We start from the raw sequence: 274,481 nt of genomic DNA on the forward strand, positions 1-274,481 counted from the left end.
AAATCCAAGCCCTTTGGTTGTGGAAGGAGCCAGCATTCATAGTGCACTGGTCCCCCTGACATGCCAGGACACCAACCGGGCACTGCAGTGGACTTCAGAAAAAGCTCCCAGGTGCATAGCTCCCTTACCTTGTATGCTGAGCCCCCCAAAACCCATTCCCCACAACTATACACCACTACCATAGCCCTTAGGGATGAAGGGGGGCACCTACATGTGGGTACAGTGGGTTTGTGGTGGGTTTTGGAGGGCTCACATTTACCACCACAAGTTTAACAGGTAGGGGGGGTGGATGGGCCTGGGTCCCCCTGCCTGAAGTGCACTGCAGTACCCATTAAAACTGCTCCAGGGACCTGCATACTGCTGTCACGGAGCTGGGTATGATATTTGAGGCTAGCATAGAGGCTGGAAAATGAAGGAAGAAGACTTCGGCTGGCCGTGGTTGGGGTCCCCCGCCAGCAAAGATAGGCGACGATGGGCGGGGGGTCGAAAGGGTCGTCGGCGGGGGGGGGGGGGTCAAAGTTGTTGGAGGTGTCGGTAATGGCAGGCGGGCGGGGGGGGGTCGACAATGGGGGGTCAGCGGTGCCTGGGGGAGCTAAAATGTGCCCCCTCACCTCAGTTCTGGACTCCCCTACCGTTGAGGTCTGGCTACGCCCCTGGTTTAATCGCTTTGAATATTGACCCTTAGGTTCCTAAGGGGCCCTTTTACTAAGATGCGTAGGTGCCTACGTGCATACAATGTGTGTCAAATTAGAACTACCGTCCGGCTACCACATGCCCCGGGCGGTAATTCTAATTTTGAAGTGTGTCCAAAGTGCACAGCAGAAAATAATTTATATTTTCTAACGTGTGGCACTAACCTGGCAGTAATTGGCACTCAGGCCTAAAATGGACACTCACTGATTTTTATTTTGACACACATCCATTTTTGGGAAAAAAAGGCCTTTTTTGCAGGCGCATTGAAAAATGGACCTGCATGCGTCCAATTCACGCGCCTGTACCAGCGCAGTCCATTTTTCGGTGTGTCTTAGTAAAAGAGCCCCTACGTTTATACCAAGGCCACAGCATCACCAAGATTTTGACCTTGGCTTAACCAGCTGTTAGCCTAATACTCTACAGACAACCCAACAGCAGCAGCAATCCAAGGAAGGACAAACACAGCAAGAGTTTATCCAAATGTCAACTTTAATGGAAACAGGACACAACCTGGCCAAGTTTCGGAAAAACCATCATCTGGGGTCACATATATTTCCACAATACATTCACAGATTTGATGCATGTACTGCAATACCTGCATAGAAAAAGCTCTGGTCCAATTCCAAAGTCAGTAGCCACCACTTGGACCAGAGCTTTTCCTATGCAGGTATTGCAGTACATGCATCGAATTTGTGAATGTATTGTGGAAATCTATGGCCAATCCAGGTCACAAGTACCTGGCAGAAATCCAAATAGCAGTACCATTCCATGCTACCAATGCCGGGGGCAAGCAGTGACTTCCCCCATATCTATCTCAATCGCCGACTATGGACTTTTCCTCCAAGAACTTGTCCAAACCTTTTTCTAAACCTAGATAGGCTAACGGCTGTTACCATATCCTCCAGCAACAAGTTCCAGAGCTTAACTGTGAAGTATAGTTTTGCAGAGTAATTTCATGAGAAAATCAGAATAAAACACATGAAGTTTGGCATTTTTGTGTGACGTGTTACAATATTTTTCCCACAAAGTATACTTTTGTGAAGTTACTGCATATTAGCTCATGAAAACATTTTAAATCTAAGAATTGATTGTGGACAAAGAAACCACACCTAGTTTATCTTCCTTATTTGCTTTTTCCGGAATATATAACAGCCCTCTAGTGAACTCTCTTAGCTCACAGTGTACATATTTATATTCCTTGATCACCCATGATACTTTATTTCCCTATCTTCCACAAAAAGAGAACAGAAATGTGTAGTATTGTGTCCTCAGAAATTGAAATGATCATTAGTCCACTACAAATATCTCAAATCTCCTTCTTTGTTATGGTCTGAGTTCTCTTTGAAATTGCATTATCTGGTGCTTTGTTTTCCCATCTGCAGCTTCTCTCCTCGGCTTTTTGCATTTATTTACAGAGGAGGGGGGTACTGTTTTCTGTTTTCATCTAGGTGCTTTTGATAGCCTGTCTTTTGCCAACATTCTGCGGAATGGATGCCTGCTAATATTAATTTTCAAAGCCCACAGAGGACACAACATGCATCTGGGAATATTTAACAGTTTCAGCAGCCAAGCTCAATTTACCACATAAAAAAAAAAGCCTGGCAGTTTTTCATATAATATGGATTTTACCATGTCATAATTTTTCCCTTATTCTACTACTCTGCACTATATTGCTATCAGTCCAGTATCTTACCAGGTTTTTGTTTTACTGTAAAATATTTAAAAATTGCTACATATTACCAAAGACGAAGGATATTCTGCAGTAGACACAAACCAGACTTCAGAAGATTACTGAGTTCTTACACAGGGCTTTGGACTTTGTCATTTGGAAAATATTTTATTTAAATACAATCTCTTAAATGAGATTAAGGGCTAGCTTTTAGCCCTTGACATCTTGGAGTGCTGCCAGATAGCAATCTAGTGATTGAGTCATTTAGTATTGATCTGTTCAGAAAATGAATCACTGTGTCTAATGCCTCTAAAAAGAGCCAGAAGACCCACAAAGTTAATTACATTAAGTCTTCTAAGTAATGAATACTGAATGGGAGTTGGGCAGTGACTCAGACAGTGTCTTTAAGGCTGAACGGTCACTTGCCTTTCCTCATAAATGATGTCTTCTCCTAGTAATAATTAGCTGCCTGTTTTGGAGAAAATCTATGTATGAAGATGATACATCCAAAAGCATGCCATTAATTATTGGAACAGAATGCTATAAATAGGCATCTGTTATCCTAGGCCTTTTACTGAAATTACGTCCAGAAAAAAGTATGGTAAATGTAGTCTGAACTGTTGAGAAGCACCAGAAAGTTATGGGCCAGTCAACATGCTGGGTTAGCTAAATATTTCATGCCCTTTAGCCTGTTGGACAGTAACATAGTAATGTGGAGGGGCATTTTCGATATAACGTCTAAGTCTAACTTTGGACTTCTTGCTCAAAACGTCCAAACTTCAAGTAGGGAATATAGCCATTTTCAAAACAGATAAATGTCTTTTTTCTGAAAATGGGTATTTTCTAGATGTTTTGTGCACATCTCACCACTGCTCCCTTATCTTGTTGGCTGAGCCCTCCAAAACCCACCAAAAATCCACCACCCTCGACTGTACACCACCACAATAGCCCTTATGGGTGAAGGGAGCATCTATATGTGGGTACAATAGGCTTCTGGTGAGTTTGGGAGGGCTCACAGTTTCCACCACAAGTGTAACAGGTAGGGAGAGATATAGGCCTGGGTCCACCTGTCTACAGTGCTCTGCACTGACCACTAGATTACTCCAGGGATTTGCATGCTGCTCTAATAGACCTGGCCATTACATCTTAAGCTGTCATAGAGTCTGGTAATAATTTTATTCACATTTTTGGGGGGGCGACAGGAGGTCAGTGACCATTGTAAGAGTAAGAGGGGTCATTCCTGATTCCCTCCAGTAGTCATCTGGTCATTTAGGGCACCTTTGTGTGCTTTATTTGTTCTAAAAACAGGTCTAAACCAAAATTTTGAAGTTTCAGCACGTTTCTGTTTTGTTCCATTATGGCTGTAAAACATCCAAGTGTTAGTAATGCCCTAATCCCGCCCCCAAAACACCCCTGATACACCCCCTTGTGATATGGATGAACTGCAGATGAATCGCATAGATAGACGTCTGCAAAATAGGTTTCAAAAATATTGGACATTTTTGTGAGAAAAACGTCCAAATATTGCCTTATGCCACTTTTTAGATGTTTTTCTCTTTCGAAAATGAGCCGTATATTAAATGAAAGCAGATGAAGACTTGTATGGGCCATCCAGTCTTCCCAACAAGGAGGCCAGAGTTGTACGTGCCGCTCTATGCAGGTTACACCCCTCTATGCTTTGCCTAAAGTGTGAAGCTCATTTAAACTTTGCTTTGGTCATATCCTCTTTCTATACAGGTAACCTCTGTTTTTATCCCACACACTGCCAAGCATTATGGCTCCCCAAAGAAGCATTTACCTTCCATTTCATCTTCAGATGCTCTTGCTCAATTCTTTGTAGCTAAGGTGATTGAACTTTGAGTAGGTCTCTCCTCTGATCTTGAACCTCTCAGCTAGTCCAACCTGTGCCTCCCCAACACCCACTTTTCAAGTACCTGCCAGAGTGTCTCCAACTCATGAATGTGACTCCCCTTCAAATAACTCTTGTCTCCACTCATCAGTGGTTGGCTTTCAACTTGGCCTTCCTTACTTCACTCACAATATTAATAGCTTCTTCTCATATCACAACTTGTGTTCTCAACCCTTTCCCATCCTCCTGGTTCAAGTTGATGTGGTAGCATGGATTAGTAGCTGTCCGCAGGACCTCACAAAATGTGGTACACACAGGTTGCAGGTACAAGTAAAAGCACTTTATGAGGGGCATAATCGAACGGGGATGACCATCTCTAAGGGCGTCCGTCTCTAAGGACATCCGGCGAAGGGGCGGGGAAACCCATATTATCAAAACAAGATGGACATCCATCTTTCATTTCGATAATACGCTCGGGGACGCCCAAATCTCAACATTTAGGTTGACCTTAGAGATGGTCGACCTAAATGTTGAGATCATCGATAATGGAAACCGAGGACGCCCATCTCAAAAACGACCAAATCCAAAGCATTTGGTAGTGGGAGGAGCCAGCATTTGTAGTGCACTGGTCCCCCTCACATGCCAGGACACCAACCGGGCACCCTAGGAGGCACTGGAGTGGACTTCACAAATTGCACCCAGCTGCATAGCTCCCTTACCTTGGATGCTGAGCCCCCAAAACCCACTCCCAACAACTGTACACCACTACTATAGCCCTAAGGGGTAAAGGGGGGCACCTACATGTGGGTACAGTGGGTTTCGGGTGGGTTTTGGAGGACTCACATTTACCACCATAAGTGTAACAGGTGGGGGGGATGGGCCTGGGTCCGCCTGCCTGAAGTGCACTGCACCCACTTAAAACTGCTCCAGGGACCTGCATACTGCTGTGATGGAGCTGGGTATGACATTTGAGGATAGCATAGAGGCTGGAAAAAATGTTTTTAAATTTTTTTGGGGGGGGTGAGAGGGGGTTGGTGACCACTGGGGGAGTAAGGGGAGGTCATCCCTGATTCCCTCCGGTGGTCATCTGGTCAGTTTGGGCACTTTTTCGAGGCTTAGTCATGAAAAAAAAGGGACCAAATAAAGTCAATTTTGGGCGTCCTCAACTGCTTTCTGTCACGGGGATGACCAGAGTTCACGGGGGCATGTCGGCAGTGTACCGAAGGTGGGACGGAGGCATGGTCAAGCAAATTTTCGTCAGGGAGGCCCTCCTTTTTTCCATTATCAGCCAAGCATGCCCATCTCTTAACTATGCCTCTGTGGGCTCACAATCTAAGTTTGAACCTGAGGCAATAGAGGGTTAAGTGACTTGCACAAGATCACAAGGAGCAGCAGTGGGATTTGAACGGCCACCCCTGGATTGCAAGACTGGTGCTCTAACCACTAGGCCACTCCTCCACTCCACTAGTTTTGCAGATAATTGTCTGGCTTTAACCAAGATTCTACTGATTTTTACAGTAATATCCAGAAGCTAGAAGAAGGCTAACATGTTTGGTCATTTTTCAGAATTTAAAACCTCATCTCCAATTCTCCCAGTGTGAGTGAGCCTACCCGTCCTGCTTCCACTGTAACTAGCAGCAGAAACTATGCATAAGATCCAGCCAATGGGTAAGCACTGGAGATGGGAATAGTGTAAGGCAGCTCTAGTCACAGAGAAGTGGGTAGGATCCAGCCAATGCAAAGGCTGTGGAATGGAGCATTCAAAGCTGCTTTTTTCACAGGAATGGAGGATCTGAGCTGGTGGAAGTTTTTTGTGTATGTGGTGAGAAGACAAATGAAACCCCCTCTCACAAAATGCCCCAATATTTTTCTTGGAAAAGCAGTTGCAATAGCTTCAGCACACAAACACATAACGATTAAGGAACTGGACCTTTCAAACAGCCCTCGCCTCTCATCTTTTCTTCTGATTACAGTCACATAGAGAACCAACACAGATATAAATACGCACACACACTCACAAATGCAGGCACATATATACCACTATGCACAAATTTGCCAGCCCACAAAGATACACATACAAATAAAAAAGATACACACACAAACAACACAGATAAACATACAAAAGAGATATATACACACAGAGACAAAACACACACGTAAATACGCACACATATACAGATGGGTATGAATGAATTTCATGAGCCATGCTCTGCCTGCTTTTCCCACTTGTTTTCATTAATGGAATCAAGAAAAGTAAGTATTAATGATAGATTTTTAGAATCTGTTTTTGATATGAAAAATACTTTGAATGGAGTATTTGATTTAGCATTCCCAAATTCATGTTTTGAAACTAATATAGAATACAGTTATTAACTAGTAAACTTGTAATTCAGCATAGATGGCTTTCAATCACTTTAACAGATATAAAAAGAAAGGCAAGGGCTGATTTGATGGATAATATCCAACAGATCGGAATTCATTAGGGCTGAAACAATTAACCTTCAGTTTGGGGAACAATGTACTCTCTTTAATTCTTGAATAAGATAAAATAAAAAATGTAGTGATAACTGATAACTGCCTGATAGCTTTGATGGGCTTCTAATATATCAATTGCAATGTTTTGGGGGATTTTTTAAAATTTTCCATAAAGCAATTCAATTTTGCTTTCTCTTGGCAGTTCCAGCATCTTAGCTTTTCACGCTAAAACATTTCTGCCTTTATTAAGATAAATCTTCCATACAGTGTCCCAATGTGCTTGAATTCCCAGCTTACGATTTACAAGAAAATGGTATAATAAAACACTTACACCAATCCTGTTCCATAATAGGCCTCTATTAGTCAGTCAGCCTAATGTCATTCTCTGGCTATTTCCATCTTTACACACTCTACTTGCCTAATGTTTCAGTAGACTGGCTGATATCCTCAGCAGGACATGTTCAGAGTACTAGAAACAACAGGGTTGTTATTACCATATTATCCATTTCCTTCCTTAAGACCATTAAATTGGCACATTAATTGACTTTAAAAAAACTAGTTGACCAACATTCAAATGGAGTTATCTGTTTATCGGGAGCCATTTTACTCCACTATTCAGAGGTTTTCAGCCCTTATCTTATATGAATAGTATCAGGGTGAAAATCTGTCTTAACTGCCCAATACTAGCCATATAATTAAGGGGTGGAGGGAGGGCAGAACAAGGGTGGCCAGCAAAATTATTCAGATAGTAGTGATATTTAGCTGCAAACTGGGTAAGTTAGACATAGCTAAACATTAACAACCATGGGCTGAATTAGATCCAGATATCTATTTATTTATTTATTTATTTGTTTGTTTGTTTGTTGCATTTGTATCCCACATTTTCCCACCTATTTGCAGGCTCAATGTGGCTTACAATTTTCTGTCATGACTTATGTCATTTCAGAATACATATACAATTGGTAATATATATAGAACATGCATTCTAAATGAACAGTCAGGTAAAAAAGGAAAAATATACAATTGGTATCACATAATGAACATGGATTGCATATGAAAATTAAACAATATGATATAGGGAGAACATAATCCGATTGTTAAGTAAATGATGGTGAATTAACAGTTCCAATTATAAGTCATTATGGTATGTCTTATTAAAGAGATGTGTTTTCAGTGCCTTATGGAAGTTAATTAGGTTATTAATTATTTTCAGGTCCAATGGTAGAGCATTCCACATTTGTGAATTCAAGTATGAAAAGCTGGATGCATGTATTAATCTATATTTTAGACCTTTACAGCTGGGGAAGTGAAGATTTAGGAATGTGCGTGCCGATCTTTTAGCATTCCTGGGTGGTAGGTCAATAAGATCTAGCACGTAGGTCGGAGCATCACCGTGAATTATTTTATGCACCAGAGTACATATTTTGAAAGTTATACACCTAATCTAGCTACCAGCACTGAATATCAGGGTCTTTGTACGCTACCATAAATTTCCAATCTTTGGATAACAAACCAGGAGTTAGAATATCACGATATATGGTCCTACTTGTCCCGTGACTTATCCGGGTACTGGCAATGTATATCAATGGTACAAGGCAATGTTCCCTCTAAGACAGTGGTTCCCAAACCTGGTCCTGGAGGCACCCCAGCCAATCAGGTTTTCAGGATACCCACAATGAATATTCACTAGAGAGATTTGCATGCATTACCTCTACTGCATGCAAATTTATCTCATGAACATTCATTGTAAGTATCCTGAAAACTTGACTGGCTGGGGTGCCTCCAGGATCAGGTTTGAGAATCACTGATCTAAGTGTGCAAGAGTCCTCCATCTACACTACTGCCAGTAGAGAGTGGGGACTTCAGTACTGTGTTTTCAATTACTAGGGACAGGAAGGTCCTCTGGACTCCTGCAGACAAGAAAAGTACAGGCCTTTAACTGTAATTTGAACTTTGAAGTTACAGTAAGGCTCCTGAGCTATTGGGACATACCATGCAGCAAAATAAGGAAGGGCTAGGGTACAAAAACCTCATAAACAGGATGATGCGGCTTACCAACAGGGCAAAATCAATTACACCCAAGAAGATATGGTCAGCTGAGTGGTCTCGCAAGAAGATGATCAAGCTTTCCGATCAATGCTGGAAAAACAAGCATGTGCGGTAAATGTTACCATAAAAGGTTACTGAGGTAATAAACATATATCCAATAAGGTGTAAATACGTCAATTTACCTGTATCCTGAATCTACATATAAAAATGACTGTACTTCCTATTTCAATGGAGTACTTGGACTGCCAGTACTTTTGTATAAGTAGCTAGTCTCCCAAAAGCAATTGTCAATTGTAATTGGTGAGTAGAAAATAAAAATATCTAATTGATTTCTAACCAAAATGCAGCCTTGGGTGATTTATTTATTCCTAGATATTTGTGGGTGGACCACTATATTAGGAGGGATAAATACACCCAGAAAAAACACGTATTTCGGTCCTGTTTTTGGCACCATCAATTTCTATGGGGACAAACTTCGGTTTAGTGCACCACTGATAAGTGCAAGATTTGCTTATATGCATGGTTGAAGACCGCTCCTCTGCAGAAAAGACTCCACATAAGCGCACGCACGGAATACGGAAGCCGATTGGCATGTGACAAAGGGGCGGTAAATTTGAAATCTCGTTGTTTAACTGTCACAGACAGAATAAGCAAAAGAATGTTGTTAGAGTGTACACTGGAGTTGTCGTTGTCGCATTGCGCAACTCTAAGACTTTAACACTGGCTGAACGAATAGAAGTTCTTAAAAAATTAGAAAACAAAGTCAAGCATCTATTGCTAAAGAATATGGTGTCAATCCCAGTCAAATTTCACGTATCTTGAAGCAGAAAGACCAGATTTTAGAAGACTGGCAAAACAATACAAATCCACAACGGAAACGAAAATGGAAGAGAAAAGCTGAGGAGGTAGAAGATGCTCTTCTTCGGTAGTTTTCTCAAGTCAGGAGCAGACAGTCTCCTGTCAGTGGTCGACTGCTTATGGAGAAAGCTAATCAGCTAGCTGAAAGTCTTGGACTAACTGAATTCAAAGCCACTGTTGGATGGTTGGAAAGATGGAAGGAGAGGAACAAAATAAAATTCAAGGAACAGCATGGTGAAAAACAAGATATTGATGACTTTGGTGCTGAAAATTGGGTTGTTTCAGTTCTTCCTATCATCTTGAACGAGTTTGCATCTTGTGACATTTTCAATGCTGACAAAAACGGACTCTACTGGCAAGCAATGCCTGATGGAACACTTGCATTCAAACAAGCCGAAACTACAGGAAGTAAAACGTTGAAGGACCGACTGACAATCCTCCTTTGCTGCAATATGGATGGGAGTGAGAAGTTGGAACCACTCGTCATTGGAAAGAGCAAACAGCCCTGTTGCTTCAAGAATGTTGAGCAACTTCCTGTGTCATATGAGGCTAACGCAAATTCATGGTTGACTGGGGAAATTTGGAAGCAGTGGCTAAAGAAGTTAGATTTACTCGAACCAACAAGGAGCAAGGACTACTCCAAACATCTCAATAGACTTAAAAAGGATTATTACACAAGCAATAGGTGGCAGCCAATCTGTATACGTAGGGGATTAGTGAAATCCCAGTATCATGTGATTACCTTGGTGTTTAAGCATATTCATGCGATTTGTAAAGTGTGAGGCAATAAGAGATGTGTGAAAATGTGTGAAAGTGAGTGAATGAAGATACAATAATACCATGAGAAAATATTAATATTTAAATTTGTTATATTTGTAAGAAAAATAAAATGCAGTAAAATTGAAACGTGGTCACCAGATTGAAGTTTATGCAATAATTAGTAGTGACTAAATTGAAACAAGGGGAGCTCGGGTTAGGTGATAAATCAGAGATATTCTTTAAGAACTATTCTATAACATAGGCATAGCCAGATTCTGTATTTTGGATGGGCCCAGAGGTAAATTGGATGGGCCCTTCCACGTGCACGTACCCCCTCCCCCCCAACCACACACCACAAATATCTTCCCAGAGATATTTGTTAAGAACTATTCTATAACAAAGGCATAGCCAGATTCCGTATTTTGGATGGGCCCAGAGGTAAATTGGATGGGCCCTTCCACGTGCACATGCCCCCTCCCCCCACAACCACACACTACAAATATCTTCCCAGAGATATTTTTTAAGAACATAAAAAGGGGGGGGGTTCATCTACCCCACATCTTCTCCCTCTCCTCTGTAGCTTCCCAGCATTTGCACTCCTGTCTCTGAACGCCGTCCCTCCCCGATGTCGGTACAGGCATCCTCGGCTGCTTGTGGGACATGGCAGGCTTCCATCTGCCATGTCCCGCCCTCACTACTATCATTGCCTTTTTCCTGTCTGGTGGAACGCGGCAGATGAAAGCCTGTGGGGCCGGTGCAAGCAGCAAGAATGAATCGCTGCAGGCGCCGAGGACACCTGTACTGACACCAGGGAGAGAAGAGGTTCAGAGACCAGAGTGCTGCGGAGGAGACAGGGGAAGAGAGCAGTGTGGCACTGCAGCTGGGTCAGCCTGAGCCAAGATTGGGTGGGCCTGTGCCCACCCAGGCCCACCTGTAGCTATGCCACTGTTTCATGTGCCTAACTGCCTGACCTGCCCAATACCCGCCCATGCCCCTCCCAGGTCCATGCCCCACTTGGAGTTGCACACTTTAGAATTTGAGTGCGCAACTTATAGAATACCAACATCAAAGCCAACTATACCCAATAATTGGTTGTTAAAGTCATTTACTCCCAGATTCTATATAACGCATGGCGAGTAGTGCACGTTAAATTTTTTAACGAGCCAGTGATGATAATTGGTCGATAACGACCAATTATCATCACTAATTGGCAATAATTGGAATTTACATACACTCCTTTTTAGGTGTATTCTAAAAAGGGGCGCACATAAATTCCAAAGTCTGTAGCTGAAAAAGGGGCGCAGCCATGGGAGGAGTGTGGTTGTGTTGGGGCAGTGCTCAGATTTACTCGCATTGTTATAGAATTCGGGGGAACGTACCTATATGTAGGTGCGGGCATTTATACCAGGTTTTCACTGGTGTAAATAGCCATGCCTAAATGTAGACGCGTTCCCCCAGCTTATATTGTAGACACATGTTATTCCAACACGCTCACATTTTGGACACAATTTACAGAATCTAGCCCTTAGTGGCTAATTCATTAAGTTACATGTGCAACTGACTTTATTCTATGAGTTACACATCCAGTGGCGTGGAAGAGCAGCCTAATGGTTATAGCACAAGTCTTGACATTCAAAGGTGCCAGGTTCAATCTCATTGTTCCTCCTTGTGATCTTGGGCAAGTCACTTAACCCTCCATTACCTCAGGTACAAAATTAGATGGACTGCCCTCCCAGGGATAGGGAAATACCCAGTGTACCTGAATGTAACTCATCAGGAGCTTTTACTGAAAAAGGTGTGAATAAAATCCAAATGAAGATTTGTGCACTAGCCAGAAATTTGGACATGCAACTTTTTTCCAGAATTAGGGGGTAAATGTATATTCAGTACCACTGACTATACATATAACAGTTCTGAATACATTTATTAAATGCTACTGCCAGTATTTAAATTAATATAGATGCAGCTGCCACTGAAAATTGGCCCTTATATAGTCAATACTTTTAGTACACAGAACAAGATGCAGTAAAGCTTTTTTCCCATTTAGCACACCATAGCTCTTTTCCATAGTATACAAAGGTGCAGCTATCACTGCATTTCCACAGCTTGTAAATTATTCCCCTTAATACTTATAAAACATGGAACCAATGAATGTATCATGTTTTAAGGCCAAAACCCAGCCTGGATTTAGGTGCATGCAGCACAACAATTCATGCCAAATTTTGATATTTATTTATTTATTTATTGCATTTGTATCCCACATTTTCCCACCTTTTTGCGGGCTCAGTGTGGCTTACAGTTATGTAAGCATTTATAGAATGAATAACTCTTCTGGGCAAAGCTACCCAATGAGTAATTCCCAGGTTCCATTTATAGGAGTCTGGCTAAACCAACTTCCTAGCTCTGTCCAGGGGTTATCAATATATACAAAAGGCGAGTGTCGTACTCACTCGCAAATGCGCAGTAGAGACCTTCTCTGCCCCGCCCCTGCGTCAGTACGTGATGACGGGGAGCGGAACAGAGAGGGTCTGTACTGCTTATTTCTGAGGGAGGGACACTGCCGTCTAACGCTCCCCCTACCCGAGTCGCCGCCGCCACCCACCTTCTACCCGGTCGGGCCCTCACTCCACTATTGAAACAGCGAGGGTCCAGGAACGCAGCACTGAGCTCTGCTGAGCTGCTGACGTCGACTCGGCCTTCCTTCTTCTTCTCTGCCTCTGTCCCGCCCTCGACGACATTACGTCACACAAGGGCGGGACAGGCAGAGAAGAAGAAGGAAGGCCGACGTCGGCAGCTCAGCAGAGCTCAGTGCTGTGTTCCCGGACCCTCGCTGTTTCAATAGCGGAGCGAGGGCCCGGCCGGGTGGAAGGTGGGTGGTGACGGCTCGGGGGGGGGGGCGTGAATTCGGAGGGGGAGGGGCAGCGGCAAACTTGGCGGCGGGGGTGGGCCTTTCAACCCCCCCTTCCCTTAATAGCCCGTTTTTACGGGCTCAAAGGCTAGTATATTATAAAGGAACCTGGCTGTTCTGGGCCTACACCAGAACTTTTCTTCTGTTAGAGAGAACTGGAATAAAAGTAAAGTCACTGCTGTGAAATATATTAATTTATCATATAGGTAAGAAAATAGAATAATACACCCTACACTACGGCTCAGCTGTACAATTGTAGCTCCCTTATGCTGATAAGCAACTATAGAATGTATTGTCTAACTAAAACACTGATATCACTGGTTACTAGTATCCCACATTTTCCCACCTTTTTGCGGGCTCAGTGTGGCTTACAATATGATATGAATAGTGGCAATACAATTTGTTACAACTTGGTTATGGATTACATTGTGCAGAGTTGTGCGAGACAATCGAAGTATCGTTGAGGAATATCACAATGGAACACAAACACTGAAACATTGGAGGAGACAATGGGAAGCTTAAAGGGCAATATTAAGACACGAAGACATATGGTATACATATTTCTGTGAGTAAAGGTATGAGTGATGTGAGATTAAGGGGGATGAGAGTTCAGACGTGGATGTATGATGCATTAATGAACAGAGAGTGTGGACTTTATGTGTTTTGGCTCTTTCCATAAATTTTTTCAAAAAGATGGGTCTTCAATAATTTGCGGAAGGAAGCTTGCTCGTAGATCGTTCTTAAGTTGCGCGGCAGTGTATTCCAAAACTGCGTGCTCATGTGAGAAAAGGTTGATGCGTATAGCGTCTTGTATTTCAAGCCCTTGCAATTAGGGAAGTGGAGGTTGAGGAAGGTTCGGGATGATCTTTTAGCGTTTCTGGGTGATCCTTGTGGTACTCCACATTCAGGTGTCCATGTCATAGACGTGGTTGAATTTGATGTGACTTGATACGAACACTGGGTTAGGAACCCCTTGAACCAGTTCAGGACATTTCCTCCAATGCCAAAGTATTCAAGTATGTGTAATAGGATTCCATGGTCTACCATATCGAAGGCACTTGACATGTCAAATTGTAGGAGGAGTATGTTGTTGCCAGTCGCAATTATTTGTTTAAATTTAGTCATAAGGGTGACTAATACTGTTTCTGTGTTATGATTCGACCGGAATCCTGATTGGGCATCATGCAGTATTGAGTGTTTGTTTAGATAGTTTGTGAGTTGTTTAGTTACCATTCCTTCGGTTATTTTGGTTATTAGTAGTATGGATGCTACTGGTCTGTAATTGGTTAATTCGCTCGTGCTTTTCTTTGTATCTTTAGGAATTGGGGTGAGTAAGATTTTTCCTTTTTCTTTTGGGAAAAGTCCGTTTTGTAGCATGAAGTTTACATGGTTCTTTAGGTCTATTATGAATTGTTGAGGAGCAGATTTTATGAGGTTATTTGGGCATATGTCTAGTTTGCAGTGGGATTTGGCATATCTTTTGAGAGTTTTAGAGATGAGGTCTTCTGATAGTGGTTCGAATTCGGTCCAGGTTCTGTCTGCTGATAGGCTTTGATAGGCACTGGAACTTACTGCTCTTGCCATGCTTTGATTCAAGTTTGGCATAATTGTGCCAAGGACTGCCCCACAGCTACAGTAATGTTTTTTCTGTGAATAACTTCAGTGTAGGCCTTCCATCATTAGTATGCTCATAGGCCCTGTGATTTCCCTCCCCTAGTGTGGGTTTGCCTGAAGTAGACAGTTGCACAAGGACAGAAATTTCACCCATCCCCAATGTAATCTTACCGATTCTCCCCCCCTCCCTTACCTGCTAAGATCCATTCCATCCCCATCTATCCAAACAATTAATCTCCTCCATCCTCACTCATACCCGCAGGAGTCAATGCTATTATTTACTTGCAGCCCTCTCTTTCCTCCCAACCCCAACAGCCTCCTGTGGTTTTTTGGTGTTATGATTGGGGTCAGAACCCCTCTCAAACTTACCTCTTTCCTGGGGGTCAGCTTCTTAGCTGGCTTCTGTTTCTTTTGTCTGTCCTTTCTGAGCTGGCTCTGTCTCTCTGTGCTGGCAGCTTCCAGCGGCATGGGGTTAATTGCTTCACTTTACTACAGCTGTGTGGGTGGACTGAGTTAGCTCTACCTCTCTTTGGGTGTACTGGCTTCAAGTGCTTCACAGTGTTGCATTGGTGTGGGTTGGGCCTCTCTGGGTCAGTGTGCTTTTGCCTAGGTCTAGGGAGTGTGACATCATCAGGGAGGGCCTTGATAAGGAAGTGGTGTTCTTTCCTTCAGAGCCTTGGCAACGGTGGTGTTTGCTTTAGGTAGGGTGGTGCCAGTGGTGTGCTGGAGCCGGCTCGCACTGGCTCGCAAGAGCCGGTTGTTAAATTTTCTTCCGGCTTGCGAGCCGGTTGTTGAAAATAGCGAGCCGGCTCTGGCTCTCCTCCCTCCCTCCGGATCCGCCTCACCGCCCGCTCGTTTTTTGAATTCTTCGGAGCAGGCAGTCTTGCCTGCCCGCTTCCAGCGCTGACTGTCCTCCCTTGCCGATTTGTGCTTTAAAAATGGCCGCCGAGACTTCCAGAGGCGGCCTCGCGAGACTTCGGCTGAAGTCTCAGCGGCCATTTTGAAGCACGAATCGGCAAGGGAGGACAGTCAGCGCTGGAAGCAAGCAGGCAAGACTGCCTGCCCCGAAGAATTCAAAAAACAAGCGGGCGGTGAGGGACCGGATCAGGAGGGAGGGAGGGAGGAGAAGAATTTGCGATACAACTTGGGAGGGGGTGGCAGGGGGAAAAGGGAGTCGCTGCTGGGCATGGGTGGAGGGGGTCGCTGGGTATGGGTGCATGCAGGGCAGGGGAGAGGAGGGTCACTGCTGGACATCTGGGTGCATGCAGGGCAGGGCAGAGGAGGGTCGCTGGGTATGGCTGCATGCAGGGCAGGGGAAAGGAGGGTCACTGCTGGACATCTGGGTGCATGCAGGGCAGGGCAGAGGAGGGTCGCTGGGTATGGGTGCATGCAGGGCAGGGGAGAGGAGGGGAGAGAGAAGAAATGCAGGACATGGATGGAGGGGAGAGAAGAGTGAGGAAGGAGATGAGATGAGGGAAAAGGAAGAGAGGAGAAAAACTGCACATGGATGAAGAAAATAGGCAGAAGCTGAGGACCAGAAATGAAGAAGAAAGGAGGAAAGAAATAAATGGAAAGGAAGCCCTGGAAACGGAGTTAAGAGGACAGATAGCAGCAGAATCGGATACTGGGCCAGGATGATCAGAAAAACAGTCACCAGACACCAAAGGTAGAAAAAAAAATCATTTTATTTTCATTATAGCGTTTGGAATATGTTCACTTTGAGAATCAGGTGCTCAACATTAAAAGTTTATATTTATTTACTTATTTATGTATTTACTTATTTATGGCATTTTATCCCACATTAAACATGAATTAGATTGGAACCTGGGATCATTTAATTTTTTTTCCTGGAGAGAGTAATGCACTGCCCCCCCCCCCCCCCCCCCCACGGCTATAGCCAGCTCTGCAATTTTGGGGGGGCGCAGAGGTGGATGGGGGGGCACAGAGGTGGACGGGGGCGGGGCGCAGTGGTGGATGGGGGGGGCACCGAGGTGGAACGGAGAGAGAGCCTGTTGTTAAAAAATTACCAGCACACCACTAGGTGGTGCAGTATGCACTTCTGACTTTGTGTCTAGTTTCCCTGCTTGCTTTTGCTAAGGTCCAGGTTAGTGTTAGTGCAGTGTGCACTGGTGTTTGTGTGTTTAGCTTTCCTGCTTTTCCCATATGGTTCCCCTGCTTTTCCCTCTTGGTTTTGGAAGCATTGCTGTGTGTAGGGCTTTGGAAGCTCTGTTACTGTTAGAAGTACTTCAGGGTTTGGTGTTGTTAGGATAGGGTTACCATATTTGCCCTAAGAAAAAAGAGGACACGTACCCCGCCCCCTGACACACCCCTTCCCCGCCCCCACCCCGCCCCCTATGCAAGACTTCAAGAAAACCGTAATATCTATTCCTTGTATGTCCAGGATTCCCAATGTCTCCCTGTTCACTCTTCCACTTTCATCCTGTCTTCTTATCCAGCATATCTCCTCCATGCTCAACCTCATTCCCAGTTCCAAAATGTCTCCCAGTTTCTTCCCCCCCCCCCTTGTCTGTTAAGCTATTAGGAATGGAAAACAAAAATGAGAATATTAGGATGCCTTTGTATCACTCCATTGTGCGACTGCACCTTGAATACTGAGTGCAATTCTGGTCACCATACCTCAAAAAATATATAACGGAAGTAGAAAAGGTATAGAGAAGACAAGAGTGACAAAAATGGCAAACAGGATGACAGACTTCCCTATGAAGAAAAAGGATAAAGAGACTAGGGCTCTTCTCCTTGGAAAAGAGACAGCTGAAGGGAGGTATGATAGAAGTCTATGAAATAATGAGTGGAGAGGAATGAGTAGACATGATGAATTGCTTATTTACTATTTCCAAAAATACAAGGCCGCCGCCTAGGGGATCATAACAAAACTACTGAGTAGTAAATTTAAAACAAACTGGAGAAAATATTTCTTCACTCACAACGTGTAATTACGTTCTTCACTCACAACGTGGAATTTGTTGCCAGAGAATGTGTGGTAAAACAGTTAGCGCAGGGTTTTAAAAAGGTTTCAATAATTTCCTAAAAGAAAAAGCTAATAGACAGAACTAGGGTGAGGAAGGGGATGAGTGCTGAATCAGTACTGCAGGTGAAAGCCACATGGACTGTCTTGGAAAATCCACTTCTTATTTCTAGCACAATGCAGCATTGGGGGGGTGCTGAAATTTTTTTTTTTTACAGGTGATGCAGCATTCCCCTCCCCCTCCCCTCCCAGACAGTTCCAGTCCCCGTCCTTCCCAGTTCCCCCCCCTCAGAATTCCAGTGCCCCCCTCTCTCTCTCTCTCCAAGTTCCAAGCCCCCCCTGCCCTGCCCCCTCTGTCCCTCCCTTCCTTCTTCAAGTTCTAGGGTCCAGTCCCTCCCCCCCTCCGAATTTTAAAGATCGCAAATCTTCCTACAACAGTATTATTTACCTCAGATCCAGCAGCTCAGCCAGGTTATGCGTCTAGAAGGGCAGCAAGGCGAGGCCCAGTGCCAGGCGGGGCACAGAGTCAGAGACAGACACCAAAGACCGCAGCTCCTGCAGCTCCCAAGTCCCACCACATACATGCACCGCGCCACACTGACTCGCCCCCACAGCAACAGCCGCCGGACCGGGATCGCGGCTCCAGACCGCCGCCCCCCGCGCTCGCTCCTCGGCTTCTCCACAGGCGCAGCAACAGGCTGGACTCAGAGCGTTTGGACCAGAACATGAGCGAGCGGCAAGCCAGGCTCTCAGTGCCAGCGGGCCAGGGCTGGCTCGGCCCCGCATCACCGACTCCACTCGCTCCAGACAGTGGACTCCAGCCATGAGCCGTCAAGACTCCAGCAGAGATGCTCACGCTGCAGCCTCCCTCGTCGTCGTCGACTTTATGGCGGGCTCAGAAGCGGCAAGCTGCAGTACAGCAGGAACTGCGCCTGCGTGCCGTGCAGCGTCATCATCAGCTGATCTTCAGGCAGGCAGGCAGGCAGGCGCTGGCTGTCACACACACAAGCAGATGCTACCTGTGTAGCCTGCCTGCGTCGGCCGGCACATCAGAGGAGTCAGTGACTGATGATGATGATCCCGCGAGTCCCGACGTCACGAAACCCGGACAAATCTTGGAAATGTGGAAATCCGCCCGGACTCCCCACGGCGCCCTCAAAAAGAAGACATGTCCGGGGAAATCCGGACGAATGGTAACCCTATGTTAGGAACACTACAGATTTTGCTGTTAGAAGCACTCCTGGTGTTTGTGCTATTGGGAGCATTGCAGTCTTTGCTTTTTGGGTTTTGGTGCTGTAGGAAGCACCTTGTTAGTTTGGTGTCTAGCTTGCCAGATTAGTGCTTAGGAAGCACCTTGTTAGTTTTGTGTCTCGCTTGCTAGGGTAGGGCTTAGGAATCTCCTTGTTAGTAGCGCTACGTAACCCTAGTAGCGCTCTAGAAATGTTAAGTAGTAGTAGTAGTAGTAGTAGCTTGCTAGAGCAGTGCTTAGGTAGCTTGTTAGTTTTGTGTTTAGCTTGTTAGTGTAGAGCTCTGCTTGTAGCTTGGTGCTTAGTAGCACCTGTGTTAGCTTTGTGTTTAGTTCCCTGCTCTGTTAGTTTAGGGCTTAGGAAGTCCCTTTGTTGAGCAGGGCTTAGGAGCTCCTGTTTAGTATAGGGCTTAGGAAGTCCTTTTGTCAGTCTACTGTTAGGAACACTTCTGCTGGTTTAGGGCTTGGGAGCACGTAGATCAGTTTAGGTTTAGGAGTACTTCTGTTTCCAGTCCTGGTCCCTGTGTCATCCGGTATCCGGTAAGTCCTGCCGGCCACTCGAACCCAAGGGCTCAACCCTTGGGGGGGTAGTGGCCTAGCGCAGGTGAAGCTGTACGGACCAGTCCAGTGTGCTCCAGTCCAGTGTGTTCCGGTCCGGTGTGTGTTCCAGTCCTGTGTCCTCCAGGCCGGGGAATTGCAGTCCAGTGTTCCAGTCCTGTGTCCTCCAGTCCGGGGGATTCCAATCCATGTGTTCCGGTTCGCTGGGCAGTGCCTGCAGTCCCTGCCGGTGTGCTTGCCCAGTGTTGGTTGGTGGGTTTTGCCTGCTGCTGTCGCTCCTCGGCAGCAGCCCAAGGGCTCTGAACCTGAGAACCTGACATTTGGATGGTATTCACTGTTCAACCAATGAGTGTTCCTCAGTCTGGTGTTCCAGCTGCCTCTCTGGGCATTCCAAGTCTCATTCTGGCGCTCCAACTACCTCTTTTCATATGTTCCAAGCCTCATTCTGATGCTCCAATTGCCTCTGTCAGTGCATTCCAAACCTCATTCTGAGGTCATCAGAGATTTTGACTACGCCCCGCAGGAATTCCATGGCAACTCCTTCCATACCTGTGGGATTGCCTTTACTACTTCCTCTGCAAGGTTGTTCCATGCAATAATAGTAGCAGAATTTAAGAAAAGATGAGATTTATTAAACTGCGGCAAAAAGTGGCCTTAGCGCACCCTTAGGCAGGTCTTTCCTACGTACTAAGGCCATTTTTACTGCAGTCATAAAATGGCCAATTTTCTATTTTTGTATTAATGGCCATACACTAATGCAACCATCTTTTAAATTACCATCTGAGCACTTACCACCACCCATTTTGTGGGTACTTGTATGGCAACAAAAGAACTTGGTGCTGTTGGGCTTCTGAACCCCTACTAGAGCAAGAGGCCTACTTGGTGATGATCTGGTTGGGGTCCCAACTCCCACCAGCACAAGAGAAGGCCAGTATGGCAGCAAAAGTATCCTGTGGATTTCCCAAAATAGAAACTAACTTTTTTAAATGATTGGGGGTGCTACTGTACACACAGCACAAGTGAATGCCCCCTCGTCAGAGAAGAAAACATGCTTTGAAATCCTCTGAGGCAGCTTTTGGCAAAACAGGGAATCTCTGTCAGGAATAAAAGAGGAATTTATCTTCAGCTATGGAACTTTTATTTTGGGACACTTTATTGAAGATGAGTGATTTTTGAAAAAGCTATTTTGGGGTTTCATTTGAATGCACTTGTTTTGGAAGCTCTATTCATGTTTTGGACGTCTGAAACCAGGATTTAAACATCCATATTGCATGGGCTTCAAAATCCTGATTTTATAAAGCTAGCATATGGATGTCTAAAACTGCAGCTTAATAAATTTATTTTTTGTTACATTTGTACCCCGTGCTTTCCCACTCATAGCAGGTTCAATGCGGCTTACATATTATATACAGGTACTTATTTGTACCTGGGGCAATGGAGGGTTAAGTGACTTGCCCAGCATCACAAGGAGCTGCCTGTGCCTGCAGTGGGAATCAAACCCAGTTACCCAGGACCAAAGTCCACCACGCTAACCACTAGGCCACTCATGATGTCCCTATGAGGAAAGGCTGAAATGGCTTGAGCTCTTCAGCTTGGAGAAAAGAAGGCTGACGGGAGATATGATAGAGGTATATAAACTACTGAGTAGAGTGGAATGGGTAGACGTGAATCAATTGTTTACTCTTTCCAAAAATACTAGGACTAGGGGGCATGCAATGAAGCTACAAAGTAGTAAATTTAAAATAAATTGAAGAAAATATTTCTTCACTCAACGTGTAATTAAACTCAGGAATTCATTGCCAGAGAATGTGGTAAAACCAGTTAGCATAGCGGTGTTCCCATCTTTTCTTAAATTCTGCTACTATTATTGCATGGAACAACCTTGCAGAGGAAGTGGTAAAGGCATCTTTGGAAAGTAATATTTTCTGATAGAACTTCTACTGCAGCAGATGAACTGTTAGTTTCCAAAGCGCATACGTGTATAAGTGCAAGCAAGCAGACCAACAGACAAGAAGATCCTCAACAACAGGTGGTATTGCTGAAGGAAAATGTGCTTAAGAATACTGTAAATCAAGCAAATTTACCGTATTTTCATGCATATATTCCATACATTTACAAACCGCGTGCACCCTCTGCGCACTATGGTCCGGATTCAGTAAATGGCACCCAAAGTTAGTCATTTGCAAAGGGTGCTTGTTCTTTGCAGAATACTAGCTTAGCATGGGTCTTGCGACTAATGTTAAGTGCTGGATTTACCTAATGTAAACCCAGTGCCTAACTTAGGCATGGATATGACATTACTCTATAACACCACACCTAACTTCTGGGAATGTCCCCTGATTTGCTCATACTCCTCCCATAGCTATACCTTTTTTGAGTTGTGCGCTATGAAATTAGGCATGGATGTTACAGAATAGGGCATAGGACAGATGTGTGCATAATTCCTATTGCTACTAATTTAGTGCCAATCAACTCCAATAAACCCCAATAATTAACACCTAATTGACTTTGCGCGTATCTGGGATCAGTGCCCAAATTTGGGTGCTCGACTTTGGGCAGCTTGTATAGAATCTGGGGATATATGCATAGGCACGCTATACTGGAGTGTTTTTACTAATTAGCGCATTTGTTTTCAAGGCTTTTTCTTTTTAGGTGGTTTGCAGGTTTTGTGCCTAATAATGCCGCAAGAACCTAAAAAGAAAAGCTCTTAAAAACAAATGTATTATCAGTTTTGCAATTAGTGTGTCTTAGAAAAATAAAATGGTATAGCTCGCATTAGCCCCCAGATTCTATATAGAGCGCCTAGAGATCCTTGACGATGGTGTATTCTATAACAATGTGCGTAACCTAATTGGCTAATTAGCACTCATCACAGCACTTAACAAGCAATGATGAGCACTAATTGGCAATAATTAGAATTTATGCACACAACTCACTAAGCCTGACTTCTAACATGCGTAGGCAAAAAGGAGTGTGGTTATGGGCGGGGAAATGGGTGTTTTGTGGGCATTCTGAAATTTACATGCGTTATAGAATATGGCCCTCTGCGCCTAAATCTATGTGCCAGGATTTATGCCACGTTTTCATTGGTGTAAATGGAGGCGCATAGTTTTAGGTTCAGGGATATCGACTAAGCACATTCTATATACCGCGTCTAAATCTAGGCACCGCTTATAGAATACGCTTAGTCGGAAATGTTTTCTGTGCGGATCTTTTAGGCACCATATATAGAATCTGGCCCTATATGTGTGGCTGTATTATACCAGATTATTTTTACATAGACATGTAACTTATATGCATTATCAAATCAATCTAGCCACTTTTCTCCGTGGTTAAAAAAACACTAGTGATACTTTCTTACTATGGTTCCCTGTGGGTCATAAATTGAAGTCTGTAAAGCAGTTTACCACCTCTTTGTCATACAAAATGGTGGCACTTTGGAAATTCTTTTTTTTTTTAATTTATTCTTTATTAATTTTACATTTTATCAAAGATAACACTCTTTGAAGGATACATCAATGTTTAAGTAACATCTTTAAAGGAAAATTATTCTGAATTCCTAATTCCAAAATATAAGCAAACATTGATTACAACAGTCCACAAAATGAAGAGAATCCAATTTTCACCAAGGGAAGTTGGTTAAACTGGAAATAATTAACCATTTAAATTTAGAGCAGGTGGTATCATTTTACATTTGAACCATAATTCCAATATTTATTTGGCCGGTGTTTTTTTCCCTTGCGCAACCAGAAATCTAGACAATTGTTCAAGTTCATAAAATATATATTTGGTATTCTTGAACATTATTAAACATTTGCATGGGAATCTCAACTGAAAAGTAGCTTCTATTTCCAAAGATTTTTGCCTCAGTTCCAGAAATTTATTTCTTCTTTGCTGAGTCCATTTTGAAATATCTGGGAAAATCAGAATCTTATCTCCCATAAACTGAGGTTGTAAGTTCTTAAAATACTGTCTCAGTAGTGCTTCTTTGTCTTGTATAAAGACAAAAGAAATTATCAAAGTTGCACGAGTCTTAATTTCTTCTTGAGATCGTTCCAAGAATTCGGATATATCCAAAGATTCAGGAGGTGGTTGTAACTGAGTAGAATCCAATTGAGAACTTTTCCCAGGTTTAAGATAATATAACTTCTGCAAAGGAGGGAGCGAATCTTCTGGATACTTAAAAGTCTCCTTCAAAAGTTTATTGAACAGTTCTCTAGCAGTCATAAATTGTGTTTGAGGAAAATTTAGCAAGCGTAAATTTAAATTTCTTGAAGAATTTTCCAAATTTTCAAGTTTTCAATGAATAATCATACGATCTCCTGCTAATTGAGATTGCTGTTCTTGAATCTTCACTAAATCTGATTCGATTGCAATTTGTTTAACTGAAATCGCTTCAACTTTCACTTTAAGATCTTGTACTTGTCTAGAATTATTTAAAGTCACAGAAATAAACGAAGTACAAACCTTGTGAAGGGCTACTAACGCCGACCAAATAGATTCCAGGGATATTACCTGGGGCATCACCAGGGGCTGGATCACATTAGCGCACAACGCGGCTTCCTCCCCAAGAATTACATTCTGGGTCGCCCCCGTCGACGCCTCCTCTAACGCCATCTCCGGCGGAGCCTGGAGATCCCCCGACGAAAAAAGATCTTTTGCCATCCTCTCAGGTGAGGTCTGCCGCCCCTTCGAGTTTTTACCTTCACTCGGTACTCTGGCCTCACCCAGTTGTGGCGGTGAGGGAGTTATTGGTCCGATAGGGCTAAGCGAAGTTCCGCTCTCCAAACCGGTGCTCTTCCCTGCCTCGGTCGCGGATACGCCCGACGGTGTTGATACCAAATAAGCGGAGATGGAAGTTTGCCCCCGAGAAGGGGCTTCCAGTCTAGGGAGGGGAGGTCCCTTCGATTTGCCCTTTCTCTTTGGCATGCTCATTTAGTCCAGGAGAAAGTAAATAGGAAAATTTAAGCAGAGCGTTCCACTCCTGCTTCCTGCTCGATCGCCATCTTGGATTCTCCACTTTGGAAATTATTATCAACTGCTGCAAGACTTTGTAGAAACTATTTGGGGTTCTGGAAAAACTAAAAACCTATCCATACTGTAAATTTGGATTATCAAGTGATGTTTAATACATTTTGATTATTCATTTCATAGAGCTGGCATTCTTAAACAAATTGGTTCCAGCCTCTTAAATTGTAATCTGCCTTGAACTGATAAGGTATTGGTGGAATACTGTTCTCTACCTGTCTCACAAAATCTGAAAATTCTTGGAGTTACCATTGATCGAAACCTCACACTCGATGCCCACATGAAGAATACGACGAAAAAGATGTTCCACTCCATGTGGAAACTGAAAAGAGTAAAACCTTTCTTCCCGAGATACATCTTCCGTACCCTAGTACAGTGAATGGTAATAAATCATCTGGACTACTGCAACGCACTATACGCTGGCTGCAAAGAACAGACTATCAAAAAACCCCAAACAGCTCAGAATACCGCAGCCAGACTCATATTTGGAAAAACGAAATATGAAAGTGCAAAACCCCTAAGAGAGAAACTTCACTGGCTCCGACTCAAGGAACACATTGCGTTCAAGATCTGCACAATTGTACACAAAATCATTCACGCAGACACCCCAATCTACATGCTAAACCTTGTGGACCTGCCTCCCAGAAACGCCACAAGATCAGCCCGCAAATTTCGCAATCTGCACTACCCCAGCTGTAAAGGACTGAAATACAAGCTGATACACGCCACCACCTTCTCTTACATGAGCACGTAGTTGTGGAATGCACTACCTACAGCCCTAAAAACTATGGATGAAATAACTAACTTTCGCAAATCTCTGAAGACATATCTCTTCAACAAGGCCTACAAAGATAACCCATAACCTTACAAAACTACCTCACCAACCCAGCCAGTATTATAGTCCACCTTCTATACTATCCTGCATAACATCCTCCTTCTTTCTGCCCTTACTTAAACCTTGTACATTACCAATTGTATCTGATAACCTGGAATGACTATGTCATAACAAAACTCTGTAAGCCACATTGAGCGTGCAAATAGGTGGGAAAATGTGGGATACAAATGCAATAAATAAATAATAAGACTGGAATATAATGTAATGTAATGTAATTATATGCATGTGTGTTTTATATGCGTGGATGAATTATATGGGTTAAAATATGGTATGTTATATAACCAAATTAATACACAGCTAGAAATTCATACACCACAGATGACAGGAAAAGTTAGCAAAGGCATAGAAACGTTTAATTAAAAGATTTACCAACCACACAGAGCTTTTTTTGACAAGTGTATTTTGTTCTCCTTCAATGTATTTGTGCAAAAAAAAATGATAAAAGCAATTAAAAATCATGTATGAAATATTTTAGCTGTGTGTCAGCAGAGCTATTAGTAGTGATGGAATATGAGACAGTAAAGATTACATCCCCTGGAGAATGTGGGAAGAGAGACACCTTTCCACCCCACACTCTATCAACCATAATGAATGATAGACAGGGACCATATCATGGGCTGAAATTGAAGTCTGTCTCGTGGAAGGGCTATGGACTAATGCAGATTCATTTTGGCAAAAACAAGCCGTAATATTTTTCATGTCATTGGGCTATTAGTGGGACAATGAAAAGCATTGTTTATTTTCTACGATGACTGCATGTAATTTATGTGGGGGCGGGGAGGGGTCTACTGTTAAGTCAGTGTTGCAAACAGAATGGAACTTTTTAAAAATATGTGTGTCTAAAAAGCAGATGCAGTGAGATGCAATAAGTACTTTCCCACAGATATGAAATAGAAGAAATCCTTTAAAATATCTGGCCCAAAATGTTATCTTTGCTTAAGGCATATCAGTATTTAGGAATTAAGAATTCATTCAGCGTGTTCACTTTTTCCTCTGTTCATCGCTATCTCTATAAATAGGACCAACCCTGGACTAGACATCCTTCCATCTAGAGGGCCAAGCTAAAGGGGTGCCGTAAGATGGAGAAAAACAGGGTAAGCTGTGCAATACTGACCTCCTTCCATATACTGTACGCCACTCCCGGACATGCATACACGCTCTCCAGATTGTTGGTGCCAGGCAGTATGGCAATACTTATGTAGATTGACCAATAGTGACCTAATTTGCCCCAATGTCAAGATTGGAATTGCCCAGCCAGCCAGATGTGGGTTAAAGTCCAGAGGGGGTGGAGAGGGTTCCAGCTACAATTTTTGCCTGGGATACCATGCTTCTCAGCGAGAGTTTTAGCCATAAACATAGACATATTAAAAAAGGAAGGCAGCTAAAGGTTAGAAACCTTATTTAGACTGGCCTGTCTTCAGAGTCATAGTTATACTTCTAGTTCTACTTCTAGCTGTACTTGTGTAGCTTAATTTTAAACAAGTAAGGAAAGAATTTACAGCAATTCTTTTAAGGCAATTTAGACTCCCAGCGCTGTGGTTTCTGGCTAGCATGTGTTATCCATTTGCCTCTGCAGGCTGTAGAACTCATAGTGGTCACTAAGGGGCATAGCCACCGAGAGGAGGGGCAGGGGGGACAAAATTCCCCGGGCCTCCAAGGGGGGCCCAGCGCCGCAGTCCCACCCGCCCTCCTTCGTCAACCGTCTTCCCCCTGCATTGAAATCGCAGTCTCACCTCCGTGAAAACAGCGCTGCAGGCAGCAGAACACCTCCCTTCGGGCCTCCTTCCCTCCCAGTGTTCCGCCCTCGTCTGACGTAACTTCCGCGAGGGTAGGACACAAGGAGGGAAGGAGGGCCAAAGGGAGGCGCTCTGCTGCCTGCAGCGCTGCTTTCACGGAGGTGAGACTGCGATTTCAATGCAGGGGGCCCGGCCCGGTGGCAGATGGAGGGGGGGAGCGGCAGCGGCGATCTCGGGGGGGTAGAGGGGGGGAGAGGTGGCTGCGACCTCAGGAGGGACGGGGCCCCGGGAGCAGACTTGCCCCGGGCCCGGCCCAGTCTCTCGGTGGCCCTGCTAAGGGGTCCTTTTACTAAGAAGCGACAGTGCTAATGAATGGGGAGCATGCACCAAATCAGCACTGCTGCAAGGGTAGCACCGGAGCCCTGCAGTAGTTTCGAAGTTGGTGCGTGCTGTTTCCCATGGTAGAAAATATTTTTTCTATTTCTACCATGGGGGCATTCCTGGCAGTAATTGGCAGTACGGCAAGCTGCATGATTACCGTGCGAGTAGCATGTAAGCCCTTACTGCTAAGTCAATGGGTGGCAGTAAGGACTCAGGTAGTAAATAGCCACGTGATACTCTTAGTTTTAGCGCATAGCATTTACTGCCCCATTGAAAATGCCTTTTTTTCCCAGCCACCATAAAAAATTGCCCAGAGCGCACCAAAAACACGTGCCCACACTACCGCAGGTCACTTTTTACTGTGGCTTAGTAAAAGGACCCCTAAATGTCAATATCATCTATTAGACCAGTGGTCTCCAAACATTTTCGTGTAGAGGGCCGCAAAGTGGACACGAGAAAGTTTCAGGGGCCACCAAAAGATTTTAGGCTTACACATGTAATTTTAAATACTAATTTAGATTTACAAGGATATTTTTTAACTCATTTGGGGGCCCTTTTACAAAGGTACACCAAGAAGTGGCTTGCAGTAGTGTGGGCACATGTATTGGACACAAGCTGGACCATTTCTCCACTGCGTCTGGAAAAAAGGGGGGGTTGGGCCAGGAATGGACATGCGGCAAAACTAAAACCAGCGCACATCTATTTACAGCCTGAGCCTTTAATGCCACCCACTGAGTTAGTGGTAAGGGTTCACGCGTTACCCACGCAGTAACCATCCAGTGCACACCACCTGCCGATTACTGCTGGGATCTCCCTCAGATAGCAAATAGAAAATTATTGTCTGCTGCAGATTTTTGGCGCATGCCAAATTCAAAATTACAACCAGGCACACACGTTAGCTGGGCAGTAATGCCGATATGGCACACACTGCACACGTATAGACCCCTACGCACCTTTGTAAAAGGACCTCTTTATTTTGGCTTATTAACAGTTGCAAAACCTATAAATGTGACCCCTGAATAACACACTTAAGAGATATCATTAATGGGATACCTGTTTATATTTTAAGATGCAGACCAATGGGAATAGAAAATAGAAACTTTTCTTCTTTACGACAGGGTACAAACAGGGGAAGCATAAATATTCTTCAACCGGCTGCCTGTAATTCTTGGAGGGAACAATTGTGTTGAGAACCTGATGCAGCTTTTAAAATAAACCTGAGTGGCATAATGTACAATCTATAATGTATCCTGCATTCCAAATAGCTGTGGGGGTCCACATCTGGAATCATACTATTAAGAAATGAAATTATCACCCAACACATGCCAAATTGGAGTTACGATCCAGTTACTGCGTGGCCCTTGCAGTAATTTCAATTTTGACGATCGTCCGAAAACTATTTTTTATTTTCTGACACGCAGTAGCTACGTGCGTCGTGGAATTTGACACCCATAGACCATTACCGCCAGGTTACCATATGAGACCTTACCGCTAGGTCAATGGCTTGCGGTAAGGTGTCAGACCCAAAATGGACGTGCGGCAATTTTCATTTGCCGCACGTCCATTTTTGGCAAAAATTTATTAAAAGGCAATTTTTGTAGGTGCGTTAAAATAATTCTGTGCGCGCCCAAAACGTGTCTACACTACCGCAGGCCATTTTTTAGCGCACCTTAGTAAAAGGACCCCTTATAGAGGGGATTCTAAAAACCCTAGTACACAAGACAGCTTAAGACAAGATACCACAGACTTTCTGAACAAATTTAAAAACATCAAGCAGCTACTATCTGGCACACTCCTGGTTACAATGGATGTAGAATCACTATACAGCAACATTCCCCATGTGATACATTTGTAAAGGCATCTATCCTTGACTACCAATACACAACAGAAATGATTATAAAATTAATCAAATTCATCCTAACCAACTACTTCTACTTCAGTAATAGCATCTATGTATAAATTATAGCTACTGTTGTGGGCACCAGGATGGCACCACAATATGCCAACATTTTTATGGCAAAACTGGAAGAGAAATTTTTGAATATATGGGACCCTTTTACTAAGCCACTTAAGCATCTACGCATGCCCAACGTGCACCAAAATGGAGTTACTGCCTGGATACCACATGGCTCTTGCGGTAATTTCATTTTTAGCGTGCATCCGATATGCGCGTCCAAAAAATAATTTTTATTTTCGGACGTACATACTGGACGCGCACCAAGTGGCATTTGACGTGTGTAGGTCATTACCACCCGGTTACTGCATGAGACTTTACCACTAGGTCAATGGCTGACGGTAAAGCCTCAGACCCAAAATGGACACATGGCAATTTTCATTTTGCCACACATCCATTTTCGGCAAAAATATAAAAAAGGCATTTTTTACAGTTGCTCTGAAGAATGATTCAGCACGCACCCAAAACATGCGTCTACACTACCGCAGGCCATTTTTGAGTGTACCTTCGTAAGAGGACCCCTATATCATTTTTTTTTTTTAAAGATGGACGTCCATCTTTCGTTTTGAAAATATCAAGGACGTCCTTGGATTTGGATGTCCCTAGATTTGGATGTCTTTGACTTTCGGCAATTTTCAAAACCAAAGACGTCCATGTCTAAAATGTCCAAATGCAAGCCATTTGGACATGGGAGGAGCCAGCATTTGTAGTGCACTGATCCCCCTGACATGCCAGAACAGCAATCGGGCACCCTAGGGGGCACTGCAGTGGACTTCATAAAATGCTCCAAGGTACACAGCTCCCTTACCTTGTGTGCTGAGCCCCCCAAAACCCATTACCCCCAACTGTACACCACTACCATAGCCCTTATGGGTCAAGGGGGCACCTATATGTGGGTACAGAGGGGTTGTGATGGGTTTTGGAGGGCAATGCTGTTTCCTCCACAAATGTAACAGGTAGGAAGGATATGGGCCTGGGTCCGACTGTCTGAAGTGCACTGCACCCACTAAAACTGCTCCAGGGACCTGCATGCGCTGTCATGGACCTGAGTATGACATCTGAGGCTGGCATAGAGGCTGGCACGTAATATTTTTAATGATGTTTTTTGAGGGTGAGAGGGGGTTAGTGACCACTGGGGGAGTAACGGGAGGTCATCCTTGATTACCTCCAGTGGTCATCTGGTCATTTCAGGCACCTTTTTGTGCCTTATTCATAATAAAAACACGTCCGGGTGAAAACGTCCAAGTTTTAGTTTAGGACGTCTCTGCCTTTTTCCATTATGGCTCAAAGACATCCAAGCCTTAAGCACGCTGAAGTCCCGCCTTCACCACGCCTCCAAAACAACTCCTTCAGATTTGGACGTCCATGTGACGGACTTTTGCTAGAGATGTCCAAAATCGGGTTTCGATTATACCAATTTGGAAGTCTCTGAGAGATGGACATCCAAGTACCAATTTATGTGGCTCAATCTGTCCTCCTTTTTCTGGAGCCATATGGTAACCCTATGTTTGGCAACTACCGCTGGCCCAATGCAGCCTCCAATGGTAATTCAGACTTCAGTGTGTGTCATTTTCGGCACACCAGAAAATATTTTTGGAATTTTTCCATTGTGCTAACCCAGTGGTAATTGCTGCCCAGTTACTGCCAGGTTACCACGGGATCCCTTACTGCCACCTCAATGGGTGGTGGTAAATGCTCCCCACCGCATGGCCATGCAGTTAATGCATGGCCATTTTGGGGGGATGGGGCTTTTTACCCGCTGCGGCAAAAAGGGCCATGGTGTGCAGGAAAAATGTCCCCTACCGCTTCTGCAGGGCTATTTTTACCACAGATTGGTAAAAGGACCCCTTAGTACATGCTATGCTTTAATAAAATGACCCCTATATTAACTAATCCTTGTGTTAGTGGCAACATATTCTCTATTTCTGCCCCCAAAATTCCAAAAGTTTCTTCTACTATAGGGTCAGATGTACTTAAAGATTTTCCCCTTTTTGTATCTATGCAGAGCTGCCAAGTTATCCAATTCCAGGACAGAGATTTTTTGGCAATCCTGTTTTTGAATCCCAAAGCAGTATGGAATTTGTAGTCCCTGATTCTATCTACTGACATCAGTGCTACAGGTCCCATAATGCAACAGGCTGGGACTGTCAAAAACCCAGGACTGTAATTGGGTAACATGGTGGCTGTCTAGGAGGGAATCAAATGTGCACCTGACCCTTTTTTGTCCTCTTCAGATCTCATTGGAAAAAATCTTTTTTTCCTTCTTTGATTCTTAACATCTTTCTCCCACAACCTCTATTTTTTTTTATCCTGATATAAAATGAAACTGATTATGCCATTATTCTGCATCTTCTTTCACTAACACAATCCTCCCTCATTCATGCTGTTTAGTTTCAAGCTATGATCCCTTTCGCAGCATTTGATCTCGACAAACAATATATTCTGAATTGTTCATACAATGTAATAAGGAGCTCCAATATATTTTATCTCCACATCCTTGTTCCTTGAAGAACATCTGACAAAGAAATAAACACTTCAAGCCTTTAATTGGTGTTCGTCTGAAATCATTTTCTAAGTACCTAGGCGGATCAGCCCCATGGAGACAGTCACAAGTCCGCTTGATTTATATACATGGCCTCCCTGCTTTTGCTTTCCATGACTAGAGCAGATTTCTGTTGAAATGTTAGTGCAACACACCTTTTGCTATTCACCTTATTCCTTTGACTACAATCTAGAAAATTCAAGCTGAGATACAGCTATGACTACTAAGTCTAAGCGGCTGAAAGGTATAAAAACAAAAGGGTAGATAGATAACCTTAATAATTCCACCTCCTTTCTTCCAGAACTGCATCATGTTGAGCCATGTTTTATTTAGCAGCTTGAATTTTTTTTTTTTTAACTTCTCTACTGGCTAAAACAGCAAAACATTCCCAAGCATCAATCATCCATCTCATATGATCTCTAAGCTGCAGGAAGTCTACATGCCAGGGTCTGCCTCTGGCAGTTACACCACTGGTAACACTGTGCCTAGCTATAAATGTTCTACTAACACATTTTATATATTTACAGTTAAATCCATCATAATTTAAGATAATGAAGGCATTTAAACTCTCCCACCTGTAGGTTTTTATTTTAATGGCAAGAACAATTCTTTATATCAGAGAATTTTGAATCTCATAATTTGAGAATGCAAAATATTAGCACAGTACTTTTTATCTAAATCATTTACATAGAAAGGATTTATATGGTCTGAAGCTCATCTATGTTATAATATCTGTAGTTCATTTTATGGTGGTTCAGTTTAAGGTAGGACAAGCAGATTTGATCATGTTTTGACCTGGTGGGCGATTTTTCATTAAAGAAGAATACTGGTGCAATTTTTATTTACATGTCAGTTGCAGCATTTAATATGTATATTCAGTACCACGCTATTGTATATGCTGCTGACTGCAGAGACAAAGGAGTAGCGTGATTAACAGGACACTTCCAAGCAAAACCAGGGAGACGAGAGATGGAAAAATTGTTCTTTAATAGTAGACAAGACGACACAGCATTGTGTTTTGGCGAACAATGCCTGCCTCAGGAGTCTACAGATTAAAATGAAACACATAATCATAAATACATAAAATAAAACATCTTATATAATAAAACTCACCCTCAACGTTCTAAAGACAGACACTGACGTCACTTCCAACAAGACAGGTTCGAAGGGTTCGTGGTGGTGAAGCCACCGAAATCGCCGTCTCGGGGCCCCGCCCTCGCGTCAAACGTGATGACGTTGAGGGTGGAGTAATGGCGTCACACACCGAGGGCGGAGCAATGGCATACGGTGCGTTCAGGAGGTGCGGAGCAATGGCGTCAGAATGACGAAGGGGTCGGTAGGTAGGTACGGAGGGAGGGAGACGGGGGGATGTTGGGGAGGAAAACCTTGCTAGCACCCGTTTCATTTGCTCCAGAAACGGGCCTCTTTTACTAGTATAATCATAAAATCATATAGTACATTTAGATTCATGGTTGCACAACATAAAAAATCTATATAAGGATGGACAGCCATTTATAACAAATCCAACTAAACAACTAAAAGCAGGTAGGTGTTGTTTGCCGAAAAAAGGTGCCGTTTCACGTCTTATCTACTATTAAAGAACAATTTTTCCATCTCTGGTGTCCCTGGTTTTGCTTGGAAGTGTCCTGTTGATCACGCTGCTCCTTTGTCTCTGCATTTCCCCTCGTAGCAGATCTAGTTTGCTGATATGCTGCTGACTACCACCATGTCATAGCCGATTCCACTCTCGAACATCAGTGACCATCAACGTGCTACTTCACTTATAATAGCTCCCTTTCCCTTTGGGTTGAGTCCTCCGGTATTAAGAACATGCCACAACTTCAGACACAGGCCTGTGGTGCTCCCAGTAGACACCTGACGTTCGGTAGAAAAAGAAGACAGGAGAAGTACCAGGTGTGGAACCAAAGTTTAAATCATCAAAGAGAAGCGAAGTCCAGGAACCAGACAAGAGTCAGGGCAAGCAGAAGAGGTTCGTTACCAAGAGATTAGCAGAAGTTAAATATCGAGGCATTCAGAGACTCATGGTTGTTTCAGGGTTATATGGGCACAGGAGACCAATTAGAGCAAAAACATTCGCAGTGGACCAATCAGGGTGCACCAGATTATCAACCCAACATTAGTGACAGTATCAAGGGCAGGAAGAGGTCTTGTGGGAGGTAAATGCATGACACACCACCACTACTGGTATCCATTTAGACCTGCTATTTAGTAGACCCAATACATAGCTATCTGGCTAATACTGCCACATCCCTCTGACATATGGATAGCGGCAAAGCAGTTAGAGGGATTTTCAGCCCAACACTATCCACATATCAGTTGAAAATCTATAGATAAGGAAGTTAAGTATTTACCGGTCACTAGTTAACATATAACAGCCTTTGAAAGCATCTCTAAAATGGAGTTTCCACAAGGTGCACTTGATCTATGCCCTCCTGGTTTGTTTAAAGGAGCAGAAGAAGGATAATAAACAGAATACTAGCACTTATGCGCATAAATGTACACTTATCTGCGAAAGCGCCAGCAGCGTGCATAAGTACTACTCTGTAATGGTGTGTCTAGCTTACATAGTGCAAAAATGCAAGGGAGTGTATTCATGGGAAAAGCATGGGCAGGACTCCCAGTTACACATGTAACCAGGGCTTTTTCTGAGGGGGTACTTGGGGGTACTGAGTACCGGCACCTTTTCCATTGTCTGCTAAAATTGACCCATGGACCCCATGTTTTAATGAAAGAGCTCAGGCTCTACATACCAATTCTGCCTCGTCATAGATTCTGTGACTGGTTGCAGGTGGCCTGGCCATTGTGGGGTGGGTCCCTTAGTAATCACCCTACCCCTGAAGGGCGGCCTAGCATTTGAGTACCGGCACCTTTTTTGCTAGAAAAAACACACTGCATGTAACTTACAAAATGCTATAAGTTGGGCATGTCTCTGCTGCATTCAGATGCCCACAGGTATGCCAGTTCCATGGCTGATGTAATTGTGGGCACCTAAATGCTAGACATTCGAATACCAGGTTCGGCTAGTATTAATACCTAGGTGCCATTAGAGAATAGACTCCTACTGCATGTCCTTGGAGCACCCCATAGTAGAATTTCCCCCATATCAGAGAGAGTTTTACCAGAAATAGTAAAAGGTCAGTGGTGAAACCATTACTAAAAAAAAAAAAAATAATAAAGCTGCTTTAGACCTACTCACGCAGCGTAACATTCCCTCTATATCAAATCTCTCATTTTTAGGAAAAATCAGTGAGAAAATGGTGAAAATCTGTTAGACATTTACCAATCTGTATTTCACAAAAAAAAAAAAACCCACAGCCCCCCTGACTGCACTCCTAGTTGTTCTCTGAAGCAGGGGCATAGCTAGGTGGGGCCACGGGGGCATGGGCCCCCACAGATTTAGCCCTGGCCCCCCTGCTTTCACCCCCCTCCCCCCGCTGCCAACCCTCCCCCACCACATTCAACCCCCCATCCCCCCACCACCAACCCTCCCCCGCCGTCAGGTACCTTTGCTGGCGGGGGTCGCCAACCCCCGCCAGCCCAAGTCCTTTTCAGCGCCGGTCTCCAGCATGTTGCTGATCTGGATTCTGTTTCTGACATGAGTCCTGATGTCCTGCACATAGAACTGTACAACACTACCATAGCCCTTAAAGGGTGAAGGGGGGCACCTAGATTATTATTATTTATTGCATTTGTATCCCACATTTTCCCACCTCTTTGCAGGCTCAATGTGGCTTACAATACATCATGAATAGTGGAAATATTAGAAAATAGACATTTAGTGTTACAGAAGGATCTTAAGCAACATGATAGTGATGAAACATGATAGTAGTATAACATGCTGATATTGTAAGACAGTTCTTAATATATGTGGAGGAATTGTGTGTTCACGTGGTTGATCTTTTTGGTATGCTTTGTTAAAGAGATGGGTCATCAACAGTTTGCGGAATCTTGTTAGTTCGTAAATCGTTTTTAAGATGTGGGTACAGTGGGTTTCGGGTGGGTTTTGGAGGGCTCCCATTTAACACCACAAGTGTAACAGGTAGGGGGGATGGGCCTGGGTCCGCCTGCCTGAAGTGCACTGCAGTACCCACTATAAACTGCTCCAGGGACCTGCATACTGCTGTGATGGAGCTGGGTATGACATTTGAGGCTGGCAAAGAGGCTGGGAAAAAAATATTTTTTAATTAGTTTTTTTGGGTGGGAGGGGGTTAGTGACCACTGGGGGAGTAAGGGGAGGTCATCCCCGATTCCCTCCGGTGGTCATCTGGTCAGTTCGGGCACATTTTCGAGGCTTGGTTGTGAACAAAATGGGACCAAGTAAAGTCAGCCAAATGCTTGTCAGGGACGCCCTTCGTTTTTCCATTATCGGCCGAGGATGGCCATCTGTTAACCACGCCCCCGTCCCACCTTCGGTACACTGCCGACACACCCCCTTGAACTTTGGCCGTCCCTGTGACGGAAAGCAGTTGAGGCCGGCCAAAATTGGCTTTCGATTATGCCGATTTGGCTGGCTCTGAGAGAAGGCCGCCCATCTCCCGATTTGTGTCAGAAGATGGGCGCCCTTCTCTTTTGAAAATGAGCTGGATAGTAACATAGTAGGTGATGGCAGAAACAAATCTGTACGGTCCATCCAGTCTGCCCAACAAGATAAACTCATATGTGCTACTTTATATGTATACCTGACCTTGATTTGTATCTGCCATTTTCAGGGCACAGACCATAGAAGTCTGCCCAGCACTAGCCCCGCCTCCCAACCACTAGCCCTGCCTCCTAACCACCGGTGCTGCAACCCAATCTCTGCTAGGCTTCTGATGATCTCTTTCTTCTGAACAGGATTCCTTTATGTTTATCCCACGTATTTATGAATTCCGGTAAAAAAAATTCCTATATGCTTATTTTTGGTCGTCCCGTTTATCAAAATTTTCTGTGACAAGTGGATTCTTGTAATTATTTCAACATGTCAATAAATATAACATTTACAACATTCTAATGAAGCCGGAAGTTGTAGTTGTGTAGATTGCTTTTGCCCATGAGTGTCTGCCCCGCCCTTGCGTCACAACGTGATGACGTCGAGGGCGGAGCACTCACACTCACCAACTCACCCTGGGAGGGAGGGTGGGGGATTACCTTGCTAGCGCCCGATCGTCATGACGTCGCCAATCGCATCTCTCAGATGCATAACGGACCTATCCACCACCCGAACAACAGCAATCGCCGGCACAGAGAAGAACAGAAATGTGGCTGTCGTCAGCACAGGTACGCGATGGCGAAGGGGGTGGGTTTTCTGCGGAAAGGGGGGTCGACAGGGTTGCAGCACAGGGGTCAAGGGGTCAGTAACACGGAGGGGGGGGTTGAAATCAGAGGGAGGGGGAATCTGGAACTCGGTGGGAGGGGCGTGAGGGGGCCTTCAACTGGGAGGGAGGGAGGGGGTCTGGAACTCGGAAGGAAGGAAGGAAGGGAGGGAGGGGGGGCTGGAACTCAGGAGGGAGGGAGGCAGAGAGGGGGGTCTGGAACTCAGGAGGCAGGGAGGGAGGGAGGGAGGGAGGGAGGGGGTCTGGAACTCGGGAGGAGGGAGGGAGGGTGTTCTGGAAGAAGAGAGGGAGGGAGGAAGAGAGGGAGGGAGGGTGGGAGGGAGAGAGAGAGGGAGGAGGGGGGATTACCTTGCTAGCGCCCGTTTCATTGCCTACCGAAACGGGCCTTTTATACTAGTCCTTAATAAAATTACCCCCACAGAGTATCAGCACTTAGGATGTACCTCAAATGATGTGTGTAGAAGTAATTCATTAAAGTATTTGCAGAATTAATCAAAGCTCAGAAAAACCTTGGAGCAAATTCTAACACGAAATAAAGTAAGGTCATGTTTGATAGTGAAATACTAGAACATAATAAATTATGAACTAATGAACTACTGTAGAAACAACTAATGCTGTACAGTCTCCAGTGGAAATATAATTAAACCATCTATTTGATTAGTAAGTTGGGTAAGTAAAACAGTAGAAAATGCATGAAAGCAGAGTACATAAATTAATTTCTTTGTGTATGAGACAATGACAAAGTATAACAGATTTCCAATGTGTCCACCCATGTCAAAAGATGCCTTAATATTTGGGGGTAAGTCTCCACATGTTCCCTTTTGATGGATTGAATTTATTAACGGATAAGGGTATCACTTGTCCCAGCAGACAGTTAATATAAGTTGAGAGAAATGTTCTTTCTGGCTCCTAATTTGTAAAACCAGGGGAGAAGTTAGATGACGTAGCTAAGAGGCCATTTTACTAAACTTTGGTATAATTTGCAGTTACCGCAGTTTAATGTGACCCTTTATCATGTGGTAGCTGCAAATTTGACATAGCAATTATTGAGGTGTTCCCAGCATTTGCCTTTACAAGTTCTGCATTAAAATGGCACATTGCACATGGTACTTTACCTGGAGTTAGTGTGAAAGCACTTAGGGCTAGATTCTATATATGGTGTCTGAAAATTCTGCACGGAAAAAAAATACGACTAGTCGCCGCTAGTCCACCAGGGTATAGACTGGAGGTCCGGTGACCTCCAGCACTTTTTTCAGTTGGAGGGAGGGGTGTTAGGGGGGCTGAAGCAGGGGCGCAGCTAGGTGGAGTCACAGGGGCATGGACCCCCACACATTTAGCCCTGACCCCCTCTACTTTCGACCCCTCCCTGCCGACAACCCTCCCCCGCTGCCGCCACCAGGTACCTTTGCTGGCGGGGGTCCACAATCCCCACCAGCCGAAGTTCTCTTCAGCGCCGGTCTCCGGCGTGTTCGCTGATCTGTTTCTGTGAGTATTTACTCCTGACGGCACGACTCATAGAAACAGATCAGCGAACACACCGGAGACCGGTGCTGAGGAGGACCCATGGCCATGCCCCTTTTCAATGATGTGACTTAGATGTGTGTAAATTCTAATTAAAGCCATTAGTGTCGATAATTGCTTGTTAACATACAATTATCGGCACTGATTGGTGCGTGCAAATCCAGAATACGACCGGATTTGCATGTGCAACTTAAGTCACGCCATATACTGTAGAATCTGGGGGGAATGTCTCTTAATTTTGATTAATGCAAATTAGATGAACCTTAGTAAAGAAGCCCTATCATTTTGCATACCTTCTTCAGAGGCATTCCCAATAACAGGGTTAGATGGAGGGGGGTAAAAATGCATGTCAATTTTGCTAACTAAAACTATGCACGTTTTAGCCAGACTAAGGGGGCCTTTTACTAAGCCGTGGTAGCATTTTTAGCTCACAGTAGAAATCAGTTGGTGGTAAACACCAAAGCACCCATTATATTCCTACTAGTAAAAAAGGCCTGTTTCTGACACAAATGAAACCGGTGCTAGCAAGGTTTTCTTCGGCTCCGCTGCAGCCACCCATGTCCAGCGACCCTCCTCTCCCCCTGCGTCCACTGCAGCCACCCATGTCCAGCAACCCTCCTCTCTCCCCTGCCCCACTCCAGCCACCCATGTCCAGCGACTCTCCTCTCTAGCCTGCCCCCCTCCAGCCACCCATATCCAGCGACCCTCCTCTCTCCCCTGCCCCCCTCCAGCGACACTCCTCTGGACATGGATCAGCTGTGAGGCATGTTTTTTTTTCCCTGGGTTCTGAAGTTGACATCATAATGGCTACGGTGATGTCAGCCTGATCTACGGAGCCTAGCAGACCAACTCGGAAGGAGCCACGGTCCCAGGCAGCAAGACAGAACGTTGGAGGTGAGACTTATTATATAGGATGAGTATCTCGGCGTTGACCGCAAGCTGATTTCTACCACAAGCTAAAAATGCTACCATGGCTTAGTAAAAGACCTCCTAAGTAACCACAGAAAAAGAAGGCACAAATTTCTATCGGTACGTTTTCCTAGCACAACAATCAAAACAGAGCCACCCATCTAGTTCTGGATTTGGATTTGATTATTGGTGAAACCCTGCACGTAAAAAAAAATACCCATGGAGTTTGCACCAATGTGGACAGTTTAGTTATTGTTCCCTAAATATTTAACCATTTAACAACTGTTTGTCTGATACATTGTCACCACAGCACAATTCTATTAGCACCAATTAGGTTTTTCTACATCGTTTTCTTTGTTTCCACCCCCATTTTACTTTCTCTTTATCTACAAAGATCTGTCTGGGAATACCTGGTAAATATCCTATATTCAGCCTTAGAGAAACATTTAACGTTGATTGATGACCTTATGTCACTCAGCTTTATAGGTTATGACCATTAGAGACTACAAAATGAACTATGGAAAAACCAAACAGCAGCCCTGGCCAATGATGCAGGAATTCAGGACTATGAAACCTGTCAAGAGATAAACACTCTGCTGAAAATAATCTGTCAGAATTTCAGATCTTCTGACAAGCTCCACATTCATTGTCTACAAAACTGCTTTTGAATTCTGATAAAGCTAGCTAGGGTATTTCTCTGTCATCTGGAACCATAGGAACCAACTTTTTTAAAGGATTGAGTGTGCTAAGCCAACAGAAATTACCCCTCTATGTGCACAGGCAAGGAGTTTGGGCAGGGGCGGACTGACCATTTGGGCAACCGGAGAGTGCCCCAGGGCCAAGAGACTCTAGGGGGCCCAGAGGCTGTGCCCGGATGCCCAGCACACTGCTGGTGATCTAGTGGCCTCAGCAGGGGGTGGAACATGTTCTTTTCTGCCCGGCCTGCTGGGCTGCCGCTATTCCCTCCTCCTGGCACCACCATATTTTAAAAATGGCGGCCAAGACTCCCTGCGGAAGTCTCGCAAGACTGTTGAGACCCATGAGACTACCACGGGAAGTCTCAGCCGCCATTTTGAAAACACAGCGGCACCAGCAGGCAGGGGAATAGTGGCAGCGTAGCGATCAGGAAAAGACATGCCCCCCTCGCACAGGCCACCAGACTACCAGGACCCCTCAGATAGGACCGAGGCAGCAGGATCATTGGCTGAAGTGGCAAGGGGGAAGTTGGGCAGTGGCTGGGCGGGGGGCCCAGATCACCCTCAGTTCGTCCCTGATATTAGGGATGTTCAGGTACCCATAGAGCTGGCTCCTATGTCTGGAACCTATTGCGCCTTGATTTATACCAATGAAATAAGAGGAAATTTGAGGCTTTATTAGAATGTTTTATCACCTCTGACCATTAAGCAAAATGCAGACTTTCCACATCATTATCTACTCCTCAAAAATGTCTGTTAAAGTCACTGGCAAGCCTATCTCAATGCTTATGAGTTGGTTTCATGATCCTGCATGATACAAGGGCCATCCTCACACAATGGGCAGATATTATGTCCTTGCTGACCCCATCTCCCAGGGCTTGGCCCTTCTGGACCCAAGGGCCTCACTCTGTTATGCATTTGCACTACTTCTGAACCACAACACACCTCAGGAAGAGCACAGAAGAAAGGATAAAAGAACACACCCACTTGAGTTTTGTTATACACACCCTTCCCCTGACACTTCCCCTTGGAACATTTCATAAACTTCTTCTCTTTCCAACCTCAGGATATTAGACAGTATAGCATAAACTTAGATGGGTGGTAATTCTAATTTTTGTACAATGGTAGAACTAGTGATTAACTTTGTTAAGTTTTTATTAGCCTTCATTTCCAGGAAACAATACATAAATGGTAAATTTTCAAAGGTGTATACACCTTTTACACAGACAATGGTAGAGTAAAGTCACTTAAGTCAGCCAGCCAAATTTAACAGTGTTAATTTTGTGACGTTTGAACCAAATCAAAGATCTGGAACCCTTTTGGCATGAAAGCACATGGTGGTGAGTCACTTCTGGGGACAAGTGCAGGCAGCAGCAGTTGCACCTACCTATTCTTACCTGTACCTAAACAGAAAGTTGGTAGATCAAGGTCTTGGCAGGCAATTCAGAGGAGGACGAGAGTAGGATGACTCTGGACCCTGCACTGCTACTGGCCTGCTGATAAGAAGCTTGAGAAGAATGAGGATGATTGTACTATGCTGTCACAAACTTTCATGGCTGTAATTTTTCTGTTTCACCAAAGAAATTAAAAAGAGGGGCTGTGAAAGAGTTTATAGGAAGATACTGGCCTCTCTTAAGCACATTCCCTCACAGGGCCACTTTAAGAGACCTAGGCCTGAGAAACTCAGCCAAAAGGGTGTGATTCAGCTAAGGGAAATAAAAGCTCAAGGTAGGGGGAAAGAGAAAGACCCACATCAAAAAGAAGCAGAACTCCAGAGTACACCCACACAACATATGTTTGAAAAACCAGAAGGGTGGCCATGAGGTAGGAAAAACTTTTACATTACAACTTGCACACTGTAAGGGGGGCATTGTATAACTGACGCTGAGATTTCGGCACCAGAAAAAAATTGGTGCAGAACACTATTCTATAAACGGCGCTCCAGGTTGAGCACTATTTATAGAATAGCGCTTAGATCACATTTCTGTACCAGAAGTTGGGTACTGGAATTTACGCAGGCTGCAACCTGGTGTAAATGTTGGTGCCCAACTCCAGGCATTTTGGCGCAGAAATGGTGCTATTCTATAACCCCAAGTGCAACTTTTAGGAACGCCCCTGCCACTCTTCTTTTTGAGTTGCACGCTAAGGGATTTAGGCACATAGGGTTACAGAATAGGGGGTGGGGAGAAGTATGCACAAATTTCATTTATTACCAGTTAACTGCAATAGTTGATTGTTAGCTCATAAGCTCATTAATTTGCATGCCAATCACAAATTTCATCTTGACATCATATATAGAATCCTGGGCCAGGGACACCGAGAGTCACAGCCGGGCCTGAGGCAGGATTGGACTGGCATGCACGTGCACCAGCCCCCCCCCCCCCCCAGCACCTTTCTGTCTCTAGTCACTGCTGTGTTGCTCCCTTGCTCTGTCCTCTCCTGCTCCTGTGATATTGCGTTAATATAATTATCTGGGTCCTGGGCGGCACACAGGAGCAGGAGAGGACAGACCCAGAAGCAGGTAGGAGCAAGCTTGCCGACACCAGGCCCGAGCCTGAGTTCCCCCCCCCCCCCCCCCCCCCCGGAGACCGGGCCTGGGAATTTTGCTCCCCTCTCAGTGGCCCTGTCCAGGCATAAGTCTTTTGTGTGTAGTAGGAACCAGGCCCCTTTTTTGTTTGCCTTTGAACTCTCAGCTAATTTATCTATACTCCTGAGCTAATAGCCTGTAAGAGGAATAGGTTACTGTATGTTTTCCTTTTTAAACTTCACAATTAAAGAGTTTTGTTCACTTTTAAACTGTGGTTTAGCTGTGTGAAGACCCAAAACCCCAACACTCACCCATGCTATCACAGGGCCAACTGTGGCCCCCTTTCTCCCTTCGTCCCCTTTTCACATAGTTGGGTCTAAGCTGACACAGTAGGAGAAAATTACCTGATGTACACCGGTTCAACTTTCTCCTTTTCTTGCCCTGTGAGCTCTGCAGAAGAGCAGAAGAGAGAGTAAGAGGAGCTGCAGATTGCCTGTGTCTGCACTGAATTCTGCATGGCAAGTGAATTCCCACAGGATTATATAATACACCTAAGTTTGTACCTAAAGCAATAAAGACTTAAGTGAACAGCCTAGGGGCACAAAGGACATTGCTGGGAGAAGTGGGATGTGAACTCTGACTTCGGTGATTCTCAACCCAATCCTTGGGCACGTATAGACAGTCAGGTTTTCAGGATATCCATAATGAATATGCATGAGATAGAGTTGCATACACTACCTCCACTGTATGCAAATCTACCTTATGTATATTCATTGTAGGTATCCTGAAAACATGACTGGCTATGTCTTGAGAACTGGGTTGAGAATCTATGATCTATGTTGACTGTTGAAAATGAAACTTGAACCAGATTATCCTATATCGAGCAAAATACTAAGGGACCTTTTACTAAATGGTGGTAAAAGGTGGCCCACTGTGACGTTGGCATGTGGGATTGATGTGCACCTAGGTCACTGGTAAAATGACCTCTTTTTAAAAAACCCAGTAAATGGCCTTGCGGTAGGAGTCAGCACTTAAGAAAAAGATCTAAGTATCATTGTAGACAATATGCTGAAATCTTCTGCCCAGTGTATGACACTGGGCAAAAAAGCAAACAAGATGCTAGGAATTATTAGGAAAGTGATGGTAAATAACACCAAAAATACTAGCATGCCTCTATGTCACTCTATTGTGTGACCTCACCTTGAGTATTGCGTTCAATTCTGGTCGCTGTATCTCAAAAAAGATATAGTAGAATTAGAAAAGGTTCAAAGAAGAACAACCAAAATGATAAAGGGAATGAAACTCCTCCCATATGAGGAAAGGTTAAAGAGGTTAGGGCTCTTCAAATTGGAAAAGAGACGACTGAGGTGGGATATGATTGAGGTCTATAAAATCCTAAGTGGTGTAGAACAGGTAGAAGCAGTGCTTTTTTTTGTGCCGGTATGCGCCGGTACAGCGTACTGGCACCTTTTTTTGAGATCTGGCTCACCTGCCTCCTCCCTTCCATTCGTGCACCCATGCTCCCTGCTTTGAAATCGTTTGTTTACCCAAAGTCGCGGCGAACCGGCAGTAAAGGCAGCAGGCAGGCACTGGCAGGCAGGCTTGCCTCTTCGTCGCTTCCCTTCCCTGTCAGCATGTCCCACCCTCGCAGAAAGGAAATTACATCAGAGGAAGGTGGGATGCGCTGAGAGGGAAGGGAAGCGACGAGGAGGCAAGCCTGCCTGCTGCTTTTACTGCCGGTTCGCCGTGACTTTGGGTAAACAAATGATTTCAAAGCAGGGAGCGCGGGTGCATGAACGGAAAGTCGGGGGGGCTGGGGTTTGAATGAATCGCTGGACATTGATTTGAGGGGAAGGCAGGGAAGAGAGACATGCTGGACATGGATGGGAGGGGAGGGCAGAGGAGAGGAGAATCACTCGACACAGATGGCAGGGGAGGACAGGGGGCAGAGGAGAATCACTGGACATGGATGAGAGGGGAGGGCAGGGGAGCGAGGAGACATGCTGGACATGGATGGGAGAGGAGGGCAGGGAAGAGAAAATTGCTGGATGTGGATGGGAGGGGAGGGCAGGGGAGAGAGGAGAATCGCTGGACATGGATGGGAGGGGAGGACAGGGAGCAGAGGAGAATCGCTGGACATGGATGGGAGGGCAGAGGAGAGAGGAGACATGGATGGGAGGGGAGGTCAGCAAAAGATTTGCTGGACATGGATGGAAGGGGAGGGCAGGGGAGAGAGGAGACATACTGGACATGGATGGGAGGGGAGGTCAGTGAAGAGAGATTTGCTGGACATGGATGGAAGGAGAGGGCAGGTGAGAGAGGAGAATCGCTGGACATGGATGGCAGGGGAGGACAGGGGATAGAGTAGAATCGCTGGACATGGGAGGGGAGGGCAGGGAAGAGAGGAGACATGCTGGACATGGATGGAGGGGATGGAAGATAGGAAGGAGATGCACATGGATGGGGGGGAGGGCAGGGGAGAGAGGAAAAATGCCGGAAATGGATGGAGAAGAGAGCAGGAGATAGAGGAGAATTGCTGGATATGGATGGATGGAGGAGTTGGCAGGAGTGAGCAGAAATGCTGGACTTGGATGGAGGAGAGGGGAGACAGAATTATTGCTTTATATGAATACAGGGGAGGGAAGAGAGAGGAGAAATGCTGGACATGGATGGAGGGGAAGAGAGAGGAGAAGTGCTGGACATGGATGGAGGGAAATCAAAGAACGCATTGCTTTCAAAATCTGCACTGTGGTTCACAAAATTATCTACGGTGAAGCCCCGGGATATATGACAGACTTGATTGACCTACCAACTAGAAACACATCCGAATCAACATGAACGTACCTAAATCTGCTTTACCCAAGCTGCAAAGGACTCAAATACAAATCAACCTACACATCCAGTTTTTCCTACATTAGCACACAATTGTGGAACGCATTACCAAAACTCTTGAAAACTACGTACGATCACCTAAACTTCCAGAAAACACTAAAAACTAACCTGTTTAAAAAAGCATACCCGGCTGACCCAACATAAATGCCTGATATCTGCAACACAACAAAACTAAAGTACGTAATGGATATACCACAACTCTTCCATTATACGATGCCCTAATGTGGCTGTGCCACGAACTTTATCTTATCACAACATCACTTTGTATTTGTTCACACTGGAGTCTGCAAACGCCCTCTCCGGTACTATGTAAGCCACATTGAGCCTACAAATAGGTGGGAAAATGTGGGATACAAATGTAACAAAGAAAGAAATAAAAAAGAAGAAGATGCACGTGGATGGAGATGAGGGAAAGGGAAGAAAGGAGAAAAACTGCACATGGATGGAGAAAATAGGCAAAAGCTGGATCCACGTTATACCTCCTCCAGTCAATTCCACAGAGGAGGACCCAGCTGTTACTTATGGATGTCGGGCAAGAAATGAAGAAGAAAGGAGGAAAGTAAAGAAATAAATGGAAAGGAAGCCCTGGAAATGGTGTTAAGAGAACAGATAGAGAGCAGCAGAAGCAGAGACTGGGACCAATATGGATAGAAAAACAAAGTCACCAGACAACAAAGGTAGAAAAAAAATCATTTTATTTTCATTTTAGTGTTTGGAATATGTCCAATTTGAGAATTTACATCTGTTGTCTTATTTTGCACTGGGTATACTGGAGCTGTAACAGCTTACAGAAATTATTTATAATGAAAAAAATCACATTATTTTTTTCTTCTATACTAGTACAATATTTTCAATGAAGTCTGTTTATATGCACCGTGGCTGGTATAAGGTGTGTGACTATAATAGGGGTGGTGACCCCACCCCTATAATAGTATGTGGTGACCCCACCCATAATTAGTACCTGCACCTTTTTTCTACAAAAAAAGCACTGGGTGGAAGTGAATTGATTTTTCACTCTTTCAAAAAGTACAAAGATCAGAGGACACCTAAGGAAATTACATGGAAATACCTTTAAAACAAATAGGAGGAAATATTTTTTCACTCAAAGAATAGTTAGGCTCTGGAACTCACTGCTGGCGGATGTAGTAACAGTGGTTAGCGTATCTGAGTTTTTAAAAAAGGTTTGAACAAATTCCTGGAGGAAACGTCCATAGTCTGTTATTGAGACAGACATGGGGAAGCCACTGCTTGCCCTGGGATTGGTAGCATAGAATGTTGCTACTAATTGGGTTTCTGCCAAGTACTTGTGGCTTGGATTGGCCACAGTTGGAAGCAGAATACTGGGCTAGATAGATCATTGGTCTGACCCACTATGACTATTATATTCTTAAAAAATTGTTGCATGGCCATTTACTGCTGAAGCCCTTACTGACTCCTATGTAGGCATGCGGTGCTGCCTGATTACTGCCTGGCACACTCTCCGGAAATGATGCATTGGAAAATCAGAACTACTGCTGGGCTCCTGGGCAAACCTGGTGGTAGGGCCTATTTGCTGCATGCCAAGCCAGCAGTACTTCTACCACCCTTGGGTAAAAGGGGCCCCTAAGGTTGCTATGTAAGTCTACTTGAATATGCAAAAATAGGGGCCAACAAAAGTTTTAGATGATAAATTTTTGTTATGCTGACTCAATACAGATAGTACAGACCTTAATTCAATTATAATGTTGAAATGTATCCATTTAGATTGTTCTACTGTAGAATGCTTTGCTTCCATGCTCTGTAATAAGGTGAGGAAGGATCTTTCAAGTTTACCTTGTGGAAAATTATTTTTTCAAAGCATCTGTCTTTATTACTTTCCTAGTGACTCTCCACAGGGATCTCACAGGGACAAGGAACTGCATCATTCTAGGTGATTGGAGGACTCCAGAGGCCATTCTGTCTGCCAAGATATGCATTTTTCTTTGACACTTCTGCATTAGATTTTCTCATCTCACTGTACGCCATATCTTTTGGATGAAGATAGCAGAAGGTCGTGAATGAGTTACAGCAGAGACCTTTGTCCTCCAAAAGGACAGCAAAAAACTTCTTAAAATACCTTCTAAAAAGTCACCAATGGCCCTGTACAGTTTCTGTCAGATCACCCTGCCCATGCTGAAACAAATTGCATGGTCAAAAATGTAATTACCCAATCCTAAATCCCAGCAAGAAAAACATGATACCACTTTAATCCTACATCCATTCAGCTGCATGAGAAAAATGAGATTGATTTCCTGTCATCAGGGAAGGGAGTATAATACTTTTTCAAGTCTACCAATTCATTTTATTCAGAGACATAGGCAGAGTAATTTTGAATAGCGTGCATAAGTCAGGCTAATCATGCAAAAGGGGTGTCATGGAACTATGTAGAAGTATTTTGTAAGGAGTGTGTAAGAGCCATTTAAAATACACCTATCTCTGCCACACACACACACACACACACACACACACACACACACACACACTCCAAATGAAAAAAAAAGAATGCACAAAAGTGCAAAAGTATGTGCAAAGTATATACATATGCTTGGAGACACATTAGCAGGCCCACAGTTGAATTTTTCTTGTGTAGACAAGTAGCTGATCATGAAGGATGTGGGGAGAAATGGACCACGCCTGACAGGGTGTCATCTGGTGGTTCAACCAGCATAGTACACAGACTTGGAAGGTAAGAGCTTGAAAGGGGGTAGGCCTTAAGAAGGTGTGTGAGGGGGGGTACAATGAGGGAAATGGGAATGCTTCAATGCCTAAGATTCTGTAGTACTAAGGAGAAAGACAAAATGCCTGTCTTAGATAGTCAAGTTGACATACTTTAGGCTTAAACCCTGGCTTGAGGTATCTTTACCACCATCCCTTCTACCACCAGCAGCAGAGCCACCACAGGCTGCTCCTCCCCATTAGCCTGACCCCCCCCCCTTCCCCAGCTCCTCTCCCTCTAGAAACATCCTTTGTTTTCCCCCCAGGAGTGGAGAATAAAGGTCCTCAGGTGCTCCTTTCTTTGAAGTTGTCCTTCTGTCTGATGGCAGTTAGCAAGTCATTAAGCCACTCGCAGCCTCAAACACTGGGAAATATGGCTCTTCCTGCTTGGATGCAGCTCTGGAGTGACTGAGCCAGAAAATGGCCAGGTTGCAGTGGTCACAGTAGGAACAGGTGCTTAGCTGGAGAGGTTGGTCAACTGTCAAAAGCAGTTTATCAACATCCTTATGATGCTCACTGCCTCTCTTGAATTCCTGACTTGTCTCACCATCCATGATCCTTACCACTATGGCCTATAACACCTGCCACAGCTCCTCCTCAGCTCTCTGGGGTCTTATTTGCACTACCAGTTTTTGTATTCCTAACATGTTCTTCCCTTCTCCCCCCCCCCCCCCCCCCCCACCCCCATGCTTGCTTATTTGATGTATTATTTAAATTAGATTCAGGTCATACATTTTCATTGGTAATTCAAAGAGCTTCTTTCAGACACAGTAGGCATTTCGCTTTTCTCAGAAGGCTTACAGTCTAAGCCCCTATTTACAAAGTTGCATTAAGCCACTAACATACATTATTTTCCAATTAATGCACATTAATTGGCAATAATGTGCATTTACTGCCAATAACACAGCTTAACACAAGTTATTTTTAATGTAATAAGTTAAATAATAATGAGCTGAAAGGCGTGAAAATACTTTCAAACCAGCTCATTGGTATGCTTAAAAATAATAGAGCTTGCATAAATGAATAACACCTACATTTTTTAAAAAAGGAAAGTTAACAAAAAGTATTAGCACATTAATACACAAGCCAGTGCTCCTGGAGCTGCTGTCAAAAGCAATGCAAGAAAAACTTCTCAGTCCCATCCCAATCCCTTTAAAAAGCCTTTCCAATACCAAGGTTGGCAGACAACAGCAGGAGCTGGATCATGTGCCATTGATAATTTAGGTCAATGGTTTCCAAATGGTGGGTCATGACCCCAAATGTGGTTTCAAACTCCACAATGGGGTCACATGCGTTCAAACACTTCTGCATGACAAATTAACATATTGGGCTGGACTCAGTAAATGGCGCCCAAATATGAGCGACGAAAGGGCACTCCAGGATGAGCGCTCTTTATAGAATATCGTTGGTCACCAAATCTTACACCAACTGAAACCAGGTGTAAATTCCTGAGGAATAAGATAAAGGAGAATGGGAGTGCCAGAGTGAGAGAAAGAAATGAAAAGCTGCAGGTAGATGCAGTAATAAGAGAAAGATTAAAGACTGAAAAATATAAATGAAATCTGGATCGGTAGAAAAATGGAAGAAATAGATCAGATTTGGAGTTTGACGCAAAGAAGGAGGAGGAAGAGAAGAAGACAGAAGGAGATAAAAAATGACAAATGGACAGAATTAGAAATGGAAAATGAATTAAAAGAAGACAGGAAAGCAGTTACCAGAGACAGGAGCCAACACAATTAGAAAAATTAAATGGCCAGACAGCAAAGGTAGAAAACTTTTTATTTTTTATTTAGGATGAAGTAATGTGGTAGCTATGTTAGTCCACTTCAAAAGTTAATAAATATAAAGAAAAGAAAAAGAAAATAAGGTGACAACTTTTTATTGGATTAGATATATTTTCTGAGTAGTTTCCGGGGCGCAAACCAGGAGGTGGGTTTGACCTCCAAAAACTAATTTAAAATGCAATAATTAGTCCAATAAAAATATATTACCTTATTTTCTGTTTTCATTTTATTTCTCAGTTTATAACATAGCAATTGGAATATGTTAGCTTTCCAATTGCTCTCTTTAAATTTGCACAGTACAGAAGGACATGTGTCACTTTTTCTATTCTCTAGTACGTCTCTGAAGTTTCTCTTGGATGTTCAGTTTCTTTTTGTCTACATATTTCTATTTTTATTTTGTGATTACTTTTCTATACTTGAGGGTCTACCTGTGTTCATGTGTGAAAAAAATGGGTATTCTGTTAGCACTGTCTGTGTGTAGAATCAATCTGTACTAGTCTGGCATTGTAACACTCAAAGGTGAAGGGGAGGAATATGTAGAAGCAGATAAAGATAAGGCAGAATTGCTTAACAAATATTTTTGTTCTGTGTTCACAGCTGAAGGGCCAGAAACAGGACCACAGAAGACAAACACAAGTAGGAATGGAGGAATGGTAGTCCCTGAATGATTTTCAGAAGACTGTGTTGGTGGAAGATGTTGGGAACTGCATGCTGGTAAGTCTGACTTCTGTGGTAAGTAAATTAATAGAAAAGCTTTTAAAACAGAGAATAGTAAAGTTTTTAGAATCCAATGGTTACAAGACCCAAGGCAACATGGTTTTATTAGAAGCAGGTCTTGCAGACAAATCTGATTAATTTTTGACTCAACGTTTAATTAAACTCTGGAATTCGTTGCCAGAGAATGTAGTAAAAGCAGTTAGCTTAGTGGGGTTTAAAAAAGGTTTGGATAGCTTCCTAAAAGAAAAGTCCATAAGCCATTATTAAAATGACTTGGGGAAAATCCACTGCTTATTTCTAGGATACACAACTCGCAAATGGTGGAAACTAACACACTAAGTGCTGACGATTAATAAAGGGGTCGTCTCATACAATCAGGCAGTTTTTACCACCCAAACTGGTGAGCCTGCATTACATGACTATTTATAATCATCGACTGAAAAAAAGAGATTAACCGTAGCACAAAAGATAAAACTATTTTTTTGATTGTAGATATAGCACTGAACACTGTTTTTTTTTTTTTTTTGTTAATTATGCACTACGGAAGTTTGGGGGCAGTCGATGATTATAAATAGTCATGTAATGCAGGCTCACCAGTTTGGGTGGTAAAAACTGCCTGATTGACTGTATGAGACGACCCCTTTAGTAATCGTCAGCACTTAGTGTGTTAGTTTCCACCATTTACGAGTTGTGTATTATTTACGATAGAGGTGGAACACTGCCATTGATTTTTGACAGTATTTCTAGGATAAGCAGCATAAAATGTATTGTACTTTTTGGGGATATTGCCAGGTACTTGTGACCTGGATTGACCACTGTTGGAAACAGGATTCTGGGCTTGATGGACCTTCGGTCTGTCCCAGTATGGCAATACTTATGTACTTATGATCAGAGAGTTGGATCAAGGGTGAGCACTAGTTGTGGTGTATTTAGATTTTAGCAAAGCCTTTGACACGTTTCCACATAAACGACTAATAAATAAACTGAGTGCCCTAGGTATGGGCCCTAAAGTAACTGACTGGGTTAGGAACTGGTTGAGTCGAAGGCAATAGAGGATAGTGGTAAATGGAGCTTCTTTTTTTTTTTTTTTTTTTTTTTAATTATCTTTATTAGCATCAGTGCAGTGCAACCATGTGTTCTGTTCATTTATATACAAAAAGTAACACCAGTGCGTTGAACAACATTTATACTCTGAATAAAGATGTGCAAGTCCCCTCCCTCACTCAGGACTGCACTGACTTTTTATTTATTCCCCCCCCTCCCAACTGTGTCATCCCCCCATCAATTCCCTATATGTTATACCATTCAAAGGAAAAAAAGAAAAGTAGCATCCAAATATGTCCCTTCTCCCCTGCCCTCCCCTCCAAACCCCCCCCTTCCCTTCCTCCCTCCCTACCCGTCTGCAAGTGAAATTAGTCCCCCCCCTGAAGCATTGTGTAATATCAATTCTTCAAGTTTCTGCCACAATTGTGCGTATTGCCTATTATCTGTGAGTGGTGAGTGTTTATATAATAAATTCTCATGCTGTGCCAATTCTAATATTTTGTTCAACCAGCAGCGATACGGCACCGGTTCCACACTAGTCCAAAACTGCAGTGTTACTTTTTTAGCTGCCAATGCAGTCATATACAAGAATCTCCTTTGTGGTTGAGAAAGCCCCTGCTCAATCAGGTCTGTCTGATCTCCCAGCATTAAGGATTGGGGCGACCAAACTACTGTGGTTTGGAGCACCTTATTTTGTATCTTAAAGATCTCATTCCACAGGGTCGGCTTAGGACATTCCAGAAAAGTGTGCAAATAGGTACCCACACTGGCCTGACATTTGGTACATTGATCCGAATCCCATAATTTCATTATTATCCCTCTCTCTCTGGTAATATAGGTCCTATGTAGTAATTTAAATTGGGTTTCCTGCCATTCCGCAGATTTAACCATTTCAGCTAAAATCACAAAAAAATCATTAAATTGGGTCTGGGTATACTGTGTGCCCAAGTCCCTATTCCATCTAGAAACCACATTATCCTCTCTCACTGCTGGTATAGTCAGCTTCACCATCTTATACCAGTTAGATAATTTGTTTCCTTCAAGGGGCAAACCTAGTATCATCCTATCCAGAGTACCGTATGACCATTGATCCCCATACTTCCCCCACACCGTCTGCCAGTAGTGCCAGGCTTGCATGTATTGTAGCATATGACAATTAGGGACTCCCCATCTCTCTTTCACCTGTGCAAAAGATAGAAAAGTGTTACTGTCTGGAGATACTAAATCCCCCCATGTCATACAACCACTCTCTGCCCATCTCCTAAATATTGAGGGTCCCATGCCTGCCGGGAAATCCACTAATCCCACCATCTTTAGGAAGGGCGATGCCCTTGGGCTTTTTGCTTGCCTGCTTCTCCACCATTTCCAGGCTGAGCATATCGGAGACAGAAAGCTATACTGTCTGTTTGCAATTGTGCCCAACCCTGGAGGCGTGTGTAATAAGTTTATAAATGTATGTGGTGAACACCAACCCTCCCACCATTGGGTCGGTGTAAATTTTGCCTGTCCACCAATACCCTCAAAGATAAAGCGCATTAATGCTGCCACATTGTACAGACGAATATCAGGTAAGTTGAGCCCTCCCTTTTCCTTGTTACGTATCAGCACATAGTGTCCTATTCTAGCTCTCTTTTGTCTCCATATGAAGGATCGAATGGTTGATCTGAAGGACCTTTCATCCCGCCTTTTAATCCAAATGGGCATTGCTTGAATTGGGTATAATAATTTCGGCAGCAAGACCATCTTAACCAATGCTACTCTTCCATACAGGGATAGTGGGAGATCTTTCCATCTCTCGCATAGTTGTTTAATCTTATCTATATGGTCCAGTATATTTTTCTTATACACCACTTGTACATTAGTGCTCAAATGTATACCTAAATATCGCATGGACTGTTTCACTGGCGGGATAGGAAAGTTCCCATGCCCTATGCTGTGCGATCCGTCTGATAATAGAAGTAATTCCGATTTATCACAGTTTACTTTCAGGCCTGATATCCCTCCGAAGTCCCTTACTAAAAGGAGTGCCTGGTCCAGGTGGATAGAAGCATCCTGCAAGTAAAGCAAGATATCATCTGCGAATAAATTTATTCAGATCTCCTTCCCCCCCACCTGAAGCCCCCTAATCTTATCGCTCTGTCTGATTTTTATCACCAAGGGTTCAATAGCTAGAAGAAACAGAAGCGGCGACAAGGGGCACCCCTGTCTCGTTCCACTCTGTAAATCAAAGCTTTCTGTTAATGAATCATTGATCATGAGCTTAGCTTTAGGTTTGGCATATAAATTCCTAACCCATTCAATAAATCTACCTCTTATCCCAAATTTTTTCATCACCCAAAATAAATACTGCCACGATATACTGTCAAAGGCCTTTTCCATGTCTAAACCAGCTATGGCTTCTCTCCCTCCGGTTCCTTTGTAGGTATGTATTGCCGCCAATGCTCTAATGAGGTTCATTGAGGCATATCGGCCAGGTACAAAGCCTACCTGGTCTTCCTGAATGATCCCAACTAAAGATAGATTCATTCTTTTCGCCAATATTGCTGCTAGGAGCTTTACATCTTGATTTAATAATGAAATTGGCCGATAGGATCCCACTTGCCCAGGGTCTTTTCCTTGTTTAGGTAATAATATAATATGTGCAAGGTTTGGGTTATTTTGCCCTCTGTCACCCCCCTCGGTCAAACTATTAAACATACCCGCCAGGGGTCCAGACACCTTCTCCATTAACATTTTATAGTATTCTGGGCCGTAGCCATCCGGGCCTGGAGCTTTAGTTAATTTCAGCGCCTTTATTCCCTGGCATACCTCATGCGGTGTTATAGGGGCGCTCAACCTTTGCACTTGATCATCTGTGAATGTGGGCATCTGAAGATGCTCAAAAAAAGAATCCCTCTGTCCTGTGTCTAGCTCCCGCTCAGCATATAGAGATTTGTAGTATTGTACAAATTGGCTCTGTATTTGGGCCTCCTGATGATACAAACGGCCTTCCCCATCCCGAATTGAGGTCACAACCTGTCTCTTTCTGTAGGGTTTCACTAAGTTAGCCAAGAGCCTCCCAGCCTTATTTCCCCACTGGAATAGTTTAAATCTTTGATAATAAATATCTCGCTCAGCCCGCGTGTTAAGCAGCTGATCAATGTGTTTCCGTAACTCCATCAGCTTTTCCTTATGCTCTATGGTTACGCTTCCCATATGCTGTCTGCGAGCTGTCTGGTATTCAGTGGAAAGCCTTAGCAATTCCTCTTCCGTTTTTTTCTTTTTTCCAGCGGTGTAAGCCAAAACATGACCCCTCATCACTGCCTTAGCAGCCTCCCAGAATATAGTTGGGTTCACCTCCGGAGTATCGTTAAACTTTTGATACTCATCCCATTTCTCTTTCAAATAGGTTCTAAATTTTACATCCCTATACAAAGAAGGGGGAAACCTCCACACCCTCTCCTTACCTCCTGCTGTATATGCCAGGGATATTGATATAGCCGAATGGTCAGACAATGTGGTATCAAGTATATGCGCCGTCTTCACTATCGGGAACAAGGACTGTAATATAAGAAAATAATCTAATCTGGAATATGTGTTGTGTGGGTTAGAGAAAAATGTAAAATCTATCTCCTGAGGGTGTAGTGTTCTCCAAATGTCCACTAGCTCTAAATGATATGTCAAGAAATTTATCCCCTTTTGTTGCCAGCCCTTACTTTTTGGCTTTACTGGATTACAATCGATAGTGGGGTCTGCCAGGAAATTAAAATCCCCTCCCAGGATCAATTGGTACTCTGGATAAGCAGCCACCCTTGCTACGATATCTGAAAAAAATTTATGATTATACACATTAGGACCATAGATATTACCAAAACTCAATTTCTGTCCCCAAAGTTCTCCCATGATGATGACATATCTGCCCTCCTTATCCTGTAACACTTTATGAATGTTTAGAGGTAGTTGTTTGTGGATAAGTACGGCCACTCCCCGTTTCCTGCTGGTAAAGGAAGAATATACCACTTCTCCCACCCACCCCCTCTTCAGTTTCTCATGTTCTAAGCTAGACAAATGCGTTTCCTGAAGAAAAGCGATGTCCACACCCTCCCTTCTTATCCAAGATAATATTTTGGTGCGTTTGACTGGAGAATGAATGCCATCCACATTCAAAGATATAATCCTTAGATTAACCATCCCATATGCATTTGCCTATGTACCCCATGGAACCTAGACTTACCTCCCAGAGGACCTCCCAGCCGGGCCCTCCAGAAGCCATCATCACCTGAGCTATCTCACTGAAGAATTGACATCCCTTGCACTTACCCTGCAGACCAGCCCCCCCTGCCCCTTCCCCCTGTACTTCCCCTCCCCTCCCCCCTTTACCAACCCCTCCCCCTCGATACTCGTAGTTCCCATTTGCCCCCTTGCCCATCCCCTCTCCCTCTCCCCTATAAACCAACAGAAACATCCTCCTCATCAAACCTTCCCCTTCCCTTCGTCAAACAGCAGGAAACAATCATTAAAGATCCCCCCTCATTCTTTACCCTTGCTTCCACCCCTTAGCTAATTAAATTAAGCCCCCACAACAATCTAAACAAACCAAACAGCCGGATACATAGAGGCTCATTTTCAAAGCACTTAGCCTCCCAAAGTTCCATAGAAACCTATGGAACTTAGCCTCCCAAAGTGCTTTGAAAATATGCCTCATTGTGTTCTTGTGAACTTCCAATGCCTCTGCAGATTCAAGTCTCACGATTCTGATGTCTCCATCTGTAGTGTAGGAGTCAACCCACTGCATCAACGGATTGTTAATATATAAATGGGGTAATTTTCTCCTCAGTGTATCACCAACATAACATCTGTTGTGTGCCCGCACCAGATCGGCAGCGTGCTTCCCCATCCCCTTCATGGTTAACTCCATGAAAAGTTGACCTGTGACTAGTCTGTGGTCCCCGCTGAGCTGCTCTGCATCAGAGAGTCACCAGGCATCCTTGCCAGGCCCTTCCAACTAGGCCTTGTTGAAACTGGCTGTAACCCAAACCGGAGCAACGTCCATTCATTCTCTTCCACTGTATAAACGTCTCTTTCACTGATTTTGCTCTCGTGGAATCTCCAGATTTAAGCCGTCCATAAACATCTTGGCTTCCGACGGTCCTGAGAACACCAAAGTCTTCCCTCCATGCCACACTCTCAATTTTGCTGGAAAAAGAAGCGAGAATCTGATGCCCTTGTGATACAGTTGGGTGCATGTGGGGGCCATTGCTCTTCTCAGTTGCGCCACCGAGGAGGAGTAGTCGTTAAACAACAAGATTTTTTGCCCCTCATACTGCAGCTGTGAATGTCCCGAACGGCTTTGTTTCAGCAGGGCTTCCTTTTCTCGCCAGTTGATATAATGCGCGATTGCTGTTCTGGGTTTCCCTTCTCCTTCTCTTCGGGCTCCGATTCTGTGTGCCCGGTCACATTGCCAGGCTCCCTCTCTCCCGACAAGGCCCAGTTGTGTTGGCAGCCACTCACTAAAGAATGTATACAGGTCTGCATCTTTTACCGTTTCGGGCAAACCCACCACCCGTAAGTTGTTGCGGCGAGTTCGATTTTCTTGTTCTTCCACTTGTTCTTTAAGCACCGCCGCTTCTTTTTGCAGGGTTACAATCTGGGCTGCCATACTTTGCGTTGTTTCCTCCTGCACCATTACGCGACTCTCCACTTCCGTTAGTCTGTTTGCCTGTGCGTCGAATTTTTCATTAATTTCTTCGACTGCGGAGTGAATTTTATTTAGGCGGTCTTCCAGCGCCGCTGTTACCGTCGATGATATTTCTCTGGCCCAGTCACCCGCACTTTTCTCCGCGCCGGTTGCATGCTCAGGAGTCAGCGCCATCTTACTTGCTTTCCACGCCGGTGCGGCTTTATTTTTTGGGCCACCCTGATTTCTTGTGGGCATACCGACCAGTCCCTCGCCCAGCTTTTCCTCCGATGTTTTCTTTTTGTTCTCTACCCCTTCCGTCACTGTTGCTGATCTTCGGGGTGTAATATCTTCTGATTTTTTAGCCGATTTTTCAAAGAAATCTGGGGAGCTCTCCCTTCCCGCTGCTACTCAGGAAGCAGTCATCACGTGACCCCCGGAGCTTATTCTGAGGAAAAGGATGTTACCAGTGGTGTGCCGCAAGGTTCTATTCTTTTTAATATTTTTGTAAGCAATATTGCTCAAGAGCTGTCTAGTAAGGTCTGCATCTTTGTGAATGATACTAAAATCTGCAATAGGGTAGACACCCCTGATGGAAGGACGTGGTGAACCTAGAGGAATGGTCTGGAATTTAGCAGCTAAGATTTAATGCAGAAATATGCAGGGTCATGCATTTGGGCTGCAAAAACCCAAGGGAACAGTACAGATTAAGGGGTGAAGATCTTTTGTGCATGAAAGAGGAGCAGGACTTGAGTGTGATCTTATGTGATGATCTTAAGGTGGCCAAACAGGTACAAAAGGTGACGGCAAAAACTAGAAGAATGCTTAGATGCATAAGGAGAGGAATGACCAGCAGGAAAAAGAAGGTGATGATGCCCCTGTGTAAGATTCTGGTGAGATCTCATTTAGAATATTATGTACAATTCTGGAGAGCGCACCTTCAAAAAGATATGAACAGAATGCTGACAGTCCAGAGGGCAGCTACTAAAATGGTCAATGATCTTCATCATAAATCATATGGGGACAGACTTTGGAAGAAAGGCGGGAAAGGGGAGATATGATAGGTACATTTAAATACCTATGCAGCATAAATGCACAGGAGGTGAGTCCAGTGGCGTACTAAGGGGGGGCGGTGGGGGCGGTCTGCCCCGGGTACACGCCGCTGGGGGTGTGCCGCGTGTCTGTAGGCAACGCTCGTTCTCTGCTCCCTCTGACCCCGGAACGGGTTACATAGTAACATAGTAGATGACGGCAGAAAAAGACCTGTACGGTCCATCCAGTCTACCCAACAAGATAAACTAATATGTGCTACTTTTTGTGTATACCTTACCTTGATTTGTATCTGTCATTTTCAGGGCACAGACCGTAGAAGTCTGCCCAGCACTAGCCCCGCCTCCCAACCACCAGCCCTGCCTCCCACCACCGGCTCCATCACCCAATCTCTGCTAAGCTTCTGAGGATCCCTTCCTTCCGAACAGGATTCCTTTATGTTTATCCCACGCATGTTTGAATTCCGTTACCGTTTTCATCTCCACCACCTCCCGCGGGAGGGCATTCCAAGCATCCACCACTCTCTCCATGAAAAAATACTTCCTGACATTTTTCTTGAGTCTGCCCGCCTTCAATCTCATTTCATGTCCTCTAGTTCAACCGCCTTCCCATCTCCAGAAAAGGTTCATTTGCGGACTAATACCTTTCAAATATTTGAACGTCTGTATCATATCACCCCTGTTTCTCCTTTCCTCCAGGGTATACATGTTCAGGTCAGCAAGTCTCTCCTCATACGTCTTGTAACACAAATCCCATACCACTCTCGTAGCTTTTCTTTGCACCGCTTCAATTCTTTTTACATCCTTAGCAAGATACGGCCTCCAAAACTGAACACAATACTCCAGGTGGGGCCTCACCAACGACTTATACAGGGGCATCAACACCTTTCTTCTGCTGGTCACACCTCTCTCTATACAGCCTAGCAGCCTTCTAGCTATGGCCACCGCCTTGTCACACTGTTTCATCGCCTTCAGATCCTCAGATACTATCACCCCAAGATCCCTCTCCCCGTCCGTACATAGACTCTCACCGCCTAACACATACGTCTCTCGTGGATTTCTACTCCCTAAGTGCATCACTTTGCATTTCTTCGCATTGAATTTTAATTGCCAAACCTTAGACCATTTTTCTAGCTTCCGCAGATCCTTTTTCATGTTTTCCACTCCCTCCCGGGTGTCCACTGTTACAAATCTTAGTATCATCTGCAAATAGGCAAACTTTACCTTCTAACCCTTCGGCAACGTCACTCACAAATATATTGAACAGAATTGGCCCCAGCACCGATCCCTGAGGCACTCTACTACTCATCTTTCCCTCATCCGAGCGAATTACATTAACCACCACCCTCTGGCGTCTGTCCTTCAACCAGTTCACCACTTCCGTGAACACATGCACTCTCAGCCTGTGTAGCGATGCAGCGACTACCACTAGACAATTTGTAAAAACTGGTCTTTAGTGATTTCCGGAAGCTAAGGTGGTTGTAGGTTGTTTTTATGGCTTTCGGTAGTGCATGAGTTTGTATTATGAGTTTATTTAAAATAAACAAATATAAATCAATATATGCATCTAGCTTCTCCTACATTTGCACGCAACTCTGGAATGCATTGCCGAAAGCCATAAAAACAACACACGATTTGACAGCCTTCCAGAAACTATTAAACACTAACCTGTTTCAAGAGACTTATTAAAAGGATCCTTCTTAAAACATGACATCCATACTGTACCAGAATTAGTTAACATTGAAGTATTCTTTTTTTGGTTACTTATCACATTGTTCCTATTGTACGCTTTTCACTACCCTTGTTCTCAAATACCTGAAAGGAATTGTTTAGCTATTTTCTTCTACTTTTATTGTGTATTTTCTATACTCTTACTGGAATATTACTCTGTATTTTCTATTCCAGAAATGGTGATCGCCACTACGGTATTTGTAAGCCACATTGAGCCTGCAAAGAGGTAGGAAAATGTGGCATATAAATGCAGACAATAAATAAATACATTTATAGGGCTGTATCAAATATTTGTATACAATTTAATTTGATCCCAAATAAATTATTCTTATTCAGCCAAATAGTGATTTGAATTAGAATATGAATAATCCAGGGCTCTACTGTGCTAAATCCTACTGAAAATTATACATGTTCTCTGATTTATTTTTTATTGTTACATTTGTACCCTGCACTTTCCCACTCATGGCAGGCTCAATGTGGCAGGCAATGGAGGGTTAAGTGATTTGCCCAGAGTCACAAGGAGCTACCTGTGCTGGGAATCGAACTCAGTTCCTCAGGACCAAAGTCCACCACCCTAACCACTTGGCCACTCCAATTTGACATTGCTTCTGATTCATGAGGCTGCTTCAACTCTCAGCGGCCATTTTGAAACGCCAAGAGACGGACTCACCACCGGACAGGATGCAGGGCAGCTAGCAGCAGCGCTCCGGGCAGGAAAGAGGGGGCTCTTTCCTGCCCCGAAGATGAAGAGGTACCTCTAGTCCACCAGGGATAGCAGAGTAAGGGGAGGGGGGATAGTCCCACCCCCGCCCCCACGTTTGTGTCTGTTGTTTCACCAGGGGGGGGTCTTGCTGCCCCTGGGGGGGGGGGGCGCATCGGCGATCCGCCCCCGGTGTCAGCCCCCCTAGGAACGCCACTGCACCTCTTTCATTTGAAAGGAAGCTCTGGAATGAAGGGGCATAGGATGAAGGTGAAAAGGGTTAGACTCAGAAGTAGCCTGAGGAAGTACTTCTTCACGGAAAGGGTGGTGAATTCATGGAACACCTCCCGGTGGAAGTGGTGGAGAAAAAAACAGTATCTGAATTCAAGAGAGCTTGGGAGAAGTATATAGGATCTCTAAGGGAGTGATAGGGAGAGTAAATGGCAAGAATGAGCAGACTGGATAGGCCATATGGTCTTTATCTGCCTACATTTTTCTATGTTTGGTTTTCCAATAGGTGTATTGATGTTCTAGTTCCCACTGCAATGTTTATTGTGCTGCCTTTTCTGTTGTGTGACCCCTGGAAGTTAGTACTGTTATGGTATGGTAGAATTGTTTTATAGGTCCTGAGTAATTTTGTAGGGTTTTGTATTACTTAACAGTATTCCAGATAACAGAGTTTGGATTTGGATTTAGCTCATGTAGTTGTAGCTCAAAGTGAGTTGCATTCAGGTACAGTAAGTCTTCTTGTGTCTCTTGCGGGCTTACAATCTGTTTATACCTGAGGCCATAGAAGGATAAGTGACTTGTACAAGATCTCAAGGAGTTGGCAGTGAAATTTGAACCCTGGCTTCCCTAGTTCTCAGACTCTGCTCTAAGCATTATAAACAGTTAATACAGATAAAACATATTCCAAACATGTTTGGTAACTCAACAATAAAAGGACAGATCTGAAGCCTAGCTGCCATTAAACCACAAGATTTCTCCTGCAGTGTTGCTGAACATCACTGTACAGGACTAGGGAGTTAGGTCTCTCTGGGAACCAAGTATTAAAACATGTGAATGTATTTCCAGAATACTGCAAATATTGGTCTGTTTAATACGTTACATTATTTTGATTTTTTGGCACATAATTCCTCGAGTGTATTCAGTGTACATGTTATTATCAGTATCAGGCATACTGGGGAGACAGCTGATAACTGCTGCACCAAAGCCAGTAAAGGACTTTTCATTTCCTTGCACTATTCAAAAGTGCCCCACTGTCCTTTTACTGCTGACATAGATGTTGCCCCCCACCCCATCAAGGATTTTAACTTGCTCCATTCAGTTCCACTCTACCCTATACCCCACCCTAACCCCTCCTATGTCCTGACCCAAGCCCCACTCTATAACCTCACCTAGCCCCCCCCCCCAAACAGCTGAGTCATCAACCACCTATGTAGCTCTCCTAAAGTTATACTTATCAGAACTACCCATCCTAGCCTGTCCCAATCTACTTCACCACCAGCATTTAAGGTTGTCAGGCTGCTTCAGCATTAGAATAACAATTCCTTTCTATCCATAAGCATGTGTATGCCCACATGTCCCCATCATTGCAGCATGAAATTTTGAAAATGCCCAAAAACTGAGGCTTGAGATCCCTCACTTTCCAATCTCTAGGAGGGGGCTCCTTTCCATATCAGTCCTTGGCCTATAATACCTGTAATCTTAAATTCAGCCCTGATTGTGATGGCATGAGCTATTTTGTGACAATTCTGTCCTGAAAGGTAGAGAAGAAATCTATTAAATTAATTCAATAAAAAGGTATCACCTTATAGACCTCCTTATTGTTGTTATTTGTTAACTTTTAATTATGTTCATAAAGGGCACCAATCCCCCCTAACAAACTAAACCTTATAAAATTTTCATTCTAGAAATTTCCATTTGCCTCTTTTAAGCCCAGGCTATAATTCATCTACTTAAAGACATTTGTTTTTGTGCATGCTTCTGACCTTTTGTTTGACTTACGTAATTTACAGAACCAAAGTAATTATAAGCATAAATTACAGCCATGACACTGCCACTGTAGAATTTGATGCCTGTGAGTTTCTAGGTGCGAAACATTTTGAAAAACAGGTTCTAATTAAGCTTTGTAACCTGAACAGTTGTGCTTCTAAATGTGGTATGTGACTTTTTTTTTTTTTTACATACTTAAAGCATGCCCTCAAGAAATAAGGAAATCTTTCACAATTGTATCACACACTCCAACCGGGGGCCCAATATTTATAAAATTGCTGAGCTCCTAAATTGGACTGCCAGTGGTGTGCCTTTCATCTCTTAAACCCCTCCTTCTTCTTTCTCTTTTTTTCTTATTTTTCTCTTTTCTGTCTATATAGTTTTTAATTTTAAATAGTTTTTGTAAACCACATTGAAGTCTAGGTTAGGCCCCATGCGGTATATCAAGCATGTGAAATATCTACTATAATAAAACTCACCCTCAACGTACTGAGGACACTGACGTCAGTGAAGCCAAGCCCTGACTTCCTTCAAAAAGGTTTGAAGGTTCGTGGTGGTGAAGCCACCAAAATCGCTCCGGGCCCCGCCCTCGAGGGCGGAGCAATGGCAGAACAACGAAGGGGTTGGCAGGGAGGGAGGCGGGGGGGTGGGAAATCGCTCCGGGCCCCGCCCTCGCGTCAAACATCATGACGTTGGGGGCGGAGCAATGGCAGAACAACGAAGGGGTTGGCCAGGGAGGGGGGGGGGTGTTGGCGACGAAAACCTTGCTAGCGCCCGTTTCATTTTCTCTGAAACGGGCCTCTTTTACTAGTAAATTAATAAATTGTACCTATGTTGCCAAATTAATACCTATAGCAGTTAGGGTTAAAAAAAAAAGATAGAGAGGTACTGGACAAGGAATAAAGGGGGCTAGGAAGGGGTGAAAGGTTTACTGGCTGGGAGAGAGAAATGTTGGAAGAAAAAGAAAGGAACTGTAAAGGGAAGAGATGTTGGATGATGGGGACAGGAATTGATAGCGGAGCTATGGGAGAACGTTAGACACAGACTGTAAGGGTGAGAGGAACTCAAGGACAGCATGGGCTGTATCACGGGAGAAGGTTGCTAGCAGAAGGAGACATGATCTAGGAGAAAGGAAGAAGAGCAGGAAGGGGGGGGGGGGGACACAAGATTCAGACAGAAGAGTTGCTGAAATAAATGGAGAACAGCTGTGTGGGACCAGGAAAACAGTGGCTGAGGGAAAAGGGATCATGGTGGAGAGAACAGATATGAAGGTGCAAAAAGGATGAGAAGCAAAGGAAGGAGTAAGACTAGCAGAAAGATGAGAGAAGCCATAGAGAGAAAACATGGAGACAAACAAATATACATGGGTGAAATAGAAATGATGACGACGAGAGAAAGACTGGAAGAGAATCCTTAAAAGAAGGAAAATGAGAACAGAGGGAAAATCAAGAACAAGTAGAGACAGAGGACTGAAAAACTACAGACACAAAGGTTGGAAATTGTTTAAGCTTTTGGTAAAGATTTCTGTGCCAGCCGGGCTGGATCAAGGGTAGGTAATTGCTGTATTTTGCCCTTCTTCAGTCCTGTAATTACCAGAATTAATATGTTATTTTACTGGAAGGACATGGAGGAGCAGAAGGGGATTGGGCCAGTATTTGATGTCATGATCTGAAAAATATCTTTAAATTGTTTCTCTTTGTTAAGTCTGAAACGCAAAGACCTATGATTGAGTCTCAAATTGAAAGGGGAATAGAGAGCAACACCATCTCCCTTTTTTCACAACAATAAAACAGCCATTCCCTCATTACATTTTATGGGAGACAGTAGTGTTCAGCAGCATACCGAGGGCGGAGCGGTGGGGGCATCTGCCCTAGGTACACGCTGCGGGGCGGAGGGAGGGTGCAGGGAGCAGCCATGTGGTTGTCTGCTCCACCGGTTCCCTGCTCTGGGGCACAAGGAGCAAGGAAATGGCAGAGCCGACATCCGCGCGGCTGCTTCCATCACCCCAGGAGGTAAGAGCAATGCAGAAGGGGGGATTTGAAGGTGATGCGCCGGGGGTAGGGTGGGGATGATGCTACGCTAGGGGGGTACAGCGCTGCAGCCAGGGGGAGATGTTGCACCCGTGGGGGGGGGGGTGCGCAACCGCGATCCGCCCTGGGTACCAGCCGACCAAGGAACACCACTAGTAGTGTTGGAATAAGTGGGCTCATTATGCTGTATCATCCCAAAGAAATAGCATGGCAGGAGCAGAAAGAGGTTGCAGGAGAGATGGGTGGAATTGGAAGGGGGTAAGGAGTTCACTGCCCTCAAACTATATGTGTTTCTTGGTTTGATTTCCCTCATGGCTCAGCTACTAAGCCCTGGCTTTCCATTCACACTCCCAACACAGCTCTGCTATAGGCTAGCTTTTGGGGTGTGCAGACCATCATGAATGATGGAGTACTGCTATAGTGGCGTGCCACCCCCATATCCTTCCACATCATGTGGGCCAGGGAAAGAGGAAAGTGTGGAGATAATGGTGCTGTAAAGAGAATGGAGGTCGAAGAAGAGGATGTTTGGTAAAAGGAGAGAGAAAGAGGGAGATGTGCTTGAGACACCACTAATAAAGCTGTTACCACCAAATAAGGTGCCAATTTATATTTTGCAGAAGGCACTAGAGTCAATGGTAACTCAACTACCCAAGCCAACCCTTTACTCTGTGACCACTGCAGCTTTAACAGGTGGGCTGGAATGCATGCCTTCGGGTTCACTGATTTCCTGCTCAGCATGTGATATTTGGGGTTTTCAGTTTGAAGGCAGGAAACATCACATGCAAATGTGGACCTGGGTGCTGTGGAGCAACTGCTTGCTCCACAGCACCCAGGGCAAGATGCACTAAAAAAATCATTAAAGCCCTTCCCTTAGCGAATCGGTAAGGAATGGGCATGCATCAAGGAATAGGAATGCAAATGAGCTGCTCGTTGTAGCTCACTTGCATTCTCTATTCCATCGTTAAACAGTCGGCTGGTCGAGCATGCGCAGAGCAGCCAAGCGTTATGCTGGCTGCTCTGCGCATGCCAAGAACGTCCTTTATGGACATCCTTAAGTATATATATATTAAAAAAAAAGACGAGCTGTGCCTATGGACGTCCTTCACTATAGATATAAAAAAAGATGAGCTGTGCCTATGGACGTCTTTCGCTCCCCCCCCCCCCCCGAGATTGCCGCCGCCGCTCCCCCCTGCATTGCAATGACAGCTTCCTGCAGCCCCGGCCTCCCCGCCATCCTCCGCACTCCCAAGGCACCGCCACTGCCACTCCCCCCTCCACCCGCCCCCCTCCATCTGCCACCGAGCCGGGCCCTCACAGCGCCTCTCACCTCCGTGTGAAGACGCTGCAGCAAGCAACAGCTGATTGCTTCCCTGCAATGGGAGAAATTAGGGAGGCCGTTTCCCAGAGACTGGATTTCATGGATTCAGCATTACCCTACCTGTGCTTTTTCAGCATATCTATACTTTTTTGGTGTTGTTGCTGTTGTTTATGCTATTCGACCCCTGAAGGCTTCCTTGCCGAAACACAGACCTTGTTGGGTGCTAATAAACTTGTTTTGAAGCTCTTACTGCAGTGTTTGGGCTGGTCGTTTGGACTCAGTCTTGCCTCCACCTTTGGTTTGCTGTGCTTGTGTCTTTGTGGAAGGCGTGGACAGTGGCGTACCAGAGGCGGGAATGTGGGGGCGATCCGCCCAAGGTGCATGCTGCTGGAGGGGTGCAGAGAGCAGCCGCGTGCCTGTCGGCTCCACTGGTTCCTTGCTCCCTCTGCCCCGGAACAGGTTACTTCCTATTCCTGGGCAGAGGGAGCCAGCGGAGCCGAGAGCCACGCAGCTGCTCCCAGCAGCCAAGAATGCACCCGGGGGGGGGGGAGGTCATTGCACCGGGGGGGAGGGGGGGTGTCGTGCTGCACCAACGGGGGTGCACGTCAGCGATCCACCCTGGGTGGCAGCTGACCTAGGATCGTCACTGGGTGTGGACTCCCTTTTCCTGTTTCCATTTGGAGGAGGAAGACAACATTAAGGTGGGGAGGGACTGAGAAAGAAGTGGGAATGGTCTGAGAGAAAAGAAAGTGTATGGCAGCATTTCCCAAACTGCCGCAGCACCCTAGTTCGCCGCAACAAACTCTCTGGGATGCCATGGCAACTCCCGACCTCCCTCCCACCTGATCCGCTACTGCAGACAGCAGCATCAGAAAAACAAAAACAATAAAAAACAAATGAAGGGCTGCAGCAGCCTTCAAGCATGTGCTGTCAGTTCTACCGGTTCTCTGGCCCTGGAACTTGACGTCAGCAGGGGCAGAGGACCAGCAGAGCTGACAGCGCATGCCTGAAGGCTGCTGCAGCGCCGCTCTTGTTTTTTTGTCGTTGTTGTTATGGCCACTGGGGACAGGGAGCAGATGGTGTTCGGGACTGACAGAGGCGACTGCCAAGGAGGTTGGATGAAAACAGGAAACAGAATGACATAAAAAAGTTGAAGCCAATAGGTCAGTCTCTGTTTCCCTTCCCATTCAAAACAAAGCAAGCAAACTTATGAGCTGTTGCATCCAAGCTGTCATTCTTTATTGTTGGTAGCATTTTTTATTTAATCTCACTTATATCTTTAAACATGCTGGCTTGTGCAGCATACAGATGTACAAAGGTGTAGTATAATAATGGAATAACTTTTCATAGGTAGAGCAGTAATTTGTTATAAATTGTAATCAGTGTGTCATTTGGAGGGGCTGGTTATAGGGACACCCTAGCACTGTTATTTGTGCAGAGAAAAAGATGGAGTCCTGTGTGGTCCGGGGGGGGGGGGGGGGGGGCACAGACCTGTGTGACTGGGGGGTGTGAAGATCAGTGTGGCCGGGGGGGGGGGGGGGGGGGCACAAAAAATTGCTCGGACACAAAGGGTGCCATGAACTGAAAAAGTTTGGGAACCACTGGTGTATGGTGTACACAAGTTAGGTAGAGAAGGACCATTGAGGACTGACTGGGAGGGGGAGAATATGGGTTGTCTAGATGGGCCAGGGTGGACTGAAGGTATAGTGTGAGTGTGGCGTACATGAGCTGGGAGTAGGATGGTAAACTGTGGTGATGAGTTGGGTTTGGGAGGAAGAGAGATTGGTGGGACTTGCAATGCTACCCCTAGCCATTTCTTTTATCCACGTCCTCCCTGTATATTGTGGTATTTAGCCTGGATGCAGCCAAAAAACTTGGTCCCTTTAAAAGGGGATTTTGACTGTATTTTCCAGCATGCAGTAGGGCTTGAATTGGAAGGAGCATGTGCTTGAGGGTGGAAAAAGCCAGACTATATTTCCCAGCAGGCAACAAGGCTGGAGTTGGGAAAAAGCATGTGCTTGAGGAACCTGAGAGAAGTGGTAAGAGAGGGGAAGCTTACGCATACACCTGCAGATGCAAAAGGCTGCCCTGAAATATGAAACAGAGGTGTATAATAAGGAAGGTCTGTTAAAGCTTGACAGTACTGGGAAAGAGAAACTGCAGTTCAGCGATAGACTTTGTATTAAGGCACTGCTGTGTGTGCACTTGGTGTGTCAGAAAACCTAGACTGCAATGCCATGCAAAACAGGAACTGTAAAAGTGAGAAATAAGGATTACCTGTTATATGGTTGTAATCCCAAGTCAGTGATATAAAGATTTTGAAAAGCTTTAGTGTGGCTCTGTTATGTATGAGGCCCTTGAAAGTCGTGACTGCTTAATAAGCCCTTGGCAGGGTATTCAGTGGCCTGTAGAGGGCGCTAGGCCCAGAACATTGAGGTTCCTGGACCAGAACAGCTTGGGATCATCATGGTACGCACCACCAACTGTGCTCTTCATTTAAAGACAGCCTGCCAGTAGCATTCACAACCCACCATGCTTTAATTTACTTTATATGGACTTAGTAATTTGTGTCAAGTTGAGCACACCCGATCATTTTGAAAAGTTGGCTCCTATGGCTCAACTCTAGTAAATTTTCAGAGACCAATTTATCAGCATAAGTCTCAAAATTAGGTACATAAATCCCTTGACTATTGGGAACCAATGACATGGACTGAATGAGGGTAATTCTACAACAGTGCACCTATTTTTAGGTTCCAAGGATGCACATGAATGACCAGAATATTGGCATATATGGACATATGTACACACATGCGTGCGTAAATGCCAATATTATAGCTATGCGCTATTCTATAAACTAGCGCCTAACCCCAGATTCTATAAAGGTCATCCAAATTTGGGCACCCAAAATTAGGCGCGGATCCCAGATCAGCACCCAAAATGAACTGCAATGATTTAATTACTGCAGCTAACAAGCACTTAATTGGCACTAATTATGATTTTGCCACTAATCTGGCTACAGACTATTTTGTAACAATGGGCACCTAAATTGGATACTGTGCAACTCAAAAGGGGGGGGGGGGGACATGGCCATGGGAGGGGCACTTATAAACTATACTTGCAGTGTTACAGAATAGTGGGGATCCATGTCCAATTTGTACACCAGGATTTACACCAGCTTTTAGCTGATATAAGTCCTCGCACTCAAAAGTTCAGTGCTAAATTCGGCACTCAACATTATTCTATAAAGAATAGCCCAAAGTGCTCTTTATAAAGCAGCACTGAGTGTTGAATTTTAATCAGCAAACAAAAAAGTGAGGAGGAAAGTCCTCACGCAAAACAACAGCAAGAAAACAAAAGTGAGGACGAAAGGAGAAGGAAATCCAAACTGTTTTTTAATAGTAATCAAATAACGACTTGACACGGTCGACATAGGGACTTCCTTAAAGCGTAAAGAATTTTAAAGTCAACTATGGAATGCCTGACCGGCAATACACAGAAATGACGTCAATATTGCAAGGAAGTTCCTATGTCTTATTCTTTTTGGTATTCATCAAGTGACAACCCAAGAAGATTTGTTTGACCCATGATGCAGGCTCTGATGCCGAAACACGGCCATGTCAGGTCGTTATTTGATTACCAATAAAGAAAACAGTTTGGATTTCCTTCTCCATTTGTCCTCACTTCTGTTTTCTTCCTGAATTTTAATCGGCACCATTTATAGATTCTGGCCCTTATGTGCATAGTTTGAAGGTGGGTGTTCACATAGGTAGTCTGGACAAGGTGCACAGTTACGCATTTAAATTATAATTTGCAATAATCTATGCTTTTTTTTTTTTTAGCAATGGCTGATATAAGTGATCACATGTAAAGCAGAGGCATATATTTGACCTGGTATGCTAGTATCCTATAAAGAAAAGTATGTGCATATCATTATGAATCTCAATTATCTTCAACTTTTCACTAATGGAGTGGACCCTATGTAGATGGAGAATTTTTGGACTTTTCACATACATGTTAAAATTACTCGCTGAATGCTGTTATTTCATTGGGTTTAAACAGGTAAGTGACGTGGTTCCATTAATGATATCACAGTTAAGCAAAATGGTTCTCAGCATGTTAAACAGATTGTAAGTTAGATTAACTTTTGAAAAATGGAAAATAAAATCATTTTAATTTAATTGGCATGACTAATATATACACTGGGGCCTATTTACTAGCACTATGCCAAATGACTAAGTGCTGTTTGAAAACTGACCTCAATGTCCTGCCACGTATCAAAGAAGGAAGGAAAATGAATCCTACAATGGAGAACAAGCATACATGTCATCACCCCTAACTTTACAAACATCCACTCATTTCCTCCTAAACAGGACACAGCAATCATACATTAAATTATCAAAAGGTGTAACCTTCACTTGGCTGTGTTGGTCTTCTGTAAATACATTTTACAGAAAGTTTATGCATTCTGCACTACATGTTAGGGACAGAGATATATGAACAGAACAAATCAATCTGTAACAAAATGAAATTCCTGAAGACGTCATCACACACAAAATTATGTCCTTCATCAGGCCTCACTGAATCCACTTTTCATGAAGATTAATAAAATTATGAAATCCGTGGGAACTGTCAATTATTCCTGTTTGCCTCATGTACTGTGTCTTAATGTAATTCCATGTGATGCATGCCATCTAATTAGCTCCTTCTGGAGGCATATGGAGACACACTAATCCACTTAGTTATACTGTAGAAAAATGTAATGGACAAGTAGCACAATTAATATTGGTCAAGCTAGTGACGGAATAATACCTCAAGTTTTCATCATTATGAACCTCAATTATTTTCAGCTTTTCAGCAATGGAGTGGACCATCACTGAGCAAAAAAAAAAAAAAACCCAGTAAACCAAATGCTCAGTACCTGAGAACTAAGGGGACGATGCTCAAAGGTCCAGCGCTAAAGCCAACAGCGCAGACATCATAGCTCAAGATCAGCGCAGAAACTTAGCTGCTGCAATGCTCACAGCAAATGGTATTCAAATTATAAACACGCCATAAAACTGAAAGCAAGGGGAAGGAACGTGCCTGGTACATGAGTTTCACAGTAAGCAAAGCTCGTGTGCATGCCCAGGGAAGATGAGAACTGCAAGCATATATCAGTGCCGTTCTGCACCTTTATAAGCATTTCAAAAAAATGTTTTCACTTGAAAGGCTCATATTTAAGGGGGTGTTTTACTAAGGTGCAATGGCGTTTTTAGCACATGCTAAACACTAAAGACGCCAATGTATTCCTATTTTTAACGCACGCTAAAAACACCAGCGCGCCTAAGTAAAAGACCCTCTAAGTGCAGAAGAATGGCTTGGACTCACACACATTTGTTTCTCACTATCAGCATTTATAGGTTGCACGGGTTTCCTCCGCTCCTAAAAAGACAAAATCAGCAATTTAAAGTAAAAAATTATAAAGAAATCCTCTCTTGAAAATCTTCACCACCACCACCGAGCTGGCAGTAAGTTTCCAGCATTAAGGGCGGCATTTGTTTCTGCACCGTTCTCTGAGCATTGGGAAGGAATACCAAATTAACATCCATTTGAATACATTTAAAATACCATTTATGGCCATCTTTGGTGTACACGTTGTTTCCCACGCTACAGCCTTCTGAACATTCTGCACACATTAATGTGTATGCTATTCCGGCGTTAGGTTTTAAGCATCAGCCCCTTAGGAAGATCCCTGATCTTATTTATGGTTTATTGTACTTGTTATTCCACATTTCCTGAAAACTGCAACAAAGCAGTGAACAGACTAAAGGGCTTAGAAAGAAAGGAACTCCAATTATGATAGTAAAGAGGAAAAATATACACATACATTCAATACAAAGAATTTCAAATACAGACATTGCCAAAAGTGGCTACCAATCAAATTAGTCAGACCAGAGATCAAATCAGTTCCCTGCAACCACATCCCAATCTGCATCCCTGCCAAAGGCTAGTTTAAATAAATGTGGGGGTTTAATTTGAATATGGGGAAGGATGCCTCAAGTCAGAGGGCAAGGAGTAGTGCATTCCAAACTGACAGTGCTCTGCAGTAAAAAGCACACTATCTCATAGAATCAAGTCATGTTGCATAAACCGATGGAATGTGCAAGCAACGGTCCATTAATGAACGAAAAAGTTTAGATGGGGCATAGGTTGCAGCAGATGACAAATAAGAGGAGATACCTGAGTGAATAACCTCATGTGCTATAGTGCTATATTGGCAATTAACGCAATAGTTCTTATGGTGTGTAGTAATGTGAATGACAGTAGGCAAGGGGCCAGGGCAAACCAGAGTTACACAGCAGGTTAAGGTGAACAAAATAACATTTAGGTAAGGGTCCTGTTGAATTCACAGGTAGGGGAGAAAAGAAAATATAAGCTAGTCCTTTCATGCAAGTGTCTTTTTGTGGCCTGCTCCTGCAGAGTCACACCATGCACCATATCTTGCTGGGCTCTAGTCTGGCTCCCCAGAGTTACCAGTGCAATTGTTAGTAGTTCACCTAGACAATCCTGCATCCAGCTGGGTCAAAGATATCAAGTTGCAATGTTCCAAATCAAACTTGGCCTATCAGACTGTTGTGATTGCAGTTCATACATAGATGGTGGAGGCATATGCAGTTGGGTATCCCCAAGGAGGTTTGATTGACAGCAGACAGTATCACATGACAAGGCTGAAGCTGTCTACACTCAAGGAGGTTTAATTTCTTCCCTGTGTAGCCACCGCCATCTTGATACACTCAAAATACATTACTTTGTATGGCGGCAAGTTCTGCCAACTGGCTTAAGGCCAGATAATGGGCCAAGCATGCTCCTACCATCTCCTGTCAATTAAACCTCCTTGGTTGTCCCTCTGGGCCTTCTTAACCTGGCTGTTCCCCTAGCTTTTATACTTTCTAGTTCTTGCTGTTCTGGCTTCACCCCTCCCATGCCACTTCCCCCTTGTGCAGGACTACAGACCTTAAGGTGGTTCAACTTCTGACACTGAGAGAGTATCCTATAGAGTATCCTATAGAGCAATGTTTCCCAAGTCCAGTCCTGGAGAACCCCTTGCCAGTCAGGTTTTCAGGATATCCACAATGAATATGCATGAACTTGATTTGCATACAATGTCTCCATTATATGCAAATCTCTTTCATGCATATTCATTGTGGATAACCTGAAAACCTGACTGGCAAGGGGTACTCCCAGACCAGACTTGGGAAACACTGCTATAGAGTCCCTCACATGGTGATTCTCAAAGAACAGAACTTTCTGAGCTTTATAGCCAGTGCATTGATTATAAATGAGTTGGAAATATGTGAAGGGTAATTTTGTAACAGGGCACCAAGGCAGATGTAGCACCTAGGCTCATATGTTGCAGTGATTTTATAAAGGCAATATATGCCCTTATATGTCTTTATAAAATAGTCTATCCAGAAGTTCCTGTACAAAATTCCATCTGTGCTGAAGCAGGAGAACTTTGTGCAGGTATGTGCCAGAAAGAATTGGTGCATAAATGCATATTTTAGAAAATGCCCTGTCAGAACCAGAGAAATACTCTATGTAGATGGAGGTCCAAACAGAAAAAAGTAGGGCAGGACAATGGCAAATCCACAAGGAGCCAAAAGGGAGGTTCAAAAATGAGTACATACGAGTATATAAGTGATGCCAAACTACGACAGACCGAAAGTCCATCAAGCCCAGTGGCCAATCCAGGATACAAGTACCTTGCAAGATCCCAAAACAGTACACATTTTATACTGCTTATCCTAGAAATAAGCAGTTGATTTTCCCCAAGTCCATCTTAATAATGGTTTATAGGCTTTTATTTTAGGAAACTATCCAAACCTTTTTTAAACCCCGCTATGCCGTTTTTACCACATTCTCTGGCAACGAATCCTTGAGTTTAATTACATGTTGAGTGAAGAAATATTTTCTCCAATTTGTTTTAAATTTACTGCTTTGTAGCTTCATTGCGTCCCCCTAGTATTTTTTGAAAGAGTAAACAAGCGATTCACATCTACCCATTCCACTCCACTTATTGTTTTATAGATCTCTATCATATCTCGCCTCAGTCATCTTTTCTCCAAGCTGAAGAGCCCTAGATGCTTTAGCCGTTCCTTATAGAAAAAGTCGTTCCTTACCCTTTATCATTTTCAACACCTTTCTCTGCATCTTTTCTAATTCCACTATATCTTTTTTGAGATGCGGTGACCAGAATTGCACATACTATTCGAGGTGCGGTCACACCATGGAGTAATACAAAGACATTACAACATTCTCATTTTTGTTTTCCATTTCTTTCCTAATAATTCCTAACATTTTATTTGCATTGTTAGCCGCTGCTGCACACTGAGCAGAGGGTTTCAAAGTACCATCAATGATGACACCTGGATCCTTCTTTACCTAGTCAGTGACTCCTAATGTGGAACCTTGCATCACATAGCTATGCTTTGGTTCCTCTTTCCCACATGCATCACTTAGCATTTGCTCACAATAAATGTCATCTGCCATTTGGATGCCCAATTTTCCAGTCTCGTAAGTGTCGTCCGATGACCTGTGAGCCCTTGGGTCCCTCAGGAGAACGTGTGGGACTCCCAGTTGTTCCCCCAAAAGACAGCCGAGCACCCCGAGTCTTCACCCGCGGCGACCACCATTCACCAGGGGTTGAGCCCCTAGCTGCAGGTGGCCAGCGGGGCTTCCGGAACCGCGGGGGTGGACGGACTGACCGGACAGCGGGGACCGGACCCACGAACAACAGCCAGGGATGGGTCAAGCAGGCAGCAAAGAGTAGTCCAGGGACAGGCAGAAGGTCAAGGCAGGCGGCAAGCAGAGTAATCCAGGGACAAGCAAAAGGTCAAAGGAAGCTGTCGGGAAAAGCAGCAAGTCCACAGATCACACACGTAGGCTGGAACCTCTGGAGTCAGAAGCCGAAGCAAAGGTCTGCAGAGAACCTGCTCCTTAAATACTGTCAGCCAGCCTCAGCTCACAGGGGTGGAGACCTCCGATGACTTCCCTCGCGGAAACCTCTTGGAGTGGCTCTGTATCGGTCTTCAGGCGGGACCTCTGCTCCTTCCACCCAATCAGGTTTCTCCAGGGCGGGCCTTGGTTCCCGCGCCCAAGACACGGAAAAGACGCCGGCCCGGGATCCCAGCGCCATCTTCCCCGTCGGGCCGCACGGGAAATCCAGAGCCGGCGATGGGGAGCAAGGGGTTGCGAAAGCCGGCCCTCGGCCACGATCCCGGAATGGCCGGCCAGCGCCCCGACGGATCCCGGCCAAGCCCGCTCCGGGACCATGATGGCCGGCTATCGGGACCGGAACCAGGTGAGCCACCCAGCGGCAGAATTACGGCCGGCCAAGCCTGCGAAGGTTCCTCTTCGGGCTCGCGTCCATAGGGAAGCAGGCTAAGTTAGCGAGGGACGCGACAGTAAGGTCATCTTGCAATTTTTCACAATCCTCTTGCAATTTAACAACTTTGAATAACTTCATGTCATCAACAAATTTAATTACCTCACTAGTTATTCCCATATATAGATCATTTATAAATATATTAAAAAGCAGCGGTCCCCACAGACCCCTGGGGAACCCTACTATCTACCCTTCTCCATTGAGAATACTGACCATTTAACCCTTACTCTACGGCTCGGAAAGGGTGATTACATACACTTTATGAAAGGAAATGAAAACAGATGCAAAGGGGTTCCAAGGGAAAAATGATTTCACAATTTAACAGCCTGGCATAGGTTCTGCAGCAGTAAGGGCACCCTTACTAGCTGTGCAGTATATTGTGCATTGGAGGGAATAGGAAATTCCCTTGTCTGCATATATTTGAATGTCATTTGCTCTGTTCTTCAGCGTGTGTGTTGTTTCTAGCACTGTTTGCCTCTGAGCATGGTGCGCTTGCAAATGCAGGCGCTAGTCTGGCACTAATGCCCTCTAGTAGCTGAGCCTGCCATGAGTGGGAAAGCGCGGGGTACGAATGTAACAAAACAAATTTGCTTCTGAGCATCAGGGCTTCACTGAAAAGCTCTGGAACTTGTTGCTGGAGGATGGGGTAACAGTGGTAAGCGTATCTGGGTTTAAAAAAGGGTTGGACAAGTTCCTGGCAGCACAGTCCATAATCTGCTATTGAAATAATGTCAGGAAAGCCACTCACTGCTTGTTCCTAGGATTGGTAGCATGGGATGTTGCTACTCTTTGGGATTCTGACAGGTACTTGTAACCTGGATTGGCCACTGTTGGAAACAGAATTCTGGGCTAAATGGCCATCAGTTTTACCCAGTATGGCTATTCTTATGGTCTTATTTTATGAAGACAAGTTACACATTTAACTGCCTTTGTTCAAGAGGCTCCTACAATAATTACCAGCAGTGCACAAATGCTCTCACAGAAAGCTACACCTGACTCAAAGGAAGTGCAAGCATGTGATTAACTCTAATGCAGGTGCATATCTATTTTATAAAATAAAATACACAGGTATACAACAGCTGCGCCCAAATTCAGACCTCATGAATAACTAGAGCGGATCCAATTCCTCAAGACAGGGTTGATCCAGTCCTGGGTTTACCACATTGCATGCAGGGACTTGTAGTTCTGATTTCCCCATTGCTTCCCTAAAAAAAAGCAAGGCTACAAGTCCTTGCATGCAATGTGGTAAACCCAGGACTGAATCAACCCTGTCCAGCTCCTTATTTGGATCCAGCTGGCAGCCGTAACCTGGAGGCAAACCTCTTAAAAGTATATGTGCTCCTGTTAGTATGTGTACTTACACATGCAACCACACAATTTTATAAGTTAGACCTGCCAAGTCTCCCACATTCCCACCAAAGCAGGAAAGTCTCCCGCTGAGACACACTGCAGCCAGGGGATCCACTGTTGATCTTGCGATGAGCAGCCACAGCTGCTGAAAAACAAGTGTGGGGCTGCAGCAGCCTTCAGGCATGCGCTGTCTGCTCTGCCGGTCCTCTGCCCCCAGAACAGTAAATTGACATCAGTGGGGGCAGAGGACAGCAGAGCAAACAGCGCATCCCTGAAGGCTGCTGCAGCCCCATACTTGTTTTTCTTGTTTTGCCAGGGTCGCTGCTATGACATCAGGAGAATCAGCAGTGGCCAGGAAACACAGGGTACTGGGTGGAAAGGGTAAGGGAAGGGGGAAAGTGCATCGAGAGGGAGGCAGGTGATAAATGGAGAAAGCAGAGGGGAGAAAAAGAAAGAAGAGGGATGGATGGAAGAGGGATACAGAGAGAGAGAAGAGTGGAAAGATGAGGATAGAAAGAGGGGACATGGAAAAGGGCAGAGAAGAGACAAGCTGCTGGGGAGAAACTGGGGGGAGATCCTAGCTGTTCAGATGGAGAAATGCTGGATGGGAGAGGGAAAATGCTGGATAGAAAGAAGAAAGACACTGGAAGGATGGGGAGAGAGAGAGAGAGAACTGGCTAGAAGGAAGGGGAGATAGAGGGAGACAATAGGTGGAAGGATGGGGATAGAAAGAGGGATGACACTGGATGGAAGGGTAGGAAAGAAAGAGGGAAGGGACTGGATGGAAGGATAGGGAGAGAAAGAGGAGACGCTGGATGGAAGATGCAGAAAGAGGGGAGATGCTGGATGGAAAGGGGGATAGGATAGAGTTAGTGAAAGACTGGAGAATAAGGGGGGGAGAACGAACGTGATGAAAAGCCATAGGTAGATGAAGTAAAAAGAGGGAAATTAAAGAATTTTAAAGAAAGAATGAATTAAATCTGGACAGAGAGGCAGAAAAATAAATTGAAGAAAAAGAAGAGAAAAATGACAAATGGAAAGGAAACCCTTGCAAGAGAGTTAAGATAAGACGAAGGAAAGCAGAATCAAGAGGCTGGGACCAACAAAATTAGAAAAAGTAAATGGCTCAACAAGGTACAGAAAATAATTTGATTTTAATTTAGGATAAAATAATGTGGGAGCTGTGTTAATAAAGGTTAATAAATGCAAATAAAACACAAAATAGAAAATAAGGTCCTCTTAAAGATTTGTTTAATAAATCCTTGGCGACGGGAGAGGTTCTGTGGGATTGGAGAACGGCGGAGGTGGTCCCTCTTCACAAAAGTGGTGATAGGGAACAAGCTGGAAACTACAGGCCGGTAAGCCTCACTTCAATTATTGGAAAAGTAATGGAAGCCATGCTGAAGGAAAGGATAGTGAATTTCCTGGAAGCAAATAAGTTGCAAGATCTGAGACAACATGGTTTACCAAAGGGAAATCGTGCCAAACGAATCTCATTGAATTCTTTGACTGGGTGACCGGAGAACTAAATCAAGGACGTGCTATGGACGTAATCTACTTAGATTTCAGCAAAGCTTTTGACACGGTTCCCCACAGGAGGCTCTTGAACAAATTAGACGGGCTGAAGATAGGACCCGAAGTGGTGAACTGGATTAGGAACTGGTTGACGGGCAGACGCCAGAGGGTGGTGGTGAATGGAGTTCGCTCGGAGGGAAAGGTGAGTAGTGGAGTGCCTCAGGGATCGGTGCTGGGGCCGATTCTATTCAATATATTTGTGAGTGACATTGCCAAAGGCTTACAAAGTAAAGTTTGCCTTTTTGCGGATGACACCAAGATTTGCAACAGAGTAGACACCCCGGAGGGAGTGGAAAGCATGAAAAAAGATCTGCGGAAGCTAGAAGAATGGTCTAAGGTTTGGCAATTAAAATTCAATGCGAAGAAATGCAAAGTGATGCACTTAGGGAGTAGAAATCCACGGGAGACGTATGTGTTAGGCGGTGAGAGTCAGATAGGTACCGACGGGGAGAGGGATCTTGGGGTGATAGTATCTGAGGACCTGAAGGCGACGAAACAGTGTGACAAGGCAGTGGCCGTAGCTAGAAGGTTGCTAGGCTGTATAGAGAGACGTGTGACCAGCAGAAGAGGTTTTAATACCCCTGTATAAGACGTTGGTGAGGCCCCACCTAGAGTATTGTGTTCAATTTTGGAGGCCATATCTTGCTAAGGATGTTAAAAAAAATGGAAGCAGTGCAAAGAAAAGTTACGAGAATGATATGGGATTTGCGTTGCAAGACGTATGAGGAGAGACTTGTTGACCTGAACATGTATACCCTGGAGGAAAGGAGAAACAGGGGTGATATGATACAGACATTCAAATATTTGAAAGGTATTAATCCGCAAACAAATCTTTTCGGAGATGGGAAGGCGGTAGAACTAGAGGACATGAAATGAGATTGAAGGGGGGTACACTCAAGAAAAATGTCAGGAAGTATTTTTTCACAGAGAGTGGTGGATGCTTGGAATGCCCTCCCGCGGGATGTGGTGGAGAGGAAAACTGTAACGGAATTCAAACATGCGTGGGATAAACATAAAGGAATCCTGCTCAGAAGGAAGGGATCCCCAGAAGCTTAGCCGGTGGTGGGAGGCAGGGCTGGTGGTTGGGAGGTGGGGATAGTGCTGGGCAGACTGTGCCAGAGCCAGTGGTGGGAGGCGGGGCTGGTGGTTAGGAGGCGGAGATAGTGCTGGGCAGACTTATACGGTCTGTGCCAGAGCCGGTGGTGGCAGGCAGGGCAGGTGGTTGGGGGCGGGGATAGTGCTGGGCAGACTTATACGGTCTGTGCCCTGAAAAAGACAGGTACAAATCAAGGTAAGGTATACACAAAAAATGGCACATGTGAGTTTATCTTGTTGGGCAGACTGGATGGACCATGCAGGTCTTTTTCTGCCGTCATCTACTATGTTACAATGTTATTTTTGATTAACCTTCAGAGACCAGCACTTCCTTCATCAGGTCAGGAGAGGCCACCATAACAGCATTATACAGTCCTGACTTGAGACAGGAGGTTTTGGCCTATGAAAGCTAATTGAAAAGGGTATTTGCCTAGTAAATAAAATATTTACTTAAATGGATGTGGGAGTGAGGTGTGCCAGGGGGCGGAGCCACATAGAGTGGGTGGAACTAAGACAGGCAGACCTGGGGGCGTGTACTAAAATCTCCCTCCCAAAAATTGGGACCAGTGTTGCCAGGTGGGCGGTTTTACCGCCCAATTGGGCGGTTTTCCGCGACCCGCCGCGGGAAATTTTTGCCCGTGGCGGGTTGCGGTTTTTTGGGCTTCTTTTTTTTCTTTTCCGCGGTTCTTTGGGCGTTTTTTTCGGCCGCGGGGGCGGGGTTAGTGACGTTTTGGGCGGGGTTAGTGACATTCTGGGCGGGGCCGATGACGGCGGGGGTGGGTTGATGACAGTGGGGGCGGGGTGATGACGCAGGGGTGGGGGTGTCAGGGGCGGGGTTTGAGTTTGGGCGGGTTTTGGGCTGTTTTTAGGCTGGATTGGGTGGGAAAAAAATTTTCCACCTGGCAACCCTACTACTACTACTACTCAACATTTCTAGAGCGCTACTAGGGTTACGCAGCGCTGTACAATTTAACAAAGAGAGACAGTCCCTGCTCAAAGAGCTTACAATCTAATAGACAAGTGAACGGTCGGTCCGATCGGGGCAGTCAAATTGGGGCAGTCTGGATTCACTGAACGGTAAGGGTTAGGTGCCGAACGCAGCATTGAAGAGGTGGGCTTTAAGCAAAGACTTGAAGATGGGCAGGGAGGGGGCTTGGCGTAAGGGTTCAGGAAGGTTGTTCCAAGCATAGGGTGAGGCGAGGCAGAATGAGCGGAGCCTGGAGTTGGCGGTGGTGGAGAAGGGTACTGAGAGGAGGGATTTATCCTGTGAACGGAGGTTACGGGCGGGAACGTAAGGGGAGATGAGGGTAGAGAGGTAGTGAGGGGCAGCAGACTGAGTGCATTTGTAGGTAAGAAGGAGAAGCTTGAATTGAATGCGGTATCTGATCGGAAGCCAGTGAAGTGACCTGAGGAGAGGGGTGATATGAGTATATCGGTTCTGGCGGAATATGAGACGTGCAGCAGAGTTCTGAACAGACTGAAGGGGGGATAGATGGCTAAGTGGGAGGCCGGTGAGGAGTAAGTTGCAGTAGTCCAGGCGAGAGGTAATGAGAGCGTGGACGAGAGTTCGGGTGGTGTGTTCAGAGAGGAAAGGGCGAATTTTGCTGATGTTAAAGAGGAAGAAGCGACAGGTCTTGGCTATCTGCTGGATATGCGCAGAGAAGGAAAGAGAGGAGTCAAAGATGACTCCGAGGTTGCGGGCAGATGAGACGGGGAGGATGAGGGTGTTATCAACTGAGATAGAAAGTGGAGGAAGAGGAGAAGTGGGTTTTGGTGGAAAGACGATAAGCTCGGTCTTGGACATGTTCAGTTTCAGGTGGCGGTTGGACATCCAGGCAGCAATGTCGGATAAGCAGGCCGATACCTTTGCCTGGGTCTCCGCGGTGATGTCTGGTGTGGAGAGATACAGTTGGGTGTCATCAGCATAGAGATGATACTGGAAACCATGAGATGAGATCAGGGAGCCCAGGGAAGAGGTGTAGATTGAGAAGAGAAGGGGTCCAAGGACCGATCCCTGGGGAACACCAACAGATAAGGGGATGGGGGTGGAGGAAGATCCATGAGAGTGAACTTTGAAGGTGCGGTGGGAGAGATAGGAGGAGAACCAGGAGAGGACAGAGCCCTGGAACCCAAATGAGGACAGTGTGGCAAGAAGTAAGTCATGATTGACAGTGTCAAAAGCAGCGGATAGATCCAGGAGGATGAGGATGGAGTAGTGGCCTCTGGATTTGGCAAGGAACAGGTCATTACAGACTTTAGAAAGTGCTGTTTCTGTCGAGTGAAGAGGGCGAAAACCGGATTGAAGCGGATCAAGGATGGCATGAGAGGAGAGAAAATCAAGGCAGCGGCTGTGGACTGCGCGCTCAAGTGTCTTGGAGAGGAAGGGTAGGAGGGAGATGGGGCGGTAGTTGGAGGGACAGGTAGGGTCTAGTGATGGTTTTTTGAGGAGTGGCGTGACTACAGCATGCTTGAAGGTGTCGGGGACAGTTGCAGTGGAGAGAGAGAGGTTGAGGATATGACAGATGGAGGGGGCGATAGTAGGAGAGATGGTGTTAAGTAAGTTGGTGGGGATGGGATCAGAGGAACAAGTGGTGCATTTTGAGGAGGAAAGAAGGCGGGCGGTTTCCTCCTCGGAGATATCAGGAAAGGAGGAGAAAGAGGTCTGGGTTGGTTGGTTGAGGGAGAGGGTTGAAGGGTGAAGAGGAGGAGGTGGCTTGGTAGTGAACTCAAGGTTGATCTTTTGCACCTTGTCGCGGAAGTAGTCAGCCAGTGATTGAGGAGAGAGTGACGGGGGGGTGGGAGCGGAGGGCACTTTGAGGAGGGAGTTAAGGGTGGCGAAGAGACGACGAGGGTTAGAGCTGAGAGAATTAGTCAATTGGGTGTAATAGTCCTGTTTGGCAAGGAATAGTGAGGACTGGAAGGAGGATAGCATGAATTTGTAGTGAAGGAAATCTGAATGGGTGCGAGATTTCCTCCAGAGGCGTTCCTGATTGGGACCCCCTTCAGCTCTGGTGGTTGTTTTGTTTCACATGTAGAACATGACTCACACAGAAAGTGCTTTAAGAAATTATATTCAAAGCGAAACTCATTTTTAAAAATTGCAATAACAGTAAAATAAAGCTAGAGGGCAAAGATGGCAGTAAGTGCGGGAACGTAAAGTGCATGTACAAGTCCATGCATAAATAGGTAAATCTGAATGCAAAGAAGGAGAGACACTTGGCTCATGACGCCCTTTACTGGAAAGTCAGGCTGTGGCACACTGCAGCTCGAGACGAGGCAGCCTCAGAACTTTTTCCTTAGAGATGTCAAAGGACGGATCCTGCGCCCTTTCTCCAGGCAACTCCCGGACAACCGAACGCAGGGGGCTCATGAGCTCGAAGCCAACCCACCATATCACTGTGAGATGCAAACCGGAAGAAGCAGCAGACACGCAAACAACTCAACCCCTCAGTCCCCGTTTGGTATCTCTCCCTTTCTCTGAAGCCCAAATTCCCAGTCCCAGCCCAGCATCTCCCCGTCTGTCTCAAACTCAACACTTTCCAACTTGTCTTTGAGGTTGCTCGCGTCGCCAGTACCGCACAGATTTGCTTCTCCGCCTCCGCCGCTCCCGCCCTCCTCTGACGTCGTTCACGTTCTTTTTTTTCTTCTGCGTTCCGTGACGGACCGTCCCATCTCTCTCTGACTCTTAACTTCCTGTTTCCGGCTGGGGGGACGGTCGGACGGTTCCGGAGTAGGAATTTAGTAGGGCTGTTGGCTGGCGATCAGACATGAGTTTAAAGGTAGGATTGGGTGATGGGGTGGGTGGTGGTAGGGCACTTCGAGACTGAGTGAGGGAAAGGTGCTGGATCGCGGAGGTGGAGGAGACATGCTGCACTGGGGAGTTCCGGAGAGAGAGAGAGATGACAGTTCAGTGGGGAGGTGAGGGGACGGTCCCCGAATGCGAGTGATTGGTATTTCTGATGTGCCTCACTCCTAAAGCCAGTGTTTGTGGAGAGTATGTGTTTTTGGTACACGTAGTGCTGATTTTAAAGCGAATAAAGAAGTGCTACAGATAACACACTGGGAAGGTCGAAAGTCAGAAAGTGAGCCACTTTGACAGTTCTGGGAATGGTTTTCCTTCTTATTACAGTTCCACAGACTTTTTTCTTTTTTTTTTTTTATCGGATTATCATTATAGCACTGAGTGATCGTACTTGTACAGAGCCATACCTATTTGCCACGGGGCCCATTTTATTCCAAGGATGCTGGAGCAGGTACATAGTGGTAACTTAGTAAATGACTGCCAGAGTAATCTGATGCAATAATTTTGGTGGATAATTATTCTTTTTTTTTTCCTGCCAAAGTCAATAGCTGGCAAGTTAACAGGTTTGCCTAATAGATGTTAAAATTCGCTGCAGGTTAACAGTTATTCTGGTTCTTTTCTCTCTATGCTCTATAATCTATTATTATTATTAACATTTGTATAGCGCTACCAGATGCACGCAGTGCTGAACACCTGATACACAGAGATAGTCCCTGCTCAAAAGAGCTTACAATCTAAATAATACAGACAGACAAGACAGTTACAGGTGAGGGAAGTAATGGGTGAGAAGGGAGGAAGGGACAAGGGGAGGGCAATTGTGGCTAGGAGCTAAAAGCAGCAGTGAAAAGGTGGGTTTTCAGCATAGATTTGAAAACAGGTAGAGATGGAGCTAGACGTATAGGTCCAGGAAGTCTATTCCAGGCATAAGGTGCCGCGAGAGAAAAGGAGCGAAGCCTGGAGTTAGCAGTTTTAAATGAGCAAACTGACAAATCCCTTTTTTTCTTCTGTATGTAAAACATTCAAATATAATATCATGTAATACACAATTTATGTACCACATCTATTCCAACGGAAGGTTCCAGGCAGTTAACAAATTCAAAAGCACATTAGAAAAGAAAAGCATCAAAAACACATGAAAATAAAAGCATAAAATCATCCATAAAATGTATCAAATAAAAAAAAGTTTTCAACTTTTTGCAAAGACACTTCTAATCTAACTCTGTCCAAATTGGACCAGGTAAAACTATTTCACATGGTGATGGTCTGAAAAGAAAATATAAAACCAAGCTGACTCTTGAACCATATATCCTGTAGCTAACTCCTTTGCCTGCGATGTCATTGCAGAAAGAATTACAGAATCCAATTTAGATTTCTCTACCCTGGTTTGTATTTGAAATAAAAAATATTTCACTGCCTCCTTTCAGTTTCAGACATCACTGCGGAGACCCAGGCAAAGGTATCGGCCTGCTTATCCGACATTGCTGCCTGGATGTCCAACCGCCACCTGAAACTGAACATGTCCAAGACCGAGCTTATCGTCTTTCCACCAAAACCCACTTCTCCTCTTCCTCCACTTTCTATCTCAGTTGATAACACCCTCATCCTCCCCGTCTCATCTGCCCGCAACCTCGGAGTCATCTTTGACTCCTCTCTCTCCTTCTTTGTGCATATCCAGCAGATAGCCAAGACCTGACGCTTCTTCCTCTTTAACATCAGCAAAATTCGCCCTTTCCTCTCTGAACACACCACCCGAACTCTCGTCCACGCTCTCATTACCTCTCGCCTGGACTACTGCAACTTACTCCTCACCGGCCTCCCACTTAGCCATCTATCCCCCCTTCAATCTGTTCAGAACTCTGCTGCACGTCTCATGTTCCGCCAGAACCGATATACTCATATCACCCCTCTCCTCAGGTCACTTCACTGGCTTCCGATCAGATACCGCATTCAATTCAAGCTTCTCCTTCTTACCTACAAATGCACTCAGTCTGCTGCCCCTCACTATCTTTCTACCCTCATCTCCCCTTACGTTCCCGCCCGTAACCTCCGTTTACAGGATAAATCCCTCCTCTCAGTACCCTTCACCACCGCCAACTCCAGGCTCCACTCATTCTGCCTCGCCTCACCCTATGCTTGGAACAACCTTCCTGAGCCCTTACGCCAAGCCCCCTCCCTGCCCGTCTTCAAGTCTTTGCTTAAAGCCCACCTCTTTAATGCTGCATTCGGCACCTAACCCTTACCGTTCAGTGACTCCAGACTTCCCCAATTTGACTGCCCCTATCGGACCGACCGTTCACTTGTCTATTAGATTGTAAGCTCTTTGAGCAGGGACTGTCTCTCTTTGTTAAATTGTACAGCGCTGCGTAACCCCAGTAGCGCTCTAGAAATGTTAAGTAGTAGTAGTAGTAGTAAAAATGTAGAGATTATTTAGTGTATGCCAGAAGAACAAAACGATTGTTACACATTTACAGGCTTATTTTCGAAAGATAAGGGCGCCCATCTTTCGACACAAATCGCAAGATGGGCATCCTCACAGGGTCGCCCAAATCAGCATAATCAAAAGCCGATTTTGGGCGTCCTCAACTGCTTTCCGTCGCGGGGACAACCAAAGTTCACGGGAGCGTGTCGGAGGTATAGCGAAGGCGGGACTGGGGCATGCCTAACACATGGGCGTCCTCGACCGATAATGGAAAAAAGGAGGGCATCCCTGACGAACACTTGGACGACTTTACCTGGTCCTTTTTTTCTTACAACCAAGCCACAAAAATGTGCCTGAACTGACCAGATGACCACTGGAGGGAATCTGGGATGACCTCCCCTTACTCCCCCAGTAGTCACTAACCCCTTCCCACCCTCAAAAAATGTTTTAAAAATATTTTTTCCAACCTCTATGCCAGCCTCAAATGTCATACCCAGCTCCATGACAGCAGTATGCAGGTCCCTAGAGCAGTTTTAGTGGGTGCAGTGCACTTCAGGCAGGTGGACCCAGGCCTATCCCCCCCCCCCCCCCACCTGTTACACTTGTGGTGGTAAATGTGAGCCCTCCAAAACCCACCCGAAACCCACTGTACCCACATGTAGGTGCCCCCCTTCACCCCTAAGGGCTATGGTAGTGGTGTACAGTTGTGGGGAGTGGAGTTTTTTGGGGGTGGGGGGGGGTTGGGAGGATCAGCACCCAAGGTAAGGGAGCTATGCACCTGGGAGCAATTTGTGAAGTCCACTGCGGTGCCCCCTAGGGTGCCCGGTTGGTGTCCTGGCATGTGAGGGGGACCAGTGCACTACGAATGCTGGCTCCTCCCACGACCAAAGGGCTTGGATTTGGTCATTTTTGAGATGGGCGTCCTCGGTTTCCATTATCGGCGAAAAGCTGGGTCGGCCATCTCTAAGGTCGACCTAAATTTCGCGATTTGGGCATCCCCGACCATATTATCCAAACGAAAGATGGACGCCCATCTTGTTTCAATAATACGGGTTTCCCTACCCCTTCACCGGGACGTGCTGCAAGGACGTCCTCAGGAAAACTTGGGCGCCCCTTTCGATTATGCCCCTCTTAGGAAACCAAATAAGGGGGGGTGTAGTGCAGAAGCTTAAGGTTACATGACGCTATAGGAACAGAAAGTGAACAAGACATGGATATAGACAATAAACCCATAGTGCGTCTGTGTGCAAAAATGTTCAAAACGGTATTTTCGAAAAAAAAAAAAAGACAGTTTTTTTTTTCTTTTTTCGAAAATGGGTATATAAATCCTATTCGGATTTGGTACATTTATTGCAAAACGTCCAAAGTCCAACTTAGACGCACCATCAAAAATGCCCCTCTACAGCTCCTTTTATCCTTTTAGGCTTCATTCATCATTGTTTTCCTTCTATACAGTTCATTAAAGATTGGCTTGAAACTATATACTGGCAGGTTAGTATATCGTGTTCTATTAGGTAAAGAGGTTGGGATTCGATATACTGACTTTCTGTGGTTACAGTCAAAGTAGTTTACATATTTTATACAGGTACTTATCAGAAAGACATCTTCAGCAGCACCACTAAAATGCATCCTCAGCAGCACTGACAGGCAGATGATCAGAAGCCCTGCGCTGTTCCTAACAGCGCTGAAACAGCGTAGGGCTATACTGCCCCTATGATCAGAGATATTTAAGCATGGGGTAAAATTGCGGGAGGATTGTGCCTGAGCATGCAGTTGGGTACAATCCTCCCACACTTGATTGACAGATCCAAGTTGTCAAAAGCCTGGTCATGTCAAACACAGGGGCTCCCTCCAACTGGAAGGCCCTGGTGGCCTAGAGCCTAGAGAAACTCCCTTATATGGTAGGGAAGCACTGGCCATCATATCCCAGGATGCACTGGGTAGGGCTGGGCACCACCATTTTGAAGGTGACGCTGAAGAGGAAGGAGTGTGCTAATCCCTCCACCATCGCAAAGGTACGGGGGGGGGGGGGGGTGCGGCTCGGGTTCCTGTCCCTGTCCTGTTGGGGGAGCCTACTAGCATGCAAATGCATGCTGGGCAGGGCTCCCCAATGCTCCAGAAACCCTTACACCAGCTCTGAGCTGGCGTAGGGTTTGCTGTGGGGAAAAGCGCCAGTGTTTGGCGCACTGCCTGCTGAACATTGAGGAGGCATAGGTAAATCCCTGTTTAGCATGCATTTACAAGCTTATGCGTTCCAAGCCAGCGAGCACGTTGTTGCACACGCTCACCAGTTCTGATCATCGAGTGGAAGCAAACACGGACACAAGTACGGCGCTGTTGGTCTCTAGCACCAGTGTTTGCTTCTGATCATCAGCCCTTGAGTTGTAAGAGGTCAGCTCAGAAAAATGAATTTTAATCTACTTTGTGTTCTGTTCTGCTGCAGGACACTGGTCAGGATACAGTTGCTTCTCCCTCCACACCAGGAATGGGCAAGTCAAAGGTAAGAAACCTACAGAAACGTACACTGCTAGTGGTGAAGGGAGTGCATGCGATTTGCCCCTACCCTCACCCCCTCATTCTTGCTCAGTAAAATTCAGTGGTTCGTGCTTAATGCAGAACCAAGGCTGCTTCAGTGGCAATGCTATGCACTGCCATGTAGAAGGTCTTGATTCATTTCCTGGATGAGGTTTTCTGCTCCAAGCCTGAGATATTGCAGGTAAGCATTTACAGGACTTGGGGTACAGGAACTCCTAGATGCAGAGTCCACTTTTGGGTTCTAGAAAGAGCCACAGTTTGTTACTTCTTACTATGGACTGTTGCAATGGCTGGCCTGAGTCTATGGGATGTAGGGAGAATCCTTTGGTACTTATGAATGAAAGTTATAGTGCAGTAACCTCAAAGAGGCCAGTTCTGATTGAACTGAAAGTCAGAAAAAGCTGTAGGGACAAAAAAATTATATATTAAAAAGTTTTATTTTAAGTAATTTTAGCTTGTGCTTCTGTTTGTCCATTTGATTTAACTTTTAGATAAGGAAAATGAGAAGACAGGGTGTGTAATAGTTAATGAATGAGACACTTTTTATTTTTAATGTTTTGTGTAAAGAGCTGAGGTAATAGGGGCTGAAAGTTGAGATTCAGGGAGAAATTCTATCTCCCCTGCCGTGCGCTAATGCGTACACAGCTCATTCTTTATTTTTGTAACACCGGTGCTTACCCGGTGGTAATCAGGCATTGCCGCACGCTGCCTAGTTACCACCAGGTTAATGCGGGAGCCCTCACTACCACCCCAATGGGTGACGGTAAGTGCTCCCCCCTCCCCGAAATGGCTGCACAGTAAGTGGCTCATTTACCGCGCGGCCATTTTCGGGAAACAAAGACAGCCTTTTATCCGCTGCAGTAATAGGGGGCCTCAGTGCATCAAAAACATGCACTGACGCTAGCGCAGGCCCCCTTTTACTAAGGACCCCTAAGTGCATAATCAGGATGAAAGATTGTTCAGAAAATCTACCTAACACACACAGTAGGCACAGTAGGACTCGGAGCTGTGTATTGATGCTGAAATTGCTGGTCTGTGGGGAGGGGGGCGGTTGTAAGACATTTATTACTTGATGCATTATGACAGATTGTTTTCAAGAGAATTTGGTAGAAACATGACTTGGATGAATTTCTTCAAGGGAAGCATCACACATCTGTGGTGGTGGTGTTTTTAATATATGTTGTGGCATCTTCCAGCTCTTACTCCGTGTGAAATTATGTAAAATGTTATTATTTGCAAAATATTTTACTACTAGTAAAAAAGGCCCGTTTCTGGAACGAATGAAACGGGTGCTAGCAAGGTTTTCCTGGGAGTGTGTATGTTTGAGAGAGAGAGAACCAGAGTGAATGTGCGGGTGTGTGACAGAGTGAGACTGTCTGTGTGACAGTGTGTGTGTGAGAATGAGAGTGTGTGACAGGGCCCCCTCCCCTGTTCCTAATGCCCCTCACCCCGTTCCCTCCCCTCCTTTTCCTCCTCCTTCCCACACTTTGGGTTCCTTAAGGCTTTCAAAAGTCTATGTACCCCAGTGGCCCTAACGCCCAGTATCCGGATACCCCACCGCTTTCCTCCTCACCCCTCCCCCAAGATGTAATACTTTCACGTCCTTCATTTTTTTAAAAAAGTGTCCTATCTACCCTGTGTACAAATGCCCGGCATTCAGATTGTGTTCCTCTCGTAAATTTTCATTTCTTTCATTCATTCAGAACTTGCCCCCCCCCCCCCCCCCCCCCCGAACACTTTTGGTTCCTTCAGTCTTTTAAAACTGTCCTATGTACCCTGTGTGCTAATGGCCAGCATTGAGATTGTTTTCCTGTCCCAAATTTGCATGTCTTTCAGTCATTCACAACTCCCCCCCCCCCCCCCTTCTCCAGTTTAACACTTTCGTTTCCTTCAGTCTTTTAAAACTCTCCTATCTACCCTGTGTCCTAATGGCCAGCATTCAGATTGTTTTCCTTTCCCAAATGTTCATGTCTTTCAGTGGTTCAGAACTCCCCGCCTCCCCCCATGTAACACTTTCGGTTCCTTCAGTCTTTTAAAACTCGAGTATCAACCCTGTGTCCTAATGGCCAGCACTCAGATTGTTTTGCTTTGCCAAATTGTCTGTCACTGATGTCACTGAGGTCAGTGCGTGCCTGCCTAGCAGACCACTTCCGGCAGGCACGGTCCCAAGCACATCCTGTTGGAGGTGAGAATTATTATATAGGATTCTGCGTTATATATTTGTCAAAATAATACAATGTGGAAGGAGATTTTCAGAAACTAACTAGCTAAATACTGATTTAGCCAAGGGCACTAAGGGGTCCTTTTACTAAGGTGTGCTGAAAAATGGTCTGCGCTAGTGTAGGCGCGTGTTTTGGACTCATGCAGATCCATTTTTCAGCGCACCTGTAAAAAATGGCTTTTTTTAAAAACTGAAATTGGCAAAATAAAAATTGGCGCGAGTCCGTTTTGGGTCTGAGGCCTTACCACCATTCACTTGGCGGTAAGGTCTCGCATGTTAACCGAGCAATAATCGTCAACGTGTGTACAATGCCAATTACCGCCCTATTTTCGCTGCACACTGGAAAATAAGATATATTTTCTGACACGCGTAGTGGACACGTGTAAAAAATGATCGCCAGGGCCACGCTGTAGCCGGGTGGTAACTCCGAATTGACGCGCATAGGCGCCAACGCAACTTAGTAAAAGGGCACCTAAATGTATGAAAAAGGATTCCCCTTCAGCCACATAAAATTATGCACAGGGATGGATAATGCGTGTACTTTTACCTGGATGAGATGTGGACGTAGCTAAGGGCATACTTGGGTCAGAAGGAAAATGATATGCATAGATGCTGAATCCAGTATTCAAATGAATTGTCCAGCTACCTTTGGGAATTATCTGGACAAATCTTTGCATTTAAAAATCCTGCCCTACTAACACATTAAGGGCCCTGTTTACTAAGGTACGTTAGTGTTTTTAACATGCCTACACTTAGCACGCGCTAACCATGTAGGCGCCTATAAGGATATTGTAGGCACGTACATGGTTAACGCATGTTAAAAATGTTAACGTGCCTATAATGCTGCTTAATAAATAGGGCCCTAAATTTTGTAAGCCAAACAAAATTATCCACCACCAAAGAAGAGGAGTTTGAGGTTGTTCAGGGTGTGGTTCATGTTTAGTCATACAATACTGGGCACCAGTGGAATGTGTCCTAGAATTAACTGCATATCTTTATCACCGCATATCTTTGTCTGGTTAACTTTACTTGGTTATATTCAATGGTACTTCAGTGCTTCGTAATTTCCAGACAAATAAATTACTAAGCTGTGTTAGGCGGTAAAGCAGCTTAAAGTGGCGTGCCGTGGGACACGGACACGCTCACGCATCCTGCAGTTGCTGCCAAATTAGCACACGCTAAAAAATATTTGTAGTTTTTTTTTCTTGTTTTGAGGTTTTTTTTGGTTTTTTTTTCTGAAGGGGGCATGCAAGGGGGCAGAGAGTGGGCGTTCCTGTAAACAGCTCATCCACTTTAGCACGTGCTAACTGATTAGTACAGAAATACCGAGTGAGCCCCCTTCCACCTACAAAATAGCTGTAAGTGCTCACATGGTTATTTTTGTTTTTTTTAATGACCACATGCTAATGACAATATTAGCATATAGCTATTAATATAAGCCACAAGTGAGCTTGCAAATAGGTGGGAAAATGTGGGGTACAAATGTAACAAATAAATAAATATATTCAATTTGGCCCAGAATACATTATTCGTGTTCAGCTGAATAGTGATTTAAATTCAAATATGAATAATCTATGGCTCTACTGTGCTAAATCCTACTGAAATATTTAGCACTTGAACTCTTGATTTCACGTTGCTTCTTTTAGTATTTGTTGTGTTAAAGCTCAATGCCCATTATTCGTATTCAGCCAAATAATATTTTCCATTGTTCTTTTCGGATGAGTAGTAAAATATGTTATTTGGTATAACTCTATTTAATACAAAAAAAATAGAAAATTGACCTTTTTAGAGCTGCAGTAAAAATGGCCTTAGTATGCAGGAAAAATCCACACAAGGGCATGCTGAGGCCACTTTTTAGCACAGCTTAGTCAAAGGACCCTTAACTGGACAGAGATCAAGTTAATGATGCTGCTTACTGCAGCCGTGGACATCAGTGTCTACATTTTCAAATCTGAGGCCCTGATGATCAAAAGTAAATGCGAGTGCTAGAGGCCACTAGCGTCAGACAAGCACCTACATTTACCCAGTGCCGAATGATCAGAGGGTGTCTGCGCAGGGAATACCACAGAGCTCATTTAAAATATATTTAAATGTAGCTCTCCGGTATTCCGCGCATATGATCGGAGCACTGCACTCTGATCTTACAGGCTGAGTAGTGCCTTAACCCTAACGCCAGCTTCGAGCTGGCATTAGGGTTAAGGCTCTTCCTCCCCCCCCCCCCCCAAACACAAAAAGTAATTCCCTGGTTGGCCTAGTGGGCTACATACCCCCACTCCCCATCTGCCCTGTTGGTCTAGCGGCCCCTCACTGTCCTATACCTTGTAGTAGTGATGGAGGAGGGAGTAACACTTACTCCCTCAGTGATCACAGACACCCCCCCCAACCCCAAGATGTGACAGTACATACCACACTCTATGACAGCTTCAGATATGATAGCCATTCTTGTTAGAGCAGCAGGCAGGTCCCAGGAGTAGCCTAGTGGGCAGTGCAGTGGACTGTAGAGAAAGCGACCCAAGCCTGTATCCCACTCCAACTGGTACACCGAAGATTACTGAAAACAGACCTTTTCAAGAAGGCATACCATAAGCATTCATCTTAAAGACTAAAAAACAACAATATACACGATTATACAAAACCGAACTGTTATTACATGACTGATTAAACTCTTTGAAATTAATGATCAAGCAATACCACTTTAAACCTTATGCTGAATAGGGACTCTTTATAGTCGATGACCTAATGTATGTTACAATCCAACTTAGGACTCAGGATCCTCATGCATTACCACAATGTTTTCTTCTTAACCATGTATATATGCACCTGATGTATATATACACCACGATCTGTTCCATTTATGTTATGTTACATGTTTGTTACCATATATGTATGTACCTTAACGCAATACTACTTGTAATTCTGTTACCCGGAAATGGAAACCGCCATTACGGCAAATGTAAGCCACATTGAGCCTGCAAATTGGGGGGAAAATGTGGGATACAAATGCTACAAGTAAATAAAATATATGTGACACCAAGTTTGAGGGCTATTGTACTGGTGTACAGTAGGTTCTTCTCTGTTCCTGGAGGGCACACCATACACTGTAAGGAGGTTATGGTGAGATGTGTACCTGGTACCTTTTATGTGAAGTCCACGGTACTGCCACTTAGACTGCCCCACTGCTCTGCTAGGATGTCTGTGTGGTCAGGCTGCTAAGAATTATGGCCCCCAGACATCCCTGTGGCTGGTTTTTGGGTGGTTTTCTCTTGGACTTTTTTTTTTCCCCTAAAAAAGAATAACGCAATGAGCACACAACATCTAGAAATAGATGATTTTCTTTCCCAAAATTGATAGACATTTTTGAACCTGAAAAATGTCTATGTTCACCACTCTATCTTCGCACATTTTTAGCAAAACGTCCAAAATCAGGCTTAGACGTTTTATTGAAAATGCCCCTCCAAGTTCCACATCAGGAACACCTTCATCTTCGGGCAAATAGTTCACTTTTGAAATCAGGAGGTATCAACTCGAGAGGTATTTTCAGATAATTACAAAGAGGTTTTTTTTAAAACATCTGTAGGGCGAAAAAAGGCAACTACAATAAATGTATCAATCTACAATTGTTACTGTAGATGTATTTTCCAAATATTCAAATTTCTCATTTCTGTATATCCTTAACCAAAGTGAATTCAATTTTCTGAAAACTATGTCTTTAGCTTTTGTCCTTCTAAAGAAATTTGAATATTAACTACAATCTTCTCCAAAGTAACAATTTTTATCTCTTGAACCAAAATCCTCTCATGAACCTCTTTCATCTTGTGAATCAGTGTGTCTTTTCACTATTTTTCCCCCATGTCAAATTTGGTCCTGTTCAGTTACATTTTCAGAGAATTGTTTTGACCTTAGGTGGAAGTTCTCAATCTCTTATGTATAATTTCTTTCCAACAACTGTTGGCTTGGAAAGAATAAAAGGAGAGTACATGGCCTCAGGTAAAGTGAAGAGACATCCAGAGATCCACTTGAGTCCATGGCATTGTAACAGAACTTGAGTGGGGAAGAGTAGATGCTGTCACATTCTGCTCTGAGTTCAGAATATATATTAGAATATATATAGTAAGAATATTATTGATGATGCATAAGGTAGATCAAAAGGGGAAATAAAGGCACTCATAACACAGGTAACAAATATTTGTCAAGATTTGAAATTCTCATATTGTACCAGGTATGCTAGTAAAATTACCAGCTGACTGGCATCTTTTAGACTAATACATTTATCAAAATTTAAACCTTGAGGTCAAGAATCCCTTTCACCTGATGCTTCAATAAATATGATAATAATAGTTTGTGTCAACAAAAATGACAGAGGCTAACACAACTGCCCCCTTTAAAAGTTTTTTTTTTTCCTGTATACAGAATTTGTTTACCTGTGGATGATACAAGGAGGCATATTTTCAAAAAACTTAGCCTTCTAAAGTTCCATAGGTTTCTATGGAACTTTGGAAGGCTAAGTGCTTTGAAAATATGCCTCTATGGTTTCCAACTGGACCCTGCCCTGGAGTGGAGTGTTAATAGAACAGTTTGAGGTTACTGTAGTGACTAGAATGAGGAAGTAGGAAGTGGAAATATTTGTTTTGTTTAGTAGATCTGCTACAGATATCTTTTCAACTGGTGTGCAAGGTGAAATATTAAGCGCACACAGTAATAAAGCTCACCAGGTACTGTGAATGATCAGCTTTTATTGCATGAACAAAGTGGGGAAGGTGTGTACCTAGATAGATTTGAACCATTTCCAAACAGGATACCTTTGCAAATACTTTCAGGGCTAATTAAGTATGAGTTTGTCAACAGCAAGTAATTGCACCAGTAAGCTGCAGAGAAGACAGTTCTTAGCCCTGGACTCAGAACTTTAGTTTTCCTTCTTTTAAACAATAAAATATAACCGTGTTTAAAGCAGCAGTATCGGGAATATTTTTTTAATTCATTTATTTGTATAGTTCAGTTGATAGTTAAACAGAAACAGTAAGATTATCATTTTTTAAACATTTTTGGCAGCAGTTCCCTTTTCCTGTCCTTTGGAATATGTCTCTGTTGGGCTGCAGTGCCATGTACTACTACTACTTATCATTTCTATAGCGCTACTAGAGGTACGCAGCGCTGTACATTTGAACATGAAGATGTGCTGTCATGTACAATTGCCTGGGATTATCTCACTCCTTTTATAACTCAGCCTATATAGTGAAAGTTTGTTTATTTACTTATTTAAAGGTAATCAATAGAAATAAAACAAAATAAAACATGGAAAAGAAAATAAGATGATACCTTTTTTGTTAGACATAACTTAATACATTTCTTGATTAGCTTTCAAAGGTTGCCCTTCTTCGTCAGATCGGAAATAAGCAAAAGTCGGTAGATGACAGTATATATGAGTGAAACATCAAAGCATTTCAGTGACAGTCTATATGCATGGACTAACACGGCTACCACACCTCTTTACTTATTTAAAAAATTAATATTCTGCACTATTGCTAAAGTTCTGGATGGATTACAAAATTACATACACATTTTACAATATTACTAACAAACTGAAGACACACATAATTTACTTTTCAATGCACATTATTCTGAATGCTGCAATTCCAAGACATTTCAAGTTCTCAGCCAGGGGCCACAAGCTCTGCCTGCTTCTGGATTCTCATTAACTTGGATCTTAAATCTTGTTGCCATTAAGCAGTTACCAATGCTGCCGTCACAGTTTTGAGAGCAGAGGACCGGCTCGGCTCAGATGTACCACATAAGTTTACAGCCCTGCTCTGAGCCATTAGGCAAGTACCCCACATTTGCCCACCTATTTGCAGTCTCAATGTGGCTTACATAGAGGCTCATTTTCAAAGCACTTAGCCTCCCAAAGTTCCATAGAAACCTATGGAACTTAGCCTCCCAAAGTGCTTTGAAAATATGCCTCATAGTACCGTAATGGCATTTGCCAGTTCGGTTCGTAACAAATACAGGTTGTAATGTGGTCTGATGAGGTAGGTGTGTATCAGGCAACAGGAGGATCGAAGGGAATGTAGGTTATATATTGTTCAGTAAGATCATTGGTTATGCTGTGTTGCTGGGTTTGGGGATTTATGGTGGGTCGGTGGGGTAAGCCTTTTTGAAGAGGTTGGTTTTTAGAGATTTCCTGAAGTTTAAATGGTGATCGATTGTTTTCACAGCGTGACCCCCTTCCTGGTTACTGTGAAATTTAACAATCAGCTCAACCAACAAAACCCCATCTAAACTCCAAATCCACTCTACTTTCCAACACCCTGCAGATAACAGTCAGAAAATAAAACTGCCTTCACTGTTTTCTGAAACTTTAAATAACAAGTCTCCATCCGCATCTCATACGGCATGTTATTTCAAAGCTTCATGGTGACAACTGAGAAAGCTCTCTAACAGTGCCCTCTGAGTAAAATGTAATGATTTAATGGGGCATTCCATTACAGCCTACTCAGCAAATAGACTGGACCCAAGCCCCTCAAAACATAAAAAGCCTGTATAATAATTTTCAAATTCCACTCTATCTGTATGGAACAGCACTCTTGCACCTCCCTTTCCCCAAGACCATTCTACCTGAAATAGTTTGAATCCTTTGTAATCTATGCAAAACCCTCCCTGGCAAACCAGCGTAAAGAGCATTACAGTTAGTCCAGTGTTACTGTTAGTCCACCAGATTAAGTACTAATTCCTACATCACTTGACAAAAAACTTCCTGGCAGTACTGGTGTTTATATCGGGTTTTTAAACTCTTCTTATTTGATGTCATCAGGATGTCCCTGATTTTCTTCAGAGACCCACTGCAGGAAACACACTGAAAAAAAAAAATTAAAAAAAAATCTAGCACACACACAGCATGGAGACAGGAAAGATGAGTCTGAAAAACAGGGTGTGATGTGTTTAAAGGTTTATATATTGCATTCTAGCAAAGTATAAATAAAGATAATCACACCCAAAGCATGACCTTGAAATAAAATCTGAAGAGGAACCAGCAAGATGATATATTGAAGAATCTGGCTAGACCTGCTGCTGTAATAAGATTTGTTTTTAGTCTTCCATCTGAGGTGTAAACCGTTCATTATCCTAAAATGTGGCACTACTAGAAATGAATCATAATATGCAGGTTGACCTTCTGACCTGAGCAACATTGTAATATGCAAAACTTTCATTTCAACATAAACATATAGGGGGGGGATTCTGTATACAGCGCCTAAAAAATTCGTGCAGAAAATATTTCTGCCTACACGTATACTATAAGGAGCGCCTAGATTTAGGCACGGTGTATAGAATACACATAGTTGGTATCTCAGTACCTAAAACTACATGTATCCATTTACACTAACGAAAACATTGCATAAGTCCCAGGGCGTAGATTTAGACACACTGAGCCATATTCAATAATTACGTGCGTAAATTTTGGAATGCCCACAAAACACCCATTTCCCCGCCTTTAACAATGCCCCTTTTTGCCTGCACACATTAAAATTTAGGTGTAGTGCATTACAGAATATGCTTAGCGATTTGTGCGTGTAATTCTAGTTATTGCCAATTAACGCCAATTATTGCCAATTATTAAGTGATGTTAATGCTGATTGGCTTGTTAAGCCAATTAAGTTACATGCACAGTTATAGAATACACTTGGATCCCTCCTACTGGTACTGGAGGAATAAATTACATCAACTCATGCTATGGGAATCTCGTGGAGCACGGCTCGCGCCTAAAAGGCAGCAGAGAGTTTGGGCTGTATGGAGGAAATATTTAAATAAGGTATCCCCAAGAACACGCAGTCAAGTCTTGAATGGTCTCCCATGGGGAACCCAAGAGAGTAGAGGTCACTAGTGAGTGGAGTAAGCATGCAGGGCTTGGGAGGGAGGGTAGGAAGTGCGGTAGGGAGGAGGGAGGGAGGGGAAAGGGAGGAAGGTTAATGGCTCTAAAGTACTGGTTGCGTCTCTAAATACTAAAGATGTTGTTTAGATAGGATGGATGGAAGGTGAAGAATAAACACTTTTCAGCCCCTCGGCAGCAGGGATATGCTGGTTGAGAAAGCATATTGATCTTGGGGATATTGATTTGCTAGTTATGGTGGAGGGAAGGGGTTGGAAAGTTGTGTGTTTAACAGTTTTGCAGATATAGGAAGAGAGGAGGGTGAGGGGAAAAACTGTAAAAGTTTGAGATCAATGTCCAGCACCTAGGTCTACTGAATATAAGTAGAGATGATATATATTTGACATTGCTGTGACACCGGGTATTTCTCTGTCCCTGGAGGGCTCACAATCTAATTTTGTACCTGAGGCAATGGAGGATTAAGTGACTTGCCCAAGATCACAAGGAGTAGCAGTGAGATTTGAACTGGCTACCTCTGGATGTCCACTCTGGAAAATGCTAGCAAGAAAGGTGGCGGTTTTGAACAGAAACCAGCATGAGACCAGCAGGGGAGAAAAGTGGAGCCAGACATGTTGGAGAACAGTTTTGGAGGTGGCTAAAAGGAGCATAGATTTGGGATGGAATACAGAATGACCTGGATGTTAGCTCAGATTAGATGGAATTATGGTTTACAAAAACTGACTCTTCTTGGATCTCATTTTCCTGACCATTTTGGTCTTATTTTCTCTATATTTGTTCTTTGTTTTTGAACAAAGCTGCTGTTATTGTCATGGTTTCTTAGGCACATACCAGATGGATGTAGCGCTGTACAAAGTCCTAATGGATAAACCTGCTCATTGGAGCGTGCTGTCATCAACGAAAGATACATGGTCGTGAGGAAAAATGAAAGGGTGTAGTTATATGAGGGATTAACTTAAGGTTGTTAATTTAGTGTTGTGAGATATTAGTTTGGGGTCTTCAAATATTTAGAGACTTGTGCTAATGTATAATTTAATAACTATTTTTAGTGTAAATAAGTGCAGAATATTGTTTAGCTCACATGTTTTTCACTCACAAATCCAAGATATGTTCTAATGCCCCTGAACATTACATAGCATGTGATACTTTATACCCGAGTTTGATTTGTCCTTGCCTTTCTCAGGGCACAGACCGTAGAAGTCTGCCCAGTACTGTTCTTGTACTAAGTTCTGAAGCAAATATCGATGCCCCTTAAAATTTACACTCCAGCTCATCCCTATCTATTCAGTCACGATCAGGGCGTAGACCGTAGAAGTCTGCCCAGCTCCCATTTTGTTTCCAGTTACCGGCGTCGCCACCCAATCTCTGCTAAGATTCCACGGAACCATTCCTTCTAAACAGGATTCCTTTGTGTTTATCCCACGCATGTTTGAATTCCATTACCGTTTTCATCTCCACCACCTCCCGCGGGAGGGCATTCCACATATCCACCACCCTCTCTGTTAAAAAATACTTCCTGACATTAGTCCTGAGTCTGTCCCCCTTCAACCTCAATTCATGTCCTCTAGTTCTACTGCCTTCCCGTCTCCGGAAAAGGTTTGTTTGCGGATTAATACCTTTCAAATATTTGAACGTCTGTATCATATCACCCCTGTTTCCTCTTTACTCCAAGGTATACATGTTCAGGTCAGCAAATCTCTTCTCGTACGGTTTGCAACGCAAATCCCATACCATTTTCGTAGCTTTTCTTTGCACCGCTTCCAGTCTTTTTCCATCTTTAGCAAGATACGGCCTCCAAAACTGAACACAATACTCCAAGTGGGACCTCACCAACGACTTGTAGAGGGGCATCAACACCTCCTTTCTTCTGCTGGTTATGCCCCTAATTTTAATTTTAAGGTAGGGGATCCCCGAACTGAATTCTAGATGTGGTCACTGCAGCATGTTTTCTGCCCCTCCATGCTTTTGCTCTCCGCAGATCAAATGTGGCCTCCAAACACATGTTTTTTATTTTTATTTTTTGTGGGAAGAGGGTGGTCCTCCTTATTCAGCAGATTATCCCAGAATGTTTAGCTCGAGGTCAGGAGCTGCCATTTTCCAAGATGATGCGCAGAGGAAGGAGTGCTATTTGTTTACAAGATTAGGAAGCGAAATGTTTGTGTGAGGAAACCGTGCATTGGCCTTTACTGCACTCCTCTATTGCAAGGTACCTGCATCAGCCCCGCAGTTTCTTCCTCTAGCTTAAAGCGATCAATCTTCCCAGGCTTCATAGATTGCATATCAGAGCTCACATTTACATACATTAAACCATGTAGGAATGAGTGGGGAAAGCATGCAGATTATTGCATATGCATGTAAACATGTAGTCTTTGGACTTAGAGGACAGAGAGGAGGGGATGACTTTGTTCATGAGGTGGAGGAGTAGTTGTGTGCTAGAGGGGTAGGTGGGAGCACTATATTTCAGTGTATGTTTCTGTGCTGCAGAAGCTGGAACTGCTCTCATAGAAATGTTTTGGGTCATATTTTGGAGGAGCTTATTTCTCTGGAATCCCTAGTCTGTTCTGGCCTATATTTGAACTTGATGTGTCTTCTTTTTTTTCTGATTTTTACTTTATATTTGATTCCATTCTGTTAAGTTTTCTGAGAATTATTTTGCCACAGGCAGACAGACATTCTCAGCCCCTTTACGTATAATTATTTCCAACATCTGTTTTGTTTAGAAACAATAAAGAACACACATCTTTTTGAAAGGAAGGTAAAAATTAGTAGAATTTAAGCTTAGCTGGAAGAGCCACTTGTGTGTCTCTGGAAAACTATCATGTCTCTGAACATAAGATATACATTTTATTCCTATAATCCTATTTTAAAGAATTTCCTTCCATGCATCCACTCATCATTCATTTTAATGCTATACTCCCAAGACTGGAAAAATCCTTGTCACTATGACACCCAAGTAACCTATAACGCGTGATACCTGATACATCCTTATAAGTAAGGTTGATGTATACAAGGAGCAAAGATAACGGTGTGATTGACTGAAGCTTCTGACATTCTCGGACTGCCATTTGTTTTCCTCTGAATTGTTTTTGTTTTTTTTCTTTTCTTTTTCCTTACAATGCCGAAAAGGAAGGGCAAGCCTTGAGATTTCCCGTCCAAAAGTGTTGGAGCAGTTTCTGGTGAGCAGAGGATTGTGGAGTTTGTGTGTCAACAAGGCAGAAAAATCAGAGAGGCCATTTCTGTTGCTTGAGAATGAATCATTCCTGTTGGATGTGAGGTTTTATTCAGTCTTCTACCTGTGAGGAGGGGGTCCAGTGCAAGACAGGTCATTGGGGTGAGTCAGCAGGTGACAAAGGAAACGCAGCCTGTGTTACTGTCAATAGTAGCATAGTAAATGATGGCAGATAAAGACCTGTACGGTCCATCCAGTCTGCCCAACAAAATTAATTCATTTTACATAGTATGCAATTAGTGAGGTTGGTGTAGAGAACCATGTGTTTTGGTAGTGAATGAAGCTGATGGAAATGCTCTAGGAGATCGTGAAGAGGGATTTACTGTAAGTGCACCTAGGATACCAGGCACTTCCCATTCTCCTTTACCCTCTTATTTATTTAATAGGATTTATTTACTGCCTTTTTGAAGGAATTGGCTCAAGGCACTGTACAGCAAGAATAACTCAAACATAAGCAGTAGATAATTACAACAGTAAAAATATTCCACTAATATAAAGTATGGCACATTAGGAGTGGATAAACATTTATTTCTTTTATTTATTTATTTATTTATTTATTTGTTGCATTTGTATCCCACATTTTGCCACCTTTTTGCAGGCTCAATGTGGCTTACATATTGCCGTTACGGCGTTAGCCGATTCCGGTCTGAACAAATACATGGTACGAATGAATACAAGGTGATATGGCAGATAAGGTACATGTAAGGTAGGTGTAGTTGGGGGAACTTAGAGAGGGGGGGTGGAGGAAGAGTCAGGTAATGTCCTTTACGTTCTTTGGTTGCATTGTGTCGCAGGTGTCAATGTATTTTTATGTTGGGTCGGTGGGGTATGCTCTTTTGAACAGGACCGTTTTTAGTGATTTCCGGAAATTAAGGTGGTCTGGCATAGTTTTTACAATTTTTGGCAGTGCGTTCCATAGTTGTGCGCTTAAGTAGGAAAAGCTGGATGCATAGGTGCTATAGTATGTATGTATGTATGTATTTATTTATGCATTAATTCTTGTATCCCACAATTATCCAAAACAGCTTTGGTTCAAGTATGTGTAGCCGGCGTCACTCCTTGTGTGTGTGACTAGCAATTTCTTTATTTCTTCCATTAAACGCCTGGTTGAACAGCCATGCTTTCACCTGCCTGCTGAAGTAGAGATAGTCTTGGGTTAAGCGAAGCCTTTCAAGGAGTGCATTCCAGAGTGTGGGGGCTACTCTGGAAAAGGCTCGCTGGCAGGTGTCACATCATGTGATGTCCTTTGGAGAGGATGTGATTAAGGATACTCCTTGGAAGGATCTTAGTGGCATTGGAGGTGTGTAGAGGGAGATCCTGTTCAAGTACTCTGGGCCATTTCCCTTAAGGGCCTTGGAGATCAGACAAAGAACTTGTGTTCTTGCAGGGATTTCAAAATTTTCTCATGTATCCTCAGTTTTAAAACGACTACACTGGTTACCCATGTTACAAAGAATTCAATTTAAGGTGTTAAGTTGTTTGTCAGACTTTGTATCTTGCTGCCCCATGCTATTTGAAGGAATCTTTGCCTGTTTATCAGCTACGATGGGTACTGAGAAAAACTGTCATGCGACTTTCAATGGACATTATGAAGCAGTTAAATTATGCTGATACACTGGCTTCAGCCTTTGTGCCGGCTGCAATTTCTTTATGAAATGCACTCCCTGACCAACTTCGCCATTGTAGTAGTCTTGCACACTTTAAGAGAACTTTAAAGACTTGCCTATTTGTGATAACATTTTTTTTTAAGTTTCCGTAGTAGTCATATGAAATTATGAAGAGATTTGTCATTTTTATTGTTTTGTATATTGAATTTGTATTTTGATGTATTTCTTTTTATTGTGTATGTTCTTAATTGGAAACCGCCTAGTTTATAGGTGGTCTAAACATCTTTTAAATCAATAAATAAAATTTAGCCCTGTATTGTTCTGGTAGCCATTGAAGTTTTTGCATAATGTGTGATTTGCTCACTTCACTTACAACCTTCTATTAGTCTTTCTGCAGCATTCTAAATCAATTGGAATTGGTGCAGACCTTATGTAGAGTGCATTACGGGAATCCAGTCTATAATTGATATTTTCAGGGGATGCACAGTTGAAACAAGACTTGCCTCATGAAAGGCTACAGAGGAAATTGGAGGGTCATGGGATAGGAGGAAACGTCCTATTGTGGATTAAAAACTGGTTGAAGGATAAGAAACAGAGATTGGGGTTAAATGGTCAGTATTCACAATGGAGAAGGGTAGTTAGTGGGGTTCCTCAGGGGTCTGTGCTAGGACCGCTGCTTTTTAATATATTTATAAATGATTTAGAGATGGGAGTAACTAGCGAGGTAATTAAATTTGCTGATGACACAAAGTTATTCAAAGTTGTTAAATCGCGACAGGATTGTGAAAAATTACAAGAGGACCTTACGAGACTGGGAGACTGGGCGGCTAAATGGCAGATGACGTTTAATGTGAGCAAGTGCAAGGTGATGCATGTGGGAAAAAAGAACCCGAATTATAGCTACGTCATGCAAGGTTCCACGTTAGGAGTTACGGACCAAGTAAGGGATCTGGGTGTCGTCGTCGATAATACACTGAAACCTTCTGCTCAGTGTGCTGCTGCAACTAGGAAAGCGAATAGAATGTTGGGTATTATTAGGAAAGGTATGGAAAACAGGTGTGAGGATGTTATAATGCCAATGTATCGCTCCATGGTGCGACCGCACCTTGAGTATTGTGTTCAATTCTGGTCGCCGCATCTCAAGAAAGATATAGTAGAATTGGAAAAGGTGCAGCGAAGGGTGACTAAAATGATAACGGGGATGGGCCGACTTCCCTATGAAGAAAGATTAAGGAGGCTAGGGCTATTCAGCTTGGAGAAGAGACGGCTGAGGGGAGACTTGATAGAGGTATATAAAATAATGAGTGGAGTGGAACAGGTGGATGTGAAGCATCTGTTCACGCTTTCCAAAAATACTAGGACTAGGGGGCATGCGATGAAACTACAGTGTAGTAAATTTAAAACAAATCGGAGAAAATTCTTCTTCACCCAACGTATAATTAAACTCTGGAATTCATTGCTGGAGGAAGTGGTGAAGGCGGTTAGCTTAGCAGAGTTTAAAAAGGGGTTAGACGGTTTCCTAAAGGACAAGTCCATAAACCGCTACTAAATGGACTTGGGAAAAATCCACAATTCCAGGAATAACATATATAGAATGTGTGTACGTTTGGGAAGCTTGCCAGGTGCTCTTGGCCTGGATTGGCAGCTGTCATGGACAGGATGCTGGGCTCGATGGACCCTTGGTCTTTTCCCAGTATGGCATTACTTATGTACTTATGTACTTCTCAGTGTAAGGAAAGGGGAAGCATAGTTGTCGTAAATGGTAGAAGCAGCTCTTGAAGGTTGATTTGATTTGTGGGAACAGAGTAAGTGTTGAATCTAGTTGCATTCCAAGGTTCCTGACTTGTGATTTGAGGGGGAGTTTATATTTCCCTGCAGAGATTTTGATGTCGGGTATGTGCCCACTCTGTCAATAAACATTATCCAGTACACTGAAAGCTGATTAGTCAACAGTTTGCCTTGCTAGCGGTGGCGTCTGAGAATTTGCGCTAGTGAGGTGAACTGTTGACTAATTAGTTTTCAGTGTATTGAATAGTGTTTATTGATAGAGTGGATTTCAATAATTGACCCCCTGATGCTGGCGTTTATGCCAAAAGTGTGAAAAGAAAAGGTGGGAGGTTGACCATGGGTACCAGAGACTAGAGAGATGTTTATTGATATAAAAGACGTGTGTTTAATAGATAATGTGAAATAAATATTGGCATAAGCATTACAAGTGGTACTTAAATAGAGCCATTGTGGATAGACTAGCAGCTGTACATGAGCATACTGGGGAAACCACTGACCTATGTCGGGTCTCTCATTGAAGAACTGCTTTGCTATCCCAACCTTGGAGGCCTTTGGTGCTTTTTTTTACTGCTATTTCGCCTTGTGCCTTGTACTTTGGAATCCCTTTCTTCCGCTGTTATGGTTTCAGTTGTATAACAAGTGGGGAAGGCATGTATAGCATGGCATATGGAATTCTTTCCAACCCCTGTGTGTATATCTGTGTATGTGCATGTGTTTGTACCTAAAGGCGGAATGGTAGTTGTGGGGTAGAAGGACAGGTTGGGGGGGGGGGGTATTGCCTATATGCGTGTCTACACTTTGGAGGACAGAGCGATAAGGCAGTTTGAATAAAGCAATACCCAAACATTTGTTGGCTTGGACAGACTAACAAAATGAAACAAGTTTCCTAATATATTAAATCATTTAATGTCATTATCATAAGATTTCAAAGAATGGATTTTACAAATTTTTTTGATTAGACTTTTTCATCATTCTGACAAAGCAAAAGCAGTTTAGCAATAGCTTATAAAACAATCAAAACAAAAGCACAAGATCAAACAATTGAGATCATAGTAATATTAGAAGTGGATTTTACTGTTTGAACCACAGGGTGTCACTGTCTCATGGCAGTAGCTATTCAGGAGTACACACAGCAACCACTAGCAAACTACTGATTCAGTTTCTAGGTATTGCCATACATAGAAACCAATTAAGAAAGTTTTTATATGGCTTGTTCACTAGGTTTCATAGTAGAATTTACAACAAAGAAAACACAATATATACCTGAATTGCTAAAACACAATTCAACAGAGATAGAAGTGTGGCAGCAGCAGTGGAGACAAAATGCAGAGCATACCTTATCAAATTATTTGCAGTCCATCTTCATGAATGTTTGTGTTGGCTTTGTGACCAGGAGGGTAGAGGCATATGGAGAGGTAGTCTTGAAATTAGTAGCTTCCTAAGTGCTTTGTTTCAGGGTTTCAATGTTTCTCTATCCTGCAGAAGCTGGGACTGCATCTACCAAACTTAGTATGAGAGAAAAAGCAATGAAAAGACACACAAAGTGAAGTGAAAAGCAATCTAATGTAAAAATAACTTGGCATGCTTCTGTATTTCTAGATTGATAATCTTCCCAAGGAAGACCTCATCAAATTTGCAAAGAAGCAGATGATAGTGCTACAGAAAATGAAATCAGAATGCACAGGTACTTTCCCTTTGTACTTTGCAATGTGGCGGTGATATAAGCACTATCTTTTTTTGTTTAAGTCTCTGGGGTCGATGCAGAGAAACGTGTAGTATGGCCGATTTAGTGCATAGCTTTACCACAAAATTATCACACCAAAACAACTGCGGCATTCTATGAGCAGTGAACATGCAAATTACTGCCATGTTAAAATCGTGGCAGAAATCTGCAGCACATTGTGAAATATCACCCTTCTTAACGTCTGCTCCAGACTGTTCCCTACGAGTTGGGTATGTGCCCTCCTACCAGCAGATAGGGAGACTGAGAACTGACTGTGAAGTGTCTGTACTTGGTGCAATGAAGCCCTGGACACCTCAGTATTTCTCAGACTGCTCAGCAGATGGTAGGTAGATACTGTAGGCTCTGAATTTATTTAATACAATAACAAAAAAAATTACTTGCTATTTCTCTGGCTTATTTCAATTCCTTTCTGGGTTTTACTCTTTGGGAACAGCAGATTGTGAGGCTTGTTCAAAAAAACAAAAAATGAAAACTGCTTGGCTAAGACACTTTTATTTGTGCAGTGTTTGGTTAAAAAAAAACCCTCAGTATAACGAGAACAGCAAGAAAGGGGTAAACCTTTGCTGCTTGTACTAAACACTTGTTGCTGCCTTGTATCGGTCCTAACTACTACTACTATAAATCACTTCTATAGCGCTACAGTCTTGTGTCTTTCCTGTCCAGCTTGCAGTGGGGGTCCACATTACTTAGCTCGGTTCCTGGGGGTGTACACTCCGTAGTGCAGGTCCCTTTGGTCCCAGCAAAGTGGCTCAGGCACAGACAGAAAGGATAACATTTTAAAAAAATAAATTGCCAATGGTCAAACCTCATTCTCCCTTCCCTTCTGCCTGACCCCTGTTCCCTGCAATGTTAAAACAAAAAAAACCTTGTCCCCCCACTCTCAGTAATCTAGTGACCCTCCTCCTCTCTTCCTAAACGTTCCCTGGTAGTCTACTGGCCACCCCTCTCTCTCTTCCAAAGAAGTCCCTGGTGTCTAATGGCACCCACCCTCCCAATTCCCTTATATGGTAGACTGGCCCTGCCCCGGTGCATGGCACCACCATTTTGAAAATAACACACCTGAGGCAGGAGCGAGTGGGCATTGCTCCTGCCACATTTAAATGTATGGGAATCTGAGAGTGTTGGCAAGGGGTCATGGGGTGTGTGCCACTAAACACCAGAGATCTAAGGAAGGTCACTAGACTACCAGGGAAATGTTCAGAAGTATGGATAAGGGAGGTCCACTAAAATAATATATATATATATATATATATATATATATATATATATATATATATATATATATATATATATATATATATATATATATATATATATATATATATATATATATATATATATATATATATATATATAAGGTACCAAAGCTTCTGCTTTTGAAACAGAGATCAATTTATTAGACATCAGTTCAGGAGTTTTCAAAAGTCTGCTTCTCACAGTGAACAACTCTTAGGAACCATTAAGTTCCAGAAGAAATGAAATTGCAATAATGCTTCTTTGCTTCATTAATAACTATTTTTTTAATTTAACCACTATGGAATGATCAGACAATATGAGGGGCTGAACATTACAGACCTCTATCATACCTATTGCCTGTTGATTCACTGTAGTCAAAATTATATTTATTTATGCTGCCTGCATCATCTACAATTCTGAGTGGGTCACAAAGTTGATGCCCTCAGCTATGAGCTAGTGAGTTAATTTATTACACTAACTGGCAGCCTGAGCTCAGCTATAAACTTTCTTATTTTCTACACAACTGTCTTTGTTTCAAGAGTTGGCTTGTATACCATAGTGAGTGACACTTTCAGCCTGGGCACACCCATCAGTTTCAGAAACGCTACCCTATTGAGCAAATCTTTCAACAAACCCTTCCATCTTTCCACCAGTTCATCAATTGTCTCTGTCCAGTTTCCCCACTCCTGCCCCCAGTTCTTGAAACAGCTTGCCATCCTCTTCTCATTCATCTTAATCCCTTTTCCTCCGTTTGATTCCTTGTACCACTATGAAATGATCAGACAATATGACAATACAGACCTCTGTCATCCTATTGCCTGTTGACTCACTGTAATCTTTATTTTCATTAACATGGAGGTTTATATCTCTCAGTATCATCACATGAGGAATACAGTCATTGAGCTCCCAGGGGACCATTCAACAACCTATAAAATAATATTCCTGTACTTCATCAGTATTTAAAGACAAAACAAAGATTTGTTATTTTGGATACTTCCCATGCTTAAAACTTTCTCTTCCAAAAAGCCAATATAAATAACTGTAAGCCCTCATCTCTTCTTCCCATACCTAGGGTTATCAATAATCTTATAACCTAGTGGAATCATCCATATTCAATATCAGGCTTCCTTTCTTTTAATGAAGGCCATTCCCATAGCTGAGTCCACTTCCATCTCTCTGATATCAGTTTTATTACAAATGGATCTGATAATTAAAAAATATCAGGAGATGGGAGCACAGCTGGGCAGACTTTCTATAAATCTTATGCTTCAGAGCAGCCAAATACATTCTCTCTCTTCAAGGTTTGGTGTGAGAGATTATTCCCATATCTGCCTTTCCACATAACTTCTTTTGTGTTATAGGCTGGCATACATTCAGGGAGATAATACAAATGAGAGGCCTGCTGAGTATTCCAAAATGTTTGACCTCTCAAATTTGCTACCTTGGCCCAACAGAAGAATTAGCTGGGGAGTCTTCCTGCATGCCCATTACTGCCAAACGTAGCTCAGATCTCTGATAAGCAGCCATTACTTGTCCCAGAGCACTCCAGACCATAGTAACAATCTCTCCAACTTTGTCCCTGACAGCACACTGTACCTTTCTCCATACTTTATTTTTTTTTTTTTTTGGGGGGGGGGGGGAGGGGATGGTGTAAGTGTAATGTAAAGTGATTCAACAAAAACCTGTGCAGTTAATGCCAAGACCCATCTTGTTAGCAGAGGAGTGGCCTAGTGGTTAGGGTGGTGGACTTTGGTCCTGAGGAACTGAGTTCGATTCCTGGCACAGGCAGCTTCTTGTGACTCTGGGCAAGTCACTTAACCCTCCATTGCCCTATGTAAGCCGCATTGAGCCTGCCATGAGTGGGAAAGCGCGGGGTACAAATGTAACTAAAATAAATATGGGGCCTTATTCTATAAAGGTTATGCTCCTAAATTTATGAGCATAATGTATGCTCATAAATTACGAGCATACTCTGTGCTTCAAAATAGATTATGCTCGTAATTTAGGAGCATAACCTTTATAGAATAAGGCCCATAATGCAGAGATTCTTTTCAGCAGCCTTGGCAGTAAGGGAATAATAGGGAAGATTTATTCCATTCTGAAGGAAAAGAAAGGTAGTGATAGGGCCAGTTCAGTGGCAATGTATTGCACTTCCACATGTTCTCTGTTACAATTCTCAGATCAGGTGTTCTGCATCTAGGGTTGCCTGGGGCTGGAGATGCTGTGAAAGCAGTATTCTCAGCCTCTGGGAGAAAGAGAGAACCCTATCACCATGAGCGCTTATAGGGTTCTGGAAGGAGCCCTAGTCAGTGTTTCCTCTAAGGTGAGCACGTGAGCAATAGCTCATACAAGGGTTCGCTCACTTCAGAGGGATGCAGGAACAAAACTTTTTACCACCTCGCCGAAACGGTAAAAAGTTTTGTTCCTGCAGTAAAAAATCCTTTCCTCCCCACAAGTCTCACTTACAGGATCCTGCAACCAGCAGTGATTCACAGTAAGAAACTGTCTCCATTGCCTTCCTCCTGCCGCATCCCGCCCTCTGTACTGCAGCTTCCTGTTTAGTGTCAAAACAGGAAGTCCCCCTCCGAAGGGACCACCATGTAAGTGGTGGAGGGGCTTCCGTGTTTCAATGACTCTGAGGAGAAACCAGACAAAGAGTATCCCAACTTGGAGGATCTAAGATGGCGTTGAGGGAGGACGTACGCTAGTTGAGTTCCCGTTTTACACCAGAATGCCTGAAGAAGAGGGCACGCTCCCCAGAGAATGGGGAAGAGAAAAGGCAAAGCCGTGGTGCTGTCCTCCTCGAACACGGCTGGGGTTCCCACCACTTCTCAGTCTATTTTTGAGAGATTCGGGGTCATAACGTTGGGGATATCGGTTCTTGCTTCGGGGAACAGCAAGGCTTTATTGCCGAATCTCAGTGGAGGGAGTGACTTTGAGTCCCCCTGTTGGCATGACCCCTCCAATTTCCGGAAATAGTAATGCTTCGCTATGGAGGTCAATAATGGAAACGCCTGAAGTGGGTTAGGATTTTCATGTGACCCGAGGAGGTCCTGGCACAGCATCGACTCGGATAATAAACCAACTGGGGGATTGGAGAGTGAGCTCTTCCCCCCGAAGATATCTGGAGCAGTTTCTGTGGAGAAATTGGACTTGGTGAAGCCAATAATGTCCTAATGGACGTACTATAGGAACTGAAGCAGAATGTGAATAACTCTCTTCTTCAGATGTTTAAAAATTTTCACTATGTGAGTTAAAGAATTTATATTAATACTTATCTAACAAAGTGGAAGTCCAAGATATAAAAATAGAGACTTTGATTACGGAAATAGCTTCTTTATGAAAATCAGATAATTTAGTAATGAAGAATAGTTATCTTTCTTGTAAAAATTGGAATTTCTGGAGAACCAATTAAGGGAAAATAACTTGAGAATGATAAATTTACCTATAATATCCTATATATCAGCTACTGAATTCTTGAAGAAATATTTCTAATACCTTCTGATAGTCACCTTTTGGTGACTAAAATTATATTTCCTTTAAAATTTTCTTTATCAGAGAAAAGAGATGTAAGTTTAACTGACATTTTGGAAAATTCAGAAGTTATAGATAGAGTTATTATTAGTGACTTTCATCTTTGATTTAGATAGGAACAATGTTTTGAAATTGTATTTCCGATACATGGTTGATAGTTTTTTGGGTTCAAAGATGCATATATTTCCTGACACATCAAGGGAATCGCAGACTGGGAGGTGTGAGGTCTTGGTTTTTAAGCCAGGAATCATTGCCCTAGGTGGGACCTTCCTAATGCGATTCCCTTGTAAGTGTTTTATTTCGTTATTACTTATTTGTTTGAGCCTAAGAAATTATAAGAGTTTGTGGAAACAGATGATGAATCCTCTGCAGCAACTTCCTTCAGTTACCACTGTACCGGCTGCAATAACCGATTAACCTTCCTTCCTCAGAAAATGTGAAGTGTACGATTAACCATTTTGAGTTTTTCTTATTTTCTTTAAGATTGTTTTCCTGATCTTGGATCTTCCAATTGTGGACAATTATGTAAATATATATTGTTAAGAGAAAATGTTTTCCTTTATATTAATTTCTGTATTTCCTTACATTTGTGTGATAAATGTGAATATAATTAAGTAAAATGATAAATAAAATAAAAACCAGGAAGTTGGTGCAGAAGGAAAGATGGCTGCAGGAACCCAAAGAAGTTTAAATAACAGGAGACGGCATGCCGCCAAGAAGCTGAAGCCAGTTAGGTTAATCTCTGTTTCCCCTACCCATACAGCCATCATCCCCGTACACGCAAAACAAAGCAAACAAACTTATGAGCTGCTGCATCCATGTTGTTGTTCTTTATTGTTGGTAGCATTTTTATTTAATCTCACTTATATTTTCAAACATACCAGCTTGTTCAGCATATGGATGTACCCATAGGAAGTATAATAATGGAATAACGTTTCATAGTTAGTGTAGTAATTTGTTATACATAGTAATCAATGTGTCATTTAGAGGGGCTGGTTATAGAGACACCCTAGCACGTGTTATATTCGTGCAGCCATTTTTTTCTCCTGGTAAAGGTCCACTAAAACAGATATCGTTTTATGAGAATCAGGTGCTCAATATTCAGAGAGAGGCAATTGCAGGTGACACGGCAGAGGGAGGGACACAGGGAGGAAAGGAGGTGCAGGTCTCCCTCCCTGCCTGTTTCTGCCTCATTCCTTTTCCCTCATTCACTATTTCTTCCTATCTCTGAATTTTTCCTTCTGTATATCTCCCTTACCCTCGCTGTCTCTAGATCCCTCTTTTCCCTTACTAGCTTTTCAATTATTATTTGAAATAATTTCTTTTAATAATGAAAACTAAATCTGCCCTGCAGATAGCTCAGGAGGGGACCGCCCCTTGCTCTTTTTTTGGCTGTCAGGCTATTTTCAGTGCTCACTCGAAAAATATTTTGCACGCAGTAGGTTGCTCCTTAGAGGGAACACTGGCCCTAGTGTATGGTTCCATCATGAACTACTAGGAACACTAGATTGGGGAGGGGATCTCTTTTATAATAAGAGAAAGGTCCTTGGGTTATTGGGAATGAAAGTTCATGGCACCAGGATCTCAGCAGTGGTTCCAACTGAACTTGCAAAGCCAGAGTAAGGAGACAATACTATGCCCAAAAGAAGTGACCTACCAATCTATTCAAAGAAATAGGATAATGTTATAGCACATGCTATATGCCCATTAATCAATATTTTTGTATTGTTGAAATGCATTTTTGTTTTGACACGGTAATGGGTCATGATGAAATTGTAGCCACATTCTTACTACACATTGTTCAAAGTTTTGCAATACTACAATTTTGACTTGAAATAATTTCTGTTTCAGAATTGGAGAAAGAAATTAAAGAACTCAAATCAAAACCAGCTACTGAGGCAAATGAAATTATTCAGGTAAGAAAATATCTACAGAAGAAATAGTTCACTGCAGGGTTGTTTTTAAAGGATTTTGGCACTCGCTTTGAGTGCGTGGAGTCACAAATCCAGAAACTTAAGAAGCTTTACTTATGATGCATTGTAAAAGCTTTTGACTAGGGATGGGAAAGTTCAAAGCACCAAGTTGCCCAGATATCTAAAAGTTGGTACTTGCCACTGGACCAGACCCATAATTTGTTGGATAAAACATACCATTTTCTTGATCCTTTTCAACTGTTTGTTTTTAGACACTAGAGGATCCCAGTGACTAGACTTGGATTGAGATCTTTGGGCTAATTATGTGTTTGTAGTAACATCCTTCTTATTCTTTAACACTGTTTGATCCTGCTTCCTCCAGGTTTGTTTCTTGGTACCCTTCGATTTGACTACTGAGAATATCATTGTGTACAGGGAGCTTGTAATGAGTATATACTTATACTATGCCTTTTTATCTCCTAAGATTTTCTTTGTTAAATTGTAAGTTGTTTGATAAAAATTAGGTCTGCATTTCGATTAAAATTTTAATTGCAATTAATTGCACAATTAAAGGTGTGTTATTTGTTTTCCCACTGCAGCTACTTGTGACTCTGGGCAAGTCACTTAGGGCTTCTTTTACAAAGCCACGCTACTGATTTCTCCTGCGGCAAATGAGAAGAAGCCCATAAAAACTGAATGGGCTTTCTCTCATTTGCCGTCTGAGAATTGCTAGCGCAGTTTTGTAAAAGAAGCCCTTAACCCTCCATTGCCCAGAGTCACAAAAAGCTGCAGTGGGGAAAATATTAAATCGCAATTACAAATGTTAATTGAAATGCAGCCCTTACCGATTCGTTAAGGGAATCGGTAAGGGAAGGGCTCTAACGATTGATTAGTGCATCTTGCTCTTGATGATGACAGAGTGGAGGAGAGAGACACAGCAAGACTGTGATGAGAGGGTTGAGGGAGAGGTGGGGAGAGAGAGAAAGAAAGAGAGGCTGGGTGATGGTAGGGTGGGAAAGGGGAGAAAGTGAGAGAGTGAAAGTAAGGCTAAGTGGACTGGCTGGGGCTTCTGGCTGTGTATTTCTGCCATTAGACTGCTGGTTGCATTATGGCCCGATCTACTTAGCTTTCTTTTTCCTTACACATGGAATGGGAAAAGAGTAAATCAGACTGCAGAGTAGCTGCAGTAGACCTCAGAAGAGATCCTCTCCCCTTACCTCAGGGAGGAAGAAAAAGAGGGAGAGGAAAGGTCTTAGCTATTGACTCCTAAGTTTTGGACTGGTTCCTAAAGCATAAGAAAATAACTCTGTCTTATTTCAGGAACTCACTGAAAGACTGGATAATGTTCTTTTGGAAAAAGCAGAGGCCCAGCAACAGTTCCTGGCTTTTAAAAAAGAAAACGCTAAAGAAAAACAACAAGCAGAGGTGTTTATTACACTGTTTGGTTTTTTATTTCTTTTTTTTATTATTATTGTGTAGCACCGTTCCTATGTTAGATGGTGTCAACCAAACTTTGGATAATTCTACGAGGTACTAATTATACACATGCTCCAATTAGACCTACATATGTTTACCAAGCCCTATTATCTGGTCCCTAGTGCATGCTTGTGTGTCATTAGGCAACTTGGCAAGATATCGATCTTTTAAATATTCCTTCTCCACATATCCTAACAGAATTTATCACATAAAGTATTGACTTCAGCATACAAAAAGCAGAACTACTAAGCCTCAATGCTAAAGAGCAAGGAAGAATATTAAAAAAAAACAAAAAACTTTGCACTCCAAAGTTCAAATGACATTGTCCATCGTAAGATTATAGTGAGACCATGAAGAAATTACACCTTTATTACACATATCATTAAAACTATATTGCATGCAACCATTTGGACTCTCTTGATAAAGTATGGGCACCCTTTGGTTTGACTGGGGTCTGAGGAGTATTTATAGTTGTTGGGACATCTACCTCTGGGATGGGGTTATTATGTGGGCTTGATGTTACTCCTGTTTTGTCAGAGTGTTCATAATGGTTTCTTTGAAGTGATCTACTAGTCCAGTGATGGGCAACCTTTTGAGCTTGGTGTGTCAAAATTCACCAAAAAACTGAGCATAACTCAGGTGGTGTGTCACTGCTACTAGGACCGCCCCCGGGCCCCCCCTACCCGAGATCGCTGCCCACCCGAGGTCGCCGGGCCCCCCCTCCACCCGCTACCAGGCCCGGAACTAACCTTAAAGCCTCCTTTCACGTTGCAGCAAGCAGCAGCAGGGCAGACCTCTCCTCCTTCCTTCTGTGCTCCGCCCTCGCGGATGTTACATCAGGCGAGGTCAGGACACGGAAGGAAGGAGTGGCCTGCCCTGCTGCTGCTTGCTGCGACGTGAAAGGAGGCTTTAAGGTTAGTTTCCGGGAGCGAGGAGGAAGGGCGGACCACACTGCGGCGGCGCCGCGTGTCATCGAAAATGGCTACGCGTGTCAGTGCTGACACACGTGTCATAGGTTCGCCATCAGGGTACTAGTCAGTTCTTTTGGCTTATATTGGGTGGGGGGGGGAGCAGGGAGTTATTCTGTGGGTTTTTCTTTATTTTTATTGCAAAACTTCTACATAACAAATAAGAAAAAACAAAGTGCATGCTGTGAATTCCAAGGCAGCCCACAGGAAAGCAGTGTATTCTTCAGTTTCATGCTCTGAGAATATGGTTTAAGATAAATACAGCATTTTAAGATCATTTACTTGTCTAGAAACCTATATACTTAACAGTGGTATTATTATCATCATTTTAGGAATTAATTGCAAGGAATGAGGAGCTTCAGAAACAATGGGAAAGATCTAATGCTGACAGACTCAAAGAAATTGAACATCTTAAAAATGAATTAGTCACAGCTCAAACCAACCACCAGGAAGATGAAACCCGACTTCAGAAAGAACTGCAAGACTGCATCATGAAACAATCACACTTGACCGATGTACTGAGAATAAAAGATGATCAGGAAGATAAAATCCAAAGGCTTGAAGAAGAGCTTCAGCAAATCAAGCCTGCTTATGAGAAGGAGGTTTCACGTTTGACCAAAAAATTGGAAGATGTTATGGAGGAAAAGCAGCAAGAAATCACAAGTTTGCAAGAATCTCAGAAATATAACTCGGAACATTATCATGATGAAATTAGTAACCTTCATCAGGAGCTTTTGAAACTGAAGTCTGCACATCAGGAAGAAGTGTCAAACGTAATTAATCAGCTTGAAACCTCAGCAAAAGAATATGAACAGCAAAGAAACCAGAAAGACCAGCAAATGCAGGATTTAACTGAGCAATTCTTGGCAAAAGAAAAATGCCTTCAGGAAGAGTTACATACAAGCATAGAGAAGTATGAATGTGAACTGAAACAGCTCAGAGAGTATGTAGAGGCCAATAAAGAAATTCATAAAGATTTTACAGAGAGACAGGGAGACCCCTTTGAGCAGTCAGAAGTAGATGAAAAGGTTAAGTGTTTAGAATTTGACTTGAAAGAATTGGAATCTAAGCATAGTATTTTAAAAGATGAACTAACATATACAAATAATGTTAAGATAAAACTAGAGACTGAAATACATCAATTGAAAGATGAGTATTTTCATGAACGGGAAGATTTGGAGTTTAAGATTAATGAGTTACAGCTTGCTAAGGAAGACTATGCTTGTGTAGTTGAAAAATTAAAAGTGGACCTTCAGAATGCAAAAGACCAAGGTGAGGCAATGTTGGAGCAACATAGTTTGCAAGTTCAGGTTTTGGAAGTCCAACATAAAAAGGAGATTTCAGATCTGAATGAGGTATTGAGATCAGCCTCTGAAAAAGAGAAGTCTACATCCATTTCAGAAATACAACTTCTTCAAGTGCAATGTGAAAAGCTCTTGCAAGAAAAAGAAGAAGCTGTATCTAATTATGAGAGCTTGAAGGAAACCATGGTGATGCTACAGACTGAACTAGGGGAGTCGGCTGGGAAGATCAGCCAGGAATTTAAAGCCATGAAGCAACAGCAAGCAGCCGATGTTCAAGAACTGCAGCAGAAGCTCAGGGTTGCTTATAGCAAAAAAGATGATGCTCTTGAAACTGTGAACAGGCTCCAGAAAGAGGTAGAAGGATTATTGGAAAAACAAGAGGAGTATGAGGAGCTGAAACAAACATTAAGTAACCTCCAGAACAAAAATGAGGAGGTGGTGGCTTTGCTGTACCAGAAAGACACTACCATTAAAGAACTTGAGGAAAAGATCAATAAGGTTGTTTTAGAGAGAGATGATTTGCTAACTGAAATGAAGTCCTGTGGGGAGGAAAGCAGTAACCTCCATGAGGTATGTGAAAAGGAGCAAGCCAGGATTTTGGAACTTCAACATGAAACAGAAGAACTTGACAAACATAATAGTGAGCTGAAGCAGAATATAGAGGAACTAATAATAAAACTGAAAGACAGTACAACCGAAAAAGACCACAAGTGCAAAAAATTAGAAGATCTTGAGAAGCAAATTGAAGTTTTGATGCAGGAAAAAGAAAAAATAATGAATGAAGCAAAATCTCTTCAAGATGAAATGACAGTCATGAGTAGTGACTTGGAAAGGTTTACATGTGAACGAGAAAGCTGGCTGGTGTTCAAAGAACAAGCAGAGGACCTGGAAAAGAAATTACAGATAGTAACTGAAGAAAAATGCCAATTAAGTAAACTATGTGAATTTGACCAGCAGCAGAGCTTAATTATAAGAACTCAGCTCAGTAGCATGCTAGAAGAGATGGGGAACAAACATGAAGAAGGAGTTCAAGAACACGATGTGTTGAGTATCCTGAAAGCTACATATAACTCCATAAAGCAGATGAAAGAGGAAACCCAAAGGATGATTTCACAGAGTGATGAAGGAGTTCTTAATATACAGAAGGAGTTGGTGAGACTTCAAGAGGAGCATGAAGCTCAGTGTGCTGAGCTCAAGACTTTGGTGGAAGATCATGGCAGAGAAAAAGACCTGTTGAGAGATGAGTTGGTAGCAGTTGTGTCGGAAAAAGAGGCAATGCAGGGAGACCTGCTGGAGATGAAGAGTGCCAATGACAAAACGCAACTAGAAAACCAAGATCTTTTGGCACACATTAAAGAGCTTTCTGAAAAACTTGAGCAACATGAAACTTGTACAGAAGAGCTGCCAGAGAAATTCCCTGCAGAAATGTATGAAAATCTAAAGCATCTGCTAGAAGACAAAGAATCTGAACTGTGTAATCTGAAAGCAGAGTTCATGGTGCTCAAGGTCAGATTTTTGTTTATTGTTGTGGTACATATCTCACAATGTACAGGCTTTTACCTTCATGTAGAGTAACTAGTTGTTCTCTGAGGAAAAGCAGGACATTGTTTCTCACGTATGGGTGATGTCATCCAACAGAGCCTGGGCAGATTCTGCCCAGCATAATATCTCTTAAGAGGCCTTTGGCATTGTCCCACCGTGCATTCGCAGGTGCTTTCCTACACGAGCCTGGGACAAGCAGTCTTTTGTTTTGTACAGATCAGAGAGGTCATGTCTGTGATCTCTCCTCAATGCATCAAAATTTTTCTTTTCTTGTGGTGCCTTCCCTTGCAGGTTTTTGCACTCCTTCACATCTTTTTTTAATTTTCTCTACTTCAGTGAGTGCCCTAACGAGTTTTGTGTGTTTGACATTCTATTATTTTTTTGGTCCTAAGTGTAAATTTACTGGCCACACCCTTTGAGTCCGTTGATTTGGGCCGTTTTCCACTATATTTCCCAAAACGTACCGAGCAGATTTAAGCGTTGTGCTTGGTGCATCAGGGTTATTTTGAACATTGACATATTGACATTCTCCCCCCCCCCCCCCCCCCCACCTGTATCCGGTGTGTCCACTGCTTGGGACTGAACCATGAGGTTCTTAATTGTGTTCTCTGTCACAAGAGCCTAGGAAGCTCAGTTTGAAAACCATTCTGGTGCTCAGTCCAGTCCTTTGGTGTTGGCATCAGTTATAGTTGTTGAGACACTGGGACTGCAAGCATCTGCATTGACATCAGCCACTGAACCGATGCCCCAAGACCAGCTGGCATCAGGCTTGACACCATGGAGGCGTGTGCATTCCATATCCTCATCAATACTGCAGATTCCCAAGGACCAGCACCGTGCATTGGCAAGGAATCATCAATATCGCTTACCCTCGGTGCTGGACTGACTCTGGAGAGTCATGTCATGGCTTACATTGTCAAAGTCATGACTGTGTCGGTACCCCTATTGAGGTCAAATAGATCAGATTTAAAGGGGTACAACATAGGTTTCTGTCTACACAGTCGCATCTCATTTCTGCCTTGAGCAGAGTTTCCAATGTGATAGATGGTTTGGACAGACAGTTCTGCAAAGTTTGTTTGTTGGCTAGAATCCAACTGTACCTCCTAGGCCCGTTTTCTTCTGTCCCAGGCTGCACCTTCAGTGCCAGTGTATATATAGTTTGGGGTTATATGCTTTTCCAGGGACTCGTCATTGTGAGTTTCTGTTGGCCTAGAAATGTTGCTTTCAGTGATCCTGGTAGCTAGGGATTCCCATATGTGAGAAACAATGTCCTGCTTGTCCTCAGAGAAAGTGAAGTTACTTACCTATAGCAGGTGTTCTCCAAGGACAGCAGGACGTGTATTCTCACATCCCCTCTCACCTTCCCTTTGAGTAGTGTTCCTTCTAGTCCTGCTCTTGTACATTGGGTGGGAAGGCATCCGCACATGCACTGTGGGACACTTCCAAAGGCCTCGTAAAGAGATATTATGCTGGGCAGCATCCGCACTGGGCTGTGTCATATGACGTCACCCATATATGAGAATACATGTCCTGCTGTCCTCGGAGAACACCTGCTAAGAGTAAGTAACTTCACTATATACCTGTAAGTTGTACTTTATTTTACCTATTTTTATGTTTTTGTCCCCAGACTGGTTGTATAAAGAGGATATACTTGGGTTGCTACACTTTTCAGAAAAGATCCCTGCAGCTCAACCCAAAGGATCTGACACTTTTTGATAAAAATGTGTCTATTTACATACAGTGATTCTGAATTGAGACACACTGAGCTAATTTTAATTGTGATTTCTAACTTGACCAAAATTAGTGCACAAAAACTTTTAGTCAGCTAGGAACAGTGCAGGACTCTAACTACAGAAAACTTACTGGATCTAAGGCAGAATAAAGGGTGTCTAGGCCATAAGGGTCTTATTGAATAAGTGGATGCCTATGTGAAAAGTTCAAAAAAGCACAGATGCCTAAAATTGGATCCCAGAATTGGCCACTTTAATGCCTAAATGCCAGCACACATTTACACCTGCTCAGAAGGAGGTGTAAATGTGTGTGGAGTCTACATAAAATACACGGAAACTCTGTCCCTGCTCTACCTCGTTTATACCCCCAGGAATGCCTACACATGACATACATACAAGTGCATGCTGTCAGGATACACTTATATGTGCATATAACACAGAATAATCTTATAAAAGACTTTTCTTAGTGTGTAAAACAGCTTTTACATAAAACCTTTATCTAAATTTACATTGTTATTTTTATACCGTGATAAATTTTAGTCTTCATAAGCCTCTCTTCTTTTCTTGCATTCAGTTTTGGACTAACTTCCTCCTTTTGAGTAGCCCTACTACTAATTTTCATCTTTTTTGTCTCTTTCTTCTCCAGGACTAAATTATAATTGTAAATAGGTAGTGTTTTTACAGATACAACTGATGTCCAAACACACCACGTGTATATAAAAGTTGAACAAGGGGTATTCATTAGTTTACATATACAGTATGATGATCTCCACTGATCCACTGAAACTTCTGGCAGTCTCTCATCACACTTTTCTGTGCCACTGTCTTTCTTCCCACTTTGGAATTGTCAGGCTTTACCTGCTGAAGCCCCCGGTGGGCTACAGTGAGCCCAAAATTAAGTCAGATATTGGAACCAGTGACCTTGTCCCCAGTTCAGTTTCTTCAGGACAGAGTTATTGATCCCAATATTGTGTTCCATATGTGTTGCCTTCTTTCACCAGAGCCCTCAGGTGGTGTCAAGAGGCAGCACCCATCCTTTCTTCCTTCCTTGTTGAGATGGCTGCTACATGGCTCCAGGTAAATCCCATAGTGCTAGCAATAACTTTGCAAGAATGGAGATTACTGTACCTCTTACAAAGGCACAGTGTGAATGAAAAGGCAATGGCAAGAGGGGGAAGAAAGGCAGGAGTTGCTTGCAAGAAGGAGAGAGATGGTAGAGGATAAGACTGGAAAAGGAAGGAAGGGGTAAGAAACTGTTGGGAGCAAATAGCTTAAAGTGGATTTTTAAAAATCAACATTAATATAACCCATAAAACCCTCACCTCCCACCTGCCTTCTAAACTAAATAGAGAAATAACAGAACAGGTTACCCAAATATTCTTTCAAAAACTGATTTGTGGAAATGCAAATTTCTAGATTCACTCCACAACACTAATGACAACTTGTTCCAAGCTTCTAGGAGCAAAACATTGAAAAGACCTTTAAGGGTATCTGAGCACTGCCGGTAAATCTTGTTGAGCAAACCATAAAGTCCACCTTTTGTTTAAACATGCATAACAATCATGCCAAATATCAGGAGTTATTGAGAATCACACACTTTATATTCCATTGTTAAAAGTTCTTTTCTCGATAGTTAACCAGTTTAACTCATATAGCAACGGAGTAACATGGTCAAATTCTTTTTTCCATACTTCAGCCTAGATGAAATGTTCAGAACCAACTGCAGCCTTTTTAAGTTGGATCTTAAGCAGTCCTTAGTAAAGTGCATTAAAACAATGTGCCCTCAACATCGCCAGGACTTTGATCAGAATATGTAAATGATTCTCCTGAAGAATGGTCACAGTCACCTTCCTTGGCTCATAGCCCAAACAGTCTTCCTGGCAGCTTTACTCCTAGCGATATTGCCACAAGACTACCATTAGGGGTCAACAGATGCTGTTTTGAACTCTGTACCTTATGGGCAGAAATTTCACTTTGAAAATTGTCATGAGCGCACCTGGATTTTGTGTAGTAGTTTGCTTGAAAAATGCATGCATAGATTTGAAAATTCAGTTTGCACTTATATTCCAACCTGCCTTAAACACATCAACAACGTCTCTGTGCAACTAAAAGTCCCCATATTGTGGAACATTGCACATTAATTCACATTAAGGATGGGGAGTTTTCAGACATGTTACACAGGTAAAATGCTTTGAAAATTACCTTCTTGCTGGACAGAAACCAGGCTATGTAAAAAAAATTTCTATTGTGAACCAAAATAAAAATGTTTTTGACATGAAATGTTTTCATTGAAAATGCAGGACTCCATAGAGAACTCTTCAGCAGAAGAATGTGATCAAAGCTCTCTAATCACAGAACTGGAAAGTAAAATAGGTATTTTATGTTACTATTTAATCTTACCATTCCACATTTTGGTGCTTTAGCAGCATGACAAATGTGTAATGGTAGTTTCTTTTTCCATGTTGTTGGATGTTTTATTTTTTCTTGTTTTACATTCTGTGCTAAGTACTGTGTTGTTATTGGTGGGTTATATATATTGTTTTAAAGACAAGTATATCTCAAAAAAGATATAGTGGAATTAGAAAAGGTGCAGAGAAGGGTGACGAAAATGATAAAGGGGATGGGACGACTTCCCTATGAGGAAAGACTAAAGCGGCTAGGGCTCTTCAGCTTGGAGAAAAGGCGGCTGAGGGGAGATATGATAGAGGTCTATAAAATAATGAGTGGAGTGGAACAGGTGGATGTGAAGCGTCTGTTCACGCTTTCCAAAAATACTAGGACTAGGGGGCATGCGATGAAACTACAGTGTAGTAAATTTAAAACAAATCGGAGAAACTTTTTCTTCACCCAACGCATAATTAAACTCTGGAATTCGTTGCCGAAGAAAGTGGTGAAGGCGGTTAGCTTAGTGGAGTTTAAAAAAGGTTTGGACGGCTTCCTAAAGGAAAAGTCCATAGACCGTTATTAAATGGACTTGGGGAAATCCACTATTTCTGGAATAAGCAGTATAAAATGTTTTGTACTTTTTTGGGATCTTGCCAGGTATTTGTGATCTGGATTGGCCACTGTTGGAAACAGGATGCTGGACTTGATGGACCTTTGGTCTTTCCCAGTATGGCAATACTTATGTACTTATATAATGTTCATATTTTGGTTCAATCTTATTTAAATGATAATATTTCATGTGAAGCAGGAATCAATGTATTTCAAAGCAAGCAGTACAAGTTTGTACATCTAGTGTACCACAAAGTATGCATCCTTTCATCACAATTATAAGACGGTCTACCAAATAATTATTATCAAAGGAGCAATCTCATATTAGTACAGAGATGCCTCTTTCCTGAGCCACAGCATCCAAGAAGGTGAAGAGGCGTCTCTGTGCCAATATGAGATTGCGCAGATTGTTCCTTTGATAATAACTTATTTGGTGACGGTCTTATAATTGTGCTTATGTATAAGACATCCCAGCTTGGACTCTGGATGAAGGCTTTAATGCCAAACACGGCCTATGTTGAGTCCTGTTGTGTCTCTACAATTTTTCATCCTGAGCATACGTGAATTGTGCACCACTGTTGAATAAAGGGCATTCTTTGATGAATTCCTGGTTCACCTGTTTGGTCATTCCTACTGTGCTTTTCTTGCATTTGTGTTGTGTGGGATTCCCTTGGCTTTATCCTTTCTGTGTGTTGCTTGTAAAATGCCATCATATTCATTCTATTGTACATGGTCCGCGATGTAGAACTGTGGACTTGTTCTTTATTTCTTAAATTAGAGTAAAGACTTACAGTTTTGCTTCTGTCATAAACCCTTGTTGCTAGTTCCTTCCTGGCGTCACTGTCAAGTGGAATTATGCTTTGCTTTGTGTCCAGGGTAATTTAATTCAGTGTACAAATTGCTGGACTTCTCAAATTATGACTGAAAGCCTAACAGCCTATTTAATCTCACTTAGGAGTGATTTTTAATATACTGGCATATGTATAAGGTGAAAGAAAATATTTTCAGATGCTTTATTTTACCCTGATTCCATGCATTCTTTATTTCACTTTTGTTCAGAGAAATTGGGAAAAGAGAGCAAGGAAAAAGAAGATAAATTAAACAAGATCAAAGCTGTAGCTGTGAAAGCAAAGAAGGAGCTAGATTCTAGTAGAAAGGAGGTAAATAATAATATATTGGCAGGGTTGAAACAGCTTTTTCTTTCAGGTCAACATTCTTTCCTAATTTTCATTCTCCAAAACAACTCTTCAGTATTACAATATTGAAATAATATTGCAGCATCGAAAAAAAACATTAAAAATGTTTACACTCTTTTGTTGTTTTATAGGAGAACTTAAACAAGAAGTACTGAAATTGAGAACATTTTTACCCTAGGTGATGATGTAGAGACTTCTGAGGTGTAAGGGATCGATTTTGGCATAACTGACATGTGCAAGTTAACATATACTGTTTTCAAATGCAAAGCCCTGCACTCCAGGATTAATTATGCCCAATATTAAGTTTTGGATGAATTTAGCTTCATTCCATTCTCTGTGTATGTAGCAGTGATACTCCGGGGCTAAATGTAGATTAGATTCTGTTTGTGCTATAATTTGTTGAAACTAAAACTTCAGTCATACGTACATAATTCAATATTAGCAATTTTTGGAGGTAAACCACACTGGTACAAACCCTTTATTTGACACATTTATTTTAGGACTAGTATGAAATCCCTTGCTGATCTCCTTTTTTTTTCCTGGCGATCCTACACTGCTGCTTTAGGTCTCCATCTAAAATCAGAACCAGGGCTGGCACAATGATCCATGATTTACAAATAAACGAAAGCTTTTCTCCTGGTTGTATATCCCTTCCAACCTGGTTTAGTCCAGTCATTGCAGGGATAGTCTTCAATTTTGGTTTCTAGTCCTGGCCCACTAGATGATTAGCTGCCTTATTTTCGAAAGTGATGGGCGCCCAGATTTTGACCCAAATCGGGAGTTGGGCGCCCAAATCGGTATAATCGAAAGCCAATTTTAGGCGTCTTCAACTGCAATCTGTCGCGGAAACGGACAAAGTTGACGGGGGGGGGGGGGGTGTCGGAGGTGTGGTGAAGGCGGGACTGGGGCGTGGTTATCGGCCGAGGAGAGATGGGCGCCCTCGGCCGATAATCAAAAGAAGAAAGGCATTTTTACTGCGAATTTGGGTCATTTTTTTGGACCCTTTTTTTTCCACAAACAAGTACCCTAAATGACCACATGACCACCGGAGAGAATCGGGGATGATCACCCCTGACGCTCCCAGTGGTCACTAACCCCCTCCCACCATAAAATAACAAACTTTAAGAACTTTTTTTTCCAGCCTGTATGCCACCCTCAAATGCCATACCCAGCTCCATCACAGCAGTATGCAGGTCCCTGGAGCAGTTGTTAGTGGGTGCAGTGCACTTCAGGCAGGTGGACCCAGGCCCATCCTCCCCTACCTGTTACACTTGTGCTGGTAAATGGGAGCCCTCCAAACCACCCCCAAAACCCACTGTACCCACATGTAGGTGCCCCCCTTTAGCCATAAGGGCTATGGTAATGGTGTAGAGTTGTAGGCAGTGGGTTTGGGGGGGGGGATTTGAGGGGCTCAGCACCCAAGGGGTGGGAGCTATGGAGTTGGGAGGTATTTAATTTTTTTTTTTTTTTACTTTTTACAAGTGCCCCCTAGGGTGCCCGGTTAGTGTCCTGGCATGTGAGGGGGACCAGTGCGCTACGAATCCTGGCCCCTCCCACGACCCAATGCCTTGGATTGGTTCGTTTTTGAGCTAGGCGCCTTCGGTTTCCATTGTCGCTGGAAAACGAAACCGCCCAGCTCAAATCCGCACAAATCTGATGCATTTGCCCGGCACAAACCATATTATCGAAAAAAAGATGGACGCCCATTTTTTTTTTTTCGAAAATACGATCTGTCCCGCCCCTTCACGTACCCGTTCTCGGACATAGACGCCCATGGAGATGGGCGTTTGCATTCGATTATGCCCCTCTAGGTCTCTCTTCTTCAAACACTGTAAACTTAGAGGGGCATTTTCAAAAGAACATCCAAGTCTGAATTGGGACGTCCTGCTCATAACGTCCAAAAAAAATGGTCCATCGCACAGCCATTTTTGAACAGGAAAAACAGGATTTCCTGTTTGAAAATATGTGAGAATGTCCAAAATGAACAGCCATTTTACTAAATGATGTCATTGAAACAGGTATAACTTAGGACGCCCTTCTGTTTTGACTTGGACCTTGCTTCTTGTTCGATTATCACTGTTGGATGTCCTATTTTTGGGCCTTCCGTAGGCCTGCCCTAAATACACCCACAACATACTTCTTTGCTATTTGGACAAAGTGCAGTGTAGGACATCCAAATTCTGCCTTTTGAAAATTGCGATATAGATGTTTGTTGGGGCATTTTGAGATGTCCATCTGCTTCGAAAATGAACACCATAGTAACTTGGTAACACCGTAGTAAATTGGTAACATAATAAATGACAGCAAATAAAGGCTTGTATGGTCCATCCAGTCTGCCCAACAAGGCAGCCAGAGTTCTACCTACCACTCTGTTGTGTAGGTTTACCAAGTATGCCCCGTTTAAAGTGTGAAGGTCATTTGTTTTGCTTTGATTCAATCCTCTTTCTATATAAGGATCATCTGTGTTTATCCCAAATGTGGGGTTGAGATTTTTGGGAGAGTATTTCAGGCATCCAGCACTTTCTCTGTGAAAAAGTATTTCCTGATGTTACTCCTGTGTCTACCACCCTGTAACCTCAATTCATGTCTGTGAAATAGTTCTATAGCCTAGTGAGTGTAGCATCTTACATCCTGTATGCTTGAGAGGTTGCGTAGAATGCAGCAGCCAGACACATCAAATTGCTCAAAATTTGAACATATTATACTTGTGTTGTCTTCTATTCACTGAGTTCCGATAATCTTGAAGATTTAGTTCAGGGTCTTACTGCCAATCTATAAAGAATAATGCAGCCCCAAGTGCTATAGTGACATCACTGAAAATTTATCATACCGCATGAGCACTGCAATCACTGGACAAAAATTTATTAGATGTACCATTTTACGTGCAATTAGCCTTCATGAACTTCACTCCAGCACCCTTCACAGGCATACATAAGGCAGAACAATTCTTGATTTTCAGAAGCCATTAAAACCTTATTTAAAAAGGTTTTCTCATGGAGCTGGACTGGCAATAATGTCTATGCCAAGAAATTGCAGTTAGCTATTTAATAATAAATTATGTATATGTTGGTCAGCCTTGGAGCTCTCATTCTGTAAGTCTGTTATTTTGTTTTATAGTTAAAACATAGATAAACATTTATTGTTTAAGTCTTATAGGGCTCCTTTTACAAAGCGGTACTACCGATTAGTGTGCGCTGAATGCAAAGAAGCCCATGAGAATTAATGGGCTTCTTTGCATTAGGTGTGCCACTAATTGGCAACGCCGCTTTGTAAAAGAAGTCCATAGTTTAACAGTTATAATTTATTGTGGGATTATGTGTGTTTTGCTTGTAATCCACCTAGAATTTTTAGATGCATGGAATAGAAAGATTTTGAAATAAATAAATTTCAACATAGCTGACTTTGGATTCAACTGTCCTAAAGTTCTTCTTTAACAGAACAATATAAAGAATATTAAGAATATTATCTTAATGGTGGATAGATATAATGTGAAATGGTCATTTGTATGACAAATTATGTTTATTGGATATAATAAGGTGCAGACAATGAGAGACGAACTTGAACTGATAAGAGCAGAGAAAGACCAGTTTTCCTCTTCCATGAAGGATCTCATTCATGGTGCCGAAAGTTATAAGGTAAAAAAAAAAAAAAAAGAGAACCATATTATGCATGACTTATTTAATTCTCTTGGTTAGAGCAACAAGCATATTATTTAACCTTTTCTTTTGTACCAAAAAGTCATCCAAGGGATTTAGTGGTACCATTGGAGCCTTGGTTCCTAGGTAAAGTTAATGAATGGAAACGCTGGACCTTCTTTTCATGATTTCTGCCTGCCTGTACATTTTCTGTTATATGTATACCCTGCTTTCTATGGGCAGGCTTAAAGCTCTTTTCAGCATAAAAATCATGTTATTTAAACACATTAAAAATAACACAAGTGCAATACAATATAGCATTACTATAATATAATTGCTAGGCCAATGTCAGCCCAGTCCACTGCACAGCTGGGCCAGAGAAAACACAAAATCATCCTTCAACCCCACAAAATTGTAACAGTTTTACAAAATATGTATCAGTGTACCTACTAAAATGTAAACAGACCCAAACTACAGCACAATTATATCTTCATCGACCCCCCCCCCCCCACCCCCATTTCAAGAACACTATGAAAAGTAGAACCCAGTACAAATTATTTTTCAGTTAGTCAATGCTCCTGTTTCTTGAGGGAGTTTGTCCTCTACCTCATTAGAAGTTCAAAAGGAAGAGGCTGTGACAAAGGAGCGTAAAGGAAATATCATTCTCCGAAGACAAGCAGGCCGCAGTATTCTCACAGCTGGGTGATGTCATCTGATGGAGCCTGGTGCAGACACTGACTAGCGATACTAACTTAGAACTTTTCAAGCAGCATCCCACCACACATGTGCTGGTGCCTTCCCTCCCAACATGCGAGAGTGGATTCCTTAGTCTTCATTTTTCTGCAGAGCAGGGAGGACACATCATCATGTTCTCCTCTCAGTGCGTGTTTTCCCTCTCATTTACAGTGTGGGTATTTTTGTCCTGTTTTTCAGTATTTTTCATTTTTCCTTATATTATGCTATTTCCCTTTAATTTCAGTAGTTTTTTTTTTTTTGGCATTTAAAGTTTCCTTTCATTTTTGTGAATGGATAGGCCATTTAGGCCGGAGCACCTACCTCAATTTGAACGCTGCCTCTTTCTACTGTTCACAGTTGAGGAGCTTAAATGGCCGCAATTTCTTTTCTAGATGTCCCAGAAGACCCCCAGTGGCTTCAAAAGGTGCATCCAATGTAATCGGGTGATTTCCATGATAAACCTGCACTCTTGGTGCATCGGGTACCATGGGCATATCCTTGAGCCTAACTCTTCTTCTCTCTGTTTGAACATGCAGCTGAGGACATAGGGGGCATGGCAGGTTCAACAGGAGAGACTTTTTGGTGCCTTGAAAACTAGTGCATCGATAGCAGCACCAAAACCATCAACCTTGATGGCTTCCAAGATTCAACATTCACTGGGAGTACACCAGCATCAAGAAGATCTTCTCCTCTCTCCACCTAAAGAATGCCAAAAGAGAATACAAAGTGAAACTTGCCTTGGAGGCAAAAACTCTTAGTAATAACTTTTCAGGTATATCGGAAGTAGAAAGCCTGTGAGGGAATCTGTGGGACAGTTAGGTCATCAAGGAGTAAAAGGGGCACTCAGGGAGGAAAGGGCTGTAGCAGAAAGGTTGAATGAATTCTTTGCCTCGGTCTTTACTGAAGAAGATGTAAGAGATCTACCTGTACCAGAGATGGTTTTCAAGGGTGTCGATGCAGAGGAACTGAAAGAAATCTTGGTGAACCTGAAAGACGTACAGAGCCAAATCGACAAATTAAAGAGTAGTAATTCACTTGGACTGTTGTTAAAATTGTCTGTTAGTGTTTAAAAAGGAGACTATGATAAAATGAGAAGAACGATGGAAAAAAAACTTAGAGGGGCAACTGAGAGGGTAAAAACTGTACAACAGGCATGGACGCTGTTCAAAAATACCATCTTGGAGGCCCAGGCCAAACATATTCCACTAATTAGAAAAGAAAGACGGAACTCCAAAATACAGCCAGTCTGGTTGAAAAGTGAGGTGAAGGAAGCTATTAGGGCTAAAAGAAATGCCTTCAGAAAATGGAAGAAGGAACCGTCTGAAAATAACAAGCAGCATAAGGAGTGTCAAAGCAAATGCAAGGCGCAGTTAAAGAAGGCCAAGAGGGATTACGAAAAAAAGATAGCATTAGAGGCAAAAAAAACATAGTAAAAAAAATTTTCGGTATATTAAAAGCAGGAAGCCGGCAAAAGAATCGGTTGGGCCACTGGATGACTGAGGGGTAAAAGGGGCGATCAAAGAAGACAAAGACGTAGCGGAGAGATTGAATGAATTCTTTGCTTCGGTCTTCACCGAGGAAGATTTGGGTGGGATACCGGCAGGGGTGTGCTGGTAAATTGTTAACAGGGGGCTCTCTTTCGCCAGCAAAGTAAAAGAGAATTCAGGAGGGGCCCAAGCCCACATTTTGGGATCCATTTGTTAAAGTAGCCATGGAGAACCGGCTCCCAAAATTCTTAAAAACTTAACAAACGGCTCTCGAGAGCCTGTGAGAGCCTGCTCCAGCACACCACTGGATACCGGTGTCGGAAATGATATTTCAAGCGGACGAGTCTGAGAAACTTACTGGCTTCACGGTAAACCTGGAGGACGTAATGGGGCAGTTCAGCAAACTGAAGAGTAGCAAATTTCCTGGACCGGATGGTGTTCATCCTAGAGTACTGATAGAACTGAAAAATGAGCTTGCGGAGCTACTGCTAGTGATATGCAATTTATCCTTAAAATCGAGCGTGGTACCGGAAGATTGGAGGGTGGCCAATGTAACGCCCATTTTTAAAAAAGGTTCCAGGGGAGATCCGGGAAATTATAGACCGGTGAGTCTGACGTCGGTGCCGGGGAAAATGGTAAAGGCTATTATTAAAAACAAAATTACAGAGCACATCCAAGGACATGGATTACTGAGACCTAGTCAGCACGGCTTTTGTGTGGGGAAATCTTGCCTGACCAATTTACTTCAATTCTTTGAAGGAGTAAACAAACATGTGGACAGAGGGGAGCTGGTTGATATTGAGGCTCATTTTCAAAGCACTTAGCCTCCCAAAGTTCCATAGAAACCTATGGAACTTAGCCTCCCAAAGTGCTTTGAAAATATGCCTCTTCGTGTATCTGGATTTTCAAAAGGCATTTGACAAGGTACCTCATGAAAGGCTACAGAGGAAATTGGAGGGTCATGGGATAGGAGGAAATGTCCTATTGTGGATTAAAAACTGGTTGAAGGATAGGAAACAGAGAGTGGGGTTAAATGGGCAGTATTCACAATGGAGAAGGGTAGTTAGTGGGGTTCCTCGGGTCTGTGCTAGGACCGCTGCTTTTTAATATATTTATAAATGATTTAGAGATGGGAGTAACTAGCGAGGTAATTAAATTTGCTGATGACACAAAGTTATTCAAAGTCGTTAACTTGCGATTGTGAAAAATTACAGAAGGACCTTACGAGACTGGGAGACTGGGCGGTAGATGGCAGATGACGTTTAATGTGAGCAAGTGCAAGGTGATGCATGTGGGGAAAAAAGAACCCGAATTATAGCTACGTCATGCAAGGTTCCATGTTGGGAGTTACGGACCAAGAAAGGGATCTGGGTGTCGTCGTCAATAATACACTGAAACCTTCTGCTCAGTGTGCTGCTGTGGCTCGGAAAGCGAATAGAATGTTGGGTATTATTAGGAAAGGTATGGAAAACAGGCATGAGGATGTTATAATGCTGTTATATCGATCCATGGTGCGACCGCACCTTGAGTATTGTGTTCAATTCTGGTCGCCGCATCTCAAGAAAGATATAGTGGAATTGGAAAAGGTGCAGCGAAGGGTGACTAAAATGATAGCGGGGATGGAACGACTTCCCTATGAAGAAAGACTAAGGAGGCTAGGGCTTTTCAGGTTGGAGAAGAGACGGCTGAGGGGAGACATGATAGAGGTATATAAAATAATGAGTGGAGTGGAACAGGTGGATGTGAAGCGTCTGTTCACGCTTTCCAAAAATACTAGGACTAGGGGGCATGCAATGAAACTACAGTGTAGTAAATTTAAAACAAATCAGAGAAAATGTTTCTTCACCCAACGTGTAATGAAACTCTGGAATTCGTTGCCGGAGAACATGGTGAAGGCGGTTAGCTTGGCAGAGTTTAAAAAGGGGGTTAGACGGTTTCCTACAGGACAAGTCCATAAACCGCTACTAAAGGGACTTGGGGAAAATTCACAATTCCAGGAATAACATGTATAGAATGTTTGTACGTTTGGGAAGCTCGCCAGGTGCCCTTGGCCTGGATTGGCCGCTGTCGTGGATAGGATGCTGGGCACGATGGACCCTTGGTCTTTTCCCAGTGTGGCATTACTTATGTACTTGAAGATTGGAGAGTGGCCAGTGTAATGCCTATTTTTAAAAAGGGATCCAGGGGTGATTGGGACATTGCAGACCAGCAAGCCTGAAGTCAGTGCCGGGCAAATAGTGGAAACTATTATTAGAATACAATCATTGAGTACATAGATAAACATGGTTTAATGGGACAGAGTCACTAGTGAAGGAGGTTGTTTAAAAAAAAAAAAAGAAACTTTGTTTTTCCTTCTTGCCTGTTACCTGATTTATTTTCCCGCCTTTGGCAATGTATTCTAGGGGGCTGCTTGTGAAGTTTCTTTGAGTTTCGCTGGCTGGCGTCTGATTCTGATCTTGGACCCTTCCGAGCTGGTACCAATTGTTTTGATTCTTGTTTTGGCAGCAGTTTTTTTCTTCCTTAGGGAGGATCTGGTTCTCTCGTCCCCGTGGATCCCTCCTGTCTGCTCTGGTTTGTCTGCAGTGGCAGGGGTCCGAGTGCTAGCTCATATCCCTCTTCTGAGTACCCTCGGGAGTGCCATTCTTGCTAGTCTTTTGCTTGGACTCAGTTCAGTGTCTCTTTACAGGAATGTGCCTTTTTAGGACTAGTTTGCCACAGCTGTTCCTTGCTTTCCCTTGCTTTCGGGTGGGAATTTTAGCCTGGCACAGGCGGATTTTGCTTTTTTATTTTCAGGCACCTCTCTCCTGGCACATTTGACACTCCTTCCTTTTTGTGTAAGGGGCACAGTTCTTTCCTGCTGAGCAGATCTATTGCTGTGCATCTGGATTATCGCCTCTTAGCTCTGCGCTTTTCTCTACTTTTCTACAGGGAAGTGGCTGTGTTCAGAGTCTGGAATTTGACTCTCCCTTAGCTGGTTTTTCCTCAGTTTGGTGTTAGTGGCCAGCTTCCTCTTTGTTCCTGGCAAGAGTTGTTTCTTGCTCACTGCCTTACGGCTGCATTTTGCTCCCTATGGTCTGAGGATTCCAGACCTGTGATGCTTACCTCCCTCTATGTTGACTGCTGCTCCGTCTCAGTTACCAGGAGAGTGGTCATTGTGGCTCAGAGACCACTTGGGGGCTGAGAGTGTCTCTTGGGGCATGGGGCCTTCTCTTCTTGTAGTTTTAGTCCCATCTGGGCCAGGAGAATGCAGCACCAGGTCTACATTTCCACAAGTTGTGCTCCTTTCTTGTTGGCCTCCTGGCAGCACCTTCTTCTCTGGCTGTTTCCTTGGGCTCCATCTGTGCATTTTACTTGTTGAACACAGCTCCATGTTGAGCACAGCTCCATCGCTCCAAGTTGAGCACAGCTCCATCACTCCATGTTGAGCACAGCGCCATCGCTCCATGTTGAGCGCTGCTCCAGTTCTAGGTTGGCTTTAGCTCCATCGCTGTATGTTGAGGACAGCTGTATCATGGCATGTTGAGTGAAGTTCCTTCGCTGCATATTCTGCAACCTTTTATCTCTGCATGTTGAACGCAGCTCCACTGTCGCATGTTGAGTGTAGTTCTTTCTCTGCAAGTCTCATTGTGGGGCACAGTCCTGTGTCTGCCTGTGGAACACAGCTCCTTGTCTGTATGTGGCATGCAGCTCTCTCTCTCTCTGCGTATGGAACGCAGCTCCCTGTGTGCGTACAGTGCGCAGCTCCACTCCCTGTTGAGTGTAGCTCCATCTCTGTGTGTTTAACACAACTCTTTTCTGCAGATTGGGCGCAGTTCCAGGGCGGTATGTTGAGCACAGCTATGTGACTGCAGGTGCTGCACAGCTTCATGTCTGCGTAGGAAGCATAGCTCCTTGCCGGTGTCTGGAGCGCAGCTCCTTCTTTGCGTGTAGAAAGCAGCTCCTTGTCTGCGTTTTATACATGGTTCAAATCACTACTGCAGCTTCAGTTCTGCAGGTACCTCTAACATCCAGCTCTTTCAGTGGGGCACTGCTCATCCTCTGTCTGTTACTCTCAGCTTCTTCTTTGCTTGTTCAGTGCATTTCTATCTTTGCCAGAGGTGTGCAACTCTTTCTCTGCCCGCGGTGCGTGGTTCAGTTTGTGTGCTTTGAGTGCAAATCTGTTTGTTCTCGTTGAGCATGGATCCTACTTTGCCTGATGAGCTCCGCTTCATTTCTGTCCCTTGAGTACAGTTTGCCGTAGCCTCTTGGTGGCTGGCGAGAAGCTTCTCCATTGCTGGAGTTTGAATTCATCTCTGTTCCTTTTGTGTCTTCTTGGCAACTTGGGGGTCTTTTTTCCGCAGTGTGACTCTCGACTCTCTTTCTTTTTGTCTCCTTTTGTTCTCTTGGCTCTGTTCTTTCATCCCTAAGTCCAGAGCGAGCTGGTTTAGGAGTACTCTCTTACTACGGTTGTACCTTGGTATGCTGCTGCCCTTTTCTTCATGGTTCTCCTGGAGAGACTAGCACTCCACTTAGTTGGTTCTCTGGAGTCTCTTCTTCTTCTGTGGAGTTTGATTCTCTCACTAGGCGCGGGTCTGGGTGGTTCCTGGGCCTTGCTTCCTTTCTTCTATGAAGTGTGGCACACTGTTTGGGGTTGCGTACTCTTAGTACTTGTTAGGGTCGCTTTCTCCGACCATCTTGTACTCTAGGCAGACCAGCAGGTTTGGGAGTTAGCCTTTGTCCTGCCAGGGTTCAGAGAAGTGGATCCTGGTCTAGGAGAGACAGTTCTTCTCCTTGTTGCTTGGATAAGGGGGGTCCTTTGGCATGAGTATCTTTGCTGCTTCTTTGGCTACTCTTGGGGTACGTAGTTTTTCTTTTGCTCAGGACGTTTGTTTTACATCCTACAGCTTCAGTTCCTTTTCTAGTGTCTAACTCTGTTCCATTTTGGTAGCCTGGTGGTTCAGATATTCGAATCCTTTTCTGCTGATCAGTTTTTGCTGTGTGTATAGCTTTGTTGATTTTTTAACTTTCTGTATTCTTCTTTTCACCCCCCCCCCCCCCTTTGGGAAACTGCTTTGCTACATCCCATTAGTCTGGACTGGTCTGGTATAGATGACAAGGAAGGAAAAATTATGTTCTTACCTGATAATTTTCTTTCCTTTAATCATACCAGACCGGTCCAGATGCCCTCCCTGGCTAATGTCTGTCAGAGTGTTGTTTCGTTTAGGTATCCCTGGCTGTTCTACGATGCTTCAATACGGTGTGATATCCTACAGCACTGCCTACTTCATCTTCTCTATTCAATCTCCTGCCACTTGTTGTGCCAGCTCTGTATGACTCCTGTTACTTGGGATCACGGAGTTCTTTCCCCGAATTCAGGGGTAGATCTCTATGTGCTTGGGCAAGCTCGGTATGGACCATTTCCTCCCGCTTACTTTACTGTGAGGGGAGGTTGCAGTTGCCTTCGGCCAAGCAGGAACAGTGAGGTTCTGAATATTGGCTCCAAGAGTTTGCCTGTTTGTATTAACTGTGTTTTCTTCTCGACTTCAGAGCACCATTGCTTGGCTATTCGAAATACTGAACATTCCAGGCTGCATGATACCCTTAAGGGGCAGTTCACTTGGAACTATTTTCTCTGTCTCCTTCCACTGGTAGATGGACACAACCCATTAGTCTGGACTGGTCTGGTATGATTAAAGGAAAGAAAATTATCAGGTAAGAACATAATTCTTCCATAGATTAGACACTTAGGAATGATAAACTAACATAATAAAGTAACATAATAACTAACATAATAAAATAACATAATAAAAATAATAATAATTAAGGAAGCATAAAAGACAAAATGGATGGTAAGATAAATAAACTTTCCCTATTACACCACCATAACATTAACCTAAGACAAAAAAAGGCAACTTTATACGCCAAGAAAATGCCATTCCATTTCTACCATCCTCCCAGTGAGAATGCAAGCTGTACTTAAATCCATTCTCAAAGTACAGCAGGCACAAGAAAAATAAGGGGGAGAGAATATGATCAGGTAAGTGCAGATTTCAATTTAATAAATTTGAAAAATGGGATTCCAAACACTCCAAAAGAAAGTCAATTTATCTATCAGTCAAAAGTCAGTTCTGTGCCTGCATTGGCATGTCCAGGCTTCTTCTTGAATCTGTATCACACACATTATGTAAAAACTTTTTAATCAAACATTTTCTAGATATGAAAATCCTCATGAATAAGCCCTTTGATCTGTGGTAGATGCCTTTGTCTTCTCCTTGAGATGTCTATTTTGGGTTATAGGCTAACCGGGTTCCACATAGTAGCATGCGTACATTTAATGAGGAGTGCATACTTTACCATCACTTGTTGTCTAAGGAGGACAGCGCTGTTCACTGGATTATATATCACACCACTGCCTTCTGCTTGGGCTAAATAATACATAGAACATAATACAGCATGTGATTTTTATATTTCTAGAATCTTCTATTAGAATATGAAAAGCAAGCAGAGCAACTGGATCTGGAAAGGGAGCTTGCCAGTAATAACGAACGCCAGATGGAAGATCTTCTGAAACAACTCCACGCTGCAGCAGCAGAGGTATGTTACTTAAAAACTTGACACCCAATTCTCTTGTTATAATAAAATGCTAAAGTGTATTTTCATTATAAGTGATTCCTGATTCCTGAGTGAGTACGGCAAGTTCCTAAATATTGAAATAACCTATGTTGTTTCACTGTTTTATTGTCCCTGTTATATATTACTGGTTCGTTATTGAAATAGTGAGAGCAAAAAGGAATTGGAAATGGGTTCTTTTTGAGGCTTAATGTTTGAAAGCTACCTTCTCCACTGGAAGTGGCTTCACTTCTCTCTGTTCAGCCTGACCTTCATAACATTATGGTAGGTGTATTGTAACCATTTTGTTTTGTTTCTTGTGACACTATAGAGCCAATACACTAAAGTGCACTAATGTTTGCCATTAAGGTAGAGCCCGACCGAAACCAAATGTGTGACTGAAATTGGCTGCTCAGTTTTTACTGAACCCAAAGCTGAAAAAGAAACTACTCCCTCAGACTCAGAACCGGTGGCAGCTCCTCCCTTCCAAGCCCATTTCAGACACCTTCTGGGCCTACCTTTTCGTTGGTGGGTAGTGGACCCAGGAGCATCTCCACTCGCTCCTGTGCACACCTGGATCAGAAAATGGCTTCCAGGTCCTCATGATCTCTGGTCCTCTTTGTAAAAGAAACGAAGGATGGTGTTGCTGCGAATTTCTGTACAAAAGAACCTGGGCTTGACTCCCAGGTTAGGTCTTCAGCGTCACCATCCTTGGCCAGCCTGCATGCAGAAGAGGCAGTGTGTACAGACCTGTGGGGGAAGGCACAGTCGTTGTACAATGGTGACACCTAGTGGTTGGATTTAGGACTCAAAGGATTCTGGAAGAAATGAGATACATTACTCTCTGCTAAGAGCTGTCACTGCTGATGCTTCTTCTGGCCTTGGACAAGTCACACCATTCTTCATTTCTAAGGTAGAAACTCAGGGCTACATTTACTAAAATGTGCTATTGCACTATTATGCATTATTTACCACAGATCCTATTTTATTAGGGCTCCAGGAAGGCTAAAAATTATAATTGTGATTATGAGATCTTCTCAGACTCTGGTATGGGGAGACGGGGGTGGAAAATCTTTTATTTATTTGGATAGTGTGGTGTTGTAAGATCCAAAGCCCCATTGCCATCAAATCATTTTTAAAAAATTTGCAAACTTATTGGGTGGGCTGGGTTGGTAAGGGGGACAAGGGAATAACTCTAGCAAGAGAAAATTATAATATTGTCTTTGTGTTCTTGTATAAATTGATCTTGTAATAAAAGAATTTCATAATTATAAAAATGTAATTGTGATTAATCACAATTAACCTGTGAGCTATTTTTGGATGGTTAGTGTGATACCGTGAGTGAAGATTGAGGGTAGGCCTCTAAATAATGCAGCTGGACAAAGCTGCAAAATTAAGCTACACACTTTATTAAACCTAAGACCTGTTACTTCACAGGGTCAGGAACAAAAGGTAAAGTCTCTTTAATTCAGAGGGGAAAGTCTTGATAAGGGCTTGCAGCTGACAAGGCCCAAACAGTCCATGGCCTGTGACTGCCACACCCCAAACACAGTCTTTTCTGGCTCTTCCCCTCCCTTGTCACTCCCCTCTTGGTGGGGACTATGGATCTTAAAGCGGCCCTGGCACTGTAAGGGAGTATCCAACAGGGGGAGTGGTAGTGCCCTATAGATTCCCTCAAAGTTAGCTATTTAAAAAAAACACACACACATTTTTAAAGAAAATATGATGCAAGCAAACATGTTTAAACCACTTGATGAATTGCTGATCTGCTGTTAGTGATCTGTAACTTGTCGTTAAAATCATCTGTAGTACCTGAAGATTGAAGGGTGCCAGTGTAATGCCGATTTTTGTTTTATTTTAAAGGGTTCCAAGGGTGATCCGGGAAATTACAGACCTGTAAGCCTGACGTCACTGCCAGGCAAAATAGTGGAAACTATTATAAAGAATAAAATTATGGAACACATAGACAAACATGGTTTATTGGGACAGTCAGCATGGGTTCAACCAAGGGAAGTCTTGCCTCACCAATTTGCTTCATTTCTTTGAAGGCATAAATAAACATGTGGATAAAGGTGAGCCGGTTGATGTAGTATATCTAGATTTTCAGAAAGCTTTTGACAGAGTTTTTCATGAGAGACTCCTGAGAAAATTAGAGAGTTATGGGATAGGAGGCAATATTCTGTCTGGATTTGGAATTGGTTATTGGATAGAAAATAGAGGGTAGGGTTAAGTGGTCATTTCCATATCATCAAGCTGATCAATCCATAGACTGGTGGGTTGTGTCCATCTACCAGCAGGTGGAGATAGAGAGGTATCCTTTTGCCTCCCTATATGTGGTCATGTGCTGCCGGAAACTCCTCAGTATGTTCTCTATCTCAGCAGGTGGTGGTCACACACAGCAGCAGCTCTGGCTAGGCCTCCAAGCCTAATTTTTAGGTTTTGTTGAGTGCCTGGGGTTGAGGGCTCTTCTTGAGCAAGTGCAAACCTGGTGGCGCCAGGTCCCTCCTTTTCTCCCCCCTCCCGCTGGCTCCGTTAAAAAAAAAAAAAAGCGGGGGAGTCGGAGAAACTAAACAAATTCTCTGTAACCTTGGAGGATGTAATGGGTCAGTTCAGCAAGCTGAAGAGTAGTAAATCACCGGGACCTGATGGTATTCATCCCAGAGTATTAATAGAACTAAAAAATGAACTTGCGGAGCTACTGTTAGAAATATGCAATCTGTCCCTAAAATCGAGTGTAATACCGGAAGACTGGAGGGTAGCCAATGTTACTCCGATTTTTAAGAAAGGTTCCAGAGGAGATCCGGGAAATTATAGACCGGTGAGTCTGACGTCGGTGCCGGGCAAGATGGTGGAGGCTATTATTAAGAATAAAATTGCAGAGCATATACAAAAACATGGACTGATGAGACAAAGTCAGCACGGATTTAGTGAAGGGAAGTCTTGCCTCACCAATCTAATGCATTTTTTTGAGGGGGTAAGCAAACATGTGGACAATGGGGAGCCGGTTGATATTGTATATCTGGATTTTCAGAAGGCGTTTGACAAAGTGCCGCACGAAAGACTCCTGAAGAAATTGCAGAGTCATGGAATCGGAGGTAGGGTATTATTATGGATTAAGAACTGGTTGAAAGATAGGAAGCAGAGAGTAGGATTGCGTGGCCAGTATTCTCAGTGGAGGAGGGTAGTTAGTGGGGTCCCGCAGGGGTCTGTGCTGGGTCCGTTGCTTTTTAATGTATTTATAAATGACCTAGAGATGGGAATAACTAGTGAGGTAATTAAATTCGCCGATGACACAAAATTATTCAGGGTCGTCAAGTCGCAGGAGGAATGTGAACGATTACAGGAGGACCTTGCGAGACTGGGAGAATGGGCGTGCAAGTGGCAGATGAAGTTCAATGTTGACAAGTGCAAAGTGATGCATGTGGGTAAGAGGAACCCGAATTATAGCTACGTCTTGCAAGGTTCCGCGTTAGGAGTTACGGATCAAGAAAGGGATCTGGGTGTCGTCGTCGATGATACGCTGAAACCTTCTGCTCAGTGTGCTGCTGCGGCTAGGAAAGCGAATAGAATGTTGGGTGTTATTAGGAAGGGTATGGAGTCCAGGTGTGCGGATGTTATAATGCCGTTGTATCGCTCCATGGTGCGACCGCACCTGGAGTATTGTGTTCAGTACTGGTCTCCGTATCTCAAAAAAAATATAGTAGAATTGGAAAAGGTACAGCGAAGGGCGACGAAAATGATAGTGGGGATGGGACGACTTTCCTATGAAGAGAGGCTGAGAAGGCTAGGGCTTTTCAGCTTGGAGAAGAGACGGCTGAGGGGAGATATGATAGAAGTGTATAAAATAATGAGTGGAATGGATCGGGTGGATGTGAAGCGACTGTTCACGCTATCCAAAAATACTAGGACTAGAGGGCATGAGTTGAAGCTACAGTGTGGTAAATTTAAAACGAATCGGAGAAAATTTTTCTTCACCCAACGTGTAATTAGACTCTGGAATTCATTACCGGAGAACGTGGTACGGGCGGTTAGCTTGACGGAGTTTAAAAAGGGGTTAGATAGATTCCTAAAGGACAAGTCCATAGACCGCTATTAAATGGACTTGGAAAAATTCCGCATTTTTAGGTATAACTTGTCTGGAATGTTTTTACGTTTGGGGAGCGTGCCAGGTGCCCTTGACCTGGATTGGCCACTGTCGGTGACAGGATGCTGGGCTAGATGGACCTTTGGTCTTTCCCAGTATGGCACTACTTATGTACTTATATAATAATAATTTTGAACGTCCTTAAAGGCGTTTATTTCGACGTTTATTTAAACGTTTATTGCAGCATACTCACTGGGACACCAGGTCGTTACAGCTCGGAGCGGAAAGCAGGTAATTTTTACCTTTTCATAGCGGGCAGGGGGTTCCCCGATTGATCTCCACGTGGCATATGGCGTCGGAGGGCGAGGGCGCAAAGGGTCGCTCCCTGGATCGCTTCGGCGCTTCTAGAGGGGATGCGGGGGTCTTAAAATCTGATTCGCCCTTGTTGGGTGACAGTTTCGTGACCGATGAGTGTCCCGGTCCTTCCTCCGGCGTGGCGGTTTTTCTCGCCATAAACGCCCATCCCCCGCTGCTCGCCTCCGCCATCTTGGCCGGCCACGCGGCTCGGACGGCTTCTTCGTGGGCCGCCCTTGAGGGAGACATTAATGCCATGGACGCCCTTAATTTGGGTGACTGCACCAAAGCAGCTAAAGTTAAGCGCCGTTTTTTCCGCGCGGCTCCTTCGCGGAGTGTCGCGCCGGACGCCATTTTGGATGCGCAGCATGTCTCTCCCCCGCTCTTGCGAGCGCCGGTTGAGGGTGCGTCTAGGGCTGTAGCCCAGGCTGCGGAAGTGCACAGTCTGGGGGGTTTCTCCCCCGAGTTTGTCGTGCTGCTGCATCAGGCCTTCCTTATGCAAAACGCTGCCCCTGCTCCCTCGTTTGGTAAAGAGGTTGAGGTCCCCGGAGGTAAACGCCCTCGGGTTGATTCCCAGGCCTTGGAGGACCTTGTCTCCTCCGATGTAGATGAGGGCAGCGTATCTGAGTTCTCCCAACGGTCCTTTGCGGATTCCTTGGAGGAGACGGATCCCCGCTCGGTTGGAGCGGATGACCCCTCTGCAGCGCGGCTTTTTAGCTCAGAGGATTTGCCCAACCTGTTAGTGCAGGCCATGGGCATTTTGAAGATTTCCTCTCCGGAGGACGTCTCTCCCTCAGCCCCTGTTGGCTCTGCCATTATGCTGGGGACGAAACGCCCGCCTAGAACCTTCCACGTGCATGATGCCATGCACACCTTAATTTCGGCTCAATGGGATGTCCCGGAAGCGAGCCTCAAAGTGGCTAGGGCTATGTCCCGCCTCTATCCTTTGCCTGAAAGTGAACGTGAGGCCTATCTGTGGCCTACCGTGGATTCTTTAATCACTGCGGTGACTAAGAAAACGGCTTTGCCGGTGGAAGGTGGCACGGCCCTAAAGGACGCCCAAGACAGAAGATTGGAGGCGGCCTTAAGGTCGTCCTTTGAGGCGACTGCTTTAAGTTTGCAGGCCTCGGTTTGCGGTTCCTATGTGGCCAGGGCGTGCCTGACTATGGTGCAGCGGGCTTCCCCCTCGGATCATTCCTTGAGGGCTGATTGGCCGGCCCTGGAATCGGGCCTAGCCTATTTGGCAGACTTGCTGTATGATGTCTTGAGAGCCTCAGCTAAAGGCATGGCTCAGACAGTCTCTGCGCGGCGGTGGCTTTGGCTGAAACATTGGTCTGCTGACCACGCCTCTAAATCCCACCTGGCTAGATTGCCTTTTAAAGGCAAGCTGCTCTTTGGGGTCGAGCTGGACAAAATCGTGACCGATCTCGGCACGTCTAAGGGCAAGAAGTTACCAGAGGTCAGGGCTCGGGCTAGTACTCGCCCTGGTACCTCCAGAGGACGGTTTCAGGAAGCCCGTCGGTACTGCCCGGGCAGGTCGGGCTCCTCTGCCCCCTCTTCCTTCAAGAGGAATTTCTCCCCCAAGCAGCATTCCTTTCGCAGAGACCGCCGTCCCGGAGGTGCTCCCTCCGGTCCTCCCCCAGGGTATCGTACCCAATGACGGGGTCCTGGTCCACGCCCCAGTGCAGATTGGAGGACGGCTGTCCTCGTTTCTGGGCGAGTGGACCACAATAACTTCAGACGCTTGGGTGCTGGAAGTCATCAGAGACGGCTACAAGCTAGAGTTCTGCCGACCCTTAAGAGACGGGTTTGTACTCTCTCCCTGCAAGTCTCCGGTCAAAGCTGTGGCAGTGCAGCAGACCTTGGACAACTTGATCCGCCTGGGGGCGGTCGTTCCGGTGCCAAAAAATCAGATTGGCAAGGGACGTTACTCCATTTACTTTGTGGTACCAAAGAAAGGAGGTTCTGTCCGGCCTATCCTCGACCTCAAAGGGGTCAATCGGGCCTTGAAAGTGCGGCACTTTCGCATGGAGACTCTCCGCTCTGTTATAGCGGCAGTGAAGGCAGGAGAGTTCTTGGCTTCCTTGGACATCAAGGAAGCGTACCTGCATATTCCCATCTGGCCTCCTCACCAACGCTTTCTGCGTTTTGCAGTCCTGGGACGACACTTCCAGTTCAGAGCCCTCCCTTTCGGGTTGGCTACTGCTCCGCGGACCTTTTCCAAAGTAATGGTGGTCATAGCGGCCTTCCTGCGAAAGGAAGGAGTACAAGTCCATCCTTATCTGGACGACTGGTTGATCCGAGCCCCCTCTTATGCAGAGTGCGGCAAAGCTGTGGACCGGGTAGTTGCTCTTTTGAGCTCCCTGGGATGGATCATCAACTGGAAGAAGAGCCAGCTGCGCCCGACTCAGTCCCTGGAGTATCTGGGAGTTCGATTCGACACCCAAGTGGGCAGAGTGTTCCTGCCGGACAATCGGATTGTCAAACTTCAGGCTCAGGTGGACCAGTTCCTAGTAGCCTCTCCTCTTCGGGCTTGGGACTATGTGCAGCTGTTGGGCTCTATGACGGCCACGATGGAAGTAGTGCCCTGGGCCAGGGCTCATATGAGACCACTACAACACTCTCTGCTGCAGCGCTGGACTCCGATGTCGGAGGATTATGCTGTGCGCCTTCCCTTGGACCCAGCAGTGCGCAAGGCGCTGAGCTGGTGGATGCAGACAGACAAGTTGTCTGCGGGAATGCCTCTGGTGACCCCAGAGTGGATTGTCGTCACGACGGACGCCTCTTTGTCGGGCTGGGGAGCCCACTGCTTGGGAAGGACAGCGCAGGGGCTCTGGTCTCCTGCAGAGGCAAAGTGGTCTATCAACCTCCTGGAACTCAGAGCCATTCGGTTGGCGCTTTTGGAGTTCATCCCGGTACTGGCCTTGAAGCCAGTACGGGTCCTGTCGGACAATGCCACGGCTGTGGCCTATGTCAACCGCCAGGGAGGTACCAAGAGCGCCCCTCTAGCCAAGGAGGCCATGAATCTATGCCAGTGGGCGGAAGCGAACCTGGAACAGCTGTCAGCGGCCCACATTGCTGGAGTCATGAATGTCAAGGCGGACTTTCTCAGTCGCCATACCTTGGAGCCCGGAGAGTGGCAACTCTCGGCTCAGGCGTTCTTGGACATCACGAAGCGCTGGGGCCAGCCGAGCCTAGATCTGATGGCGTCATCGGCCAATTGCCAAGTGCCGCGCTTTTTCAGCAGAGGACGGGACCCTCGATCCCTGGGAGTAGATGCTCTTCTCCAACAGTGGCCGACACAAGAGCTTCTCTATGTGTTCCCGCCCTGGCCCATGCTGGGCAGGGTGCTAGACCGGGTGGCAAAGCATCCGGGCTGGATAATCCTGGTGGGTCCGGATTGGCCCAGACGTCCCTGGTATGCGGACTTGATCAGGCTTTCAGTCGACGATCCTCTGCGACTGCCAGTGGAGCAGGGCCTGTTACATCAGGGTCCCGTGGTGATGGAGGATCCCTCCCCCTTTGGTCTTACGGCCTGGCTATTGAGCGGCAGCGTCTGAGAAAGAAGGGCTTCTCAGACAAGGTCATCGCCACTATGCTGAGAGCGAGGAAGCGCTCTACTTCTACTGCTTACGCCAGGGTTTGGCGTATCTTTGCAGCGTGGTGTGAAGCAGGCTCACTTTCTCCCTTCACTGCTCCAATTTCTTCAGTGTTGGCGTTCCTGCAAGAAGGTCTGGAGAAAGGCCTGTCGCTCAGTTCCCTTAAAGTCCAGGTAGCGGCTCTGACTGGCTTCAGGGGCCGCCTGAAGGGTGTTTCCCTGGCTTCTCAGCCAGATGTGGTGCGCTTTCTCAAAGGAGTTAATCACCTGCGCCCTCCTCTGCACTCAGTGGTGCCTGCGTGGAATCTCAACCTGGTGCTAAGAGCATTGCAGAAGCCGCCTTTTGAACCCTTGTCGAGGGCATCTCTGAAAGACCTGACGTTGAAAGCAGTCTTTTTGGTGGCTATCACTTCAGCCAGAAGAGTTTCCGAGCTCCAGGCACTCTCATGTCGAGAGCCTTTTCTGCAGTTCACTGAGGCAGGAGTGTCTATTCGCACAGTGCCTTCCTTCCTGCCCAAGATTGTTTCTCGCTTCCATGTGAATCAGCAGCTCTGTCTCCCTTCCTTTCGTAGGGAGGACTACCCAGAGGAGTACTCTGCTCTCAAATATCTGGATGTGAGACGTGTCATCATCAGATACTTGGAAGTGACCAATGATTTCCGGAAATCGGATCATCTGTTTGTCCTGTTTGCAGGTCCTCGTAAGGGTCTGCAGGCTGCTAAGCCTACAGTGGCAAGATGGGTCAAGGAAGCCATCGCAGCGGCTTATGTGGCCGCGGGGAAGATGCCGCCTATCCAGCTGAAGGCTCACTCCACAAGAGCTCAGGCGGCCTCGATGGCAGAGGCCGGGTCCGTCTCCTTGGAAGAGATATGCAAGGCGGCAACTTGGGCATCGGCCCATACATTCTCCAAACATTACCGCTTGACTGTGGCTGCTCGGGCGGAGGCCCGGTTTGGAGCTTCAGTGTTGCGGTCAGGGATTTCTATGTCCCGCCCTGGGTGAGTACTGCTTCGGTACATCCCACCAGTCTATGGATTGATCAGCTTGATGATATGGAAGGTAAAATTATGTATCATACCTGATAATTTTCTTTCCATTAATCATAGCTGATCAATCCATAGTCCCTCCCAGATATCTGTACTGTTTATATTCTGGTTGCATTTCAGATTCAAGTTTAGTCTTCAGTTCCTGTTCAGGAAGACTTCGTGTTCAAGTTATTTTTTCACTTGGATCCTACAAGAGTTGAGACGAGTTTGTGTTACAGTGAGCTGCTGCATTCCTCTCCCCTCCGTTTTACGGGGCTGGATTGAGATTTAAATTCTGCCGGCACTCCCTCCCGCTTCGTGCGGCTGTAGGGCAGCTTTGTACCCCTCCCGCTTCGGTGGTGTTAGGGTCAGTCAGCTCCTCCCGCGGTTGCGGTTGCAGGATAAGCCAGATCCCCCCGCATCGGCGGGTGTGGTGTCCCTCCCCCGCTCCTCGGGGATGAGCTGGACGGATTCCCCTCCCCCACTTGTGTGGGGATGAGCTGGGTTAATTCCCCTCCCCCGTTTCGGCGGTGGTGAGCTGGGCAGAGTGTCCCTTTGTGGGTGTAATTCTCTAAGTGCTGAGTCCTGCGGATGGAGCTTTGATATCGACATACTGAGGAGTTTCCGGCAGCACATGACCACATATAGGGAGGCAAAAGGATTGCTCTCTATCTCCACCTGCTGGTAGATGGACACAACCCACCAGTCTATGGATTGATCAGCTATGATTAATGGAAAGAAAATTATCAGGTATGATACATAATTTTACCTTTTCTCAGTGGAGGAGGGTGAATAGTGGAGGGCTGCAGAGATCTGTACTGAGACCGGTGCTATTTAACATATTTATAAATGATCTAGAAATCGGAATGATGAGTGAGGTGATTAAATTTGCAGATGACTCAAAAATATTCAAAGTTGTCAAAACACACGCAGACTAAAAAATTGCAGGAAGACCTTTAGGAAATTGGAAGGCTGGGCATCCAAGTGGCAGATGAAATTTAATGTGGACAAATGCAAAGCAAGCACTTTGGGAAGCATAATCTGAATCATAGTTACCTGATTCTGGGGCCCACTTTGGGAGTCAGCACTCAAGAAAAGATCTAGGTGTCATTGTAGAAAATAAACTGAAATTTTTTTGCCCAGTGTGCGGCAGCGGCCAAAAAAGCAAACAAGATTCTAGGAATCATTAGGAAAAGGATGGTAAATAAGACCAGAAATACAATAATGCCTCTGTATTGCTCCATGGTGTGACCTCACTTTGAGTATTGCATTCAATTCTAGTCGCTGTATCTCAAAGAAGATATAGCAGATTAGAAAAGGTTCCAAGAAGAATGACTAGAATGAGAAAGGGGATGGAACTCCTCTCATATGAGGAAAGGCTAAAGAGTTTAGGGCTCTTCAGCTTGGAAAGAGATGATTGAGGTCTGCAAAATCTTGAGTGGTGTAGAACGAGTAGAAGTGAATTGATTTTTTACTCTTTCAAAAAGTACAAAGACTAGGGGACACTCAATAAACTTACATGGAAATATTTTTTCACTCAACGAATAGTTAAGCTCTAGAACTCATTTCTGGAGGATGTGGTAATAGCAGTTATCATATCTGGGTTTAAAAAAGGTTTGGACCCAAGATGGCGCTTTGACTGGTCGCACCCGAGTTAGCTGCTGAGGTGATTCTGTAGTTCTTTTGCTGATTTCGCCGCTTCTGCAACCTCTTTGATGGGGAAACGGAGGGGGAAAGTTAAGGAGCGTTCCTCGGCGCCTGAAACGTCCTCGGCGCTACGGCAATCGACTCTTCAATTCCCGAAGCAACTACCGGGACCTCGGGGAACCTCGACCCCCTCTGCTGCTCTCGACGCATTGGCGTCGATTGAAAGCGCCGACGGGGCTTCTCTGAGCCCTGTAGAACGCATTGCCCCGCCTCAACCCGGAAGGGAATCGCCGGCAGCCCAAGCAGGGAAGGAGAACGTAAACGCTCAGCCAAGCCTGCTCGAGGGAAGGTCTGCGACGATAGAAAATGAAATCCAACTGAAAGAAACACTTCTTCAATCAGCCTCTCAGGTACTTCCTTTGGAAATTGTTTCTAAACTTTCGCAAGTTGGTATTCAGACTCAACCCTTTCCTGGAAATTTAGGCGTGATTAAACCTGCAATTGTGACACTTGAGTCACTATGGGACATGGTGCATAATATTCAGGTCTCTATGCAACCTTCAATAAAAGAAAATACTGAACATATTAAAACTATTTCTCAAGCTGCGCTACTCCAAGCACAGGCATCAGCACAACAGGCCTTGAAACTGGAAAATTTACATATTAAATTACAAGAGAGGGGAACTTTGGAGTCAGCTTTGATTAAGGATAACATTTTTCTTCATAAACGGACAGAATACCTGGAGAATCAGATTCGGAGACTTAATCTTAGGTTTCTCAACTTCCCTAAGTCGCCTTTAATTTCACCGATTGAAATGGCTAAGAAATATATCGTGGACATTCTAGGAATGGACAAGGATTCATTGCCCCCCATAACACGGGCCTATTATATCTGGAACCCACAAGGGGGTGATGGACATCTCCCAGGGAAAGGGGATGGAATGAATTTAACTTCATTCCTAGAGAGCTCACTGGAGATTGTTACACAGAGGTCTACTTTGCTTGTTACTTTTGCTTTGGAGCCAGATCGTAATGCAATATTAAGACTTTCCCTAAGACACTTAGAAAATCTGTTTATGGGATCAAAGATCCGTGTTTTTCCTGACCTCTCAAGACCCACTCAAGTTAGACGCAGGGCCTTTTTGGAAATGCGTCCGAGAGTGTTGGCCATGGGAATAAATTTCACTTTACGATTTCCTTGTATTTGTAATTTAATGCTTGAGGGTAAACAATTTCAATTTGTTGACCCTAAACAGTTAAAAGAATTTCTTGATGCTAGAGTAGATATGAATGTTATATGCCCACCATAATATAGCAGGCTGGGATCAGTAACCCCTAGGTAGCAACTGGTGGGACTTACTTAATTGCTTTTGATATGTATTTCTTTATTCTTGGAACCAATGTTTCTTTATTTTTAGTGGACGAAATGGCTATAAATTTTACTTTTCCTTTTTTTTTTCTTTTCCTGATGTAAATGCCTATTACATGATCATAATTTGTTGTGAAATAATGATTTAAATTAATAAATAAATAAAATAAAAAAAAAAAAAAAAAGGTTTGGACAAGTTTGGAGGAACAGTCTATAGTCTGCTATTGAGAGAGACATGGGGAAGCCACTGCTTACCCTGGGATTGGTAGCATAGAATGTTGCTGCTATTTGGGTTTCTGCCGGGTATTTGTGACCTGGATTGGCCAGGATTCTGTTGGAAACAGGATACTGGGCTAGATGGACCACTGGTCTAATCCAGTATATCTGTTCTTATGTTTTTATGATTGCAGTATATAGCTGATGTGATTTGGGATATTTATAGAAGATCCGATAATATTTATATTTACCAAATTCTAGATCTTATTACGTCTTCTCTCTCTCTCCCCTCCCCTCATCCAGTATCTCCCCTTCTTTCCCCCAGTCCGCAGCCACTGTCATCCAGCATGGCCCTATCTCTACCCCTCTCCCCACATTCACCACCATCCAAACACGGCTGCATCTGCCTTCCTTTCTCCCCACCCCTTCTTGTTTACTCACATGGTCGGATTGCGGCTTCTGGTTTGCATGGCCATGGGACAGCAGCAAAAAGAAGGCAGACCACTGTGGCAAGATTGCCTTGTATGTGCTGCCGCTGGCTCAGCTAGTCCCAGACATGGGGAGTGACATCAGAGCTTGATGTCACTTCCTGTTTCTGAGACTGGCAGAGCCAGTGGCTGTGCATACAAAGCAATCTCCCTGCATCAGCTTCAAGCAGGACTTCTTATAAATCTTATTCAGCCATATCGAGTTACCGAGGTCCCCTCTGCACACCTGCTGCTATTATGTGCAGATAGGTTCTATTTCAGACATTCTGATATATTTTATTTCCATATTTTTTAAAATCATTTATTTATAATTTTTCATTTTGCAAGGGTCACTTGCAAACAGTAATACAGAGAAGACTATACAATAATACAATATTAGAAAAAACAATCTCAACTACAGTGGGGGAAATAAGTATTTGATCCCTTGCTGATTTTGTAAGTTTGCCCACTGACAAAGACATGAGCAGCCCATAATTGAAGGGTAGGTTATTGGTAACAGTGAGAGATAGCACATCACAAATTAAATCCGGAAAATCACATTGTGGAAAGTATATGAATTTATTTGCATTCTGCAGAGGGAAATAAGTATTTGATCCCCCACTAACCAGTAAGAGATCTGGCCCCTACAGACCAGGTAGATGCTCCAAATCAACTCGTTACCTGCATGACAGACAGCTGTCGGCAATGGTCACCTGTATGAAAGACACCTGTCCACAGACTCAGTGAATCAGTCAGACTCTAACCTCTACAAAATGGCCAAGAGCAAGGAGCTGTCTAAGGATGTCAGGGACAAGATCATACACCTGCACAAGGCTGGAATGGGCTACAAAACCATCAGTAAGACGCTGGGCGAGAAGGAGACAACTGTTGGTGCCATAGTAAGAAAATGGAAGAAGTACAAAATGACTGTCAATCGACAAAGATCTGGGGCTCCACGCAAAATCTCACCTCGTGGGGTATCCTTGATCATGAGGAAGGTTAGAAATCAGCCTACAACTACAAGGGGGGAACGTGTCAATGATCTCAAGGCAGCTGGGACCACTGTCACCACAAAAACCATTGGTAACACATTACGACATAACGGATTGCAATCCTGCAGTGCCCGCAAGGTCCCCCTGCTCCGGAAGGCACATGTGACGGCCCGTCTGAAGTTTGCCAGTGAACACCTGGATGATGCCGAGAGTGATTGGGAGAAGGTGCTGTGGTCAGATGAGACAAAAATTGAGCTCTTTGGCATGAACTCAACTCGCCGTGTTTGGAGGAAGAGAAATGCTGCCTATGACCCAAAGAACACCGTCCCCACTGTCAAGCATGGAGGTGGAAATATTATGTTTTGGGGGTGTTTCTCTGCTAAGGGCACAGGACTACTTCACCGCATCAATGGGAGAATGGATGGGGCCATGTACCGTACAATTCTGAGTGACAACCTCTTTCCCTCCGCCAGGGCCTTAAAAATGGGTCGTGGCTGGGTCTTCCAGCACGACAATGACCCAAAACATACAGCCAAGGCAACAAAGGAGTGGCTCAGGAAGAAGCACATTAGGGTCATGGAGTGGCCTAGCCAGTCACCAGACCTTAATCCCATTGAAAACTTATGGAGGGAGCTGAAGATGCGAGTTGCCAAGCAACAGCCCAGAACTCTTAATGATTTAGAGATGATCTGCAAAGAGGAGTGGACCAAAATTCCTCCTGACATGTGTGCAAACCTCATCATCAACTACAGAAGACGTCTGACCGCTGTGCTTGCCAACAAGGGTTTTGCCACCAAGTATTAGGTCTTGTTTGCCAGAGGGATTAAATACTTATTTCCCTCTGCAGAATGCAAATAAATTCATATACTTTCCACAATGTGATTTTCCGGATTTAATTTGTGATGTGCTATCTCTCACTGTTACCAATAACCTACCCTTCAATTATGGGCTGCTCATGTCTTTGTCAGTGGGCAAACTTACAAAATCAGCAAGGGATCAAATACTTATTTCCCCCACTGTAGGTAAATGGGTTATATACAATCTTTCTCTTTCTTAGACCACAAAATAAATAGGGAGAATGAAACAAGACAAGAAGATCAATTAAACAACAGTAAACAAAGAAAACGTGGTATTAACCTGATTATTCCCAGTTATTATTTATCTAAATCATTATTCCACATTGATCATCTGGTTGGCTTCTTCAAACCCAAGATGGTATATAGTCAATTAATTTCGTTGGAAACATACTTATTGTCCAATATTAGTGGAAATAATACACCTGATTTAATTTTTTTTCTCTTTTAAAACCAGAAGTTATTTAACAATACAAACACTTGAATCCCTAAACCAATTCCCACTGATTAAGGTAATCCCAGTTTCACTTCCATATTTTTATTAAAGGTTTTTCATCTGATATATTTTTGATACTTTATACACACGGTTTTGATGTAGTGCATATGGTAATAATATATACCTGTCTTGGAGGGGTTGTGGCCTATGACTGAATTTGGGAAGCACGAGTGAATCTCCATTACATTTCTGAGGCTTTTTCCTTCATTGATTTGGTCAATCCTGCCTAGGTTATTAACATTAGTATCAGTCTTTAGTGGGGTTTTATGTGTTTATTTTTACTAAATATAACTTCCATGACATACCAATGAAAAGGCATGAACTAAATATAAATTTCATGATAATAAAAATAATGTGAAAAAATCCCTGAGTACGGTTGATTGTAACTTCATACAGCGAGGGCACCTGTGATCTGGCACAGTGGAGGAGCTGCGACACAGCCGGCAGCCTTTCCCATGCAGCACTGCGAGGAGCAACAAGGCAGAGCAGCTTACAAAATGGAAGTTAGCGAGGCGAGCATGGGGGTAGTTTGACTATTTCATTCTTTACAAGATCTCCAGTCCATCTCCTGTTTTTTTTCTCTCCCTTCCTGTCTTCTTCACTTCTTCTCCTATATCCATCTCTAACTTTGATCTTTTCCCTTCAGCTTTCCTTCATTTATTTTTCTCTCTCTGTCTGCTCAGACTTCATTTGTAGTATTCAGTCTCCTTTATTCAACCACATCTACCTACAGCTTTTCATGTCCCTCACCCCAATCATCCCATTCTTCATCCTGTTATTCCTGTTTTGTTTTTTGCTAACTCTCCCCTCTTCCAGCACTCTCTCTTTCTATTTCCTCCCTTCTATACAGTACCCTCTCTCATTTTCACTCCTCTTTTCTCTTCCCTTCCTCCTACCATCCATTCACGGTCCAGTCTCCCTTCTTCCCTCCTACTAGCTAATCCACATCTAACAATCCCTTCTCCCCCCCCCCCCCCCCCCAGATCCAGCACCTCTTCCTCTCTGTCCATCACCCCCCCCCCCAATATACAGCACAGCAGGACCTGCACCTCTCTCCCTCCATCCTGTAGATCCTCCTCCTGCCCTCCATTCACCCTTACCCACATGGTTCCATCACCTTTCTCCTCCCAAAGGTCCAGCAGAACAGTGCCTCCATCTTTCTCCTTTTCTCACCCCTCCCCCCCATCCCGGTTCCAGCGTCTCTACCTTTTCCTTCCTCTTCACAGTCCGATTATCCCTTGCACTTGCGTTGATCGCTGCCGGTAGCGGCACTGCAGCCAGCAATAACAGCAGTCTGCCTCGGAGCCTCGGACTTCCCTGCTACACGACCGGCCCTCTCTGGTACAACTTCCTGTTCCGCATAGGCGGCACGTGTGGCAGGGAAGGCCGAGGCTCCGAGGCAGACTGTTGTAATCGCTGCAGCGCCGACACATCAGCCCCTGGTACCAAAGTTGCAGCGGCGAACGGGCGGCCGGCGGTAGTAGAAGCAGCAAGCAGGCAGGCTCGACTCAGTCCTTCACTTCCCTGCCCTCTCTGCATCCCGTCTTCCTCTGGTGTCATTTCCTTTCGGGCGGGCGGGACGCTGAGAGGGCAGGGAAATGAAGGACGGAGTCGAACCTGGCTGCTTGCTGCTTTTACTACTGGAGTGGCGCCCCGCCCGCCAGTTCCCCACTGCGGGTCGTCGTCGTCGTTTGGGGGGGCAGTGCCCCCCTCGCCCCCCCCCCCCAAGTCTACGTCCATGGAGGCCGAGGGAGTAGCGGCACTAACATGCAGCCCTTAATGGCATACCGAGACTTCCGCATTCAGGACCTGACCCGAACCGCACTAAAAATAAGAATATTTTAGGCAGGTAGGAGGAAGAGGACCGCCTGGGAGAGCTGCCGGCTGCCTAAAAGCAGATGGGAGGTGGCTGAGCTGCGGAAGAAAGACTGTGCACTTCGGTGCCTAAATTGGGTGGGCCTGGGGGTGGGCCCACCCAGGCCCATCGTAGCTACGCCCCTGTTTTGAACTGGAGATAAATTCCATTAAATTGCTGTTCAAGTGAAATTTTAATTGTTATGATTATCTTCAGGAAAAGTAGCACTATTTACTATGTTATGTGGTACATTTCTGGACTACTGGATACACATCCCTTTATTGCGCCCTTTTACCATTGGTTTGATAAACAGCTTTTCTTGAATTTGCTCTTCAGTCCTTTTGTACTGTTCATTCTTAGAAACATGATGGCAGATAAAGGGAAATGGGACTTGATATACTGCCTTTCTGTGGTATTTTGCAACTACATTCAAAGCGGTTTACATATATACAGGTACTTATTTTGTACCTGAGGCAATGGAGGGTTAAGTGACTTGCCCACAGTCACAAGGAGCTGCAGTGGGAATCGAACCCAGTTCCCCAGGATCAAAGTCCGCTGCACTAACCACCAGGCTACTCCTCCATATGACCCATCCAGTCTGCCCATCCTCTGTAACCCCTAATTCTTCCTGTTCCTAAGCGATCCCACATGCTTATCCCATACCTATTTAAATTCTGGAACAGTCCTCCACTCCACAACCTCCACCGGGAGGCCATTCCACGCCTCCACCACCCTTTCTGTGAAATAATACTTTCTTAGGTTCCTCCAAAGCCTATTCCCTCTTAACTTTGTCGTATGCCCCCTCATTCCAGAGCGCTCCATTTGAAAAAGGCTCTCTTCCTGTACATTCTTCACTTGCATTGGTTTGATGCCCGTTTGGCATAGCAGAGTCCCTGTTCACTTTGAGGGGCATAATCGAACGCAAACGCCTATCTCCATGGGTATGTGAAGAGGCGGGACAGACCGTATTATCGAAAAAGATGGGCGTCCATCTTTCGTTTCGAAAATACGGTTTGGACGGACCAAATGCCATGAATTTGGTCCCTTCTGAGGTGGGCATTTTTTTTTTTTTTTTTGCGATAATGGAAACTAAAAACGCCCAGCTCAGAAATGTCCCAATCCAAGCCATTTGGTCGTGGGAGGGACAAATGTACAACACTACCATAGCTCTTAGGGGTGAAGGGGGCAACTACACGTGGGTACAGTGGGTTTTAGAGGCCTCCCATTTACAACCACAAGTGTTACGGGTGTGGGGGGGATGGGCCTGGGTCTGCCTGCCTGAAGTGTACTGCAGTACTCACTAAAAGTGCTCCAGGGACAGGACTTGTTGTTGCTGTATAACCTTGGCACAGCAGTTGACACCTGAAGACTAATCTCGCTGAAAACGTCCTTTATTTGAATAAGCACCTTTACTCACAGTTAACTGCAGATCAGAGGTTGTGCCCCACTGGCAACGAGTCTCGCTGGTACTAAGATTAGCAGTAGGTCCGAGCTGGCGGAATAGTGTACAATGCCCTCTTTCAGCAACATTCAAGGTAAGAACTAAGTGCTGTAACGTGGCTAACACATGAAAGGGATCTAAAAGTGTCTTACACAAATGGCCACTACCTCATGGACTACTGGAAACACAAAACAGGGCACACTCTGACCCAGTAAGCAGAGGGAAAAGCACCATGGGAGTAGAGCCTACCAACTACCAACATCGTGAGCATTTAACACAAGCTAGTGGAATCACGGAGCCCAATACCCTACACCCACCACAATGCATTGCTGATGTGACTTTTCAGTGCCCTTAACAGAAAAGGTGTCACACTCGCCCAAGACCCACATCAGAACCAGGGAAAGGCTGTCAGAGGATAGAACACATTCTGCTGTTATGGAGGTGGGTACGGCATTTGAGGCTGGCATACAGGCTGGGAAAAAATGTTTGTAAAGTGGGGTTTTTTTGCTGGGAGTGGGTTAGTGACCACTGGGGAAGTCAGGGGAGGTCATCCTCGATTCCCTCCTGTGGTCATCTGGTCAGTTGGGGCACTTTTTTTGGACTTGGACCTGAAAAAAAAGGGTCCAAATAAAGCGGACCAAATTCTCGTCAAAAACGCCCTTGTTTCGATTATCAGCTAAAGACGCCCATCTCTCCTCGGTCGATAACCACGCCCCAGTCCCGCCTTCGCCACGCCCCCATGAACTTTGTTCGTCTCTGTGACGGACTGCAGTTGAGGACGCCCAAAATTGGGTTTCGATTATACTGATTTGGGCGCCCATGGGAAACGGACGCCCATCTCCTGATTTGGGTCAAATATGGGCGTCTTTCTCTTTCGAAAATAAGCTGGTTTGTTTCATAAAAGTGGGGTTGAATTAAATAGACTGAGTTGTCTAAACTGTAAAAGCTGACTTCTCTTCAAGAAATAAATGCAAGTCATAAAGCTAGTTCTACCGGAGTAATTAATGTATGTTTAAGTGGCCCCATTTGCATTACTAAGGAGAGAGCCTCCCTCTCATATTGGTTAGTTTCTACACATCTGTCCTGAAATGGAAGCTTTTGATCAGGCCTTTAAGTTTTTGTTTCAGTCGTTGCCCTGCCCAGGATTTCAGTTTATTATTTGCAGCAGAGTTTTCGCACTTGCACATGTTTGGGAGAATTGTATATATGGTGCCTAACAATTGGGCGCTACTTCCTCACCAAATTTTCAGCACAGAAAATCTTCAGAAATGGCAGGTCTGTGCAAAAACATTGCACTCCAATTTATAGAATAGCATGGAAGTGTTTCCTTGTGGATCTGCAAAGGGGGCGTAATGATGGGAGGGGACATGGGCAGGTCAGGAATGTTCCCTTAAGATGTGTGCAGTGTTATAGGATAGTGCAGATCTACTCCCAGCTTGCATGCCAGGATTTACACCTGGTTTCAGTTGGTGTAAATCCTCGTGTCTAAAGTTGAGTGCAGATCCCGGTGCTACACATTGTTCTATAAAGTAGGGGCTTTTAACCCAGTCCTCGGGACACACCTAACCAGTCAGGTTTTCAGGATATTCAATAAATCATAGGGCTTTTTTTCTTTCTAATTTACAAAATATGAACACTTTATATGCAAGAATTAATTGAATAGGTTATTTATAAGACAAATTTAAGGAGGGAAAAGACCTCAGATACTCAATAAATGCTATATTTAGCTTGCAATATATATAATATTGCTTTTCCAATTGAGTGTCCTCTTCATTGGTCTCAAAAAAACCTCCTATTTGTTAAATTTTTATTTTTTTTTTATTTTTATATTTTTTGATATGTCATACTACTTATTGTCCACACATATTATATCTACTACTTTTCAGCAATACTGGTTTTTCTACTTTTTGTTCTTCTTTTAAAAGTAGAACTAAAATTCAGCACTTAACTGGCATGTTGATTTTACTTCTTCGCTCAACAGAATGCTGCTGCTTCACAAGGGCTTTTTCAAGAGCGATGATTGCATCATTACCAGTTAGTCCTAAAAATAACCAGATATCACATTATAAAGCACCAACAGCGAATTATATGGCAATTTAGTATTTCGTCAAACAATATCTAGCATCAGTAATACAGTCCCAATCAATGAGGTGGTTATATTCCGAAATTTAACACCAGCAAGTTCTGTAGCACAGTCCTGATCACTGAAATAATTATAAAATGGCACCTCCATATATTTAAAGGGATGCCGTCGGCAATCCATCCTATCAGAGAATAGATGATGTTACATAATTGTACTTCGTATTTGCATTAAAGAAACCAACTCCATGTTCAGTGCAACATATGATATTTGTATTCAGAGAAATGGTTTCCAATTCAAATGGATGTTATGTCCTGTTGGAATAACTGATTTCAGTATGTAAATCCAACATTGTTCTTTCTGTAACAGCAATTAGGATACCCACAATGAATATGCATGAGAAATTTGCATACAAGGGAGGTAGGGCAAGTAAATTTATCTCATGCATATTCATTGTAGGTATCCTGAAATCCTGACTAGGTGTGTCCCGAGGACTGGGTTGAGAACCTCTGCTATAAAGGGTACCCATCTCAGAATGCCCTTTAGAGAATATCGTTCCGCACTGATTTCTTTTTTCACCACCAAATTTTGAGTGCCATTTACTGAATCCAGCACGTTGTTAATATTTTTAAGATTTTTAATCAGCTAAGCTACTTTTTAAATGGTTTATACACATTTATTTGGTTCCTCTGAGTTATTCATGAGACGTTCTTTCTGACCTTAGGAAAGCCAGCTACGCTCAGATAAAGAAGATCTCGTAGCACGTATTGATACACTTCAATCAAACATGAGGTCACTGGAAGTACAAGTTCTAGACATGCTGAGAGCCAAAGCAGCAGTGGACAAAGAGCTGGAATCTGAAAAACTTTTACGGGAACAAAAGATAAAGGTAAAATCATAGTGTCACAAAGTGCTCTTCAAGGCTAAAACATAAGATGTGTCATCTGTCAGACAACAAGTCCATCGACCCCAGCATCCTATCTCTGGTAGTAGCCAGTCCAGGTCACAAGTACCCAACAAGATCCCCAAAGCATAGATCCATCCCTTGTTGCACACTGACATAAATGGTGGCTGTCCCAAGTCTATGTGGCTAATAATGGTTTGTGGAACTTAGCTAAACCATTTATAACCCAGCCATGCTACCACCTGCCTTGACTATAACCTGTGCCTACAACTGTAACAGCTTAATTTTCCATTAAGTGTAAAAGTTCTTTCACCGATTTGATTTAAATCTGCTACCTATTGGTTTCAAGGAGTGCTCCCTTAGTCTTTAGTATTGTTTTGAAAGGGTTGGGGAAAAAAAAAGTTCACTGGTTCCACCTCACTCATGATTTTATAGACCGCAGATTTTTCAGAATAGCAGAGACTAAGAATAAGGCTTCAAACAATGTTTCAGTTTTACACAATACTAGCGTACACATTTGATACTTACCTGTTTTCTGTTTGAAAATATTTGCAGTGTCCACAGGTGAAAAGTACTTGTGGACTTTGTCCCATTATATATCATCTAAAAATTGCTCCCTTATAATATAGGTTAACTATTATTTGATATTACTGGGTTCTGCTGGCAGTATGGCTGGGCTGGCTGCATTTCTGAGGCAAATCTGATTTTTACTGCTTCTTAACTTATCTGTGGTTATCTCTGCTTAGTTAATTTTTCTTTAAATTTTTCATGTACTTTACCTTGCTGTATTATGAAAGGTGGTCTATCAAATTTAATAAGCATAAATTCAAGTACTATATCATGGTGCAGAACAATTGTTTTCCTCCCACCTTTCATAGGATACACATCTGTACTCACATTTGTGTTTTGTTTTCAGGACCACAGTGGTACTCTTAAACAACTGGAAGATATTCAGATGGAGCTTCAAAAAGAAAAGAAACAGCTACAGAAAACTCTGCAGGAATTAGAGCTCGTCAGAAAGGTAAATAGATGTTAAATCAGTAAGGAGACAGAGTGGTGGTGGGGGGGGGGGGGGGGGGGGTTCCAAGTAAAGTAGATTGGATGTATTGTAGTTTCAGAACAGTCTTTCTACTGGGTTTCATTATTTCACTTTTCTTGTAGTGATGATACCTGTTTCCTAGAAGGCTAGTACTCAATACATGTTCAAAACTGACAGACACACTTTGGGGTGCGGGTTGACTGCACATTTCATGCTCTTTTCTTTTGTATATATTGTTGATAGAATGAAAAATTTGTATTATGTGAACATTAGCCCACTGGATCTTGGAATATGATTAGGGAGAATTGATACCTTCAGCACCATGCTGAGAGTCATGGTTGCCATCTAGTGCATTTTGGGGCATAGACAGACAAGTTGATCTGTACTCAGCTGAACTGGGTGAGATGCCATTGTAAAAGTGGAAAGTGTCCATAACAAAGTGAAGCACTGCATGGCTACTGCTCTGCCTCGCTAGTTTCTAGAAAATGTAACAGTAGTATTATAGCAAATAATTATGGCCTCAAGCCTTTTGTAGGAAGCACAGAGTTTTAAGTAATGCCACACTGGGAAAAGACCAAGGTTCCATCGAGCCCAGCATCCTTTCCACGACAGTGGCCAATCCAGGCCAAGGGCACCTGGCAAGCTTCCCAAACGTAAATTCAAACATTCTATACACTAAAACTTTGTCAATGGCTTCCTAATGAACCCATAGAAATTTCACCTAATCCTGTAACCAAATATTATGCAAATGAATTGTTAGCAGAAAATCTGCTCTAACATAGGAGATCACCCCAAAAGCATGGACACATGGGTGTGTGCTAGCAGCAGCATACATATTTGTATTTATATATTTGAACAAACCTGAATAAAAGGTTGTCCACAGATGTATTTATGATTTTTGTAAATATACCTATCAAATCAAGGAGTAGGGTGAACCAAGTAGACATTTGCCACCAAATGGGTAAAGTACAAGGCTTTATTAGGCACCACTCATACATCAGACCCAACATGGGGCCATGTTTCGACTGGAAACACCCGTTTGTCTCAGGGCTCACTCAGAGGATATTATATATTTATGAGTCGTTGCTAGATCGAAAGTGTAGTATCGCAGAACTACTTGAAACCACAATCTGTTCTGAAATGCTGTCAAAACCGCCTGCCTGCTCCTTCTTGAGTTAACATAGATAAGAGGTGATCTGCAGTGATGTGGCTAGCTATTTTTTAAAACTTGTTTTTCTGGGCTGTGATTGGCCCAGGAGCTCAAAATTCAACTAGGATGTAGTGGCTTTTTTCTCCAAGTCTTAGCCATGGAGAAAAGAGAGAAGGATCTCTTTGCTGAGGCCCTGTGAACAGCTATATTTGATAACCTGTAAGCAGCTATATGTCCTGATCTCCCCAGGTACTATTTAGATAGTAAACAAATGTTTAGTTAGTTTTATAATTGGTCCATATTTTAGTTACCTGTATTGATTTGCTGATTGCACCTAGTCTGTTCATTGTTCTAATTTTTCATGACAATAAACATTTTTAGTTTATTGCCTGTGCTTGTCTGGACTGACTAAGGTTTGTGGTTTGTGTGATGGGTCTGTGAGTGCTTTCTGGGAACTGTGAGACCACTGGGAGTGTGGCCCCCAGTATCCTAGAAATTACTTGAGACTGGGAGACTCGCCCAGAGGTGGTTGGGACCCAGTCAGTGGGAGGAGGGTGCTAGTGTAGAGCACAAGCGGCAGGTGCAGGTGGACCTGAGCTGTGCTGGGGATAGGCCCTCTAAGTGGCTGCAGGGGTAGTCCAGGCAGGTGGCTAGGCATTTTGTGACAATTACTAATTGAGAACTTTGGAAATAAGGTTGAGAATGAAGATTCTGGTTGGATTAAGGAACCTATGAAAGTGATTTCACTGGCCAGAAATGGCTCCTGGCCGGTTAAACCGCCAGTTTGGCGCTAACCGCTAATTTTCAGCTGCACTTAACGGTTAGTGTCACTGAAAATAACCAATTATCACCAAACTGCAAACCAGCTATTATGGGGGTATTCCAGGGGCAGAGTTGGCACGACCAGTTAAGTACCGTCTTCAGCACTTAACCAGCCAGGTTAACCACATAAAAGGTTGTCCTATCTTAATGCAGTAACCCATAACTGGTTAAGTGCTAAATATCGGACTTAATCGGTTAAGTGTTTAACTGGCTCTGGAAAACCAGATATTCAGTGCCAGTGCCCAGACAGGGCCTGGCCTTGAATATCCAAGAATAACATTGGCGACAGCAAAACGCTGAGCCCTGTCAGCTTAATATCGACACCCCCCCCCCCCCCCCCAAAAAAAAAAAATTCCTAATTCCACTCACCATTGCTATTCACTTCCTAGGATGCGCAGAAAAGCACATTGATGGATATGGAAATAGCAGACTATGAGCGTTTGGTGAAAGAACTTAACCAGACAATTGTGGAGAAGAACAGCAGACTAGAAGATCTGGAGCATGAGATCAAAATCCAAAACCAGAAACAGGAAACTCTACAGGAAGAAATAAGTGAGTAGACTAAGGTATAAACACTGTGGAAAAGATCTTCCACAAAGTCAACAGATAAAGAGCCTCAAGGATTCAGCTTTTGTGAAGTTCTCATTACAATAAAAGCATAAAGGCAGGTCAGAGACTAGCAGCCTGCCTTATAAAAGTTTCTTCTTTGAGATTAAGCTTAATATGTCATCAAGAATGTATTTACTTTATACTGAGCTAATTTACTTCCTTTTCATTTATTCAGGTTTATTCCTTTTTTTATTGTTTATTTTCTTTTGTAGCACATTTTATCAATTGCCTTTCACAATTAATGGTACAGAATAAGTGAAAATGGCAATATTCCCTTTTATATTGCCATTTTCACTTATTCTGTGGTGATGGTTGGTGGTGATGGTTCATAGCCAAATAAGTTTTTGTGATTTAAGATCTAATACGCAGGAGATTGTAGTTTTATCACCTGAACAGCCCTCCCAACATAGAGGGCAAATTTTGCAAGTCTTCTTATCTGTAGCTGAAAAAAAATAGGCTAGCCTTCATAAACTACAAGAGATTGCAGAAAGAGGAAGACAGGCAACAGTATCTGGAAAAGCTAAGACAAGCTGGTAAAGTAATCAGGAAAGCAACAACGCAAGTGTAAGAAAAAATGGTAATATGGGAGAAATAAGACATTTTTTTGATAGGTAAGTAATGGGAGAAAGTGGGAAAGTGGCATTGTGAGACTCAAGGGTGAAGGAGGGATATATAGTAGCTGATAAGGATATGGTGGAATTGCATAACAGGTATTTCTTTTCTGTGTTCATAGATGAAGGGCAGGGAGTAGGACCACAGAAGACAAACACAAATAGGAATAAAAGTATGGTAGACCTTGAACAATTTTCAGAGGACTGTGTTCGTGAGGAGCTAGCTAAACTAAAGTTGGACAAAGCAATGGGGCTGGATGGCATACATCTGACGGGACTGAAGGAACTTAGGGAAGTTCCGGCGGCTCCACTGTCTGACCTTTTCAATGCGCTCTAGAGTGAGATTGGTCCCGGACAGAGGACTGGAGAAGCGCGGATGTTTTCCCTCGCCACAAAAGCAGAAGGAGGGAGGTTGGGAACTACAGACCAGTTATTCTGACCTCTGTGGTAAATAAATAAATTAGAACACTTATAAAGTACAGAATAGTGAGGTTTCTGGAATCCAATGGATTGCAGGACCCGAGGCAACATGGCTTTACTAGAGACAGGTTTTGTCAGACAAGTCTGATTAATTTCTTTGAGTGGGTGACTAGAGAGTTGGATCGAGGGAGAGTGCTAGATGTGGTATATATCGATTTTAGCAAAGCCTTTGATAAGTTCCATATAGAGGACTTCTAAATAAACTGAGTGCCCTTGATATGGGCCCTAAAGTGACTGGGTTAGGAACTGATTTATTTATTTATTTAAAAACTTATGTACTGCACATCACAAAAGTTATAAGCGGTTCACAACTTCATATTCATAATAAATTTACCAAATGCATTTTAAACAAACATACACAATTCCTTGCTCAAAAATAATAATAAAATACTGGCTGGCTTAAACATCAGTACAATTTGTACTCCTTCATAAGTCTTCAAAAATAAAAGTGTTTTGAGTTGGTTGAGAGAAAGGCGACAAAAGATAATGGTAAACAGAGCTCACTCTGAGGAAATGGACGTTACAAGTGGTGTGCTGCAAGGATCAGTTCTTGGTCGGATTCTTTTTAACATTTTTATAAGTGATACTGCAAAAGGGCTATCTTGTAAGGTTTGCCTCTTTTGCAGATTTTGGTATCATCTGCATAGTGTAGATATGAAGAAGGACCTAGTGAAGCTTGAAGAATGGTCAAGAATTTGGCAGCTAAGATTTAATGCTAAAAAAATGCAGGCTCTTGCATTTGAGCTACATAAACCCGAGGGAGCAGTACAGTTTAGAGGGTGAAGTTCTTCTATAATGAAAGAGGAGCGGGACTTAGGAGCGATCGTATGTGATAATTTTATGGTGGCCAAAATACAGAAAAGGCGATGGTGAAAACCAGAAGGATGCTTGAGTGCATAGGGAGTGAAATGGCCAGCAGGAAAAAGAGGTTTTAATGCCACTGTATAAGTCTCTGATGAACTCTTATTTAGAGTACTGTGTACAATTCTGGACATTACACTTTCAAACAGATGTAAACAGGATGGAGTTGGTCCAGAGGACAGCTACTAAAATGGTTAGTAGTTTTTATCAGAAAGGAAACAGACTTAAAGATCTCAATATGTATACTTTGGAAGAAAGACGGGTGAGGGGAAATATAATAGAGGCCTTAAAATACCTCCGTGGTATAAATACACAGGAGTCAAGTCTTTCTGTTGAAAGAAGGCTCTGGAATGAGGGGGCATAGGATGAAGGTGAAAGGGAATAGACTCAGAAGTAACCTGAGGAAATATTTCTTCATGGGAGGTTAATTTGTGGAACAGCCTCTGGGTGGAGGTGGTGGAGTCGAAAACTGTATCTAAATTCAAGAACACTTGGGACAAGTACATAGGATCTCTAAGGGAGAGACACGGATAGGTGATTGTATGGATGGGCAGACTAGATAGGCGACATGGTCTTTATCTGTTTTCATTTTTCTCTGTGTCTGTGTTTCTATGTGCTTTTAATTGTGTTAAGAGGAGGCATTCTCAGATCAGAGATTTAGAAAGGTTGAGGAAGAAAAAGTCACATAGATTTGCATTTCAAATCCTCATTTTTTCCACTGAAAGAACCTGCAGAAAGACTAGGTCCAAATATTCACAGATACTGTATATCCAGGCAGTTTTCAAAATGAGTCCGCTCATGCTTTCCCTTTAAAAATTAATGCGACTTTGAAAATTGCCTTCTGAATTTGAAACTGTATTTATTTTTCTTTGTATCATTTTTTCTTTGGGACACCAAACAGTTTTAACAGTACATCAGGAAAGTAATATTATGTTCTTATTTTATTGATATATAATATTTCAAAAGTGGTTCTAGGTGGTTTACAATAGGAACTAGATATAGATGAGTTATAAAAATATATGTGAGGGTTAAATGAAAAGTAATGTTTCCACCTCCAATGACAGAATGGCATCACATATGTTCATTTGTTCTTTGAAATCTCTTTGTTCACCTCAGTTGGCAAGAAGTGTCTATGTGAAGAGGCTGTTTTGCTATTGCTTGGCAAAGGGAAGCATGCAGTGAGCACTTGTTGGTGTTGTCCCGATATGAGAACGAAGGTGAGAAATTTCATCTGCCTTCACAATCTTGTGAAGAAACATGGGCTCATTATGAGCCAGAAACAAAGCGCCAATCCATAGAGTTATCACCACAGTGGGTCACCTATGAAGAAAAGATTCAGAACGCAGCATTCTGCAGGAAAAATTATAGTTAGTCTTTTTGGACATGGATGGTGTTCACATAGATTTCCTTGAACCCGGTACAGCCATCAGCTCAGAACATTACATTCCAACCCTAAAAACTTTGAAAGAATGATTGAGAAGAGTTCAGAAGCACAAAGAAATTTTTTGCAACATGACAACACCAGGCCACACACAGCACAAAATCTAACAAAGGCAATTGCCCCATCCGCCATACAGCCCAGGATTTAGTACCATGTAATTTCCATCTGTTTCCAAAATTGAAGGAATAACTCTGGAGTCTGCTCGACTTCAACAAAAAAGTGGGAAGTACTGTGAGCAACTGGTTGAAGAGACAAGATGTGCATGGCCTCCCAATGGTGATGGTAGAGTCAAAAATGGTAACAGTTCAAGAAGCATGGAATAAGTTCTGAAAACTTGAAGGAAAGACAAAGATCAAATGAAGTTGCTGACGTTGCACCAGGAAATGAAACGGGGCAGATTTGATGAGCCTTGTGGTCCTTTTCTGCTATGTTGTTCTCTGTTTCTAAGATTCCGTGATCAGCTTTTCTCACAAACTGGTAAAATGGTAGTAATTTTTAGGTATTAAGGCTAATTTTCAAAACACATAGACTTACAAAGTTACATAGAGGGGCATAATCGAACAGAAACGCCTATCTCCATGGGCGTTTATCTCCGAGAACGGGTCCGTGAAGGAGCGGACCGAATCGTATTTTCGAAAAAACATGGACGTTTATCTTTTTTTGAGCTGGGCGTTTTTGTTTTTCAGCGATAATGGAAACCGAAAACGCCCAGCTCAAAAACGAATAACTCCAAGACATTTATTCGTGGGAGGGGCCAGGATTCGTACTGCACCGGTCCACCTCACATGCCAGGACACCAACCGGGCACCCTAGGGGGCACTTTTAAAAAAAAAAAAAAAAAAGGTAAAACAGCTCCCAGGTGCATAGCACCCTTCCCTTGGGTGTTGAGCCCCCAAAATCCCCCTCAAAACCCACTGCCCACAAGTCTACACCATTACTATAGCCCTAAGGGGTGAAGGGGGGCACCTACACGTGGGTACAGTGGGTTTGGGGGGCGGTTTGGAGGGCTCCCATTTACCAGCACAAGTGTAACAGGTGGGGGGGGGGATGAGCCTGGGTCCACCTGCCTGAAGTCCACTGCTCCAGTGACCTGCATACTGCTGCCAGGGAGGTGGGTATGACATTTGAGGGTGAAAATAAAAAGTTGTGAAACGGCATATTTTGTGGTGGGAGGGGGTTCGTGACCACTGGGGGAGTCAGGGGAGGTCATCCCCGATTCCCTCCAGTGGTCATCTGGTCATTTAGGGCACTTTTTGGGGCCTTATTCGTGGAAAAACAGGGTCCAGGAAAAGTGCCCTAAATTCTCGCTAAAAACGCATATTTTTTTCCATTATCGGCAAAAGGCGCCCATCTCTGATCGGCAGATAACCACGCCCCAGTTCCGCCTTCACCACGCCTTCGACACGCCCCCATCAACGTTGTCCGCATCCGCGACGGAGTGCAGTTGAAAACGTCCAAATTCGGCTTTTGATTATACCGCTTTATTTGTTTTGGGGAGATAAACGTCTATCTCCCGATTTGGGTCACAATATAGGCGTTTTTCACTTTCGATTATAAGCAGGATAGGTTACTTATGGAGCTCATTTTCAAACGAGAAAAGTGTCCAAAAAGTGGCATAAATCTGCATTTGGACATTTTTCTCACAAAAACATCCAAATTGGTCAAAACCAGTTTTTAGATATTTTCTATGAAGTCCATCAGAACTGTGTTCAAATCATAAGGGGGCATGTCAGAGGCGTGTTAAGGGCGGGATCTGAGCATTCCTAACACTTGGACGTTTTTCAGCCATAATGGAACAAAACAAAACTGTCCAGGACTAAAACGAATACGTTTTGATCTAGACCTGTTTATCAGGGATGACCTCTCCTTACTCCCCCAGTGGTCACTAACCCTCTCCCATCCCCCAAACCGTGATTTTAAACATTATTTGACATCCTCAGATGTTATACTCAGGTCTATTAGAACAGCATGCAGGTCCCTGGAGTAGTGTAGTTGTGGGTACAGGGCACTGCAGACAGGTGGACCCAAGCTCTTACCTCCTACCTGTTACACTTGTGGAGGAAACTGTGAGCCCTCCAGAACTCACCAGAAACTCACTGTACCCACATATAGGTGCCACCTTCACCTGTAAGGGCAATGGTAGTGGTGTACAGTTGGGGGTAGTAGGTTTTATAGGGATCACAGACAAGATAAGGGAGCAGTGGTGAGATGCGTACCTGAGAACATTTTATGAAGTCTACTGCAGTGCCCCTTAGGGTGCTCTATTGCTTTCCTGGGATCTTTAGGGGACCAATTTACTACAAATACTGGACCCCTCCTAAATCCCAATGGCTTGATTTTGTTCATTTTTAACTTGGCTTGATTTTGTGCATTTTTAACTTGGATTTTTTTTTTTTTTTTTTCGAAAATGGACCAAACACAAAATGTCCAAATCACAAAACCTTGTTCAAAACAGTATTTTTGAAAAAAAAAAAAAAATTTTTTTTTTTTTTTTTTTTTTAAAATGACGTTCTTTCCTATTCAGATTTTGGACCTTTTTTTCAAAACTTCCAAAGTTGGACTTAGACATCATATCAAAAATGCCCCTCCACGTAACTTTGTAAATTTATGTATTTTGAAAATGAGCACCTTTGTGTTTGGAAATTTCAGTAACGATATTCTAAAACAGTGTGCTTTTGCTTGTAAGGGCTGCCCAGGGGTCCTAGTAGTCATATACTTCTGTTTTTATTTCTGTCAATGTGATTAGCATCTCTTCGTATGTCTGTGGAACAGTATGAAGAGAAGAGTACCAAAGTGAAGGAACTGTTGGTGAAGACCAAAAAAGAGGTGGCTGACTTAAAGCAAATTGTGAGTAGTGGGTTGCCTTGTATTGTAGTTTCCATCAACTGGCATGAAGTGCTTGTTGTATTTTGTTTTCTTAATTAACAGTACTGTTTGTTATTTCCTAGGAAACAGACCATCTCTTATGTCAAGCATCTCTCAAGGGAGAGTTAGAAGCAAGTCAACAACATGTAGAAATCAACAAGGTACAAAGTTTTCATCACAATTTTATGAAAGAAAGAAGATAGAACATTGTGAAGGTTATAAAACTTAGGTTTTCTGAAAATCTTATTTATGTAGAATGTTCTTAAATAGCAACTGAAGCACCACAGAAAACGTTTTTTCTTTTTATGTAATATAACTTTTTTAAATTGTTTTGATTCTAATCTTCATAGTTTAATATGCCATAGCTGATGATAACATCGCATATTTTTAGTCTTCCTCGTTCACTTATATATATTCCTGGTGATAATTATTCTTCATTGTCTGTTCTGAGGGAAGGTTAATTGTGTTCCCTCTATTCCTTTCCTTTGTGACCATAGAAACAGAGAAAAATGTAGGCAGATAAAGACCATATGGCCTATCCAGTCTACCCATCCATACCATCTGGGATGAAAGATCTTTTCTGGAACATTTACATTACTGTTTACCAATATAGGGGCACATTTTGGACTAACAAGATATGAAGGTCACTACATAACTATAAGCAAATTTCCATTACATAGCTTCCCAGTATTCCAGAACCTGTGGGATAGTTATGTTAAGCAACCAGCAGGTGGAGATAGAGAACTGAAAACTGAGCTGAGATGTATCTCTTGGCATTCATTGAAGCTCCTCAGTATTTTCTGTCTCCAGCAGGTAGATGGACACTCTTTTCAGCCTTTGGTTCTGAGTAATTTGCTCCTGGTCCAGTTGGTCAGCTGGTCCCCAGTTGAGCTTTGTGGGTGGCTTGAGACTGCAGAGTCACTTCTAGAGATCTTCTGATTCCTGTCTCTGGTGCCCCACAAATTTACGTCTTCCCTCCCTTCAGCTCTCCCCTGTTTTCTGTGGAGCTGTCCTTCTCCAGCTCAACAACCTTAAAAAAAGAGAAGGAAAGAGGTTTGCTGGAGAGCGTGGTACAGAGAATCAGTCCTGATTCTTGTTGGGAGTAAGATGAGGAGATTGTGAGCTTGGAAGGAGCAGCCAGCAGTGGTAAGTCTGACTAAAGTTTGAGTCAGAACTGCTTGGAGGGCTGCAAGTTCTACTTGGTGCAGGGGAGGGATCATAACTCACTGTTTGGGTCTGCGTTGTGCTGTACTTGTGCCAGTCGGGGTGAATGGCAACTCCCACAGAGGCAGTTAAGTGGTATTACTGCAGTGGGACCCGCCACAGGATGCGGAGGAAGTGGTTGACGGCAGCACGTCTTTAGATTTGGCGCAGCATCTGAATATGCTGGGAACTGGGCTCTCCAGCAGGGCTGGTGCACAGTTTGGGGCTTGAGAGTCCTGGAACAAGTGCCATTTTGTCAGTGCCGACTGGCAACGAAGAACAGCTTCTATCTGATAACACACGGAACACAGCTATCATTTCACAGCCTCAAGGCCTGGCAGAGCATTCAGCTGCATCGGGATCTTTGTTTTCTCTGGAGTTTAAGTTGCTTTTACACCATGCCTATTTACTGAGGCAGGGACAATAAGAGCTGCTGCAAGGTGCTTCAGTTTCTCACCCTGCTGCCCCTCCGGCTACTAAGAGATCTCGTTTAGACCTTCAGGAGTGGGTACATGAGGCTATCTCTGCTTCTCCCCTCCTTATCTGATGTGGCCTTGGTCTGTTCAGAGGCGCCATCATTGAAGGAGCTATTATTGGAGAGAGAGAACTCCCTCCTGAGGACAGGGATGATCCAAAATTGCTGAGGTTGTTTCATAAAGAAGAGCTTAGTACTCTTATTTCTGAGGCACTAGCAGTGCTTTCCATTGAGGAGCCTTCTGCTTCGGCATCAGAAGTGCCATCTTCATCAGTCATGAGAGGCTTAAAGGTCCTTCTAAGGCCTTCCCGATGCATCCAGACATTCAGGACCTGATTACAGTGGAAGGGAGCATTGCTCTAAAAGACCTACAGGATAGGAAGCTAGATGGATCGTTGACATGAACCTTTGAAGTAGCCTATTTAGGCGTTCAAGCGACAGTGTGTAGCTCATTCGTGGCAAGAGCATGCCTGAAGTGGCATCAGCAGTCTGCTTCACAAGACGGGTGCCATAACATCCAGCTGGAAGCGGGGTCCGCCTACTTGGCGGATGCTATTTGACATGTTACGGGTTACAGCTGCTGCAGTGTGTCTTTGGTTGTCATGGCACATCAGCAATTCTGTTTGCGGCATTGGGCAATGGATGCTGCTGTGAAAGTCACATCTAGTTAAATTGCCCTTTCGGGGCAAGTGGCTATTTGGAGAAGATCTCTGTAACTTGGTGAAAGAACTAGGGGAAACTAAGTCACAGCAATTGAGAGTATAAGCCGAAAACCTCTAGTCGTCTGTTTTCAGGGGGCTCTTGATCTCAATTTCGAGGCAGCAGACAGTACTGACCTGGTCGTCGGCATTATGGTCAGAAGTTCCGCTTTCTTGCGGACAGCAAATCAGCTAGAGCACCCATTGCCTCGCGAGCTTCACAATCATACGAGGCTGATCCTTTAGTGGGAGGACATCTTCAGGAGTTTCAGGAGGAGTGAGCCAAAATCACATCAGACCACTGGGTTCTGGATATTCTTACAGAAGGTTACAAGATGGGAGTTCTCTGCTGGGCGCTCCTCTCTTAGTCTACTTGTTGAAAGGGAACCAAGGCTATCAAGGTTCAGGCCACCATAGATTCTTTGCTAGCACTCCTGGTCATTGCTCAGTTCCCCAGGCTGAACAGGCACAAGACAGATACTCCATCTGCTTCATTGTCTCAAAGGTCTTAGATCTCAAAGGTCTAAACTGCTGCTTCTGTCCTGCTTTTGCGTGGAAACGCTATCATATCCTCAGTTCAAGCTGGAGAATTACTCGCCACTCTCGATCTCAAGAAGACATATTTTTGTATGCCCATATGGCTACTGCATCAGAGATTTCTACATTTTGTGGTGCTGGGCTGCACTTCCACTTCTCGCCATGACACCTAGAACGTTTGCCAAGGTTATGGTGATGGTGGCACCCTTCAGCATCAAGGAGTCAGAGCTCACCTGTATCTTGATGACAGGCTCATTCATGCTTCGTCCTATTTGAACAGCTTGGCAGCGATAGACAAAGTTGTCCATCTTATGTAGTCATTGGATTGGGTGATCAATTTCAAGAAGAGCAGGCTAACTCTGTCGCAGACCCTGGAGTATCTGAACATTCTATTTGAAACAGCAAAGGAGAGGATCTTCCTCATGGAACGCAGGAGGTCAAAGCTGGTTCGTCTTCTATTCAGTCAAATTAGGTCCAGGTTCTGGGGCCAGTGATGGCAGCAATGGAAGTGAAGCCAGGGGCAAGGACTCATATGCGGCCATTAAAGGAGTCTCTTCTCAGCCACTGGTTTGTGGTGTCATAGAAGTACAACCTTCATATTCCTTGGACACTGGTTGCCAGATTGTGTATGTAGTGGTGGTTGTCATCCAGGAATTTGACCATCGGGGGGCTCTGTCCGATAACACAATAAGAGATGGTGACAATAGACACACCAGCAAGTTGGGTTGAGGTGCTCATTACAAATTCCATCTGCCGCAAGGCATCTGGATGGAATAGGAGTCTCAGTGTTAGGTTAGCGAGCTTTTTAAAGTTGTTTATTCTGAGTTTATCCTTACTTCTTGTCTACATAAATAGGAGCTGGACTGGATGCTAAGAGATTTCTCAGCTCAGTTTTCAGTTCTGTATCTCCACCTGCTAGTTGATAAACACAACTATCCCACAGGTTCTGGAATAGTGGGGAAGTACTAATGGAAACAAAATTATCGGGTAAGACCTAATTTCTCCATAACATATGTTTAAAGTTATATGGTTTTCAGTGGTGGACAACATTGATATTGCATCTAAAATGGCTTTCTTATTCACTAAAGTTTTATACCTGCTATGTATCCTATGCCACTTAGAAGTATAATTATACATTATACATTATTTTGCCATATAGCATATAACATTTTTGCCCATCCTTGCCTTGTCTCAACCCATGCCTCTTTTTTAGACACAGAACTGAGTATTTTGTGATTTAAATGGCCAAAGTTTTATATATAGAACTGACCCGGATTTTGAAAAACAAATGCACTCATGTGATTGGCACTATGTTAATTGAATTTTGTTTTTTTTTAATATTGACCAGATAGTTTGCATTCTCCGAAGACAAGCAGGCTACTTGTTCTCACATGTGGGTCAACGTCGGCCCAGGAATCTGCAATTTTGCAAGCAAAATATTTAAAAAGTTTTCCCAGAGTCTTCTGGCGCACGCACATGTTCCCGCCCGTCGCGTGAGCGTTCCCACTCAGTTATTTTTTCTCTGTGGTGAGGTGCGGTCGAGTTTTCCCCCACTCCTCGCAGGCCCGGGAAAGAGTTTTCTGACTACTTTTTTGTCAAGCACGCTGCAAGAATAGTGAGTCCCTGTGCCAAACAACCCTGGTCTTACCTGTGGTAGGAGATGAAGAGCAGGGCACTGGAACCACCACCGGGCGATAGTAAGCAAAAGCAGAAGTCAGGTTCCGGCAAAGTCTCTAGGCAGGCGGCAAGCAAAAGCAGTAGTCAGGTCCAGGCAAAGTCTCTAGGCAGGCGGCAAGCAAAGCAGTAGTCAGGTCCAGGCAAAGGTCAGATCAGGTCAGGCAGCAAGTAGAGAATAGGCAGAGTCTCCCAGTCACCAACAATCTACCAAAGTAGAAGCCGAAGCAAAGTTCATGGAGAAGAGCTGCCTCTTAAATAGCTGCCATCATCAAGGAGACCAGACACCAGCTGACGAGAGGCAGGGAGAGTGGAGTCAGCTGGCCAGGGGAACACAGATTGGCTACTGAGAAACCAATCCGACATCAGGGGCGTGGCCACAGTTCCCGGGCTCCGCACCCAGAAGAGAAGTGCCCCTCCGAGAGTGCCAACACTGCCAAAATGGCCGGCGTTCTGAACTGCCGCAGGGGAAACAGGGAAAAGGCCGGAACGCCATGCCAGCCCCGCCAGCGCAGTCGACGCTCCCTCTCAAAGGAAGCAAGGCTGGGGAGCGGGCCGGCAGTGAGGAGCGGGCGGGACGCGCATGTGAGGAACGCGACATTTTTTGTCTTTTTGTTCTTTTCTTCTTATTTAGTAGTAGAATTTATAGTTTAAAAAAAAAACTCTCCCATAGTTTTCTTTTTTTTTTTTTTTTGCCCCTTTTTTAAGTTTCCTTTATTTTTCGACGCAGCCGGCTTACTCCCATCTTTTCGTGACGTTTTTTCTTTTAACAGACACAATTGCGTCTTTTGATTTCACCGAAGCCGTTTTTTCTTCCATGTCATCGAAGACACCCAGCGGCTTCAAATGTTGTACATGGTGCAACTGGATTATCTCAGGTACTGATACCCACGCTTGGTGTATCTAGTGCCTTGGGCCCAACCACAGCCCAACTGCTTGTAGTCTGCGACTTCGCATTAAGAAACAGACCCAAGCATCTCAAGAAGCCCAACAAGAGAAGCTTTTTGGGGCTCAGTCCGGTCCTTCGACATCGGTACCGAGGTCGGCGGCATCAACATCGAGGGACGCATCGACATCGGGAGCTAAGGTAATGGCTGCGGAACGACCAACTCATGCTGGGAGCAGTGAGGCATCAAGTGGGTCTCCACCTGTCTCGAGGCCTCCTGTTGTGCAGGCCCCCCGGGACCGACCTTTGTCGGACCTGGCCCTGAGGGGATGTGAGGATTCCATGTCTTCCTCATTGGTACCGAAGAGTCTCGATGACGGGCGTCGAGCGAAGGCGAAGAATCACCGTCATCGTTCTCCTTCGACACACGGTGCCGGGAGCTCTGGGGTGTCGAGGGATTCGGCACCCGAGAAGCGTCGGTGCCGAGAGGATCACGCTCCCTCTATATAGGAGATGCCAATGTGTCGGTCTAGCAGTTCGGTACCTGCTCCCGAGCCTCAACATATTCTGCCACAGGCTCCTGTACCAACCCTGCAGCCTTGTCCGACAGCAGCTCTCGACGATCGCATCTGGGCCCTGCTTCCAGAGCTTCTGGAAGGGTTACTGCGCCAGTCTGCTTCGGTGTCAGGGGTGCTTGTGCCTTCCGTACCGTCTGCTGCAGCGGTATCTGGCCCTTCGCCTGTGGTGAGGTCCCCGACCTCGGTGCCGCCTGCGGCATCGGTGTTGGCTGCCACCCAGGTCGACTCTCCCTCGACGTCGGTGGAGGAAGCTTCACCTGAGTCCAGGCGGGCGACGACTTCTCGGCATCGCCATCAAGGATGTCGTTCCTCGGCGTCGAGGCAGGCTCAGTTTTGGACTGGTCTGAGGGATGTTTTATCCGATACAGAAGAGGTGCATTCATGGCAGGAAGAGGAGGATCCCAGGTACTTTTCATCTGATGAGTCCTATGGGATTCCTTCTGAACCTTCCCCTCCACCTGAAAGGAGTCTGTCTCCACCGGAGAGTCTATCCTTTACCTCCTTTGTCCGGGAAATGGCTGCGGCTATTCCCTTTCCTATGGAGGTTGAAGATGAGCCCAGGGCTGAGATGCTCAAGGTCCTGGATTATCCTTCTCCGCCTAGAGAGGCTGCAATGGCTCCTTTGCATAATGTACTGAATGAAGTCCTTATGCGAAACTGGTCGTTCCCTCTGTCTAACCCCACGATCCTAAAAGAACTGAATCCCAATATCAGATCCACGGGGAACCTGGATTGATGAAGTCTCAGCTACCTCACAATTCCATGGTGTTGGACTCTGCTCTCAAAAGAGCCAAGAGTACTAGGGACTATGCCTCGGCTCCCTCAGGCAGAGAATCTAGAACCTTGGACTCTTTTGGGAGGAAGGCGTATCAGGCCGCTATGCTCACTGCCAAAATCCAGACATACCAGCTCTTCACGAGCATCCACTTGCAGAACTCGGTGAGGCAACTGTCAAGCTTAGTTGATGGTTGATGCACTCCCTCTGGAGGAGGCCGAGCCTTTTCGCCAGGTGGTCAGGCAGCAGAAGGCGTGTCACAAATTCCTGGCCAGGGGTACATTTGACACTTTTGATGTAGCATCCAGAATCGCTGCTCAAGGTATAGTGATGCGCAGACTCTCATGGCTGCGTGTCTCTGACCTGGATCATTCAGTCCAGCAGCGGATGGCGGATGTTCCTTGCCGGGGGGATAACCTTTTCGGTGAGAAAGTAGATGATCTAGTTGACCAGATCAAGAAGCACAATGATGCTATGGATTCTTTCTCCTGCCGGGCGTCTTTTGCTACTACCTCCTCATCTAGGAGGTTTTTTGGAGGGAAGAGGAGTGCTCTCTATTCCTATGCTAGGCGTAGGTACACTCCTGCTTCTCGGCAGCCTGTCCAGGCTCAGTCCCAGTGCGCTCGTTCTTGTCAACAGCGTGCACCTAAGGCCTCTGTGGCTCCCCAGCAAAAGCAAGGGACAAGCTTATCGCTGGCTCAAGCATAGCCTCAGAAAAAGTGTCCGTGCCAGACGACTTGCCGGTCGAGGGGAGGTTGATATTTTTTCACCAAAGGTGGCCTCTCATAACCTCCTATCGGTGGATTCTTCAAATAGTCCGGTCAGGATACACCCTCAATCTGGAATCCAAACCTCCAAATTGCCCACTGGGTACTCATTCTTACAGTTCCCAGCACAAACAGGTACTTGCAGAGGAACTCTGTGCCCTTCTACAGGCCCAAGCGGTCGAATCCGTTCCACCAGGGGAAGAAGGGCCGGGATTCTATTCCAGGTACTTCCTTGTGCGAAAGAAAACGGGGGATGCGTCCCATCGTAGACCTAAGGGCCCTAAACAAATTTCTAGTCCAAGAAAAGTTCAGGATGGTTTCCCTGGGCACCCTTCTTCCCATGATTCAGGAAAACGGTTGGCTATGCTCTCTGGACTTAAAGGATGCTTACACACACATCTCGATAATCCCAGCTCACAGGAAGTATCTTCGATTTCGGCTAGGAACACAGCACTTTCAGTACCGTGTACTGCCTTTTGGCCTGGCATCTGCGCCCAGAGTGTTTACCAAATGCCTAGCTGTAGTCGCAGCGTCGCTACATAGACTGGGAGTGCATGTGTTTCCTTATCTCGACGATTGGCTGGTGAAGAGCACCTTGGAGGAGGGTGCTCTGGAGTCTATGCGAATGACTATTTGGGTGCTAGAGCTACTGGGGTTCGTCATAAATTATCCCGTCCCATCTCACCCCAGTCCAAAAATTGGAATTCATTGGAGCCCTGTTGAACACTCAGACAGCTCGAGCTTACATTCTCGAGGCAAAGGCGGACAACCTTCTGTCTCTGGTGTCCATGGTTCGAGCATCCCAGCAGGTCACGGCTCGACAGATGTTGAGACTTCTGGGGCACATGGCCTCTACAGTTTATGTATCTCCCATGGCACGTCTACATATGAGATCAGCTCAATGGACCCTAGCTTCCCAGTGGTTTCAAGCTGCGGGGGGATCTAGAAGATGTAGTCCAACTGTCCACCGGCTTTCGGAATTCTCTTCAGTGATGGACGATTAGATCCAGTTTGACCATGGGTCACCCATTCCAAGATCCTCAGCCACAGAAAGTGCTGATGACGGATGCATCTCTCCTAGGGTGGGGAGCTCATGTAGATGGGCTCCATACTCAGGGAGCCTGGTCCTTTCAGGAAAAAGATCTGCAGATCAGCCTCCTGGAATTAAGAGCAATCTGGAATGCTCTAAAGGCTTTCAGAGATCGGCTGTCCAACCAAGTCACCTTAATTCAGACAGACAATCAGGTTGCCATGTACTACACCAACAAGCAGGGGGGCACCGGATCTCGCCCTCTGTGTCAGGAATCTGTCCAGATGTGGCTTTGGGCACGCCATCATGACATGTTTCTCTAAGCCACTTATCTGGCAGGTGTAAACAACAGTCTGGCCGACAGACTGAGCAGGATAATGCAACCTCACGAGTGGTCACTGAACATGGGCATCTTCCGAGCATGGGGCACCCCCTCAGTGGATCTTTTTGCCACTCAGATCAATCACAAAGTCCCTCAGTTCTGTTCCAGGCTTCAGGCCCACAACAGACTAGCGTCAGATGCCTTTCTCCTACGTTGGGGGACAGGCGTCCTGTATGCGTATCCTTCCATACCTCTAGTAGGGAAAACTTTGCTGAAACTCAAGCAAGACTGCGGAACCATGATCCTGATTGCACCTGTCTGGCCGCGTCAGATCTGGTTTCCTCTTCTTCTGGAATTGTCCTCCGAGGAGATTGGACTGTTTTCCAACCCTCATCACTCATAATGAGGGGTCTCTTCTACATCCCAACCTCCAGTCTCTGGCTCTCACGGCCTGGATGTTGAGATTAGAATTCGCCTCCTTAGGTTTTTCAGAGGGTGTCTCCCGAGTCTTGCTTGCTTCTAGGAAAGATTCCACAAAGAGGTGTTACTCTTTTAAATGGAGGGGGTTTGCCGTCTGGTGTGACAGCAAGGCCCTAGATCCTCTTTCTTGTCCTACACAGTCCCTGCTTGAATACCTACAGTTGTCAGAGTCTGGTCTCAAGACCAACTCCGTAAGGGTTCACCTTAGTGGGATTAGTGCTTATCACGCCATGTAGAGGTAAGCCTATCTCTGGACAGCCTTTAGTTGTTCGCTTCATGAGAGGTTTGCTTTTGTCAAAGCCCCCTGTCAAACCTCCACCAGTGTCATGGGATCTCAAGGTCATTCTCACCCCAGTGAAGAAAGCTCCTTTTGAGCCACTGAATTCCTGCCATCTGAAGTACTTGACCTGGAAGGTCGTTTTCTTGGTGGCTGTTACTTCAGCTCGTAGAGTCAGTGAGCTTCAGGCCTTGGTAGTGCATGCACCTTGTATCAAGTTTCATCACAACATAGTAGTCCTCCGCACGCACCCTAAGTTCCTGCCAAAGGTGGTGTCGGAGTTCCATCTGAACCAGACAATTGTCTTGCCAACATTTTTCCCCGTCCTCATACCCACCCTGGCGAAAGCAGTTTGCACACCTTGGATTGCAAGAGAGCATTGGCCTTTTATGTGGAGCGGACAAAGCCCTTTAGACAGTCCTCCCAGTTGTTTGTTTCTTTCGATCCCAACAGGAGGGGAGTCGCCATCGGAAAACGCACAATCTCAAATTGGCTAGGAGATTGCATTTCCTTCACTTATGCCCAAGCTGGGCTGACTCTAGAGGGCCATGTCATGGCTCATAATGTTAGAGCTATGGCTGTGTCAGTGGCTCACTTAAAGTCAGCCTCCATTGAAGAGATTTGCAAGGCTGCAACGTGATCATCGGTCCACACATTCACATCTCACTACTGCTTTCAGCAGGATACCCAACGCGGCAGTCGGTGCTGCAGAATCTGTTCGGGGTTTAGAATCCAACTCCACCCCCCTAGACCTTTTTTGGTTCTGTTCCAGGCTGCACTCTAAGTTAGTTGTTTATGGTTTCAGGTTAATCTATGTTATGTCCTCGCCATTGCGAGGGCCAGTTGACCAATGTTCATTGTTTTGAGTGAGCCTGGTTGCTAGGGATACCCCACATGTCAGAACAAGCAGCCTGCTTGTCCTCGGAGAAAGCGAAGATACTTACCTGTAGCAGGTATTCTCCGAGGACAGCAGGCTGATCGTTCTCACAAACCTGCTCACCTCCCCTTTGGAGTTGTTGTTTGTTATTTATTTGCTTTTTGATTAAACTGAGCAGGAACACTCACACGACGGGCGGGAAGACGGCTGCGCATGCGCACCAGAAGACTCTAGCAAAACGTTTTTAAAATATTTTGCTTGCAAAATTGCCGATTCCTGGGCCGACGCGGACGTCGACCCACATGCGAGAACAATCAGCCTGCTGTCCTCGGAGAATACCTGTTACAGGTATGTATCTTCACTTTATCCAGTCCATATAGGGAAGGAGGAGATTGAGGAATGAGGACACTTCCAAATAAAGAAGGGTACAAGGGACAGAATGAACCTTTCCACCTATCCTCTTTATATTTATACATAAGCACATGTATGTACATTGCCTCCCCCCCCCCCCCCCCAAACACACCCTGTCTTAATTACTTCATTTAAAGTTTCCCTTCATTTCATGTACACTGTCCTGTCAAATCAATGTTTAAATTCCATTTATGCTGACAGCAAAGTGTTTTGCAGATTCAGGTTGCCGAGCTAACAGCAGAAAAACTCAAAGTGCAGGAACAACTGCGGGCATTTGTAGAGCAGCAACAGCGCTCTGTCAGCACTTACCAGCAGAAGATTGCAGCTTTGCAGGATGCATGTAGTACAGCCAAGGTATTTTCCATCTTCTCTGTATTAAATCTGTGTAAGATATATTTTCTCCTTGACGAATACTAGGGCTCACTTTGAGAAAATACAAATGATTACCAGCTTTCTGCACCAAGGTCTATATAGCAGCAATTCAGCTCTGCTTAATGTATTTTATTGATGTATTTGATTATTGTTGTATTTGATATAAACTGCTTTGGGTCAGTTTTAGGAAGGTACAGTGTACTTACTGGAAACATACAGCTTTGATACCAAAAGGGGTATTTAATAACAACAAATAGGAAAAGTATTGTCCTGAAGTAGAACTTTTTTTTTTCTTTTACCATAACATTTTTGTTTGGGGAAGAATTTAGTGATTTTCTTTTTTAATAATTAATTTTTATTTATGTAATTTCAAATACTAATTACAAGAATATATCTTGAACCAGAAAATAAGATATATAAAATATTAGTATAAGGAAGACTAATTACATTGTATTATTTGGAATTTTTTTTTAAATAAAGTACTCAATATTGATGGGTAGGAGGGTTTGAAGCACTAGATCTAAGGAACAATAGACAAAACAGAAAATACTTAATTAAAGAAATAGCTGACAACACACAATATGGCATTCAATGTAAAAGCGGCTTAAATCCAAGCTGGAAACAAAATTATATCATCTGCCGAGGGGTAGAAGAACTTAACGGTAGTTTATCAGCCAAAAACATAGACAAGGCCTCAAAGAAAACAAACTTTCTATCCTTATACTTGAGTATACTTTTATAGGGATATTAAAAAAAAAACAAAAAAAAAACGAAGCGTCAGTCTGAAGGACTGTAGCCCCTGAAATGCAGCACTGTTTAACTGGTCAGAATCGGCTGCTGACTGGTTAAATAGGGCTTTGTGGCTAACTGGGAATATTTAGCTGGAGTTAACCGATTATTTCCTGTCGAATATGCGCAGTTCGTGCCTACCACTAAACTGGCTATATCGCATGACTGGTTAGGAGGTGGGTAGCTGATTTATGTAGTTAAGTGTGATGATTGTATGTGTTTTCATGTAAGTTGTTACAGGCTTTCAGCAGAGTTGTCTACCAGATATGAATGGATGAATACATTATACTATCTTTTTCACTATATTTTATTTGTATTTTTAATATGTTGAAAACGCTTTCTGTTTACGTCCTCCTTCAAGACACTGTGTACTCGCTTGTCTTATAACATTGCTACACCTTATGTGGTAACATTTTTGCTTCTGTAACACAATTAATAGTGTGATGATGTTTCACCTGTAGGAGAACATGAATTTTCTTGGTGTACACCAAGTCATAAATCAATACAAAATAGCATTTGGACTAAACACTTTTCATTCTAAAAATGCATGTTACCTTCGTGGAAATCCTCAACCTAATTTAGACTTGTGTCTAGACTGAGGTGTGCATTTAGCTGTCTGGATCACCTGTTATAACTCGTGTTCTCCAAGGACAAGCAGGCCATTATAGTCTCACAGATGGGTGATGTCATCTGACGGAGCCCAGTGCAGACGCTGACTAGTGATAATACTTAGAACTTTCTAGTAATGTCCCACTGCTGGTGCCTTCCCGCACAGTGCGCAAGCTGGGTCCCTCAGTCTTCTGTGGAACATGGAGGACACTTCTCTCTTTTGCAGTGCCTTCTCATGTGGGTATTTTTACCCATTTACATAAGTACATACGTGTTGCCGTACAGGGACAGACCGAAAGTCCATCAAGACCAGTATCCTGTTTCTAACAGTGGCCAATCCAGGTTACAAGTACCTGGCAAAATCCCAAAACAGTACAATACATTTTATGCTGCTTATCCTAGAAATATTGTCAAAATCTTAATGGCACTCTACTTATAGTGTATAATTTAGTTGCGTTTATTTGTCCTAGAAATAAGCAGTGGATTTTCCCAAGTCCATTTTAATAATGGCTTATGGATTTTTCTTTTAGGAAGCTATCCAAACCTTTTTTTAAACCCCGTTATGCTAACTGCTTTTTACCACATTCTCTGGCAACAAATTCCCCAGTTTAATTACACGTTAATTGACGAAACATTTTCTTCGATTAGTTTTAAATTTACTGCTTTGTAGCTTCATTGAGTGCCCCCTAGTCCTAGTATTTTTGGAAAGAGTAAACAAGCGATTCATGTCTACCCATTCTACTCCACTGATTTTTATATACCTCTATCATATCTCCCCTCAGCTGTCTTTTCTCCAAGCTAAAGAGCCCTAGCTATTTCAGCCTTTCCTCATAGGGAAGTCGTCCCATCCCCTTTATCATTTTCATCGACCTTCTCTTTACCTTTTCTAATTTCACTATATCTTTTTTGAGATGCAGTGACCAGAATTTCTCAGACCATATCAGATGCCAGTAATCTATCAAATAGTGTTTTGTAAGTGCTGTCGGTGAATTTGGGACCTATTTTAGATCAAGGGAAAATTGTATTAATCCCGGAGGTTTCCTCTATGGGAGAGGGGCTGGGGCTAAATGCCCTAGATCCTAAGCTTCTTAGCATTTATCGAATGCTAATTGTTAGCGTGCACTAAATCTGTTAGTGCACCTTAGTAAAAGAAGCCCTATATTTCTACTGAATCCTTCGCAACTTAAGGAGTTTCGAGTAAGGGTTCTCCTACTTAGGCTGGGTGGTGATTAGGACACTTGGATAGAAAGTGTATCCATGAAAATATGTTTCTTTAGGAGAACATAAATGGACTTAAGCTAGGCTTACTTCTTTGGTAGCGGGACACGGGTGTTCTTGTAAACTTTCATCTTTCCCTCCATTTTTAATCAATATCATAAACCTCTCGGGTGGTTTTCTGATAAGCTGTATAAAATGATGAATAAACTTGGAAACTTTAGTATGATTTAAGGCCCTATAAGAGATTATTTTTATTTCAAATATTGTACCTTTCCTCAAAATTGTGGACTTTTGCGGTTTTTCTTTTTCTTTAGGTTCAGAATTTGTGAAGTATGAGTGAAAACTTCTTAACCTATGTTGATGTATTTTCTATGTGAGAATTCTCTTGGTTTTAAAAAGCAAGGGAAAAAATGATTTAAAGTCATGCAAATCTGGTGAAATGACACAACAGAATGTAAGCAAAATGTTGAAGAGGGTTGTAGACTTTAGATAGCCACTGCAGATGAAATTCTTTTATTCCAAAAAGATGTATGCATGATTTTATTTAACTTGTAACTTTTACAAAGCTGAGTCATGAATTGAGCCATAGCTATTTGTAAGTTATAAAGAAGGCAATTTCCAAAACTGGGGGCAGGTGCACAGTCCATGAGCTCCTCCCACCCCCCCCCCCCCCCCCCCCCCCCCCATGGATTTTGCAACGGTTCTCAAAGCATAAGCTTACTTTCCTTTGTTAGAAGTTGTCTAAGGAAACGTTACTTGCTTTTTCTGTGAATACATTTTCCAGCAAAAATTATTCCTTGTTTCCTTTATAATATTACAAGCACTGGGTTTGATATCCAGGGGTGCCTAGTTCAAATCCCACTGCTGTTGCTTATGACCTTGGGCAAGTCACTTAACCCTCCATTGCCTCAGGTACAAAATTAGGGCTATGTTTACTAAGGTGCATTAGATATTTTTAACACACCTGTAAATTTAAGACATTTTAAATGCTAACATACCTATACATTTCTATGGGCACGTTAGTGTTTAATGCGTTTATACCATTTACGCGCGTTAAAAATGCTAATGCACCCATAGCACCACTTAGTAAATATAGCCCTTAGATTGTGAGCCCTCCAGGGATAGAGAAATAACCAATGTACCTGAATTTAATTCACCTTGAGCTACTACTGAAAAAGGTGTGAGCAAATTCCAAATAAAAATAAATGTAGATATTTCATAAAATACATGCCCTATTAAATTCCACATGTTTACATGTATGAAATGTTTCATTGGCTTCATGTCACCCTCCCTCCCTCCCTTGAAGAGGCTTTTCACATATTATGAAAGCTGCTTCTGATTAAAAAGCCAATAAAGATTCTTTATAAAAGAGCCAACAGGGCCTATATTGCTGTTTTACTGCAAAAGTTAGAAGATGAGCTCAAGAAGAGCTTATAAGTACAAGAAGAGCTTATAAGTAGATGCATTGATGTTATAAATTGACTGACACCCACTACTACAAATGACAGCCTGACTACAGCATTTCAGTGGACATTTATTGGGTTTCTTCTGTTGTGCTATACCTATCCCAGTGCTGCTCTCAAACATTTATGCCTAAGGTGAGGAGACTGAGTGTAAGCAGAAGCACCATGGACCTACATTCAGAGCCCATGTCAACACCAACAGAAGGTAAACACTCCACTGGATATCAAACGCCAAGCAAAGAAAATGGAGCAAAAAAAACCTCTCTCAGATGGTGTCCATAGCAAAGTCTTTATTCAAAACAGTAAAAAAAACGACCCGACACGAGTCGTGTTTCAGCCCTATCGGCCTGCGTCAGCGGTCTAGGAATTCACAATACAGTAAGTATTCCTAGAACAAATAGATTGCAGCCAAATCTCCTATGATATCACACTCGAATCTCACAAAGGTAAAACGCGGTCTCTCTGTGAAGAGCTTATCCAATTTCTACATATTGGATAAGCGCTTCACAGAGAGATCGCATTTTGCCTTTGTGAGATTCGAGTGTGACACCATAGGAAATTTGGCTGCAATCTATTTGTTCTAGGAATACTTACTGTATTGCGAATTCCTAGACCCCTGACGCAGGCCGATAGGGCCGAAACACGACTCGTGTCAGGTCGTTTTTTTATTATTTTGAATAAAGATTTTGCTACGGACACCATCTGAGAGAGGTTTTTATGCTCCATTTTCTTTGCTTGGCCTACATTCAGAGCAACATTAGGGTGTTTTCTGATTTGGCCGCAGTTGCTTTCTATATCATTCATCACAGTGGCATTAACAGAAAAGAACATGAAATACTTCTTTAAGGAACTTCCTTAATATGTTATCAAAAAGGGAAAGGTTTTTAGTGGGGGAAGGAAGGTTAACATGAAAATCTCCATAACGACAGCCCTTACAACTCCCAAGTGAAACATTTATTTAAAAACATTTGTAGCCACCACTATCTACAAATCCTGCTGATTTTCAAGGTCAGGTCTTTTCTTTCACCGGCCTAAAACTGCTATTTCATAAATACACCAATCAAATAACTTCTTTAGTTATTAAATTGACACATTCATTCTCCGAGGACAAGCAGGCTGCTTGTTCTCACTGATGGGTGACATCCACGGCAGCCCCTCCAATCGGAACACTTTCTAGCAAAGTCCTTTGCTAGTCCTCGCGCGCCGATGCGCACCACGCATGCGCGGCCGTCTTCCCGCCCGAACCGGCTCGTGCCGGCCAGTCTTCTTTTGTCCGCGCTCGGTACGGTCGTGTTTCGCCGTTCGCGCCCCGAAAGTTGACCTCGCGCGTCGTTTATCGACTTCATGTTATTAAAAAAAAAAAAAAAAAAAGGTGTCGGAAGGAGACCTTTATGGTTTTCTCCCTTCCCGTACTTCTAGTTTTGCCCCGGTAAGTTTTCTTTCGTCGTCGGGGTAGGCCCTATTTAGGCCTCGGTTCGAAGTTTTCTTCCCCCTATTTTTGTGGTGCCATTTTCGCCATTTCGAGTTTTGATCTCGCCGGCGCGATTTTTCCGCCCATGACATCGAAGTCTTCCAGCGGCTTCAAGAAGTGCACCCAGTGCGCCCGGGTAATCTCGCTCACTGACAGGCACGCGTCGTGTCTTCAGTGTCTGGGGGCTGGGCACCGCCCGCAGGCCTGTAGTCTGTGTTCTCTTTTGCAAAAGCGGACTCAGGTAGCGAGATTAGCCCAGTGGAACGTTTTGTTCTCGGGCTCTTCGTCGGCATCGGCACCGGGAGTATCGACTGCTTCGACGTCGTCGGCGCCCGGACCTTCATCCTCGCCCCCGATTGCATCGAGTGCATCGAGGCATCGGCCCTCTGCATCAGGGCGACATTGGAGGGCTGCGTCGGCGTCGGTGGTGTCGAGACCTCCTCGTCTGCTGACGTCGTCGGACGGTGGTGCTTCGTCTGGAGTGCAGGTGAGGGCTGTCCATTCCCCTGCTGGTGGCGGTGAACCTTCGGGTGGGTCTCCCCCTAACCTGAGGGCTCCTGCGGTACAGCCCCCCCGAGACCGACCTCCTTCGGCCTCGGCCCCGAGGAAGAGACGGCTGGATTCTACGTCCTCCTCGTCGGTGCCGGGAAGCTCCGGTGACATGCTTCGTCCCAAAAAATCGAAGAAGCATCGTCACCGGTCCCCTTCCCGTGTCGGCACCCAGTAGGCATCGGCACCGAGAGGACCACTCGCCCTCTGTTCAAGAGGTGTCGGTGCGCTCCCCTTTGGACAGCCCGGAACAGCCTCTACGCCCAGAACAGGTTCTGACATCGACTCCTGCATCGGCTTCCATGTCTTTTTCCACAGCCGCTCTGCACGAGAGCCTCCAGGCCGTTCTCCCAGAGATCCTGGGAGAGCTGTTGCGCCCTACCCCTCCGGTACCGGGGGTGCTTGCGCCACCGGTACCGTCGAACGAGGCGCCGGCTGGCCCATTGCCCGGGGTGAGGTCTACGACATCGGTGCCGCTTGCGGTACCGAGTGCGGTAGCCTCCCAGGAAGGCTCCCCGACTACGTCGGCGGAGGGAGCTTCACCGGTGCGGGCGAGGGAGTCTACCTCTCGACGCTCCCACCGTGGCCGTGGTTCCACGGAGTCGCGCCGGGCACGGTTGCAGACACAGGTCCGTGAACTTGTGTCTGACACCGAGGGTGAGGCCTCATGGGAAGAGGAAGAGTACATCAGATATTTCTCTGACGAGGAGTCTGAGGGTCTTCCTTCTGATCCCACTCCCTCTCCTGAAAGGCAGCTTTCTCCTCCTGAGAGCCTGTCTTTCGCTTCCTTTGTCCGGGAGATGTCTACGGCCATCCCCTTCCTGGTGGTTGTGGAGGACGAGCCCAGGGCTGAAATGTTTGAGCTCCTGGACTATCCTTCTCCACCTAAGGAAGCGTCCACAGTACCCATGCATCATGTCCTCAAAAAGACATTGCTGGCGAACTGGACCAAGCCTCTAAGTAATCCCCACATTCCCAAGAAGATCGAGTCCCAGTACCGGATCCATGGGGACCCAGAGCTGATGCGCAATCAGTTGCCTCATGACTCTGGAGTTGTGGATTTGGCCCTAAAGAAGGCCAAGAGTTCTAGGGAGCATGCTTCGGCGCCCCCGGGCAAGGACTCTAGAACCTTGGACTCCTTTGGGAGGAAGGCCTACCATTCTTCTATGCTCGTGGCCAAAATTCAGTCCTACCAGCTCTACATGAGCATACACATGCGGAACAATGCGCGGCAGTTGGCGGGCTTGGTGGACAAGCTCCCCCCTGAGCAAGCCAAGCCATTTCAGGAGGTGGTCAGGCGGCTGAAGGCGTGCAGAAAATTCCTGGCCAGAGGGGTGTATGACACCTTTGATGTTGCGTCCAGGGCCGCTGCTCAAGGTGTGGTGATGCGCAGACTCTCATGGCTGTGTGCCTCCGACCTGGAGAATAGAATCCAGCAGCGGATTGCGGACTCACCTTGCTGTGCGGATAATATTTTTGGAGAGAAAGTCGAGCAGGTGGTAGAGCAGTTCCACCAGCGGGACACCGCTTTCGACAGGTTCTCCCGCCGGCAGCCTTCAGCCTCTACCTCTACAGGTAGAAGATTTTTGGGGGGAAGGAAGACTGTTCCCTACTCTTCTGGCAAGCGTAGGTACAATCCTCCTTCTCGACAGCCTGCGGCCCAGGCTAAGCCCCAGCGCGCTCGCTCTCGTCAGCAGCGTGCGACTCAGCAAGGCCCCTCGGCTCCCCAGCAAAAGCAAGGGACGAGCTTTTGACTGGCTCCAGCAGAGCATAGCCGACATCCAAGTGTCAGTGCCGGGCGACCTGCCAGTCGGAGGGAGGTTGAAAGCTTTTCACCAAAGGTGGCCTCTCATAACCTCCGATCAGTGGGTTCTCCAAATAGTCCGGCAAGGATACACCCTCAATTTGGCCTCAAAACCTCCAAATTGTCCACCGGGAGCTCAGTCTTACAGCTTCCAGCACAAGCAGGTACTTGCAGAGGAACTCTCCGCCCTTCTCAGCGCCAATGCGGTCGAGCCCGTGCCATCCGGGCAAGAAGGGCTGGGATTCTGTTCCAGGTACTTCCTTGTGGAAAAGAAAACAGGGGGGATGCGTCCCATCCTAGACCTAAGGGCCCTGAACAAATATCTGGTCAAAGAAAAGTTCAGGATGCTTTCCATGGGCACCCTTCTCCCCATGATTCAGGAAAACGATTGGCTATGCTCTCTGGACTTGAAGGACGCCTACACACACATCCCGATACTGCCAGCTCACAGACAGTATCTGCGATTTCAGCTGGGCACACGTCACTTCCAGTACTGTGTGCTACCCTTTGGGCTCGCCTCTGCGCCCAGAGTGTTCACGAAGTGCTTGGCTGTAGTAGCAGCGGCACTTCGCAGACTGGGGGTACACGTGTTCCCATATCTCGACGATTGGCTGGTGAAGAACACATCCGAGGCAGGAGCCCTGCAGTCCATGCAGATGACTATTCGCCTCCTGGAGCTACTGGGGTTTGTGATAAATTATCCAAAGTCCCATCTTCTCCCAGTGCAGAAACTCGAATTCATAGGAGCTCTGCTGGATTCTCGGACGGCTCGCATCTATCTCCCAGAGACAAGAGCCAACAACTTGTTGTCCCTCGTCTCGCGGGTGCGAGCGTCCCAGCAGATCACAGCTCGGCAGATGTTGAGATTGCTGGGCCACATGGCCTCCACAGTTCATGTGACTCCCATGACCCGCCTTCACATGAGATCTGCTCAATGGACCCTAGCTTCCCAGTGGTTTCAGGCTGCTGGGGTTCTAGAAGACGTGATCCACCTGTCCACGAGTTTTCTCAAATCCCTGTATTGGTGGACGATTTGGTCCAATTTGACTCTGGGACGTCCTTTCCAAATTCCTCAGCCACAAAAAGTGCTGACCACGGATGCGTCTCTCCTGGGGTGGGGAGCTCATGTCGATGGGCTTCACACCCAAGGAAGCTGGTCCCTCCAGGAACGCGATCTACAGATCAATCTCCTGGAGTTACGAGCGATCTGGAACGCTCTGAAGGCTTTCAGAGATCGGCTGTCCCACCAAATTATCCAAATTCAGACAGACAACCAGGTTGCCATGTATTACATCAACAAGCAGGGGGGCACCGGATCTCGCCCCCTGTGTCAGGAAGCCGTCAGCATGTGGCTCTGGGCTCGCCGTCACGGCATGGTGCTCCAAGCCACATATCTGGCAGGCGTAAACAACAGTCTGGCCGACAGGTTGAGCAGGATTATGCAACCTCACGAGTGGTCGCTCAATTCCCGTGTAGTGCGACAGATCTTCCAGGTGTGGGGCACCCCCTTGGTAGATCTCTTCGCATCTCGAGCCAACCACAAAGTCCCTCAGTTCTGTTCCAGGCTTCAGGCCCACGGCAGACTGGCATCGGATGCCTTCCTCCTGGACTGGGGTGAGGGTCTGCTGTATGCTTATCCTCCCATACCTCTGGTGGGGCAGAGTTTGTTGAAACTCAAGCAAGACCGAGGCACCGTGATTCTGATTGCTCCTTTTTGGCCACGTCAGATCTGGTTCCCTCTTCTTCTGGAGTTGTCTTCCGAAGAACCATGGAGATTGGAGTGTTTTCCGACCCTCATCACGCAGGACGAAGGGGCGCTTCTGCATCCCAACCTCCGGTCCCTGGCTCTCACGGCCTGGATGTTGAGAGCGTAGACTTTGCCTCTTTGGGTCTGTCAGAGGGTGTCTCCCGCATCTTGCTTGCTTCCAGGAAAGATTCCACTAAGAGGAGTTACTTCTTTCTGTGGAGGAGGTTTGCTGTCTGGTGTGACAGCAAGGCCCTAGATCCTCGCTCTTGTCCTACACAGACCCTGCTTGAATACCTTCTGCACTTGTCTGAGTCTGGTCTCAAGACCAACTCTGTAAGGGTTCACCTTAGTGAAATCAGTGCATACCATTACCGTGTGGAAGGTAAGCCGATCTCAGGACAGCCTTTAGTTGTTCACTTCATGAGAGGTTTGCTTTTGTCAAAGCCCCCTGTCAAGCCTCCTACAGTGTCATGGGATCTCAATGTCGTTCTCACCCAGCTGATGAAACCTCCTTTTGAGCCACTGAATTCCTGCCATCTGAAGTACTTGACCTGGAAGGTCATTTTCTTGGTGGCAGTTACTTCAGCTCGTAGAGTCAGTGAGCTTCAGGCCCTGGTAGCCCAGGCCCCTTACACCAAATTTCATCATAACAGAGTAGTCCTCCGCACTCACCCTAAGTTCTTGCCAAAGGTAGTGTCGGAGTTCCATCTGAACCAGTCAATTGTCTTGCCAACATTCTTTCCCCGTCCTCATTCCTGCCCTGCTGAACGTCAGCTGCACACATTGGACTGCAAGAGAGCATTGGCCTTCTATCTGGAGCGGACACAGCCCAACAGACAGTCCGTCCAATTGTTTGTTTCTTTTGATCCCAACAGGAGGGGAGTGGCTGTGGGGAAACGCACCATATCCAATTGGCTAGCAGATTGCATTTCCTTCACTTACGCCCAGGCTGGGCTGGCTCTTGAGGGTCATGTCACGGCTCATAATGTTAGAGCCATGGCAGCGTCGGTAGCCCACTTGAAGTCAGCCACTATTGAAGAGATTTTCAAAGCTGCGACGTGGTCATCTGTCCACACATTCACATCTCATTACTGCCTGCAGCAGGATACCCGACGCGACAGTCGGTTCGGGCAGTCAGTGCTTCAGAATCTGTTCGGGGTTTAGAATCCAACTCCACCCCCCTAGGCCCATGTTTGTTCTGTTCCAGGCTGCACTCTCAGTTAGTTGGTAAATTTTTTAGGTCAATCTCAGTTATGTCCTCGCCGTTGCGAGGCCCAATTGACCATGGTTGTTGTTTTGAGTGAGCCTGGGGGCTAGGGATACCCCATCAGTGAGAACAAGCAGCCTGCTTGTCCTCGGAGAAAGCGAATGCTACATACCTGTAGAAGGTATTCTCCGAGGACAGCAGGCTGATTGTTCTCACAAACCCGCCTCCCCTTTGGAGTTGTGTCTTCCCTTCTCTTTGTCTTGCTACATATGAGACTGGCCGGCACGAGCCGGTTCGGGCGGGAAGACGGCCGCGCATGCACGGTGCGCATCAGCGCGCGAGGACTAGCAAAGGACTTTGCTAGAAAGTGTTCCGATTGGAGGGGCTGCCGTGGACGTCACCCATCAGTGAGAACAATCAGCCTGCTGTCCTCGGAGAATACCTTCTACAGGTATGTAGCATTTGCTTTCTTGCATTCACTGCAGATTTTAACCCAAACAAGAACATGTCAACAGGCTTTCTTGGTGGTTGGCCATAAAGAAGGCATTAGTTTATTGTTGTTTTTCTATATTTTTGGCTAATCTTAATTTTCTTTTTCTTTTTTTTTTAACATTAAATTTTTATTGAGTCTTAAACATTACAATTTCTGTGAAACTTACAACAACAAACTTATACTCATCAGAAATAATCTGCACAAAACAGAACAAAATAATCTTAATTTTCTTATTTCATACATTTCATATTGTAGGCAGAACAAGCTACTGTCACATCTGAATTTGAGAGCTACAAAGTTCGTGTTCATAATGTTTTGAAACAACAGAAGAACAAGTCTGCTTCTCAGCCTGAAAATGAGACAGTCAAACAAGAGAGGTAAAGGACATGGGCGAGAGATCTGCAGCAGTTGTGCGTAGCCAGCTCAGTTGGCCTCTGTATCCCTCAAACAGAGAAAGAAGTTCTCTGTGGCCTGCAGCCTGACACACTCCAGGAGTTGTGTTCACTCCTTGTTGGTTTCTCAAGTCTCACAAATCATTTTTACATCATAAAGAAACCCACTTTCTCTTTCCTCTAGGCATATGGGAGTAATTTTATAAAATCAGTTTCTTGTTTATGTAGCCTTTTACAAAATCCCAACACATGTAAAAGTAAACACATTTACATGATACTGTGTACAGTGGCAGAGTGGGTGGAGCAGAAACAGAGTTCACAAGTGCTTGTGTAAATTATAGAATACACTAATTTACACAAGCACCTGCAATGTAGGCACAATTTCTGCCACATATACTAGTATTTTATAAAGACACATAGTAATGCTCTCAACATATAATTGTTATTAGTTGTGGAGGAAAAGACTTCAGACGCTCTGCCTTCTCATTTCTCTCCTGTGTATAAAGAGCTGGCAGGTTGCTTTGTCTCCAATGCAGATTACTCGTTTGTAATTCTTGGATACATTGAGGGGCATAATCGAACGCGAACGCCCATCTCCATGGGCGTCTATTTCTGAGAACGGGTACGTGAAGGGGCGGAACAAACCGTATTTTTGAAAAAAATGGGCATCCATCTTTTTTCCGATAATACGGTTTGTGCCAACCAAATGCATCGGATTTGTGCGGATTTGAGCTGGGCGGTATCGTTTTTCAGCGATAATGGAAGCCAAAGGCGCCCAGCTCAAAAACGACCAAATCCAAGGCATTGGGTCGTGGGAGGGGCCAGGATTCATAGTGCACTGGTCCTCCTCACATGCCAGGACACCAACCGGGCACCCTAGGGGGCACTTGTAACAATTAAAAAAAAAAAGTTAACTACCTCTGAAGTCCATAGCTCCCTTCCCTTGGGTGCTGAGCCCCCCAAATCCCCCCCAAAACCCACTGCCCACAACTCTACACCATTACCATAGCACTTATGGCTGAAGGGGGGCGCCTAGATGTGGGTACAGTGGGTTTTGGGGGCAGTTTGGAGGGCTCACATTTACCACCACAAGTGTAACAGGTAGGGGGAGATGGGCCTGGGTCCACCTGGGTGAAGTCCACTGCACCCACTAACAACTGCTCCAGGGACCTGCATACTACTGTGATGGAGCTGGGTATGACATTTGAGGCTGGCATACAGGCTGGAAAAAAAAAGTTTTTAAAGTTGTTTTTTTTGGGTGGGAGGGGGTTAATGACCACTGCGGGAGTCAGGGGTGGTCATCCCCGATTCCCTCCGGTGGTCATCTGGTCATTTAGGTCACTTTTTTGGGACTTGTTTGTGAAAAAAAGTTTTCAAAAAAAGTGACCCAAATTCGCGCTAAAAACGCCTTTCTTTTTTCGATTACCAGCCGAGGACGCCCATCTCTCCTCAGCCAATAAACACGCCCCAGTCCCGCCTTCACCACACCTCCGACACCCCCCCGTCAACTTTGGCCGTTTCCGTGACAGATTGCAGTTGAAGACACCCAAAATCGGCTTTCGATTATACCGATTTGGGCACCCACGGGAGAAAGACGCCCATCTCCCGATTTAGGTCGAAATATGGGCGTCTTTCTCTTTCGAAAATAAGGCGGATTGTGAGCTGCTTCATCAGTCAAAAACCTCCAGCGGGGTGATTAACTCTGTCACCTAGCTGCTATATGGTATTTATATTTTATTCTGTATTTATCAAGTAAAATAGCCACTTATCTGAGCTGTAGCTGGGATATAAGGGCACGCTCGACAGAGAGCCCCTGTTTTGCTTCTGCTTCCTAAGGAGCTGAACCCTTGGCTACTATGTGTATCCTGCAATGAAGGATAACACAATGTTGTGAGAGAGGATCAGGTATAATACCATAAGACGCGTAATGCGCGAGCCTACCTGTCTGAGTCCATCTGATTCTTTCTGCAAGACTCTGTGAGAGATCAAAATGGCACCTGTATTTAAACTGATGCTGTCGACATATGTCTGTCGCCACCCAAGTTACGTGAGCTAATGAATTAAAGGGCCCTCTTTTTTTTAATCTAATCTTGGACTACCCGGTATTGTTATTAAAATGCTTTCCATTCTATACGGTTGTTCAAACCCAGCGGGGTTAAAGTATTTAACTTGAAAATCCACCGTTGCTCTGTTTGAATTAGAGTTCGATCCCTATCTCCTCCTCGTATGGATATAGCTATCTGATCTATAACCAAACATTTGAAATCCATAAAAGTGTGGGATGTTTCAATGCAGTGAGTTACGAGTGGGGCTTCCTTACGTTGGTGGATAATATTGAAATTATGGTCACTGAAATGTTGTTTGAGGGGGCGTGTGGTTTTGCCCACATATAGTTTTTGACAAGGGCACAGCAGGATGTATACCACATGTGTGCTGTTGCAGTCTGTATCATATTTTAGACTGAACTTTTTTTGTCTGTAGAGTTAATGAAGGCTATTTGTAATATGCTCCATGGACTCCTACATAAAGAGTTGCATGGGGAATCTAACCTGTCCCCGCCGCAAGTAATCTCCTCCATCCCCACTCCTGGCCCACCCAGCCCTGCCACACAGCATCGCACCTTGCCGCACATTCACCATTCATACTCTGCTAAATAAAAATTTTTTTAAAGATGCACATTTCCGAAAAAGCAACCACCCATGAGCAGCACGTCCCTCTCTCCTCTCAACCCCCTTCTATCCCATGTGCTCTGTTTCCCCTTTTCCCTTCCCCCCTCTCCATGTATGCCCCCCTCACCAAATTTTTTTCCAGCGCCCTCCCTTCACCCCCCCCCCCCCCCAATGCACAATCCATCCATCCACCTCCCCTCCTCTCCAGCCCTGGGTGTCCTCCCCAAATGTACCTCAGAACGTCCTGGTGGTCTAGTGGCCTCTTAGGGACAGGAAAGATTCCCACTCTTTCCTGCCCATTGCTGCCGCCGGTTTTCTAAATGGCTACCGAGACTTCAAGTGTGAGTCGTCCTTAATGCACAATTTTAGCGCAGCACAAGTTAATAAGGAAATGCAAATGCTTGCATTTGTTTGACCTCACGTAGTCAATTGGGCTGTGAATTTTACCACAGCTTAGTAGCTGACCCTCTTAGTGAGGTAAGGAATGGTGTACAGTGCAGCCCAGTTGACACTGAAGTGTAGTAATTCCTACCAACTACTAGAGCAGGATGTTTTCAAGCTTTCTAATTGCTCACCACAGAAGCATCTTAAGCACCACACGGGAAGTTAATTTTTCTTTCAAGATTGAACTCGGATGTGACAGATCCTACACTCTTCCTTATAGGAGTAAAACCCAAATATTTATTCAAAATGCAGGTTTTCTCTAAAAAGTGGTGCTAAGCATCTACATTGAGGTTTCAGGCTAATGTTTTTAAGAGTCTTACATCATGTAGATTGGAGCAGGGATTCTCAACTCAGTCCTTGGGACGCACCCAACAGTCAGGTTTTCAGGATATCCACAATGAATGCACATGAGACAGCATATGCAAATGTATCTCATCCATATTCATTGTAGATATCCTGAAAACCTGACTAGCTGGGTTTATCCCGAGGATTGGGTTGAAAACCACTGGATAAGCCCAAGAGGCTAATTTCCAGAGTAGCCGCAATGCTTGCACCAATTTTGAAAGGAAAACGCCCCATGGAGTCCTTACCCTGCATGCTTTTGCAGATGCAAAGTACTTGGATTTCAAAATTAAATACTTGGGAATATTTCTTTGAGCTGGTCCTCAGCGCTGTCTCTGTTCCCTGTAAAGGGAAAAGGACAGGGTTTGGGATTTTTTTTCTTTTATTTACATTTTAAAATTTATTTATTTATGGCCTGGTAAATTGGATTACCCATAATATGAATGATGCAGTACTTCAACAGTCTCAACATACTGACCAATCTGATTTTTTTTTTTTTTAAGGGAACAGATGGAAATGATGGTGCAACAATTAAAAGTCAAGCTACAAGAAACCCAACAGAATCTGCAAATCAATACAACTGAGCTGCAGACATTACAGTCAGAGCATGATACTCTCCTGGACAGACACAACAAGATGCTGCAGGAAACAGTGGCAAAGGAAGCAGAACTGCGAGAAAAGTGAGAGTCCTTTCTTTAAATATAGAACTTTAGGTGCCAGTTCTGTAGCTGCCAGCAAGGAATATTTTGGAGCCAGAGCCTGTCCCTGTCCATAGAAAATGGAAAGATTATTTCTCTGGAGAAAAGTGACCCTTTTAGTGGCCCCCAGAGTAATTCTCTCCAGGCTCTAATGTCATGGTAAATGTTTTTTATCATAAAGCAAGGAAAACATGGCAGCTGGTTCCTCATTCAATTATTTATTTATTTATTTATTCAATTTTAATTTTGTGCCATCTTATTTCATAAACCCCAAGGTGAACAGTAGATATTTTCATGAGCCCAGGGTCTTACAATCCTATCTTTTGTACCTGAGGCAATGGAGGGTTAAGTGATTTACCAGAGGTCACAAGGAGTGTCCGTGTGGGACTTAAAAAAACCCTGGTTTCCCTGATTCTCATCCTGCTTCTCTACCCTCTGGGCTATTCCTCTACAATCAAATAATCATAATTTTATTTGTATATGTTTACATGAAAAATGCATAAAACTATCCCATTTATAGAAAATTAAAATCCATATAAAGAATACTAATCATAACAATATCAATAAAAACTAAACATCTTCCTGTTTTAAAAAATAAGCCATGTTAGCCTATGAAAATTGTTGACAGAAAACCAGCAAAGTACTTGGGGTAACAGCTTTTTATGTGACTAAAGAATGTTTAAAGATGCAACTTTAAAGACTATCAAGATCCCTTCTCAGGCAATGGGAATGTGAATTGATGATGTTAATTGGATAAACTATGAGAGAGAATTCGGATACAATAAATATTTCCCTGTTCCCAGAAGGCTTACAATCGAATTTTATATCTGAGGGTTAAGGGGCCATTTTACTAAACCATGGTAGGCTCTACGCATGTGCAGCACATGCCAAAATGAGTCTACCACCAGGCCAGCGCACCCTCCTAGCAGTAATTTCAGATTTGGAGCACGCCTATAACGCATGGGCGAATTATTTATTTATTTCCTCCTACGCGTTCTGGTTCCGGCAGTAATCTGCGCTTGGCGCATGCCGAACAGTCACTGCGCATGTAGCGTGTGAACCTTTACTGCTAGATCAACCTTGTGACTCTGGGCAAGTCACTTAACCCTCCATTGCCCCATGTAAGCCGCTTTGAGCCTGCCATGAGTGGGAAAGCGCGGGGTACAAATGTAACACAAAAAAAAAAGGGTGGCGTTAAGGGCTCAGGCCGGTTTTGGGCACATGCTGGTTTTATTTCTACCGCAGGCCCTTTTCCTGTCCCATAAAAAAAAAATGATGTTTTTTGTAGATGCGGTAAAAACTGGCCTGGCATGCGCCCAATACATGCACCTACACTACTGCAGGCCACTTTTTGATGCAGCTTAGTAAAAGGACCCCTAAGTGATTTGCCCAAGGTCTCAAGGAGCAGCAGCAAGATTTGAACTGGACTTTGCTGGTTGTCAGTCTGGTGCTCTAACCCCTAGGCTTTCTCCTCCACTCTAGACTAAGGAGGAATATGTAGGGCCTATTGGACAGCCTCAAATTCAGAGAAACAGTGAAACGTTAACAGTAGTTAAATGTGTGGAGAGTGTATAAAGGTCTCCCAAGAGTGGTGGTGTGACAGTCAAGGGCCTTTTTTCCTAAGAGCAGTTATATATGGGATGAATATCTTCTTTGTAGGCATGCTGCAATCTTTATATTTGCTCAGATTGTTGCACCACAAGGCAACAGGTGCATATGCGCCTAACATGCTAAATCCAGATCAAGTTTGATCTCTTTCTTCATTGCATTGCGTTCAATATCTGCACGATTGTACACAAAATCATCCACGCAGATGCCCCAATCTACATGCTAAACCTCGTGGACCTACCTCCCAGAAACGCCACAAGATCATCCCGCAAATTTCTCAATCTGCACTTCCCCAGCTGTAAAGGACTAAAATACAAGCTGATGCATGCCACTACCTTCTCATACACTAGCACGCAGTTATGGAATGCACTACCTACAGACCTGAAAACAATCAACGAAATAACTAACTTTCGCAAATCTCTGAAGACATACTTCTTCAACAAGGCCTACAAAGAGAACCTATAACCTCACTAATCCACTTCACCAACACACCCAGCTGTGAAAGTCTACCTTCTATACTTAATCCCTAATCACTTCCTTCTTTCTTCCCTTACTTAACCTCTGCACATCTCTAATTGTACCTGATATCCTGGAATGACAATGTCATAACAAAACTATGTAAGCCACATTGAGCCTGCAAATAGGTGGGAAAATGTGGGATACAAATGCAATAAATAAATTAAGGTAAAATTACCTTCCAGCGGTAAAACTTTTTTATTTTTGCAGATGTTGGGCTCGGAACTGGAAGATGATTTTCAAACTGTATGCTTTGAAACTGGACTTGAGGAAGCAGTAGGAATGGTAGTAGATGTGATTCACAGTTGTAATGTAGCAGTTTTCTTCTCTAGAACAGATTTTTAATCCAGTTTTTACGCTTAATTTGTGGGTAAATATTATAGGGAATCAAGTATCAACTTGATGAATGATGTGTTGACATCAAACACGAAGCAATTAGGAACAGATGATTTTTAACTCTCCTTCCAAAATTTTTTATTTTAAACAAGTCCTAGAATCTAAAGAAAAATAAGGACAAACTCACTTGTTCCTTATTTTATTACTTAAGTAAGGTGGTCACCCTCAGTGTCTTGCTGTTTTTCTGTTGCATTTCTCCTTTCATAAGAGGCCTCCATGTATCTCTTTCCATCAGGCTCTATACCTAGTCCTACTCTAGCCCGGGACAAGGATCTTTTGACTTTCCTCTATGATTAATTATTCCCAACATGACTGAGCTGAGCCCATTAAAAATCAGAGTAATAAAGGTGCAATAGTTTAGAGGATTCAGTGGCAAGTGGGACACTGATTAGAGAAATGGTGTTTATGGAGTTTAAGAATTTCCAGTTTGAGAGAAAGCTTGCTTTTGTTTGTTTGTTTTATTTTTAAAACGGCTTTCCCACTGTTAATGTTTCAGACTCTGTATGGTTCAATCTGAGAACATGGTTTTGAAGTCAGAGCACACACAGGTTGTAAATCAACTGACAGCCCAGAATGAAGCTCTTCGGAACAGCTTCAGGGATCAAGTAAGGCAGCTGCAAGAAGACCACAGGAAGACAGTGGAGACCTTGCAGCAGCAGCTGTCTCAAGCAGAAGCTCAACAGTTCCAGCTTAAGAATGAACTTAGTATCACAAGTAAGTGGCTATGCTATAGAGAAACCACTAATGGGAGATGATAGAGTGCTTCATTTTAGTTGGGTTTCTTTTTCATTTATACAGGATTGCTGTTGGTAACATGTGGCCTGTGAAAATTTTCACACTGCACCCAACCTTCTAAACAGGGTTGTAGATGATTTATTGGGCATAATTATCCTTACAGAGAATGACATGAAAAAATTCAGGTGGAGGCATCTCTTTGTCCTTTGTATGTAAACTGTTTTTCATCTTGAGAGTTAAGCAAATGTGTACTTTTTTGGGGGCCAATTTTATAACGTGGCACCTATGTGGAAAGTCAAAAAAGGCACCTGTTTCCTGCCTTATAAGAGTAACCTTCTTGTACCGGATATGCAACACACTCAAAAAAATTGGCAAAATGTTTAGGGGTCCTTTTACTAAGGTGCGCCAAAAAGTGGCCTGCGCTGGTATATCTCTGACCCGTACAGTTCACTGCGAAACAGTGGCCACATTGGCTTTTTTCATCAATGAAATGATTTTTTTTGGGGGGGGGGGGGGGGAAATAAAATAGTCTTGTACAAAAATGAACGTTGATTCTAAGTGCAAAATGTACGTATCTCAGTTGCTGGGTTGTCAAAGTTCCCTCACATAACTGTCCAACAAATTTTGTCAATTATTTAATGTCTGTTTCAGAGGTTAAATAATAACACTTTTTCACATCTTTCATATCGTTAGGTATTTCAGCCCTAAAATATTCTGGCTTTGTGCTTTTCAGCACTTTATACTACTTCCACCCCTACACATTCATTAATGATTTCCAAATGTATGACTACTTTATTTTTTTAATCTAAAGAAAGAGATGTGCTTCTCTGTTTAATACTCCCTCACATAAGTCAAGCCAAACAGATTTCTATAATGAATAAAATTATTTTGGCCATTTAAAATATTTGAAGATCCAAAATTATTAAAGCAAGAAATCCTGTTGCATTTTAAAGCATTTTCATAGATGACATAACACCAAAACTGTTCTAATTTGCATACTTACCTGTGTTCGTAACAACTCAGATGAAAATAAGACTGTACTATTTCTTTTATTGGACCTCTCAGCAGTATTTGATTTAGTAGATCAAACTATACTCTTCAATAAGACTGTAAGATGTTGGGATAACAAGAACCATCTTACAGTGGTTCCAGTCCAGTCCTGTCCATCAGATAGATCCTACTCTGTATTTTGGAAAGAAATTGTCTGACTGTTACTCCCTTACTTTTGGGGTGTCACGAGGATCCCTTCTAGCCCCTTAGACTGCACAAAGTATTGAAAAGGCTTTTTTGTAAGCTTGGCTTAATGTTTAGTTTGTAGCTTGAATTTATATCTTTCAGGACATTATCATAGCTCTCAGCCAGTTTGTTCTTTGTGTGTTTTAAACTGAATGTTAGTCACTGTATATTTAGTTTTGTATTATTCTATGATTTTTGTGTATGTTTTATTTGTAATCTGTATAGAATTTTAGATTGTGCAGCCTAATACAATCTCTGGAACTGGCTCTATTTATTTATACATATCTTGATCATCATGGATTCCTTAAGTCCACAGATTTTCTCTCACTTAACACAAAATTATTCCCCATTGCCAACTGGTTGAAAACCAACTGGTTGCAATGAAATCTTGATAAAACAAAAGCCGTCATCAGTATTGCCACTCATAGAATCCCAGAAAAATTCTGGAAGTAACATTAGATCACATACTGAGTTGTCATCCTCATATTTCCTCCATAATGAGTCAAGTGTATTTACACCAGCTATTTGGTGTGCACAATTTTGGGGAGGGGGTAAAGTGGCGTGATAGCTGTGTTAGTCCACTTTTTTATTGGACTAACAATATATATTTTTGATTAGCTTTTGATGGTAACCCTTTTCCTTCAGATCGGAAATAAGCAAATGTTGACAAATATCAGAATATATAAGTGAAGCACAAAAGCAGTGGAGTGGAGGAGTAGCCTAGTGGTTGGTGCAGCGGGCTTTGATCATGGGGAACTGTGTTCAATTCCCACTGCAGCTCCTTGGGACTCTGAGAAAGTCACTTAACCCTGTATATAATATGTAAACTGCTTTGACAGTCTCACAGGAAGAGGGTGGGGCTGGGTTAGGTGAGAAACATGGAGAGCTGGGTGGGTGAGAGACTGAGAGATGGATGGCTAATGAGATAGTGACAAAGCAGTATAATTTTATGGTTTATAGTGGGATAGAAACCCAGATCTTTAAGTCCTGTCTGATGGGTGTCAAAGTATTTTATCATTTTGACTTCAAAGGTCTTATGTTCTGGAATGTCTTAAAATGTCCTTTTAGTATGCTTACCGTAAGCTCATTGATGCAGTTTTTTGATTTTGTAAAGTGCTGTCCCATGGCGGTGGAATGTTTAATATTGTGTCCATGTAAATTGAGCCTCGTCTTTAGCATCTGGCTTGTTTCTCCAATATAGCACCCTTCTTCACACTTTTTGCATTGAATGATATATACCACATTTGAGGATGAGCATGTGAACGATCCCCTTATGCGTGAGTGACTGTGGGATCCTGTGAGATGTGTTGGCACAGTTTGCAGCTAGGCATATTGCAGGGACGTGTTGCACTCTCTTCTTTTTGAGCATAAGATTATGGGCTTTAGGGGGCCCTTTTACAAAGGTGTGCCAAAAAGTGGCCTGCGGTAGCGTGGGAATGTGTATTGGACACGCACTGGACCATTTCTCCAGCACGTCTGGAAAAAAAGGGGGTTTGGGGGGGGCTGGGAAATGGATGCGCGGCAAAATTAAAACCAGCGTATGTCTATTTACAACCTGAGCCCTTAATGCCACCTATTTACTTAGCAGTAAGAGCTCACTAGTTACCAGTGCGGTAACCGTCCAGCGTGAGCCAACTGTGATTACTGCCAGGAATGCCCCCGTGGTAGAAAATAGAAAATTATTTTCTACCACGTGTTTTGAGCGAGCGCCAAACTCAGAATTACCGCCAGGCGCATGCGCTAGCCAGGCAGTAATACCAATTTGACGTGTGGTGGACGCATGTAGGCCCTCGCGTGCCTTTGTAAAAGGGCCCCTAGATGATTTACTTGGAGAATTAGTTCAGGGTATACACTGTTATTTTGCTTCTTCAGAACTGATAGGCCTTTGCAGAATAATCTATTCAGATTCTGGAGACCTAAAGCGTGATCAAATGCATATTCTCTTAATTCTATTAAAAAATGAAAAGTTGCAGTAAAATAGTAAAGATACATGTATTGAAATCAGGAACAGAAAGGTAAACAGAGAAACATTTAGGAATTTACAACGATCTTGCCCCTGCACATTTTCAGTGGGCCTACTGATAATCTGTGTTGAATATAATGTTTGCCCTGACTTAATATGTTTGATTTCATATCTAGATAATTAATAAATGTCTATTCATTTCAGATTCTGCATCTTCCCACCAACCAACGAAGAATTTACGAGAGAGGAGAAACCCTGACCTGCCTCTTCTTGATATGTACGCTGTGGCTAGAGAAGAAGGAGAAGGGATGGAAACAACTGAGACAGAGTCTGTGTCTTCTGCCAGTACCCATGTACCATCTTTAGAACAGCTACTGAACTCTCCGGAAGCAAAATTTGGTATGTAAAATGGAGGGTAGTTAAAAGAGGAGCAGCAAATTCAGGAACTCTTCAAGCTGTCACTGAGATGTAAAGCCTTTTCTCTAAATCATCAGTTCATACCTTATCCTGTTCATTGCAGTTTGACATTTATTATGAGTAAAAAGCCTCAGTTGAGTTCTGGGAAACAGATGTCTGTGTTGAAAATTACAATGAGGTTGTTAAGTGGCGAGTATTAGGAATTATGGAATTGCTCGTATGGCATCTGCTGGACAACATATAATAGGCTTTAACATAATGGTGCATAACTGGTTTCTCACAGGGCTGTGCAATTTAAAATTACTAGCAGCTCTCCTCAGTGAACAGATGGGAGACCAGTTCTTCTATTTTGTTTCCTTTAGAAATCATACTTCATTGACTGTCCTATGAGAACCACATCTTCTCATTTCCCAGCTCTTGAACTCTCTGTGTAGTTAAGTCTAAAATGTTCTTTGTTTCCTTTAGTTTTACCCTTTTTTCATTAGGACTTGCAATGCAACATCTTACCTCTCACTGGATAAAGTCTGTTCTGAGGTTGAAACCTCAGTGCCATTCACAAATCGGCTAGCAAGTGATATTTGCAGGACATATACAGCCCCATCTTAGACAGATTGTAGAAGCAGGAATTGGGATGTACGTTTCATTAGTACTTTAGAACAGAATCTGCCAACGTAGAGCCTGTTCTAAAATACAAGAGAAATGGATATTTATGTGCAGCATAAATATCCATTTAAAAAAAATAAATGTAAATAATATTGACAGATTAAAGCTGGCACATAACTGATAATGTTGTAAAGTGGCAGTATAACCAGGTGTATGAGCTGGCACAGAACTGTTTATATTTGCAACCTTAGAAACATAACCAGGTGTTATCCCAACGCTGTCACAATGATTGGTTTCCTTCACTACATTGGCATTTGGGTGGGACAAAAACTATTAGGTGATCAAGGGGGCAACCCCACCTCCCCCAATCCGTCTAGTGGAATGCTGCTCAATAGCAGCTGTTTACCAAATCCTAAACATGCTTGATAGCATGTGTAACTTCAGGACAAAGATATTTAGTCCCCTTTTGAAATGGAGAATAAATGTCTATGAACTTGTCACATCCTTGTCCCACCCAAAACATGCCCAGACCACACCCCTTTGCTATTTGCATGCGCTTGGGTTTGATACATGCGTATTGTACCTTTGTAAAATGGGAACTTAAAAAAAAGTTATCTTGCATAAACACCAAAATCCCAGTTTATGCATATATCAAATGCGAATAGGGCTTGTAAAATGAAGACCATAACTATTATCCTCTTCCTTGTTCTCCAGATCTTTAACTTCTTTTCAAAGGGTCATTTACTAACAACATGCATTAACACTGATATTGCATGTTATCTGCTACAGGTCCCATTTTATGTGCGATAACAGCGGCAGCATGCACTGTTAATAAGCAACCCTCTTAATTGACAGAAAAGATTAAAGTTGCACATTTGTGTTTGTTGAACCATATGTTCTACAATCTCCAGTCCTTGGAACACACCAGGCCACTCTGGTTTTCAAGATGTCCACAATGAATATACATGAGAGAGATTTGTATACTGTGGAGGCAGTGCATGCAAATTTATGTCATGCACATTTATTGTGGGTATTCTGAAAACCTGACTGAGTCGAGAACCCCTGTTCTAAGCTGATTTTCTTCACTTTACTTCCTTATCTCCAAAACCTTAATAATTAAAAAAAAAAGATATAGAGAAAATGTTGATTCTTTGCATTGATGAAAACATTGCAGAGTCTACTCAATGGCAACCAGAATTTTCCAAGGAAGAGTTGGTCCAAAAGTTAAATACTACAGCAAAGAGTGTTGATCATTTGAATGGGCTACTTCATGAGACAGAAGCAACCAATGCAATTCTAATGGAACAAATCACGGTACGTGCCCTCCCTAGATGATGATAATGATGGCATGTCCTTGTTACCTAAATATTTTCACTTGCATTCACACAGGTGACACAATAGTGTGCATGAAGTTTGTTAAGCTGAATTCCAGAATGTCTAGTTCATCTCATTTAGCAGCTGAGGGGGGACGTTATCAATGTGGGCTCCAGTTAAGACATGCTATTTTACTCTTAACCCAGTTATTAGTAACTAGGTCTCATTGCATAAAATGAGATCTGTGCTAAAATAGTACGAATTGGTGGTAAAATTACGCATCTTAACATTAGCCCATTTTGATAACTACACCCCTAATTTGTTTTTCTGCAGTATTGTGGTTTGCTTTAATATGTCAAGTTTGCTTAAAACCACTCTGTGTTTAGCCTTTAAAGCTCTCCACCTTGGAGCCCTGTCTTATTTGTCTAACATGATCCTTCCTTATGCTCCCACTAGACAGCTTCATTCCTTGGGCACTCATCTTTTGGTTCTCCCTTTGCCCAGTCCTGAGTATTATGAATCCATTAGACATTTGATCGCCTTCTTTTTAGCCCCCAGCTTATGGAATTCTTTACCCCAACCTGTGCATGGGTTGTATGTCCTCAAATCCTTTAAGAAAGCCTTAAAAACCTATTTTTTTGAACAGGAGTTTCCTTCCTCTTAATGCTGGAGTCATTTGGAAAAGTATTCTGCAATGGAGTAACAGTTCACTTGTCTTTTGTGGGTGTTTTCTTTTTTTTTTTTTTTAAATCTAATACACTGTGATTGCATTCTGTACTTAAATTATAGTTGGTATGATTGATCTTTTTGTTTCGGTGTATTTGTCCTATCTAAAAATGTCAATCTTTTCTGTTTCAGTTTTTTTTTTCCAGTGTGTATACACTGTTTTGACCTGTTTTAGAAAGGCGGTATAGAAAGTTTTTAATAAACAATAAACATAATTGGTGATACCAGAAAATGGACCTCCAAGGCAGGACATTGAGATTTATAAAGTATTTTACAAAGGCTTACTGAATGTGAAACCTTTTGTAAAATACCTATAAGGAAACATGAAAATCCTGTGTATTTTATGTACACCAAGAAAGGAATGTGTTCAAAAAAGAATGGCATCATCTAGAGTTTTAAATCTATAAGTAGCAGCATTTACACAAACACCAGAAGGGTAATTGGTGCAGACCAAGAGAGGGACCTCAGAGTGATAGTTTCCAAGGATCTCAAGGTGCTGAAACAATGGACAAGACAGTGGCCAAAGCCGCTAGGCTGCATAAGAGAGGCATAACCAGCAGAAAGAGGATATTAATGCCCCTGTACAAAACCATTGCTGAATCCCCACTTGAAGTACTCTGTTCTGTTTTGGAGGTCATATCTTGGTAAAGATATAAAAAGACTTGAAACAGTTCCTAGGAAAGTATCAGAAATTATATGGAGTGTGCATTAGAAGACATATGAGAAGAGACTTGAATACCTAAATATATATGGAGTGGAGTAACAGCCTAATGGTTAGTGCAATAGGCTGAGAACCCAGGGAACCGTGTTCAATTCTCACTGTAGCTCCTTGTGGCTCTGAGCAAGTCACTTTAACCCTTCATTGCCCCAAGTGCAAAGCTTAGATTGTGAGCCCACTAGGGATAGAAAAAGTACCTTGTATAACAGGTAAAGCGCTTTGATTATAACACAGAAAGGCAGAATATCAAATCTCTCGTCACCCCTCTCCCCCACCTACAGGAAAGACCAGTATATTTTCCTATCTGCTATCCTTAACTATATAATCCCAGTGGCCCCTCAGTTAGCTGACACACACAACAGAGCAGATGTAAGCGCCATCAAGCACATTTTTTTTAAATTAGGGTTGTATTCTAATATAAGAAATATACACCTACTTTTATTTATTATTAGGATTTATTTACCGCCTTTTTGAAGGAATTCACTCAAGGCGGTGTACAGTAAGAATAGATCAAACATGAGCAGGAGGCAATTAGAGCAGTAAAAATATTCGAACAACAATACAAAGTATGGCATGGTTTACTACTTGCAATGACAACACAATATGTACTAGAACATTATAATTGGTAGCGAAGGGTAAGGCAAAGTTGTAACATATAGATGAGTAAGAAAGTAGGAAGAATTAGAAAGTAAGGTGATTGATTTGAAGAAAGTTGCACGTTAGGTCAGAGAGATGGTTAAATATTATCTCAGCTAGGGTAGGAGTGGATAAACATGTCCCGCTGCAGTATGTGCAGCCTGAGTCAATCCTTGTGTGTGTGAGTGAGAGTAACAAGTTAGTTACTTCTTCCATTACTTTGTAGGCTCGCCCAGAACACAGCCCTTTTATAACTGTATAGGCTGCAAGTATATGTGGCAGCTTTTGTGCTTCGATGCATAGGAAGGACTGTTTGCACATTCACTCATTGTTTCCACATGCAAGTGCTGAACAGGTCTTCTAAAATGATCTCTTGTTTCCATAGGCACAGAATGGACACATTACGCAGTGAGCAGAGTCCTTAAATCTACATTGACTTTGTGCCTTAAGCAAGATTGTAATTTATTGTAATAGAAGGCCCAGCCTACTAAGGAGTAAATGAATCAGAACCTTTTTTTTTTTTTTTTTAAGAGTGATACTATTTTATGGGGAAAATATGGCTGCTGTTCCATTATTACAACACAGAAAAGTGACTTGTGATGATCCTGATGTCCGTCTTACTTTTTTCTATTTCTACTTGCCTCTTACTGCAGTTCAGTTTATTAAGTGATATCAGTTGATGGTGAACAGCACGCTGAGAGAATGGGCATACAGGGGGTAGTTAGTTATGTGCACTAAGGAAATAACATAGATTCTTGAAACTGGCAATATTTTCCTGCCTGGAGCATTGGCCTGCTAACATGTAGTCCAGTGCTCCTGCGTGCCATCTTAAAGGGGCCGACACTGTAAAAATGATGTGATCCAGAGGTCCCTCTCCCCCTTCCCAGATCTCCCAAATATACCACCACCACCCCCAGACACATTAGTTTTCAAGGATTCAAGCACTGTCTCCATCTTCATTACACACCCCTTACCCATCATGGTCTTCGCTGTCCCTACCTCAAGTAATGGTTGGCAGCACAGAAATTGCGAGGCAGAAGCAATCCCTAGTCGCTCCTGCCTCTTCCGACTCTGGGTTCAAAATGGTGTTCGTGACCCCTAGTGATAGTCTTATATACTACTACTACTACTACTTAACATTTCTAGAGCGCTACTAGGGTTACGCAGCGCTGTACAATTTAACAAAGAGAGACAGTCCTTGCTCAAAGAGCTTACAATCTAATAGACAAGTGAACGGTCGGTCCGATAGGGGCAGTCAAATTGGGGCATTCTGGATTCACTGAACGGTAAGGGTTAGGTGCCGAACGCAGCATTATATGGAAGACTGGCCCCTAGTGGTATTCTTGTGAGACTACTCCGAGGGTTCACAAGCGCTATTTTGAAAACAGCTTCTGTCCCATAAACCCTAGTCCATCAACTGTTACTTCAGGTAAGCTCAGAGGGGCCTTCAGGGGCTGGGGTGTTTCCATGGGGGCCAGTAGGGGTGGGGTTGAACCCTTGAAAAATAAAGGGAGGAAAACAACATAGCTTGCAAGATTGATCGCAAGTTGCATTATTCTGCATTAATCACCAGTCTGTGAGACTTTGTTACCACAGGTTAGTGACTCTTGCATGGTTAGTGTGTTCTGTTGGTGCCAGGTTCTGAAGATAGGACCAAACAACTTGAACTTCTAATGTCAGTAGCTACCCATTCATTGGATATGTAGTAGTTGGGAACATATGATTTTAAATTAATCAAATGTCATGTCATCTCTGTAGCTTCTCAAGAATGAAATAAGGAGACTTGAAAGAAACCAGGAGCGTGAAAAATCTGTTGCTAATATGGAGTACTTGAAGAATGTCCTCCTGCAATTCATTTTTTTGAAGGCTGGAAGTGAAAGACAGAGACTTCTCCCTGTAATAGATACCATGTTGCATCTCAGCCCTGAAGAGAAGGGGAAACTCGTAGAAATAGCCCAAGGTATGTAGAACACACAAACAGATGTTGCACAGTCCAGAACCTATAAATATAAGGAAATACTAAAATCTTTAGACACTCTTTTAAACAGTGGCGTGGTGTCTTATGCAGAACCTTCGTCTTGATTTTATATGAGTGGTTTTTAATTTTCATAGAGCACACGTACTAACTGTAATTAATTACTTTTGTACTGTGCAGTGCAAGCCACAGAATAACTGTAGTATAAAATCTAACGACAATGGGAATATGTCAGTAAACAGATTAACCTTGTCCAGTAAAGCATTGTGACAGGCATTAACTTTGCTTTATTATGTACATTAAGGGAGCAGTTTTCAAATGTGCCCATGGACTTTGCAGCAGTGATGTCACTTTGAAAATTGTCTCAGGAAAAAGTACCTGCAAAAATCTGCACCTCTCTTTTTCTCTAGTTACTAAGTAGCACATTAAAAAACAAATCAGAGAAAATATTTTTTCATTCCAACACACAATTAAGGTCTGGAATTTGTTGCTAGAGAATGTGATAGCTAGTATTAGCTGGGTTTAAATAAAGATTTGGGCAAATCCTTAGAGCAGTGAGGATTCCACATTCGTCTCATCAGTACCGAGGAGTTTCGATAACAGGCGTCGAGCGAAGGCGAAGAAGCACCATCATTGTTCTCCTTTGACACACGGTGCCCAGAGTTCCAAGGTGTTGATGGAATCAGCACCCGAGAAGCGTCGGCGCCGAGAGGATCGCTCCCCCTCTATTCAGAAGGTGCCGATGCGTCGATCTTCTGGCAGCCCGGTACCTGCTTCTGAGCCTCGACAGATTCTGCCACCGTCTCCTTTACCAGCCTTATCCAATGGCGGCTCTCGACGAGCACATCAGGGCCCTGATTCCAGAACTTCTGGAAGGATTGCTGCGCCAGTCTGCTTCGGTGTCGGGGGTGCTTGCGCCTTCCGTACCGTCTGCTGCAGCGGCATCTGGCCCTTCGCCTGTGGTGAGGTCTCCGACTTCGTTGCCGCCTGCGGCATCGGTGTCAGCTGCCACCCAGGTCGACTCCCCTTCGACGTCAATGGAGGAAGCTTCACCGGAGTCCATGCGGGTGTCGATTTCTCGGCACCGCCATCGAGGACGTCATTCCTCGGCGTTGAGGCAAGCTCAGTTTCGGACTGTCTGAGGGATGTTTTGTCTGATACTGAAGATGAGCATTCATGGGAGGAAGAGGAAGATCCCAGGTACTTTTCTTCTGATGAGTCCTATGGGATTCCCTCCGAACCTTCCCCCCACCAGAAAGGAGACTTTCTCCTCCGGAGAGTCTATCCTTTACCTCCTTTGTCCGGGAAATGGCTGCGGGTATTCCCTTCCCTATGGAGTTTGAGGATGAACCCAGGGCTGAGATGCTCGAGGTCCTGGATTATCCTTCTCCACCTAGAGAGGCTACAGTGGCTTCTTTGCATAATGTATTGAAGGAAGTCCTTTTGCGGAACTGGTCGTTACCTCTGTCTAATCCCATGATCACGAAAAAAGCTGAATCCCAATATCGGATCCACGGTGAGCCTAAATTGATGAGGTCTCAGCTACCTCACAATTCCATGGTGGTTGACTCCGCCCTCAAAAGAGCTAAGAGCACTAGGGACTATGCCTCGGTGCCCCAGGCAGAGAATCTAGAACCTTGGACTCTTTTGGGAGGAAGATGTATCAGGCCGCTATGCTCACTGCCAAGATCCAGACATATCAGCTCTTCACGAGCGTCCACTTGCAGAACTCGGTGAGGCAACTTTCCAGCTTGGTTGATGCACTCCCTCCGGAGCAGGCCAAGTTTTTTCGCCAGGTGGTCAGGCAGCAGAAGGCGTGTCGAAAATTCCTGGCCAGGGGTATATTTGACACTTTTGATGTAGCATCCAGGATCGCTGCCCAAGGTATATTGATGCGCAGACTCTCATGGCTGCGTGTCTCTGACCTGGATCATTCGGTCCAGCAGCGGATTGCGGATGTTCCTTGCCTGGGGGGATAACCTTTTTGGTGAGAAAGTAGATGATCTAGTTGACCAGATCAAGAAGCACAATGATGCTATGGATTCTCTCTCCCGCCATATGTCTTCTGCTACTGCCTCCTCATCTAGGAGGTTTTTTGGAGGGAAGAGAAGTGCTCCCTATTTCTATGCTAGGCGTAGATACACTTCTGCATCTCGGCAGCCTGCCCAGGCTCAGTCCCAGCGCACTTGTTCTCGTCAACAGCGTGCGCCTAAGGGCACTGCGGCTCCCCAGCAAAAGCAAGGAACGAGCTTTTGACTGGCTCCAGTTCAGCATAGCCTCAGTAAATGTGTCCGTACCGATCGACTTGCCGGTTGGGGGAGGTTAATGTTTTTTCACCAAAGGTGGCCTCTTATAACCTCTGACCGGTGAGTTCTTCAAATTGTCCGGTTAGGATATATCTTCAATCTGGAATCCAAGCCTCCAAATTGCCCACCGGGAGCTCAGTCCTACAGCTCCCAGCACAAGCAGGTACTTGCAAAGGAACCTTCCGCCCTTCTATAGGCCCAAGCGGTCAAACCCATTCCACTAGGGGAAGAAGGGCTGGGATTCTATTCCAGGTACTTCCTTGTGCAAAAGAAAACAGGGGGGATGCATCCCATCCTAGACCTAAGGGCCCTGAACAAATTTCTTATCCGAGAAAAGTTCAGGATGGTTTCCCTAGGCACCTTTCTTCCCATGATTCAGGAAAATGATTGGCTATGCTCTCTAGACTTATCTCCCCAAGGCAAGGGCGGAGAACCTTCTGTCCCTGGTGTCCATGGTTCGAGCGTCTCAGCAGGTCACGGCTCGGCAGATGTTAAGACTTCTGGGGCACATGGTCGCCACAGTTCATGTAACACCCATAGCACGTCTACATATGAGGTCAGCTCAATGGACCCTAGCTTCCCAGTGGTTTCAAGCTGCGGGGGATCTACAAGATGTAATCCAGCTGTCCACCGACTTTCGGAATTCTCTTCAGTGGTGGACGATTCTATCCAATTTGACTTTGGGGTGACCATTCCAAGTTCCTCAGCCACGAAAAGTGCTGAAGAAGGATGCATCTGTCCTGGGGTGGGGAGCTCATGTAGATGGGCTCCACACTTAGGAAGCCTGGTCCTTTCAGGAAAAAGGTCTGCAGATCAACCTCCTGGAATTAAGAGCAATCTGGAACGCTCTAAAGGCTTTCAGAGACTGGCTGTCCAACCGAGTATTCTTAATTCAGACAGACAATCAGGTTGCCATGTTTTATACCAACAAGTAGGGGGCACTGGATCTCGCCCTCTGTGTCAGAAAGCCGTCCCGATGTGGCTTTGGGTTCGCCGTCACGGCATGTTTCTCCAAGCCACTTATCTGGCAGGCGTAAACAGCAGTCTGTCCGACAGGTTGAGCAACATAATGCAACCTCATGATTGGTCACTGAACATGGGCGTAGTCCGCAAGATCTTCCGAGCATGGGGCACCCCCTCGGTGGATCTTTTTGCCATTCATATCAATCACAAGGTCCCTCAGTTCTGTTCCAGGCTTCAGGCCCACGACAGACTAGTGTCAGATGCATTTCTCCTACACTGGGGGACAGGCCTTCTGTATGCACATCCTCCCATACCTCTAGTAGGAAAGACTTTACTGAAACTCAAGCAAGACCGCAGAACTATGATTCTGATTGCACCCTCTTGGCCCCGTCAGATTTGGTTCCCTCTTCTTCTGGAGTTGTCCTGCAAAGAACCGTGCAGATTGGAGTGTTTTCCAACCCTCATCTCTCAGAACGAGGGGTTGCTTCTACATCCCAACCTCCAGTCTCTGGCTCTCTCGGCCTGGATTTTGAGAGCTTACAATTCGCCTCCTTGGGTCTTTCAGAGGGTGTCTCCCGAGTCTTCCTTGCTTCCAGAAAAGATTCCACAAAGAGACAGCAAGGCCCTAGATCCTCTTTCTTATCCTACACAGACCCCTCTTGAATACCTTCTACACTTGTCAGAGTCTGGTCTCAAGACCAACTCCGTAAGAGTTCACCTTAGTGCGATTAGTGCTTTTCATCGCCGTGTAGAGGGTAAGCCTATCTCTGGACAGCCTTCAGTTGTTCGCTTCATAACAGGTTTTGTCAAAGCCCCCTTTCAAACCTCCACCAGTGTAATGGGATCTCAACCGTTCTCACCCAGCTGATGAAAGCTCCTTTTGAGCCACTGAACTTCTGCCATCTGAAGTACTTGACCTGGAAGGTCATTTTCTTGGTGGCTGTTACTTCAGCTCGTAGGGTCAGTGAGCTTCAGGCCTTGGTAGTACATGCACCTTATATCAAATTTCATCACAACAGAGTAGTCCTCCGCATGCACCCTTAGTTCCTGCCAAAGGTGGTGTCGGAGTTCCATCTGAACCAGTCAATTGTCTTGCCAACATTCTTTCCCCGTCCTCATACCTGCCCTGGTGAAAGCAGTTTGCACACCTTGGACTGCAAGAGAGCATTGGCCTTTTACGTGGAGCAGACAAAGCCCTTTAGACAGTTCGCCCAGTTGTTTGTTTCTTTCGATCCCAACAGGAGGGGAGTCGCCGTCGGAAAACGCACAAATCTCTAATTGGCTAGCAGATTGCATTTCCTTCACTTATGCCCAAGCTGGGCTGACTCTAGAGGGCCATATCACTGCTCGTAATGTTAGAGCCATGGCTGTGTCAGTGGCTCACTTAAAGTCAGCCTCCATTGAAGAGATTTGCAAGGTTGCAACGTGGTCATCAGTCCACACATTCACATCTCACTACTGCCTTCAGCAGGATACCTGATGTGACAGTCGGTTTGGGCAGTTAGTCTACAGAATCTGTTTGGGGTTTAGAATCCACCTCCACCCCCCTAGACCCATGTTTGTTCTGTTCCAAGCTGCACTCTGTTAGTTGTTTATGGATTCAGGTCAATCTAAGTTATGTCCTCGCCGTTGCGAGGCCCAATTAACCAATGTTCGTTGTTGTGAGTGAGCCTGGTTGCTAGGGATACCCCACATGTGAGAACAAGCAGCCTGCTTGTCCTCAGAGAAAGCAAAGATACTTACCTGTAGCAGGTATTCTCCAAGGACAGCAGGCTGATTGTTCTCACAAACCCGCCCACCTCCCTTTGGAGTTGTTATTTGCTTCCTTTTATGCTTTTTGATTTAACCGAGGGAACGCGTTCACGCGACGGGTGGGAAATCAGTCCGCGCATGCACGCTGCACGCACACCAGAAGACTCTGGCAAAACTTTTTTTTATATTTTGCTTGCAAAATGCCGTCCGATTCCTGGGCCAACGCGGACATCGACCCACATGTGAGAACAATCAGCCTGCTGTCCTCAGAGAATACCTGCTACAGATAAGTATCTTCGCTTTCCCCTACCATCAGTTGGAGACTAAGAACCATTGAATGAATGGTATCACCCCATATATGATCCTGTACAGCCTCACAATATTTCTCAGTCTCCAGTAGATGGTAGGCAAGTAGGCCTGTCCAGCCCCCCCCCCCCCCCCCCCCCCCCCAAAAAAAAATAAATAAATAAATAAAAAGTAAAGATGAGAGAGGAACAAGTGGGGTAGGTCTAGAGGGGCTGCTAAATCCAGTGGTGCTGTCCCTCCTTTCCCCACACCAGTTTCACTGCCCAGGACATGTATGTTGCTGTACTCTGTCATCCACCCTAACTCTCAGGAGGAGGTCTTCATCCCAGTGCAACAGACATTAAAAAACAAAAGAATGAGAAAAGTGATTTGTGATTGAAGCAGCAGGAGACTGGGAGAACCCATCTTCTTTCAGAGGAGGGAGAGTGAGTTAGCCTCAGGTCCTTCGGGCTACAGAACAGTTTGTGGTCAACTGCAGCAGTGAAAGCATGGTGGCACAAGCTGATTGGGGTCAGCACTGCACAGCCTGCAGCTCCCACCGCCCTACTGCATTGGCCGCCATACAGTGCCACATGTGATAGCGCTAGGACACAAGTGCGGGCCCTGGAGGACATATTGCATGGAAGAACAGCAGAGCAAATAGTTCCTAAGAAGAAGGGAAGCTCTAGGAGCATCGAAGACCCAATTTTGATAGGAACTGCCACCATTTTAGATGGGACTGCCCTAGGAGCTGGTTTGCAAGGCGACCCTCCTGTCTTGAGTTCCGATAAGGAGAGAAGTCCCACTTTAGGCAACATGTTCAAGATGGGCTCTCAAGCATCCATGAATTTTAGTCCAGAATGGTTACTCACCAAGTGTATTGTATGAAAAGAGGCTTCAGCACAAGCAGTCTGGGTGCAGCCAGGGTTTGGAGTTGCAGGCTCAGGGGTGACTGTCTGTGAAGAAACAGCCTAAGTTCTCAACAGAGAGGGACCTGGAGGAAACAGAGTCACTTGATAGGGGATTTATTGGATCCTAGCAAAGACTCCTCCAGTTCTTCAAAGATTTTGGAGAGGACCCCCAAGGGGAGGAGGATGTGCCACCTGGAAAGGATAAATCTGCTATAAGGAGAGCTTTTCCCTCCTTGAACTTGCAAGTATTGGGATGCTGAAAATTCTGGAGTATAGCCCTGTGGCATGCTGAAAGCTTGAAGATCTACTGGAAGGCATTGCAAAGCTGGCTAAGGCCTCTCCAGTACACAGAACTATGAAGGAGATGATCACATTAGTGAAGATAAAGGCAATCTAAGAAAATTTATGAGGTATAAATTATATCATTTCCAAACATTTTCAAGAGCTTCCATTTTATTCCATATTGCTATATTAGCTTTCACTAAGCAAGCTTCTAAGGATTGAGCTGCAACAGAACAGTATTTCAGAAATCTCTATGCATTTCTTTATTCCCACTATCTTAGTCTCATTACCTTTAATTCTTTCTATAGCCTCTTGAATTTTACCGTTCAACAGTGTACCTGAGGGGCCAAACCTTCTCATTTTGGAGATTTACTTGCCAGTTAGTAAAAAAAAAAAATGTTATGGATGCTGTAAAGTAAATTGACATGTAGACAAGACAGCTTCTGACCAGCCTGTGTCACCAGGTCCCCCTTCCAGTAGTAGGCCCAGGCTGCTCCTGCTTAGTTCACCACTCGTGTCCTCCGTGATACACACCTTCACCACACTCCAAGTTACACGTGCCTCCCATGAGGGAGAGAGGAAGAGAGAGAGAGAAAGAGACACTCCTCCAGCCTTGCCTCAGAGCGCCCTCCAACATGACAAGTTAGTATCTTCACACTTGCATTTGCCAGGATATAAGGAGATTTATTGGAGTCCAAAAACCAAAAGTTCACACATGCACTGGTTCAATAACTTCAACATAAAGAAAACCCAAAAAGAAACGGTATGTTGTACCAGTCCCTCCTGAGGAGGTTTATCCTCAGGGGTGTTTCAAATTCAACACCTTTAGCTCTTCACAGTTCAAACATGACATCAGTCCCCACCTTCCCTTATTGCTTCTCCCCTCGCACTGCTCTGAGCTGTTCCCACAGGCTCTTCCAGGGGATTTTGAGTTGGAAAAAAAAGGCAGCTGCCACAGCTTGCAATTTACCTCCTCCTTGCGTTCGGGCTAGAGCTGAAGTGTCCATAAGTTCCCCACCGCTCTCTCCTCCCCCACTGTCAGGCATCCACTCCATAAAATCCTCCCCTCCAGATTCTACCAGCTGACTCCCCTCCTCCTGATTAGTATCCATTAACCAATCATCCACCTTTTCCCCACCTGGGGCCTTCCAGTCTTTTCTCTCCCTCTCCGAAAGCCCCTCCTCCCTCCGAGATCTCTGGGAGTTATAGTCCCCTTTTCTCCCCTTCCCAGCAAGCTTTTCTCCCTGCCGGGATCTCTGGGAGTTGGAGTCCCCCTTCCCCCTTTCAGCATCAGTCCATCCCTGCCTTCCAGGAACTCCCTCCCCAGGGTACCGGGGTTTCTGGGACTTGTAGTGAAGATTCCCCAGAGGGTGTAGGGTCCTTCTGCCGCTTCCCCCACCTCCCCCCTCAAACTTCTCTGGAGGATTCTCACACCTGGGATTTCTAAAGTGCCTTCATTTGCTGTTAGCTTTGAATTTTATGCTCTATAGGAGAACATCTCAACTTTTCAGGGTACATTTTGTCTGACCTGAAGCTTGCCATGTCCCTTTGAAGTTCCTCTGTACGAATATCGGGGCATGAAACTTTTGCATCACCCTAGACCTGAATAGTGACACTGGTTTTGTGGCCCACTGCAGGTGTGAATGGACTTAACCATTCTCAGATCCCCTGTCTTTGGTTTCTTTCATTCACTGAACTATGCTGCTATTATTAACTCCCTTTCCACACCCTACCCTGCACTTTTCAGTGCTGTTTTCTATGTGCTGTATCCTCTTTAATCCCACTTCGACTTCCAAAATTCCATCTTCATGTATGTTTATCCACCTTCTGAACTACACTATGCATCTGAAGACTTATGTCTTCGAAAGCTTATACTTAAATAAACTGGTTAGTCAAGAAGGCATTGCCTACTTCTGTCATTTTAACAGCTCTAGACTAACAAGTCTACTTCTCTAAAAGGTTTTGGTAACCTTTCCAAGAATTTGAACAGGACAAAGAGCGCCCAAATCCTATGCTAGCAAAACACATGTGTGTTGAGATATATGAACTAGATCAATTTGTGATTGTGTAACAGATGGAAACAAGAATTTAGAAATCAATATTATGGAATGAAGAGTGAAACAAATTCTTAACTCAGGGTAGTGTAGTAATCTCCATGGATCAGTAAGGCCGCAGTCCAAAATCAGACTATGTAGAACTCCAGAAGCTCTGGACGCCCTTACCTTGAACAGAGATTACAACCCAGAGTGGGATCCAAGGAAGGTTGAAATCTTCTTCCATAAGTGTATGGCAAGCACACTTCCCCCTAATTCTATGAAATGGGGCGGCCATCTTTATGCTTAGCGTGCAAAGCTGGGCATCTAATTTATAGAATGTCAGTTGTACGCACAACTTAATTTAATAATTGGCCATTAATTGGAGTTAACGGCCAATTATTGGCTGAAATTTGTGCTGATTGGCACCAGTTGGCAGTTGCGTGCACAGCTGACCTTAGTCACTATTCTAGAAGCTGCACGCAACTTCTAGGGGCTGTGTCTATGGGAGGGGCAAGGGCAGGTCAAGGATGTCCCTATGAGTTATGCGTGCAGGTTATAAAATACTACGGGTTATGCACCTTAACACCAGGCTTTGACGTGGCGTAAAGTTAGGTATGAAACTATGGATAGGCTAGTATTCTAAAACAGCAGCTCTGCACAGAACTGCTCTTTTAGAATTCACGATCAGCGCACATCATCCTTGAGTTTACCCCTCAATTTCTTGTTGTTAAGCAGGCATCGGGAAGAATCACAGAGGTATGTATATATGTTGAGCAGAAACAGCATAGCACAGCAGTTCCCAAACCTGGTCCTGGAGGCACCCCAGCCAGTCAGGTTTTCAGGATATCTACAATGGAATAGGCATGAGAGAGATTTGGAAGCATCTTTTTAAAAAAACAGGCATTATTTTTGGTATTCCACATACGTGCCATTTGATAAAATTACTTCCCAGACATACAACTAGATTGGAAGTCATACTTTACAGGTTGAGAAAAGTGGGCACCTTTCTTATTTTCTCCATCTTTCCCTCAGGTGAAGAAGAATCATCCTCTCGATCAGCAGGCTGGGCGTCCTACCTCCACAGCTGGTCTGGACTTCGATAAAGTATTGGAAAGACCAACTGCATTCTGCATTGAATTGCTCTACTGCACTAAAGAGACACATTTCTCTAGAAGAATGCTGTGTGCACTTGATGGAGCAGTCATTTTATGCTTATTTGAAAGCCTGTTTGTTTTAAACTGCATTTAATAATCCAAGAAAATGGATCCATTAGTTGCACATGTTAGAATTTTTGATGTTGCATTCTAATTTAAATAAGCCATTTCATGAGAGTATTTTGGTACCAGTATTCATGATAAATTAAACCAAAGGTAACGGTGACATGAAAGGTGGATTCATTTTGAGAAGAGGACCAACTATATAAAAGACCTCAGATTGTACTGTGAAATAAATAATTACAAGGAAATGTTTAATGAATGGCAAGTGAATTCCCTTTATAGTTTGTGTTTTTTCCCTACAAAAATAGTTCTGGTTTAAGGCATATTCTGTTGATCAACCATATGCCTTTAATGTAGAATGTGGTATAAATTTCATCCCTTAAATGTGATTGTGTTGAAAAGCGCACTGTTATATAAATAATACACAGAGCTCATATGCCAGAGTACCATATCAGCTTAGTTAGACATAATCTGTATCATTTTATTTCACTGCAGAATAATTTTTACAGTGCTGTTTGAACTGGATCAAGGGGGTTTAAATGGTTTTATTGTCTACAGTTTTCAGTTAGAAACAAAATTGGCATTGGTGTATGATTAATGAATGAAATGGTAATCCAGTCTTTTTTAATTACTGTAGGATGATCCTGTTATTTGATTGCCTCTTTGGGTTCCTTTTACTAAGTGGCGGTAAGCCCAACACAGGCTTACTGCTCGCTATACAGGAAGTACCGCCAGGCTACCGCAGCAGCCCGGCAGTACTTCCCACCCCTAGCGCGCTGTCATTTCCGGTGCTACAAAAATGTATTTATTTTTGTAGCACCGAAGTGTACCTGGCGGTAATCAGGCAGTGCCGTGCGCTGCCCGGTTACCGCCAGGTTAATGTGGGAGCCCTTATCACCACCTCAATGGGTGTGGCGGTAAGGGCTCCCCACCTCCCCCGAAATGGCCGCGTGGCAAGTGCTTTACTTGCCACATGGCCATTTCCTGCTGGAAGTGGAGACTTCCCTTTTACCAGCTGCAGTAAAAGAAGGCCTCGGCATGCGTGTAAAACACACGCCAGCCCCCTTTTGCCACAGCTTGGTAAAAGGGGCCCATTGTTTGGGCACATGCTTAGTCTTTATGCATCAGACCTATCTGAGTGAATTAGGATTTCCTGATTCATCAGTATGATTCATGAATGATGCGTGCCTAAATATGTGTTCTGTCAGGCAACAAGAACTTCTTCAGAAACACAAAATGGAGAAAGCCCTTGAAAAAAACTGAATCACTAAGACCATGAAACCTTTGTAGCAAGAACAGCCACAAATCTCTTTGCTTAATGTCGACCATGGCCAGTTTGTAAATGGGATCTTTATTAAGGGTACAAGTTTTGTAATTAAATAAGATCTAAAAATATAAAAATTAGGTCACTTTTTTGGGTGCAGCAGACATCTTTGTCAGACTGTAGCTCAGTGCTTTATCTTTATGGAGTATGTGAAATGGGTTTTTTTTAACATAAGATCCCATAACTTTGGGGGTCTTTTAATAAGCCACGGTAGCATTTTTAGCGTGCGGTAGGAATCAGCTGGTAGTACACACCGAGATGCTCATAGGAATATAATAAGCAGCTTGGTGTTTACCACCAGCTAATTTCTACTGCGAGCTAAGACGCTACTACGGTTTAGTAAAAGACCCCCTGTGTATTTGGCCTTTTAATTTACACCAGATTTATTTTAGCTTTATGCAGCAATATTGTGCAGGAAACTTTTACTGCCCTTGCACCACACTTATAGAGCTCAATAGAGAAATCATGAACTCTTCTAAATGGCATAAGTAGCACAATTTTGCCCATAGCTAAAAATTAAACTTATGTAGTGTGGTGTTCACAATTGGAACATCTGTAGAGATGATTATGCCTTTAATGTAGCAGCATGATTGGTTCCTTGCATTCCGAGCTGTGTATTTCAGAGTTTTTATTTAAAATTTATGATTTTTTTTTTTTTTTTTTACAAACAAATCTCTATAGTAAAAGGCTTTATGCAAAATTGATTATTTTTGCATTGGGCTATCTGTATATGCAGGGAAACTGTATGTTATAAATTTTAGGAGTAATGTACTCCTTTTTATTAACTAGTTGAGTAATTAGCTTGGTTTTTTGCTATTGTGAAATGTCACAAACACTAAATTTGGGTGGGAAAATGTGCAGGTGATACTTTGCCAACATTACTTCATGCTGTGACTTAAGAGACCCTAGTTTAACAACAATATCTGGTCTGATCAGGTGTCTCCTGCCTGTCACTGCATAGGATCCTTTCAACCTGACCCCATGGCAAGAAAGTGAGCCCTACAATGCAGAGGACTAGAGAAAGGAAAAAAAAACATGGGTGGGGAGGGAGGTAAGAGATCATAACCCCTGTCATCTTTCATACAGTTGAGGCATGATGTAGAAATCTTTGTTCAGTTTATGAACAGTACGGCTGAAATGTTTCTTTGCTCTCGAGGACTTAACCGTACTTTTAAAGCTGTCATGGATTTATGTTTAAATAATGCAATGCACATTTTGCTCTGTCTGGATTGAAGGTAGCCAACTGGAGATTATTATGTATTCTATGTTACTATAACTGAAAAATGCTATAAAACATTCCAACATTTTTTTCATTGGAAGTGTGCTTCTTGTGGAGCTAAGAAAATGTACTTCTGTGCTTAGTTCATTTGCCTGTATTTCTTTAGCTCTGACATTATTTGAGCAATAAGGTTTATTGATATAAGTTAAAGGCACAGAATGCTGTGTTATAAAAGACAATGAACTTTGATCTTTCAGTGGCACTACTGTTTGCTTTACAAAGTATTGGATCGTCTTTTGTTTGAGGAAGTACCATAGAAAACAATTCTTAGGAGTTCTTGCACTTTATAGTAAGAAGGCACTGCCAGTTGTGCTTAAAGTTTTGTTTTGGCTTATAATTTTGGTTGCTTGTTTTTCCATGACTGTTACTGTAGACACTTTAGATTTTTGACTGCAGAGATGAACACAAGGCTACATTCAGGTCACCGTGGAGAGGGCAGAACACACTAGGGAGCAAGACATTTACATTCTGTGCATTCACTCCAATCCATGGACTTGAAATATCCCCTTTTCCCAGTCTCGAGTTTAGTGCCTGCCAATAAGGATTTGTGCTATGGAGGCTCTAAGGGGCCCTTTTGCTGAGGCACCTACGCGCATTGAGCTGGAACTACCACCCGGCTACCGTGTACCTTGAGTGGTAATTCCATTTTTGACGCACGTCCAAAACACACAGAAAATATTTTCTACTGCGTGGCGCTTACCCGGCAGTTTATGCGGGCTGACGATTACCGCCCAGTTAACGCATGAGACCTTACGGCCTCAGGTCAAACATAGACGCGTGCTGGTTTTAATTTTGCCGCGCATCCATTTTCAGCCACAGGCGCGCTGAAAAATGGACCAGCACAGGTCATTTTTCGGTACACCTTAGTAAAAGGGCGCCTAAGATTGGTTTCTTCAAGTAAGGGAACAGGCACTGATCTGCTAATAGTCTAAATTAAAACACTTGGGAAGTTTGGTTATTAAGCCTTTTTTCTTCAATGAGTACCTCAGTCTGCTTCTGCTGGTATAATGTGGAGTTTGGTTTAATTGATTTGTAAAGAATATGGGAAGGCAATGTCACTTGTAAGAATACAGCATTACTGTTTATACTTTAGTCTAAAAATTACCAAAAAATGGCAAAAGCCTTGTATTTTGTTTACCTAAAAACTGTGAATAAAGCATAGTGTTGCAGTCACCCTGCTGTCTTTATCTCACTTTCATTTTTGTTTTACTTCATTTTTATTATTTTTGAGTATTACATCAAGACAAATATCTCAAAAGACAGCAAGAAGATTTACCAAATGAGCCAAATACAAAAAAAGAAGGGAATATAATTTATTAAAAGAGTAGTTTTCTAGAAGGTCAGATGCATTCAACAGCAATAGAAAACAATAAGCAACCAATAGCCAAGTCTCCATAACTCACCCCCCCCCCCCCCCCCCACCACCAACACACACACACACACACAAATGCGAACTTATATATCATTTACAAATCCCAAGAATACTAACAGGACAGAAAATAAAAAAGTTATTAATGAAGCCCAGACACATGCCAGGGAAGAATTTACGCTCTGTAACCTCATCTCCAAGGAATCTAGAAAAGGGATCCAAATATTAATAAATTTGCTTCTCTCCTCCCCACTGGACTGACATTCGTTCCATATGGAGCAGGTGATGCATTTGGTTCCTCCACAGCATGAGTGTGGGTGGTTTTTCTTTTATCCATTGAATCAGAATACAACACTTAGCCTAGTGGTTCGTGTAGTGGACTTTGATCCTGGGGAACTGGGTTCAATTCCCACTGCAGCTCATTGGGATTCTGAGCAAGTCACTTAACCCTTCATTGCCCCAGGTACAAATAAGTACCTGTATATATTATGTAAACCACTTTGACTGTAGTTGCAAAAAACACAGAAAGGTGGTATATCAAATCCCATTCCCAAACAAGTGTTTATCAAACTCTAATTCCTAAATCTAACAGACAAAGTTCTTTACTTTTTGGTATAGTTCTACCCAAAAGACTTTTCAAATGTTCCCATATTTAGTCCCAAAACAAGCTAATTTGAGGGCAGGAATATTCTTTTTAATTAATCTTCAATATAAATTTAAAGTTCACATTACCGAGATGTGACTCCATTGATGGTAGTAAATATTTTTTTTTCATGCAGCTTAAGCTGTATCATCTGTTGCGGGAGGATGTGGTCAAAGGGCCCAGTGTTCCAAAAAAGAAAAAAGGTTGAGCTCCTAAATTTATGGTCCTAAATTTGTGCCCTATTCAGCCAAACAGGAGCATAGCTTTTCAGCTGAAAATTCATCTTAATTTAGGAGTTTAAAAGTTATGCTCATAAATTTAAGACTGCCGTTTGTTTGCCTAAATTTATGATCCTAGTACTGAAAATTAGTGCTAAGCTCCTTTTTTCCCACCCTAGATCTGTTCCTATTACTACTCACTTTTTATGCTCCTAAATTTATTTGAGTTTAGTGAAATTTTTAATAAACAATTTATGCACCTAGCCCTCGGAAATATTCAAAGAGGACAATTTATGAGCTTAATTCTCGGTTAGGAGCATAAATCCTTTGAATAATGGGCCCAAAGTAACTAACATAGTGATTACCCCAGATAAATCCCCTAGCTGCCACTCTCCGTCAATATTCAGCTGTATTATATCCTTACAGACCACCTTGGCACTATCTAGACAGCATCACAAAGGTGGAGCCAGAAGTTATCCGAAGAGCAGCAATATTCAGAACGCTATCCAGATAAAGATAGGACAGAAAAAACTGCTGTTCTACTTTAACTGAAGAGCTATCCAGATAGCGGCAGCAATCACTATTATACCTGGATATTCAGTGCGACTTACAGTCTGGATAGCAGCATTGAATATCCAGAATATTTTTAAATGCACAGCTGGAGTGTACGAAAACTCCAAATATCGGCCTGCATAATTTCAAATGTGAGAAAAGGGGTCGGACACCTTCATCAGGAATATTAACCTTTTGAGTTCAGAAAATACTGAAGCTGTAGGGGATCAAGAAACATAGGGCCCCTTTTACGAAGGCTCGCTAGTGCTAAACGTTAGAGATGCCCATATATTCCTATGGGTGTCTCTAGTGTTTAGCGCACACTAAAAACGTGCGCCTTTGTAAAAGACACCCATAGTTCATATACCTTGATAAATTACCCTATAATCACAAAGTAAAGCTTCTGTTTGAATGAAGGGGACAAATTCTATAACAGCATATGGAAGCCCAGATTCTGTTATAGAAGAGAGTGTTGGCATCTACCCGCCTACATTTAGGTACGCACACTTCTGCCATGGTAATAGCAGGTGTAAAATCGCCAACCTAAATGCAACACTTTAGTGTAAACTTACAGCATTCTGTAAGTTATATGTGTAAATGTTAATCCTGACCAGATACCACTCATGCTTCTTCCCTGTGAACACCTGTTACATTTATTCACTAATGCAGAGGTTCACAAACTTTTTCGGTTCACAGTACCCTTAGTGTCAGAGCAACTTTTCGCGGTGCATTCCCCCCCCCCCCCCCTCGTCCACATGGGTCTCAGCCCCCACCTACCACATAGGTCTTCCTTTCCCTGCAACCCCCTCTTCTCAGAAAGTCCAGCACACCATTCCCTGCAGCCCCTCTGCCTTTCCCAAATCCAGCATCACTCGCTACCTTCCTTCCTGCAGGTCCAGGATCACTGCCACTTCCTTCTCCTTACCCTGCTGCCGCTGCACTGCTTGCAGGTTACATTTTCAGGCCGTCCGCGATTCACACAGGCACTCCGGGGCCTTCCCAGTCTGCCGCGTGCGACCCTCTCTGATGTAACTTCCTGTTGCGAGGGCCGGACGTGGCAGAGGGAAGTCCCCACAGTGCCTGTGTGAATCGCGGACGGCCCAAAAATGTAAGCTGCAAGCACTGCAGCGGTAGCGGGGAAAGAAGCAGGAAGCGGCAGATTCCAGACCTGCAGGAGGGGAAAGTAGGGAGCGAAGCTGGATTGTGAGCGGTGGGAGGGAGGTCAAGATTTGCCACGGCACCCCTGAGAGTTCACTGCAGCGCACCAGGGTGCTGCTGCACACAGTTTGGGAAATGCTGCACTAATGAGTCCTTTTACTAAGCTGCAGTAAAAAGCGGTCCTAGCACACACTTTATGTGCGTCTTTTCTATACACTAAGGCCCTTTTTATTGTGGCTGTGAAAAACCATGATTTTTAAATGTATTTCATTAATGGCCGTGTACAAATGTTAATTCAAATAGAGGGAAAACTCAATAGTAAGCAAACCCTATAGAGCAGGGAAGGAGATTATACAAAGGAGGAAAAAGCCTCAAGAAGCTTCTTTCCATACAAAACTGTATTATGGTGCTTCATCATATGCAAAAAAAAACCTCCTTTATTATGGTAAACAGCCTGCTTAAACTAAACTTCAGATGTTTAAATGTTCACTTAGCTTAGGCTGCGAAGTTGCCGTTCTTCTCTCTAATTTGTTCAAATTATTCAACGATCATGGTCAATGTTGGCCATCGTTTCGCCAGTGCTGCGTCAGAACCACCAGTCAGAGTCCATTCAAACTGCTGATGGTGCAAGAAGGGCCCCCAGATGGCTTGCCACCTCCTGACCAGAGTGCTGCGGCATCTCCCTCTCTCCTTCCACCCCCTTCCCATAGCACTCCCTCTCCTGTCCTCTCCCCTACCCCTCCTCCAGTCTACTGTCTTCAAGGTGTCCAGACCGGTTCAGGGCCACCGGCAGCATTAGCAATGTAAGCACACTGCCTTCAGCCTGCCCCGGAAGCCTTTGGAATGCTGCAGAGAGGAAGCTTCCAGGCAGGCTGGAGGCAGCGTGCTTACATCGCTAACGCTTCCGGCGGCCCTGAACCGGTCCAGACACCTTGAAGACTGCAGACCGGAGAGGGGTATGCTTTTTTATATATATATTTGATTTTTTATATGTGTTGAGTCTGATGGAAAAGGATTATTAAAGTTATCTTTGCACCATTGCTATTGTTGCATTAATTTGGTTATCTCCACTGTTGTCTGTGCCATATCGTGTGCTGTGGAGGTTGGTTCTTTTGGTTTGTTATACATTTGATGGTATTGATCGGATGTAGGGCAGTTCTAGCAGCTCTGTTTGACATTTTCAGTGGTTCTTTAGAGATAGGAGAGGTCCTGAAGGACTAGATATGGGTGAGTATGGTTCCTCTTCTTAAAATGGAAATGTGGAACCATCTGGAAAATAAAGGCTGGCCGGCCTGACCTCAATGGCGAGCTAATTATTGAAATTCTTGCTAAAACAACACAGAATTGCATTCCAGGAACTAAAGCAGTATGGTTTTACTAGAAATAGGTCTTATCAGATGAATCTGACCAATTTCTTTGACTGGGTAACAAGATCTGGATTGTGAAAAAGCATTAGATACGATGTACGTCAACAAGACATTTGACATGGTTCTAAATAGACAACTTATAAATAAACTGTGGCCCCTTGTTTGTTTGTTTTCAACTTTTTTAAAGTGATTTTGTAGAAGGGCAGTTAAGAACAGTTTGCTTCTTTATGGATAACATTAGAATCTGCAACACAGTAAACATCCTGGAAGGTGGAGATAAGATGAGGATGGATCTAGAGAAGACTGAGGAAAAGTCTTGAGTTTGGCAGCCAAGATTTACATGCTAAAAAATGCAGGGTCATGCATTTGGCCCGCAAAACCACGAGGGTATAGTACAGTATGGTAGTCATTTTAGAAGCTCTGTTTGCAGTTTATCTGTGTAAATACAGACATTTACATCTGTATCTTGGATACATGTAGAAAACAGTTTTAGAAAGCCAGTATTTATGTGTGTAAAGGAAAGGAAGAAGACAAGAGAAGAGAGAAGAAATGGAAAAGCCAGCGTGGAAAAGAATTTAGGAGATGACTGACACATGGAAAGTGGAAAAGAGACTGGAACCACAATTAGAAAAATAAAATGCTCAGACAACAAAGATAGAAAATAAAACATTTTTATTTAATGTTTTTTAAGGACTAAGATGTGCTTGCTTTGTGAAATGTACATTTTTTTCTATTTTTGTATTTTGCAGAGTGCAGGAAAAATACATTTCTGTTTCTCTTTTACCAGTATTTGCACTGCTTAAAGAGTCAGACTTTCTTGAGGGAATCTCTATTTTAGTTTTTGTGGGCCCCTATTTTGTATCATGTGAGGGTCTGTCTATGTCAGTCTAGTGCGTGTATGTGTTGTTTTTTAAATAACCATAATGAATATTTATGAGAAGCATATTCATTTGCATACATACATATCTGCCAAGCCACACCCTTCCCCCCCCCCCCCCCCCCCAATTAAATGGTCAAACTACGCCCATGACTAGGCTATTCCTCCACTCTGGAATGCTCTTCTGCTTTACCCATGACTAGAGATATTGTTTGATAAGTTTTAAAACCTTTCAAACTTATCTGATGCTTTTGAATAATGCACCCTATTTGCTTTAGGCTTGGCTGCCTATCTATGTCTGCTAACTGTTTGGAAGGAGTCAGGGAATTTGCAGGCAAGCTGAGAATTTTCAAACACAGCTACTGCTTTCTCCTTCTGTCCTATAAAGAATCTATTTCTTTTAATTGTGGTTTGTTATATAATGATGTAAGTCACCTCAATGGTCTTCAATGGGCAGGATATTAAAGTATGAATAAAACTTGGAAACATTGGCCAGAAGACCTTAAGCCACCGAGAGAGGGAAAAAGTAGCACCAATGCTGGCAGGGACAACCTTAATCACCAGGAGAGGGTCAAAGCAGCACTGACATTAGCAGGAAGACTCGAAGGGCTCCTTTTACAAAGGTGTGCTAGTGTTTTTAGAGCGTGCTAAAAGTAAGTGTGCGTTAAACGCTACAGATGCCCATATATTCCTATGGGTGTCTCTAATGCTAAGCACGCCTTTGTAAAAGACCCCCTAAGGTACCAGGAGAGGGTTAAAGCAGCACCACCATTGACAGACACCAAACCCCACTGGGTGTAAGCAGGAAAATAAGCACCAAAAGGGTTAAGTCAGGGTTCAAATTTTGTGGGGGAAAATAAGTCAGTTTGGGTGAGTCATAAAGGAAGGCATATCTGAATGTCTCCGTAGACAGGTTTATACAGGAGAAATTGACAGCAAGCACATATTTTTTTGTCATATTGCCAGAAAGATCACATGAAAGAAGTTTAGGGTTTCTCCTTTGAAAGGAATATTGGAATGCAGCCTAAATTGTGCATCTGAATTCCCATAGCTTGCACTGTACTGTACACAGTCTCAGGGGAGTTACTTTTTGTTAGTGCCAGAAAAGGCTTCTAGGACAATAGAATTGTAATATGTGAAAGCAAAACTGTAGTGGGACCCCCCCCCCGTCACTGGAAGAGTGGTAAAGCAGCACCAGCACTGGCTGGAAGAACATCAGGCACTGAGTTAATGTTTGAGCATTAGTGTCCAGGGAGTGAGGGTTTATCCTCTTTGGAATTCAGTGGGTGGGTCAGCACATGTTCTTGATTGCTTATTTGTTTCCTGGTTCCTAGTATTGTAATATTCATGTTGCACTTGTTTCAATAAAAGACCTTGTTAAATTTTAAAAAATAGCATCGGTACTCAAAGTATCATGAGGTAACTGGATGCATGAAATTTGTTAGCATAGGAGGTACAGCATTCATTACTCTTTTTTTTTTTTTTTTTTAATTCTGTTTATTGATGAAGGGTACACAAGGAAACGTACAAACCATAGACGGGAAAGGCAGTTCTTCATGGGAAAATCATTGAAAACACTATTTGCATGCAGAAAGTGAAGGAGCGGGAACTCCTTCATTTGCCAAGCAGGCTTCACTTCCTCCAGTCCTCCTTATTCTGCAGACTGTCGGAACTGTTGGACGGGAATAGGAAAGGGTATTTGACAATTCGGAAGCAGATTCACTTGATCTTGAACCAAAGAGCTTTGTGAGATATTCAATTATATAAGTAGCAATTATTACTCCTTGTGTATGCAGGGAGGAAAAGGCAGTGCAAAAAGAGTAGTGTCACCAGAAACAGTAGAATGAAAACTCAAGTCAGATCAGAAGGAAACACGGACGCTAGAAGCTATTAGCACCATACTAGCGCCTCTGTTTGCTACCGCCCCATGATCAAATCCCCCGAGCGCGTGAAATAATGCTCTCATGGGCTCTGATGGCCACTATGCCCAGATGATCGAAAGCGCTGGGACAGCGCAGGACTTTACCGCCCCTATGATTAGAGGTAATAGCATGCAAATTTATTTGCGCTATTATCTCTGATCATAGGGTAAAGTGCGGGAGGATTCTGCCTCTTGCACTTGTTTGACAAGTCCGGGCTGTCAAAAGCTCAGACCTATCAAACATAGGGGTTGGAGGTCAGTCAAATAAGTGTGCATGCTCAGGCACAATCCTCCTGCCCTTTACCAATTCCAACTCTGATCTGTTTCTTTCAGCTTTCTTCCATTTTTTTCTGCTTCTCTATCAATTCAGATTTCAGTCAATTATCCAACCTTCAATCTCCCTCTTTTTACTATCTACTTACAGTTTTCCATCTCTTTCCCTGGCCCTTCCATTTTCCTTTCTCTTATTCCTCTGTCTTTCATTAACTCTCTCTACCCCTGTCATCTAGCATCTTTCAGTTATCTCACTACCACCTGTCATCCACTATGTTCTCTGACTCTCCATCCCTCCATCACTATCCAGCATCTCCTCTTGTCTCTCTCTCTTTCTTCCTGTTATCCAGCATTTCCTCTTTTGTTTCTCTCTCTCTCTCCCTCCCTCCTGTCTCCACCATCCAGAATCTCCTCTCTGCCTTTCTCCCTTGCCCCACCATCTAGCATTCCCGTTGTCTCTCCATCTCCTTTCCCCTCCCCCTGCACCATTCAGCACTGACCCATCTCTCTCTCCCCATGCAGTATTGTCATAACTACTACTACTACCACTACTTATAATTTCTATAGTGCTACTAGACGTGTGCAGCGCTGTACACTTGAACATGGAGAGAAAGTCCATGCTCGAAAGAGCTTACAATCTAATCAGAACAAACAGGACAAATAAGGGATAAGGGAATTAATAAGGTGGGAAAGATAAAACATACAAGGGTACTGTATGTTAGGAGTTAAAAGCAGCATCAAAAAGGTGGGCTTTTAGCCTAGATTTGAAGATGGCCAGAGATGGAGCTTGACATACTGGCTCAGGAAGTCTATTCCAAGTATATGGTGCAGCAAGATAAAAGGAACAGAGTCTGGCGTTGGCAGTGGAAGAGATGGGTACAGATAAGAGAGATTTACCCAATGAATGGAGTTCCCAGGGACGTGTGTAGGGTGAGATAAGAGTGGAGAGGTACTGAGGAGCTGCAGAGTGAATGCATTTGTAAGTCAATAAGAGGAGTTTGAACTGTATGCGGAAACAGATAGGGAGCCAATGAAGTGACTTGAGGAGAGGGCTAATCTGAGCATAGCGACACTGGCAGAATATAAATCATGCAGCAGAATTTTGAACAGATTGAAGGGGAGAAAGATGGCTTAGTGAGAGACCTGTGAGAAGCAAGTTGCAATAGTCTAAGTGAGAGGTGATAAGAGTGTGGATAAGGGTTTTGGTAGTGTGCTCAGAAAGGAAAGGACAAATTTTGGTGATATTATAGAGAAAGAAACAATAGGTTTTAGCAGTATATTTGATAATGTACAGATAAAGACAGCAAGGAGTCAAAGATAACCCTAAGGTTACAAACTGATGAGACGGGGAGGATGAGAGTGTTATCCACAAAGATGGGGAAGAGGAGAGGTGGGTTTAGGGAGAAAGAAGCTCAGTCTTGGTCATGTTTAGTTTCAGATGGCGGTGAGACATCCAGGCAGCAATGTCAGACAGGCAGGCTGATTCTTGGGCCTGGATTCCTGCTGAGATTTCAGGTGTGGAGAGGTAGATTTATTTATTTGCCACATTTATATCCTGCCTTTATCCAAGGTGGGTAACAATATATATATATTTTTTGTTACATTTGTACCCTGTGCTTTCCCACTCATGGCAGGCTCAATGCGGCAGGCAATGGAGGGTTAAGTGACTTGCCCAAAGTCACAAGGAGCTGCCTGTGCCAGGAATCAAACTCAGTTCCTCAGGACCAAAGTCCACCACCCTAACCACTAGGCCACTCCTCCACTCATTCATATACATAGTCTTGAACATGTAACAATCGTTTGGAATGTTATGCTAAAACATGATCATTAGCTGGTCCTAGCCAAGAGAGAAGGGAAAGAGAAAAAAATAAAATAAAATTCACAGAGAAAGAGCAAGAAGGGTCAATCGCATGAGTCTTCATGTAGTCAAAACGGCTTTCACAAGCACAGCCACTTGAATTGTTGAATTTCTTCATATGATCTCAGGTATCTGGGTAGAGCAGATGGGGTAGCGACAGAGAAGGCACAAAGTTTTGTCTCAATGTAGTTATATGATTTAGCAGAGGTAAACAGAGCTGATGGGACATCTTGGATCTTAGTGCTCAGTTTGGTTTATATGATTGCAGGGTCTTTCGAAAATAGGCTGGAACGTTCCCGAATATACATTGATGAGTCAATACAAGCAGTGGCGTAGCAAGGGCAGGGCGGTGGCAGGGCCGGTCCTAGGGTTTCTGGCGCCCTCCTGCAGCCTATTAGTCAGCGCCCCTACCTATCCAGGGGCGGGATCACTATGGCTCCGCCCCTACAGTAGTCACATCCCTTTTACCAGTCATGGCATCATTGAAAATATTAAACTAGTATAGAAGAAAAATAACGTGTTTTTTTTCATTATAAATAATTTCTGTAAGCTGTTACAGCTCCATTATACTCAAAATGACACAAACCAAATTAGCATACAGACCATGAATTATGAGAACAGACAGTCTTGCCAACTCTGAAAAACAATGTGTTAGTAAAATCTATGAATCTAACAAACAGATCCCTATTCAGACACTTGGCCTTGCAGTCACACATGCAGAAGAGAGATAGCCCCTATTCAAATTCTTCAAAAATTAACCTGAAATCCTAAGAAGTTAGACTCTGCATGCAACACCAGAAAAACAGAAAGAAACACATTGCTATACATTGCAAAATAAGATAGCAGATGTAGCAGATGTAAATTCTCAAAGTGGACATATTCCAAACACTAAAATGAAAATAAAATGATTTTTTTTCTACCTTTGTTGTCTGGTGACTTTGTTTTTCTGATAATGCTGGCCCAGTATCTGATTCTGCTGCAATTCCAGGGCTTCCTTTCCATTTATTTCTTTACTTTCCTCCTTTCTTCTTCATTTCTTGCTCTATATCCATAAGTAAAAGCTGGGTCCTCCGCAGACTTGACTGTCCAATGGATCCAGCTTCTGCCTATTTTCTCCATCCATGTGCAGTTTTTCTACTCTCTTCCTTTTCCCTCATCTCATCTCCTTCCTCTCTCTTCCCTCCCCCCATCCATTTCTTCTCTCTCCCTTCCCCTCCATCCATGTGCATCTCCTTCCTCTGTCTTACCTCCCCTCCGTCCATGTCCCCTGCCCTCTATCCATCCATATCCAGCAATTCTCCTCTCTCTCCCCTGTCCTCCCCTCCATGTCCAGCAATTTCTTCTCTCTCCCTGGGCCCTGCCCTCCCATCCTTGTCCATCGATGCTCCTCTCTCCCCTTCCCTCCTCCATCCATCCATCCATCCATCCATATCCAGCAATTCTCCTCTCTCCAATGCCCTCCCCTCCATGTCCAGCAATTTATCCTCTCTCCCTGGGCCCTGGCCTCCCATCCATGTCCATCCTTGTCCATTGATGCTCCTCTCTCCCCTTCCCTCCTCCATCCATCCATATCCAACAATTCTCCTCTATCCAATGTCCTCCCCTCCATGTCCAGCAATTTCTCCACTCTCCCTGAGCCCTGTCCTCCCATCCATGTCCATCCTTGTCCATCGATGCTCCTCTCTCCCCTTCCCTCCTCCATCCATCCATCCATCCATATCCAGCAATTCTCCTCTCTCCAATGGCATCCCCTCCATGTCAAGCAATGTATCCTCTCTCTCTGAGCCCTGCCCTCCCATCCATGTCCATCGATGCTCCTCTCTCCCCTGCCCCCCTCTATCCATCCATATCCAGCAATTCTCCTCCCTCCCCTCCATGTCCAGCAATTTCTCCTCTCTCCCTGGGCCCTGCCCTCCCATCCATGTCCATCGATCAATGCTCCTCTCTCCCCTGCCATCCCGCTCCCATGTCCACCTGCCCGCCCTCTTCTCTGGTTTAAATCTTGTATTTAAATTTACCTCCGTCGCAGCAACTGCGCAGTGTCAGTGAAAGCGCTGCCTGATGTTCCCAGTCTTCCCTTCGCTTGTTTGTTCCCTCTCAGTGTCCCGCCCTCGCAAGGAAATGACATCAGAAGAAGGTGGAACACTGAGGGAACAAACGAGCGAAGGGAAGGTTAACGACATCGGGCAGCGCTTTCACGGACGCTGCGCAGCTGCTGCAACATCAGAGGTAAATTTAAATACAAGATTTAAATTCCCCAGGGCGGCGCAGGTACCGGAGCAGCCAGGAAACCGAAGGCTGGGCTGCTGTCGGGGTCCGGGAGCTGAGGTAAGTGGCGAGGGTAAGCATAGCGCAGTGGCGCCCTCCAGAGGTCGGCGCCCTCCTGCCATGCTTACCTTGCTTACTGGGTTGGACCGGCCCTAGGCAGTGGGGGCGGTCTGCCCCGGGTGCAACCGGTAGGGGGTGTCACACGCAATGTCCTATCTTCATCCTGCTGTCAGTTCTTGTTTGGAGCGGCCTGCCTCTCCCCAAGTTGAGTTCCCTTCCACTTCCACCACATGCCTCCCTCACTGCATCATCTCCTCCCACCATACGTCTCCTCTCTCCAGCCCAAGGAAGTTTGCTCCGGCTCCAGCCCATCTGTACTAAACGTCATCCTCCCCCTGCGGCACCCTGGGTGCCAATCACGCCAGTGCGCCCTTCTTGCAGCTGTGAAGTTTCCGGGTGGCTGCCCAGTGCCTGGTTCTTCTCTTCATCCCAGCTCGTGGCCACCCGCCTTCTTCAGTGCAGCTGTGACCTTCTGCTTCCAGCTGCAGTGCTGCACTACTATTACAATCCACCCCCGCCAAGCCACCGATATCGTCGGCAGTAAAGATTATTGCTAAAATAATTTTTTCATGGGGGGGGGGGGGTGTTAAAAATAGATCGTCCCCGGGTGTCAAGTATGCTAGCTACGCCACTGAATACAAGAGTCTTGAATTGCACTCTGTATGTTACCAGGAGCCTGTGTAACTTTTTTAAATGTTGGAGTGATATGTTTAGACTTTGAATTCCAATGATCAATTGTGCAGCTGTGTTTTGGGAGTCATCAGCATAATGGTGATACTGAAAACCATGGGATGAGATCAGAGCACCAAAGGAAGAAGTATAGATGGAAAAAAGAAGAAGTCCCAAGACAGAGCCCTGAGGTACACTAACTGACAGTGGGATAGAAGTGGAGGAGGAACCACCAGAGTATAAACTAAGAGTGCAATGGGAGAGATAAGAAGGAAACCAGGATAGAACAGAGCCTTGAAATCCAAGTGACAATAATGTATCAAGGAGTACGTGGTGATCAACAGTGTCAAAAGCAGCCGATAGATCAAGAAGGATGAGATAGAATAGAGACCTTTGGATCTGGCCAAGAACAGGTCATTGGAGACTTTAGCAAGGGCTTTTTCAGTTGAGTAAAGAGGGCGAAAGCCAGATTAAAGTGGAACAAGAATAGCTTGAGATGCAAGCAAGTCAACACAACAGTGGTGAACAGCATGTTCCGGTATGTTGGATAGGAAAGGGAGGAGGGAGATGGGGCAATAGTTAGAAGGTCAGGTTAGGTCCAATGAAGATTTTTTTAGGAGTGGTGTAACTATGGCATGTTTGAAGGCATCAGGAACAGTTGCAGTGGAAATGAAAGAATAAGGATATGACAGAGGGGATGACAGCAGGAGAAATAGTGCTAAGTAGATGGGTAGGAATAGGATCAGAGGAACAGGTAGTCAGTTTGGAGGAGGAAAGAAAATGTGCAGTTTCCTCTTCAGTGATTTCATAAAAGGATGCAGGGGTTGTAGGGGGGGGTTGAGAGAATGGACTGAGGGAAGGAGATGTAGAGGTGACTTGGTTGAGAATTAAAGGCTAATCTTGTGAACCTTATTGTGAAAGTACTCCGTCAGAGTCTGGGAAGATTGTGAAGGGGGAGTTGGAGGTGAAGGCATTTTGAAGAGAGAGTTTAGTGTGGCAAAGAGACGCTGAGGGTTTGAACCAAGAGAGTTTGTCAACTGGATGTAGTTGTCCTGTTTGGCAAGTGAAAGAGCAGACTGGAAGGCGGTCAGCAAGAATTTGAAATGTATGAGGTCAGCATGAGCACAGGATTTCAGCCAAAGACATTTGGCAGATCAGGCCAAGGAACGTAAATAGCGGATTCTAGAGGTCAGCCAAGGCTTGGTACACCTTACAGAATAAGGAAATGGAGGAGCGAGAGTATCCAGAGCAGAGGAGAGAATAGTATTATACGAAGAGACAGCCTCATTGACAGACTTGGATAACATAGCGGTTGATAAAAGGTTTGAAACACTGGAGGACAGAGTAGAAGAGTCAATAGCATGAAGATTCCTAAATGTATTGGTGGAGATTGGATGGGACTGGGGGGGGGGAGGGTGTTTTCAGTGTGAAAGTTATCAGATGATGGTCAGAGAGGGAAAGAGCTGAGGTGCAGAAACTGGAGAGTGAGCAGTTGGAGAAGAGGAGAAGATCAAGACAATGGTCATTCTGGTGAGTGGGGGTAGTGGAGCACATCTGAAGATTGATAGAGGATGTTAGTGAAAAACTGAGAGGCATAAGAGTCAGAGGGATCATTAGCATGAATGTTAAAATCCTCAAGAATGAGAGAAGGAGGTGAAGGTTCAAGAAAGAAGGAAAGCCAGGAGTCAAAGTCAGTGAGAAAGGAAGAAAGGGGGGGGTCGATAAATGACAGCTACTTGGAGAGGTAGAAGAGTGAATAGATGAATAGAGTGGACTTTGAAGGAAGAAAAGCAGTGAGACTGAAGTGGAAGAAGAGGTTGAAATCTACAGGAGGGTGAAAGTACTAGCCCGACATCACCTCCACAGCCACCAGGTGAGGAATATGGGAAAAAAAGGTAACCTCCATGACAGAGGGCCGCAGCTGAAGCAGAGTCTTCAGGGGAAAGCCAAGTCTTAGAGCAAGCAGATGGAGAGTACAAGAGATAAAGAGGTCATGGATGTAGCAAAGTTTGTTACAGACAGAGCGGGCATTACACAGAGAACATGAGAAAGGTAGAGAGGAAGGGGAGAGAGAGAGAGGAACAGAAATTAGATTGGAAACATCACTGTGTGACCTACAGGAATAGGATGAGAGCTGATGTGGAGGATTGGGATTGGTATCCCCAGTGAAGAGCAGGAGAAGGAGCAAGAGGGTATGGAGAAGAATAGGAAAGACATGACAACAATGATGAAGACGAGATGCAGTGGCGTACCTAGGGTAGTTGACACCCGGGGCTGGTCATTTTTTAACACCCCCTCCAAAATCCAGTACTAGGCATACCGAGAATAGAAAACACTCAGGACCTATAGAGCAATTCTACCATACCATAAGCAGTCATTTCTACGAGTCACACAAGGAAAAGGAAAGCATCTTAAACACTACAGTGCGCACCAGAACATCAATTCACCTATTTTAAAACGAAACCAGACAGAATAGTACAGACTGTCGATCCTGCACAGTCAATGCCAACTGAAAGCCATGTCTTTTTCACAAACACAGATACACCCTAATCCACTATAGAATAAGTAATCATAAACTTTCTATTTAGAGAAAAATTAAACTGAACCCCCAAGATGCCAGACTCTGCATACAATGCAACACCACAGAAACAGAAAATGCCCCCTAGTACTGTGCAAAATATAAAGACAGCAGATGTAAATTTGAAAAAAAAACTAACAAATACCAATCACCACTTTACAAATTAACAAATAGAAATAAAACAAATATAGAAAATAAAATACCATTTTATTGGACTAATACATTTAGCTGTCAGAGGCCAAAACCTTCTTCCTCAGGTCAATACAGTATAGTGCTGTTACAGTGTCCTATCCTGACCTGAGGAAGGGGGTTTTGCTCTCCGAAAGTTAGTCAAAATTTATTAAAATTAGTCCAATAAAAAGATTACCCTATTTACATGTTCTATTATAAACATTTATTAACACAGCTACAATACTACTTTATCCTAAAGCAAAAAAAATAAACATAAAAATATATATTTTATTTACAGTTTGTTGTCTGCAGCTTCTGCTTTCCTCATCTTCTTTTCACTGTCTTCCTACCATCCAGCATCTGTCTTTGTTCTCTCTCTGCCATCCAGTGTCTGCCCTCTCTGCTGTCCCCTCCATCCAATGTCTGCCCTCTCTCCCTGCCCCTTCCATGCACATCTGCCCTCTATCTCTGCCCCTTCCATCCACCATCTGCCCGTCTGCCCTCTCTCTCCCCCTTCCATTCACTGTCTGCCCTTTCTCTCTGCCCCTTCAATCCACCATCTGCCCTCTCTCTCTCCCCCTTCCATTCACTGTCTGCCCTTTCTATCCCTTCCATCCACTGTCTGTCCTTTCTCTCTGCCCCTTCAATCCACCATTTGCCCTCCCTCCCCCCCAGTCTGTCATCCCTCTCCCCCCCAATCCATCCATCCATCCATCCATGGTCTGCCCTCTTTCTGCCCCCCCATCCATCCATCCATCCATCCATCCATCCAGGATCTGTTCCCTCTCTCTCTCTGCCCATTTTTTCAGCCCCCAGTTCCAGCCCCCTTATCCCACCTGCCCCTAGTTCTAGCCCCAGCCCACATCTCCCACCTGCCCCCCCTTTTCAGCCCCCAGTTTCAGCTCCACTGAACCTCCCCCTCTCCCATCTGCAAACCGAGGGGAGCCAATCCGCACAGCGTGCGCGCCTAGCAGCTGCCTCAGAGCCCCGACGACGGCGCTTCCCAGAAGGTCCCCCCACACCGTTCTCTTCTTGCCATCACCTTCAGGCCCTTCCCTCACAGTTGTCCCGTGGCCACGCCTCACGTCTGCCCTGCTTGTAAACAAACAAAGTAAATCTCGTTGTTGACTCGTCGGGCCTTCCCTCACTGGGTCCCGCCCTCCGCGCTGCCTGCCACGCCACTTGCTTTTTCTTGCAGGAGATGAGTGCTGACTGCAGCGCCTGCACCAGCGGAGCACCCCCACCCAGGGCGGACCACCCCCACCGCCCCCCCTTGGTACGCCACTGACGAGATGTACTCAAGACAGCATGGGAGATGACTGAGTGAAAGGAAGGAAATGTTGAAGGTTGAGAGCTGAGAAGAGAGAAGACAAGAGGGATGGTGAGATGATGAAAGCAGAATGTGGGCAATGTGCTCCTGCAGTATACAGTGATTTCAGATGACGAAACAGATTGGGAAGGGAAAGTGCCAAGAAGATGAACTGTACTGGAGCCATAAGAAAGGGAAATGGGACTTGATATACTGCCTTTCTGAGGTTTTTGCAACTACATTCAAAGCAGTTTATATATATTCAGGTACTTATTTTGTACCAGGGGCAATGGAGGGTTAAGTGACTTGCCCACAGTCACAAGGAGCTGCAGTGGGAATCGAACTCAGTTCCCCAGGATCAAAGTCCACTACACTAACCACTAGGCTACTCCTCTGCTCAAAAACAGCAGAGAGAAAGTTTAAAAAGATTAAAGAGGATGTTTTAGCGAGTGGCAGCTGGAGCGAAGGCCCTGGAAGGATTGGGGTGGACCTGGACAAGGCTGTGAGGATACATAAGTGTGGTACAAGTCCTCCACGCACCTGGAAGGCAACTGGTGGAAGCGCTGAGCTCCTGGAGCGAAGGCCCGTGAAGGATCGGAGTGGACCTGGGAGTCATCCCGGACTAGGATGTGAGGATATGCAGATGGGCTGCAAGTCCTCCACAGCACCTGGAAGGCAACATAGAAATAGCCATACTGGGTCAGACCAATGATCCATATAGCCAATTATACTGCTTCCAACAGTGTCCAATCTAGGTCACAAGTACCTGGCCGAAACCCAAATAGTAGCAACATTCCATGTTACCAATCCCAGGGCAAGCAGTGGCTTCCCCCATGTCTATCTCAATAGCAGACTATGGACTTTTCCTCCAGGAACTTGTCCAAATCTTTTTTTAAACCCATATACGTTAACTGCTGTTACCACATCCTCTGGCAAGGAGTTCTAGAGTTTAACTCTTCTTTGAGTAAAAAAAATATTTCCTCCTATTTGTTTTAAAAATATTTCCATGTAATTTCATTGAGTGTCCACTGGTGTTTATACTTTTTGAAAAAGATAAAAATTGATTCACTTTTACCCATTCTACACCACTGATGATTTTGTAGACCTCAATCATATCCCCCCTCAGCCGTCTCTTTTCCAAACTGAAGAGCCCTAACCTCTTTAGCCTTTCCTTATATGAGAGGAGTTCCATCCCCTTTATCATTTTGGTCGCTCTTCTTTGAACCTTTTCTAATTCTGCTATATATATTTTTGAGATATGGCAACCAGAATTGAAAGCAATACTCAAGGTGAGTTTGCACCATTGAGTAATACAGAGGCATTATAATATTCTTGGTCTTATTTGCCATACTTTTCCTAATAATTCCTAGCATCCTGTTTGTTTTTTAGGCCGCCGCCACACATTGAGCAGATTTCAATGTATTGTCTTCAATGACACCTAGATCTTTTTCTTGGGTGCTGACTCCTAAGGTGGACCCTAGCATCAGGTAACTATGATTTGGATTATTCTTCCCAATGTGCTTCACTTTCCATTTGTCCACATTAAATTTCATCTGTCATTTGGCTGCCCAGTCTTCCAATTTCCTAAGATTTTCTGCAATTTTTCATTGTCCACATGTGTTTTGTATCATCTTCAAATTTAATCACTCACTTGTTCTGATTTCCAGATAATTTATAAATATGCTAAATAGCATATTGTCTCAGTACAGATCCCTGTGGCACTTCACTACTCACTCTCCTTCATTGAGAAAAATGGGCATTTAATCCTACCCTCTGTTTTCTGTCCAATAACCAATTCCTAATCCACAAAAGGACATTGCCTCCTATCCCATGACTTTTTAATTATCTCAGGAGTCTCTCATGAGGAATTTTGTCAAAAGTCTCTCAAGAGGAACTTTGTCCCTGTCTCTCTCTTCCACCCTCCCCCCACACACCATCCAGCTTCTCCTCTCTGTCTCTCCTCCCTGTACTACTCAGCATCTCCACTCTCTCTCGCATCCAGAATTGCCCTCTCTAGCTCTTTCCCCCATACAGTATTTCACCTCTTTGCTGACTCTCACTGACTTCATCTCATCCAGCATTACCTCTGCCTCTCTCTGCCCCTCCCATCCAGTATTGTCCCATCTCTGAGACACCTAATCTAGCATTGTCCCTATATTCTCTCTCTCCCCTCTCCTACCATCCAGTCTTGCCCCATTTCTCTTTTTCCCTCCCCAATCATGATCCATATAATTTCCCCCCTCTCTTTCTCACGCCCCTATCCCACCCCCACCACAGTGCAGCTCCTTTTGGCTCCCTTCCTCCTGTTTTAACCTCTGCCAGGCCCGCACTAGCAAACAAGGAGCGAAAATGTGCAGGGCCGCAGCTCTCCAGGCACCGCGATTGTTCCTCTGCTAGTCCTGTCTCTTCTGATGTAAACTTCCGGGACCGGCAGAGGAAGTAGTAGCAGTGGTTCCATGCATCTTCGCTCGTTTGCTAAGGCGGGCCCAACAGAGGTGGAAATGAGAGGAAGGGAGCCAAAAGATGCTGCATGGTGGCCAGGCAGAGGACTGAGAGGGAGAGAGGTGGGAAGTGGAGGCAATGCAATATCCGGAAGGCAGAAGGCCTTCCAAATATTGCATTGGGGCTGGGGAGACTTCATGCATATTCATTAGGGATATCCTGAGACTTGAGCTGTTAGTGGCCTTCGAGGACTGAGATTGAAGACCAAGGGTTTAAACAAACAACTCAAAATGAAACTACGTATGCCAATGTTTTCATGTTTTAAAAGAACAGAGTATCCCTAAAGCCTAGCTCTCAACTTCCATGCAGTTTTATTTTTATTTCACCCTTAATTTCTCAGAATTGTCATCTATATTTCCCTTTTGTTTAAATGCTAACCTAATTGAGATCTGTTTCAAGTTTGGACAGGTACTTGCTCATTCTGTGAAAGCACATAACCAGAAGGGTTAGGTTTAGTAAAAGCATGACTGAGACATCTGAATGAATCTAATAATAATCTGATTCATGTTATGCTCAACATACATAACCATGCCAACAAGAAGTCTTAATCCTCTAATTTGACTTGCACACTGAACTTTTTGTGGAGTAAAAGCACCATTTAGGTGTGTAAATGGCTAGAATACCACCATTCATGTGCCTGCCTCCTAAAACTAGGTGACACCTTATAGAATTACCTCTAAGTGTGTGTCTCTCCCACCAAAGGAATTGTATGTGCTTCTAGAAACCTCTCACGCTGGATCGGATCATAAAATATATATCACTCACCTCACAATACGTTTTACAGGAAATTTAAGAAAGATGTCAAGTCCTGGTTGTATACTTCTCGGATGCAAGTGTAATGGTATCAGTTTATTATATTTTGCTGGATTATATATACACCAATATATTTGTGCAGCTTTTAAATATATATATTTGACACTGCAGCAGAGAGAATAGTTTCATTTCAAGCCCCTCTCTCCCCATCCCTTTTTCTAGGAACTTCTGATAGCAGAGATAGTTAATTACAAACACTTAACAAAGACAAAAGAGAGATATATAACTCTCTCTGCCCTCCCACCTAAAAGGACTGAACAAAAAGCATGACTAAGGTGGGTACCTGGACGCTCATCAGGACATCTCTGAAAACCAAAGACCCAAGAGACCGAAAGTCTGGAGAGCCCATTGAAGACAAAGACTTCAGAGGGGAAACCATAAACAGGACATTTGCTTGTCAAAGGTATACCTGCCCCTCCCATCAGCTTTCAGACATGTGCAGAAAGGAAGGACTTATAATGTGGTCATGTGAACAGACTACATTAACCATAATGCCTTGCAAAATATCCAGGACATGCACACACCATGCTTCTCTGCTAACATTATAAAAGGCCTGGAAACAGCCCAGCTCGCTCTCTTGGAACCTGCTGCTCTCTTTGGGGTCCGCTGATGCCTTGCTCCTGAAACATGTGCTCATCAATCAGCTGGACCACAGCATGCTTGTAACAAGGACTTGTAAGTAACATAACTTTTGATCTAGACCTGCTTCTTTGCCTTACTTAAGCACAGATTATCTGTAAAGATCTCTTAAAACCTACCTCTCGTGTGCAATTGTATATTAAATCAACCTTTTTGAAGCTAAAAATACGGTCTCTTTGTGTTCTGAGTATATGGTATCTTTTATATATACTTAATCTATTTAATTTATTGCAATTATCACCTTTGGTGATTGGTGGAGAAATTAATATCCTAAAACTTATAAATACAGCATCTGCTCTTAAATTATAAACAGTAGCGAGTGCTCTCGAGCTATTTTCCCCAAAATAAATAATTTCTTGTAACATATTAATTTGTGGAGAATGTGGGCATCGATCCCACTACCTCTCTCCATACCCCAATCTCACCCTTTCACAAAACAGGTGGCAACAAATGTTCTACCACCATATAAAGTTTATTACGGCACCGGCTATGAATGTTAAAAGACATACCCTGTGCCATGAGATTGTCTATAATCCTCTAGCTATGGCCCTGCTGATTAGAGAAGTGGGAAAGAATGTGAATCAACTATGTCCAGGTTGTTTGGACTTCTAAGTCTGGTAGCATTATGTTGATATAATGATTAGGACAAGCTAGAAGACATTTTTTAAACAGATTTTAATCCATACCACTTCTCCAGCTATTAAAGTCACTTGCAATAGAACTAGAGCGTATTTTTGTCTCTAGTTTAATTCTGTTCAAGAGAACGAGATTAAACTTAAAGCACACAGCATCTCACAGACACACAATTTTACCTCAGTAGGCCATTTTTACAATCCTAAGTATATTAAAACTAATATTATCCCTAACTTTGCCATCAAGGTCAAATGAATGTACATAACTCAAAGGACTGACTCAAAAGAATTAATGCATTTCAAGATCAAGTTCTTCACAGACTGTATCCCTTGTATATTATTGGTAAGGACATCAATCAAGTCTTTAAAGAACTTACAGGATATTGATTATCAATAATGCTAGTAAAGAAGAACCAGCTCCATTTTACGCACTGGCACTTAACTGCTAACATGTAATTAAAGAATGCTACACTTTAAGTAAATTCAGATTGACATCAAAAAAGCTAATTACAAGCCAAGCTTTTGTGAACCTCCTAGACCTTTGTAAATTTCAGTCATGAGCTGATTTCAAATAATCTGTCTTGGATCTCATCACTGTAGGTCCAAAAGATTTACCACATATGCCAATCTAAAAGGCAGGAAAGCTTTTAACGACTGCAGAAGAGGAAGTGCATACTTTCGGAGTTGCTAAGCTACCCATTCCAGTAGGGAGACTTTTTGGCTGGACCTGGATTTCTGCCAACCTCATCCTGGTGCCTTATGCAGCACTGATTTCAATGGATAGAATCATGAGCTATAAATACCATACTCTTTGGGATGTAAGTTTAAAACCAGGACCACTCAAAAATTATCCCTCCTGGAATGGGTAACTTGGCAGCTCTGTACTATGCAAAGAAGCATCTCCAAAGTGAGTGTATTATATTTCTTCATATGTTTGCATGATAAAACAGTAATATCTTCAATGCTGCAAACAGTTGTAGGCAAAACCAGTCCTGACCTTCCAACCCACATCAAGTATAATATATTATCATAAATAACCTGAGTTGGTCCTTTGCTCAGCATTTTAATTCATAGCAACTGACCTAAAAAAAACCCTCTTCTCTCTAGGAAAGACATATATACCCGAAAAGCTTGATAATTGGGAAGCCTTCTAGATTCACAGACAAAACACTCATTATCCATGGACTGAATTTCTCAGCAGTATAATACCACCAAGGAACTATTGTGTCACAGTGTTCTGACAACTTTCAACATAATAAATGCAGCAAATGACAGTGGGAAGGTGGAGATGGCTTGAGAAGAAATGGGTCCACAGGTTGATCGTGAATGATAAAACCACTTTATTTCAATACTTGCAATGACATAGAATACCCAATGCAGCACAGTGTTTTGGCAAGGAGTGCCTGCCTCAGGGGTCAGGAATGTCAAAGCGTCCAGTAACTGTGTTTAATTGCAGTGATAGGAAATCGCTTAAAGGAATCATCACTAGAGGATCAAATTGGTCTTTAAAAAGACCGTTTGTAGAATTGGTGTGCCAGTGGCAAACTGCAGTATAAACACTATACAAAAATAACACTATATAAAAAATGTAGCGCCATGTCTAAGATTTAATTCTATTCCAATCATCTTCACTCACTGGGCTAAGTTGGCAGCTGAAACATTACAGCTGGTTGTCCAAATCATAGTGCATCAAAACATTTTTAAGCTATTACTGTATTATACTGAAGATTACCTTTGAACAGACATCTCTTTCAACTCTCCAAAGACTGCAAATATCTATTAATGCCTGAGGTCACACATTATCTTCAACTCACAATACCTTTGATGGAAAACAGCTTGACCTATACACAGCATTTTCCTTTGTCCTGCACTCATATAGGCAGGGAACAGAGAAATATTCAATGATTCCTGACTTCAGACCACAATTCATTCATAGCATATTTACCCTTTATAGAACACAGATTTATCCCCAGTGTTTTTTGGTCTTCAGATGGTGAACATTACATGCAATCTGGTCCTCGTAACTAAAAAGAAATTATAGTGAAATTAGAAAAGGTTCAAAGAAGGGTGGCCAAAATGACAAAGGAGATGGAACTCCTTTCATATGAAGAAAGACTAAAGAGCTTAGGGTTCTTCAGCTTGGACAAGAGATGGCTGAGGGGGGATATGATAGAGGTCTACAAGAACGAGTAAATGTGAATCAATTTTTTTATTCTTTCAAAAAGTACAAAGACTAGTGAACACTCAATGAAGTTATATGCTAATACTTTTAAACGAGTATGAGTGTTATTTCACTGAGGGGCCTACTGCACACTATCCCAGAACTTATGCAGGCCGAATGCAGTGGCCAGCAGTAGCTCCATCTTGAGCGTGCCACATTTCCAGTGCGCCAGAAAATATTTTTTTCATGTAATAGCATGGAGCTGCATGGTTATTACCAGGTTACTACAGGAGCCCTTACTGCTACCTCAGTGGGTGGTGGTAAGGGCTCCTCCCCCCCCCCCTACATGGCCACACTGTAGGAGAACTCTTACTGCATGGCCATTTTTTAGGGGCCCTGGCACATGGGAAAAATGGCCCCCGCAGCTACTGCAGGACCCTTTTTTACACAGCATGGTAAAAAGGCCCCTCAATGATTAGTTAAACTCTGGAATTCGTTGCTGGAGGATGTGGTTATAGTGGGTAGCATATCTGGTTTAAAAATGGTTTGGACAAGTTCCTGAAGGAAAAGTCCATAGACTGCTATTGAGATAGATGTGGGAAAAGCCACTGCTGGTCCTTACGATCGGTAGCGTGAATCTTGCTATTATTTGGGATTCTGTCAGGTACTTGTGATCTGAATTGGCCATTGCTGGAAGCAGGATACTAGGCTAGGTAGACCACTGCAGTGCCCCCTAGGTACCCCATTGCTCTCCTGGGATGTCTGCATGGCCAGTCTTCAAAGAATGCTGGCTCGCCTATATCCCAATAGCTTGATTTTGTGAATTTTTCACTTGGAATTTTTTTTTTTTTTTCAAAAATGGACAAAAGATAGATGTACAGAGCACAAAACATCTAGAAAATAGCCATTTTGGGAAAAAAAAAAAAGATAGATGTTTTCCTGTTTTGCAAATGGCTATATTCCCCAATTGAATAATGAACTTTTTAGCAAAACGTCCAAAGTTGGACTTAGATGTCATATCGAAAATGCCCCTCATAGTAGATGATGGCAGATAAAGACCTGTATGGCCCATCCAGTCTGCCCAACAAGATAAACTAATAGCATAAGGTGTGATGTGATATTACATATGATACTCGTAAAGAACAATGTTTCTATTACAGGTCAGACATCTATTTCACACCCTAGTATTAAACACACATTCTCAAAAGTGGAGAAAAAAAGACCTCAGTACATGCTCAATAGCATACTGGCAAGAGCTTACCATAAGCCATCATTGGTCAGAAAAAAAAAATCCACTCATAAGTGTCCAACCAGGAAGTAGAATAAAATGACACAGCTACAGGAAAAAAAAATAAAAAATGTGATGCTACATATGATGCTAATGACCTTGTCATTTTCAGGGCACAGACCATAGAAGTCCGCCTGGCACTAGCCTTATAACCATTAGAGAAATTCCACCTCTCCCCCCCACCCCCACATCGAAAAACATGCTTGTAACTATATGTTAACAGAACAACAGAACTATCTTAAAACAAAACGAGGGATGCATCCACTCTCCAACATAAATATTAGGGGAGGAAGAGACGTCATCCTTCTAGATGGCTGCATAATGCTAAAGCTCATGGCTCTCCCCAGCTAATTTAGCAAATATCCATAGTCATTGGAAGATAATAGCTGTGTATCGAACTCTGAAATACAGTGGCAGATGACTGAGTGGTGCGGAAAAAGTTTGGTGAAGGAAGTGCTTAATTTTGTCAGCAAGATAGCAAGGTACTTTTGTGGCCTGTGTCTCCAGCGCATGAGCAGGTGCCCTAGACCCCAGAAGAGTTCTGAGATCAAAGCGGAAGAGAGTAGAGGTGATACACAGAGTCTAACTATTGAATTATAAGCTTGCCTGCAAGAGCTGCACAATGAATTTAAAGCAACGTGGGAGGAAAATACCTCTAAAACAGATAACTTGCATAAGGACGAGATATTAGTGATCGAGTGGAAGAATCGGCTAGCCGAGCCATATATGGTGGAGCAAGATGAGGCCCTGTCAGAAGTGCACACTCAAAGTAACACCTTGACAGCCCAAAATGAAGACTTGTATACAAGTTGGACGATATTGATTCCAGGGAGTACCAGAGTACTAAGGCCAGGAGAATATACTCCTCGTGGTCTATGGCAAACTGTGGTTCGGAAGCGCGCCCTCTTTTTAGAGATTTCCAAGAACATTCCCGCACACTATCTAAAGGCAACCCGAGACAACTCAACACAAATGAACTCGAACCCGGCCCAAGGCATCAACATCTACACCTCCTTTAACAAGGTGACAGACAAACCGGAAGAAAAAGAAACTTAGCAACTCTCAGGCTCCCGCTCCCTAGCAAAAAAAAACTTCCAGTCCCACAGTCCGTCTCTCCTTTCCTCGGACCTCTCAAACTCCCGAGTCCCCGCCTTCTCCTCCTGTTTTCCACCTTGCCTTTTGAAGTAGCCCGCACTGCGCCGCCCGCAGCTTCCTCTCTCTCCGGCGTCCCGCCCTCTGACGCTACTTCCTGTTTCTAGCCGGGCGGGCGTGGCTGAGGGAGAGAAGTAGAGTTGGAGGAGGGCGGGGCGCCGAAGAGAAGGAAAATTGTGTTGGTCGTGGTTAATCTCAGTCTGCAGTTTGAAGGTAGGATGGCGGGGCGCGGCGCCGAGTTTAAGTTTGAGACTGAGGGAGAAGTGCCTGACTTCGGATTGTGGGGTGGGGGGAGACATGCTAGATCGGGGCGAGGGGAAGAGAGAAGGAGAGATGGTAAACTGAGGGGGAGAGAAAAGGAGGGGTCCCCATTTCCTGGTCCCCGAATGTGTGTGAAGAGGGGTGTTTGGCGTGTGAGGGGGTAGTCAAATGCGTGTGACTTGGTGAGTCTGTATGCCTACTGGGAGCTAAACTTAATCAAGAAACGTTAATTTGGGTAAAAGCCACACATCAATTTCTGGACTGCTCAAATGTAAGTGATAGACTCGGGGTTTTCTTTTTTTTTTTTTTTAAGGCTATATTAAGGGATCTAATGAAAGACATGGTACTTAAGGATGCTTGGAGAGTTGTGGAACCAAAAAGGAGAGCTTACGTTTTTGTCCACCCACACAATAAATATGCTTGAATCAGTAATCTCTGCAGAAAAAGAGTAGCTTAATAGGAGCTTAAATGACAACTTTCACGGAGGGATCATGCTTTTGGAGTGGGTGGAGGCTACTCGTCAGATTCTGTGAAAGTGGTGATTTGGATCTTAAATGTTAGGATTTTACTAGATAGACAAATCTCAGACTGTATTAAAGATACGAGGAGGGATGGATACCCAGTAGGCAGAGTAGGGAGCTGATTCACCACTTCTAGTCACTGGGACAGACTTTGGTGTTTTGCATGGCTTTGTCCTTATTTTAGGCTGGTCAGCTGATGCAACATTGAGGGAAACTCCTTGAGCTTGCTATACTGGCAGTTTTCAAGGTAGACCATTCCCTTTCCTCTTGGTTGCAGGATTGATAGCCAGATGCACTAAACTTAACGAGCCATTTCTGTTGCTAATGTGACATACATGTAGGTTACTATTTGAGATTTATTGGCTCTGGCTTGAAACAACAAAAATAAATTACCAATGGCAATTAACTCCCACTTCCAGCAATTGAAGCAACAAGAGAATGGGACTTGATATACCACCTTTTTGTGGTTATAGGTTTTTACATATTATATACAGGTACGGGGGGGGGGGGGGGGCAATGGAGGGTTAAATGACTTGCCCAGAGTCACAAGGAGCTGCAGTAGGAATCAAGCCCAGTTCCCTGGAATCTCAGGCAGCTGCACTTAACCACTAGGCTACACCTCCAATATTGAGTATAAACAGGAGCTAATCATATTTTGAAGGAGGCTGTTAAGGGGGAAGTAAATAAGATGTAAAAAATGCAATATGATCTACTAAGTTATTCAAGTTTAGAATGAATAGGAAACTAAAGTAGACAGGTTCTTTAGGCATTAAGAGGCCCTTTTACACAACCGTTATATGGGTCTTTCCTGCCCACTAAAGCCATTTTAACTGTGGCCTTAAAAATCCTTATTTTCTATTATTTCTGGTTATGATCATGCATCAATGTTAGCATTAGCATGCAGTCATTAAAGAAAAAATTACTGTATGAGCACTTACCGCTGCCTATTTAGGAGGTGATAAGGACTCGCACATTAATTTTGTGCTGACCAGTTAGTGTGCAGTAATGTAGATGCACTAACTACAGGAATGCCCACCCTTCACTACTGACCCACTCCCTCAAAAAAATTACCCTGCAGTTAGTGCGCACACAAGGCAAAACTAATGCAGGCTGCTTTAGCACATCCTGCATTAGGTCATTTTTGTTGCATTAGGCATGTGTTAGCACCTAATTAAGTTTAGTAAAAGGGCTCCTAAATTTAAAAAAATGCAGAATTAATAATGTAGTTTAAAAAATAGGTGTGAAGAATTTAAACATTTTACAAACTATTTAAAATGTCCTTTATCAGCTGTGTTCCAAGGAAACGCATACAGAACAAACTTGTGCAAATTATCTGGATGAATAAAATTTTTAGCTTCAGGTAGTAAGGTTTTTGTTACATTGTTGACCTTTACATAGAATAAATTTCCAGGAACAGATGTATTTACAGCTTTTATAACTTATTCAAGGGAGCATTAGCAGAAATTTTTCCATTTTTTTAAATTCTTAGTTGATAGATGGAAAAACTTCCCGATTTACTGATAGAGGTACGTTTAGTGGCCTTCTCATATTTGGCAGAATACAGCCCCACAGGGGTAAAATAAAATAGAAAATCTCCACTCTCCTGTCTACTAGAACCTTTGTTTGTAGAGTAGTCTAATGGTTAGAGCAGTCCTGAGAACCTGGGGAACGGGGTTCGGGTCATTCTGCAGTCCTTTGTGCTCCACGATTCAGACTCCACAGCCCTGCTTCTTAAAAATATTAATGTTATCTACCACCTTCAAGTCAGAAGGCAAACTATTCCATTCAAGTGGGCCACACAAGGTAAATGCCTGCTTTGACAGTATCATTTGAGTGAAACCCAAAAAAGGTCAAGCAGAATTTCATTGTTTCATCACGCCATGATGTCCCAAAACATTTATCTCGTGTCCTTGGATCTCGGTAAGCTCCGTCCTTTCCTTTAAAATCCTCTTCTGAGTCCCTGGTTGGACTTTTTCTCTCTTCAGGGTCCTAGGCTGGGCACCCCAAAACCCTTAGCATTTCTTGTAATACATGCTTGCCGAAGACGGTTTTTAAAAAAATGCCATACCTTTGTAGAATGTAGGTCAAGTTTATTCAGTGTCAGTGCATCTTGTATCCAGATTAGCACAAAATCACAGGTACTTTTTAGGGAAGGCACAGAACAAAAATAGAGATTCCCAAGCATCAAAAATAAATTTCTATCTCCCTCACTGATCAAGATGCACAGGCATCTGGTCCTTTACAATTCAGCTTGCACGTCCAAAAGTGTTTGAAAACGGATGCATCTTCTTGGTCCCACAAACCAGCTCGAGTATACTAAAAAGTACTTGCAGGTTTCTAGCTTTTGGCACCCCAGCCAGTTAAGTTTTCAGGATATCCACAATGAATATGCATATAAGATCTGCATAGCAAGGCTGCAACATATACAAGGTGATAAATATTCACACACAGTAAAATGCTTCTTACCCACAGAAATTTATTTTGAAAATTGCCCTTTAAGGAACTGATGCTCTAGACTACTGGTGTCATTAACATGGGGTTAACGCTGGTTTTGCACCAAGGAAGTTTAATAACAGGAGACGGCACGAGCCTTTCTGGCCTGTTTTGTGGCTTGAAGTCAGGCAGAGCTTGTCACCCTATTCATGGTTTTGGTTGTGCCAAAATGGCTGCTGTTGCTGCATTGGGGAGAATTTAAAAAAACCTCCTTGGGTGGAGTGGGTTGAGACTAGCTTCACCCTTGTGACTTCATTTCATATCCTGTAATCAAACCTCCTTGGTTTGCACACACTTTATTTTGTGCCAGATGTTCAAAAGCATTACTGCAGACCATATTAAAATACATTTAAATGCATGTTAATGCTTTCATTACCCATCCTGCAAACATGCCAAAACATTTCTCACAAGTGTTTAGTGCAGGAAAACTTAATCTGAGGTCCTGGGCAGGGTAGATATGGTAGATAGGCCCCCACCTAGTGCATCCCAGGCAAGTGGGCATTGCTTCAGCTTTGTACAAGGTATGGGAGTGGGGGTGGGTGGCGTTCAACTAGACGATCAGGGCATTTTGTTTGTGACTGGAGAGGAGAGGTGTGCCGGGTAGGGAGGGGCAGTCGACCACCAGGGCAATTTTTTTTTAATTTGGGGAAGGGAGGTTGGGGTTCGGGGGGGGGGGGGGTGAGTGCCATTAGACACCAGGGATATATTTTCGGGAGAAGACTGGAAGAAGTGTCGAGTTGGGTTAAGAGGCTGATGCATGCCATGTCATGCTTGTAGGCTTCTCCCCCCCCCCCCCCCCCCCCCCCCCCCCAAATTTCAACCCTTTTGTCAGTGCCTGAGCCAATCATTGCTCAGGCACGGAAAGGAAGGTTAACATTTGTGCTGAGCTGCAGATTATTGCTTTGATTTTTTTTAATGCTGTGGTAATTTGCATGCTCATTAGTTTGAGCATGCTGTGCCAATTTGTTGGTGTTGATGTCAACTTTGAGCATCGGCCCCTAAATGAGCTGAATTTCTTAGCTGGACAGTTTTCTCTCACCATTCATGTTACATTGCTGATCAGTAGGTTGTTGGTATTGAGCGTAGCTTGTAATTGCAGTGTCCCATTTGGGTGTCCCAAGTGGCAAAAAAAATATGTGAAGCTACTTGAACAGCTTTTCAGTTACTGAAATGGGTACCCATTTGCTATGGTATAGTAACATGTTTGTTAAAACTTTCCCTTTCCACCGATACTATGTAGCATCAAAGGGCTAAACTTCCACTTAAGTGTTTCCAGTCTGACCTTTGAACAATGGTGGTTAATGAGTGGCAGTTTGGAGAAACCAAGACTCGGTGAGCTAAGGAAAATGAGAAAAATAATTGATATTATTTATATTTGCTTGCTGGTTCCTAATATTTAACATTTTTCAAAGATGGAGAATGGAGTGGCAGTTTTGAGGCCTAGTCATTTGAAGACTGAAATAGCTGTACAGTTAGGCCTCACTTGTGGACAAAATGAATAATTCATGTCCATATTGTCATGCTAATTCCCATGAGCAGTTTTGAGGTAATCAGAGAAGGAAAACAGGGTCTCTTAAGATTGGTTCAACTTTTGGTACTTTCTGAACATTGTTGCTGCCAGGGATGCTGGGAACTTTAATGAGGAGACTGCAGTTGATATCGCTAAAGAAGATTTTGAGTTCTTCAGTGGGGAGTTAAAAATAAATTAATTAATTAAATAGCCTGTTTCATTCTGATGTATAGATTATTCCTGCTGAGAGATTTGAATTTTAAAGTTTTTCCTAGTTGCCCATTATTGTAAACAAAGCATTTCTTGTGCCAGTCTCTCAGGCAGGCCTTGCACTGTAAAGAAGAATGTAGTTAGTACTTTTGGAGAATGATTTGCCCAAATGGGGGAATATGATCTTAATAAGCATTCTTTTTATTCCAGAAGCCTGTAAATGGAAATGTAGTAGGACCAAAGGAATACAGCGGAGAGCTGGGGGGGAAAAAGAGAGAAGAGGCAGAGAGCCAAGAAACAGGCAAGTCAATGTTGTGAGCAGTTTTATTTGCATTGTGCTGGGGTCCTTTTACTAAGGTGCTGTACTGTTTTTAGCACGTGCTAAGAACGCTAGCGCACCTTTGTTAAAGACCCCCTGAGTGCTTTGAACTAGAAAATGACACGGCAGTGGCGTTGCCAGAAGTCAATTTTGGGTGGGCCAACAGGTTGGATGGGTGGGCACTAGACAGTGGTGTGCTGGTAAATGTTTAACAGGCTCTCTCCCCGTCCATCTCTGCGCCCCCCCCCCCCCCCGGTCCACCTGTGCACCTCCCCTAAAAATTGCAGAGCTGGCTATAGCCGGGGAGAGAGCCTGGGGGGTGGGGGAGGCAATGCATTACTCTCTCCAGGAAAAAAAAACATTAAATGATCCCAGGTTCCAATCTAATTCATGTTTAATGTGGGATAAAATGCCATAAATAAGTAAATAAATATAAACTTTTAATGTTGAGCACCTGATTCTCAAAGTGGACATGTTCCAATCATTATAATGAAAATAAAATGATTTTTTTCTACCTTTGCTGTCTGGTGACTTTGTTTTCTGATCATACTGGCCCAGTATCTGATTCTGCTGCTATCTGTCCTCTTTACCTTCCGTTTCCAGGGCTTCCTTTCCATTTATTTCTTTACTTTCCGCCTTTCTTCTTCATTTCTTGCTCTGGGTTCTCCGTAGACTTGACTGTCCAGTGGATCCAGCTTCTGCCTATTTTCTTCATCCATGTGCAATTTTCTCTCATCTCATCTCCTTCCTCACTCTTCCTTTCCCTCCATCCATGTCCAGCATTTCTTCTCTCTCCCTTCCCTCTCCTCCATCCATATCCAGCAGCCTCCTCTCTCCTGCCTTCCCTCCATCCATCCATGTCCAGCAACCCTCCTCTGCCCCTGCCCTCCCCTCCTTCCACCCATGTCCAGCAACCTTCCTCTCTCCTCTTCCCTCCCCTCCATCCACCCATGTCCAGCAACTCTCCTCTCCCCTCCATCCATCCATACCCAGCAATTCTCTTCTCTCCCCTGCCCTTATCCATCCATCCCCAGCAATTCTGTTCTTGCCCCTGTTCCCTCCATCCATCCATTCCCAGCAATTCTTCTCTCTTCCCTGCCCCCCACCTCCATCCATCCATCCATTCCCAGCAATTCTCCTCTCTTCCCTGCCCCCCACCTCCATCCATCCATCCATCCCCAGAAATTCTCCTCTCTCCCCTACCCCCCAACCTCCATCCATCCATCCATCCCCAGAAATTCTCCTCTCTCCCCTACCCCCCAACCTCCATCCATCCCCAGCAATTCTCCTCTCTCCCCTGACCCCCACCTCCATCCATCCATCACCCTCAGCAATTCTCCTCTCTCCCCTCTCCCCCCACCTCCATCCATCCATCCCGTGACTCTCTTCTCTCCCCTCCCATCCATGTGTCCAGCGATTCTCCTTCACCCCATGCATCCTTCCCTCCCATTCCACCTGCCCACCCTCTCTCTGACGGCAGCGCTTCCCAGACGCTGCCTACCGCCGCCACGATCTACCTCCTCCCTCTGTCCTCACTCTCAACAGCAGCGGTAGCGATTCAAACACGCTACCTCCTGCTTCTAACCCGGAAGCGTCTCCTCTGCAGAGGAGACGCTTCCTGGGTTAGAAGCAGGAGGCAGCGTGTTTGAATTGCGACGCTACCGCTGCTGTTGAGAGTGAGACAGAGGGAGGAGGTAGATCGTGGCGGCGGTAGGCAGCGTCTGGGAAGTGCTGCCGCCAGAGAAGGCAGATGCAGGATCAGCGCTGCCTGCTCCCTCCGCTCCGCTGCTGGGTGGGCCTGAACCCAAACTGGGTGGGCCTAGGCCCATCCAGGCCCACCCGTGGCTACGCCCCTGTGACACGGGGACAAAGTTTGTCCTCATCTCCGCCCCATCCCCGTGGGTTCTGTTTCCGTCCCTATGGGCTCTGTCCTCATCTGCAGAAGCCTCGAACAATTATGGTTTTATATTCTTTTTGTTAAAGTATAAATAGGAACAATATGCTGTACAACTGTTGTATATAAATTACGAATAGAAAACAACAATAACATCGAGCAGCTATAATACCTCCCTCACCACCACCCTCTACCCTTCTAACCCCACAATAGCTAATTTCTACTACCCCAAGGAATCCTAATCCATTCTGTTAAAATGTCTATGGGTAGAAAATACAACACATTCTGTATGCCCTGTGAATCACCATTATGATTTTTTAAATCTGTGGATGAATAAGAAGTCATCAACAATCTCAGGATTCAGTCTAGCTCTCCCCTTCCACAGCCCTTCCTGCAATAGAAAATGTCTTCTTAGAAGATGTGCTGGTAGCAGGATGTACAGGATCCCACATGCAAATTTTGCTAGTTGTGGCCAGCATGTTTGCTTGTTTTTCCAAAAGTCAAAATGTCGTCGTCTGCGTCACTCAAACATAAAATAGCAGCCCAGTTCATTAACAGGCTTCAAAGTAGAAAATGACATGGGGACAAAGTTGTCTCCGCCCCGTCCCCATGGGATCTGTCCCCGTACCCATCCCTGCAAGCTCTGTCCCCGTCCCTGTGTCATTCTCTGCTTTGGACAGGCAGTCCCAGGTTCATTGGAGCTTGCAGTTGACTAAGAGCAGACAAATGAAAAAATAACATAGGAAAAACATAGATGTAGGGTCTTTTGAGATAAAACCATATGTCCGTAGTAGTGAGTGAGGGCTCTTGACTGTACTTAGTACTTCAGTTCAGACTTTCAAGTTTATTGATATACCGCCCTAGGACATAATACCATCTGGGTGGTTTAAAATACAATACTAAAGATGACTTCCCTACCCAAATTAGCCTGCACAAGAGAATGCCCAACCTACAATCTTACACTGTAGAGAAGACCTAATTATTGCTCCCCTTTGCATGGCCTTTCCCAAAAGGAATAAAATGAAACAACATCTATGACAATTTATTAGCATCTCAGGCTCCCAAACTTTAGAAGGACTTAGGCTTAGTCTATTTAAACGACTACAGTCAATTCAGAAAATATGTAAAAACAAGTCTGTTTTAAGAAAATGTGAGAAATGTCTCTGTTAATCTTTCTGAAATGGCCATCTGATCTATCACTTATTAATAACAACTGTATTCTCAGCCCCTTCCCTGTTTTTAAGACCCAACCTGTAAACTACTTAGAACTAACAAAGGTACTAGCGGTATAGAAATTCCAAATAAAGTAAAGCAAGGGATAAGAGGAATTCTGATAGTCACCAGCTCTTCAGTTCCTACCTTCTCTGAAGCCAAAAATGAGAATTAACAGGAAAGAAACCATAGTGTATGATTCATTTGCTTATCCTCTGAGGCCAGCTCAGCAGATATGCTTTTCAGAAGGTGAGATCTGTAGTCTAGTTAATATTACTCCTCAAAAAGTGTTTGAGATGAGCCAGCTATAAGCTAAGTGTTGCTGTTGATCTGTGTAATTTGTTGATATGTCATACTGTGCACTCAGCTTAGTATTCTTCATAGCACTCAAAAGAACTGCCATACCATGGCAGGGGCCGCCGAGAGACTGAGCTGGGGCCCAGGGACACCGCCCCCCCCCCCCCCAGGATGCTGCCGCTTGCCGACCTCCCCCCTCAGGATCGTTTCCCCGCCGCCGCCTCCAGGATCCGCCACCCCCCTCCCCGATCGCTGCTGCCGCCTGCCCTGGCTGGCGGGGATCCCAAGGCCCTGCCATTAGAACAGTTCTCCAGTGGCTGCCCTTCTACCTTCTGCTACATGGCCTTCTCCTGTGGCTGCTTTTTCAATCAGATACGCACATGCTCGGTCTCAGGGGAAAAGCTGCCGCAGGGTAAGGCGTGCGTCTGTTCCTCCAGGTTCCCCCCAGCCTCCACGGGGGGCCCGGCGCCGGAGTTTTCTCTCTCCTGCTCCTGTCGGGACACGATCATCCAGGGTCCCGTCAGGAGAGGGAGAGTGACTCTGTACTGGGCCCCCCTTGGAGCCCAGGTCCTGGGGAATTTTGTGCCCCCCTCAACCCCACCCCTCGGCGGCCTTGACCATGGGATACATGGTCTTGTGAATTAACTTGTGCTTTGCGCCTTCTTTTTCCTCTGAATTTGTTAATGTGATCTTATATTACAGGCTGAAGGAAATAAAATGGCGGCCGCAGGGGAAGGCAATGCAGCAGACGCTGTGTCTATTCCTCTGGGTCCTCCCCAGTCTCCAAGGGGGGCCCGGTGCTGAAGTTTTCTCTCTCCTCCTGTTGGGGCACGATCTCCTGGGTCCCCTCAGGAGCAGGAGAGAGAGAGAGACCCAGGTGCTGGGCCCCCCTTGGAGGCCTGGGGAATTTTGCTCCCCCCACCCCATGTGATCTTATATTACAGTTAGGCTGAAGGAAATAAAAGAATTTGCTTGTGTTAACTAAAAAGTCGGCAGTAGAGCTTTAGTGAAAGGGCCCCTTAGCAATGTATTTCTATGAGTGCACTTGGGGGGGCCTTTTACAAAGGCAAGCTAGCATTTTCAGGACACGCTAAATGCTAAGATGCCTGTAGGAATATAATGGTCATCTTGGCACTTAACACATTCTAATTTTTAGCGCACACTAAAAACACTAGCGTGCCTTTGTAAAATGGGCCCTTTGACTAGAACCAGGACCTGGGTGGTTCTAAGTGCACTCTTACAAATTGCTAAGCTGCCCTTTCTCTAAAGCTTAGTGCACCAAGAACTAGATTCTATAAATGGTGCTCAAAAAAAAAATGGCACTGAAAAAAATCTGCACAGAGGACTATTCCATAAACTCCGAGAAGTTTAGTCAGCCGATACCCCTGTCAGTATGATCCAACTGAGTGGTTCCTGATGAAGCCCTGTTATGGATGAAATGAATCGGGCCCCGTTGAAAATCAACAGTTGAACTGTGGGGTTGTCAAGCCAGCATTTATTAAGCTAAGTTGATGCATGCTATGCTGTAGCTTGAACAGTTTTTCTTACTCAGTTATCTTTAATATTTGTGCTCTATCATGGGCTTTTTTGTATAAAAAATTTGTGCTCTATTATGGGCAATTTTGCATGATGCTCCTATATGGGCATTTTTGAATGAGTGGAGTAGGGAATATTTACCCCATGAAAGAAACTTGATCACGGGCACAAAGTCTTTTATAGATAACTAGTAAAAAAGCCCCCTTTCTGATGCAAATGAAACGGGGGCTAGCAAGGTTTTCTTCTGTGTGCATGTGGGAGTGTGTGTGTCCCTGCCCTCTCTCCCCTCCCCCCTCTGAGTCCTTCACTGTTACAGAGAGAGTGATTTGATTTCATGCTTTGCTGTGTTTTCCTTCACTGACTGTTTGTGTTACAGAGAGGGCGGGGCAGACACTCATGGGGAAACCGGATATCTCTCCCCCTTCACACTTCCGGCTGGAGGCTTCATAGAACGTTGGTGGTGCCTTTTATATAGAGAGATAGTCTTGTTGATTAGACCTTGGCAGAAGCCTTGGTTTCTGAGGGTATTCCCCACTTTCCTCATTTCTTTACATTCATTCCACACAACCCTTTGGATTGTGTTTGGCTGTTTTTCAGTTCTCTGTAAGCTCTTCCGAGCAGGGACCGTCCTTAATTGTTAATTTGTACAGCGCTGCGTAACCCTAGTAGCGCTCTAGAAATGTTAAGTAGTAGTAGTATTAGATTACCTGTTTAGGATTAACAGCCCATACTGTTTTTTTTTCATCATAAGCCGTATTTTGTACACTGCAACAATAATCTGCCTCTGGCTTTGCCTTTAAAATTCTGCAACCAATGTCTCGATATGTAGATGTGTGCCAAATTAGTAGCTAAAGATCTCTCAGCTATATATTGCTGTTTGGCATGTCCTTACTGCTACCCATTGTGCTAGCAATATCTATACAAGCTTGACAGTCAGCTGAAGATTGCTGCTTATGTGTTTAGCTGGAAGATGGAGCCTTTGCTGAATGACTTATCGCCATCTTCTGATTTTTTTTATTTGATAATTTACCAAAGACCTGCTACCACCTCATTTTGAGAACACAGGACAACCCTTGTGGCACACCAAAACGTATCCTTGCATTGGTCCTGATCTATCCAGAAGGATAAGGACCAAAAATGGGAAATGGCAAAAGGTATTGGGTACCGTAGGTCAATGTTTTCCAAGTCCAGTTCTGGAGTGCCCCTTGCCAGTCATGGTTTCAGGATAACCACAGTGACTATGAATGAACTTGATGTGCATATACTGCTTCCATTATATGCAAATCTGTTTTGTGCATATTCATTGTGGATATCCTGAAAACCTGATTGCAAGGGGTACTCCTGGACAAAACTTGGGAAACACTGTGTAGGTAAATCTTCAGCCTTACCCTGTGCTCTGAAATGATAATAATTTAAACTCAACAATCATGGTCATATGTTCCTCTTACAGGTGCCTGGATTTCTGTCATACCAAACGAGGGGAAGGATAGGGCAGAGTGTCAGTCTTATCGCCCAATATCGGTTCTTAACACTGATGTGAAGGTTTTGGCTAAGGTTCTAGCTGTGGGACTTTCAAAGGTGTTATCTACTCTGGTCCATCCGGATCAGGTAGGCTTTATCCCAAAGAGGCAGGCTGTGGATAATAGAAAAAGTGGTTAACTTAAACTACTTATCTTGTCAAAATGCACAGCAGGCCTTTTTGTTAGTGGACTGATGTGGAAAAGGCCTTCAATTAGTGTTCGCTGGGGATTTCTAGATCAGGTGTTACTTAAAGCTAGGATGGGAGATGCTTTCATAACTGGGTGACGGATGTTATCTCAGTCCCCTTGCTTGTATTAGTCAATTGGGGCAACTCTGTTCTCTCTCTCACCAGAAGAACTAGGCAAGGCTGCCCATTGTCCCAGAGGGTAATGGAGCCGTTGGCTTTGGCCATACACGCTAATCTATCTATTGGGGGAGTGTTTGGTGGGGACATGGAATATAAAATCAATCGCTTTGCAGGCGATGTTCTGTTGTCTTTGACCTCCACAATCATCACGCTTCCTAACATGCTGTTCTTAGATTTCTGGCTTTAGGGTTAATATGGGGAAAATGGAGACACTTAATTTTAATTTAGATATCCACACTTTACAGGTAGTGCAGTCTTCTTTCCCTTTCATTGGGTTAAAACTGGGTTGAAGTATTTGGAGGTTTGGCTGCAGCCTAAATATGAGCAACTTTGAGGCCAATTATTCCAATGATTTTCAACCATATGAACGGACCTAGAACACAAAGGGACTTTCTCCTACTTGATTTAGTAGGATTTCTATGATCAAAATGAATGTCCTGCCTAGACTCCTATATCTTTTCCAGGTCCTACCAGTGGCAGTTCCAAAGATAAGGTCTAAAATCTTCTCCAGGACTGTTGTCCAGGTCATTTGTGTGACAAAACCAAGGTTCACAAGAACAGTATTGTACTGAGACACAAAAAAAGGGGGATGGGCGGCGCCAAACCTTGGCTTTTTTTTATCATGCTGCCCAGGTAAGAGCATCTGTGGAATGGTTCAAAAATCATCCTTACAAATTATAGGTACATATAGAGCAGTATCAGGTGGGGCTGAGTTATTTGTTGTCTCCCGAAATGCCATTGGCAGCTGCAGAGAAATTTTACATACTTTTCGAATATGGGAACTACATCTGATTTTCAATTGTCCTCTTATACTCCCATTTCCTATTATCCTCTGTTCCCACCTGGATTATTGCAATCAATTTATAAAACTTGGAGGAACTTAGGCCTAGCCCTCTGGAGTCAGTTATACACCGAGGATATGCTTATTCCTTTTAGGAATTTGGCAAGGGATTACAGTCTCCCCCAAAGTGTTCATTTTGCTTATTTACAATTGGTACATCATCTTGCATCCAAAAAAACTGAAGTTTGACTGGGGAGTATATATTTTTAGAGGATGTCTTTAAAAAAATTTTTTTTTTTTTTTTTGTATACCAAACATTTGGTGGGTACACTCTGGATATGTGAGGGACTCTCTTCCTGTACCTGAGAAACATAGACAGTGATGGGAGCAGGAGCTGGGTACAGTTGTTGTTTTTGTTTTGTTTTTTGTTACACCAGCTGAATGGGAGAAAATGGAACAATCCTTGACAAATTTTGCAGTTGCATCCAATGTTAAAGAAAACAATGTTAAGATAATGTTGATATTTGTTGGTATCTGACCCCAGTCTCTCTTGGCTTTTGGTATCCTCAGACCAATCCAACTTGTTGGTGGAGATGTGGACAGTGGGATATCTTGGAGCATATATGGTGGATGTGTCCTAGCATGCGATCATTGTGGAGGCGTATTCAGCTTCAGATTCTTTGGATAATAGGGCCGATGTTCTCTGGGACCCAGGGATCTTTTTGCTCAATAGAGAAAGCCAGGATCCCCTAAACAATTACTGAAGTGGTTGCTATCCATTCAAATACTGTGCTCCATCTGATTTACTCCTTGAAAAAAAGAGTGATAGTGTGTCGCAGTATTCTAGCCCCATTGTATCTCTCAGTTCACTTTGGGGTTTGTTTTTTTTTCCTTTTCAAAAATCAAGGATTACTAGATCAAGTGCTTTATTTACTTCTTTAAGAACTATAACAAGATCCAGGTTATTAGATAACCTTTTTTTTTTTCATTCCAAGCTGCTTAATAAAGACATTCAAATCCTTTTATCTACTACTTTATTTCCGAAATTCATATTATAATCTAACTAGTAAAAGAGGCCCATTTCGGAATGAAAGGAAACGGGCGCTAGCAAGGTTTCCCCCCCCCCCCTCGCTCTCTTCCTCTGTCCCCCCCAAGTCCCCACGGCCCCCTTTCCTCCCCTCCGTTTTCCATGGTTTCCTCCCTCCATCACTCTCCTTCACTTTGTTGTCCCTCCGAGTTGCAGGCCCCACTCCCTCCCTCTTTCTCTCTGTCATTCTCCTTCGCTCTGTCCTCCCTCCGAGTGCCAGTCCCCCCTCTCTAAAATCGCCTCTCCCCCTCTCTTACCGGGGTCCCGTCGGCAGCATTGAAGAGCGAACAGACTCAGTGAGTGTACTGCCTTTCCTTCTCTTCGCTCTGACTTTGGTCCCGCCCTCATTTCCTGTTTGCGCAAGGGTGGGACCAGAGTCAGAGCGAAGAGAAGGGAAAGCAGCATACTCGGACGTCAGTATGACGTCAGTGTTATCTACCGCAGGTAGCAGACCACATCCGAGGGAGCCACGGTCCCAGGCAACGTCAGAACGTTGGAGGTGAGAATTATTATATAGGATAACTAGCTTAGATTAGTTTTTTTGTTTTGTTTTTCAAATTAGATGGTGTATGTATAATTCTTGCTTTATAATGAGAGACTACATAAGGTTGACTTTATTATGATTCAAGTGTCATGTTATAGTTTACTCGTGTTTGTTTTCCACATTGTATGCACTTTGAACATTTCAATAAAGACTTCTTGTTAAAAAAAAAAAGTAATTCTAGTGGTGTATAGTTAGGTACAGTAGGTTTTTTGTGGGTTTGAAGGGCTCACCATACAATATAAGGGGGTATTGGTGTGCTTTTTACCTAGGACCTTTTATGTGAAGTCCATTGCAGTGCCCCCTAGGGTGCCCCACTAATCCGCTGGGATGCCTGTGTGGCCAGTTGACTAGGAAAGCTGGCTCCTCCTATGTCCTAATGGTATGATTTTGTGCATTTTTCACTTGGACATTTTTTTTTTAATGGTCCAGAACTAAGCACCCAAAATACAAAACAGGAAAAATCCTCTACGACGACAAACCAGAGCAAGCAAAAGTAGAGGCTGATCAAAGACGAGTCAACACTGGAGATATGAATCCACCAGTCTTTAATATAACGAATAACTAATAGACCTGACACAGGCCGTGTTGCGACGCACACTAGCGTCAACATCAGGGGTCAAACAGTAAACTCTAAAAGTGGGCAGAGGAACACAGCAATATTCGAAATTATAGCTGTACAACTTGCCCAAATCTTTGTACATTCAGAGCTAATAGAACAAACTTCTTGCATCGACTGTGGAAGCAAAAAATCGCAAAGCGATGCAAGAAGTTTGTTCTATTAGCTTTGAATGTTGTCTCGTCTTTGATCAGCCTCTACTTTTGCTTGCTCCGGAACTAAGCACAACAACATCTAGGAAATGGTCGTTTTTAAAGAAAAAAAGAGCCGTTTTTCTGTTTTGAAAATGGTCATTTTCACTACTTGAATTTTGGACGTTTTCAGCAAAATGTCCCAAGTCAAATTTACTAAACACTGACTAATAGGATGTGGAAAAATCTATTCAAAAAATTATATTAACAATGTAGTATCTTTCCCACTGAAGTGAAAATGATATGAAAAGTAGTATTGCCTCTAACCCACCACATGAAAAAGGAGGAAAAAAGAGCCTCACAGAGCTCCTAGGCAGAACACTGCCTTTTTCATGTGGTGGGTTAGAGGCAATACTACTTTTCATATCATTTTCACTTCAGTGGGAAAGATACTACCAAGTCAGATTTAGACATCTAATTGAAAATGCCCCTCCATGGAACTTTGTAAATTGTGTGATTTGAAAATAAGCCTCCACACTTTGTATATATATTTGCTCGTTCTTCCTGTAGGTAAAATGAGAGAGTGGCTTTTTGATTTTGTGCCTGTCAGAATCTGTTTTGCTTTGACTGCAGCTGCTTTTTCCTATTCCTTAGAAGCTGCCACCTACTCATACCAAATGGGTGGGCTGGCCCTGAAGAAGATGGGTATACAAGTTTTTAGTCTTGTTTTATAAAACTTGGTTTGTCCGTTTAGTCTATATCCTATGTCCAAATCTGTTGTGGAAGAATTCTTAGAATTTGTTTTAGTGTAAGTTCTTTGCTATGAAATTTGGTCATATCAAACATCTCTTTCTTCACAAAATTGCAGTACTGCTGCATGGAAATTTGTGGTCAGCGGATCATGGTGCATTTGAAAACAGCTCTGCATTTCTTCCAAACTGTGTTCACAGTAGCTTCACGCTGACTTCTCTCTCCAAATTTAGAAAGGAGCCTGCTTTTCTGGGCCTACACGTGAATCTGGAAAAAAAATATGTCAAGTAGCAATACTTATGTTCTCCCTGTCATCTTCAAACCTCCTGTTGATAGGACATCAAACAGAAAAATGGTTATGAATAAAGGCTAAAAAAAAAAAAAAAAGTGCACAGTGAAAAAAGTAAATCCTGCACTGCAAATTTTTATGAAAATCCATCTATATTAAAGCATATTTCAAAGCATCATAATATTAAGCAAAATTAAGGCCCTGTTTACTAAGGCGCATTAGCATTTTTAACGCACCTACAATTAGCGTGTGCGCTAACCATATAGGCGCCTATAGGGATGTAGGCACGTACATGGTTAACGTGCATTAAAGACGCTAACGTGCCTATAAACAGGGCTTAATATTCATCAAAATTAGGGCCCTGTTTACTAAGGCGTATTAGCGTTTCTAATGCGCCTACAATTAGCACGCACGCTAATCGTGTCACCTATAGGGATATTGTGCGTACACAGTTAATGTGCATACATGGTTAAAGTGCGTTAAAGATGCTACCGCGCCTATAACACGGCTTAGTAAACAGGGCCCTTAGTTTAAAATGTATGAAAATCCATCTTTTATTAAAGCACATTTCAATTAGTATATAGTGAGCAAAATTATTTCAAAATGACAATCATGCACATTAATCACAATAGCACAACTTGTTTTTTGTTTATAAGAGCTTCCTGTGAAAGCCTCCCAGACCACTACCCTCCCCTAACCACTGAAGTTAGCCTTAAGTTTTTAATGCATTAAGGGGAGTACTTTGAAGTCACAAACCTCCCAAATTTGATAAAAATCGCTAAAAAATTGGGCATACAAATTTGAGTGCACACAAGTTAATTAAATAACAAGCCAATTAGTATCTATAATTGGCTTAGGCAATTGGTGCTAATTGAATTTAATTAAAACTTACATGCATAAATTTTACACATGGGTCCAAAAAGGGGGCATGGCCATGGAGGGTCATGGGTGGATTGAGGGTATTCCCACAGTTTATGCACCTAAATGTAGTTGTAGTTCTTGGTGCAAAACATTATTCTATAAACTGCGCCTAACTTTAAGTGCTGTTTATAGAATGGCACTAAGCCCTGTCTTTTTTTTTTTTTTTTTTTTTTTGCGATGACTCTTAGGTGCCGTTTAAAGAATTTAGTCCATAATGTCTAAAAATGTCTGCCTTACCGCCACAAATTTAACCACCTTTGCTCCAACCTTTTATGATATCTCCGTTCTTAGCAAATCATATATAGTTTCTCCACAAAGTAACGATGGAAGGTTCTGACCATATCCAAGCTATTAAGATAAGTTTCTTTTGCAACAAGACCAACTTTACAAACAAATAGCTTTCGCCCAGAGGCTTCCAGTTCCAAGTCAAATGCCCTCCCGTGGGAGGTGGTGGAGATGGAAACGGTAATGGAATTCAAAAATGCATGGGATAAACATAAAGGAATCCTGTTCAGAAGGAATGGATCCTCAGAAGCTTAGCGGAGATTGGGTGGTAGCACCGGTGGTTGGGAGGCGGGGCTAGTGCGGGGCAGACTTCTACGGTCTGTGCCCTGAAAATGGCAAGGACAAATCAAGGTCAGGTATACAAATAAAGTATTCTATGTTTGTGCAGCGCTGCGTATGCTTTGTAGCGCTATAGAAATGCTAAATAGTAGTAGTAGTAGTACATATAAGTTTATCTTGTTGGGTAGACTGGATGGACCGTACAGGTCTTTCTCTGCCGTCATCTACTATGTTACTGTTTCATGGAGATCCAACACACAATTCCCATCATCCGCTCAACTGTACCCATAATTTTGTTCTAGTACTGTTGACTCTGTGAACACTCTCATATGCTCTGTAATAGCATGCCTTTTAGGCTAGCAACATTTCACACAATTACCTAATACCTCAGGCCATGCTTTGGTAGCCTATTTAGGATACATAAATGTAGCAAACCTTTTATAGTGCACTTCCTGGAGCTGTGTATCTCCCCCCCCCCCCCCCCCCCCCCCCCCCACACACACTCTCCTGCTCCTTGAAATTCTCTCTCTGTATATTCCTCTCTAGTCACGTTGGCCAACTTCTGTATAGTATGTTGAAACAGGGAAGGCAGGTAGTGGTGCAGTCTTCTATCTACCCCTCCTATGGCCAAATTTTATCAAATCCAGATGTCACCATGACCTTCTGGTGATGTTTTATTAACCCCCTTATATAATAGGAAATCTGCTTATAACAATACTCCCCACCCCGCCCATGTCTAACTTTTAAAGTGACTAAAAGTGTTTGCCCGTTATCCTCTAGCATATGTTGGTTTCTTTGGATTCCCCCATGTAAACCATTGGCGTAAACCCATGCCCTCCATTCCCAGGTGAAATGTTCCATTCCCCCTATGGAGAGCAATTCTCTGACAAACTACACTCTTGCCTCTAGGTCCATCGGACTGAAGAGGTTAATGGATTGCTTCTTTTGTGGCAGCTCTGGCTTCTTAGCATGCAATATATATGCTAAGTCAGTGGTTCCCAAACGGTTCACAGCACCCTTAGTGTTCGAGCAACTTTTTGTGGCACCCCCCCCCCCCCCGGCCACATAGGTCTCCCTTTCCCTGCATCCCCCTCCTTTTACTCCAGCACACCTCTCCTCCCAGAAAGTTCAGCACTCCTCTCCATTCCCTGCAGACCCCCTCCTCTCAAAGTCCAGCACACCATTCTCTGCAGCCCCCCCTCCTCCCATAGATCCAGCACACCTCTGCCTTCCCTAAATCCAGCATCGCTTGCTACCTTCCTTCCAGTATGGCAATACTTATGTTAAGTTCTGACTCATTTTCCAGGACTTCTCTTGATTCATAGCCCACTGCTCTAACAACTAGATTCTTCTACCTCATGATGTGATGTGAATTTCCCAGCTGTTTCTTCTTTTTTTTTTCTGAAGTTTTGCAGTCTGAATATATATGTTTGCCAAACAAGCATAACACACTGGGTTCACCACTCTTGAGTAGCAAAAAAAAAAAAAAAATTCCTTTCAGAACACTACAGGTCATGACAAGTGGTGCAAAAGTGCAGCTGTAATATTCTCTTGGGTAAGATTATGCAATTTGCTATGGCTCTTGAGTAAAAAGAGCTTACTTATCTAGGCATGACTTAGAGCTTTGGTGTCAGTGGAAAGCATCTGCTGTCTGAGACTGGAGAAGTTAATGTTAAAATAGTCCTGTTATAAGATTTATAGGATGGTAGGTCATAAAATGTGTGGTGTCGATTCTGTAAGGTCTAGAGCAGTGAAATCCTTATAATAGTAAATTATGTGGAAAAAAAAAAGCTCAGATGAAGAATCAAGTCGGGTGGCCAATTAGTGACTTCAGAAATCTTTCTTTTAAAAAGGAGCTTCAGTCTGTCTGATTCAAAACTGGCTTTACAAAAGGCTTGGAGAGAGAAGAAAATGACCTTTTTCAATTTTGTGTGTTTTGATCTGATATTCTCCCCAAAACTCTGGGTGTGTATGTCTGCATGCCCTCAGGAGAGGGGAGAAAAGGCTGTAGAAACCTGGATTTTTAAAAAGTATTTAGAAAATCGTTTTGCAGTGAGCTGAAATTCTCCCAAGTTGCAGTCTGTCTTCTGTCCCATATGAATTTGGCCCCATGATTGTCATTTTTCTAGTGCATGCTACTTGAGGTTGTTTTGTGGGGTATTTGAGAAAGCAAAGCCTAAAGCAGAAGGACAGTTCTTCTGCTTTGTGTTCCTAAAAGGCAGTATAGTCATATATCAGTGTGCTTTCAGTTATTACATTTCTGTGCTTCAGGGTAAAGGTCGAGTGGCTGGCATTTTGCAACTTGCTTAAGAGGAACCACATAGATATGAAAAAAATGAACAGTAGGGTATGTGGTAATGGAGGGAGCCCTTCTTCAGCATGTGGTTAATGTTCCCTTTAAGCCATAAACCTAGAAAAGCATTTTGCCCAGCTGTGCAATTACCTTAGTAGTCACTGCATGCCCGTAGTTCTATAGGATCGATGATTGGGTTTCTCCACAGCATTGTGGCTAATGAAAATGCTATTAGCCAATTGAAACAGAATATGACATTAGGTGAGGACCATCTAGTTATCCCACTTTTTTTCTTTTACAATGCTTTTACAATTCTGTAGACCACAGTGGATGTTTGACTTTCTCTTCATGGATTAGAAAACATTTCAAAGTTTGTAGCTTAAATCTCATTCTTTTCTTTTGATACAAGTTTTGGTAGGTATGTAGTTTCTATAACAATCTTTATGCATGGTTGTAAAAGAGGAGCTGAGTGAAATCTATGCTTAGTTTGTTGTCAACAGTTTAAATAATTAAGCATCACCATCAAGGTTTCAAGCCTGATTTATCGATTTTTACCACCCAGCTCCATAAGATGTTTGTTCTTAATGGAAACTAGAAGATATGAAAAACGTTGGGTTTGTGTCTCCTTTTCACTTTACATCCCAGAACACTTTACTATTCTGCATGTCTTGCAGTCACCCCAAAGAAAGAAGAAAAGCAGTTTCGTGTTTTGACTAAGGGGTAAGAATGATGATACAGTGGATGGAAAGCACAGAGTGGAGCATAATGCTGAGCAAGTTGAGGCTAATTTGAACCTATGAGGAGAAATGTGTAGCCCCACCCTTGGGGTGTAGTCTGTACACTGAGAGGTTCCCCGTTTGGTGCATTGACTTTTAAGGGGAATTGTCCCTGAAGTTAAAATTTCAACAGTGCACTAGACCACCTTTTTGGCATTTATACCCAAATGATTGTGGGCAAATCACTTAACTTTCTATTGCTTCAGGTACTTAGAGGCCCTTTTACAAAGGAGGGGGGGCTAATGCGCGGGTAGCATGTGCCCAATCTGCACAACCGCTGGGGTTGCACGTGGCACCCAGCACTAATTCTGATCTTGGCACATGCTGAATCCCACAGTAGAAAATAATTTTCTATTTTCTGTCGCAGGGGAGTTCCTGGCGCTCGCTGGCACCTCGCCCATGTTGGCGCAATGCATGGTTACCAAGTGCGTAGCGCATGAGCCCTTACCTCTAGGTCAATGGCTGGCGGTAAGGTCTTAGACCCAAAATGGACGTGTAACAATTTTCATTTTGCCACATGTCCATTTTCAGCAAAAAAGTTTTAAAAAGGCATTTTTTTACAGGTGCGCTGTAAAATGATTCTGCGTGCGCACCAAAACAGTCGTTTACGCTACCGCAGGCCATTTTTCAGCACGCCTTTGTAAAAGGGCCCTTTAGTATGCTCTTGGGATATGAGGAGTTGTTTTTCTACAAAATATGGCAAATCTGGAGTCTTCAGTTGAATTAAGATCCAGAAGGTACAGTGGAATAGGGCAAAGATCTTAGGGCTCCTTTTACCAAGTTGCGGCAAAAGGGGGCCTGCGCTGGCATTGGTGTGTGTTTTTCACGCATGCCGAGGCCCCTTTTTACCACGGTGGGTAAAAGGGAAGCTTCTGTTTCCTGCAGGAAATTGTCCGTGCGGCAAGTAAAGCACTTGCATTGCCATTTCGGAGGGGGGGAGCCCTTACTGTCACCCACCCATTGAGGTGGCAGTAAGGGCTCCTGGCATTAACCGGGCAGCGTGCGGTACTGGCTGATTACTGCTGGGTACACTTCGGCGCTACAAAAAAAAATGTTTTTGTAGCCATGGATATGACGGCGTGCTAGGGGTGGGAAGTACCACTGGGCTGCTGCGGTAGCCCACCGGTATTTCCTGTTTAACGAGCGGTAAGCCTGGCATTGGGCTTACTGCCGCTTACTAAAAGGGGCCCTTAGTGCAGTATGTTTTACCAATGAACCTGGAAAATTCTCATTACCCGTGTTCTGTTGCTTCTCAAGTTGTCTTCTGCCAATCTAAATTGTCCATTGAATGAGCATGGTTTGAACTCGGAAATAATACTGTTTTGCAAGGTAGAAGTCAATGGCAAATTAGCACACGTGATCTGTATTGTACTGGAGTGAAGCTTCATTTGGCTTTACATCCCTCTGGGCCTTCCACTAGATTGCTGCTTTACTTCTGGGGCAGCAGTTCAAAAGTGGTTCATCATTTCTCAAAGCAATTTTAAACACAATTCTTGAAAAATGGTGGTACGAAAAAATAAACTGAACTGTTTGAAAGGTGTACTGTTTTTGTTTTGCAAAGCAGCACAATTGGAAGCAAATAGCCAGGGTGAACTGAGAAGCTATTTGTAGGAAAGACTAGTTCCTGAATTCACTCTTGGTTTATGCATTAGCTCAGCTCAGGAAGTGAGTACATTTTTTTTGGCTCGTTATACCTCCGCCTAATAGATGTACAGTAGAAAACATCTGGAGCCTTTTTTTTGTTTGTTTTAAAGGCGTTATTTAAGTTTCACGGTCTGATGGATAAGCTTGTTGAACTGAGATTTTTCACGTCTCTAGGCCAATTGGATTTCTGGGAATACTATTTTGTATCTCTTGCTGTTTTAAAGTATTAACATGCAGAGAATTGCATCTACACTTGCATTCATTTGAGCTGTAGATATCACTTAGTGGATTTGAAAGGGAGAATTGACTTCTCCCCCCCCCCCCCCCCCAAATTCACATCATCCCTTAAACATTATGTAGTTGGCTAAGTTCTAGCTTTGTCTTTGGCTTTCATAATCAAAGTACTGTAATGGGAGTGATTGGTGTTCAATAAAGTATTTATAAATACTGTTCAAAGGATTGGGATATAATAACGTAATGCAAGTGCTAGTATCTGAGAAAAGTGTAGGATTGTATTCAAATATGCAGAGAGGTCAACTGTGGGCTGCATTGCAGGGCTGACATTTTAAAGAATCTAGCAGGAGATTCTATATATGGTGATTAAAAAAATCAGTGCTGAAATCAGTGGAAGGTGTTTTATTAAAAACTGGCACCACTGCATCTTTACAGGCAGGCAAAATATGTAAGCGCCCTTCAAGATGGATCAGCTACTGTTAATTTTTGATAGGTGCTAGAGTTTGAGGTTTTGAAACTGAAATGTGCTTAACGTGTTTGTATTTGGAAGGTACATAGCTGCCATCCTAGGAGCTAATCCAGCTCAAGAAGGCTTATTCTCTAAAGTGTAACAACTTGAAGAATGAAATAAATCGAACGTTATCCTATGGTTGTATAGATTATTTTGTTCATTAGTCTTAAATGTAGTTATGTCTTTGAGTATGCAGACTATGGGTTATGTTTAGTAATTCCTATTGATTTTGGATGGTGGAGCATTTGCCATGTACTTAAGAAAGTTGATTGCATTTAAGGAGAGACTTATTGAACAGGCAAGAACTTTCAAATACATTAAAAACAAAGAACCTATGTGGGAAATGTGGACGGGCTCCGGGCTCTTTCTATCACTCTTATGGGATTGTTTTCTGGTGCAGAACTTTTTGGCCTCTATTCCTCGATACCTGATGTCTCAGCTAGGTTCTAGGATTTTGTGTACCCCTTCTGGAATTCTTTTAGACAAGTATGTGCTTTTTGCATTGCAGAATGGCCCTGCTAAACAACTGATTTGTAAGGCTTGTTTGACTGGCAAGAGGCTCATTTTGAGCCTATGGACCAGTGACTCTCCTCTGGACTTCTGGCACTGGAGGAATAAATTCCACGAGTTCATGCTATTTGAGTGTCGGGGAGTACGGAGAGCTCCTAAACAAAGGAAACAGTTTCTTGTCATTTGGGGACCATATATACAATCTTTGCACACTCGGGGCAGAAGCTTAGTGGTTAATTCTCTTTGATGCGCGTGGGGAGGTGGGGCTCATTTGTCTTCCAGATATGGTTGTGATCACATAGAATTACCTCTTTATAAGGTTTTGAGGGGTGAGGCTGTGGGGAGGGGAGGGGTTTATTGAGGAGTTTTGTTGCATTTACAGTTCGTGCATACTTACCTCTTGAGATGGGTTGTGCGTCTGGGTTTCTGGCTCTCACTTTTTTTTTTTTTTGTCTTGAGAGAGAGGCACACTGATGCCAAGTATCAGTGAGATGCACTGAAGTTAAGCCTTGTGTTTTGGGGATGTGGAGGGGAACTGGGTTGGGGGGAGGAGTTGACAAATAGATTTGGGGGGGGGGGGGGAATTTGATGTTTATATGTTGGGGCTTGGTTTTATACATGCTTCCGGTTAAGGATTGTGAGTATATGAGTAACAATATCTTACCCTTCGGGAACTTGTTATATGCTAACCAATTAGGGGTGGGGGGGGGGGATAAATGATTAAAAATTTGATGACAAATGATATTCTTGAATAGTATTTTGTGTATTCTGTTTTTATATCTCAGTGAAATTTTTTTTTTTTTTTTTTAATCTTCATCTTTGTAAAAGTGTTTACTTTGAATTGTCGTCAATAAAAATGTTGAAACCTAAAAAACAAAGAACCTATAATAGGGAGTTGATTTAGATGACTGCTAGGGCAGATGTTACCACTAGGGCCATGATGCTCAGAAGCAAATGTGGGCACTAGAGGCCATTAGTGCCAGACTAGCGCCCACATTTGCTAGTGCAGAATGCTTAGAGGGCTCTTGCACAGTGTTTCCCAAGTTGGTCCTGGAGTACCTCCTTGCCAGTCGGGTTTTCAGGGTATCCACAGTGAATATACATGAGATCGATTTGCATACAGCAGTGTATGCATATCGATAACATGTATATTAATTGCGGATATCCTGAAAACCTGACTGGCAAGGGGGGAACCCCAGGAATGACTTGGGGAGTGAGCATGCCAAAGGTTAGCACAAATAGCATTAAAACGAGATTTAAATGAGGTCACTTTCTATTCTCTGGGATGCTCGGAGAACAGTGCCTTGTACAAGGGCGCTCTTACTGCAGAAAACATAACACCAACTGGCATATAGGGTTTTTGAATGCATTGCTTTCAAGAGTTCACAGCCTATTACCCTCCAGGGCGGGAGTGGAAGAATGATGAGCAAGGAAGCAGCCAATGAAAACAAGAGCAGGAAGCAGCCGGTGGGGAAAAAATCCTGTGTGTCTGCTCCTAAAGCCTGAAACAGCTTTGTCTGAAAGATCAAAGAACCTGAACTGATACAAGTAAAAATGATTTCACTTGGGAGTTTGCTGCAGTTCGCTCCATCTCCATGCCTCAGCACTGCCTTCAAGTCCAGAGCTGGGCAACCAGTACTTCTTTCTCCTTCCCTCCTCCCCACTCTGACGTTTCGGGCATGCACTCGAGCTGTGCTTAACGCACAACTCTTGAGCGCATGCGCCAGGCACCATCCTTCCCTAACTTCCAAGCAACTTCCTAATGCTGAACGTTAAGAGCACGCCTATATTTGCATCTCATTAGTGCCGAGCATTAGGGAGTTCCACGCTGTTCCAGTGCTATTTCTCCCGCACTGTTCAGTAAAGTGCTGGAGTTTTGAGCATCAGGGCCTAGGTGACTTAAGAGGCATATTTTCAAAGCACTTAGCCTTCCAAAGTTCCATAGGTTTCTATGGAACTTTGGAAGGCTAAGTGCTTTGAAAATATGCCTCATAGGCAGTCACCTAGGGCAGTGCTTCTCAATCTAGTTTTTGGGGCACACCCAGCCACTTTTCAGGGGAAGGAATTTATCTTTATCGTTCATTTTATTAAAGGGTATGAGAAATTACTGGGTTCCTCCCCCCCCCCCCCTCCTCTTTGGAGTTAGAATAGTTAAGCCGCCATAATATGGGCTGATTACCTTGTTTTCCTCCTTGATTTCTCATATAGGGCAGCCTTTTCCTCCTCTTGGTGTGGGCTAGTAGGTAATATTTGTGATGTATAGTTTGTTTCTTTATATCTCTTTTTCTATGTGATGCAAATATTACAATTATGAATAAGACTCCAGGCTGTGTATATACTGTTTTAACTTTATAGGCACAGTGAAATGAGAAACATTCTCCAAGGCTATTACTTCTATGATCACTGAAGCTTCTCTGTTACTGAGAGGCAAGCAAAGAATGGCTTGTGCTCTAGTGCTAGTTGTGGGTCTTATAACTAAGGGCCCTTTAAGTGGTGGTAAGCCTGACTTGGGATTACTGCTCACTAAACAGGCAGTACCACCAGCCTACCACAGCAGCCCAGCGGTATTTCCCACACTTAGCGTGCCGTCGTATCCAGTGCTACAAAAATATATTTAGTTTTGTAATGCCAGAGTGTACCCGGCGGTAATTGGGCA

General features: G+C 43.8%; 1 protein-coding gene across 1 annotated transcript; it reads left to right on the forward strand.

The window, feature by feature from the left end:
* The first annotated feature begins 83,982 nt into the window (after window positions 1–83,982).
* Window positions 83,983–219,686, forward strand: GCC2 (GRIP and coiled-coil domain containing 2). The gene is made up of 23 exons (XM_030201462.1): window positions 83,983–84,057; window positions 88,943–88,999; window positions 107,358–107,442; window positions 114,124–114,188; window positions 115,506–115,610; window positions 116,962–119,439; window positions 123,506–123,578; window positions 125,259–125,359; window positions 128,932–129,030; window positions 137,706–137,825; window positions 159,043–159,207; window positions 160,139–160,243; window positions 162,623–162,785; window positions 168,982–169,082; window positions 169,184–169,261; window positions 180,307–180,444; window positions 192,068–192,189; window positions 196,163–196,339; window positions 199,374–199,591; window positions 203,016–203,210; window positions 205,006–205,145; window positions 208,984–209,185; window positions 218,768–219,686. Exons 1-23 carry the CDS (start codon window positions 84,046–84,048, stop codon window positions 218,836–218,838), a joined length of 5,070 nt encoding a protein of 1,689 aa, XP_030057322.1. The 5' UTR covers window positions 83,983–84,045; the 3' UTR covers window positions 218,839–219,686.
* Window positions 219,687–274,481: the final 54,795 nt, after the last annotated feature.

Source organism: Microcaecilia unicolor, chromosome 4 (genome assembly GCF_901765095.1).
Source record: "Microcaecilia unicolor chromosome 4, aMicUni1.1, whole genome shotgun sequence".
NCBI classification, from domain to species: domain Eukaryota; kingdom Metazoa; phylum Chordata; class Amphibia; order Gymnophiona; family Siphonopidae; genus Microcaecilia; species Microcaecilia unicolor.

Bases quoted from the DNA above. Each gene is read 5' to 3' on its own strand.
- GCC2 (XM_030201462.1), top strand. The intron at 180,445-192,067 runs GTATTTTCCATC...TTCATATTGTAG, and splicing joins ATGCATGTAGTACAGCCAAG to GCAGAACAAGCTACTGTCAC. The intron at 192,190-196,162 runs GTAAAGGACATG...TTTTTTTTTAAG, and splicing joins GAGACAGTCAAACAAGAGAG to GGAACAGATGGAAATGATGG.